Here is a 288358-nt window from a genome sequence, read left to right as displayed (position 1 = left end):
TAACTTAAGCCAGATTTGACCCAGAACAAATAGTATCACAGAATTACAAGATTTTAGAATTGAAAGGGAACATTTAATCTAATCCGTTTCTTCAATCCAAAGAAAAATTTTAAATCAGAGAGAAAATAGTCACTTGGCAAATGTTTTGAGTAATACTGTATGCAAAGTCTTCTATTGTAATGGCTGTGAGGGATAAAGTAAAATATATCAGCCTTTGCCCATAAAGAGAGAAAATATACAGAAGAACCAAACTTTAAAAATTAAATAATAGCAGATACCACAATACAGCAGATGCTATAAGACAGTAGCTACAAGGTAGTTTATTTGCCAAAAGAATACAGACAGTATACTATAAGTTAGGGGAGGAATTACTGTGGGTTGGATTAGTTGGGCATTCATGATGCTCATGGTTCCATGCATTCAAGATAGAATTCAAGCCACTCTTGAAGGATGATTAGGAGGTGGATAGGTGGTAGTAAAGACTGGAGTAGGGATTAGGTAAGAAATATATTATTAAAGGTACAAAGGCTGGAATGACCATACTCCTCTCTCTTAGAGTAGAGAATTGTGTGGTTGTTGATTCTTTAGAGGCAAGGATTTATTATTTTTTTTCATTTAATCTGAATTCTAATGTCTGTTGGTATATTTTTTAGAATTTTTCAAATAAAATATTTGAAAAATACTAAAAGGTTAGATTAGAGATTAGGAAGAAAAAAATGATTGTGCCTCCATTTTTCAGGACTATTCTCAGGTAAAACTGAAAACTTACTTGAAGATATTTTTGTATACAACTCCCTGCCTAATCAATGTGTACCTGAGAAGCAATTTCTTTATACAATGTTTGAATTGGATGCAGTAATTAATGCCTAGAAGGTGTTGTTTTGATTTCTTAGGAAATCATAGTAATTTAAAAATTGATCACTAGTTTTGTCTGTAATTTTTAGGTTTGCCACTCTGAAATGTTAATTTGTTTTTAAAATGAAATAAGCAAGAAAATAGCTTTTAAAAAATTACATTTCTTTGTATGTTGCAAAAACTTTTAGAATGAACAGCTTAATGCAGTAGATATTGTCACTGCTTCTCAAAGCATGTTACAGAGAGTACAGGAAGAACAGTTAAGAATTCTAAACATGGGACTTCATGTAGTTTCTAAGCTGACTCTTAGATTTTACTTTCATGCTATAATTAATTTATTTACAAAATTTATTCACTTCATTTTGACATTTAGTAGGTAAGCTATTTATAACATACTTGCCTAAGTGGTACAGTAGATAAAATGCTGGGGTTGCAGTCAGGAAAATCTGAGTTCATATCTGGTCACAGAAACTCACAAGTTTTATGACCATTGTCAAATTTCTTAACTATCTACTTGCTTCAGTATCTTCAACTGTAAAATGGGGATAATAATAGCACTGTCTTCTAGTATCGTTGTTAGTTTCAACTGTGATAATATTTATAAAGTATTTAATAGAGTACCTGGAACATGGTAGGTACAATATAATTACTAGCTCTTGTTATTTTTATTACTTACTCATCTAGCATTATTAAGGTACTGTTTTGCATGAATCATTACTAGGGAGTGGGATTTAAAAAGTCTATGTATGACCTGGGCAATAGGGCAGACCTGTAAATAAAAACTCCATGCCTTCTAGAGACTATTATCCTAGAGTAAAGCTAAAGGTAGAGAAGAGAGGAAACAGGATTCATATTCTGGCTTCAGCATTGGGGCCCTCCATTTCTAAATTGTTTGCCTCAGTATTCCCAACTTAACATTGGGATCAAAACAACACATTCCTCTCAGATTTATTGTGAAGATGAAATGAGATAATATTTGCAAAGTACTTAGCTCAGAATAGGCACTTAATAACTGTTTCCTTTCTCCTCCTCCCCCTTCTTCCCCTCCTCCTCCTCCTCCCCCTTCCTCTTCCCCTCCCCCTTCCTCTTCCCCTTCTTCTTCTTCCCTTTCTCCTCCCCCCCCTCCTCCCTCCTCCCCCTTCCTCTCTTTATCTCTTGCCCTGAGACCCTGTGCTTCTCATTAATTGGCCATCTTCATTCCTTGCTACTTTGTGTACATGTGATCCCTTTCCTTCCCTTTTTCCTACCTTTTGTTCTAAGAAAATCAATACTACCTAACACATCACTACGTTTACTATCCCTGTGATTTCCTAGGCAGAGTACTTTCCTAAACAGTGACTCTTATTAAAATGTAGACAATGTTAAACAAAGTAAGCGGGCACCCGTTAGGAAATGGTTAAACAAATTGTGGTTCATCTATAGTACTGTCATTCAATAATTCACAAAAGGATATTTATTTAGCTACTGCATAGAAATCACTTCACAAAGATATTAGCATTTAGGTTGGTAGATGTGGTGCTGCCATTTCCCTCTGCTCCTAGAGTTTCCACATAGAAATGGTTTGCTGTCATGGAGCAAGGTGTTACAAAGACTTCCCAAACCTAGATATCAGTCATCTGTGAAGGGCCCCAATTCTAGATAGGTAAGTGGGCAGGCCTTTTTTATATCTTTTAACCAGGAAGCCTGATATGGTTGAGTATTAGCCAAATCTACTTAGAAGGAGTGAGAGGAGGAACCCTTAATAGATACTGATCCTGTTATGGTTTTATTGGGAAAGATATGATATAAAAACAAGAGATAGTAATGAAAATTTGTAAGCTTCTTGTGTTCAGGGACTAGTTTGTTTTTTTGTTGTTATTGTTCCCAGTATTTGGCATAGTGCTTAGTAAATGCTTTTCAATTAATTAATTGACTTCATTTATCAAAAAAGAGTGCTGAATATCTACTTTATTTTATTTCTTAAAGAGAAAAGAAAAAAAATAAGAATACAACTCGAAGAAAAAATTATATTGATGGAAGTTGGGAACTTGGGGAATAAAACAAAACTATTTTCTTTTTCCCCACCTCTACTCTCCCAAATTTTCTTTGAATAAGGGATTACTTGGAATGGGAGTTGCTGTTATAGTCATTTCAGTTGTATCCAACTCTTGTGATCCCATTTGAAATTTTCTCAGCAAAGATAATTGAAGTGGTTTACTGTTTCCTTCTCTAACTCATTTTATTTTTTATTTTTTAAAAAATATTTTTAATATACATTGCTTTATGAATCGTGTTGGGAGAGAAAAATAGGATCCCTAAACCACTGAGAAGAACCAAGCATTTCATAGTTGATCATCATACATTCTTGCTGATGTTGTGTATAATGTATTCCTGGTTCTGCTTGTTTTGCTCAGCATCAATTCATGTAAATCGTTTCAGGCCTTTCTAAAATCAGCTTTATATAATGGAATATAAAAATATTCCATTACCTTCATAAACACAACTTGTTCAGTCATTCCCCAGTGTATCTACTTATTTTCCAATTCTTTGCTACCACAAAAAGATCTGCTCCAAACATTTTTCCACATGTGGGTCTTTTTTACTTCTTTAAGATTTTCTTGGGATACCTGGTAATGGCACTTCTGGATCAAAGGGTGAGCATAGTTCCAAATTGCACTCCAGAATTGTTAGATCACTTTACAACTCCACCAACAATGCATTAGTGTCTCAGTTTTCCCACATTCCCTCCAACATTTATCATTGTCTTTTCCTGTCATCTTAGCCTGTCTAAGAGGTGTGTGTTGTTTTGTCAGAGTTGTCTTAATTTGCATTTCTCTAATCAATAGTGATTTGGAGCATTTTTTCATATAACTATAGATGTATTTAATTTCGTCATCTGAAAATTGTTCATATTCTTTGACCATTTATCAATTGAGGAATAACTTGATTTCTTATATATTTGACACCATTCTTTATTTTAGAAATGAGACCTTTATTAGAGATAATGGCTGTAAAGATTTTTTTCCCAGCTTTGTACTTTCCTTTTAAAATCTTATTTCTGTTGTTTTTGTTTGTGCAAAACCTTTTAAATGTAATCAAAGCTGTCCACTTTGCCTTTCATAATATTCTCTAGTTCTTCTTTGGTCATAAATTTCTTCCTTCTTTAAAGATTTGATAAGTAAATTATCCCTTGTTCTCCTAATTTGGTTATCTCTAGTTCATTTTAAATGACTTGTCCAGGGTCACATAGCTAGTAAATGTTTGAGGCCAGTTTTGAATTCAGATCCTGACTACAAGTTTAGTGTTCTATCTAGAGTTGTTTTAATTAGGTTATCTTCTTTATCAGATTTGGCACTTTTGGAGTCAATATAGACATTATCTGTGGGACCAATGGTCATAGAGCCATTCATTATATCTTTTTTTTGTAATATTAAATTTAAAATTTTAATTCTTGTGACAAGACATTATCATTTTTATTTCCTTTTATTCAGCTCAACATGGTCAAAGAGTCTAAGAGTATGGGCCTATCAATAGAAGAGGTGTTCTCCATGTTCTAAATGCAATTGTAAAGTAATTTAAGATTCCCCCCTTTACAAGTGGAATCAAAATTTTGAGTATTATCTGTGATTTGTTAACTTTTGTTTTGTAGTTATGATTTTGAATTATCAAGTGTTGTGATCTTTTTCTTCTCAAAAACGCAGCCAGGTGATAAAAGTTTAGATCTTTTATTGTTTCCAATATAGCCCGGTTAGCTTAGAGGCCTATCTCTCTGCTTGGTTCCAAGAGCTCTCTCCAAATGTCTTTAAATCCAAAGGTCTGGTCCTTCAGCCTCTGCCTCTGCTTTCTTCAGCCTCCAGCCAGCTCCAGTCTTCATGTCATTCCGGTGAAATCTCGACTTGTAGAGTCTTCCTCTCAAGAACCTCTTCGACTGGCCCATTGGCCTATTTATGCTCCTTCCAGAGAGAGGGATTATGGGTTTTCTCCCATAGTACTCTCTGGCCCAAAGAGCTTGAACACAAGCCTTGTCTTGATTAGTTCTACTTAGTACCTTGTTTCAGGTTCTGGCCAAAACAACTTCTTGTAAGATTAGATCAACTCTAATTACTTAGCAGTTAGTAAGGATTCCAACATCTCCCCCTTTCTTTTGTTTTAAAACATAGGGGGTTTCTGAAGGGGTACACATAAATCCATCAATATGGGCCAGAACTTTGTAACAGATATACATGGTATACATAAATCCATCAATATGGGAGGCATTATACATAATTTACATGAGCACATAGCAATATAACACAGGCTAGTAGTAATGTAACAAATAAAATGAATCATCCTGAAAATTTACACATGTCCATAAGTCCTAGAAACAGTCCAATAGGATTCCATTGTCCATTAGTTCATGTGCCAGGAATCTAATAATTCCTGTAAGCTCTGAAGTACTGCAAAAAGTCTCATCAACAATTTTTCATCTCAGGGAACCCAATGATTCTTGCTGGTTTTTCAGGAACTGAAAGCTGAAGATTTTAAAGTTCTTTTGACAGTCTCATTGTTAGCCTTTTCCACCTGTGGAAATATAAGCAGATCCTCTTCTCCAAGCAATTAACCTAATTCCCTTCTATTTACCAAATTTGGGATTTCTCCTCATCATCTGGTAATTACATTGGAGCCATTTGCACTGGATATTGCCTTGTTGTCTTAAAAGGCCTGTATTCTTCCCAACTGTAATCCTGATTGCTTTTCTGTTGGTTGATGACATCAGAGTTCTGAATTTCTAAAGTCTCTCTGAGTGTAACCTCAGCTGCTATCATGCCCCACCTGTCCTTTGATTGATACTTTAGAGCTGGGCCCTGCCTCTCATTCCTCTGGGTCAATATACATTTAGAGGCCCAGTGAAAGCCTCGATTACATTTTGGACATGGGGTTTTGGGTTTTCTCTCACCCTGTCTTCTCACTCTATCTCCATTTCTACAATGAGCTCTCAAATGTCCAACTTTTCCGCATTGAAAACATCGACAAGTTTCTCTAGAATTCCTCTGCCAAGAAGGACCTTGTCTTTCCATGTTCATCATAGTCTGGGCATAATAAGCATTTGTGCCCACTGTGGCACAGTGTCTTATGATTTCCTCTAAAGGAGCATCTTTGTCTAGCCCCCATATAATTCTTTTGCAAACCTCATTGGCATTTTCCTTAGCCAAATGTTTAGTCATTATTTCTGTTGCTGCATTGTCTCCAATGGTTCTTATTACAGCTGTTTGTAAACGTCCCACAAAATCTGCAAAAGGTTCATTGGGACCTTGCTCTATTTTTGTGAAAGCATTATTTCCATCTTTCTGTCCAGGGAGAGAATTCCAAGCTTTTATTGCAGCCTTAGAAATTTGCTCATACACTGTTATGGGATAATAAATCTGTTCTGAACTCTCTGCATACTGACCTTCTCCAGTTAGTTGGTCAAAAGCAACTTGTACAATAGCTCCTGTTTGCCTATTGCGTTGGGCTTGAATCCTACATAATTCATGAAACTCCGAAAGCCACAATAAATTTTGTCCCAGTTCTAGACAAGTTTTTGTTATGGATTTCCAGTCATTCGGGGTTAGGATTTCATAAGACAAATTATCTAGTAACATCTTCACATAAGATGATGTAGCCCCATAAAGAGTGCAACCCTTTTTCAAATCTTTAATTTTTTCCAAATTAAAAGGAGTGTATCTTCTCCTTTTTTGACCTGAGGAGTTGAGCTCTTCAATCACAGGATATGCATTTATAAAATCAGATATATCTTCTCCTTCATTTTTTGCTTTAATTAATGCTTTTTCTAATCTTGTCAAATTCTGCTTTACAGGAGAAGCTGACTGTGTTTCTGTCTCTCTCCCTCCCCCTTGTTCCACCCATGAAGGGTTAATTGCGGGGGGAGGGTCATGAGATGTGGAATCACCTAATTCCTCCTGCTGTGAAGTATCATACTCAGAATTGTAATTAACTCCATTCTCATCTGATTCATCCTCCTTTTTACCTAGTAAAGTTGGCACTTCTTCCTCCTGTACTTTCCTTTTCATCATTCTATCACTTAAATAACTTCTTATAGCCAATTGTATTACATTATATGTATTAATTATTGAGTTAGGCCCATTTTTATCATAGAATTGACAAAGATCCTCTCCAACCAATTTCCATTCATTTAGATCTAATTCCTTATCAAGAGAGAAACAAGGACATATGTCCTTTACAGTTTGTAAAAGTTCAGTAATTTGCTGTAAACTTATAATTAAACCTTGGCTTTCCATAATTTTGACAATGCTCTCTAAACATTTTCCTTGAACAGAAACAGACTGTTTTCTAAATATCTGTCCCATCTTAGATGAACTTCTACTTTAACTCTTCTAACAAAATTTCTTTGTTGCACTCACCCTAATTTCTGGGTTGAAGTTTTTTCCACTGGATCAGGATCAGAGGCTTTTCCACTTGAATCAGGATCGGAGCTTTTCCACTGAAATCCACTGAGGGGTCTGTTTGTCCCTGTTCGGGCGCCAAAATGTTGTGATCTTTTTCTTCTCAAAAACGCAGCCAGGTGATAAAAGTTTAGATCTTTTATTGTTTCCAATATAGCCCGGTTAGCTTAGAGGCCTATCTCTCTGCTTGGTTCCAAGAGCTCTCTCCAAATGTCTTTAAATCCAAAGGTCTGGTCCTTCAGCCTCTGCCTCTGCTTTCTTCAGCCTCCAGCCAGCTCCAGTCTTCATGTCATTCTGGTGAAATCTCGACTTATAGAGTCTTCCTCTCAAGAACCTCTTCGACTGGCCCATTGGCCTATTTATGCTCCTTCCAGAGAGAGGGATTATGGGTTTCTCCCATAGTGCTCTCTGGCCCAAAGAGCTTGAACACAAGCCTTGTCTTGATTAGTTCTACTTAGTACCTTGTTTCAGGTTCTGGCCAAAACAACTTCTTGTAAGATTAGATCAACTCTAATTACTTAGCAGTTAGTAAGGATTCCAACAATCAAGTTTTTGAAAAGTGATTATGATTCAGTAGAATGTGCAAAAATAATTTTAGTTAACATGTGAAAGGCTTCATTTTTACATATTGAAAAAAATGAATTTCTTTATGTAAACCAAACTCTTAGCAGAGTTGGTAGTGCTTTTATTAAACAAACATTACTCTGTAAGACACATCATTCTAGACTTTGGAGGAGATAATATTTAAATAAAGTGGTCCTTATCCTCATGGAGATTATGATTGATGGTATATGCTATACACACAAATAGGTATATTTGTGTATATTGCACAATTTTGCAAGGAGGAAACCAGACTGAGATATCATTCCTAAAGAGAACTTATGGTGTGGAAACTTTGGATATTTGGTCTAAAAATTTATAGTCATAATGAGTTAGATCTAAGGTACTAAAAGAGACACTTAGAGTCACACAGTATAGAGACTGGGAAAATGAAGCCTGAGGATAGCTCTCTATCAGTGATACCATACCATTGCCTAAATAATAATGATGCGGGGCTAGTAGTAGTGAAGAGAGGGAATTAGGGCAGGGAATCAGTGCAGGTCCAATGTGAAAGAATTTGCAAACCCAAATTTGCAAAAGGGAAGTTTATTGTTCACTAAGTAAACGCTCTCTTAGTGGACAAAACTTCTCATTAGGAATTTGGCAAAGGTGTGTTAACAGACCCTTGGTTATATGGGCAAATGTTGGCCTGGGGCTGGGAGCTATCTGGGCCAATCAATGCCCGGGCAAGATCTCCAATGAAATAAAATCACTTAACTGGGAGTTTGAAGGCTTCTTCCCAGAGTCTAGGATTCCTTGAAGGAGACCATCCCCCCCAAATTTCAATTTCATAAAGGGTGATTTGACCAAGATCTCCAATTGAATGAAGCCACTTAACTTGGGAAGGGCTTGTCTGGGAAAGGTATGTTTTTTTCCCAGGGGAAAGCCTGAAATCCCGAATCTCTCTTCTTTTACAGATTTAAGGGGACACAGTTTCGGGGTTCACCCCCATCAATAATACATCATAAATGCATTAGAGAGTTGGAAAATAAATGCTACCTGATGTCAAAGCAGCATATGTTGGTCTATTACTAAGAGGGAGTAGGAGAAGTCATTTAAATTTAAACTTAAAGCTAAAGCATGAGAAGGGAATGCAAATAAGAAAAAGAGAATAATCCTGGGATAAGGAAGGACATAAACAAAAGGCATAGAGATGGAAACTGAAGGGCACATTTACCAGTGAAGATATGGCTAGAATGTAGAGTATATTTCATCAAAGGCAGTACTGTCAATCAGTCAGCAAATATTTATTTCTACTTCTTTGCCAGGTGCTGTGCTAGGCTGGTGGAATTTTGGAAAAGTAGGGTGGTGTCAGATTGTGAAGGGTCTTAAATATCAGGCAGAAGAGTTTAAGCTCGATATGGTAGGTTGCTATGAGCTGCTGAAGATTTTTGAGCAGAGGAATGACATGAATTGATTTATACATTTTGAAAAAATATATCCTAGAAGCCGTATGAAGAAATAAATTATAAGGATTCAAGTAGTAGAAGAAAGAATTTATAAAAGATTATTCCAATAATCCAATAATTACCTACTGGTAATTAGGGTCTCTACTGGTATAGTAATAATAGAGAGAATGATGACTTTGAGAGATTTGAGGGAGGTGGTAGAGGTTTTGAACACGGAAGATCATGTGAACAATGTTGCAATGGTGAAGAAAAGGGAGGAATAATTTTCAAGGGAAATACAATGAGGTCATTTTTGAATATACTAAGTTTAAGGTATTAGTGGAACATTTGGATGTGAGTGTCTGGCATTTAGAGATGGGAACTTGGAACTCAGAAGATATGTCAGTATTTGAATTCATGATTTGGGGAAGTCATCTGCAATAGGGATGGTAGTGGAGTTATATACATTGAACAAACTCTAGTAAAATGAGTAAGCTTAGTTAATATTATGACCTTGACCCTGCAATCTTTTTTCTTCCCTCTTTATGTAATTTTTTTTATTGTGAAGTTAGTAACACTAGACTATGTTTGTCACTTGTGCCAGTTGATACAATAATTTTAAAATAATTTAAAATATATTTTTTGTTACCTTACTATAATTTACCATAATATCTATCTGTGCAAATGTATTTTATATAGAAATACTTACAAACCTATATTTTATTTTGAAATAAACATTTTTCTCCTTTATCTCTACATTTCATTATATGAAGACGAAAGGAGCTTGCATAGGAAATGAATTTAGGTACAGTTTATTTTTTTTAAAGAAGAGTATAAATATATATTTGTATATAAAATTTTACATACACACATACATATATATTTAATGTAACAAGGTAGTAACAAAATTGGTTTATTTTTGTTTTCTTCTTTGCATTAAAAAGTTTTTCTGCATTTCTCTAAGTACTAACTTCTTATCTCTCATTCATGTAGTAGAAACTTTCCCTTGCATATATGTAAAGTCTGGCAAACCAAATCAACATATTGACCCTGTTTGAAAATATGTATTTCAGTTTGCATCTCTAAAATGCTACCTTTTTCTCGAGTTGGAAAGTATGTTTCTTCTTCATTCTTTTGAAGTTAATAGTTTAATATTTTGTTCAGAGTTCTAAATATTTCATAGTTTTCTTCATATTGCTATCCTTATGTGAACTTTTCTTCTCATTCTACTCATTTCATTCTCAATCTGTACAACTCTTTCCATGTTTTTCTTAATATATCTTAACTGTAGTTTCTTAATATGCAATAAAATTCCATCAAAATTATATATCATGCACTGTTCAGCCATTTCATACTTGATGGGCACCTATTTTGTTTTTAATTTTTTGCTTCTATAAAAAGAGTTGCTATAAATATTTCCAACCTTTCCCGTTGTCCTTGATTGTTTTGGGATTTATGCCTAATGATAGTATCACTGGGTCAAAGGGTGTTTTCATTTTAGTGACTTCTGAAATATATTTCCAAGTTGTTTTCCAGAATGGTTGAATCAGTTCTTACCTCTACTATGTATTAATGTTCCCCTTCTTCCACAGCATTTTTTGGAAATTGCTATTTTCCTCTTTTGCCATCTTGCTACTTTCAAAGTGATGAGGTTAAGAATGGTCTAGATTCCTAGTGGTCTTGACTTTAGTGGCTATAAGAGAGTTATTAAGAATCTCCTTTAAATCAGCCACAGGTTTTAGGAGTGAAAGAATCCATTCATTCCGGAATATTAGTTGCAAAGTGAAAGTCTATTGTTAGAAATCAGTTTACTCAGAGACTGACTTCTATAGTGGCAGATCTATGGAAAATGGAGTTTTGCATTAAGAATGCAGTTCTCAATGGAAAAAAATCCTAGCAGCTGAATGAGCTACGGAGGTCCATCTGCAAAGACTTTAATTGATGGAACCTTATTATATTGGGTGTCTTGGTGGGGGTTGGGAAGCCCAAGTAGATCAGAACCAGTGGAAGCAGGGTAGTCCAAGCAAGTCAGAATGGGGGCAAGGCAGCCGAAGCAGATCAGAACCAGTGGGGCCTGGGAGAGCCTGTTAGCTTGGATCCAGTGGGGGCTGAGACAAGCCCAGATCTCCTATTGGAATTCAAAGGGATGCTTTTTGACCAGAATTTGTGAATCAAAGGCATGCAGGAAAGACAACTTCTCTGGGGAGGATGCCTCACCTAGGATCTGGGAATCTGAAAGGAAGCACAGATCAATAGGAAATAGAGTTTCTTAAAGAGACCATAACCTGCTTCAAAAGTAAAAAAAAAATACAGGATAGTTTTAATTTACATTTCTCTAGTGATTTGAGACATTTTTTCATATGGTTGTTAATAGTTTGCTTTCTTTTGAGAACTGTTTATGTCATTTGACCCTTTATCAACCATGGAATAACTTTTATTCTTATATATTTTTATTAATTCTTTCTAAATTTTGGATATGAGACCTTTATTAAAGAAATTTGCTGTGAAGTCCTTCTAATTATATTTCTAATTATGTATATATTTTAAAAGTTTTGAAATTTTATGTAATTAAAACTGTCTGCTTCATTTTTTATGATTACCCCTATCCCTTGTTTACATAGGACTCCTCTTCCTAGCCATACTTAAGTGAAAGATACTTAAAGGCAGCTGGGTACTACAGTGAATACCTTGGGCCTGAAGGCAGGAAGACTTGAGTTCAAATTCAGCTTCAGGTACTTTCTAACTGTGTGAGCCTGAGTAAGTCTCTTAATCTGTTTGCTTCAGTTTCCTCAGCTGAAAATGGGGATAGTTAACTTCTACCTTAAAGAGTTATAGTGAGGATCAGATAATAATTGTAAAGCACCTTACATCTCATAAGTACTATATAAATGTTGACTTATCATGAAATTTTTTTCTTCTAATTTTTTATGATATTATTTTTTTTCATTTAGGTCATGTTATCTATTTGGAGTTTATTGTGGCATATATTAGATGTTGATCTAAATCTACTTTTATCAGATTGCTTTCCAATTTTTCCAGCATTTTTTGTCAAATAAAGAGTTCAAAAATTTGTTTCCTTGAATTTATTAATCACAGTACTATTATGTTAGATTATTTCTGGCTTTTTAAAAAACTTAATCTTAACCAACTTTTTTTTTTTAAAACAATTACCAAATAATTTTGATCATTATTACTATATCATATAGCTTGATATCTGAAGCTTCTAATTTTCCTTCATTTCTATCTTTATTCATATTCCCCTGGAAATTCTTGACCTTTTTGTTCCTTCAGATGAATTATATTGTTATTTTGTCTAGCTCTATAAATTAACCCTTTGGTAGTTTGATTAACATAGTACTATATATATTATATATAAAATATATATTAAATTTATCTTGGCATAGTCCAACCAGGAAGAATTTTTTCTAGTTACTAAAGTTATCCTTTATTTCTTTTATTCTGAGGCCATATTGGTAGCTAGAAATCCAGATAATTTATATGTAGGTATACCTTGGAGATATTGTGAGTTCAGTTCAAGACCACAGCAGTAAAGTAACACAGGTTTTTTTGTGCATATTATGTTTATACTATACAGTAGTGTATTAAGTATGTAATATATTATTATGTCTTTTAAAAAATTATATATATCTTAATTAAGAGATACTTTATTGCTAAAAAAGCTAACTATCTTCTCAGCCTTCAGTGAATTGAATTTTTTTTTTTTTTTTTTTTTTTTTTTTTTGCTGTTAGAGAATCTTAACTCAATATTGTTGGCTGCTGTTCATCAGGAAGGTGGTTATTGAAGACTGGGATGATTTGGCTATTCCTTAAAATTAGTTAGCAATGATATTTGCTGCATCAGGTGACTCTTCCTTTTGCTTGAACAATTAAAAGCCATTGTAGGATCATTAATTGGCCTAATTTCAATATAATTGTGTCTCAGGGAGTAGGGATTGTGGAGGGGAGACTGGAGAATACCAATTGGTGGGGCATAAGAACACACAAATTTATCAGATAAGTTCACTATCTTATATAGGTGTGGTTTGTCACATTCCAAATAATTATAATAGTAACACCAAAGAACACTGTTCACAGATCAGTGTAATAGATATAATAATAAAGAAAAATTTGAAATATTGTGAGAATTACCAAAATGTGACACAGAGGAACAAGGTAGCCACTTACTGTTGGAAAAATGGTGCTCATAGATTTGCTAGCATAGGGTTACCACAAACCTTTAATTTATAAAAAAAGCAGTATCTGTAATGCACAATAAAATTAAGCTCAATAAAATGAATTGTGCCTGTATTCTTTAGCTAAGATAGACTTTCTTTTTTGTCTCTTTGCTGGATTTTGTTATTAATATACATAAATGCTCATTTTCTTCTTCCCTTCCCCTCAATTATTTTATACTTTTTTATTCTGGTTTAAAGGTAGTAGGGAGATAAGGGAATACACATTTATATGGTGTTTACTTAGTGCAAGGTATTGTTCTAAGGATTTTATAAATATCATTTAATTTGATCCTCACAAAACTCTGAGAAGTGCTGTTTGTTATCATCCGTTTTATAAATGAGGAAAGTGAGGCAAATAGAGGTTAAGAGATTTCCAAGACCACACAGCAGTGTCTGAGATTGGATTTGAATTTAGTTCTTCTGTTATCCAGGACTAGTGTTCTGTGCACTTTGGTGCCATCTAGCTACCTATTAAAATTATTGTTTTAATTAATTTTTAATTGCATCTCTAGACTAACAATAAGTTCCTAAATTATTATACAGTTATATCTTCCCTTCTCTATGTTTTATTTTTAGAATGTAAGCTCTTTATGGGTAGGGACAGTATTATCTTATTTATATCCTTAGTGCTTAGCACATTGTGTAGCTCATAGTAAACTCTTAATAAATTTTCTTTCTCCTTTCTTTTCCTCTTCTCCCTCTCTTCCCCCTCCCTTCCTTCCTCTCTCCCTTCCTCTTCCTTTTCCTCTTTTCCTCCCCTTCTCTTTTCTCCTCTCCTCTTTTCTCTCTTTTCTCTCTCTTCTTCTTTCTTTCTAGACCAGATCACATTTCTAATTTATAGCTGATGAGATGCATAAACACACATGTGAGGAAATATGGTAAAGGATGGAGTGACTCAAACTTTATTTGTTAAACAATAGTTTTTGCAAATCAACTGGTTCTTTTATCTGTAACAAATTCATTTTAAGCGATGGATTTCTTCATTTATATTTCACTTCTTAAAATGCACAGATATAGAACTTGGGTAAGTTAGATATTATCTTTTAATGTCTTTAATTTATAGTATTTTACTGTCTCTAAAATTATCTGAGACTTTCCTCTCTACCATCTTTCAAGTGAGTATAACTTTCCAGCTATAGAGGTAAACTGGGAATACTCAAGGGGTTTGGCATTGAGGGTGATTTTGATTATGATGTAATTATATGTCTGCATTTCAAAGCATTGTGCTAGTTACTCAATTCCTCTGTTAATATCTCATTGTTTTAGATAACTGGATTTTAATCTGAAGCCATGAAGGGCCCAGTGACTCCTTTCAGGTATTACAGTGAGTCAGTGACAGTTGGAATTAGAATCTTACAGACTTTTGCCTATTAGCTTTGGTTTACAGTGTGCTTCAGGCCTAGATTGTAAATGAAGAGATGATTGAGAAAGGAGACAATTAATTGAAATATCAAATCAATAGTTATACTTTGTTTCCCTCAGCATACTTTTAAAGCAGAATTCATGAGTTTCTGTCTTAATGTTTTAACTGACTGCAATAATTGCTGCAAAATTAAAGTTTCATAAACTATAGTTTAGAGAAAAGGGCAATTTTTAGTATTTTCCAGATCTTATTATATTTGCTTCAGTGACTGAAAGAGTAGAAAAAATCTTTGTAATTCATTGATTCACTAGGCTTTCCAGATAAAGATCTTTTATTCACTAGTTTTTGAATCACCAAATAGAACAAAGTTATTGCATTTCCTATTTTTTTCTGTCTAATTGTCTCAGATTTGAATAAATATAGTCAATTTTAAAACATTTCCTTTGCCATCGTGATGAGGTTTGGGGTTGTGTCCCCAAATGATTAAATTCGGCCCAGGGCAGGGAGTTGTGGGAACCCTTTTGGTCGGCTCAGAGGTTCTTTGTAAAGGAATTTATGACCCTGAAAAAACTAGACTGGCAAAAAGAAGTTTATTATTGACATGGGGAAGTCAGCTTTTACTATGCATGAATAGAAAGACTGAAGTCCTTGATGGCAAGGTCTCAACAGAAGGATATAAAGTTTTTTAGCAGAGAAATCTCAACAGAGGTGAATAAGGTATTGTAAGGGAAATAAGTGAGAAAGAGATGAAGAGGAAGTAATGCTGAAAGAGAATGTCAGCAGACAGAAGGTCCCTCGCAGGTAGCTATGCCAGAGGAGGTCCTTTGGCCTGGCATGATTTCTGCTTTGAGGTCCTCTGCTGCCTAAACATTGAGCTCAGCTGCCCCCTTTTATAATTGAAACCTTGTCAAGAAGCTGGGGGCAGCTCTTGGTGGGGGCTTGGAACAGTTTGAGCTGGAATCAGAATGGAAAATCTTGGAATTTAATGAGTGTCTTTGGGCTAATTTTCAACTCAATAGAGTTAGATAGAAATCTCCAGCTTGGGCTAAGTAGGAGTGGTCCTGGACTCAACCAGTCTCATCCAGATAACAGAAAGAAACCACTTTATCTTGGTGGATCTCTCAGGGGAGAACTTAGTGTTCCCCCCCAAAGTCAGAGAGAAAGAGTTTCAATGCTGCCCTTGTCATTGGTTTCTTACATATTAATACTTGATTAAAAAAAAAAAATCCTTTAAATCAAAATCTCCTTAGTTGAAGTTTCACTTTGTTTAATATGTTATTTTTCTACAGAATTTTTCAATTTTCTTTTGCTTTTCTGATCTTTCTGTAAGCTTAGCTTGACTTTAATGAATTTAGTTGGGATACTATTGTTTTTGTTTTATGAACTGATAATCTCAAGCTTCATCAGAGAAGAATTCTGAATGAGGTTGGCCTAGCTCAGATATTATCCAAATGACTTTTCAGTTTTCAAGAAAGTAATCTGATCTTTTAGAAGATATTCCCAGGACATGAACTCTGAGGGAAGCCCTAGTGTAACTATAATCTTAATGGTAATTATCAGAGTAATTTATGCTTCTTTTAAAGAAGTTACTAATATACTTTTCTACAACTTCAGCCGAGTCAAAAGAAATAGTCAATATGAATTGTTACAACAATGCCTACTGTATGCCGAATAGTCATTATGCTACTCATTTGATAGATAAAATTAATGTTTCAAAGTACCTTTATGTACTTACATTGTCTTGTATACAAAGATGAACTATTGATTTAAAAAAAATTTTTTTTGTATAGCCTTTTAGAGTTGATATTATCTTTTGATCCCAACAATCCTGTGAAGTAAGCAAGGATAAATACTTTCTTTCAAGTCACTTGTATAATAAATGATGGAGCCAAGACTAAAAACCAAGTTTTCTGATTCTTAATCCATTGTTCTTTCCACTACATCCAAATATAAGGAAAAATTCAAGTGATTCTGAGGCCTTAAAAAAAAAAAGGATAGCAAATGTATTATTTTCCTGTCATGTGCCTCAACTTAAATATTTTCACTAAAATTGTCAACAATCTTTTAACTGCTAATCTGATGTTGAATTCTCAGTTTTGACTTCTGGGTTTTTCTGATACTGTTCTTCATTTCTACCTCTTAGAATCTTTAACTGAATGAATGAAAGAAAAGCATTTATTAAGCTTTTAATATCTCAATTATGGGAATGCAAAAATTTAAAAAGAGACATAGCTTTCTAGATTTACATCTTAATAGAAGTTGTTAGCATTTAGAAGACACAGGTCTGCTGAGAAGGGATGTGTTAAGTGCCACTCTCACACTCAACTACCCTAATCAATCCTGAATTCCTAGTCCTAATCAGAGAAACTCTGGTAAATATAATATCAATCTTACCTCTGTTTTGAGAAGTTCTCTGGTTACTATCTCATACGGACGCAGTTTGAGCACAACAGAGCACTTGAGAGTTTTGGCAGACAAGCTTAGACTTTATTTACATAGTTTACACCTCATTCTATAACCTCCTGCATTATCTTGGTATTGCTCTTGGTGGGAAAGGTGGAAAAGAGCATGGAAAAAGAGTGATGGAAAATCCTTTGAGCTTATATAGGGTCTGTGAGGTCACAGGCACAAACCAATTGATGATGGAGATTATATCCCGAACTTGACGCCAGATCAGAGTAATTAGGATTCCCCCTCCTGCCACAGGGGGTGGGGTGGGGAGGGGTGGGGGGTGGGGTTGGAGGTCCGGGGATGGGACCTCCAACGAAGGAAGTCCCTATGTACTCAACTCACATTCAGGGACCTTGAGACCAGTGGCCTACTTACATCTCAAATGTGTTTGCCTGACCTTTCTAATGGACCCTTACAGGATGTTATTAAAAGTGGAAAGTTGGGGGAAGAGGGAGCAGGCAGGTAAAAGGTAAGATGATCAGGATGGCTGCCTGAATGGGTTATAAAGCTGAAATATTATCTGATGTTTAGGACCCAGCCAGTAGAGATGGTGGGCAAAGTACTAATTTATACACATTTAATCATACAGGGCCTTAGGTTGGGAGTTCCAAAGAAAAGTAGAATAACTTCCCCTGAGAGGGAAGATGGGTTCAGGAACACTTGAGGATGGAGATTAAGTTTTCAGGTCAGGCGTTAAGAATTGGTCTAGCTGGGGAGAAGTAGATGAGTGGCAGCAGGCAGAGATGGTGATATGGCTAGGAAGATAGCTGGTGAAGGTATAAAGTTCAATCCTGGTCTGATTTGTAGGACCTCAGATACTATCTTTTATACAAAACCTTTATTTCCTCTAAACTGTTATAACTTCCTTTTCTTATCTAGCTTATACTTATTCTGTGTGTGTGTGTGTATATATATACATACACAGGTTGTCTCTCTGAAATTATGAAAACTCCTTAAAAACAAGGATTTTTCTCATGTTTTGTCTTTATTGCTAATACTTAGCACAATGCTAGGTACAGAACAGGTTCTTAAATCACAAATTCTTGTGATTGATTTAGGAACAGGATATTTTAGGAAATTTTTTTATTTTTGGACAGAAAATAGAATCTTGAAATGAGAGTTTAGGGCTTGAGTTAAAAAGGCATCTATATAGAAATGATTGTTCAAACTATGGGAATAAATCAGGTTTTTGAGAGAGAAAGAAATAGAAGGCTCTTAACTATTATATAGGGAATGAGAAGAAGAAAGAATCCTATTAGGAGAAAAAAGAGAAGCTTTTAAACTATGATAGATAGCAAAGGGAGTTTTAAAGGAGTCTGTCACAATATCACAGAGAGGTCACCTTGTGTAATAGATATATTTTTGAAACATAGTATTTATATAGTCTTATGAGTTATCATTTTTGAAAAAACACTAATCTATTTAATTCTTTAAAGGAAACCAATTATCTTCCTTTTACCTTTTGCTGTTCTCTTAACAACTGGAACAGTTTCTGCAGACTCTCAAGAAATACTTGCTAATTGGTTTTGGTTTCTAATATGTTATTTTGCTTGAGCTAGATTTAAAAAAAATTTTTTTGGTACTTTGCAGAGAGTTAACTTCTGTGAAAAATAAAAATTTTGCACAACAATAATAATTGAATCTGGTTAAAATTTTGTAATTTAGAGCTAATTTGTAAGTTATTTAAAACAGCTAGTGGTAGTATGTATAAAGAACCCATCTTCGAGTCAAGATGACTGATGTCCATTTAAAATTTGACTTTGTCATATATATATATATATATATACCGGTCAAGATTCTTAACTCTCTGGCCCAGGTTTTAGTTTGCAGAGCAGTGATATAATTTACCTCACTGGGAGCTCCCTATACTGATGAAACCCTATACTGATGATAGATCTAGAACCATCCCCTCCCCCCCAAAAAGTAGGGGAAAAACTTTATTATTCTGAGATCTCTTCTCTCCACCCCATTTTAACTTACTCTTCATCTCTATTCCTTTTCTTTCTCACCCTCACAACATTTGTTTTTATATATTGTAGCTAATATTCTTTTCAGTGGTTTCATTTATCTCTACCTTCCCATTAAAGACGAATTTTCTTTGGTACCAGTAAGAGGTGATGGATAAATATGTTTTCAAGATTGTTTTTGAAACCTCATAAAATTAGGGGAAAATGAGTCAGTGTAATTTTACTATGAGGAGATTATAAGATTACCATGAGATTGATTTGTAAGAAGAAGAATTCATGCTAATTAGAAATATTTAGCTAGTAGTGTAGGGCATGGTTTTTGCTATTACTAGTCATCTTAATTAATGAAGTGAGAAGTATCCAAGTGTCCACTGTATGTAATTAATATATATATTTGGTATTCTATACATAAGAGAAATAAAAGATAAGATCCCATTATCTGGGAACTTGTAATATAAAATACTACTATTAATTATTTTTTTATTATAATTAGGGCTACCAAACATTATTAGAGGGGAAAGGAGAAATTTAGCAACTTCCTAGAAAAATGCTATATGAGACTTGCTTTATGAAAGTACTTTATTTTAAATTGCTGAAATTAAAAATCATAATCTCATATAGGGTGATCATTTGAAAAAAACTTACCCTCAAACTATTATATTTCTCATTAGGAAAATTGAGACCCAAAAAAATTTTAGCGTTTTGTCCAGAGTCAAATACTTAAGAATGGTAGATAAGGGACTATAATTTTGCAGGTATTATCATCTTCATTTTAGCAGATGAGAAAGCCAAGGTAAAAAGAGGTAAAGTGACTTTAAAAATATGACCTAATATTCATTAATTTGCTGGTAATTTCATCCTCTTTCAGTCCCAAATTCAACCTAATTATTCCTCCATGGTGAATTCTAGCTTGCAGCATCCAAGCATGACTTGGTCCCTTGCTCATCTTTATTCAGACTATTTTCTCCTCATCTTCCCAATATTTTTTTCATTCTTCTTTTCCAGGACTGACTTTAAAACTGAGTTTGAAATACAGTTTTTTCCCCCAGAAAGTTTTAGCTAAATTTCATCTTTCCCCTCTTGTAATGTTTGAATGACAAAAGTTGCATTGTATTCCTCAAAATGTTGTGAAGAAAATTTATAAATTTTATAAATCCCGTAGAGGTCTAGAAAGGAAGACACAATCTATCTGTTCATGTGCAAGTGACACTTAAAGCTAGTTTTCAACCATAGTTTCTCTCCTTCAGCCCCACACTACCAGCTTCCTATCAGATGTTACTTGCTAGGTATCTCATAATCATCGCAAACTCAACTAGTCCAAAATCGAACTTATTACTCTTACCCCTTCATTTCTTCCTTTCATTTCCAAATCTGCCCCTTTGAATAACTTCCCCTTTTCTATTAATTGGGTGCCATTATCTAGTCACCTAGGATGCAACTTAGGTGTCACATACATATCCAATTCATTTCCCAAGTCTATTCTTCTATAACATTTCTTACTTCTGTCCCCTGCTCTATACTCACATTGCCATAACTCTAACTTAAAACCTCATTATCTCTTCTCACTATTACAGTAGCTTCCTAATTGGTCTTCCTGATACAAGTCTCTCCTCTTCAGTCTATAGTTGCCAGAATATTATTCTTAAATTATAGATCTTTCCATGTTGCTCCTCTGTGCAACAGTGACTCTTTGATGCCTTTATGGAAGATATAATTATTCTCTTTGGCATTTACCATTTGCATTTTCCCTCTAGCCCAACTTTTTCAGGCTTTGCTTCTAGTTCCAAAGTGGCAGTTAGGTGGTGCAGATAGAGTGGTGGGCTGGAGTCAGGAAGATATCCTCTTAAATTCAAATTTGGCCTCAAATCTGTACTAGCTGTGTGATTTGGGGCAATTCACTTAACCTTGTTTGCCTCAGTTCCTTATCTATAAAATGAGTTGAAGAAAAAAATATCTCAGCTGTTAAAACCCCAAATGGGATCATGAAGAGTCAGACCTGATGGAAATAACTGAATAACAACAACCATCACAAAATTTCCAGACAAAATGACCTACTAGTTATGCCCACCTGTTAGAATATTTAAGTCAAACTACAGACTATGCTTTTTACCTGAGATATACTATCTTTTAAAATTTCTAGCTTTTTTGAGGTGTCAGGTTAAATGCCACTTTAAAAGAGGCTTATTTTGATTCCCCCCTCCAAAATTATTAATATGTACCTAAATTACATTGTATTTACTTTGTAGATATTTTATATTTATTTACTTGAATTCATATTGTTGAGCTATAATAGACTCAATTCTTTAAGGGCAGGTACTGATTCATTTGCACATAGTAAACTTTTAATAAATGCTTTTTCATTCATTTATTTTTTTTCCCCATATGGTATTTAGGCTATAGGTAATAAGTACTTAAATACTTTTTTTTCCTGGCAGTGAACTGATAGGTTCTCATTTTAGATTAATGTTGCATGGCAAATAAGCCATGATCTTTATCCTGAAATGGTAAATATTCTTATCATAAAGTAAAGTTTTCTATAAGTAAACTGCACAGTGTAAAGAGGGATGGCCTCAGAGTCAAGAAGACTTAGAACTAATAGTGAGTGGCCTTGTGACTGTTGGCAACTATTTAATATCTCAGTGGAACTATCTGTTAAATTGTTAAGCAGTTACTGATTTGCATTGGTAAGAGTTTCTCCACCAGAAATTCCGGACTCTCTCAAACTAGACTAGATCACAGCTTTGGTATGCTTCAGTGTACATTCTTTTTGGTAAATCACTCTGAAAAATAGATATCATTAAAGTAAAAAATAATAATTTAAATGAGCATTTTATGTTTTAAACAAAAGATGAATTATAATAACTTCTTTCTACGAGGATCAGTGAATCAAGGAAGAGAGTAAGCAGGGAGAAGAAAGAGTTTAGCTATTGATAAATGCTGTCTCTTCTAGAAAGTATTCAAAGTAGTGAAAAGTAGGACAAGAATCTAATATTACCATGAAAGATTTTTTGGGAAATAAAAAAAATTTTGCTTGAGATTTTTTTGGATAATATTAAATAGAATTATATATCATTTATGGGAACTATTTTTGATACCATTTAATCTGACGGTCACAGGTCATAAAATTCATAAAAGATAGGTATTCTAACTTGAAACTTTCCCTGATATGACTTGTTATTTCTATATAAGAGAAACAAAACATCCTCTGGTATACTTTCTGTCTCATTTGCATACTTACAATTCACAGAAATAATTTATTTCCCCAAGAAAGTATTTTATAGTCAAAATATCATTTACACCACCACAGACTTGTTGCCTGGCTGTTCCAGGTTCCTTTAACTTGTTTTCCTGAATGCATTTGCTGTCTTCATGTTTGAGAACAGTCTTTTATTTTATTTAAGCCAAGCTTCAAGATCCAGTCCAGAGTTTGTAATTTCTTTGAGGAAGCTTTCATTGAATAAGGAAAGGAATGTTGGGGAAAACTGTGTTAATTTTTATATTCTCACTATAGCGAAGATGTTAATCATGAAACATTTTTGAAAGATACTTTAAGGGAGGAATTAAACCTGGTCTTTGATATGCATACACAAAAATGTGTATTTTTTGATGCTATAAATATTTGATGCTATTTAACTATATATTTTTTAGTTATGTGGAAACTGGAACCTAAGTTCCTTCACATTGATGACATACCTTTTCTAGAGTCAGCTTTTCTTTCCCTTTCTAAGATAATTTTCTATAATAGCAGGAAGTAATTTTGAAAGGACTAGATAGTACTAGATAAACATAGATTGGTCACAGTTGTGTTTGTGGTATATCTACTATGTAATTGAATTATATTTTATGAAAAACCCATATTAACTTATACTTTTCAGTTTACTCAATATATTAGCCTTTAAAAAAAAACCTTCAAAATTAATCATGTCCAAGATTTATTTTATTAATATATGCATTCTGTCCCAGTCATTCAATATACATTTGTACTTTTTATTTCTATTTTTACTTTCAGGCCTCTAAGGTTGGAAAACGTAAGAAGTGTTACTGTTGACCATACTAAATTTTGTGCCTTGGTAAGTAATGGGAATTTCCTGTGTTTTAAGATTATTTTCCTCCCTGAATTCCTTTCCCCACATCTTTCATATAGTAGGTGCTCAATAAATATTTGATTTTTTTAAAAAAAGAGATAAAAGTTTGGGTTAATTTTAAAAATACTGTACTGGCACAGTTAACTCATTTAGCTAAAATGCAACCTGGTTGAAAACTTAAATAATTAGATTTTTTTGTATATACTTTACTCATATGAGATAGAGACAAATAATTTATCAAGCAGTTACTAGAAAAACAAACAACTTCTGGGGTATCTAAAATGGGCAGCACAGATTTGATTTTGTCCCCATATCTTCTGCATCTATAGTATCTAAAATTATTATTGATGTTTATATTGTTGACAGACATTAAAGAATGTCTAGCACTAAGGTACTTTGTGAGTTATCAAAGAAAATTAAATTATGTTCAGCAGTACTTAGTGATAAGTATGTTATATTATTTGAAAGTGAATTCTTTAAATATGGCTTATATGAACGTGTATGCTTGCATTTTAATATATACATATATGTAATACATCTGATAATTCTTTTTGGGGGAGCAGCTGAGGCAATTGGGGTTAAGTAATTTGCTCAGGGTCCCATCACTAGGAAGTGTTAAGTGTCCGAGGCCAGATTTGAACTCAGGTCCTCCTCACTTGAGGACTGGTGCTCTATCCACTGCACCATCTAGCTGCCCCGATAATTACTTCTTAACTAGAATATTAATATTAACTTGTCCTTCCCATTTCCCCTACCATTCTAGATAGGATTGCTGTATTTGTATTTTATTAGATAGTTTTGTGGCATTGGACAAATTATTCTGTGGACTTGAGTTTTATCATTTGTCATATGAGAGAGGATTTGATTTCATGGTTTCTGAGATCCCTTCTAGCTCTAAATATATGATCCTGTATTTTGCCTGTGAAAGAATCCAGCCTGAATCATTTAAACCTTCATGATAACATTAGTTGATTTCATCAGTGTTTGAACTATCTTTAAGGAGAGTAATACCAGGTTAAAAGGAAAACAAACTTCTTTATTTTGAATGAATGATTAAAAGTGGGAATAGGGTAGTCAGGATGGAGGAGAGAAAACAAAAAGAACTAGAATCTAAAGGAGTGCCTTAGATTGTCTCTTAGACAATTGGGGAAGAACTAAACAAATTATATTATATTTATGTCATGGGATATTATTTCATCATAAGAAATGACAAAAGAGATGATACTAGAGAATATTATGTAGCATGAAATAATGCAGAGTCAAATGAAACAATTTATACATAAGCATGTTACCCCTCCTCCTGTCAGAGATGTAATGAATACAGGGTACAAAAAGATGTATGTTTTTTGAAACTATGACATGTAGATTTATTTTTCTTGATTAATTTGTTACATAAGTTTTTTTCTTTCTCTTGATTCATTGAAACCAACAGAATATGGGAGAAAAGAATTAGCAATAATTATGATTCTCCTTTCCCCCCCAAAAAGGAGAGTCATTAAAACATTTTTTTAAATGCATGGAAAAGGATAGAAGGGGCAAATGGAATCAAAATGGTAGAGTGTTAGAAAACATTACAGCTGAGCTTCAATACACATACACACAAAATTTCTCCAAATGAAATCTAGAAAATGCACTAGATGGAATCCTGATTGGGAAATCTAGAAAAAGTCACAGTAAATTATTTGTCCAATTCACTTTTAACATAATGCAACAGACAGGAAGATCTGAAGATATTGGGGATAGGGTTAGGGTAGGAGCATATATGTGAGCTTTTCTATTCCCAGGTCTGACTGCATTTGGGTAAGAAGAGGTCCTAGACCTTTACCAAGGCATGACCTGACCCATACTGAGATACTGCAATGGAAACAGTTATATAGCTTCTCCAATAAGCTTTGAGGAAATCTAAGACTCCAGGCATAGTCAGGAATAAGAAGCTAATATTTGCTTCCTCACATCTAAGAAAAAAACTGAGACTAACTGAGTTCTTCAAGTTTTAGAGAACCCATATTCATCACCTAATGTCCCATATTTACCAAGTCATTCACAGAACAATATACTGTTGGCTTTTGAGAGCATGGTAGTAATTCATAAGCTCAGTTCCATTTTTTTGCTTGCTTTTTGATAAATTTTAATTGATGTTTGTGTTTATGTACTGTGATTTGAACTTACAATGAAATAGGAATAACTACTAGGAAGTTAGCATCCCACATTCCCAATTATTAATCTATGTCAGACTGAACTCTGTAAAGAGATTTTTAGATGCTTTGCTTGGAAGTGTTAGAGAAATGTTCTGAGTGTGCCTTTCCCTGTTTATTGGAGGAAGGGGAAGAAAAAGGAAAAAAAAAAGTTTCTAATCAAAGAAAATAAAGTAAGAAATGTGTCTGTAACCTAACCAAAGATATTTGTATTTGTGTGAACTTGTTAGGAGCATTGAACTCACAGAACTATGTCGAAAGTGAGTTTCACCAAATTTGTTGTCATTCTCCTGCCTTTGGTAGAACTGGCTATATAACAATGTCACATGTCTATCTTTCTAGGTGAGTGCTGTTAACAAGTTAGAATAAGATATAAAGAGGCTTTAAATTTAGCCAGTATTATCAGCCACAGATTCCTTTTTCAGAAATTGGCTGACCTTTAGAAGTTCCTGTAATTTGAAAGCTTCTGTGTCCTGACATATTACCTCTTAGAATGCCTTACATGTACTTATGTACTTATTTATGATTTATAGATAACTATTTATTGATACACAATCAGATGTTGAACTATTGAGATTCTGGGGTGCTTTCAGACTCTCACTGAACCAGGCCACCAAAATGATGGAGTCTGGCCACCAAATTATGGGATATGGGGTGATACCCCAAAAGCATATTGGGGTTACTGGCTGATGTTACAATTTGTCTCAAAAGAATTTGTTGGCATAGAAATCCAAATCAAGATTTTACTACACTGTTAAGAGTGGGCCAAATTCAGAAGTTTTTTTTTTTAAAACAGGAATAAGGATTTTAGCAGTTAAAAAGGAGAAAAGAAAAAAAAAGCAGTAATTAAGAGAAAGATGTCATTAAGAGGGAAGATGCTATGAGGTGGGAATACTCTATGGCTGACTAACCCTAAAAAGGAGTATATTATTGATTGGCAGGCTAAATTCATAGACAATTTTAACTATAACAAGGAGTACATCATTGATTGGTGGACTAAATTCATAGAGAAGTTTAGCAGGCATCTGTAGTACGATCTTTTATAAAGGAAATATAACTCGGGAAAGCTGATAAAATCTTCAAATGAAAGTATATGTATATACAGACAGAGAGAGAGAAGAGAGAGAGAAAAGAGAGAGAGAGGGAGGCACAGAATAATGCCTTGGAGAATACTTATATTTAGAGATCATGAGATAGAAGAAAAACAATAATAATAACAACTAGCATTTATCCTCCTTTGAAATGTGCAAAATGCAAAATTTTCTCATTTGATTCTCACAATAGCTCTGAAAGGGAGGTGCAATTATTATCCTCATTTTAGAGATGAGGAAATTGAGATAGATTGAGATAAACTGAAGTTAACAGCTAATAAGTATCTGAAGCTGAATTAGGTCTTCCTGGTTCTAATTTCAGAACTCTACCCACTGGGAAGCCTCAGAAAGACTAGGTCAAAGCAGGTCTGACCAAGTCAGAGATGTGCCTATAGACACCAGTACTATAAAACTCTCAAAGAAGAGAGATTATTTAGAATAGATGGTGGTCACTAAATATTAAATGCAGAAAAATCAAGAAAGATGAGGACTTTTTAAAAAAAAGGCCATCAAATGGCAATTTAAGAAATTAGTGGCAACTTTGGAAAGAGTTGTTTCAGTCAAATGATGAGGTCAGAAGCCAGATTGCATAGTTTAGAGATGATCATTCATAATTTTGAAAAGAGTAGTTTCAGTTGAGTGATAAAGTTGGAAGCTAGATAGCCAAAGATTTAAAAGGAATATCTATACTCCTTATGGCCATTTATTGTATGAGTGTGTATATATTATGAATGGAGAATAACATTAAGGGCTTGAGGATGTATTTTTATTAAAGTGAAATAAGGAACTTTTAAATGTTGTTTATTGGCTAAAATAAAAATAATAAAATAATGAAAAATCTTAGAAAAAATTTCAGTTGGCAACATTATTCCTAGATATAGTGTTTCTTTTAGTAGTTATTTTAAAGAATAATTTAACATTGGTTTTGTAACTTGATTTTTGTAAGCTAGATTTCCTGTGATTACATAGTATTAATCTTAATAGACAATAACTTACCAATAATCATTTAATATCATTTCTTTGACCTCCAAATACACTTGATATTTTCTCTAAGAAGCTTTTTCTTATCTTTCTTGTTGCTCATGTTCAATCCTTTCCTGAATTGTCTAACTATTTTCTTGTTTGTTTTCCTACTTTTCTCAGAGTGTGGTCTGGGCAGTCTAGGGAGAGCCTAAGACTCTCTATTTTGATAATAATACTAAGATGTTTTAATTTCTAATGTGGAAAATGTCAATAGATGTAATCTATATAAACAAAAGCTGTTTGAAGGATTCTCAGTAATTAAATGTATAAAAAGATTTTGAGAGCAAAAAGTAAGAACTACTGACCTAGTAGAATATGCAAATACTTGCAAATAGTAGTTGAGTGCTTGTTGATTTGATTGCTTAATATACTTTAATTATTTTGCTTGTGTAATGGGATGATCATATTCTTTTTTGGTTTACTCTGGTTTTAAGGAATCTATTTCTTGGCAATGGTTTTTCACTTTCTCTTTTAAAAGACCATTTATTTTCCTTTTCAGTTCTTAGTAACAGTTTTATTCATTTTTGTCTCTTGTTCCATTTCTTCTAGATATTCATGTAATCTTTATGGAAAATTCTTTTTTCTCTTGAAATTTTTGCTGACCTACTCTCTTTTTTTGGGAGAGGGGTTATATTTGAAATATACTGGTATGTTTTCTTTGATTCATTTATCTCTTCATGTATAGTTTCTGAATTGGGGCTGACCCTTGCTGAACTTTTGCATAGAATTGTTGGTTCTGCTTGGTCTCATCCTGAATCTCCTGGGATCCTTTGCTGACTTCCACCTCGCAGGGTTAGGTCCCCTTTCATTTTTGAAATTCAGGGTATTCAAAGCATTTTCTGGCATTAGGTACTTTACAGTCTTGGACCTGAGTTTTCCCAGATTTTGTAGTGGGCTGCTCATTTCCACTCATACTATTGCTTCTTGTGTCCCAGGGATGCCAGAGCCCTCATCTCCATGGCTTTCTGATCACTCTAGGGCTTCCCTTGTAGGGGAAAGGATGAAGAAATTCCTCTGTTATTGCTGTATTTGGACACAGAACATTTGGCCAACTTTGCTAAGAAACTTCTTTCCTATTAACCTATTTTCTTATTGACTCTCTTGCAGTTTTGAGGTTCAAGTCATGAGCAATTGTCACCACTATTAGTAATTTAGGAAGCTGTATTTATTTGTATTAAACATGTTTATGTTAAACATAGCTTCCTGAATTATTATATCATTTAATCCTTTCAAAATAAAAACCTATGTCAAAGACAGACTTAATAGTAGCTATTTATAATTTCTATGTTTGTTGATGTTCAACTGGATAATTGGTTTGGAGATATTTATTTGGTTTTCCTTGGCTGTCTCTAAAGAGCAGAAATTGTTCCATTTTTGTCTTTGTGTCCCTCTTACCTAGCATAGCTTCTGCACTTACCATTTTCTTATGTTTTGGGCCCTCTTTTCCCCCTTCCTCCATCTTGTCTCATACACACTCACACATATCTCTCTTGGTTTGATTGTAAACTTCTCAAGGCTATGGTTTTCACCTTTGTTGTTGTATTCCCAAGGTATAGTGCCTATGCACTTAATAAATGCTTATTGATTGATTGTTTCAGAACTTTTGTACTCCAGTTAGATGCAGTGTTTATTATCTTTTTGGGAAGGACTAGGAGGCAGAAGTTATGAGGGAGTTTATTCTAGCGATAAGGAACAGCCAATAAAAATGATTTGACTTTGCAGTTGTAATGTCTTGGGAGAGGAACAGCAAGGAGGGCAGTGTTACTGGATCCTACTATTAGATTGGTGTTGGTGAGAGAAAATGAGGAGTCTTAAGATAATACCTAGTTTACCAGTTTGGCTGGCTGGAAGAATGATGGTATTCTTTATAGTACTAGGGAAGTTCAGAACAATGGAGGGCTTAAGGACATGGACAGGGAGGTCAATTTTGGACATGTTGAGTTTAAAATGTCTACTAGACATTCAGTTTGAGAGGTTTAATAGTCAGATGGAGATGCAAGCCAGGAGATCAGGAGAACAGTTTGGATTGCTTAAGTACTTCTGAGAATCTCAGTATACAGATATTAATTGAAGCCATAGATGCTATAAAATCACCAAGTGGAAGAGTATAAAGGAAGTAAAGAAGAAAGGCCCAGAATCTATGGGCACTCATATTTAGTAAGAGTATGAAGTATGAAGATCCAGTGAAAGAAATTGAGAAGGAGAGGTCAGCCAGGAGAATGCAATGTTATGAACTCCTAGAGAGAAAAAAGGATATTGAGGAAAAAAAGTGAACCATGATGCCAAAAAGCTACAAAGAAGTCCAGAAGGAAGAAGACTGAAAAAAAGACCATTGAGTTAGTTAAGAAATGATTAGAAACTTTGCAGAGAATAGTTCAGTTAAATGATGAGATTGGGTTTAGAAGAGTCAAAAAGGAGCAAGAAAGTGGAAGTAGTGGATAGTAGGAGGAGTGATTGTAGATGGCTTTCTCAAGAAGTTTAACTCCAAAAAGAAGAAATGGAATGACAATTAGCAGGAATGGACAGTTCGAGGGAGTGTTTTGTTAGTAAGCAGTAAGAAAGCAGCCAGTAGCAGCAGCAGCAATAACAGAGCTCTTGCTGAGCTAATGGAACACAAGGGCAGGGCAGGAGTGTCGTGCTGGTCTGCAGCAGCACTGTTTCAGCACAGGGCAGAACCTCAGCCGTCAGAGTGGCAATGGACTCTGGGAAAAGTATATAGCAGGCAGATTGGGGACAGATAGCAGGAGACAGAGGGTCCAGAGATAAGTTTCAATGGCATCAGAAAACAGTGGATCATCTTCTACTACTAGTTGCATCCTGGTGGCAAAATAATAGGCATTCGTGTATATAGTGGCACAAGGTCAGACTTTCTGTAGCCCATTGCTTATTACTTCAAAGTAAAATTAACTGACTCCTTTATATTGCTCCTACTGTATTCCTAACTAGTCATGTATAATTCCCCCAGGGATGGCTTAGAAGAGCATGAGTAGCATTATTGAGAGGGTGCTTGCTTTTTGGCAATGAGAGGTAAAAGTGCTTAGCCATCACCCATAGAAAAGTCCTCCAGAAGTTCTCAAGGGGTGAAGATTTTGTATTCTCTCTCCCACTCCCTCACTCTTACGAGACACCTAGGAAGGAGATCCTGGTTTGTAAACCAGGAAATACTTGGTAGTGGTAATTAGATGATTCTCCCAAATCTCTGATGATCAGAATCATTCAAGAAGGGTCATCCTTTTTTATTGTAACTGTGATATCTCTGGTGCTGTTCCTGTAATGGTCCCTTTTTTACATTGAAAAAACCCACTAATCAATTCCCAAGTGGTATCATTTACCATATAGACCTGATTGTTTAGATTTAGGACTCAGTGCTTCCTAGTACTCTTCCAGATTCAGTCAGGCCTTCAGGAAACTGCTGTGTGTTTTGTTTTTGCTGTGTTTCTATTTTCATTTTTTACTTCTTTTTTTTTGTTGTTGTTCACTTGTTTCAGTCATGGTCTTGACTCTTTGCGACCCCATTTCGAGATTTTCTTGGAAAAGATACTTGCTATTTCCTTTTCCATCTCATTTTTTAGGTGACAAAACTAAGGCAAATAGGATTAAGCTATTTGCCCAGGGAACCACAACTAGTGAGCGGCATGTCTGGATTTGATCTCAGGTCTTTCTCATTCCAGGACTGGTGCTGCCTATTTCAGGCTTCTTGAATACCAGAGGTCAAAGTTGACTGGAAATAGGCCTGAACTGATTTAAGTGATAGAAGGTCTTCTAGAACAGAAGTATTGAAAATGCCCCCACAGGTGGCTTGTGGCTCAGGTCACTCCTGAGTTCATTGAACCTGATCAAAATGCATTTGGAAAATATTTACCAAAATAAATAAACAATAACAGCTATTATATTTTAAAAAATAAGCCAATATGTAGTCCACAGGGATCTTTATGAGTTGATTAGTGTTTTTGTTTCTATTTGAGTTTGGTAATACTATTCTATAAGACTTTAAGGGCCTTACCATCAAGAAATAGTGTGGTAAGAGCAAAATACCAACTTTCTCTCCCTTCTCATTTCATGAAAGATAGATTAATTTTTTTCTTAAAAGATCTTCAGGAACTAAATGGTGGATGTCCATCAGTTGAGGAATGGCTGAATAAATTATGGTATAGGAATGTCATGGAATATTATTATTCTATAAGAAACAATCAGCAGGATGATTTCAGGGATACCTGGAGACACATGAACTGATGCTAAGTGAAGTGAGCAAAATCAAAAGAACATTGTACACAGCAACAACAAGATTAGGCAATGATCAACTCTGATGGACTTGGTTCTTTTCAACAACAAGGTGATTTAAGTCAATTCCAAGACTTGTGATGAAAATCCATCCCCACAAAGAGGACCTTGGGGACTGAATGTGGATCACAACACAGTTTTTTTTTCACCTTTTTTGTTTTTGTTTGCTTGTTTTCTGTTTTTTTTTCCTCATTTTTTCCCTTTTTGATCTGATTTTTCTTGTGCAGCATGATAAATGTGGAAATATGTATAGAAGAACTATTCATGATTAACATATATTGAATTGCTGTCTAGAAGAGGGGATAGGGAAGAGAGGGAGAAAAAATTGGAACACAAGGTTTTGTAAAGGTGAATGTTAAACTTTCTTTGCATGCATTTTGAAAATAAACTGTTATTAAAAATAAAATAAAATTATAAGATTATATAATAATAATAAACCAAAAAAGACATTTAGGATTTCCTAGATACTTGGATGGCTCAGGTTCAGGTGTAGACATCACTACCTGGTTACCCAGGTTCAAAGGAACCATGAGGAGCTCTAAGTGCACTATCTGATTCTTAACTGATGGGTCTGAAAAAACAGTTTAAGCAAGGAAGTTCTGCTCATTTGAATGCCCTTATGGCTCTTTCTTAAACTATTAAATAACCTATGAATGTCCCATTTTATTCCATATTGAACCTGTCTAAACCATTGAAGGACTAACTTAAGTTAGACCCAACTCAGAACAAAGATGTCCTTATATTCTTCCTTTCTCACTCCCTCCCAAACTCTTGCTCCCTTCCCCATAAGTTTAGTAGTATATGTTTAACATTAAAAAATGTATCATTTAAATGTATTTTTGGAAGATGCTCAAAAATATCTTATAGATAGGGCTGTATGAATAAAAAGTTTGGAGATCAATGTCCTGTACATTATGATTTAGAAAAACCAGATTCATCCATTATTTTTACCTTCTAACTTCAAATTTCTGTGTCTTTGCAAACACTTGTTTGCATGTGCATGTTGCATGACTGAGTTGGTTGATTTGGAATGTTACCACAATGAACATTATGTTGTTTTAATTGAGAAGTAGTCATTGATAATTTTAGATCTACTCTGATGGTGCATTAGAAATTGCTTTTTTTTAAAAAGGCTTCCTTCATCACACCTCCTTCATGAAGCTCTCTTCATGCCTCTTCAAATTTTTCCATAACACTTTGAGTATTTCCTCTCTCCCTGTCATTTTATACTTATTTGTATGTAACCTTAGATTTCAGGCATGGATTATTTTGTGAACTGTTTCTTTGAAATGATTCTTTATTGATGGAGAGAATGCTGTCTAAATTCTTCAAGCCTATATGAGAGATGAAGTTGATTGGAGAGCTTTGGGGTGCTTGTTCCTCTCCCTAACAGTGGCTTCTTAATGCCTTTTTTCCTTTTCCTTTACTAGCTGTCCCTAAAGAAAATCTAGAACCTTACTTATCCTGAGGAGAAATGAAAAAAGATTCTCCTCTCTAAAGTTCTCCCACCAACTCCTGACTCCCTCAGTCAAGCAAGCATGCAGCCTCACCATTCTCTCTACCAATAAGGAGAGCCAAGAGTAAATAACAGCTCGGATGCATAAACTTCAAATCATCTACCATCTTGTAGATCCCAAAAGGACAATGTCTTTCATTTTTTCATCTTTGTTACTTATGGCTTCTAATCCCAATGCTTTGCATTGTAATAGATATTTTTATTTGTTGAATTAGATTGAATCAGAGTTAGGTAAATAAATACTTATTTCAAATTAAAATTTTATTTCTAAAAGATGGGAAAGAAGCATTTTTACAATACTTTATTTTAAAGCCCCAAGATTCCATTGCATCAGAATATGAAAGGAAACAAAATGCTATGAACATAACAATACATAATAATATATAGCATACATATACTGCCTAACGTGCCTGGTTGTTTGCAACATGCTACCTTACTATAAGCTTCTTACTGGATTAGAATGAAGATGTTAGTATAAAGCAATGTCTGTGGGGGAAGATATTTCCTAGTTTATTATAAACTTCTTAACATAAATCTATTAAGAGACTCTTAAACATGGACTGGTATTTTTATAATTTGAAGCTAGTTTTGGTTGAAGAATAGTTAACATAGCCACTACTCAAGCAATTTGGTGAATTTTAGCAACAATAGCACTTCCATATTTTACCCCCACTAGATCCTTTGTCATAATCCCTTCTCAAGGAGACTTGACCCTTGTGTCCTTCCAACAAATAACTTCCCTCTCTTTCATTTCTCAGTCCTCTGTTTTTGCTGCTTTAAAACAGCAATACTGTCTTACCACTGGATTTTCCCCTTCCCTCTGGATTATAAAGATGTTGGTCAGCTATTCTTCTACTTGTTTATTTTCTGCAGTCTGTGCTACTTTGTTTGTGATGGCTTTAGTCTATTACCTTTATTGGTAAGTTTGATTTAGTATGATCTATATGTGCTTATATTCATTGGTTTTCCTAGAAGAAATTTTGTTGTTATTGTCTCCCGTGGAAGCTGTTGATTTCCTGATGTTATTGTTTTTATGAATCTTTTTTCCCTTTGTCTTTTTCTTCTTCCATTTCTCCTTATTTCTATTTATTGCATTCATATGAGGCCCATGTTTAGTGATTCATTCTTTGTTTATTTTGTTAAAGTAAAATTCAAGCTCTTTGGCTGACATTTGAAATTCTTTCCCCCCTCATTTATACACCTGAGAATTAAGACAGTATATAGAAAAATAAAATGTTGAATTTTGTTCCTTTTTCTTTCATATGCCACTGTTACTTTATCATTTTTTCCCCCTGAGGTGATATACTGATATAGAAGAAGTTTAGTGAAAGGAGCATTGGTCTTGAAGAAGATATTGTGTTCAAGTTCTGGCTTTGACGTTAAACAAGTTGCTTCATCTTTTTGAGCCTCAGTTTCTTTATATATAAAATTATATATAAAATATAATAATTATGTATTTCCTCACAGATTTGATGTAAAGCAGGGCTTCTTAATCTGTTTTTGTGTTATATTTCTTTGACAGTCTAGTGAATCCTGGGGATTCCTCAGAATAATGTTTTAAAATGCATAAGGTAAAAATATATAGCTACACAAAGGAAACTAATTATATTAAAGTATAGCTATGTATTTTTGAAAAGCTCATTTATACCAGGTTTAGAACCCTTGAGTGAAGAAACAACTAGAATTAAAATTCTAGGATCAGCACTTTGGAGCTGGAAGCAATCTTGGAGGGCATCATATCCAGTTCACTTATTTTATAAATTATTATAGATTAAGATCATGTAACAAAAATGAATAGGAATTTGAACTCAGGTGTTTTGTTTCAAATCTAGCTTTATTCCTGCTATGTGTCACTTTATGGATAAATTCTTAAAGTTGGAAGGGAAATCACAGGTTATTTAGTCTAGCTCATATCTAAAAAGGAATCCCCTTTATGACTTCCTAAAATGATCATCCAGTTTTTGCTTAAAGACCTGTAGTTACAAGAAATTCACAAATTTCTAAGGCAACTTAACTCCCTTTTAAAAATTGTAATAGTTATTGATTTTTTATTTAAAGCTTACTGAGCAAAAGTTATCAAACTGCCCATATCCTTTGATTCAGCAGTGTTACTACTGGGCTTATATCCCAAAGAGATCTTAAAGGGAAAGGGACCCACATGTGCAAAAATGTTTGTGGCAGTCCTTTTTGTAGTGTCTAGAAACTGAGTGGATGCCCATCAATTGAAGAATGTCTGAATAAATTGTGGTATATGAATGTTATGGAACACTATTGTTCTGTAAGAAACAACCAACAGGATGATTTCAGAGAGTCCTGGAGAGACTTACATGAATTGATGCTAAGTGAAATGAGCAGAACCAGGAGATCATTGTACATGGCAACAACAAGACTATACAATGATCAATTCTGATGGATGTAGCTCTCTTCAACAATGAGATGATTCAAACCAGTTCCAATTTTTTAGTAATGAAGAGAGTCAGCTACACCCAGAGAGAGAACTATGGGAAATGAGTGTGGATCACAACATAGCATTTCCACTCACTCTATTATTGTTTGCTTGCATTTTTGTTTCCCTTCTCAGGTTTTTTTCTTTTTTTCTAGATCCGATCTTTCTTGTGCAGCAAGATAATTGTATAAATATGTGTACGTATATTGGATTTAACATATACTTTAACATATTTAACTTGTATTGGACTACTTGCCATCCAGGGGAGGAGGTGGGAGGAAGGAAGGGAAAAGTTGGAACAGAAGGTTTTGCAAGGGTCAATGTTGAAAAAATTACCCATGAATATGTTTTGTAAATAAAAAGCTATAATGGTAATAATAACAAAAGAAAGCTTATTGAACTATTTTTTTATCTTTTAAAAATATTTTTCCCAATTATATGTAGAGAATTTTTATCATTCATAAAATTTTACAAGATTGAGTTCCAATTTTTTTCCCTCTACCTTCTTCTCTTCCTAAAATGGTAAGTAATTTGATATAGCTGATATATGTGAAATCATGTACATTTTCATATTAGTCACAATTGTGAAAGAAAAAAAAGACAAAAAAAAAGAAAAAATAAATTGAAAAATGTATGCTTTGATCTGCATTCAGAGACCATTAATTCAAATAAAAAATTATTTGCATTTTTCATAATGAATCATTTGTAATTGTCTCTGATTACTGTATTGTTGAGAAGAGCTAAATCATTCATTGCTGATCATCACACAATGTTGCTGTTACTGTGTACAATATTTTCCTGGTTCTTCCCATTTCACTTTGCATCAGTTGATACAAACTTTTTCATATTTTTCTGAAATCTGCCTCCTTATCATTTTTATTGCATAATAGTATTCCAATACATTCATATACTGCAATTTATTCAGCATTCCCTCAATTGTGGACATTCCCTCAGTTTCTAATATTTTGCCACCAGGAAAAGGACTGTTATAAATATTTTTGCACATGCATATCCTTTTCCATTTTTATGATTTCTTTGGGATACAGACCTAGTAGTGGTATTGCTATATAAAAGGGTATACACAGTTTGGTTGCCCTTTGGGCATAGTTCTAAATTGCTCTCCAGAATGATTGGATTAATTCCCAGATATATCAATATTACATTAGTGTCCCATTTTCCTATATCCTCTTCAACATATGTCATTTCCCTTTATTATCATGGTAGGCAATCTCATATGTATGAGATGGTTTCTCAGAATTATTTTAATTTGCACTTTTTTTTTTAGAATTTAAAGTGATTTAGAATACTTCTTTACAGGACTATTGATAGCTTTGATTGCTTTATCTGAAGCAAGTTCATATCCTTTGATTACTTGTTAATTGGAGAATGGCTTGTATTCTTATAAATTTAATTTAATTTTCTATATATTTGAGAAATAATGCCTTTATTGGAGACACTTACTGTAAAGATTGTTTCTTAGCTTTCTGCTTTCCTTCCAGTTTTGCTTGTGCAAAAGCCTTTTAATTTAATATAATAAAAATGATCTACTTTACATTTTGTAATGCTCCCTATCTCTTATTTGGTCAGGAATTCTTCCTTTCTCTACAGATTGGGTAGATTATTTCTTGCTCTTCAAATCTGTTTATGGTATCATCCAATTTGACCTTATCTTGACATATGGTATGAGATATTGGTCTATACCTAGATTATGCTCTATTGTTTTCCAGTTTTTTCAGCATTTTTTGTCAAATACTGAGTTCCCACATGCCACGGTCTTTGCGTTTATCAAAAAATAGGTTATTGTGGTCATTTACTGCTATAGATTGTGTGCCAAATATATTCCACTGATCCACCATTCTTATTTCATAACCAGTGCCATATGGTTTTTATGATTTCTGCTCTGTAATATAATTTGAGATATGGTATTGCTAGGCCACTTTCCTTTTTACTTTAAAAAAAAAATTATTTCCCTTGATATTCTTGAAGTTTTGTTCTTCCAGGAGAATTTTTGGTAGTTTGATTAATATGGTACTGAGTAAGTAAATTAATTTAGGCAAAATTGTCATTTTTATCATATTGGCTCATCCTATCCATGAGCAGTGGATATTTTCCCAATTATTTAGATTTAGCTTTATTTGTGTGAAAAAGTGTTTTGTCACTGTATTCATATAACTCCTGGGTTTGTTTTGGCAGCTAGATTCCCAAGTATTTTATACTGTCTACAATTATTTTAAATGGAATTTCTCTTTCTATCTTTTGTTGCTGGGCTTTGTTAGTCATATAAGGAAATGCTGATTATTTATATGGGTTTATCTTATATTTTACAACTTTGCTAAAGTTGTTAATTATTTTAAGTAGTTTTTTTAGTTGATTTCTTAAGATTCTCTAAAGTATACTATTATGGCATCTGCAAAGAGTGGTGGTTTTGTTTCCTCATTGTGTATTCTAATTCCTTTGATTTCTTTTTCTTATTGCTATAGCTACATTTCTAGTGCTATATTAGTGCTGATAATGGACATTTTTGCAGGAAGGTTTCCAGCTTATCTCCATTACAATTAATGCTTGCTAATGGTTTTAGATAAACTGCTTATTATTTTAAGGAATGCTCCCTTTATTTCTATGGTCTCTAGTGTTTTTAATAGGAATGTCAAGCTTTCTTTAGCATCAGTTTAGATAATCATACCTTGTCAAAATATCTGCTCCGTGTGATATATTGCTATAATTGTCTTACTAGCTTTTTATTCAAAATTTTTACATTGATATTTGTTAAGGAAATTGGTCTATAGTTTTCTTTCTCTGTTTTAGCTCTTCCTGATTTTGGCATCGGTACCATATTTGTTTCATAAAAGGAATTTGGTAGGATTCCAAATATTTTTCCATATAGTTTATGTAACATTCGAATTAATTGTTCTTTTTTTTTTTTTTTTTAAATTTTATTTTATTTAATAATAACTTTGTATTGACAGAATCCATGCCAGGATAATTTTTACACGACATTATCCCTTGCAATCACTTATGTTTCGTTTTTTCCCCTCCCTCCCTCCCCCCCCGCCCAAGATGGCAAGCAGTCCTATATATGTTAAATATGTTGCAGTATATCCTAGATACAATACATATTTGCAGAACCGAACAGTTCTCCCGCTGCACAGGGAGAGTTGGATTCAGAAGGTAAAAATAACTCGGGAAGAAAATCAAAAATGCAAATAGTTCACATTCATTTCCCAGTATTCCTTCTTTGGGTGTAGCTGTTTCTGTCCATCATTTCTCCAATGAAACTCAGTTAAGTCTCTTTGTCAGAGAAATCCACTTCCATCAGAATACATCCTCATACAATATCGTTGTCGAAGTGTATAATGATCTCCTGGTTCTGCTCATCTCACTTAGCATCAGTCCATGTAGGTCTCTCCAAGCCTCTCTGTATTCATCCTGCTGGTCATTCCTTACAGATCAAGAATTAATTGTTCTTTAAATGTTTGGTAGAATTCATTTGTGAACAAATATGACCCTAATAATTTTTTCTAAGGACTTCTTTAATGATGCGTTCAATTTCTTTTTCTAAAACAGAGTTATTAGACATTCTTTTTGAGAATCTGGTAATCTGGCTATTTATATTTTTATAAATATTCATTGATTTTTCTCAGATTGTCAAATTTATTGGCACATAATTGGGCAAAATGTTGCCTAAAGATTGTTTTAATTTCTTGATGGTGATTTTACCCTTTTTTTATTATTGAATATTTGGTTTTCTTATTTTTTAATCATTAAAAATGACATCTGTCATTGATGTTTTTCATAAAACTGGATCCTGGTGTTATTTATTATCTCAGTGGTTTTTATTCACTTTCAGTTTGATTAATCTTATTTTTAGCTTTCAGAATTCAAGTGTGGTGTTAAGTTGGGGATTTTTAATTTGTTCTTTTTTCTAGTTTTTTTTTTTTAGTTGCATTCCCAGTTTATTGATTTTCTTTTGTTGATGTAAGAATTTAGAGAAATAAAAATTTCCCTAAATATTACTTTGGCGGTGTCCCATAAATTTTGGTATGTGGTCTCATGATTGTCATTCGTTTTTTTTTTTTTTTAATAGCTTTTTATTTACAAGATATATGCATGGGTAAATTTTCAGCATTGACAATTGCAAAACCTTTTGTTCCAATTTTTCCCTTCGTTCTCCCCACCCCCTTCCCCAGATGGCAGATTGACAAATAGGTCTTTCATACCTCTTCATGTGAAATAATTTACCTCATTCTACTTTCTCTTCTTTCTGCACCTATCCCTCTTTTTCATCTCTTAATTAAATTAAATTTGAGGCAGTGATATAAAAAACAAAATCATAGTCATTTCCTCACTACCACAACTTCTCAGACACACACCTCTCAACTTTCCCTTCTACCTACTATCATTAAACCTTTCTTTTTGAAATAGAAAATCAGAAAATCATATGAACAAAACCATCATTCCTACTCTCTAATCTTCAAACACTTCCCATCAATGGATTCTTCCCTACCACTTCCAAATATGCTTGGGTTTCCCCCGTAGTTCAAAAATCCTCCCTGTATCTTACTTTGCTTGCTAGTTACTTTCTTTTATCTCTTTTCCCCTTCTCAACTAAACTCCTTGAAATATCTGCCTACAATCAGTGCTTCTGTTTCTCACTTCTAAAACATTTGCAATGTAGCTTCTAACCTTATTTTTCTTTTATTTTTTAAACGAGCTCTTGCTTTAAAACTTATCTTTTTTTAGCTTTTTATTTTCAAAATATATGCATAGATTTCAACATTCATCCTTGCAAAACCCTGTGTTCCAAATTTTTTCTTCCTCCCTGTCCTCACCCCTTCCCTTAGACAGCAAGTAATCTAATATATGGTAAACATGTGCAGTTCTTCTATACATATTTCCACAATTATGTTGCAAAAGAAAAATCAGTTCAAAAAGGAAAAAAGAGAAAGAAAAAAAAAAGCAAGTAAACAACAATATGAAAGGTGAAAATACTATGTTGTGATCCACATTCAGTTCCCACAGTTCTCCTTCTGGATGCAGATGGCTCTCTTTATTACAAGTCTGTTGGAATTGGTCTGAATCACCTCAATGTCAAAAAGAGCTAAGACCATCAGAATTAATCATCACATAATCTTGTTCTTGCTGGGGTACAATGTTCTCTTGCTATCCTTATTTTTCAATTGACATTTTTCTTTCCAATGAGACTAATTTATTGATTTCCACATCTAAGATCCTTTTCCAGATCTTGATCTCTCTGCAGAACTTGACAGTATTGATCACCTTCTCCTCATGGGCATTTTCTAATCATTGTGACATCATTCTTTCTTGGTTTTCTTCCCATCTACACTGCTTCTTCTCAGGTATTTCTGCTGGATCATCATCCATATCATAGTTAATGTAGGTATTCCTCAAGCCTCTGTCCTGGGCCATCTTCTCTCTATACTCCCTCATTTGATCTTATCAGCTCCTCTGAGTTCATTTTTTTCTTCAGGAAAATAATTCGCACATCTGTATTTCTAGCCCTAATTTGTCTCCTAAACTTCAGTTTTACATCAATTGATTTGGACAGATAAAACTGATGTTCTATAGAATTTTAAGTGCAACATATCCAAAACAAAAATCATTACTGTTGCAATTTCCCTGTTACTATTGAGGGCACCACCATCTTTCCAGTTATCCAGGCTCGAGCCTAGTAGTCATCCTTAACTCTTTTCTTACTTACTCCATTTATCCAATTAGTTGCTAATTCTTGTAATTTCTTTCATTATTATAATAGTCTTCCAGTTGGTCTTCCGACCAACTAACCAACCAATTGTCTCTTTCTATTCCAATCCACTCTGCACATAGCTGCCAAAAATCTTTTTCTTAGAATGCAAATCTGACCATGCTATCCTTTCTATTCAGTTAACCCCTCCTGTATCAAATATAGTTTTCTCTTTAGTGTTTAAACTTCTTTACAACCCCCTTTCTTCCTCATCTTCCTGCAATCTACTTACCTACATGTTCTCCACTGTTGGTCCATTTATTATTCCTCACAAAACATACTTGATCTGTCTACAGACTTTATTGACTACCATGTTTAGAACCTCTCCTTTTCAACTTCCATTTCTTAGAATCTCTGCTTTCATTTAAGACTCATATCAAGTGTTATCTTCTCCTGGAATATTTCTGGTCCTCTCCACCTTTTTTCCCAGCTTTTAGTGCTATCCCTGCTAAGGTTACCTTCCACATATTCTACATTTATTTTATATGTTATAATGTATATATGTTATTTCCTTCATTAGAAGTAAGCTTCTTGAGAACAAAAAAGAAATGGTTTTCCTTTTTATTGGTATCCCCAGTGCATAATACAGAGCCTGGTATGTGGTAAGCACTTAGCATATGGTCATTGACTGACTAAATTGATCAATTACCAGTGTGCGCCACATTCCTCAACCACAGCATCTCTCCACACTTCAAAGACAGATCTATTTTGTCATTAATCCAATGGGACATGATTAATCATTATAATTCATCCTTATAGAGTCATTTATCTTATTGTAGTAATTTTGTATATTATTCTCTTACTTAGGTATTGCTGTAGTAGTTCATAAAGTTCATGTATACTTTTCTGAAGTCTGTTCATTGTCATTTCTTATGCCTCAGTAACATTTACATGCTACTATTTGTTCATTCATTCCCCAATTAATTGCTATTTACCAGTTTCCAGTTTTTTGCTATCACAGTTAGACAAGCCTGCAACTTTTATATTCTGATGTTATTGCGCCCAATATTTAAAAAGAAAAAACAAAACCTAATCTGGCAAATGCTGAAGTAAAACAGCAAATGGTGGAAATGGGGTTGAGAGAAAACAAAATGAGAATGAAGGAAATAAAAGGGTAGTAGTGTGTGATATTTCCGAAAACTAAAAGTATCCTGAGTTCCCTCCCATTTTCTTCTCTTTCCTATCCTTTGTTCATTTCTCCTTTTTTTTTTGTCTTTTACCTTCCCCCTTTCTCCTTTATTTCCTCTGAGTTATTAAAGATGTACCTGTGGTAAAACTTGCTAATTTTTTTTTGTTTCTGGTGTGCATGTTCTACTTGTATTTCTCCTGCTGATGCAACTGCTACTATTTTGTAGACCCCAGATTTCCAGTTGAATAACAGTATCTGGTCTGGCTTTCCAGGTAGGCAGAGTTGACAGCAGTCCCTATCTGCTGTCTAATCTTTAAAATGTTTTTAATGTGATTTTTAAAAAATTCTTTTATTCTACAATGAGAGCTAAAATTGGGGAAAATTTGAATACCTTTGAGAGAGGTAATATATTGCTTTAATTTATTTTTCAGAAGAGAAGATTTTTATATTGGGAAGGATAAGGAAAACACTGAAACTCCCAAAAGTAAATAGATGAGGAAACATTCAATATGAAGAATGCAAAGTGAGACTAGCAATTGAAGAGAAACTTCTCTTTCTCAATATCTCAATTGCTGCCAGATTTCGTAAGACAAGCTCTTTACCTGAATGAACAGGAAAAATTATCCTCCAGGTTCATCCGATTAAAACACTCTACTAAAACAATAGTTCCAATGCAAGAAAAGAAGGCAATCAGGATTTAGTGACTTGCTCAGTTACCTCCCCTCAAATACAAAGAAAACAAGATAATAATTTACTTCCAATTTTTTACTGTTACAAAAAGTGCTGCTATATTTTTATCTATGTGGGAGATTTCTTTTTAGGAATGATCTCCTTGGCATATAAGCCTAGTAATGGAATCTCTGGGTCAAAGGATATGGGAATGCCCTTTAGTCATTTTATTTGCATAGTAACAAATTGCTTTCCAAATGATTATACTTATTCATAATTCCACTAACAGTATGATATGGTGTCCATCTTTTTGCAAACCCTCCAATGTTGAATATTAACTATTTTGTTATCTTTGCCAATTTGCTGAAGGTGAGATGAAACCTGGGGTTGTTTTTATTTGCAGTTCTGTTATTAATAGTGATATAGTTGTAATCATTTATGTAATAGTGATAATAGTTGTAATAGAACTGCTCAATCATACCCTTTATCTATTGAGAAATGACTGGTTTTGGGGTGTGTGTGTTTGCATTAGTTTATATATATCTTGATAAATCTTTTCCCCTTCTTAATCTTCATGCCTTATTTTTGTGCAGGAAAATGTCAGTTTTATATAATTAAGATAACTTACTTTGTCTTTTAATGTTTCCTCTATTCATCGTTTGTTTAAAAAATATGTGAACATCATGTTATGTGACATATTATTCCAATTTTTAAAGAGTAATCTTTACTATAAAGGTCATGTATCTTTTTTAGAATTTATTGTGGAATAAGCCTAATCTAATTTTTCTAGAATTCTTTTAATCAAATAGAGAATTCTTTCCAAAATAATTTATGTTTTCCAGATTATCAAATACCAGTTTTGAGTTTCCTTATTTATTACTCTCCCTTATGTATTTGATCTACTCTATTAAAAAATAAACTAATACCACATTTAGTAATATATTTTTGATGGCCACTGCTATATAATCTGTGTTCTAGAGGTGCTATTCCTCCATTTTTACCTTTTTTCATTATTTTCCTTGATATTCTAGATTTTGTTTCTCAAAATAAATTTTATTGTTTCATTGAATTTTGTAAATTAACCCTTAGATCATTTGATTGTTATAGTAAAATGATAAAGTAATTCTTAAAGATAATAGAATTAACTAGTTGAGCCACTTAAAAAAAAAAAAACGAATTTAAATGGTGTTTGTTCTCTGAACAAATAAGCCAGTTCGTAACCAGAGTGGTGCTTGACGTTGGCCTCAGTTCATTTTACATAGGATCAGTTCCCTCCTCTGACCTAGTTTTCTGGTTTCATTCTTAGCAATGACACTTAGCAACACTCTATTGTTCTACTGTGTTTGTGTGTGTGTGTGTATAGACATGTGTCACTTCTATGAGCTCCTTCTATTTATTTTTTAACATTGGATTTTGGTGAAGTTAATATTATAATCATAGGAAGAAAAATAAATCTCTGTGTTGTATTTTAATTTCCTATTGGAAGATCAACTTGCATTAGTTAAACTCTTAATTACAAAATATTAATTTGATACCATGAGCTATTCAGTTAAAGAAAAAGTATCTAACACCTATAATAAATAAGGTAAAGAGAATATAAGAACAAAAACAAAACTTTGTTGTTATTGTTCTATCCTGTCAGTGTTTTGTGTTGTATCTGACTCTGTGATTTTATTTTGACTTTTCTTGGCAAAGATAGTGGAGTGGTTTGCCATTTTCTTCTCTAACAGAGGCAAACAGAATTACGCGAGTTTTCCAAGATCACACAGCTATTAAGTATCTGAAGCAGGTTTGTTTTGAATTCTAGTCTTCCTGACTTCAGGCCTGGAGCTCTTTTTCACTGTGCCATTTACCTGTCATATCACTTGTATACAGATAAATAAAACAAAACTTTATTTGAAAAGGAAGAGAAGATGAAAGAATGAATCTTCATGGAGGAGGTAGCATCTGAGTTGTTCCTCAAATAAATATTCACTCAACATGTATTTAAAGAATGTCTGTTATGGGTAACAAATTCATTTTCCATAATAAACCAATTTCATTCTGGGCCTCCATCCTCTTTAAAAAATTAATATTTTATTTCCCCCAATTATATGTAAAAAAATTTTTAAATTTTTAATTTTGTGTTCCAAATTTTTTTCTTTCTTCTATCTTCTCCCCACATTGAGAAGATAATATGATAAAGACTCTCTTGCTTATAGTTATGCAAAAATGTATTTCTTTATTAGTTATTTTGTGAAGGGAAAAAAAAAAAAACAGACCTTCCCCACCCTTTGTTTCCTGACCTCAAAAAATCCCAATAAAAATAAAGATTAAAAAAAAAAAACATAATGTTTTAGTTTGCATTCAGACATCATTAATTCTTTCTCTTGAGATGAATAGTATCCTTTTATCCTGAGCCCCTTAGAATTTTCCTAGATCATTGTATTCTTGAGAATAGCCAAGTCATTCATAATTGATTATCATATAATATTACTGCTATTGTATATATTGTTATCCTGGTCTTCATTTCTCTTTGCATCAATTCATCTAAGTCTTTCCAGGTTTTTCTGAGAGACAAATACTTATCATTTTTAATAGTACAATAGTGTTCCATCACAAGCATATACCACTGTTTCTTTAACCATTTCTAATTGATGGTCATCCCCTTAATTTCCAATTCTTTGCTACCACAAAAAAGAACTGGTATAAATATTTTTGTACATATAAGTTCTTTTGCTTTTTGTTTTTTTATCTTTTTTGGGTACAGACCTAGCAGTGTGGTATTACTGGGTCAAAGGATATACATGATTTTATAGAACTTTGGGCATAGTACCAAAATGCTCTCCACAATGGTTGAGTCAGTTCACAATTTCACCACAATGCATTAGTGTCATAGTTGGAAGGCCATGTGCCTTCCAAAATTTGTCATTTTCATTTTTTGTCATTAACCAGTCTGATAAGTGTGAGATCATATCTCAGAATTCTTTTAATTTACATTTCTCCAATAGTGACTTAGAACTTTTTTTTCATATAATTATATACATCGCTTACATCACTTGGTCTGAAAGCTTCCTATTTATATCCTTTGACCATTTATCAATTGGACAATAGTTTTTATTTTGATAAATTGGACTCAGTTCTCTATATATTTAAGAAATGAGGCCTTTATCAAAGAACTTGCTGTAAGAACTTTTTTCCACAGTTGTTATTACTGTCTATTTTCCTTCATTCTATTTCCTCCCTTGTTTATCCTACATTCTCTCCTTTCACCTTATCTACACCCTCGAAAGTATTTTGTTTCTAACTACTATTCCCCATCTTCTTTCTTCCCTTTCAGTATCTTTTCCTCTTGTCCCTTTCCTATCCTACTTTCTTAAAGGGTAAGATAGATTTCTATACTCAATTAAGTGTATATATTAGTCCCTCTTTGAGCCAGTTCCTATGAGAGTGAAGATCAAGTGCTTCCTCCACATTCTTTATCTTCCAATCCATTGTAAAAACTTTACTGCACCTCTTTTGTGTGAAATAATTTATCCCATTCTACCTTTCCTTTTCCCCTTTTCCCAGTGCATCCTTCTTCCTCAGTTTTTCATTTTATTTTTAACTCATCATATTTAACTCATATCCATATCTTCTCTGTGTACTTCTTATTGTCCTCATAATGATAAAATTTTAAAGAATTACAAAGTATTATCTTTCCATATTGGAATATAAACACATTAACTTTATCAAATCCCTTAGAATTTCTCTTTCCGTTTACTTTTTAGTGCTTCTCTTGAGTTTTGTATTTGAAAGTCAGATTTTTCTCTTCAGCTCTGTTTTTTTCAGCTGGAGTGCTTGAAAAACCTCTTTCATTAAACATCCATCTTCACATCCTCCACCCCACCTCACCCCCAAGTTCCCCAAATAGTGTGTTCAGTTTTTCTGGCTAGTTTATTCTTGATTGTAATCCTAGCTCCTTTGCCCTCTGGAATATTGTATTCTGAGCCCTTCATTTCTTAAACGTGAGAGTTGCTATATGTTGTGTAATTCTGACTGTGGCTCTATGGTATTTAAATTGTTACTTTCTGGCTGCTTGCAATGTTTTCTTCTTTATCTGGGAGCTCTGAAATTTGGTTATCATGTTCCTGAGAGCTTTCATTTTGGGATGTCTTTCAAGTGTTGATCAGCAGTTTCTTTCAATGTCTATTTTCTTCTCAATCCAATAAAAGTTTCCACCCAATTTAGCATTAACTATTTTATACCAAGAAGTTCAAAATAATGTTCACTTTCTCCTTAACTTTTGCTTTTATATTAGAGGATTTCAACATCCCTCTGACCTCCCTGATCTCCCACATCTATCCTCTAGAATATCAGGGGCATTTTGCTTGATAATTTCTTTTCTTTCCTTTTTGTTTTTTTGGAATTTTTTTTTTCTGAGACAATTGCAGTTAAGTGACTTGCCCAGGGTCACACAGGTAGGAAGTGTTAAGTGTCTGAGGCCAGATCTGAACTCAGGTCCTCCTGATTTCAGGGCTGGTACTCTATCCACTGTGCCAGCTAGCTGCCCCCCCAAAAGACCTTTTTTAGAATTGTATTCCCAGTGGAACTATTGATGATAGAAAAAACTGGAAACATCCTATGTTTCCATTAATTGGGAGAATGGGTAAAGAAACTGGCATATTAATAAAGTAGGAATTATTATGCTATTAGAAATTACAAATATGAAAAATACCAAGCATAGAAAAAACTTATATGAAATATTCAGAATCAGGAGAATAATATGCTTACCAATGTCAACTATGTCCACTGATAGGTCCTAGTTCAAAGAAAACTTATCAAGCATTCCTGCCTCAACTACCAAAAAAATTTCTCCATTTCCTTATTATCCTTAAATATTTTTATTTGGGTCTTTCTTATACTTCAATACCTCTATCTTTGTTTTCTTCTGGAATGATGTGTGTTTTAGCCCTTCATTTTAACTCTATATAAATCTTTTTCGTAATAAACATAGTAGTTATTTTTTGTAATTCATTCTGCCATCTTCTTGTTTTATGAGTAAGTTTATTCAATTTATATTCATGATTATGATTGATTATTTTTCTCCATCTTATCTTATAATTTTTCATCTTTTTGCTTCTACTTGCCATTTGACAGACAAAAAGAAAGAGGTAAAAGACAGAATTTACCTAACTTGCAACTCTTTTCTTCCCCTTGTTCTATCCCTCACCACTCCTACATCTTAGGTTTTTGTAATGGGCTGAGGCTTGAGTTGATGCACTGAGGTCCCAAGCACATGAGGCTAAATAGTAATTGGACCATACTCTATTAATATATAAGCTTGGAGAAAGAATGGCCTCCATCCACTCTTTGTGCAAGTCCTGATGTGTTGTATAGGAAATGACGATTTTGGTGGGTGGAGGCAGGGGAGTGGAAAAGGAAGGGGAAGGAGAGACTGTTTGTTTTTGCCATTGCGACGACCTTTCTGTTTGTTTCTCTTCTTTTTGGCTCAGTGGGTAGAGCACCAGCCCTGAAGTCAGGAGGACCTGAGTTTAAATCCAGCCTCAGACACTTAACAATTCCTGGTTGTATGACCATGGGCAAGTCACTTAACCCCAACTGCCTCAGCAAAAGCAAAAAGAAGAAGAGAAACAAACAGAAAGGTCCTCGCAATGGCAAAAGCAAACAATCTCTCCTTCTCCTTCGTTTTCCACTCCCCTGTCTCCACCCACCAAAATCGTCATTTCCTATACAACACATCTGGACTTGCACAAAGAGTGGGCGGGGCCATTCTTTCTCCAAGCTTATATATTAATAGAGTATGGTCCAATTACTATTTAGCCTCATGTGCTTGGGACCTCAGTGCATCAACTCAAGCCTCTGCCCATTACAGGTTTTTATTTTACTTCTTTTATTTTAATTCCTCATTATTAATCTTTTCTCTGACATTGGAGTTTGCTTGGCCTATGACTTTTCCTCTACATATTCTGCTCCTCTTTCCAGTTCCCTTGTCCTTTTACCTTAGAGGCAGCTAGTGGAAGAGTATATTCAGCACTGGGTTTGAAGTCAGGGATATTCAAGTAAAAAACTGACCTTAGACACTTAGTAACTGATGTCTATTAACTTAAATTCTTTAGAACAGATTGGCACTTATATATTAACAAGAATATATAAATAAATACTTGTCCTCTCACTCCCCCATTTCCCTTTTCAGTTGAATGTATTTCTATACTGTGATATTTATGTGTATAGATATGAATATGTATAATGATATTCAATCTTCTTTTATCTAGTTCAGATGAACTTATGTTTCTTGCCCCTCCATGTTTAAACAGTTTGTATACTTCTATTATATGATATAATTGTCTCCTTTTTTCCTACTTCTTATTATAGTATAGTTCACTGCCCCATCATTTGTCTCTTCCTGAGTCAAAACCGAATTACCCATTCTATGAGTAAAAATTTAAAAAGCAGTGTCTTCTATATATTGCATAACTGTCCCCAATTTTATTCTCTCCTATATTCCAGATATTCCCAACTCTTATTATCTGATTACTTTTCTAAACAAAAAATGGCAAGACTGGAGGGAGTAAGGAGATCATAAATTCCAACTTCTTACTTATGAAAAAATGGAGATTCAGTGAAGTGAATTAATTCACATATGCTCTAAAAGAAATTCTGAATACATGTCAAAATTTTTAAAATAGAAGAAAGTTTCACAAGAAAAAGGGAAGAATTAGTGAATATTTGGAGCTTAGAAACATGTTTGAGGTTCATCCTAAGGATAAGAAACCTGGATGTTTTATGAAAGTAGTTGCTTGTTCATAGTAACGATAATGTGGATACATAGACACTATTAGATTCAGTAAGATTCAGAACTAGGAAGTTATTGCTGGTGATTCTTTGATGAAAGTTATTAAGACAGTTATTTGTAGATGTGATAACAGAAAAGAGAGCTTCTGTTTGTCCAAGGAATGTATCCAAGATATGGTAGCTCAGTGCCTGGCATATAATAGGCACTTGATAAATTTTTGTCAACTGGATGAATTGCAGAAAACCTTCTAAGACTTGTCAAATGCTTAACTACTATTCTGCTTCTGATGAATCATATGGGATCAAATTATATTGCTAAAATAAATTGAGAAAGCATGGCTAAAATTATAGAGTCATGGCCAAGAACTTGATTTTCAGGCATTAAAAGTGTTTTCGTCACTGCTACCCTTGAAGGCATTAATAGCAAAATAATGATTAACATTTAAATAGTGCTTTAAAGTTTGAATATCATTTTATACGCATTAAAAAGAGATTTTTAGAAATGACCTGCAGTTTAAGAAGATCATATCTAAAACCACAATTGATGCTTCTGAACCACCCACTTTGGCTCCAATTTTCAAATTGACAGATTCTAAGGGGAAATTTTCTGCCATTAGTCCAATTTGTAAATTGTCTTACATACATATGTGCATATATCTGCCTGCATAAATGTGTGTATGAAATATTCCCTCTCCATTTTGGAAGGAAACAAAATATCAAACAGAACATAAAGAAAGCTTTGATATATTTTGCTCTGTGAGATTAGGTTGAGGGAATAATTTAAACATTAATCAATAATATCTCACAGTTTTGACTTATTGAGTATTTGGGTGTTTCCTAATTTATATTCAGATAACATAATTGGGAGAATATCTACCTCTCTAACCTATCTTCACTTTCATTTTCTGAATTATCATTTTTTAAAAATTCTCTGAACTTGAAAGTCTTTCAATATTTTGTCCTGTACCTTCTTTCCTTCTTTATCTCTACTCTTCTCCCCTACAGTATTGTGTCCTTTAATGAGGACACAAGGATCTTTCTATGCAGATAATCTTTAGATCTATATATAAATTCCTAATCTTTATTTCTAACTCCACTCTACATCACAAATTGCTTGGTTGTAATGGGCTGAGGCTTGAGTTGATGCACTGAGGTCCCAAGCACATGAGGCTAAATAGTAATTGGACCATACTCTATTAATATATAAGCTTAGAGAAAGAATGGCCCCCACCCACTCTTTGTGCAAGTCCTGATGTGTTGTATAGGAAATGACGATTTTGGTGGGTGGAGGCAGGGGAGTGGAAAAGGAAGGGGAGGAGAGGCTTTTGGGATTGCCATTGCCACGGTTGGCTCGGCTCGCGTCGCTCTCTCTTAGCTGGCTTCCTGTCGCAACTGCCTATATTTGCTATCGCAATCTTTCTTGCCTATATTTGCTATTGCAATCTTTATTCACCTCTTCACTTCAATAAATATTGAAGATTTTTTCCCTTAACCTGAATTCTTGACTCCGGCTGATTTTAAATACGCGGTCATTACACTTGGTGAATATTTTTATCTCAATATCCCAACATGTCCAGAGTGAAGATGGATATTTTCTCCTCAACAAACTCCACCCCAAAAAGTTTTCTCCTATTTCTTTTGAAGTCATCTTCCTTTTTTAAATTGTCCAATTAGCAGTTTAGAAGTCTTGTGTTTGACTTCCCACTCCTTTGTTCCCTCTTAATAATTGCTTATCAAGTCTCATTCAGTTTATCTTTATACAGCATAAGATCATAGACTTAGAACTAAGCCCATAACTTCCTTATTTGAAAGATGAGGAAACGAACACTTGTATATATTGAGTAAGTGACAGAGTCAGTTTTTAAATTCAAGTCCTTTGTCTCCTCTTTTCATTCTACCGTGACTACCCATAGAAAGGGGCCTAGAGAAACTCAGTGCTAGTTCAGGGTCACTGAGCTTGTTAGTGGCAAGGTCTGATGTAGAATCCAAGGTCTCTTTACTTTAGCCTTTGCTTCAAGATGCTTCCCACTATGGTTCATTGTTCATACCCCAATTAAAAATAATTCAGGAAGAGTTAAGAAAGGTTAAATAGAAGCAGGTTCAGCAGCAAATATGATATGTACAGTAAAGAACAAAGATAAGTAAAGCTTCTGCACAGACAAAATTAATACACATAAGAAGGAGATAGAAGAATGGGGGGGCGGGGAGAATCTTTGTAATGAACTTTTCAGAAGGTTTCATATTCAAGATATCTAAACAACAAATAAATGTGTGTGTATGATTAACTACCACTCTCCAATAGATCAGTAGCCAAAGGATATGAAGAAACAGTTTTCAAAAGAAGAATTGCAAAAGATTCACAACCTCATGAAATAATGCTCTAAATCATTAATAATAATAATAATAATAATAATAGAAATGCAAATCAAAAAAACCTTGAAGTTTCACCTTACATTCTACAAATTTGCACAGATGGCAAAAAAAAAAAAAGTCATTATTTAATGTTGGAGGGGTTGTGGAATGATAAGCACAGCAGTACATTGTTGATGGAGCTGTGACCATTTTGGAAAATAATTTGGAATCATGCATATAAAGTGAGTAAAATGTCCATATATGACCTAGAAATTCTTTAACGTAATGAGCCTATACACTTATGAAGCCACTACTAGGAAGAAAGTCTCTACATACACCAAAATACTTATATTGTTCCATATGAATTTTGTTGTTATTTTTTCTAAATCATTGAAATATTTTCTTGGAAGTCTGATTGGTATAGCACTAAATAAATAGATTAGTTTAGGGAGTATTGTCATCTTTATTATGTTCACTCTGTCTCTGCCTATCCAAGAGCACTTAATATTTTTCCAATTATTTAAGTCTGACTTTATTTGTGTGGAAAGTTTTTTGTAATTTTGCTCATATAATTCCTGACTTTTCTTTGGTAGATAGATTCCCAAATATTTTATGCTATCAACGGTTATTTTGAATGGAATTTCTCTTTGTATCTCTTGCTGTTGGATTTTGTTGGTGATATATAAAAATGCTGAGGATTTATGGGGATTTATTTTGTATCCTGCTACTTTGCTAAAATTATGAATTATTTCTAATAGCTTTTTAGTAGAATTTCTGGGGTTCTCTAGGTATACCATCATATCATCTGCAAAGAGTGATAGTTTGGTACCAAAATACTTATAACAGGACAAAGTGCTGTTATAAGACAAATTTCAAAGAATTGGAAAATAAGTAGATGCCCATCAATTAGAGAATGGCTAAGCAAATTTGATACATAAATGTAATGGAATATTATTGTATGAAATGATGAGTGTGATGAATCCAGACAAACATGGAAAGATGATATGAACTGATACATGGTGAAGTAAGCAGAACCAAGAAAACAATATGCAAAGTGATTACAATAGAGAAATGAAAAGAACTACACACCAACAATTCATATTGTATAATGGCTCCTTGGGAGTAATATGGGAAAGATATTTATAACCATGATGATGTGAAAAATATAATATCAATTAAAATTTATTTTTAAAAAGATATAAGATCTGAGCAGTTAATTATGTAATGATGAAATTTTTAACATTATGGTCCAATTATTGATAATTATGGTCTGTGAGTGATAAAACAAAAAAACAAAAATAGAATGATAAAATTTTGCTGATTACCCCTGGCTGTTGATGCTGTCATAGTCCCACCTTCCTAAGGTCAGATCTTGTGCAGCCCTTAGAACCTAGGTAGTGCTTCAAACTCTCTCAGAATTGAGTTAGTGTCTGGTTTACATGAATGTGTAGCTACATAAATGTGTAGTTACATCAGTGTATGAAATAGGAATTAGTTACTAAAAAGTTATGGAAATCATTGTCCTTTGATTTGTTTTTCCAGCCATTCTCCCTTATTTTATTCACTCTCCTTTATGGCCAGCTGCAAGCACACACATACAAAATCTCAGACTTTGATTATTGGTTATTGCAGCTTCTTAATGGTTAGCAATCTTGACAAATTTATGGGTGACATAATGAGTTAACGGATAACAGAATGAGGATCTAAAAATTCTTGACAGAGTCCATGGATAATATTAAATTCTATCCATCTCAAAAGAGGATTCTCTCCCTTCCCATTCTCCCTCTTGGGGAAAAACACATTAGCTTCAGACTTCCAAAGGAGACTTAGGATACTGTGTCTTCCAGAATCTCCATTCGGGCTGCTGTTCCCTATGTAGTAGATGCTCCTTATGGTGTCCTTATGGTGTACTGGATCAAGTACAAATTATGGTGGGTGAATGCCACCAGAAACCAATTGCAGGAATGTAACTGCAAATGATGCTTCCTTTGATATTGACATGTGAACTTTATTGACTTGAAAAAGGCCTCTCCTGACACAGCAGTTGTCACTAGAAAGGAAAACCTCAAGTCCTATAGAACAATGCAGGCCATCTATGGGATGGACTTGAAAGCAGACTATTTATATAAGCAAAAGCTCAACCATAGTTTCTGCCACTTGTATGATGATCAGGAAGCTTGTGTGGGACTTTAAGGTTGTATAAATTCTTCAGATCATGTGTGACAGCCTATTGACTCCTGGTTTTGCTTTTACTTGTGGACCTCCCATTAGAAATTTCTGGCAGAGTTTTTAGAACAAAGAGATTATTATACTAAAAGAAAAGGAGCATATGCACACCAAGAACATCTAATGGTGGCAGTGGCTTTGTTAGAGCTCAGGTAGCTCTGGGCACTGGGATTGTCCTGGCTCGTAAGTACACAGAAACAGATAAGGTCTGCTTAACTTTGTACAGAGATGGTACTACTAATAAGGGTATGATATTTGAAGCTTACAATATGCCAGCCTTGTATTTTTATTTGTGAGAATAATCAATATGGAATGGGAACATGTCTACAGATGTGTCTACAGCCAGCAGCAGCCAGCAATGACTACTTTAAAAAAAAATTAAGCATACATGGTATGGATGTTCTGTGTGTCCCAATATCAGCAGAATTCGCAGCTGCCTATTGCTGATCAAGAAAGGGCCCAGGGTGATGTAATAATATAGATGTAGTATGTAACTCCCTGGGTTCAGCTTCCAACAGGAGGGAAGAAATTTAGGAATTAAGGAGTAAGAGTGACACTCTTATCTTCTCAAAGATAACACGGTGAACAAAAACTTTGCCAATCCTGAAGAATTAAAAGAAATTGATGATAAAATAAGGAAAGAGATGGATGATGTCTTCCAGTTTGCTACAGCTGATCCAGAACCACCTTGGGAAAATTAGGCTATCAGAGCTATTCCAGAGAAGCACCTTTTGAGATCTGTGATGATATCACTGGATCAAGTACAAATCTGTCAGCTAAAAGCAGGGTATATGTGTGGAAACTTAATTATAAGTAATATAATTAATTATAAGTATAATATATAATTATTATATTAATGGGACATTATCTTGTCAACTTTAAGGAACTATTTGTTAGGTTTAAATGTTTTTAGCTTTCTTAAGGAAGGGATGAAGGCTACAAAAAAAACATTTTAAACTATTATTAAAGTATGTTAATTATATATACTTTAACATATTTAACATGTTTTGGTCTACCTGCCATCTGGGGGAGGGGGTGGAGGGAAGGAGAGGAAAAATTGGAACAAAAGATTTTGCAATTGTCAATGCTGAAAAATTACCCATGCATATATCTTGTAAATAAAAAGCTATAAAAAAGTATGTTAATTATATATATTCAAAGGATTTTACTAGTTACATACATGCTATATCTGTTCATTGTTTTACTAAAAGAATCTAACCAGTGGGGAAAAAATCAATAAAGAGAATTGTGAAATCCTGTAATTAGGTTAAAAATTAATAAATTCAGGAGCTATTGTTGAGTTAGCATTTCATTTGAAAAGGATGTTAAACTTTTGAATTCAGTAGTTAATGTGGTAGCCAGCAAAGTTAATTCTTAGACTTCTTTGAGAGGCATGTTATCCAGAATAAAGGAATGTATTTTGGGTGCCATATTTTTAGAAATACATAGGTAATCTGAAGAATTTCCAGTGAATAGTGGCTAGAATCATCAGCCAACAAGCATTTATTAAGTTATTAAGTGCTTATCATTTTTTAGTGAGAATATAGATTCAAAGAATGAAGTAATCTCAACTTAATAGGAGCTTACATTCTAGTGGGAAAGATAAGAGTATAAATAAAAACCCAACAAATACAAAGTGGTTTGGGAAGGAGAGACCTGGTATTTGAGGGATCAGGAAAGGATTTTGTAGAAAATGGTTCTTGAACTATCTTTTGAAGGAAGGGGGAAGGATTATATGAGTTGGAGGTGAAGAGGGTGTTTTTTTTTTTTTTTTAAGTATTTAGGATAACTAGTGCAAAACAGATGGAGTGTTATGTGTGGGGAACAGAGAGAAGGTTAGTTGGGATGGATTTCAGAATGTGGGAAATATTAGGGCCAGAACCTGATGCATTCTGGACATTCTCTTCACCACTAGACAAACCTTTACTTAAGCCAGGACCAAATGCAGGTATGACTTTTACCTTTCATTGTCAGTTCCAGATTCTCTTCCAGCACAGTCACTCAGCAATCTCCTTTTCCTTTTAATTACATGAAGAGATGGTCCTTTCCCTTGCTAGAAAGGGAATTCCATATATTTGTATATGCATAAGTGACCTCTTTCCATCTGGTTTTCTCCAGCATATTGCCCTAGGCTCTTATTTACCTTTATTGTCTTTGTACTGGCTGCTTCCTTATTACCTACAAATATGCCCATTTCTCTCACATTCTTTAAAAAAAAAAAAAAAAAAAAAACCTGATCTAATTTATCAAGTTCCTCCACTAGCTATCCCATATTTCTTATTTCCTTTTGTGACTAAACAACACAAGAAGTTTATCTACAATCTGTTTCTACATCCTTTCCTCTCCTCTTCTTTATTCTCTACAGTCTGATTTCCAATCTCCTTCATTTGAAACTATTCTCTCCAAAATTATGAATGATTTCTTTATTGCCAATTTTAATGGCTTTTCTCTCAACCTTCTTCCTTCTTGATTACTATAGCTTTTGACATAGTCAGTTACTGTCATATTATTTTCTCTCTCTAGGTTTTTCAGAACACTGTTCTCTTTTGATACTCTTTCTACTTCTCCGACCACTCTTCTGTTTCTTTTAATGGATCTTCATTCAGGTAGCACCCATTAACTACAAGCACAAGTTAACTCTGTCTTAGGACCTCTTCTATTTTTCCCCTCTATACTATTTTGCTTGGTAAGCTCATTTACTTTTATGGATCCAACTGTCAATTCTATGAAGATGATACTGAGAACTGTATGTTCTAGCCTTATTCTTGATTTTTAAGAGTTACATCTCCAAGTACCTGTTGAAAACCTTGAACTGGATGACCCAAAGACCTTTCCAAAACTAACTCATTTTCTTTAAGCTCAACCTTCTTCTTCTGAGCATCCTTATTTTTGTGGAGTGTACCATCACCCTTCTAGCCACCCATGCTTTCAACTTAGGTGCTGTACTTTACTGTTCACTCTCATGTAATTAGTTGCCAAGTGTTGTTTGATTTTGTGTTTATAATATCTCTTGTATATGCTCCCTTCTTCCCTCTGAAACTTCTGTCACCCTAGTGCAGATCCTCATCATTTCACTCTTGGATTATTACTATAATCTATTCAGTCTACTTGCCTTAAGTCTCTCCCCAGTTCAGTTCCTCTTCCATTCAGCTATGAAATTGATCTGCAAGTCTAATCATGATACATAGTAATGTGTCAATCCCCTCTCTTCTACCTCTTCCAATTCAATCAAATCCAATGCCTTCCTAAAGCTTATTGCTTCGAATATAAAATCTTCTATTTGGCTTTTATAGTCCCTTATAACCTGGTCCCTTGCTATCTTTCCAACCTTCTTAACCATCTTCCCCCTCCATACATACTCTATAATACTGTAACATTCCTCAAACATGAATATGTTTCCTGACCCTGGCCATTTTCATTGGCTGTCCATCCATGCCTAGAATTTTCTTCCTTCTTGTCTTTATCTCTTAGATTCCTTGGCTTTCTTCTAGCCTCAGCCAAAATCCCACTTTCTATAAGAAAACTTTTAGTTCCTTCTAATCTTAGTGCCTTACCTTCAAGATTATTCCCAACTTATTCGGTACATAAATTTATTTATATACAGTTGTTTTCATGTTGTTCTCCCCATGAGACTCTGAAATTCTTTAAGAACAGCAAGGACTTTGCTCTTTTGTTTTAAATAACCCCAGCTCTTAGCACAATGTTTGACACAGAGATGTTTGCTGATTTTTGTTTGACTCCATAAAGATATAACATCCTATCCAGGCCTCACTGGCTATGTTCTATGGATACCTGGGTCATTTTCCTTTGAGGAAGGTCTCAAATAGTTCAATAGCTGGCTCTTCATTTTTTGATCTACCTGAACACCTAGCTGAACACCTCCATATATTTTCCCTTAATTAAAATGTATACCCCTTGAGAGTGGACACTTTTCTATTTGTATCCCTAGCACCTAGCACAATTCCTTGCACATATTGTAAGCATTGAATTAATTATTTGTTGAATTGAACTGAAATATTTCTGAGAGGAGCTGAATCAATATTTATATGAGAATATACCCCAAATTAATTTACATAGATAATATGTCAAAATATGAAGAACTGATTAAAATCATAATGAAGTGTGTATGGATAAATACAAAAGTTAATGAGGGTAAATTTGTACAACCCAATGGGGTTATATAACTAGAGTTGGAAAACTTTCTGAGATTGGGAGGAATATAGTAAACTATATAACTATAGAAATACAAATTTTTTTTTTAGTTGAAAAAAAAACTTTTTGTACACAATGAGGTTTATACTAGAAATGAGAAAAAAAAATTCCTTAAAAAAAAGCACTCAAGATTCAGAGTACTACATAATAGTATAGTTGGGCTTTTGGGGCTAGTGAAAGTACAAACTCACAAACAAAATAAAAGGAAGTGATGCTGAATTGACAGGACTCTTGATTAAACATCTAACAGTGTTACAGAAGTGGGTATAAATAAGAGATTATACAAAGATAGAATTGACAGGATGCGACAATTTACTTCATATGGGAAGGGGAATTGTATGAAAGAAACTGAGAAATAAAGAATGACACAGGTTGTAAGACTGAATGACTGAGAAGATGGTAATATGTGCCATAGTAATAGGGAAGCTAAGAAGAAGGGAGAGTTTAGGGGTAAAGATAATGAATTCAGTTTTGGATAAGTTGAGTTTAAGATGTCTGTGGGACAAAGATGTCCAATAAATAGCTGGAGATGTGAGTCTGGAGTTAAAGATGATTAGACCTGGACATATCATTCTGAGTATCATCTGCTTAGAGATGATAATTGAATCATAGAAGCTTATGAGCTCACTAAATAAAATAACAGAGGACCCTAGGACCGAGTCTTGGGAGCACTCATGAACAGTGAGTGTGACCCAAATGAAGACCATCAAAAAAAAAAAAAAAAAAACTCAGAATGAGTAGTGAGATAGGAAGGAGAGGAATCTGGAGGGAACATTGTCATATAAATCTAGAGAGAAGGGAGCCCTCAAGAGGAGAAAGTAATAATGTCTGAAGCTACAGAGAAGTCAAGGAAGATGATGAGAGAAGTAATTAAGAGATTGTTAATAACTTTGGAGACAGCGGTTTCATTTGAATGATGAGCTCAGAAACCAAACTTCAGAGAAGAAATAACTGACAGATATTTTTATTAATTAAAATTCTTTAAATGTAGGAAGCTGCAGGAAATAGGCATAGGGCCTAGATTTAATTGGTGATTTCATTGGTGTCCTAATTTCCTCTACCAATATAAGTCAACACCTTCTCTTTAACTTAAATTATTAGAGTTTTAATGCTCTCCAAATGTCTTGCCCAACATCACTCATCCAGTATATATCAGAGGCAGGATATGAACCATCTTCCTGGCTCAAAGATCAGCTCTATCCACTAAGCTATGTTCACTCTCAGCAGTAGCTGTAAAAGATAATTGATTGATTATGTTTATGTTTTATTATTGAGTTTATAATAAAATTTTAAAGGATCCTGATGATCCATAATCATTGTTCTAAGTTAAGTTGAGGCAATAAATGGGAACCCTTTGAATTTTTTCATTGTTTACACATTAGCCTTTCAATTGAAAGAGTCCTAACAATATAAGAAGACCTGGGTTCTAGTCTAGACTGTGATTTATAAGTCATAATTATGTGTATAATTGCTTATTTTCTCTTCCTTCATAGCTTATTTCATTTTTTGTTTAACTTCTCTGAACTTGTTTCCTCAAATGTAAAATAGGCTGCTGAGAGGAAAATGCTTTGTGAATGAACTAAAAAGTTCTTTATAATGTTAGTAATCATTCTGTATAAATGTGATCTACTAACATTAGTAGTCCTTAGTAGTTATCTGTCATTGTTGTCATCATTGTGTTTTTCCTGGAAAACATCACTTAAACATTTTTACTCTTCTTTTCAGGACATCTGTGCTAAGTGAAGGACCTTGCACCCACTACTAAGTGATTACCATGGGCCTACTTGCATTTTTGAAGACTCAGTTTGTTGTACACCTGCTCATTGGGTTTGTCTTTGTTGTAAGCGGGCTAATCATTAACTTCATCCAGCTGTTTACCCTTCTCCTCTGGCCTATCAACAAGCAGTTTTACAGAAAAGTAAATTGTCGCCTTTCCTACTCACTATGGAGCCGTGAGTATTTTTTTTTTTTCTGGTGAATTGTGGAAGAGCTAGACATTTTAGAACTAATATAACTGGTCAAATGATTACAACTGCAAATAAAGCATCTTCCGGCCCTCAGCATGCTGAGATCACTTGAACAAAATTTATAATGTTGAATGTATTTTTATAAAGCAGAAGCTATACCGTAGAAATGTCCAATGGATTTGTAGGGTTTAGTTACTGAGTATTGTAAATTGATAAAATGCATTCTGCAGCTCAAGAGATCACTTTATTCCTTTAAAATTTGGTTTATAACCTCCTATTTGTCTTTCTATCCACCATAGATTTGCAACCAGAACACTTTCTCTCTTTTCTCAATGACATCTATATCTAGAATATCTCCCTCTTCCCTGCATCCCCTTCCATAATCTCTTCAGCAGCCACACTAGCAACCCTGCTCCATCAATTTCTTAATCATAATTTTACACCACCATCTCATTCTGTTTTAGCACCTTGTAAGGATGGCCACACACTAGATCTTTATTTACTGTCAAAACTCTCTTTTTTCAAGATCCTGGACTCCCTTTGACCACAATTTCTTATCCTTCCACCTCTTACACAACCTCCTTCATTTTGTACAAACTGTTCACTATCATTCTGACTGTCTGGTTCCTTTGTTCTCTCTGCCTGTCACCCCTCTATTAGCATCATCCTTTCATCCTCTGTAACATTTTGAAATTATAAGTATCTACTTCACTGATCTCTCCTTCCTCCATTCTCCCATGTATTCTTTTGTTCTTTCTAGTTCCCAAGTTTGCTATAAGTGCAGTTTCATTTAGGCTACCTTGTCTGAAATTCTGAGTTCTGCTGGGCAAAGTCAGGAAATTGTGCTAAGTCTACTAGCAATTTTAAACTATCAACTTTTAACTGGGCTCCAATGCTATGTATAATTTTATTTAAACATCTGTGACTGAATTCCCATCACAATCTCTGTTATCTGTATTTAAGTCATTAAGAATTTTTTTTTTATTATAGCTTTTTTATTTACAAGATATATGCATGGGTAATTTTTTAGCATTGACAATTGCAAGACCTTTTGCTCCAACTTTTCCCCTCCTTCCCCCCACCTCTTCCCCCAGATAGCAGGTTGTGAGTCATTAAGAATTAATGAATTAAGTCATAAAGAATTAAGAAATAGGAAAAAACTTCAGCAACCATCTAATTGACCTATAGCTAAAAGAATCCCCACTATATCCTCTCTGACGAGTATATATGTATACTGTTTGCCTGAAGACCTCCAGAGAGGAGGAAGATTATATTATCTCAAGACAATCCATTCCAGTTTTGGATAGCAAATTTTTCTTTACATCAAACCTAAATTTGCCTCTTTGCAACTTTCTTCTATTGCTTCTAATTTTTGTTCTCTGGAGCCCAAAAGAACAAATCTAATTCCTCTTATACATAAAAGTCTTTCCAGTACTTCTAATCATCTATAATGTCCCCTTCTCCTGCATCTCTACAGTCTTTTCTTCTTCAGGTTGAACTACTCCTTAAATAAGTTCCTTAAATCATATCTTATGTGGCACATCCTTGAAAAATAATGGTGTAGTGGAAAAATTTTTAATCTTTTTTGTGAACTGGATCTCATTGGTTGTCTGGTAAAGCCTCTGGACCCCTTCTCAGAATAATGTTTTTGAATATGTAAAATAAAATACATGGGATTACAAAGGAAATCAATTATATTGACATAGTTATTAAAAATATTTTTAAATCCCATGTTAATAACCTATAGATAGTGAAAAGAGAACTGACTCTGGATTTAGAGGCTCTGGGTTCAAATTCTATTTTTCATATAAATTCACCATGAGATGTTTTCAATCATTTAACCTCCCTGGGCCTCAGTTTCCTCATCTGCAAAAACAAAAGGGTTGGACTAGATGACCTTTGAAGTTGCTTCCCTCTGAGGTTCCCTCCATCCCTAAGTCTGTCATGTTAATGATGCTTTTACCATCATGGGTGACTTCCTCTGGATACTATGTTATTTATTGTCTTTTTGTAAGACAATTTTAAGTAATACAATTGTCAATTGTATTATTGTCTTTTGTAAAATGTTGTTCTTAGAAGGGAGCACAAAAGAATAGACTTCAGATGAATTCTCTGACTAGAGCAAAGTACAGTGAGATACGATCACTTTCTTATTACTGGAAACTCTGCTTCTCATTGCAGTCCAAGATTCCATTAACTTTTTTGACTTCCATGTCACACTATTGGCTCATGTTGGTCTTGCAATCCACTAAAATCTATAGATATATATCAGGCAAACTGTGTAGCTATACCTTCTCCATTTTATACTTGTGAGTTTGATTTTTGGAATCCCAACTGTAACACTATACATTTATTACTATAAAATTTAATTCTAACAAAATCAACAAAATCTGGGGGTTTTTATCAAGATTTTATGAGGTAACCTGATTACTGTTCAGTATATTAGCTATCTCTCCTAAAACTGTATGCCATCTCCATATTTAATGAGAATTATGTTTATAACTTTATTCAGAAATTAATAAAAATTTCATTATGAATTAGAAAATTATCAAAACCATGAAAATTTATACAAGGAAGGTCAGAAAGTAGAGATTGTAATGAAATCATGCATATACTAGCTCCAGCTTGAAATTTAATGTGGTATTACCTACATAAACCTGTTTATTTATGTCCCCCTTGAACTGCTCTCTGAGTTGTGTATGAATTTTTAAGCATTTCATTGAAATTTACTTGCTTCATTTTTCTTTGCTTCAGTATTATTACAACCTATTCTGCCTCAACTTCCCCAGAAGCAGCTAGACAGTGCAATGGATAGAATGCTGGGTCTGGAATCAGGAAGATTCAAGTTCAAACTCAGATACTTATTGACTCTGTGAAATACCTGGAAAGTTACTAGTGTCATTATGAGATCAAACAAAGTAATATTTGTAAAATGCTTAGCACAATGCCTGGCATGTAGTAAGCCTTTAATAAATATTTGTTGCTTTTTCCCAAATAAAAGTCCTCTCTTATGATAAAAACATAGCCAAGCAAAACAAATTTGCATTATAATATGCATAACCGGAAACACTGGTTGTGTGACCTTACTTAACCTTTTTTTTTGCCTCAGTTTCTTCATCTGTAAAATGATGTGGAGAAGGAAATGGAAAATCACCCTAGTATCTTTCTTTGCTGAGAAAATCCATGTTATCATGAAAACTAACTGGAAATGTATATTTCATTCTATACCTTTACCTTTCCACCAAAATGTGGAAAGTATGCTTTATTATTATTTCTGGAACCATTGTGCTAATCAAAGTTCTGGTCATTTCATGGTTATTTATCTTTATAATGTTGTAGTTAGATATTGCTGAAATTAAGTTGTTCTCCTAGTTCTGTTAACTTCAATCTTAAGTACTTCATATAAACCCTAAAAGAATTTTCTAAATTGGGTGCTTTTTATATTACAATAATATTTCATTGTATTCCTGTAACATAAATTGTTTAGCCTCCCTAGTTAGTGGGTAATTATTTTGTTTTTGGTTCATTTCTGAAACAACAATAAAAATGTTTTACCATAAATATTTTTGTACATATATGAGTCTTTTCCTTTTTTAAATTTCTAATAATGTGATATCAGTGAATCTTAAGATAGTCTATAAACATTTATTAAGGCATCTGCCATGTGCTAGGCACTGCACTGGGCATACAGAAAAAAAAAACAAAATGTACCTTTTATCAATTTAATTTATTTAAATTAATGTAATGGAGAAGACAGCATGTAAATAGCTGCTTACAAACAGGACAAATATAACTTGGAAATTATCTCAGAAGGAAATGCTGAGAGTAAGGCAGATGGACTATGAAAGGCTTCTTGCAAAGAGGAACTTAAACCAAGACTTGAAATAGGTCAGGGGAGTCAAAAGGCAGAGATAAGGAGGGAGAATTTTGCAGGCAGCAGGCATGTGAAAATATTTACAACTAAGAGATAACAGAGTCTTATTCATGAAATAGCCAGGTGGTCACAATCACTGGATCAAAGAGTATATGAAAAGATATAAGATATAAGAAGATTGGAAAGGAGAGAGCATTGAATAGCATATAAAAAATCTTTGAATGCCAGAGGACTTTGTATTTGATCCTGAATGTGCTAAGAAGTCACTAAATCTAGTTGAATAGGAAGGTGACATGGTTGGATCTCTACTTTAGGAAAATTACTGTGGCAGCTCAGTGGAAGATCAATTTAACAATCCTTTCAAAAAAGATAATAAGAGTGGAGTTATTCTTGAGGAAGCCATATTGACTGTCCACATAATATTTTTAGATGTTTACTAGTCATCTATTTAATGATCTGTGTCTATAATTTTTACAGAAATTGGAGTCAAGCTCACTGGTCTCATTTTTTAAGATTTTTTTTTTTTTTTGAAAATGAGGATATTAAGTTTTGTTTTATCTCACATTTTCCATGATCTTTTAAAAGTCTTAATTTTAATAGTGGCTCTTTTAATAGTGGCTCAACAATCATTTGTGAACATGTTGGTAGAATTATAAACTGGTCCAAACAAATTAGAGAACAATTTGGAACTATGCTCAGAGGACTATAAAAATGTGCATACTCTTTGATCAAGCACTACTAATTCTATGTCTTTTCACTAAAGAAATAAAAGGAGAAAAAAACCCAATGCATACCAAAATATTTATAGCAGTTCTTTTTGGGGTGTCATTTAGTTGGAAATTTAGAGGATGCCCATCAATTGGGGAATGGTTGAACAAATTATGATGTATTTAATTTGATGAAATACTATTTTGCTATAAGAAATGTTTCAGAAAAATCTAGGAAGATTTATATGAACTGTTGCAACATGAAATAAGCAGAACCAGGAGAACATTGGACACTATAATGGCAACATTGTTACAATAATGAACTATGAAAGACTTAACTACTCTGATCAATACTGTGCAGTGAGCCAAGGCAATAATGAATGACTAATGATGAAAAATTCTACCCATCTTCAGAGAACTGATAAATTTTCAGTGCAAATTAAAGCATGTTTTAAACTTTTTCTTGCTTTTTTTTTTTTTTTTTGGCAACATGGCTGATATGGAAATATGTTTTTCATAACTTTATATATTATAATGGTATCATATTTTTGCCTTCTCAATGGGTGTGGGAGGGGCTATAGGGAAGGAGAGAATTGAAACTGAAAATTAAAGTTAAAAAAAAAATCTGGATTTTGTGCAACATACTGCATATAGTAGGAGCTTAAATATTTATTGCACAGCAATGTATCCCTTATTTGAATGTACAGAATTTTTTATTAATAGGTATAAAACTCTTACAATATGACTTCTGGATTGGTCTTGGAAATCATTTAGTTTGTGGATCTTATCAACCTTATGTGAATAATTGTGGTTTTTATTAAGTGAAATGATAGTTCTAGTTGTAGCATTATCTTTTTCTGAACTCCTCACCCACAGAATATAGGTATAAGATTTTCAAAAGAAAGAAAATCTCCTTATAGAACTGCTCAAGACATTTATGGTAGTGTTCCTTTTGGCTTCACTGTGACTATAGTGAATAGATAGCTTAGATTTTAGTTATGACTTAATATACAGTGGTAAGGCTGTAATTATTATCATATAGGCTCTATATACCCATCCTCTGGCAGCGAGTTGATTCAGTGGATAGACTACTGGACCTAGAATCAGGAAGACTCATCTTTTTGAATTCAGATGTGGTCTAAAACATTTATTGGCTGTATTATCCTGGGCAAGTTACTTAACTCTGTTTGCTTCACTTCCTCTTCTATAAAATGAGCTGGAATGGCAAACTACTTCAGTATCTTTGCCAATAAAACTCCAAAGAATATCATGAAGAGTCAGACATGACTGAAAATGACTGAACAAAAAACTGTATTTGAGGATATCAAAGGATTTCCTGCTGATCTAGTTTGTAAAATGTAGTATTATGTGTTTTATTGTATTTTGGGGGAGTGATGATTAAAGAGGGAGTTATTGGAGTTTAATTTGAGGATCACCACTTTTCTAGTTAAGAAAGACTTTCTGGACAAGGGATCTGATTTTTGTAACTGAATTATGAAAGAATGAAAACTTGTGGAATTAAGAAATATAGCTTGAGAGAAGAAGTGATGGGAGTAGATTGAAAAAACTGAAAGGAATAAATGATTAGGTCAGGATTTTTATTCTTTTGACTTTTTTTTTAATTGAATACTTTTGCTAAGTGAGTTGTAAGAAAAAAAAAATGTTACAAGGTTTAGGCCATTGCCTCCTGGCCAATTATGGCATGAGTGTTTCAAAATTTATAAAAAAAAATTTTTCAATTCTTTTTAATTTAAAACCATATATGTTATTCAACATTTAGATGATAGGGAGAAAGAGAATGTTGAAAAATCAGATTAACAATAAGTTAAACCATTCCATATTTATTAAACACCTACTATGTAGTTGACACTGTGTTAAGCATCGAGGATACAAAAAGAGACAAAAGACAATCCTTACCCTCAAAGAATTAACTGTCTAATGAAGGATACAAGGAAACAAATACACACACACACACACACACACACACACACACACAATCTTATAGGATTAATAGAATAAGTAGGAAATGATTTACAGATGAATGATAGTAAAGTTAAGAAGCAGTAAAAGGCTTCCTGAAAAAGATGGAATTTTAGTTGGGGGTAGCGGTCTGAGTAGGGAGAGGGCAGCAGGTGGGAGATGAGCAGGGAGAGAACTCCAGGTATGGGGAACAGCCAAAGAAAATGCCCAAAGCCAGAGTGTGGTTTATGGAACAGCACTGGATCAAAAAGTATTGGCATTCAAAACCCTTTATAATCTAGCTCTAGTAAAATATTAGATATTATCTTACTTCTCAACACATATTCTTGGAGAGTTTGATGGAAAGATAAGGTTGAAAGCTGGTTTTTAGGGATTAAGAAGAGAGAGGAGAATGAATTGATGTTCTTACTGTAGGCAGCTTTTTTTTTTCTTTTTTTGAGTTTAGCCATAAGTGGCAGAAGAGATATAGGACAATAGTTATTGGGATGGAAGGATCAAGTGAAGATTTTTTCAGAATGGGCATGTTTATGGAAAAATAGAGAATGAAGCAATAGAGATTGAAAATACGTGCTAGACCAGCAGTGCCATCATTACTGGATTGTATTCCAAAGAGATCATAAAAGAGAGAAAGGGGACCCACATGTGCCAAAATGTTTATAGCAGCTCTTTTTGTGGTAGCAAGGAATTAGAAATTGAATGGAAAACCATCAATTGGGGAATGGCTGAATAAGTTATGGTATATGAATGTAAGAATATTACTGTTTTATAAGAAATGTTGAGCAGACTGATTTCAGAAAAGCCTGGAAAAACTTACATGAACTGATGTTGAGAGAAGTGAGCAGAACCAGAAAAACATCATACATAGTAACAGCAAGATTGTGTGATGATCATCTATTATAAACTTAGCCCTTCTCAGCAATATCATGATCCAAGATAATTCCAATAGACTTTGGATGGAAAATGTCATCCACACCTGGAGACAGAGCTACGGAAACTGAATGTGGATTGAAACAGTATTTTCACACTTTTGTTTATGGTTTGTTTGTTTTTTTTTGGTGGTGGTGGTTTTTCCTTTTTGTTTTGATTTTCTTTTCCCAACATTATTCATATGGGAATATGTTTAAAACTGATTGTATCTATCTATATAACTTATATGAATTTGCTTGGGGAAGAGGAGGTGAGGGAGGAAGGGGAAAAATTGGAACTCAAGATCTTATAAATCTTATAAAAATAAATGTTGAAAACCATCTTTACTTCTAATTAGAAAAGAATATACCATTAAAATAAAAAAAAAACTTTAAAAAAAAAGAAAATAAAGTGATAGAGTGGGGATGCCTAAGGAAACAGTCTAATAGAGGACATAGGAAGGAATGAGATCACTTGTGCAAATAAGAGGGGTTTACCTTGATAAAGAATGTGGCTACTTCATGTGAGACTGGGATGAAGGAAAAGATGGAGAAATCATATGAATGATAGGAGATGTATAAGAGAGAAGAAAAGGAAGCTTTATGGTATCTTTGTTGAAGGATTGTGAAGAGAATAAGGTACATAGTTTTTAAGGTTCTCAGTATCTAGTTGACAGTAATGCTGTTACTCTAACCTTAGTTATAGCTCTGTTCATTTCCAGGGTCTTTCAGATCTGTATAGCTTGCTCCTATGAGGAGAATATTTATCTTTTTATCAAAAAACTTCAAAGAAAATCTCTCAAAAATTTCCTAACTTTGGCTATTTGTAGAGGTTTCTTCCATGTCTGTGTGTTCAAGGTCCTGTTAAGAACTAAAAGAAATTAAGAACTTCTATCATTGTAGATGTTACCTCATCTTTAACATACAACTTTGCTGCCCATACTTCTGTTTTCTACAAGTATCTATTTCTCATTTCCCTATTGTTTCTACAGCTCCAACTAGTTTTAATTATCCTTCTTTAATTTTCTAGGTCTCTGATTTTTCCTTATGTCTCCATATTTCTGGAATCTCTATTATAAAAGCAGATTGCTTCTGTAACTCTCCTGTTTTGTTCAGCTGCTTTGAGAGCAGATATTCTCTGTTGGTTTATGGATTGACAAGGGAGTAAACACACATGGCCATGTGTATCATGAAAACAAACTGCTATGGTTTGAATAGAACAGTTAACATACACTGAGAGACAAAAAAATAAATTTCATTTTCTGAGATGGACATTCCTCAAAAAGACCTCTAATTGAACGACACCCAAGCATCCTATACTAGTATCTCATTTCTATTTTTGAAATGCCTTTAATCCAATACAATATATATGCTTATTTCCATTACTTAGTCACCAGAGATCATATACAAATATATCTGGCCCACATGTTATATATGTATATTTATGTTCTCAGTTTTGAAGATAATGAATAATATGTGTTTACTTCAAATATTACCCTATAAAATATGTCATATGTCAAAATTAAAATGAGAATGTTATATACCTGTCCAACAGTGATATGTTGCCATACATACAAATATCTTATGATCATCCTTGTAATGATCATAGCTGACTCAGGCCAATACCCTATTATTTTCAGTTTGGTATTGGAACAAAATGAGATTCTTGTCAGTCATTTAAAAGTTAACAAAAAACAGCAAAATAACTGTATGTATATGTGTGTATATGTATATATATATATATATATATATATATATATACAGTATTTAACTTATACTTTAACATATTTAACATGTATTGGTCAACCTACCATATGGGGGAGGGGGGAGGGGGAAGAAGGGGAAAAATTGGAACAAAAAGTTTTGCCATTGTCAATGCTGAAAAATTACCCATGCATATATCTTGTAAATAAAAAAGGTTAACAAAAGGATGTTCATTTAGTTATACTAAATTAAGTTTTACAATTTAAGTTAAACTTAAAACTTAAATTGTAAAACTTAACTTAGATACAGCTTCCCTGGCCTTCATGTGGAAAGCACATGATCAGCAGGGCAGGATTTGGTGTAAGATCTTGGGACATTGTCAAGTTTCCACATGGCTGGGCCTTTTTATGCCTGCATTACACCAAAAGCTACTAGGTAGCTGAATTAAGGGAGGCAAGTTTGTCTTGGGACAATCAAGGCCAGGGAATAACTTTGTTGGAAAAAATATCCATGAGGGGAAAGAGAACATTCTAATATATATTATTTCATCACAGATTCATTTTGTGCAATTTGTACATAGTATTGCACTTTGTATGAATATTCAGATAGATTAGTTGCTGAAGTATTTAACAGCATTTGTCCTGGCTAGATCTTAGTTCCCAGCAGAGCTCTCACTATCTATCTGTCCTTGGACTGTAATCAGCAGCAACCCTTTTGTCTTTCTGTTAGCCAACTCCTGAAGTTTTCTTATAACTGGAGATAGAATATTCTTTTCTTGACTAAGGGTTGTACTCCTCCAGACTTTGCTGGCAGAAAGTTCCTGGGAACTCATAACTTACTCTTTTTTGTTTGTTTGTTTGTTTTTTTGATAATAGTTTTTTATTTTCAAAATGCATGCGAAGAAAGTTTTCAACATTCACCCTCACAAAACTTTGTTTCAGATTTTTCTCCCTCTCTTCTCCCACTCACCTCTGCTAGAAAGAAAGCAATCCAATATATGATAACTTACTCTTTATATGACTTAAACATTTCTTTAGCTTAGACATAAAATCATTATGATTGCAATTTGTCTTGAGAATAGTATAATGTATGATAATGATGTTAGCTTAGGCCAGTGAAGTTTCCAATAGTGCATATATCAGAGATGGAAAATGTTTTGCAATGTAAATCATCACTTTTTCTCTTCTATGGCCTTTTGTATTTGATGCTTTGGTGCATTTAGTTTCATACTATTGTGGCGGAGTATATAACTTTGTGCCTTCTTATAATGTTCTTGTTTATGTTTTTATGTGATTTTTCTCAGAAAACCTTCCCTTTGTTCTTTTAAATTCTCAAAAGTATCAGTGTACTGTCAGTCTTGTTTTCTTTCAATTTTAGTACACATTTTTTTCTGATTGTACATATCTTTTACTGCCTTTTGTTTAGTGGCGTTAAATGGTTACTGCTCACCACTCCCAATTATAGCTACTATTCTGGGGAGCATGGAGGAACTAGGGACATTTTAATTGATCAAATCAATAAACATTTATTAAATGCCTACCATGTACCAAGGCTCTGTACTAAGTGCTAGAGTTACAAAAAGAGACAAATATTAATTCCTTTCTTCAAAGAACTAAAGTCTAATGAGGGAGACATGCAAACAAATCTATGCAAAAGAAGCTAACCAAGATAAATAGGAAATAACTAAAAGAGAGAAATCATTAGAATTAAGAGGGATTAGGTAAGGCTTCCTGTGACGTAACTTTATTTATCACTTCAGGACAGACACAAACCGAGAGAGTCAAATTTTTGATGATATTTCTATGCAGTGATTGGAGTATTACCTTTTTTCATATGATTCCTAAATCTAGTGTTCCCTAAAAACTGACAGGAAAAGTAAATAATGTGTACTATCAACTGTTTTATCTTTTGTTTTTGTTCAGCCTGTTTCACAATAAAGACCCTACTTTCCTTTGATCATGACCATAATCATTATCTTTTTGCAGTGCTAAAAAAAAAATCTCTACATACCTAATCAATATTTATCTTATTCTAACACTTCCACTTTCTATTTTACAAATTTGTTAATAGAAATGCTTATCTATTCCTTCTCTGTATGAATCCCAGGTGGTTGGTTTCCCTTTCTCAAGTCTCTCCCCATTCCACTCCTTCCTTCATTCAACTATAAAAATTACTTTCCTAAAGCAATGGTCTGATGTGTTACTCTTTAATTGAATAAATTCGAGTGACTCTCTGTTATTTCCAATATCAAATATAAAATTTTCTATTTGGCTTTTAAAAGTTCTTCATAACCCTTCTCCCCCAACAGTTCTGTGATGTAGTGAGACTGGCCTCCTTGTTGACACTTCATCTGCCAACTCTGAGCAGTTTCACTGGCTATCAGTCCCTCATACTCTAGTCTTCCTTATAGACTCTTAATAAATACTTATTGATTTGACTGAATAAATGAATTAATTTAGGTAATATTGTCATTTTTATTACAATATGATCATCCTACCCACAAGTAACCAACATTTCTCCAGATGTTTTGATCTGTTTTTTTATAAACATATTTTGTGTCTTGTTAGGTAAACTCTCAAGTATTGTATGTATTCTGTGCATATTGTAAATAGAATTTCTCTTGTTGGTAATAATATAGAAATGCTAATGATTTATATGTATTTATTTCATGTCCTGTGCTTTCCTTAAATTGTTAGTTGTTTCAATTAATTTTTAGTAGATTCTCTAGGATTTTCTAAGGTGTGTCATCATTTAAAAAAAGTAATAATTCCATTTCATCTTTGATTATGCTGTGTCTTGAATTGCTGGTCATAATGTCATAACACTTTTAGTATGATATTAAATCATTGTGTGGTATTAAACCAATGTGTTGGCAGTGGACATTTTTCTTTTTATCCCTGATCTATGTCTCTAGTTAATTCACATTACATCTAATGCTGGCTCTTGGTTTTAGATATATACTACTTAAAATGTAAAGAAGTAGTTCATTGATCTCGTATTTTCATTTAATTTTTATTTTTTTAATAGAAGTACATGTTGTGCCATGTCAGAAGCTTTATATATATCATATGTGATTTTTGTTATTACTTTTATTAGCATGTTTTAGAAGTCTTTTGATAAGAAAATTGAAAAGTCTAGAATTCTAGAACATAGTAAGATAAAATGGGTCTTCTTAAACTGGGTCTGTGAACTTTTTTGTTTTGATAACTGTCTTTCAATATAATTGGTTTCCTTTGTAGTTTTATGTATTTTATTTTCTGCATTTAAAAGCAATTCTGAGAAGGGATCCATAGGTTTCATTAGACTACAAAGGTGGGGTGGGGATGGGATTTATTTAAAAAAAAAGTTAAAAAGCCTTGCTTTAGAGAGATATCTGTTCTCCTGATAGTGTAAAGAGGTAAAGTGCAAAGACTTTGTGTAGTTCAACTATGATTATATTAATGATCTTTCTTTCCTTTATGTTTTCTAGAGTTAGTTATGCTTCTGGAATGGTGGTCAGGCACAGAATGTACTTTATTCACAGATCAGGAAACAGTGGCCAAGTTTGGAAAAGAGCATGTAGTCATCATCCTTAATCACAACTTTGAAATTGACTTCCTATGTGGCTGGACCATGTGTGAACGATTTGGTGTGTTGGGGGTAAGTAGTTTGAAAATTGAACCCGGAAAAAATGTTCAAAAATAATTTAATGAAAATGAGCAGTAAATATTTAAAATGTCTGCTTCTGAGAAGTTGTCATAATTTTTAAAGTTTTCTCCTTTAATGTGTATTTCCAGAAGATAGAAAGCAAACATGTGATTGATAATAACAGCTAGCATTTATAGGACTTTAAGGTTTGTGAATTGCCCAGCTAGTAAATGTCTTGAGTAAGATACAGGCAGAATTCAAGCTCACATCTTTAAAAATTTAAATCCACTACTCTGTTCATGTGCATAACTGTCTCTACATTGAATTGAATATATCTTTGTTCTAAGCATACTTTAGGTTTAATACTTTTTCCTCTTATTCCCAGAAGATAGAAAGCAGACATATATTATTGAATTGAATGTAGTATTGATTACACTAATTTTCTGATACTATGCTAAGTATTGGAAGTACAAAGACAGTTCCTATCTTCAAGGAGTTTATAATTCTTTTTTTTTTTTATTAAAGCTTTTTATTTACAAAATATATGCATGGGTAATTTTTTCAACATTGACCTTTGCAAAACATTCTGTTTCAAATTTTCTCCTCCTCCTCACCCCATCCCCTAGATGGCAGGTAGTCAATACATGTTAAATATGTTAACTCCAATATATATACATATTCATACAGTTCTCTTGCTGCACAAAAAAAAATTGGATCAAGAAGGGGAAAAAAAAAAACCCTGAGAAAGAAAACAAAATCCAAGCAAATAACAACAGAATGAGAATGCTATGTTGTGTTTCACATTCGGTTCCTACAGTCCTCTCTCTGGGTGTAGATGACTCTCTTCATCACTGAACAATTGGAACTGTTTGAATCATCTCATTGTTAAAGAGAGCCATGTCCATCAGAATCGATCATTATATAGTCTTCTTGTTACCGTGTATAATGATCAAGGAGTTTATAATCTAATGGGAAGAGAACATGCAAATTAATATATACAAAGTATGCCAGATATAGGATAAATAGGAAATAATTAACAGAGGGATTACAGTAGAATTAAGAGGAGTTAGAAAAAGTTTCCTACAAAGGTAAGAGTACTTGAAGGAAGCCAGGGAGGTCAGTAGTCAGTGTAGAGGAGAAAAAGCATTCCAGGCATGAAGAGAATGGCTAGAGCTGAGATAGTGTCTTGTTTGGGAATTAGGTAGGAGGCCAATGTCACTGCCTAGAAGAATTCATGGTGGGGAGTAAGATATAAGAAGACTGGGCAGGTACAGAGTGAGTGTATGTGTGTGTGTATGCATGTGTGTGCATGCATGTATATGCTTTATTCTGAAGAACTTTGAATTCCAATCAAAGCATTTTTTATTTTCTCCTGGAGGTAACAGAAGCCATTAGGGTTTATTAAGTGGGGATGCAGGTAGTTGATGTGATCAGATTTATGCTTAGAAAAATCACTTTGATGGCTCAATGGATTTTGTGGGGATTAAAGTAGGGAGAGACTTGAGGCAGACAAACAGAAGACACTGGCATGAGTTGATAAGAGCTTGCACTAGAATGGTAGAGAAAAGGGAGCATATTTGAGAACTGTAGCAAAAGCGAAGTCCCTAAAGCTTTGGCTACAGCCTAGATATGTGGGAATGAGAGACAGTGGGGTATCTAGGATGACTTCTAGGCTATATAATCCTGAGGAACTGGCAGATAATGTTGAGTCCACAACACAATCTTGGAGGACCCCTACGAATAAGAGGACATGATTTGGAGGAAAGCTCAGCAACACAGAGAATGAGTGGTATCCCAAAAATCTAGAAAGAAGGGAATACCAAAGAAGAGAGAGTGATCAACAACAGTATCAGTGGCTTAAGAGCGATCAAGGAAAATGAGGATTGAGAAAAGGCTATTGCAGTTGGCCAGTAAGATATTATTGGTAAATTTGGACAGAACAGTTTCATTGGAATGATAAGATCAGAAGCCAGATTGTTCAGGAGTTAGTGGAGGTATCTATTATAGGTGGCTTTTTTGAGGAGTTTAGCTGCAAAAGGCAGAAGAAAATGGGTGGATAGTTAGAAAGGATGGAAGGATCAAATGAGGACTTTTTCCAAAACAGGGGAGATATGGACTTGTTTATAGAATAGGAAGTAGCCAGAAGAGAGAGACTGAAAATAAGTGAAAGAGCCTGTATGACTGGAGGCAGTATGTTGAAGGAGGGAATGAGGTTAGCTATGTTAGGGAATAAGACCATTTCATCATGGAAAAGGAGCAGAAAGTATCAGAGGTGTCTTACAAGCAATGAAGAAAAAGGGAGAAGACAGATTTGATCATGAATGACCTCTGTTTTTTCTCTAACGTATGAGGCAAAGGTCTCAGTGGTAGGGGGTAGGAATGTAAGTGGTGGTGACAGGGAAGGCCTTAGCAGAGGCTTAAGGAGAGATGAAAAGATTTGGAAGAACAGCTGTGGAGAATGGAATAGTGAGTTCACAAGGAATTGATGTTCTGTACCAAAATTTGTAGTCGACCTAGTCAGAATGGTTGTGTGATTTTTCTCAGCCTTTGTTCAGTAGCATATGTCAGTACAAAGGTGACAAACCTTCAAGGTTGAGGTTTGACTGGATGTAATCAGCTACATGATAAGAGTGCTAGGTATTCAAGAGAAGAGAACAGTACAAAGTTAAATTAGTTTATCAAGTCAAGATGGGGAGAGGAGGAGAGAGTGGCTACTCTAGGGGAGATGGTCTGGGAGAGAATGAAAAGGTCAAGGGATGGGAACTTGTGGTGCAGTGCAGACAAAGAGTAGGCTTTTGTAAAGGAAGACAGAGAGAGAAGTGAAAAGCCAATAGAATTATGGTCAGATATGGGATTTCCAGAATTTTGAACAGCATACATGTGAGTATGTAAGATCAAGGGTTTAATCATCTTTGTATGTGACTGAGCATCTACTCCTTCCGAGCAAGAGATAAAATCTAAAATCACTGAACTAAATTACTGAAATGAAACAAATGCCATTATAGCAAAGATCTGCTCTCAAGTCAGCATTTATTAAGTGCTCATTGTGCAAATCACTGTGCTTAGTGGTGAGATAAGATCAGTACTTGTTTTCAGGGAGCTAATCTTCTAGTAATGACATCTAAGACTTCTACACATCAATTTAATATGGAACTGAATGTGACAAATACAAGTGATTCCTAACTCCTGAGAATGAGAAGATTTGAATTCAGGTCCATCTTACTCCAGTTTCAGTTCACTACCCACTGTGCCACCTAGTTTCCTCTGTGGGTTGATTTGTCAGGAGATGATAGAATGTTGAAAAAGGAAATAAGATAGAGAACAGAAAAAAATGTCAGCTAATAAAGAAGCCAGACAAGTAGGATTTAGGGGAAGAAGAAGAAGGAGCAAGAAAGGAAGGTCAAATAAAATAGAGTTGAGATGACTAGAGAGTACAGAGAAAGATAATATCATATGGTGCAGAGTGGGTAAGGAGGATGAAAATGGAGGAGGTTTGGCGCATCAAAAGTCACTAGAAATCCTTAGAGAAAACAGTTTCAATAAAGTGATGATAATAGAATCCAAATTGCAATTGATGAGGAAGTGTGCTTATTCAGCACACAGCAAGCACAAATTGCATCAGAACATTTTTGGTTCTTGGAAACTGGGTGGATATCTTTCAGCTGGGGATGGCTGAATAAGTTATGGTATATGAATAATGGAATATTATTGTTCAGAAATAATGAATAAACAATAAAGAAATGATGAGCAAACTGATTTCAAAAAAACCTGGAAAGATTTATATGAACTAATGCTAAGTGAAGTGAGTAAAATCAAAAGAACACTATATATAGTAACAAGATTATGTGATGATCAATTGTGATGGACTTGGCTCTTCTGAAAAATGTGGTGATTCAAAGTGTTTCCTATAGACTTGGGATGGAAAATGCCATCTGCATCCAGAAAGAGAACTATAGAGACTGAATGTGAATAGTAGATTAATATTTTCACTTTTGTTTATTTCTCATAATTTTTTTCATTTGTTCTGATTTTTCCTGTACAAGATGACACATATGAAAATATGTTTGAAAGAATTGTACACATTTAATCTATATTAGATTGCTTGCTGTCTTGCAGCAATGGGGGAAGGCAAGAGATGAAAGAAGAGAAATCTGGAACACAATCTTACAAAAATGAATGTTGAAAAATATCTTTACATGCATTTGGAAAATAAAATACTATTGAAAATTTTAAAAAATTAAAAAATAAGAACATCTTTGATTCTGAAACAAAGATATGTTGGTAGCTTGAAGGGGTAGTGGAATCAAAGGAAAGAGTTATTTTAGAATGGAGAGAACAAATGTATAGGTCAGAAGAAAAGGAGATAGATTAGAGGAAGAAATTTGAAAATGTAAAACAATGAATAATTGTTGTAGAGATCAGGATAATTAAAATGTGTAATTCTTCAAATGGGGCCATTAGTGGTCCAATGGATAGAGCACCTGGTTTGGAGTCAGGAAGACCTAATTCAGATTCAGCCTCAGACACTTATTTGCTATTTGACCTTAAGCAAGTCACTTAATTCTGTTTGTCTCAGTTTCCTCATCTCTACAATGAGCTGGAGAAGGAAATAGCAAATAGAGAATAGAAAAAAATGTCAGCTAATATCTCTGTCGAGAAAACCCCAAATGGGGTCACAAAGAATCAGACACAACTGAAAACAATTCAAGCCATTCCAGAAATAAACCAAGATCTATAGAGTAGAGAAAAAGGTAATTTTTAATGATAGTGTTCAGTTATAAAAAAAAAAAAATACTGTGTGGGATGGGTACTAGATCCCCTTTCCCAAATTAATTAATCAGAAGCCTCATCAGGTACAAAGAGAAAGCATTTAATAGGTTAAATAGGAAAAGACCCAAGCCTTTTCATTGTATAGACTAAAAGGATGTAATCATCCTTGACCAATGGCCATCAATGTTGTCTACCTCCCACAGGTCACATCACTTCCTGCAACTTCCTGTGACTTCCTGTAAGGGTTCAAGGCCTGGGAATCAGGATCATGCGATTTCCTGAAACTCTGAATATAGGGATCATGTGGCTCAGGCCTAGTCTCAATACTGAGAAGTACTTCATCCAGTTGGTCTCATTCAATACAGATGAAAAGGACTGTTCCCCTAAGCTTCATCAAAAAGGAGCCTAGTACATAAAGGAAAACAATTCAATTCTATTTATCAAGTATTTATTAAAAGCCTATTATATGCAAATTACTCTGCTAGTTCTTATGAAGACATGGAGATACTTAACCATCAAAGTGCCCCAAAAGGACAAGCTTATAATTCTGGGTGACTTTAATGCTAGAGTAGACTCAGACATGGCAGGAAATCCTTGGGAGCATGGAGTTGGAAACAGCAACAGCAAGGGTAATTTACTATTGAAGATTTGTGCATCTTATGACCTCATCACCAATACTATATTCTGTTTACCTAAATGCAATAAAACTTGGAATGCACCCTCTCAGCAAACATTGGCATTTAAAAGACTATGTGATTGTAAGGAGAAAAGACAGACAGAATGTGAGAATGACCAAGGCAATGTGTGGTGCAGAGTGCTGAACTGATCATAGACCTATTCTCTCCTTTCTGAATATTCACATTCAACACAAGTGGTAGTCCCAAGACAAAAAGACTAATAGAAGAATTTATGTCAACAGATTAAAGTGCTTCTCTGAGAGAGAACTGCCAACTAACTTGGAGAGTAAGTTGAGCCAACAAATAGTTTGTAACAATGGAGCAGAAAAGGAGCTTCCAGAGATTTGGTATACAGCACTGCATTTGCTCATCTTGGTCAGAACACTCACAAATATCAAGACTGGTTTGATGAAAATGATGGGAAAATTCAAAAGCTGCTAAATGAAAATTGAGGATTCCATAGGCTGTACCAGCAGGATAGTTCAATCATCTGTAAGAAAGTAGCATTCAATTCCATCAAAAGTAAAATACAATTGAAACTTAGATTGTTGCAGGATTCTTGGCTCCGTAAAAAGGCAGATGAAATTCAGTTCTATGCTGATAGTAAAAATCCAAAGTATTGATGCTCTATGATGCACTGAAGTCTCAATTTCTCAGTGCTGATGGCGGCACACTGATTAGTGATAAAGACATGAACTCTAGTGAGATAGGCTGAGTACTTCCCTAGTGTTCTCAACAGACTGTTATCAATCAGTGCTGAAGGTATTGACCATTTATCTCAATTTGAAATCAGTCAGTCCCTAGATGAAAGTTCCAACTGAAGAAGAGATTTTTGAATGCCATTAGGCTACTTTCCTGCAGTATAACAACAGGTGCAGATTCTATTCCAGCTGAGATTTACAATTGCTGGGGGGGAGGGGGGAGAGGGAGGAAGAGGAGAGGGGTTCATTGCTCATTCAAAAGCTGATTGAAATTTTCCAGATTATATGGTAAGAAGTTATACATCAAGAGCTCAAAGATGCCTCTTTGTCCATCTTTATAAAGGTAAAGAGAATAGATGTATTTCTCTCTCTTAGTCATTGCTGGCAAAATTATTGCCAGAGTCCCTACCCTTCACTTAGAAAAAGGTCATCTATCTAAAAGCCAGTGTGATCTCAGAAGGTGCTGAGGAATAGTCAATATGGTGTTTACTGGAAAAATTCCAGCAGCAGAACAGAGATCTATATATATATTTGTAGATCTGACCAAGGCCTTTGATACTGTCTGTCATGAGGGCTTGTGGAAAATTGTCAGTTTGGTTGCCCAAGAGAAGTTCATAAATAGAGTATGTCAATATCATGATTGCTCAGGTTCTGGACAATGTTCTTGAGCTTTCTCAGTCACCAATGGAGTGAAACAAGGCTTTTTAGCATGATGTTTTCAGCTATATTGTCAAATGCTTTTGATGAGGACAAACATGGAATCAAAGTCAGCTACAGCACTTAGTTGTAAATTCAATTGTGAATTCTTCAGTTTGAAAAGGCTTCAAATTAAAGCCAAAACCAAAGTAGAGGGAGTGTTGGTGCATAACTTTTTGTTTACAGGTCATTGTATACTTAATGCAGCCTCTGAATTAGAGATAGAACAAAGTATGGATCAATTCTTTGCTGCTTATGCTAATTTTGGCTTAACGATTAACACCAAAAAAAACCCAGGTCTTCCATCAGCCAACCCAGGTGTGTAACCATCAGTTACAATAAGTAGTGAAGTTTTGAATGTTGTGGATAAGTTCACTTACTTTGGTAGTATACTTTCCAGGAATGTCCCATGTTGATAATAAGATTGATACACACACATTGTCAGTCTAGCTCAGTATTTGGAAGACTCTGAAGAAAGTGTGGGAAAAGAGAGGTATTAGACTGAAGGTCTACTCATTCTTGTATGCCTAAGAAATCTGGACAGTCTACTAGCACCATGCCAGGAAACTGAATCACTTTCATTTGAATTGTCTTAGGAAGATTCTGAAGATCACCTGGCAAGATAAGATACCAGACATTGAGGTCTTTTTTCAAGCTAAACTTCAAGCATTCCAACTCTTAAGCTAGAGAACACAACTCCATTGGGCTGGCCACATTGTTCAAAAGCCAGACATATCCTTGTCAAAAAAAATATATTTTATGGAAAATTCATAAAAAGCAAAGACAAAGTGTCAAAGAAAGCAATACAAGGACCCTTTCCAGGTATCTGTTTAAGAACTTTAAAATCTATTGTATAACATGGGAGACACTGGCAAAGGACTACCCAACGTGGAGTGCCCTCATCAGAGAAGGTATCATGCTCTTTGAGCAAAGAAGAATTGAATTAGTCCAAAGTAAACATGAAATACACAGATTTAGAGAAACCACCCCTAACGTTCCTATGGACTTTTTGTGTTCGATCTGTGGCAGAGCATTCTGAGCTCAGCCACAGTTGGATACACTGTAACTAAATTCTAACATAGTGATATCATTTTGGTCTTCTTTGAAAACAAAAGCTAATAATATGCTAGTCCTTGGGGATACAAAGACAAATCATAGCAACACTTTCTGCTTTTAAGGTTTGGCAAAGTTTGTTAGAATTTATTACTAGCTACTACTTTAGCCCAACACTTCTCACTTCTCATATAGGCTATAAATATTCTTCTAATTTATTTCCCTTCTTCAGGTTCCTTTCTATTCCAATTGTCTTTGTCAGTGATTTTAATCGACCATGTCACTCTCCTTCTCACATGGTTTTCGATTACCCCCAGGTTAAATTATAAAGCTCTTTATAACCTGATTCTGTTCTAACTTTTCTATTCTTTTTTGTTGTTGTTTTTTTATATGTATATATTATAGGAGTTTATGCATGCAGCAATTTAACTTTTCTATTCTTGTTAAACTTTACTACCCTCCACATATGCTATAATCCAACTTCATTGCCTTTTTTATTGTTAATTTTAGATGACAATTCATTTTCCAACTCCATGCCTTTTCACAGGCTATCCTACATAAGTGGAACACTTTCTTTAAAAAAACAGCTTAAAAGCCCATCTTCTTTGGGAGGTCTTGCCCAATTCCTCCAATTACTACTAGTTCTTTATCTTCTGAGATTATCTTCCATCTACTATGTATATAATGTATTTGTTGTTCAGTCATTTTCAGTTTGTCCAACGTTTTGTGACCCTACTTAGGATTTTCATGGCAGATACCAGTATGGTTTAACGTTTTCTTCAGTATATTTTATAAATGAGGAAACTCTCCCAGGGTTACATAGCTTGTGTCTGAGGCCAGATTTGAAGTCCACAAAGATAAGTCTTCCTGGCTTCAGGCCCCACACTGTATCCATTGTACCACCTGAGTTGTCTAGGCATGTTTTATATATATTTAGTAATTTGCATGTTGTGTTCTCCATTAGAATGTGAGCTTCTTGAGATGAGTGACTGTTTTTGTCTTTTTTTGTATCTTTAGAACTTAACAGTGTTTAGGACATAGTAAGTTCTCAACAAATACATTTTTGAACAAAATGTCTGAATTATATGGGTGTCCCCACATGTTTATTACTTTAAACCATACCTATTTGCATTAAATCTAAGTTCCTCTGTGTAGTTCCTCAGGTACATTGATGGAGCAGCATCTTGGAGCAGAGTAGTAAGCTATGGAATTAAAGATAGAGGTGAAGAAATTAGCCTTGGCAAAACAGAAGAATCAGCTATTTTCCAAGATGGAAGGGAAGGGAAAGAAAATGGCTAAAAATTGATCGCATTTTTGAACTGCATAGGAGAGGAAGTTGAAGTACATTACACATTATGTTAATGATCCTTATCTTAATAAAATAGAGGTTCCCAGTTATCATTAGATGGACATATGAGAAGGAAGAAGGGTAGATATCTGGACAAAAGATATACTGGCAAAAGAATGTTTCTAATTTATTGTAATAGAATTTAGGCTTCCCCTTTTGTAATCCTTTTTCTTTGTTCCACTTCACATCAATCCGACACATCTGAAATATTAGCACCTTATATTACAAGGTTATTTTCATGTTTCAAGTTTAATTCAGAGTCAAATTCTTTGTTAGGAAGAAGCAAATTTTTTAAAAAAAATTTTCTCCAAAGTTTTGAGTTTGCTCTAAAAGGTTAAGGACTCAGGAACTAATGGATTTGGTGATATCTTTGAAAAATTTGAAAGCAGACTAATTGCAATGTATAATAGTATCTGGTCACAACTCTTATTTCTCATAGGAATTCTGCCAAGCTACACAGAGGTCATGGTGCAGCTTATTGCCTTACCAGGATTATCATTAGCTACTAAATGGTGAATCATGGTCTACAGCATGATGAAACATCTTCTGAAACCAGGATTCTTTCCTCTTTTGTGTGTTTATTATGGACCCCTTCGTAGTCTGCTGAATCAAATAGACTCCTCAGAAATATATTTTCAAAACTATAAATTTAAAGACATAGAATTACAAAGAATTACAAGTTCAATTATATTGAAATTAAGTTATAAAAATATTTTTAAAAACAAGTTTGCAGAATCCAGGTTAAGAACTCTTGGTCTAAAAGGATCCCTATTCAGGCCAATATAGTGTTATCCTCATTTTGCAGATGAAGAAACTGAGGCATAAAAAAGAGTTTTTTGCCTTATATAAGCAAATTTTTAGAGAAACTAGCATGGGAATAAAAGTCTTCTATTCTAGATCAAATATTCTATTCTCTAGACAGTCTTACCTGAATTTCTCCCTAGTTAAACATTGAAATTTTTTTTTTTTACTTATTAAAGGATTAAAATGTTTATCTGACTATCCTGAGTACATGTAGGTAAATGCTTGCAGAGAGGCAATTTTCTTTTAGTTAGAAAACAATATCTTAAAAATAATTTGTGTTAAAAGTTTTCTTAGCTTTTTTATGAAGTAAAAATAATCTACAAATGTCATTTAAAAGAAAATTTATAAAAGAATATAACTTTTTTCCATTGTACTATAAAATTTATTGTTATTCATATTCTATAAGAAACCTAAAAATCCTACTATAAGTGAAAAGGTAAATCATGGGTATACATTTTTCTGCTTTTTTCTCTCTAGAGCTCTAAAGTCCTGGCTAAGAAAGAACTGCTTTATGTGCCCCTTATTGGCTGGACATGGTACTTTCTCGAGATTGTATTCTGCAAGAGAAAATGGGAAGAAGACAGGGATACTGTTATTGAAGGATTAAAACGTTTGTCTGATTATCCTGAATACATGTGGGTAAGTTCTTGCAAAGGGAAATTTTTTAGTTAGAAAATAGAATCTTCAAAATAATTTGTATTAAAGTTTAGTATCTTAGCTTTCATGTTGTAGAAATTATCTATAAATATCTTTTAAAAGCAAATTTATGAAAGAATATACTTTCATTATATCTCCTATAAAATTTGTTACTCGATATTCTGTAACAAACACAAAATTCTTATCATAAATGAAAAGGTAAAATATATACCTTTTCATATACATCATAAAATGTAATGTCTGTGGTAAGCAAGTAAAACTCACTGAAAAAGCTATAGAAACAGTTGTTTGCCTTTAATTTTATTTAAAGTTTTTGAAAACTATAAGGTTTCAGAGTTTAAAGAGTAAAAACTAGACAACAACATTCTAAAGACCCTGCATAATAAAAGGTCTTGTATAACTTTGGACAATGCTGTCCAACTATTAGGATAGCAAAATTGGCCCAGGCTTTTCCTGCTTAGTTTGTGCCCTGAATTTGGTATAGAGCTAGCCCTAGTCATGTGAAAAAGGACAGAAGGAGGTGAGAACTTTCCTTTTCCTTAAAGAGGAAATGTTCCTCTTCTTGAAACTTTTTGTGTTTCCAATCTAGTTTTGGATGTATCAGCAGTAAGAAAATAGATAAAATGTTTTATTTTGATGAATTTTTCATTTTTTAAAAATTTTTTTCAGAAAGATAATTGATCAACATTGCCAGCCAAGTGGCCCAACTAAGATTATTCTCCACAGAAAACTTCTTTTTTTAATGGCTTAATTATTAGAAAGAAAAATCAAATTTTCCTCTTTACACAGAGGTCTCTCATATCACCTGTATTACACCTATCTAATTTTTAGCATCCTCTTTGAAAAGTTTGGTGGGGAAGGAGGTTGAAATTATTAACTAAAAGTAGTTTGTGAGAATCATTTATGGACATCTGAAATCTATACTCTATCTGGTGTGATATGAATATCATGGCTAGTCAAACAGTAAACTGGATATCTCTTAAAGTCTTGGATTTAACTATGGCATTTCAAACTCTTGTCTTGTTGCTAATCAATGGAAGGCTTTTTTATTCCACTTACAAATCTAGAACAAAAGTTCCTTTCCGAAGAGATATTTTGAAATTTCATTTCTTAGTTTAATAAATTTTGAGCTAAAAGAACCTTTTAGAAGTAACCTAGTCTAAACTTCTCATTTTACTATAGTAATTCAGGCTTTCATCCACTCTCTTTAAGACTATTACAATAACTTCTTAATTGATCTTAGCTCTTTCAATCTATTCTATATTCAGTTGCCAAAACAATCTTCTGAAAGCTCAAATCAAGACTCCATCATTCTCCTGTCTAAAAACTCTGGTAGCTTTCTTGACTTCTAGGATGAAACACTAACTCCTCAGCTCCTTGTCATTATATTTTTCTATCCCAATGGTACCCTTCAGCTAGACTGCTGTTGGCTGCTCCTGAATATGACATTTCATCTTTGCATTTGCATTTTACCTTACATAATACTTGTGTAAATAATCCAAATTTCTCCCTATTCCAAAGAGGATGTTAACTCTTTGAGGGTAGGGAATGCTTTGTTTTTCATTCTGTATTCTTAGTATCTAACATAGTACATGATAGGTGCTCAATAAATATAAGTTGAATTGAGTTGAAGTAGAAGAAATTATTGAATAGACACTTGATGAATTTGTTCATATAAAGGTAAAAGAATTTTGTACAAGAAGAGTAAATCTCTGAAATTAAAATAAGAAATAGATTGAATTAAAAAAAACTTACAGTAAATATATTAGCTCTGAAAAATATATCTGATATTTAGAACATATAAGGAATATATAAAGCATATCAATAAGACCAATAATACATGATCTCCAACAGAGCAATGATCAAAGGATAAGAACAGTTTTTGAAAGAGGAAAAATAAAATTTTTTTCTTTTATATTTTTATTTTCCCATTACATATGAAAATTTTTTTTTAATATTTGTTTTTAAAACTTTTGAGTTCCAGATTTCTCCCTTCCCCCTCTAAGAAGGCATATGTGAAGTTATGAACATTTCCCTAAAAGTTATGAAAGAAAATATAAATAACCCCTCCCTCTAAAAAAAAAAAAACATCAGGAAAAATTAAGTTTAAAAAATATGCTTCAATTTGCATTCAGACACAATCAGTTCTTTCTCTGTGTATGGCTAGCATTTTAAAAAACATATGTATCATAAGCCCTTCAGAATAGTCTTGGATCATTGTATTACTGATAATAGCAAAGTCATTCATGGCTGATCACTCCACAATATTGCTGTTACTTTGTACCAGTACTTTTCACTTTGCTTGAGTTTGTAAAGGACTTTACAGGTTTTTCTGAGAGCATTATTTCTTATAGCACAATAATATTCCACCATAATCATATATCACAATTTATTCAGCCATTCCCCAATTGGGAATGAGCATCCTCTCAGTTTTTCACTTCTTTGTCCTGAGAAAGTTGCTGTTATAAATATTTTTGTACATATAGGTCTTTTTCCTTTTTAAAAAAAATCTCTTTGGGGATTCATGCCTAATACTAGTATTGTTAGATCAAAGGATATGCATGATTTTACAGTCCTTTGAACATAGTTCATATCTTTTGATCATTTGTCAATTGGGGAATGGCTCTTTTTTTGTTTATTTTTTCTTTGTTTTTATATATATGTATGTGTACATATGTGTGTGTGTGTGTGTGTGTGTGTAAAAACACACACACACTTAACATGTCTCCAGTAGAACATTAAGGATTAAAATGTTTAACAAATTATTAGATCAAGAAAGTATATATATTCATAGAAGAAATTATATTCATGAATGCCTGTTTTCTCTTTACTTCCTTATAAATTGTTCTTTGCTTTTCATCTGAACACCCCATTTACTTTATTCTTTTTCTCCCTTTCATGCCCCCTCCCACTACCATAGTCCAAGCAAACTACAATTAAGAAATGATATATTTATGTATACATATGTAGATATATACAAACACACACACACACACATACGTCTTTCTTGTCCCTTCTGATTCTTTGCTTAAATTTTGCTCCATAACTTGCCTTGCTATTATTTAATCTCCCCCTACTCAAGGATCCCTCCCTTGTCTTCTTCCTTTACACTTTCCTTCCCCATACACCCATCCCTTCCCCTTTTTTCTTTATAGATTTTTGAGGTTACTATACCCTTCATGGTATATTTATGTAGTGTTGCCTATTGAACTCATTGTCAATGTGAGTAGGTTTTCAAAACTATAAGCCCTCTTCCCTCTTCTAATGCTTCTTTGTTTATTCTTTCTCTGCACCTCACTTTTATAATATGATGGCTATTTTTACCTTAACTCTGCCAATCTTTATTTCTAGTTACCCTATTATTGATGTGAATCTTAAACATATAGTATACATTTCCTTTTTGAGTTCCTTAAAATTAATCTTTAATAGTGGCTCTTATATTTTAAATTTTCTGTTAAGTTTGGGTTTGGTTGATAGAAAGTCCTGAAAATCTTCAAGTTTGTTGAATGTCAATTTTTTCTGATTCAAAATAATAATTTTGCTGGATATGATGTTTTTGACTGCAAGCCTATTTCTTTTGATTGTCATTAGATAAGATTCCAGAACTAGTGATCTTTTATTGTAGCTGCCAATAAGTCTTGTATGATTCTAACTGTAGTTCCAGCATATTTGAATTATTTCTTGCAAAATTTTCTCTTTGATCTGGGTGTTTTGAAATTTGGCAATAATATTCCTGTGTGTTTTTCACAAAGGATCTTTTTGATGTGGTAATAGGTGGATTTTTTCCTATTACTATTTTTGCCTCATGTTGTATTATTCCAGAACAATTTTCTTGGATTGTTTCCTCCATTATTGTGTCAAGGTTTTCTTTTTGGTCACAATTTTCTGTCAATGCAATTATTCTTTTTTTCCTTCTGACTTAAAAAAATATATTATTATTATTATTATAGCTTTTTTATTTGTAAAACATGCCACATGGATAATTTTTCAACACTGATCCTTGCAAAACCTTCTGTTCCAACTTTTCCCCTCTTTCCCCCCCACCTCCTCTCTTAGATAGCAAGTAGCCAAATACATGTTAAGTATGTTAAAGTATGTGTTAAATACAATATATGTGTGTGTGTGTGTGTATGTATATATATATAATGTGTATATATATATGTATATGTATACAATTATTTTGCTGCACAAGAAAAATTGGATTTAGCAAAAAGGTAAAAATAACCTAAGAAGGAAAACAAAAATGCAAGCAGACAATAACAGAAAGAGTGGAAATGCTATGTCGTGGTCCAAGCGGACCCATGGATACTTCTTTTACTGGGTGTAGCTGGTTCTCTTCATTACTGAAAAATTGGAACTGATTTGGAGCATCTCATTGTTGAAGAGAGCCACTTCCAATCAGAATTGATCATCATGTCATATTGTTGTTGAAGTGTATAATGATCTCCTAGTTCTGTTCATTTCACTTAGCATCAGTTCATGTAAGTCTCTTCAGGCCTCTCTGAAATCATCCTGTTGGTCATTTCTTACAGAAAAATAATATTCCATAACATTCATATACCACAATTTATTCAGCCAGTCTTCAATTGATGGGCATCCATTCAATTTCCTGTTTCTAGCCACTACAAAAAGGGCTGCCACAAACATTTTTGCACATGTGGGTCCCTTTCTCTTTAAGATCTCTTTGGAATATAAGCCCAGTAGTAACACTGCTGGATCAAAGGATATGCACAGTTTGATAACTTTTTTGAGCATAGTTCCAAATTGCTCTCCAGAATGGTTGGATCTGTTTGCAGTTCCACCAACGATGTATCAATGTCCCAGTTTTCCCAAATCCCCTACAACATTTGTTATTATCTTTTCCTGTCAGTGCAATTATTCTTATATTTTCTTTTCTTGATCTATTCTCTAGGTCTGTCATTTTCCTTATGTTTTACATTCTGTTTTATTTTCTCATTCTTTATAATGTATTTTGTATTTCTTGGGCTCATAGCTTTTCTGGCTTCCTCTTGATCAAGTCTAATTTTTAAAGAATTATATTTATCTTTGAGACTCTGTACTTCCTTTTCTATTTGATTAACTTTTTTTCATGATCTTTTTTTTTTCTTAGATGGTTTTATTATTATTATTATTTTAGTTTTTTTTTCTCAATATCTCATTTGATTTTTAAATTCTTTTTTGAGTTCTTCTATAAATTCTCTCCAGTCAGGGAACCATTTCACATTACTCTTTAGGGTAGAAGTTTTTTTTTTTTTTTTTTTTAAATACACTGAAGTGTCCTCATCAGAAGAAAAACCTCTGAAGAAGAAGTCTTCTCTAAGACTGGTCTGTCTTCCTTGTTCCCACAGTATGTTTCTTTGGTGAGGTTCTTTGTCAGTTTTTTTTTTAAATAAGAAGTATTAGTAAGCCACTAATCATGGGGTATAGGGGATGGTATCTTAAGCTTCCTTTCAGCTCTCCTCTCAGACTAGGAATCCCAAACCAAGAGCTCCTCCCTTGCACGTACTTGCATGTACCCACAGCCAGCAGTGCCCCTGCCTCTGCTGCTTTTGTACTCATCAGATGCTGGTTCCTTCTCACCCAGGGCAGGGTCTCAGCAGCACAGCTGAGCCTAGTGTTATTCATGTACTAAAATCCCAACTCATGAAAGGCTCTGTAGATCCTATTGACACTCCAGCCACACTTACCTAGCCTTAAGGCTCCCATTTGGTGTTTGTGCTGGGAGGTATTTGCACTTCACTTGGGCTAATCTTGGCCTGGGTTGTTGGGTTGTACTAGGAGGATCCCTGTTCTGTTCTAAATCTTGATTTTTCAGCAGTCTATGTTTTCCTTGAGGTGCAGATTTTTTCTTTTTGTGGAGGGAAATCTGGAGACTTGAAATTTACCAACCTACTCTGTCATCTCCCCAGAATCCTCCCAACTCTTATGTTTTATAAATTTGACTCAGTGTCCTATATATTTGAAAAAAGAGGTCTTCATCAGAGAAACTTGTTTGAAAATTTTTTGCACAATCACTGTTACTATATTTCTTGCCTCTTTATTCTCTCTCCTTTCACCTTGTTCCTCTTCAAGTATTTTGCTTCTGACCACTCCTTTCCCCAGTATACCCTCTCTTCTATCACCCTCCTTTCCTTCTCATATATCCTTCCCCTCCTACTTTCTTGAAAGGTAAGATTGATTTCTCTACACATACTGAATGATTATGTTATTTACTCTGTGAGCCAATTTAGATGAAAATAAGATTCACTCATATTGATGAGGTTAGTGGCAGTGCAGAGAGTTGTGAGATCCCTTCTTTAGTCAGCCCAGGTCTAAAGTGAAAGAATTCATGAACCCGAAATATTAGACTGGCAAAAGGAAGTTTATTGACATTGAGAAGTCAGCTTTTGCTAGGAGACTGACTTCTTCAGTGGCAAGGTCCTAATAGAGAGATAAAGGTCCTAGCAGAGAAATTCTGGCAGTGAGATAAAGAGGGGTTAATGCCAAGAAGAGAATGTCTTCACAGTGGGCAGGGGTCTTGGCAGGTAGGTATGCCAAAGAGAGGTCCCTTGGCATGGCATGATTTCTGCTTTTAGGGATCTGCAAAGAAATAAGCCTTAAATTGCCCTTTAATAGGAAATCTGAGACTGAAGTTTCACTTGAATGAAATTCCTTCAATGTTGTCACTGGCCCCAGATGTAGATTTCCAGTTAAATGAGACTATTTACTAGGAATCATCCTGAGCCTATTTTCAGCTCAATAGAGATATCAGGTCCAGATCTCCAGCTAAATGAAACCACTTAAATTTGAGATAAGTAGGGAGTGGTCCTGGATCAATCTTAATGAAACCAACTTAACTAGCCCAAGGGTCTGTCCCTGTCAGGAGAGCCTCAGGACTCAAAGTGAAGGACAATTTCAAGGAGGACAGTTTCAGAGTTGCCTCATCAATATCCCTCTATTCCTTTTCCCTTCCATTGTAAAAACTTTTTCTTGCTTCTTTTATGACAGATGATTTAAACCATTCTACTTCTCCCTTTCCCTTTCTTCCAGGACATTCCTCTCTCACCCCATAAATTTATTTATTTGTTTGTTTATATTTAGATATTGTCCTTTCCTATTCAACTCTCACCTGGGTCTCCTGTCCATTTATACTCCTTCTAATGAGAAAGTTCTGATGCGTTACAAATGTCATCCTCCCATCTAGGAATGAAAACAGATAAACCTTATTAAGTCCATTATATCCTAATTGTTTTTTCTGATCATCTTTTCCTGATTATCTCCTTTTCCTTCTCCTGAGTCCTGCATTTGAAAATCAAAATTTCTGTTCAACTCTAGTCTTTTCATCACAAATGCATGAAAGTCCTCTTGAATTTCCACCTTTTCCCCTGAAGGATTATTCTCAGTTTTGCTGGATAGTTGATTCTTGATTGTAATCTTAACTCATTAGCCTTTTGGAATATCATATTCCAAGCCCCTCTAGTCCTTTAACGTAGAAGTGGTTAAATCCTGACTGTGGCTTCACTATACTTGAATTGTGTCTTTCTGGATGCTTGCAATTTTTCCCTTGACTTGGGACATCTGAAATTTGACTATAATATTCTTGGGAGTTTTCATCTTGGGTTCTCTTAAAAAGTGATTCTTTCAATTTCTGTTTTTACCCTCTTTCTAGAATATCAGGACAGTTTTCCTTAATAATTTCTTGCAAGATGATGTGTAGGCTCTTTTTTCAGGTAGACCAATAATTTTAAAATTATCTCTCCTGAAGATATTTTCTAGGTGACTTGCTTTTCCAATGAGATATTTCACATTGTTTTCCATTTTCCCATTCTTTTGGTTTTGTTTTATTGTACCTTGATTTCTCACAAAGTCATTAGCTTCCATTTGCTTACTTGTAATTTTTAAGGAATTATTTCCCTCAGTGAGCTTTTGTATATCCTTTTCCACGTGACCAGTTTTGCTTTTTAAGGCATTCTTCCCCTCTGTAACCTTTTGTTATTAACTATTTGTTATCACTCTCATTTCTCTTCCCAATTTTTTCTTTACCTCTCTGTGTGGGTCAGAAACCATTTAATAAAAAAAAACTGGATAGATCTCTAGAAGCAAAGCAAAGTTTATTATACGGTCTGGTGAGAATCGGGCATCCCACCCATAGAGCAGACATTTGAAGGGAGGAAGCACTGTAGGGGGCAGGGTCAAGGCTTTTAATCCCTAACGCAAATTCCCCCTCCCACCACTGACCCTCATCCTTATTGGCTGAGGATCTTACATTCTAAACGGGGGAACTACCCAAGAAATTGAACTTGACCAATAAGTACATAGTTGCCCATATTTGGTCGAAATAGGGAGGATAACAAGAAGGGGATTAAGTATGCCCTTAGGGGGATAAGAGGGAGGAGACATTAAGTATGTACTTAGGAGGATGGTAGGGAGGAGACTTTAAGTATGCCCTTAGGAGAATAGCAGGGAGGAGACACTTTAAGTATGCCCTTGACTTAATGCTTTAAGTCCTTCAGGCCTACTCAAACTTTGAAATAGATGAAGCCTTACTCGATTTTCACAACTGTCTTGAAAGATCTCACCTTATCTCCTTCATCTCTAACTTGATTTTTCAAGAAACCCTTTTTGAGCTCTTCCATGGCCTAAGACCAATTCTTGTTTTTCTTGGAGGCTTTGGGTAGACTTTGACTTTGTTATCATCATCATCATCATCTTCTTCTTCTTCTTCTTCTTCTTCTTCTTCTTCTTCTTCTTCTTCTTCTTCTTCTTCTTCTTCTTCTTCTCCTTCTTCTTCTTCTTCTTCTCTTCTTCTTCTTCTTCTTCGAGAGAGAGAGAGAGAGAGACAGACACACAGAGAGAGAGAGAGAGAGAGAGAGAGAGAGTGAGTGAGTTTTGGTCTATTTTGTCATGATAGCAATTTTCTATGGTCAGAATCTTTTTCTGTTGTTTGCTTATTTTCCTAGAGTCTTATTTGACTTGTAACTTTGTTAGTAGAGCTCTGTTTCTAGGGTGGAGGATATAATGTCCCAAGATTCAGGGCTTTTATGCAGGTGTTGCAGGTTTTTCTAAGGATGTGTAAGTTTTTAGTTCTTCCAATGTGTTATGATCCAAAGAGAAGTGTGTTTGAGTGACTACAAACACTTTTTTCTGCCCTGGAACTGTGAGGAGGATCCCCCACTCCATAAATTCTATTATGCTAAAGGACTACAAAGTCCTTCCTCAGTGCTAGTAAAAAGACCTCTTTCTGACCAGTTTCACCCAGTTACTAACTGTGAATTGAAACTTCTGAAAATTGCTGCTGCCACTACCACCTCTGCTGCTGACCTGGTTTGCTGGTTTCCCAAGGCTTTTTACCCTAGAGAAACAAATCTTTTCTGCTAATCTTCCAAATCATCTTTGGTATCTCTGGCTGAGAGGTCTAGAAACTGCTAGTGCTGCTGTTGATTCAGAAGCCCCAAGGGCTGCTTCTGGTTTCCTATCTTGGACTGCACTGAGATTATGCTGGATTCCCATCCTGGTGCACTAGATCTTTACTGCTGACCCTCCAAATTGTCTTTGGTTGGAAAATTCTTCCATTTCATCTTTTTGTGGGTACTGATGTTCTAAAATTTGTTTAGAGTCATTATTTAAAGGAATTTGGAAGGGTTTGGGGGGAATTTGGATGAATCCCCCTGCCTTTACCATCTTTTAAAATGATAAATTTCTAATAATTTTAGATACATTTCTAAGTTTCCCAATAATTTAAATTAGTTTCTAATAATTTTTAAATATCAAATTAGGAAGACTGTGTTTAGGAAATGCTATTTTTTGAATTATGTTTACCGAGTTTCTTTTTTGTATTCTCTATCTCAGTTTCTCTTGTATTGTGAAGGAACTCGATTTACAGAGACAAAGCATCGAATTAGTATGGAAGTGGCTGAGTCTAAAGGATTACCCAAACTTAAATATCATTTGTTGCCCAGAACCAAAGGCTTTACCACTGCAGTCCAGTGTCTCAGGGGAACAGGTAAGGACAGTTCCAGTTGGTTGATTTCTTTAGGTTACACAGGGTTTTCAGGCTTGCCCTTTTTAGATGATCATTAAGCAGCAGTGCCATTTCTTTGCCAGGTTTTAGGATTGGCATTAGTTACTACATTAATAGAGGCAGCTCTCAATGAAAAACTTTCTCTACCAAAGCAGGTCTGCACCTTCTCTGCACCTTAGTCTTAAAATTACCTATCAAGAGCACTAAGAGGTCAGGTGACCTGCCCAGCCTCTCATAGGCAGGCATGGAACACATGGCTTTCCCACTCTAGTGCTTGTTCTCTATTCACTTCACTTTGCTTTGCTCTATTCACTGTCAGGCATCAAGGTTAACATGAAATAGTGTGAAAAAAGTGTTATTCATTTAAAAAGAAAATAATCCCCACAATGGGTATGAATTAAATGTTTGGATTTGTTTGTTTTACTTTTGACTTTTTCTGTAGAATTATTTAAGATTCATTTAAAGGTGAAAGCCAGTGTTCTAGCTGTCTTACAGTTTTTTACTTGATGCTTCTTTCTAACTACAGTTGCAGCAGTCTATGATGTAACACTTAATTTCAGAGGAAACAAGAATCCATCATTACTAGGGATCCTTTATGGAAAGAAGTATGAAGCAGATATGTGTGTGAGGTGAGCAAAATATGGGCATGAGTTTCTCAGGTTTTGCAGGCTGATTAGTAAGCCTTTCTTTCACCACACCTGTCTTTCCATTCCCTCTTCCATTTTCTTAGAACTTCTATTCCTTTATCTAAGCTGTCAGGATTTATACCAGCCTACTTTGTCAGTGGCTGGATGCAAATAAAAGTAGGGGATGAAGAAGAGCCATTTAGAAAAATGCTGAGGTATATAATATTTCTCCAGCAATCTCTTTAGAGACTAAACTAGAAAGCTGGTGTGTGTTTACTAGCTTTTCTCTATTATCTCTTGTACTTTCTGCTGCCTAGATGCCCCATATTTTCTAATTCCCACTTACTATTTGTTTCCCATTTGATCCTCTAATCCTTCCTACAAAATTAAATCAGTTCTCTTTCCTGAAACCTGTGCAGATCCCTAATCTTTTATCTCACCTCAGTTTACTTCCCTTTCTGTCTCATACCAACCAAAATTTTTTAACATTTACTTCATATATTTAGACACTGGGAAGGCAAAAAACATAAAACAAAGATTATATTACAGAAAGAAAAATTCTCTGACCTTAGTGTATTAGTCTATTTAATTATATCACCATGTACCCACCAGTGCTCTCTTTATATTTCAGTCTGGGATCTTGCTCCCTTTTTCCTTAATATTCCCAAAATTAATCTCTGTTGTAGGTTATCATGTGTCAAATATATCACCATAAGGATTTTTTAATCTATAGAACTGAAGTATTATACCTACAGAATAGATTTTATAATACTATAGGATTTCCTTGAAATTCTTAATTAAACATTATACCACAGCCTGGTAGTGATTTTCTACCTTGGAATTTCATTTCTTTAAATAATCTTCAATAGCTGCTAAATAAAAACAATCACTTTTTTTTTTTCCTTTTAAGATAATCATGTTAGTCGTTGTGTCAGGTCACAGAGTTTGAATTTAGCATAATGACTCATTTATCTCTTTCATAACACATTTTTAAGAAAAAGGAGAGATTCTCAACTTAGATCAAGATTTTTCATTCATTGATGGAGTTTCCATGCTGCCAATATTTTTTTAATATATCTTTCTTGCAAACTCAAATAGTCAAGACTTCAGAGTAAGATTCCAAAGCCATATTTGAAGGTCCTTTTAGCCTTTATCTAAAATCCTCAAATTGATAGTTATATCTTTTAGTTATTTTTTAACTCAAAATCACAGGTCATACAAGTACCAAAATGGCCTTATCTAAAAAAAGAGAATCGTCTGGATTCCTCATTACTTGTTGCTAATCTAAACATCTATAGGCTTATGATTTTTTTCAACTGACAAAATACTGACATCTCTTTTTACCTACAAAATAGCCATCATTTGCAGCAAAATGCTATTTAATTCAATTTCCTATTATTAATTCAAGTTTTGTCTACTAAACAAATCTCTGGTTGAGTACTTAGCTTCTACAAAATAGAATATGTATGTGTTCACTATAATGATGCTGAATAGTATTTCATATATGGATAACATAATATGTACCTAATTGTGGAATTAAATCTATGCTTACCCATGGAAATTAGGGAGAAGTGCTAAATTTTTATACCAATTACTGGTCAAATCCTTTCATTTTTTACTTCCTATCCAGCCTTTTTCTACCACACAAATTCATTTTAGGCATTGGAAGGATAATACTGATAAAAATCTTCATTCTTCTAGATTAAAACCTATAGTTTAGAAGTCTATAGAAATGATCCCATGAAAATAAAATAAAAAATTATGGATTCTTTTTCTCTCTCCTTGAATTTGTAATGGACTTCCCTATAGGAATTAAGTTAATAAAATTACTACCTTGTTCTGAACTCCAATTAAAACTATATGGAATCATTATCAGGTATTAAGTGTTAAAAATATTTATTTTGGTCATTGGCCATCTAATTTGGCTTATAAAAATTATCTGGTCAATGTCAGACTGACTGCTCTTTAGACTTTGTAATAGGTAGAGATGAAATTCAAACTAACAAGCATGGAAAATCTTTTTTTCTTTAATTAATTATTTGCTTATTTAAAAAAATACTTTTATAGATACAGTTTTGGAAATTCTTAGGTTTTTTCAAGTTTTCATTTCAAGTTTCATTGGGTTTAGGAAAAGTAGACTTGGGTCACAGAATCATATATTTTTGTACACAGTCCATTTTTGGATATTTATAATATTAAGTGATATAGAAAAATGAGACACTCATTTTACGTCTCAAATGAGAGTAAAACATTTATTCATTTTCATTTAAGCCAGTGTTTTCAATCTTCTGACACCAAATCTCCAGCACCTAGTATCTCATACTAATAGGTCATTAACACATTATTGTTGAGTTTAGGCTTTATTTTTTCACGTAGCAGAACATTTAATTAGGGCATAATATATTAATAAGTAACAAGGGAAGTTTAAATTACCGAATTATTTTCTGCCACGCGCCCTCACATGTACAGGAAAAGGTGCAACTTTGTGAGGATTCTCAGCTCGGCGCAGGAGGAAGCACTTCCCGGCCAATGGCTCTGCCACTCAGTGTGCTGCTTCTCTGCTTCTCTGCTGCCGCCATCTGCTGGAGCTGGTTAGTTTTAATAAAGCTGCTGAAAACCGTCAACGGGCAATCGCAGCTCATTGCACACGAGGTTTATTGCAAGAGAAATGCATGTGCTCGCAGATCTCATAGAGTCCATGCAGAAGTTTGCACCCTTATAACCACTGGACAAAGGAAAGAGGAGAAACCAGAAATTTCTCCTCAAAGGGAAGTGGCACGAAAGGGGAAGGAGGCAGTTTAAGGTGAGAAAAGGACAAAACCTCTCCTGAAAAGGATGAGTTGGGCAATGCAAAAGTAAAATGTCCTGTTTTCATTATAGATAGAATGGATCTTAAATATCAGCCATTTCTCCTTTCTATTTACTCTGCAGTCCAAATAAATTGACCTTAGGCTATTCCTCATGGCATTCCATCTTCCATCTCCGTGCCTTTGCACAGACTCTCCCCAAATCCTGGAAAAAACACTGCCTCCTGACCTCCATATCTCAGAATTCCTAGTTTCCGTCAAGGTTCACCATGAACACCACTTTCTACTTGAAGACTTTCCTGATGCTAGTGGCTAGCCTTCAAAAGATCATCTTTTATGTATATATATTTTTAGTATAGTCATGTTATATATTTTTCTTAGATAGATTGTAATTTCTTTTGAGCGACTATTCTGTTTTTGTCTTAGTATCCCTTTTGTATATAATTTGCCTTTGTATGCTTAGTACAATGCCTGGTATAAGATAGGTGCTTAATAATTGCTTATTGATTGAATTAAGCCCCTCATCTTATAAATGAAGAAACCGAGGGCCAAAGAATTCTAGTTCTCTGTTCAGAGCCAGAATTTGAACCAAGTCTTCTGATTTGAAACCCAGGTCTCTTTCAAGAAATTAGTTTGGAAATTTTGGCTCTATTTGAAGTTGGGTACATTGGTTCAAATTCTAGCTCTGTTAGAACCTTTGTGACCTTAGTAAAGTTGTTTTACCTGGGCCTTAGTTATGTCGTCTATAAAATGAAAGAGCTGGGCTAGATGAATTAAATGCCATTCCATCTCTTAAATGTATGATACTATGAATTATAATCCCCTAAATATATTCTGAAGATCAAGCTTGACTGGGAAGTGTCTCTCCTAAGATTTTGGCTCATATTCCCACCTGGGAAAAGTCTAAATATATCAGTATCTGCTTAATTTTTGCCCTTAACCAGCTGAGAACTTCTACAAGCTCTGAGGCCAAAAAAACAAATAGAAAAAGGTTTTATTTTCATTACCAAAAGATAGAAAGGAATGGTAAGAAACCCACAGAAACATTCAAGAAAATTCCCTGTGACAATGAAAAACTTCCGCCCCAGCAATCAAAATTTTAAAACACTCTTTAGTTTCTTCAGTTTTCATTGTCTTTTTCTTGTTAGTTTCCACTAAGTCAGTTTGTATTTACAAGGTGAATAAACAAAAAGGAGTGGAATAACACCTCCACTTTGTGCTTTTAAGGCTCACAAAGCACTTTCAGAATGATAACCAAGGGCTGCTAGGTGTGACGCCTATATACTGCTTCTATTTTAAACTAGTACTTTGGGTTATCTGGACTAAATTTCTCAGTTTTTTATCTTCATCATTAGCATGGTGAAGGAACATCTTTCTGGATGACAAAACTAGAGATTTGGTCAAGAAAAATTTCCAGAATGTTCCCAGATCCTCAAATTCCATCATTACTAGGATCTTGTGAACTTTTTACAAAATAAGCCTGGCCTCTCATCTCGGTGATTAACATAGAGACAATCCATCTTCACCTCTTTGTTAGGGCTATTTGAAAATTAACCCTAATTTTCCTTTTTTTTTTTTTTTTTTTTTTGGAAACTGGTTAACTATGCTAAATTTATTTAGATACATCATAGAACATCTTAGATTTTAAAATTTTTATCAATCTGTTTTCTGCTATTATTCAGTCATATGCAACTCTTCATGATTCCATTTGAGGTATTCTTGGCAAAGTTACTTGAGTGATTTGCCATTTCATTTTCCAACTCATTTTAGATGAGAAAAACTGAGGCAAAAAGGGTTCAAGTTACTTGTGCAGGGTTACACAGCTAATAAGTGTCTCAGACCATATTTAAATTCAGGTCCTCCTGACTCCAGGCCCAGCACTTTATTCATTGTACCATTGAGTCAATTACTGAGTCATTTTTTCTTGATCCTTAAGTAGATAGATGAGTATACTTATGCCAAAAAAAGTTAATTATCCCTTATAATGAAACTATAGACAGGACTTAATGAATTTGCTATTAATTATTTCCTTAGGCTTTAGCCTATGACATACACGTACAGACATATACACATATTTAAATCCCAATTTGACTTCAATACTTTCTGTTCTATATAGTACACACATAAGTACTGAGGAATTGTAGGTGGGGAAGATTCACTTTGTTTTTAACCTTTCTAACAAACCAGGAGATTTCCTCTGGAAGATATCCCACAAGATGAAAAGGAAGCAGCAAAATGGCTTCATAAACTTTATCAGGAAAAGGTAAAGAATTTTTTTTTTCCTAGAGTAAAAGTCTTTTAAAGATAATATCTAGGAAAAGATTGATTTTAAAAAGTAAATAATTGAAATGTTGGTCTTTTCCTAGGAGATATAGGAATACTGTCATAATCAAATCATTCTTTCTGATTTATCATGGATATAATTCTAGTCTTCACACTGGGACTCATGTGTTTAACCCTGCTTTACTATGACATCAAGATTAGCTCTTCTGAAGTAATGGTGTCATTTGAGGGAATTTGGAAAGCCCTCTTTTATTTAAAAAACTAGAAAATAATTCATTTCTCTCTCTCTCCCCTCATCCTCTGTTACAACTTCCTTTTAACTTAAAACTCTGATACTAGAGTGATACTTTGAAAGTTAATTGATTTGAATACATTTTCCATGTTACAAATGTCTCCACTCTTTTATCCTCTATACCTCTTATCCATATCCTCCTATAAATCTTATCCTCATTTGTAAAAACCAGTGGAACACATGGGCTGATCTTTTTATTGTTTACTCTTTATTATAAAGCATCTCACTTTACATTCCAGTCTCTATAAAAGCCTTTCTGTAACCCTAGATTCCCTAAAAATATGCCTACAGAGGATACAGCAGGATTTACTATGCTGACAAAGGTTGTGACCCTAGTTTCCAAAAAATATGCCTACAGAAGATACAGCAGGATTTACTATGCTGACAAAGGTTCAGCTGAGTTCCTGGTGACAGGCTTAAGATTTTAAACCTTTTTCAGATATACATATATTTTAGAGAGTTTAGGCAGATTCAGTCATAGATCTTAGAGTTAGAAAGTCATTAGCATGATTTAATTTCTCTCCTTATTTTACAAATGAAGAAATTGAAGCCAAAAGATAGTAAATAATTTGCCTAAGGTCATACAGGTAAGTGTTTTCAGAGATGGGACTAGAATCCAGGTTCTTCTAATTTGTAATTTAATGCTTGTTTTTCATCATTGGGAATGAAGAAAATCGGATTGGGTTTTAGTTAATGGAGGAAAGGAGGAGAGTATAGTGGTACTGTGGGATAGGAATGAAAGTTAGGGTGCTTGAGGATGCCCCAAATTGACATGTATTAATGTCATATACAGATTCTAAGAAAGGGGGCTTAAAATATTTCAGAATCAGTTGGGCATTTGAGTCAGAGCAGGTGAGGTTTTCAAAGACCAAAGTTCAAATCTGACCTTAGGTACTAGCTGTGTGACCCTGAGCAAACACTTAACCTCTATCTGCCCCAGTTTCCTCATCAGCAGAATAGGGATAATAATAGCACCTACCTCCTACCAGGGTTATGGTGGGAACAAATGACATAATATTTATAAAGTGTTTTGCCTTAAAAGCCTTAAAGCATTTGATAAATGTTGGTGGCTACTACTATTCATATATAAAACTTTGTTTAAAAACATTGTGGAAGTCAGAAAGAAAGGATAGAAAAGGAGGCTCATTGCCTTCATCCAAGGTAGGGAGAAACGAGGACATGTTGTTGAAAGTATGGTTTGTGTTTGGGGGGTTTGGAGGAGGGTTGTTCATAGGATTTTTATACATGATTGAGTAGTCCTTCTATTATGAAAATTAAAATGTAAAAAACATTTGTATTTACAGCATAATTGCCATAGGGGAAATATTCATAATGAGCATTTTTCATTCTTGTTACTTATGTCATGTTGGATATAAGTCATTCCAGGATACCATCTTTCATATACTTTTCTTCTTAAACATTTTATCTGCTTAAAAAAAAAATTCAACTACCTCATATATAACAAAAATGTGCAAATATTTATAATAGTCAAATAATTATAAAAACAGCTGCTGTTATTTATGTATAGGAATTGAAATTTCTTCTGGTAACTAGGTGTTTTTATCATGTTATCTTCAAACTAGTGTTTTAAGCTAGAATTTGTGTTGTGGGAGTTTTTTAAATGCTTATTTTATTAAAATCAGAATTTCACTTTGAATGAATCATTTTTCTTTGTCTGCTTTTTGCAGTCAGATTTACGAGGATTGTTTTTTAAAAGAATGCTATTTATTTCTTAACTTGTAGGATGCTTTACAAGAGCTATACAAACAGAAAGGTATGTTTCCAGGGGAGCAGATTAAACCCATCAGAAGACCATGGACTCTCCTGAATTTCCTTGGATGGGCAACTATCCTTCTATCTCCTCTCTTCAGTTTTGCATTTGGTGTTTTTGCAAGTGGATCACCCCTTCTGATACTTACGTTCCTAGGATTTGTTGGAGCAGGTAATAAAAAATTAGAAGAAAAAGATGGGTCAGAAGATAATTAATTGGAAATGACTTCAGGTTGTTATTCAGAGCTTGTCATAATCTCTTATTGGAAGTGGAAATTCTATTGTAATGCCTGAACATTGAAAAAGTTAAGAATGAGAGGGGTGTGTGTGTGTGTGTGTGTGTGTGTGTGTGTGTGTATGTATGTAAGTATTCAAATATAAATCCTTTGAAAAATTAAAAAAACTTGGAAGTTTCTGTATTTGTTGTTTTTCTATTTTAAAATTTTAAATAAATAAGTCACTATTTTAACCCACTTGTTTAATATGGTTGAAGTAATAATCTAGAAATCGGGCAGTACCATACTAAATTTTCCTTTGTTCCCTTATGAAAGATATGCATACCTGGGATAATCAATCCTAATGTCTTTCCCATATCATAAACCAACTTGATACATAAAATAACTTGCTTGGTTTCTCTCTGGTTCTCTCAGATCTCTTTCTAGCTCCATGTACTTTACTTTCAACTAGAAACAGGAACAGGATGCTAAAAAAGGGAGGCACTGAGGGAAATATCTGGGGATTCTCTTACTAAATTTGGTTAGCAATGAAAACAATTATTAACTAATTTGTCTGGCAGTTCTATTGGACCATATGTTTCTGGTCCATGCTCTTTTTATTCTGCCCATTCTTTTAACAAGTATTAAATGAAAATTACAGGCCTAAGTCCGAGAATTGTTTTGTAGTCACTAATGAATGAGTTTGTCACCATATTAACATACATGAGAATTTGATAATAGGGAGCAAAATAATCTAATTTGTTTCTTTACTTTTTTTTTTTTTTAGCTTCCTTTGGAGTCCGTAGACTGATAGGAGTAACTGAAATAGAAAAAGGTTCTAGCTATGGAAACCAAGAATTCAAGAAAAAGGAATAATTAATCGCTACAGATTGAACATGTGTAACCAGATGGTGTGGTATCAAATTAACTTAATTAAAAACAAAACAACAGAAAAAAAAAACCCACTTAGAAACTATCTTTTTTCTTATTAACTGGTGACTAATATTAATAAATAAAACTTGAGCCAAGAGTAAAGAAATTGAAAAGATTGACAGAAGAAGATCATCAACTTTCTACCTGTGTTCACAATGTAAGGATCTCAGTGTAATTCAAACTTTGGAAGAAAAACTGGGCTTAAAAAACTGGTAATATTTTGCTTTGTTGTTGGGAAAGGGTGATTGTCAGGGGGATTTGAATTCTCCAAATGACTAATCTCACAAATATGTGTTTTTTTAAAAAGCCTTTGCTTATAAAGGAGAAAGCTTGTTGGTTGCTTTCTCTTAAAGCTAATGTAGTTCTTTAAATCAAGAAAAAGAAAAGAAAAGGGGGGATTGGGGAGGGCATGGTGACGTGGCATTCCAACAAGTTTTCCTGCTCTCTCTTCTTCCTTTGATCCTCAATAAGCTTTTCCCCAGAGGGAAAAAAGTACCTCTTTAAATGAATCAACAGCTATCCCTTCAGTGAAGTTTTGAATAAAGGATTATGGGAATAGAAAGTACCTGGCATCTTCTGCTCTGATTTTCAGGCAGTACATGGTAGCTTCTGTCCTGTGGAAGGCACCTATGAAGACATATCTCTCCTAGTGATAAGCACATATTAATGGACTGAAACTGAGTAGAGTTTTTCTTTCTTTCCACTTGTCTTAGTTTAATGCTTTTATTTTCTAGAGCTATTTATCCCATTTTCTAAATGCAGAAATGCATTTTCTAAATGCTTATGCCATAGATATGGTTTTTTGAAGCAAGGTACCCTGGTAACTACATCTATAAAAAGAGAATTATTTACTCAGTAGTTTTGCAGCCCTTTTTTAATTTATCTGTTGGTTACTACTAGAATTCCATTTTCCTCTACCCAGGAGTAGTTACATTGCATGAATTTCCTTTATCAATTAGCAAGCATCATAAAGCAGCTTAATTACTTTTCTTCTCTATTGTACAATCTAAAGAATAACACATCTACAGAGATTTTTTATTATGTGCAATAGAAGCATTCTTTATTCTTTATATCAAATCTGTAGTATACCCTTTAAGTAGTTATATTACTATTGAATACTTTACTGTCATAGGCAAATGGAGATACTGAAAACTGTTGGGGTTTTTTCAAGGTTTTTACTCTTAACATGAAGCAAATGAAAATATTGATGAATTTTGATTTATTGCTGAGAATAGAAGGCAAAGAATTTGGCTTTTTTGTTTATTCTTTTCCTTTACTCATGTCTCAAACTATTATGACATGTTATGTTCCATGAGACAACCCCTCATTGTATTTAGGTAGGTTACTCATTAATATACTGTGAATGAATAGATGCAAATTGCTTTGTAGCATTGAAGGAATCGTGTCTTAACCAAGTTAAACCTTTTTCTCAATTGCAAAAAAAATTAGAATTCTTAATGTCCTAATTGGTGTTGAAGGATAAATGTGAAATATTTTATTTTTTTCTGTATAATCTCAACTTATGTTATTTCTCCAAAGTATTTACTTTAATTTGTGTCATTAGGCAAAGATTTTATTTCCTTAGGTAAACTTTTTCTCATTGGAGTTATTTATTTTACCATCCAGCCCTAAAATATGAAATCTGATGGGAGTGGTAAGGGGAGAGATTATTTCAGAATAAATGTATTTTATTATTCCAGCCAATCCATTCCTCCTCAACTAAGCACTAAGTTACCAGTACTACTTTTATTTATCTTTTTTTTCCTCATATTTTCTAGTCACCTTTCTAGTTCCACCTTAGATATTATTAACATTCTTCATCACCTTCTAAGGAAAAAAATGGGTGTTTCTTTTGATATTTAGAAACCAGAATTCAAAATGGATTGAATTTTATGGGAAAGCAGAAGGTAGAGGGATGGGGGAAATTAAAACAAATTGATAAAGCAATTATGTGTTGGCCAATGCTGTGTGTTAGAAAGATGTTAGTGAGGTCATATATTTTCTTTATGAAGAAGATATTAAACCTATTTATATTTTCTTGGTAACTTCAATGGAAGGAGGCAGGTAAAGTAAAGGTTGCTTACCAACTATATTTTAATCTTATTCACAAACTGTGGGGTTTTTTTGAACAAATTTATTCTTGAGGTGAAGGGCAAAAAATTAACTCTTTTTCTTCTCTGCTCCTCTAATTCCCTTTTTACTTTCTCAATTAAACTGGCAATATAGTACTGTGAATAAATTGAGACTACTTTCAATTTTTTAGATTTTCTTTTCATGATACACTGTTTCTGTATGAATGTATTTAAGATCTTTATATTATTTGCTAATTCTACCCTTCTAAATAGTCATATCTGAAAAGTTTTAAAGAAAAAGATAACCATGCAGAGAAGGAAACATGGTATTTTTTCTATTTAACTGGTATTTCTTATTTCCCAGATAGATGTTTTCTTTTCCCTTTTAAATTAAAATACTGTGTTAATTGATATTGATTTGGTAAATGAATAATGAAGATTAGGAGCTTGGATTGAAACAATGGGCATAGATTTTTATATCTTACACTATTTTCTTCTTATTTAATAAAACATGGCTTGTACATTGGACTACCAAGCCCTCTAAAAGCAATAATAAACAATATCACGAACTATTTTTTTTTTTTAGTCTTTACTTTTCATCCATGGGTTTTCAGGGTTTATTTTGTATAATTTTAAAATATATTTAATCATTGTTAGGACAATGGGGCAGCTTCAATAACCTGCTTCTTTGCTCTTCATGATTTCTTTGTATTTCTCCTCTTAATGCTTCAGCTATTAATGGTGGTGTTTATATGAAGATTTAGTTTGTACTTATGTATCTAGAACAAAAGTTCTTAACCTAGGATTGATGAGTCTTTTTTTTTTTTAAATTTTGATAACTATTTCAATAGAATCAGTTTCTTTTGTAATATCATGTATTTCATTTTATTTTATACACTAAAAACATTCTGAGAAGAGATCCATGACACAAAAAAGGTTAAGAACCCCTATTCTACAGGAGGCTTTCTCCAGATCTTCCATAATTTTATGCTCAGTGTTTCAGGTAAGAATCAGGACTTTAATCTGAAAAACCTCTGAGCTTCCACTCCAGGCCCAGGCATCCTCTCTGATGATCAGAGCACAAAAGCTTTTCTAAGTATCAGTAACTTATATTATCATCATAGCTAATCCAGATACCTACTGCTCTGACTAAAAAGCAGAGTGTTCTGAAATTCAGATAATTGACTGGTATCCTTGAGTTTACTTAATAGTCACTTCTAAGCAATGTAATTCTTGATGTTTGTACGTTATTTAGCCAGTGTGGCTTACATATGTTCCAGTTCAGAGAACACAGGCCTGTTTGTCCTTTGTTTTTCCCCTAGCTCATCTCAAAGGTTTCCTATGGCCCTTGCGGCAGTTCTCTTTTCCTACCTGACCTTGATTTTTTCTAACCTTCACAAGGTCACAGGTGTACAATGTTATTGTCATAGACATAATTTTGTCCAAATCCATATTCAACAGGTAAGGAAACTAAGGCCCAGGAAGGTGAAATACCCACCCACAGCCACATAACAAGTGAGTCACAAAACCAAATTCAAATCCTAGTTTGCCAAAGTCTTAACCCAATGTCTTTCTCACTATACCATGCTGAAATGTATGGAAATTATATTTACACAATGGTGTCAGAACGTCATTGTGTACTCAGTTTGTTTGTGGTAATGTTTGAAAACTGTTCCATTTGGATTTACCTCAGATGAATTTCAGAGGCTTTCAAAGTTACACAGTAAAACACTATATTTTTGTTGTTGGTACTACAAGCAAATGTAAATTTTGTTTTAATTCTTTGTATGATTTGTTTTGTTGTTGGCTGCATATATAATTAGCAAGAAATAGAGGCATTATATGTGAATGGAGAGATTTTGTGGGAATATAAGCTTAACTGTTATAGAAAAAAGAATGTTTCCATAGGAAAGGGCTTTTAGAAGATTGAGAATGCTATCTTTTTAAGCCTTTCTTTTCCTGAAAGATAACCTCGAGAAAGCCTCAAAACAAATAAAGCCAACAGTGCTAGTGTGAAAAATTAAATGACTTATCAGTTATGTATTTAATAAGATCTTCCCTGCTTTGTGCTATGCACTGAACAAGGTATTTGAGTAGAGAGAAAGAAAAGCACGGACTTTTCCTTTTAAAATACTTGTAATCTAGTTGGAAGATATGGCAAAAATAGATGAAAAGTTATATAACAATACCAAAGTGCAAGAGATATTACAAGTCAATACATAGGTCATATTCTTGCCAACTATATTGAAGAATTGACAAGCTAATAATTTTTTTTTTTTAATATTCTTGTGTTTCCAGTTGAGACGAATAAAAGTTTATTCTCTTCAACACAGCTAGGCTTCATACAAACTGCCCAGCTTGGTATATAAATCCACTTTCTGGATTTCCAAAAATAACTAAAACATTTTCGGGAAGGTTTTCTATGATTTGCACCCAATTAGTATTAATAAGAATGTGTGAAGTTAGGCCCAAATATTACCATGTGAATTAGACCTTTTTTTGAAGGATTTTAGGAACAGGTGTTAAGCATTTTCCATTCCCTTCTCTCACCACCTCACTCTGCCACCTCTCATAGTGGCAAATATTTGGATGTATTGCATGCTTCATCTTCAGTAAAATGATGTAGAAACCATCCCTTAGCTTGTGACATTTCAGACCTAGAAAAGGATATAATGTTGAATTTCTCAGCCCTATGACATATGACTTTAATTATAAGCAGATTATATATGAGACATAAAATCATAATTTCATCTGTTAAAACTGTCATAATGACTCAAAAGGGTGAAAAAATGCCATTTTTGTTCCTAAAGTCCCATGTTAGATACTTCTCTATAACTCTACATTTGTAAGAATATAATTTTTATTTTTTAAAAAAAATTTCACAAATATAAACTTTCAGTTATTGGAAAGAAGATGAAAGAATTTAGATCACTTTTTTTCTCTGCACAATTTGGAAAGAAAAGGGGTATGATTCTTACCAACTGCTCAGGTAGCAGGAAGAAAATATTGAACACTTTGGAATTGAGACCTCAAAAATGAAAATCAATGAGGAATAGGAACAAGATAAATCATATCTTACAAATCAGGGTTCAGTTCTTCAATCATATAAGGGTCTAAATCACTCAGATTTTGGTTTTTAAAATATATTTGACTTATTAATTTCTTTATTAACTTTGTCTTGCAAAAGGATTTGTTTAATTGGTAGGTTAATTATGAATGTGGTATTGAAATGCACTAAATTGTATAAAACTGAACTAGGATCAATTGTTGCAATGGAGAAATGTCACTGATCCGTATACTATTTTTAGCATCTCAAAATTGTAAGTTGTGACAATCAAATGTTGCTTGCCTAAGTGCCAGGGAATTAAAATGATTTTTTTATCACCAAGACTGCTAAAAAAATGTTGTATAATTGTAAATGAAAATATTTATTTTTGGAAAAGCTACGCCATTAATCTAAATCTTTTAAAAAACTTTTGTGGGTTTTTTTCCTCATACTGTTGTTGGTCTACTATAATTTTACTGTTGGGCAATTCAAAAAGGAGATAATACTGTATACAGGGTAAAAATGTATCATATGTATATGTCCTTTTTGTGATCTTCATTTTTAAGATTTTGCTACGTATATAGCTTTATGTAGTTTGGGACAATAATGTATTTATAGAAAAGACAGTTGAAGGGGGAAAAGCTCATAATAGATTCTGAAAACCAATATCCCAAACTATTGTCTGATTTCCATGTGTTCAATGTCATTTATAAATTTAAATCTTCTTAGGTGGTGATCAATACCAATTGAATTTTCAAAATACAAATGATGTAGGAGTCTCACTTGTTCAAGAAAATTACTGTAAAAAAGCATAGTAATATAGCAAATATTAGTGATTTACACATTTTCACAGAGCCAAAAGTTTTAGAGTCATTGGTGGAGACATTTACTTTAATCCTCAAAACCTCTTACACCTCTCCAAAGTAAGAATTATATGCTAGAGATAAAAGTAATTACAGCTGTCTCTATTAGCCTATAACACTGGAACTCTAATGAAATGATAACCTCTTACATCAAATAGCAGAAAAGAGCTATTCTCTACTTTTACACACTCAACACCCTTTTCTCCACCAATTCCTGTGCTCTAACAGAATTGCACAACAGATTTTAAAGGTTTTTGCACTGGGATCTACTTGGCATTTGCCTTGCTGCTACTGCAGTTTTTTGACAGTAAAACCTCGCCTATATCCCATTATTCTGAAGCAATGAGCAATAGATCTCAACTCTATCCCAACCCATTATATGCAGAGGAGATGAAGGTGCAGGAAAGTGGAAACGTATTCTGCCCTGTGACAGAAGCATGCTATATATAGCATTGATTCAACCAGAAAAATAGGACATAAGAAACAGAGGACATTGGGTCACCGTTTGGTAGTGCAAAGGCTCTACTAGATCAGAAAGAAAAGGGACTGGCATCCAACTAAGCCCAGTTCTATTCTCACAAAATCTTTGGCGCAGAATTTTGAATGTGATGAAAAGTGAATTACCTTTAAAGGGAGGAAACTGAGATAGCTTTTGTTGGACAGCATTGAGATTTGCTGTCAAAGAAGGACTCGGAAAGTGAGCAAGAAAGGAATATAAGGGGGGAAAAAGACTGAAATTGTCAAAGGTCTCAGGAGGAAGAAAGCTCAGTTAAAAAAACCTTGACTTAAACCAGAAAGAAAGAACTTATTAATGTTAAGGGGAAGTTATTTCCAGATCATTGACACTAGACCAATAAACACTGCAAAAGAAAATGAATCAACATCTTATGAGAGAGAGAATCCTGTGGATTTCCAAGAGAGAATGGCTTTGTAACAGGATGTTCTTAAGTGGTTCAAGAGAGACATTAGAATTGTAAGAATAGATTTTATGGCTTGTAGAGCAAAAAAAAAATTTTTTTAACATAATAGAAAAATGAATTCACAGTGGTAAATTTAAAGAAACAAAAGAGAGAAGAACTGATTAGGAATTGCAAATATACAGAAGTGAAAGACAATGTGGGAGAAGCAAGAAGCATTAACATTAAAAGAAATATTTCTATATAAGCAAAACATGATTAGATCACTCAACATATATAGAGACAACTTAAGAATTAGCAATTTACAGATGAACACAAGTCAAAAAACCTGAATATCATAATGTAAGCAATACCTCTGAACCCAGAAAACCCAAATGTTAACTGAGTCCACATATTACAGAACAACAACAAAAAACCAACCGCCTATGCTGCAAATTATGAAGACACAACATGCAAATTGTGAAAATGACCAAGAGAAAAACCTTCAAATATCAAGAAAAGAAAATATGACTAGCACAAAACTATTCTACATCCACCAGAAAGAAATAAAATTTGTTATAAAAAGTAAAAGAATTTTAGATATAACTCAAGGTAATATATATACCTACAAATCTGAGCCTAATCATCAGTGGAGAAAGGTTGGATATCAATTTAAAAGAGATATTTAAAGAATGTCTACAGAAAAAAACAGATCTATGTTAACTATTTTGCCAGCACTCCAGACAACAAAATATAAGAAAGGTATATACAGCAACCAAGAAAGACACAATTAACAAAATAAAGTACCTATAGAGAAAAAAAAAAAAACTACAAAGACATGTGCAATGTTAAAAACACCAACAAAATGACTATAAAGATAATTTTTTTTCTGATAATAAGGAGCAAAATGTAGAAGCAAAATGAAATAAAAGTGATAGTGGAAGAAGAGGTCTGAAACGCCATGGACTAAACCTCACAACAACTTGCCGATGACCAAGATAATGATTTTTGTGGGATTAAACTGCAGGATAGAAGGGCACATAAAAGGATAGAGGGGGGAAAAGAAGATAAAAGATGTATCCTAATGAAGTCAGTGATTACCAGTGAGGAGAAAAGAGTTTCCTATAGTCTTAGGAAGAAAGTAGCCTACAAGAGAATAAGTAAATGATAAAAAGAAGGATTGAAACAAATGGGGAGAAGGAAAATCTCAATTCAGTATATGAATTGAGGGGATCACACTGAAAAATACTCCAATGGGGACTTTACAATGGGCATAATCAATAAACATTTGGCATTGCTAAGCACAACAATTTAGTGCTTAAAAGTGATCTGAAACATGTACATGCTTCATGCTTCAGGAAATTGGGAATTGGGACTCTCAATCTAGATAGCTGACATAGAGAATGGTGAGAAAGCATGGACCCAAAGATAATTCATGACACATGGCAGAAAATAAACTTGGGGTCAAGAGGTATTAATGAACTAGACACTTGGGGATACAAGAAAATTCCTAGCCTAGGGTAGTACTACTTTCTACCTCCTATAGAAATTACTACTTCTAGGAAGGAGTAGGCACAATGAGGAGAGAGGGGAAGGTGGGTGAGGTGGAGGACAAAATCTATAAGGCAATAACATATTTAGAAGAGGGAACTCAAAACAGGTGCCTTAGAAGTTTTAGTCTTATGAATAATAAGGAAACTGAAAAAATATAAGGGCAATGAATCAAAGGATAAAAGTCTAGAGTAGAAGAAAATGAGGGAAGGAAATTCATTATAGAAAAATGGAAATGTTGAATGAGATTTTACTTAGCTACATAACTAATGGGGAAAGGATTGGATATTGGATATCTAGATAAAAGGAAGAAATGGATTTAATAAGTTGCATAACATTCTAAAATTTATCAAACTAGGAAAAAGGAATGACAAGGAATGGGGCTGAAGGAAAAGGGAACCATAAGTAATAGGATTGCCTTCATGTAGTTTAAGCAAAAATAGCTGTTTCTGTCAGAGATGAGGAATGACATCTTCTCTCCCTCTCCCTCTCCCCCTCCCTGCCCCAATACTAATTTAGAAAAAAGTGGGTTATGCTTGCCCAGGTAAATTTAAGAATAATTTCCAGACCTCCAATTCTTGGCATCCTTCAGCTCCTTTTTAATCTTAAGAAGTGACAGTTCCAAACTTGGGGCATTTGTTTTATGGGTGATTCTGAGTTGAAATCGGGCATTATTCTTCTAGGAGATACAGTTAGTGAGTGTCAGGCCAGATTTGAGCTTGAATCTTAATTCCAGACTCTGTTCTATTCACTGCACTGCCCAATAAATTACTAACATTTTTTAGCAATATAAGGTTTGCCGTGTTCTTTATAGATGTTAATTCAATTGATCTTTACACTGAAGTAGGTGCTGTGTCCTCAACTGCTGCATCCCCTCCCCCTTTTTATTCTCAGGGTCATGCAACTAAGTATATAAAGGAAGATCTAAACTCAGGTCTTCCCTACTCCACTGTACTACCTAGTTGCTCCACTGCTAGAAGCATAAATAAAGGTCATTTGCATGTAAATTATAATTAAACCCATGTTTGAATGATGCGATCATCAGGAGAGAGTAAAAAGAAAGGAGTGAAGAAAGAATCTTGGGGCATACCCATATCTAGAACACAAGAGTTCAGATGATGATTAAGCAAAGGGAGCTGACAAGGAAATTAATAGGAGAACTAAGACAGCACTCTCGCTCTCTCTTTTTTTCTCTCCTATGGGGTCAGAAACTCAGAGAAACAGTATCTTGCAACCCCAAGGGATCAAAGGCCTTTTCTGAGTAAAAGCCACAATTCAGTTCACACTTCTTGGGAAGCACCAAAAACTTTCACAGACCCCTTTCTCCTCTCCCCCCTTCTCCCCCAACAAGCTCTGGATACAGCAGTGTGAAAAAGCCTGAAGTTTCAGAGTTCCTCTCATACCCCACCCCATGCCAGAAATGGAGCCCAAATTAGCATAAAGTTCCAAATCAAGAAACAATGTGGAAAAATGAACAAACAATAAAGAACCTGATTATAAAAAGTCACTATGGTGATAGAGAAGATCAAGACACAAACTGAGAAGCCTATGAAGCAAAAACATCTACAAACAAAACCTCAGAGAAAATGCGGATTGGATGACAAACCCAACAAAAATTTTAGGAAGAACCAAAAAATTATTTTCAAAGTCAAATAAAAATGGTAGAGGAAAAACTAAGTAAAGAAATGAAAGCAAAGGAAGAAAATTGTGAAAAGACATTTACAACTTAGTAAAAGAGGCACACACACACACACACAAAAAAAAAACAAAGAAAATGACACCTTAAAATTTTGCCACATGGAAAAAGAGGTACAAAATCTCACTGAAGAAAATTATTTCTTAAAAATTAGAACTGGACAACTAGAAGCTAATGACTGCGTAAAACACCAAGAATGAAAAGTAGAAGAAAATGTGACAACTAAAAAATAAATTGAGAGATAAATTAAGAGTTAAATCTAATGACTACTTGAAAGAGATGATCAAAAATTAAAAAAAAAAAGAATCTAGATACCATATTTCAAGAAATTATGAAGGAAAGTTGCCCTAAATATCCCTGAACCAGAGGGTAAAATAGAAACTAAAAAAAATTTGCTGAAAGAAATCCCAAAATGAAAATTCCCAGAAATCTTAAAGCCAAATTCCAGAGTTCCCCTATCAAAGAGAAAATGTTTTAAACAAACCATGGAGCCAGTTGGTATTACACAAGATTTAGTAGCTATCACATGCATGGAATGTAGGCCTTGTAGTAGGATATTCTGGAAAGCAAAAGAACTGCTATTATAACTAAGAATAATCTATCTAGCAAAACTAAGTTTAATTCTTCAAGGGGAAAAATGATATTTATTGAAACAAAGAAAAGAAAGACTAGAAATAAATAGAAAATTTGACTTTCAAGTACAAGACTCAAACATTAACAAGTAAACATGAAAGAAAAACTATAAAAGTTATTGTTTATAAGATTAACTATTTAACTTTCTAGATGGAAAGATAATACTTGTATCTTCTAAGATCCTTATTATTATTAGGACAGTTAGGTTTTACAAAAAAGAATGAGATGATTGTGTTAGGACAATTTTTTTTTCTTAATGGATAGGCAAGAATGTCCGGGAAGAAAGGGAAAGAGAGATGAAGAATGGGGGAAATTATCTTATGTAAAAGAGATGTACTAGGAAGAATTTTTATAATGGAAGGGGGAGCAAGGGGAAATAGGGATGCTTGAGCCTCATTCACACCTAAATTTGTTCAAAATGGGAATTATACACACACACACACACACACACACATAAACAATTGGTAACATAAATCTATCTTACCTAAAAAGAAGGAGGAGAAAGGGGGATAAGAGATAGCAGGAAGTGATAAAAGAGAGGACAAATAAGACAGAGATCAGAAGCAAACAGACTTTGGAGAAGGAGTAGGATAAAAAAAAAAAGGACAAAGAAGAAAATAGGATGGAGGAAAGTGCAAAGTTAATAAACAGGAATGGGGTGAACTTACTCATAAAATGGAAGCAGATAACTAGAAATTGGAACCCAACAGTATGTTTACAGGTACACTTGAAACAGAGAGACAAAGTTTAAAAAAAAAAAAAAAGGGACTAGAGCAGAATCTATTATGCTTCAGCTGAAGTGAAAAAGACAAGGTTAGAAGTCATGAGGAGTCATAAAAAATCAGATATGGCTAGAATGGTTGAACAACAAAGAAACAATCATGACCTCAGATAAAGCAAAAGCAAAAATAGAACTAAAAGAAAGAAGCAGGGAAACTATCTTGTTAAAAGGAATCATAGACATCTAAGTAACATCAATACTAAACACATATTCATTAAATGACACAGCATCCAAATTCTTCGAAGAAAAGTTAATAAATTACAGGGAAGAATAGACAGGAAAATAATTCCCTAATGAGGGAATCTCAACTTTCCCCTATCAGAGCTAGACAAATCTAAACATAAAATAAGTGAGAAAGAAGTCAAAGAGATGCATGGAGTCTTAAAAAAATTAGATGCAATAGAACTCTGGAGAAAAATGAATGAGAATAGGAAAAAAAAGTATATTTTTTCTTAGTTGTATATGGCATCTTTGTAAAATTCGGCCATGTAGTAGGGCATAAAAACCTCACAACCAAATGCAGAAAAGGTGAAATATGAAATTCTCTTCAGATCATAATGCAACAAAAATTACTTTTAGTAAAGGCATATGGAAGCATAGATTAGAAGCTAATTGGAAACTAAATCATTCAAAAGAAAGACTGGATTAAAGAACATGTCATAGAAATGATCAGTAATTTTATTAAAGAGAATAACAGCAATGAGTCAACATGCCAAAATTTGTGGAATGTAGCCAAAGGACTACTTTAAAGAAAATTTACATTTCTAAATGTATGCATCAATAAAAGAAAGAACAAATCAATAAATTGGGCATGCAACTTTTAAAACTAGAAAAATAAATTTAAAATTCTAATTAAACCCTGAGATGTAAATCCTGAAAATCAAAAGAAAGATTAATAAAATTGAAAGATTAAAAAAAAATGAACCAATAAAATTACCAGCTCATTTTATGCAAAGACAAATAAATCATTAGTTAATTTGATTAAAAAAGGAAGGAAACCAAATCATCAGTATCAAAAATAAAAAGGGTAGATACTACTAATGAAGATGAAATTAAAGAAATTATTAGAAGTTTTGTCCAATTACTTGCCAATATATCTAACAATGCAAGTGAAATAGGAGAATATTTACAAAAATTGTAAATTGCCAATCTAAGAAAAAATCCCTAGGACCAGAAGGGTTCACAAGAATATTCTACCACACATTTAAGGAACAATCAATCCCAAAACTATATAAGCTATTTGAAAAAAATAGGTAAAGAAGTCCTATCAAATTTTTTTATGATACAAATATGGTTTTGATATGTAAGCCAGGGGAAGAAAAAACAAAGAAAGTATAGACTAATGTCCTTAAAGGACATTGACATAAAAGTTTTAAATAAAATACTAGCAAGGGAGTATAGCAGTATATCATAAACATCATATTTTAATGACCAGGTCAGATTTACACCAGGAAAGCAGAGCTGGTTCAACATTAGGAAAACTATAAGCACAATTAACCATATCAATAATAAAATCATATCATTATATCAATAGATACAGAAAACACTTTTGACCAAATAAAACACCCATTCCTTTAGAAATATTAAAAGTGATAGGAACTAATGCAACCTTTCATAAAATGATTAATAGTATCTATCTAAAACCCAAAGCAAGCATTATATGTAACAGTAATAAGCTAGAAGCCTTTTTTGTAAGAATAGGAGTGAAGCAAGGGTGTTCATTATCATTACTATTATCCAATATTATATAATATGGTAGAGGAACTGGGCAAGAAAAAAAAATTGAGGGAATAAAAACAAGCAATGAGGAAATAATCTTCCAGATGATATAATGATATATTTATAGGACCCTAGAAAATCAACTTAAAAATTATTGAAATATTAAACAACTTCAACAAAATTATAGCATGCGAAATAAACCCACAAAAACATGAGCATTTCTACGACTAACAAAATTCACTAGAGCAAGAGATAGAGAAATTCCATTTAAAATAACTATAGATGGGGCAGCAAGGTGGTACAGTGGAAATTATTTTGGAAAATATTGTAAAAATATTTTTGTTGGAAAAAATTGTAACAAAATTCATCTGGTGGAACAAAAAAGTCAAGATATTAAGGGAATCAATAGGAAAAAACTACCAAAGAAGTCAGTCTAGTAGTTCAAGATTAAAATTATATTACTGAGCAGTAATTCTGAAAATTCTAAAAAATAGAGTGATGAATCAATGATACAGAATATATAGTGGAAAAAGACCACAGTAATCTACTGTTTTGATAATTATTAAAATCCTCTAGTAGGATTTTATCCCAAAGAGAATAATAAAAGAGGAAAGGGCATTTCTACAACAAAAAACAAATCATAGCAGTTCTTTTATTCTGGCATAGAATTGGAAATTTAAGGGGATGCCCATCAGTTAGGGAATGGCTAAGCAAGTAGTGGTATATGATTATGATGGAATACTATTGTACTGTAAGAAATGACAAGCAGGATGATTTCAGAAAAATTTGGGAAGTGTTATAGGAACTGATATAAAGTGAAATAAGCAAAACCAGGAGAACACTATACAGTAACAACATTGGAAGGAAGGTTGTGAATAGCTTAGTTATTTTAATCAAAATAATGATCTAAGACAATTCCAAAGAATCCATGATTAAAAAAAAAATTCCAGAGAGAATTGTTGAACTCTGAATAAATTAAAACATTCTTTTTTAAACTTTTTTTTATTTGAGTTTTCTTTTGCAACATGGCTAATATGGAAATATGTTTTGTATGATTTCACATATATGATTAAAATAAAATTCCTTGCCTTCCCCAAAATGGGAGAGGTGGGAGAAGGATAGAAAGAATTTGGAACTCAAAATTTGAAAAAAATGATTTCTAAACTTTTTTTTTACTTGTAATTGGGAAAAATCTAACAAAAATAAATAAATTTTAAAGGAGTGCAGATGCGTAAAATACTTTAGAGTCTACAAGAAGCAGCCACCTTCTGTGGACCCAATACACAAGTACAACTTGGTGGAGTAGCAAGAGGGAATATAGAGGATTAATGAAGTGAATATATAATTTTTAAAACTAGAAAATAAGCACATAGACCTCAAAGTCAAGAATGAAATAATGAAAATTTGAGAAACAAAAAACCTATAGAATTTGTTAAAATAAAAAGTTTATTTTTGAAATTGAGAAGTCTTAGCCAACCCGATCAAAAGGCAAAAGACAAAAACAATTTCCTAAAATAAAAAATGAAGAATAAGAATTTACAAAAATGGAGAATTTTTTAAAAGATAAGATTTATACTACATAAATAAATATCTGTAATGCTTGTAGCACTTCTCCTTCACATTTGGAATCCTCAAAATAATTACACCTAAAAAGGGTTCAAGGAATTCTGTTGGACCACATTCACTTAAATGCACAGCTCACAATCCCTCTGTCTAGTCATCTGGAAGACATTAAGGTAAAAGTATTAAATAAAATTGTAGAAGAAAATCCACAGTAGAACATTTTCTCCATAAACCTAGGACAAACTCTCACAAATGAACATTTTGTCAGAGCAGAATAAACCACATGACAAAAGTTTTGTAGTTCAGTTATTTTTCAGTGAAGTCCTACTCTTTGAAAGCCCATTTGGAATTTTCTTGGCAAATATAATGGAGTGGCTTGCCATTTCCTTCTCCAGCTCATTTTACAGATGAAGAAATTGAGGCAAACAGGGTTAATTCATTTGTTTAGGGTCACACAGTTAGTAGCACAGACTAGATTTGAACTCGGGAAGAGAATTCTTCTTGACTACAGGTTCATTTTATTCAATGTGCCACCTAACTATCCCAAAAGGGAAATATCTGTGGGGTAAAAACTGTGGCCAGGGCACATATATGGAAGGGCAACTAAGATTTCAGACACTGCAAGACCACTACTGTCTTTTCATAGTATCATTTAAATGCTCTTGTGATGCTTGCTCCTCACTGGGTGTAGTATCTCTTCTGGTATTGTGGTAACAGCTGAGCATTTACTCCCTGCAGGACTCATAAAGTCTATTGGACCAGTTGTTCTGCTGATCACTGGTCACTGGTGGTCTCAGAAGAAACTCTGATAGCTGTTGGGCTCATAGTCTCCAAAGGGCATTTTTCCCTGTCACTAAAGGGCTCATCTCTTCTGATTCAAGTCATATAGGCTCCAAATTGCTAGGGTACAGTAGTGAGATTGTTTCCATAATAAGAACAAATTAATGGTTCTTTCATCATCCGCTACTCTATTCAATTAAAAAAAAAGTTAGATGGTGTTCTTGTCATAAGATTGGGTCATAACTTTTTAATCCCTATATCTGAATAAATATTAATCAACCAAAAACATTAAGCACTTAATGTGTGCCAGCCACACAGATTTTTAAAAGGAGTAAAATAGTTTTTGCTTACATTTTAATGAAGAAATGTAGATATATAAATGGGTCTATATGAGACGTATATAAATCAAATATAAGAAAACCTTGGAGGGGGTGATCTATCAACTGAAGGGATCAAAAGAAGTCTCATGCCACTTGAATTGAGTTATGAAAGAATCAAAAAATTCTGGAAGGCAGAGATTAAATATAGAGTATTGCAGATTGCCAGTAGAAAAGTGGAGCAGGAGATGGAGTATCTTAAATAAAGAACCATAAATAGTCCCATAGTGCTAGATTGCAGAGGATTCAAAGGAGAAAAATGCATAAGTAGAAAGCAAATGCATAAGAAGAAAGCAAAAAGTGTCCAGACAGTAAAAAGTTTTACATGCTAAACAAAAGTGTCTCTATTTGATCCTAGATATAATAGAGAACTATTAGCATTTTTTGAATAAAAGGCGATATAATCAGATCTGAATAATTTTGTCTGATTTGTGATAAATGATTAGAAAAAGAAAGAGACTTGTGTTAGGATAGGTATATAGATATAGAAAGCACTGCAAATATCTAAGGCCTGAGTTAGAGCAGTGGCTGAGTGAGTAGAGAGAAGGGAGAATATCTGAGATATGTTATGTAGGTAATATATACATATCTCATTTTTATTCAATATTATATTTTCTCATATTTTTTGGCAAAGATGAAGATATGTGAACCAGATTAGATGGGCTGATTAGATCCATTTAGAATTGGTCAAATGACTATATCCCAAGAATACCTATTAATAGGTCAAAATCAGTTTGAAAGATATTCTTCAGTGCATTGCCCCAGGGCTTTATTCTTGGTCTGGTGCTGTTGAAAATTTTTATCAATGAGCTGGATAAAGTCATAGGTCACATACTTATCAAATTTGTACATTACTTAAACTAGACAGAGTTAGCTATCATCTTGGATGATAGGATAGCACATTGAGCCAAACTTAATGGGGATAAATTAATAATTTAATAGGGATAAATATATAATCTATTTTTTCAGCCTCAAAAGTAAGGAAAGACTATTGAGCATTTCATCTGAAAAAGATCATAAGGTCTTAGTGGACTGCAGGCTTAGCATGAGATACCAATGTGACATGGCATCCAAAAAAGCTCAGGAAATCTCAGACTAGGTTAAGAAACTCTGATAGTTCTATTGCATGTCAGCATATTTTGTCAGTATAATTTTCATTATCCTTTCTCAGGAATATTTGATCTCTTCATTAGACTGTTACCACAAATTGGTCTATATAAAAACTCTCCTTCAATCCCATCCAGGGACACAGGATCACCATCAAATCCTCTAGGGATCCACATTCTTTCAAGTAAATATGGATAGTTACATTGTAATGGTTTCTTATCTCTCCTATGCAATTACAAAGTAAGACACCTCCCAAAAATACAGCTCCATGGTTCTTCAAAATCTCTGTACCAAGTCTTTGCCACAAACTGAAATAAATCTCTTACATTTATATGCAGCATTTCAGAAGCACAGTTACAAATCCAATAGGAATGCATTTTTAAAACCTCAGAATTATGATCAATACAGTTATTATGACTTCAGAAGGCTGAAATTTTTTAAAAATCACCTTAAATACATTATCTTGTTTAACCTTCACAAAGAATCTTATGAAGTAGATTATTTAAGTTGTGGTCCAGGATCTCAGTCATCAGGCTTATTCAATCTGGGTTGAATATTGAAGTTTTTTTTTTTTTTTTTTTAAATGTCACTTAGGCTCATGCTCTCACAGTTTCTTTCTTTCTCTTTTTTCTTTCTTTCTCTCTTTTTTCTCCCTTCCTCTTCCTTCCTTCCTTTTTCCTTCCTTCCTTTCTTCTTTCCTTTCTTTGTTTCTTTGTTCTCTTTCTTTCTTTTTGTTGAGGCAATTAGGGTTAAGTGATTTGCCCAGGGCAACAAAGTCAGGAAGTGTTAAGTGTCTGAGGCCAGATTTGAACTCCTGACTTTAGGGCTGGTGCTTTATCTGCTGTACCACATAGCTGCCGGTCTCACACAGTTTCTTTAGGAACCTCTGAGTCTGGCTCATTTTTACTCATCCAATATCTCTTCTAGGAATATCAGAATATAGCTCTACTATTGTGGGTAATAGGACTCACAGTTTCTGTGAGTTAAATATACACACATATGTGTATGTGTATATGAGAACATTCATATATATATATACATATGTACACATATGTGTATAAAGTACAAGATAGTCTATTTCATTGGCAAAACATAAAAGAGGAGCTCATGAATGATTATGGAAATGCCCATCTCCCTCTGATAGCTACCACCAACATATAATCCAGGCTCCTCAGTGCCACTTTGATGTTGAGTCTCCTTTGGAAGAGAAATATACTTGGAGTTGCTCCAGAGTCATCCTTTTTTTCCATCACAAGTGCAGTTTGAATAACTCATAGTAGTACTGGAGGAAAAGTCCAGGTTGACCCTCCCCATTGTACCTCTATCCCTTGCTACTATTTTAGCTGCTTTGAATAAGTGAATCCTCTTCTTCCAAATATCTTGGTTCAGAAATTCAAGAATTCTCTCTAGGAGACGTGGTCAGGAGTTCTTCCAAGAAATAGTCTGGCTAAGTGGGAGAGGTTCATTACTAGTGGGCTAGATACTTGATGATGAATTCTTTGGCCATTTTTCAATTGCTCTCAGTCTTGAGGGGAGTACTCTTTTGCTTTGGCAGAGATTGCTATTTGTCCTTCCTTTTCAAAGAGGACTGATGACATCACAATGCTAAAATATAATAGTGGATGATGAGTGTTGTCTTCATATCCATATGAAGTGGATTTAAGTGAGTCATAGTTAAACAGAGTTCTCAGTCTCAGCCTTCCACTGACAGGGCAAAAATAAAGATGACTCATGATGGTCCAGGATGAAATAGATGACTTTGGTGTAATCAATGTCTGATCAAGCTCTAAGTGCTCCACAGAGTCTGTTTCAACCTTCATGGCCATTGTAACACATTGTTCTCATCCTGTCACCCAATTCTCATCTGTGTCTCCAAGAAACTGTACCATGCACAAAAGCCACATCCCAATAAAACTTTCTTGACAGATGTGCTACACCAGGTTGAGGGTAATTGACAGGCTTCAAACCTTTTGGAGTGTTAGGGGAATATTTACCTGTGAAGACTCTCTCTGGTGGTGGAATCCACAGAGATAGTAATAGAGTAATAGAAAAGGTGGTAGGGTAATAAAAATTATATCGTTTTACATTATCAATAAGCCTTAGTTTGACTATTGGCACTCTAAATATAAGATCCTTATCCACTAATGGATATACTGGTGGGTTTTTTAAAAAAAATTTCCCCAGTTACATGTTTAAACATTTTTTTTTGGTTATACATGTACATTCATTTGAATATACCTGTTGAAGGAACTGAACAATACCTGTCTTAGCATAATTAATGATACAGAGTAGGGCAAAAGGAAAGGCAACCATTAATTTCAAAGATGTATAATCTCAAGAAAAAGGGTTTCTTTGCCACAGACCCACTTCCTCAAAATTATGGTCTTAAAAAAAAGAATTTATCTGAACTTAAATATCAAAAAAGAAAGAGCATTTCCATATGCATAGAACATAAAATATTATTATATTGTAGATTTCCATACTGCTTTTAGAAAAGGATTTAATAAATTCCACAATACTTTCAAAACCACCCAATTTGTTTGTGCTTCCTTTTGAATTCCCACCTGTTTTCTTCTGTACATTAAAAATGTTTCAATGGCCACTTTGGGGAGGAGAGGCTTAACTATTGCCAACCTTTTCTCCATCCACCTTCACCTACATCCACACCTGGCATACACTTTCACACAAAAATATGCAGGGTCTTTGGAGTGGGAAAGGAAAGGGTAGCCATAGATTTAAAGTATAATGTCAGTATTCATAGGATTACATATTCATATGATACATATGGCCAAACCAACTCACAAATAATTCATAACTGAAATTGTAGGACCTGATATCCTTTCTTTTTCAGGTGCTTTCATGAAGTTCACTGAAGCTGAAAGATTGAGACAAAGAAAAACAAAATCCTTGTAGCAAGTACACATTGTCAAGTAAGTCAGATTCATAGAATGACCACATCCAAGTATGTATGCTTCTTTCTGTATCTTTTGTTCATCATTTCCCTGTGATGGGTTAGATACATTATTTTATCACAGGTTCTCCATAGGTTCTCTGGGTATGCTTGTCATTGCAATGATCAGGGTACTTAAATCTTTCAAAGTGTTGTTCTTAAAATATTTGCTATCCTTGTGTGAATTATTCTCTTGCTCCTGCTCACTTCATAATCATCAGATCACTGCCCCAAATGCTCTAAAGATCATCTCATATCATATTTTTTATGGTACAATAATAGATTCCATTCAAATGGAATTCTCTATTCCCCAATTGTTTTAGACAGAAGAAGTAAAAATAACAAATGACAATGAGGCATATTCTTTGCTACCAGGTTGTTGTACACCTAAATTGACAAGAAAAAGAAAATATGTCAAATCATTTCTGCAATAAGGATTTATTTCTAATACTGATCTTGGTGTGGGAAAAAAAACTGCTTAATTTTAGCCTGCCAAATTAAATGACATCTTAATACCAAACATGCAACACACTACAATAAAGCAAAATAATATTTTGAACAACTTTTAAAATCTTCAAATAAAGAAAAATAATGTTTTGAGAAATTTGTTATTGTAAATAAAAAGCATTTATTTATATCTCATGAAATTTCTTATTTAATTTCAAAAACTAATCTTATATGATAGAAAATCTTGTGTTACTTGCTGCTATTAAAATGCCAGAAATAATTTATGAGAAAAAGTATAGGGATGAACTTCATAAAACTCCTTTATCAAATGATACTGTTTCTAAAAGAACTTCTAAAATTGGTAATGACCAATTCTAGCAGCTTAATTACTGGGCTTAAGGACAGCCCAAAGTTTGCAATTTAGTCAGATGAAACAACTGATATTTCTAACATGACACAATTGTTACTTTATGTAAGATATGTTTATGAAGAAAGTATACATGAAGAATTTTTTTTTGTCAGTTTTTGTAAGGGCACACAAGAGGGGAAGATATATATCTCAAAATCAATGAATTTTTCACAAATGAAATTTACAGTGGAAAAATTGAATGGGAGTCTGTATAGATGATGTTGGAACAGTGATGGGCAAAAATTAAAGCTGGTGACAATAAATATATCACTTTCACTTGCCGCATGATCCATCAGGAGACACTTGTAGACAAAAAAAAAAAATCTTCAGAATTAGATGTACTTCTCAATACTATCAATATCATTAACTTCTTTAAAAGCTTTCTCTTCAACAATCATTTGTTGATTTTACCTTTGCAAAGATATGGACTCTGATTACAAAAGCTTATTATTATATGCAGAGGGTAAAATTTAAGCAGATTTTTGGAATTGAAAGATGAAATTATTATATTTTTGACTGAGAAGAAACCTGATTTTGTTAATTTTTTCATAATGACATGGTTTTTAAAACTGTTATTTGCCAAATATTTTTGAAAAATTCAATGATTTAAGCACAAGGAAAAATTTTTAGCATTCATTTTAAAAGATAAAATTGAAAGTCTTACTAAAAAAATCTAACATATGGATAGAAAATGTTTCTTTAGAGATGTTTACAGTTGCAGATGGTTTTATAATTAAAAATAAATGATTTAATTGTAAGAGTTATAATTGATCATCTGAAGTGCCTGAAGATACAATTTTAAAAATAAATTCCTTTAAATTTTGGTTCTAAAAAAGTAAGTTGAGTTCATAAACCATATACAATTGAAATAAAAACTCATAGTCATCTGCCATTAAAAATTCAAGAAGAATTTGTTGAGTTATCAAGCAACAAAAGTTTAAAACTTGAGTTTACTTAAAAAAAAAATCATTAAATGAATTTTGGCTTGAGTTTAGGACAAAATCTCCCAAAATTTCTGAAATGTCTCTAAACATATTTCTGCCATTTGTACTGTATTTTTAATGTGAAGTGCCATTTTCAATACTGATGATTATAAAATTAAAATATCAATCAACTCTGAAAAACATTCAAGATGCTCTATGTCCTACAGTATCAAATATCACTGAGATTTAATTCTTTATGTAAAAATAAATAGCCACATCTATCTCATTAGCATAATGCAAACTTGCTTTCATCTTTAATAAATGGCAAATTTTATAGGTATACATTTATATACCAAAGAATTGTTTTTAAAATAAATTTCTTTAGGATTTATCACAAGTAAATGTTTAATTTGAACATCTGTTTTATATACTTATATATCCAAAGTTGTGTAAAAATTTTTCAGGTGAAAAGGAGTTGTTAGTGGGAAAAGTTTAAGAAGCCCTGATTTACTGGACATCATATGACTGAAGATATAGTTATTTCTTCTCCTCATTAGATTTTTGGAAGAATACCATCATATAAATTTTCCCAATGTCTGGATATATTTATTTGTCTGGATTTCTCTGGATTCTCATATTTGCATTGCCAAGTTCCTACTTAACTGTGGCCTTTTCATCAGAAATGTTTGAAAGTCATCTATTCTGTTTAAGATACATCCTTCCACAACTTTGAGGTACTACTACACACCTCTCAGATTGGCTAAGATGATAAGAAAAGATAATGATGAATATTGAAGGGGATGTGGGAAAACTGGGACATTAATACATTAGTTAGTGGAGTTGTGAACTGATCCAACCATTCTGGAGAGCAAAATGGAACTATGACCAAAGGGCTATCAAATTGTACATACCCTTTGATCCAGCTGTGTCACTATTGGGTCTATATCCCAAAAAGATCATAAAAAAGGAAAAAGGACCCATGTGTGCAAAAATGTTTGTAGCAGCCCTTTTTGTAGTGGCAAGGAACTGAAAACTGAGTGGATGCCCTTCAGTTGGGCAATGACTGAATAATTTATGGTATATGAATGTTATGAAATATGATTGTTGTATAAGAAAACGATCAGCAGGATGACTTCAGAGAGGCCTAGGAGACTTACATGAACTAACGCTGAGCGAAGCAAGTAGAACCAGGAGAACATTGTACACAGCAACAGCAAGATTATATGATGATCAATTCTGATGGATATGGCTTTTTTCAATGACAAGGATTTTTCAATGACTGGTCTTGTGATGAAGATGAGCCAATTGCACTCAGAGAGAGGACTGTGGGAACTTAGTGTAGATCACAATATAGAATTTTTACTTTTTTTTGGTTGTTTAATTGCATTTTATTTTTTCTCATTGTTTTCCTTTTTGACCTGATTTTTCTTGTGGAATTACGGAAATATGTATAGAAGAATTGCACATGTTTAACATAGAAGAATTGCACATGTTTAACATATATTGGATTACTTGTTATTTAGAGGAGGGGATGAGGAGAAGGGAGGGAAAAATTTGGAACACAAGGTTATTGCAGGGGTGAATGTTGAAAATTATCTATGCATATGTTTTGAAAATAAAAAAAGCTTTAATTAAAAAAAGATACATCCTTCCCTGACATCCTATAAAGTTATATTCAACTTTGCAGAGTACATTATATTTTATTATAATTTTATATATTTTATCTTTTAAACTGTTGTATTCTGACATTTCCTTTTGTTTATAGGTGACACTGATGGGTCTTTTATGAATTTAACAGTGAGTTATAGGTGCTTGTATGATTTTTTTCTGGGTACTTGTAGTAATTTTTCTTTGATATAAGGACTTTAAATTTTGGTTATAGAATTTTTCCTTTCAGTGATCCTTTCAGGAAGCTTTTTTTTTTTTTTTTAATCTTTACTTTCTCTTTTGATTCTAATAGTTCAGGGGGCAAGTAGGTAGTACAATGGACAGAGTGCCAGGCCTATAGACAGGAAGTCTGAGTTCAAATGCAGCCTCAAACATTTACTAGTTGTGTGACCCTGGGCAAGTCACAACTTTTTCCTCATCTGTAAAATGATCTAGAGGGGGGGAAAAGGCAAACTACTCCAGTATCATTGCCAAGAAAACCCTCAAAAGGGTCATAAATCTTCAGACATAATTGAAAAATAATTAAACAAAATGTAATAATTCTAGCTGTTTCATTTGAGATTTCTTGAATTACAGTGTCACTATTTGTGTGTGTATTCACACATACACAAATATTCATATGTGCTATATATATACAGCATATGTATGTATATATGTGTGTGTGTCATATATACATACATATTTATACATTTTCAGGAAGTCAAGTGATTCTAGAATGATCTCCTATTGATCTATTTTGTAATTCAATGAATTTTCTATATCAGATATTTTATATTTTCTTTGACTTTTTTCTAATGTTTTGATTTGATGTTAATATTTCTTGCTTTCTTGTGAAATCATTGGTTTCGGTGTCCTATTTCAGTTTTGGGGGCTTATCTTTTCACTTTTAGTTCCTGAATTAGGGCTTTGTGCTAGGCTAGGCTCTAGCCCATACTGGACACTGGTGGGATAATCAACCTGTATTCCTGGATTCCTTCTGGGCTTAGGCCTCACTGAATGTTTAGGATTTAGAACAGTGAATTTTCAGTACACCATTTGGCATTTGAGGAACCTTGGAACCTTTGGAACTGCATTGTTTTGGTTTGAGTTATAACTGTTACTCTGGTGTTGGTTTTCCTCAGGGCTTTCATTACTGTCTTTAGATTTTCTGAGCACCCCTGGGCTTTTAAACTCTTTGGGGCTTTTGAGGCCTCTCTCTGTTGGTTTTATTGACTAGCCTTTTTCATATTGCCTGAGAGCTTCTGGATAATTTATGTGTATGTGGTTCTGGGGAGAAAGAATTAATTTATTATAGTTTTCACTGGATTTCTTGATCATTATTAATGTTAGGGTTTTGTTGTTCACTTGTTTCAGTAATGATCATCTCGTCCATTTGGAATTTTCTTGGCAAAGATACTTGGAGTAATGTGTTGTTTCCTTCTCTGGCTTATTTTTTACAGATGAGAAAATTGAAGCAAACAAGGTTAAATGACTTGCCTAGTATTGTATAGTAAATGCTTTGCCTAGTGTAATACTTAGTAAATGTTGAAGTTAGTTTTGCACTCAGCTCTTCCTGATTCAGTACCTGGCACTCTATCCACTGGACCACCTAGTGTCTGATCTTTATTTGCTGTGGTATAAATTTCATTTTTTTTTATTGGAGCAAGGATGTGGGAGATGGGTAGTCTTATCCCCCTTCTAGATAGTCCAAAATTTATGATCTTGACCTAGGGCTTCCTACTTTTTAAAGGTGGAGGGTAGGAAGGTAGAGTTTTTATTCTGTCTCTAAACTTTCTAATTTCTCCTCAAGGCATTTCTAGTTTCACAACATTGTCAACTAGTTCATCTATTTTTTCAGACAAGATAATCAGTCTCATCTTTCATGGCACCTCTTTGCAGAATCCTAGTTGCCACAACTCTTATTCTGAAAAAAAAATCCTTTGTTCTTCCTTCAGTCTCTTCCAATTATCAGCCTGCTCATTGAGTCAAATCAAGTCAACAAGCATTTATTAAGCACCTGTTGTATGTCAGGCACTGTACTAAGAAAGACAAAAAACCAAACCTGTCCATTATTTTAAGGAGCTAAGAATCTAATAGGGGAGAGAATATGCAAACAACAATGTATAAACAAGATATTTGTTGTTGTTCAGTCATACTTGACTCTTTGTGACCCCATTTGGGGCAAAACACTGCAGTGGCTTGCCATTTTCTTCTCCAGCTACTTTTATAGTTGAAGAACTGAGGCAAACAAGGTTAAGTCACTTATCTAGGGTCACACAACTAGTAAGTGTCTGAGGAAAGATTTGAACTCATGAGGAGTCTTCCTGACATTAGGCCAGGAACTCTATCCATTTCGCCACTTCCACAGACAAGATATATATGAGATAAATTATAGAAAAAGCACTAAAATTAAATAAGGTGTAAAGCTTCTTGTCAAGTAACTTGTAACAGTTAATAAGTATCTGAGGCTGAATTTGAACTTAACTTTCTCTTGACTCCACTTCCAGCACTTTAGTCACTGTGCCAACTAGCTGTCTTCTGTTTGGATTTTAAAACCTTTCATAACTTGATCCCTTCCCACCTTTCAAGCTTAAACTTGAAGGATGCCAGGGAAAGCAGGGGCAGAAATGAGAATAGATAGAACTCCAGGCTTGGGGAACTGCCAATGAAAATATTGGGTATCAAGAAGTGTCTTGCTCAAGGAAAAGTAAGGAAACCAGTTCCATTGATTCAAGAGTTTGAGTGGAGAGAAGGGGAAATAAGGTATAAAAAGACTAGAAAAGTAGGAAGGGAGTAGGCTATGAAAGTCTTTAAAAGTAAAAGGATTTTATATTTAATTCTGAAGGTAAAAGGGAATCTCCTCTGTACATGAGAGATGTTACTAAGATGGAAACAATTGCCATACATATATTGTGGGAGATACATTTTATCTTCGCTTTTTATTCCTCTAACCTCACTTGCAATAAGGATGCAACTCCATTTGTAACAGTTTGCCTTATCTTGCCATACGTAGCAAGTCAAAGGAGTATGAGACAATCTTTTTTTTTAAATTTTATTTTATTTAATAATAACTTTGTATTGACAGAATCCATGCCAGGGTAATTTTTTTACAACATTATCCCTTGCACTCGCTTATGTTTCGATTTTTCCCTCCCTCCCTCCACCCCCCCCAGATGTCAAGCAGTCCTATATATGTTAAATATGTTGCAGTATATCCTAGATACAATACATATTTGCAGAACCGAACAGTTCTCCTGTTGCACAGGGAGAATTGGATTCAGAAGGTAAAAATAACTCGGGAAGAAAATCAAAAATGCAAATAGTTCACATTCGTTTCCCAGTGTTCCTTCTTTGGGTGTTGCTGTTTCTGTCCATCATTTGTCCATTGAAACTCAGGTCTCTTTGTCATAGAAATCAACTTCCATCAGAATACATCTTGGTATGAGACAATCTTGATGGTATACTATGCCCCTACTGTTCTGGATCATCTTCACCTGCTACTGATTTATTACAGTATTTTCTTACCATTTCATTTTTGAATTCAAAAGAAATCAAAGAATGTTTTCTTCTATTTCTTAAATAAATCCTAAATAAATTCTTTCATAAATTGAGCTCCCTATGACTATAAAGGATACTGCTATTATCCGTCACCCAATTTCAAAACTGAGGACTTCTCTCTCTCTCTCTCTCTCTCTCTCTTTCTCTCTCTCTCTCTCTCTCTCCCCATCAGTTGTCAAATCCTACCAAATTTACTTTTACAACATCTCTCATTTATCCCTTCTTTTCTCCTCTGAGAGTTCTATCAGTTGGATGAAGATTCTCATCACCTCCTATCTGTACTTCTCTACTTGCCTGACAGTTTGTTTCCTTGCCTCAAGTCTCTCTCCAGTCTACTTTCCACTTGGATGTCAAATTCAGTAAACTTCAATGGCTTCCTATTCCCTCCAGTATCAAATATGAAGTTGTCTGGCTTTTTAAAGATAATATTTTCTGTACGATAGGTGCTTCACACATTTAATTTTCACAATAATTCTGCAAAGTAAAAACTATTCCTATTTTAATGCCAAGGAAACTGAGACTTTACTGCCAAGGAAACATTAGACAGAGTTCCTTGTGGGCAGGAATTAATTTCACCTTCCTTTATATTCTTATTGCTTTAATATAATGTTTGTTCACTTGATGTAATAGTTATATAAAACTTTATATATCAATGTATTTGGAAGAGACACTCTAGCCTTTATTATCCACTTTTCCACTTCTTTTGCCTTTTGCTTTTCTAGCTTTTTGCTTCCCTGATGAAATAGAATTTTTTAAACCAGTGATTACAAAGCATAGAGCTAGATACAGACAGATTCACTGGATGGTTTCTTGTGAAAGTAAAGGTTATTTTTTGATAACCTTTGGTGGTAGTGGCGGATGAAGATTCTTTAGGGCTATGTTTTCATGGATGAACTTAGCAACCCACTTCTTGTCTATTTTTCTTGTTATTCATTTGTTTCAGTCATCATCAACTTTTTGTGACCTATTTGGAATTTATCCGAGAAAGGTACTGGAATAGTTTGCCATTTCCTTTACCAACTCATTTTATATATGAAGAAACTGAGACAAAGAGGGTTCAAGGACTTGCCTGGGGTCAAAGTGCTAGTAATTGTCTGAGGTCAGATTTGAAGTCAATGAAGAGGAATCTTCATGATTCAAATCAAATGCTATTTAACAGTTATTTGGCTTCCTTTCATGTTTATAGATCTGAGAACTATTGATTATTAGATCATTGTTCATGCTCCAACAAAAGTTCTGATAATTCTCAAGTAAAAATGCTTGATCTTGTGCATTTTAGGTATATCTTCATTGTTGCAGGCAAAACTTCCTAGAACATTTCTTTGGGGGTCATAAGAGGGCTCCAGTTCAACTGAGAGCTGAATTTATTGAGATTTTTAACTGGCCTTCCTTGACCAATAAGATCAATGCAAGTACTTTAGGTATATCTTCATTGTTGCAGGCAAAACTTCCTAGAACATTTCTTTGGGGGTCATAAGAGGGCTAGAGCTGAATTTATTGAGATTTTAACTGGCCTTCCTTGACCAATAAGATCAATGCAAGTACTCGTTCTCACATTCAGGAGCAATAGGAGCAGCCCATTTACATGGATTACTGGAATGACAACACTGTTGCCTCCAATTCTCTTTCTGCTAAGTGTAATCCTCTTTATCTTTGATCTGGAAAGACTGACAAAATAAGTAATAAGATGTACAGAAGTGGTTGTGTATTTCATGTCTACTGTTGTTCATTCCTTTCAGAAATGACCTACTTTTTATTACCTATTTGGGGTTTTTCGGACAATGGTACTGGATGGTTTGCCATTTCCTTTTAGAACTCATTTTCCAGAAAAGCAAACTCACCAAAAAAGGGGTTCAGGAACTTGCCCAGGGTCAAACAGCTAGTATTTGCCTGAGGTCAGATTTGAAATCATGGAGATAAGTTTTCCTGATTCCAAGCTCTATTTACCAGTCAACTAGCTCTATTTACCAGTCAAGTAGCTACCCTTCATGTCTGTAGATCTTAGAATCATTGATTAGATTATTAGATTATTGATATATTTGAGATGGCACAAAAGACTTTGAGAAAACTTGACCTATGTAGTAGGTCTTTGTTGGCTATTCAGTAAAGTTGAGTAAGAAACAGAAATTAAGAAAGTGGTAATTTAGAGAAGAAGGGAAAGGTGAATTTGTGAAATGACCTATTAGATTATTGTTCATGCTCCAAAAAAGTTCTGACAATTCTCAGTCAAGAGTGTTCCATGTGGCTCATATTAGGTATTGCTCCATTTATATAGATAAGACTTCTTAAGACATTTCTTTGAGGGTTCAGAGGATTATTGGAATGGCATAACTGTTACCTCCAATTAGCTTGCTATTAGGTTTAATTTGCTTTACTTTTGAGATTTCTGGGGGGAAAAGTGTTGAAAGAAGAGAAATGAGATGCACAGAAATGGTGAATTTTACATATTGGTTGATTATTCATTTTTAGTCACAAGTCTTTGTGATCCTCTTTGAAGTGTTCTTTGCAAAGATATAGAAATGGCTTGTCATTTCCTTCCCCAATTCATTTTATAGAGTAGGTAACCAATACAAAAAGTTTAGAATCTTGACCAGGGTTACAGAACTAGTAATAGCCTGAAGTTGGATTTGAAATCATGGAGATGATTTCATTCTGAGTGTTCTATTTACTAGCCATTTAGCTGCTCTCCTTGGCTATAGATTTTTTTTTTTTAATCAGTTCTCATCTTTCATTTAAAGTTGCAAAGACCACTTTTTTCATGGAATCTATTTTTCTGTTCTTATCAGGGATAAGATATTAAACAAAACTGTTGTATTGTATAGAAACATCCATTGAGATTTTTCTGTATTAGATAGAAACAATTGAGGTATTTGAAAATTCTGTTCCAGTCTTCTCTAAGAAACTAAGTTACATATCTTTAGGAATCGGGGAGTGGGGGGGAATGGGGGGGATGGGAGTGGAGGGGAGGGAGTTACAATTTCCAGAGTGCATTTGGCAGTCCACAGATAGACTAGGTGACAATTTCCATGGGGGAAAAACAACTTCCTTTGTGAAAATGCAGGTTTGGTATTGACTGGTACTTTGAAATTCTTCCATTTGTTATCATCTGTTTTCAGAATTCCCTCTTAAGTAGACTCTTGTAAAAATTCAGCAGTACATCTAATGTTTGTGTGGCATCAACTTGTCTTGTTTCCTTTTATTGTACTGAGAGTTTTAATATGTTTCAGTTGCTTATACCATACAATCATTTTTTTAGTTAGGTCATTTCACAAATTCATCTTTCCCTTCTTCTCTAAATTACCACTTTCTTAATTTCTCTGTTTCTTACTCAACTTTACTGAATAGCCAACAAAGACCTACTACATAGGTCAAGTTTTCTCAAAGTCTTTTGTGCCATCTCAAAGAATTCTTGAGAATTAGATAATTGTTTCTCTTCCAATAAGGATTTTGACAATTCTCAGACAAAATGTGTGGTGTTTTTCTTCTTTAAAATAATAGTTCTTTCTGGGAGAGAGCAGGTTTCTCGGGGAGGTTTTCTGGAGGCAGCCTTAGTTTCAGTTAAAAGTAAATAATCACCAAATGCAGCTAGCCAAACGTTTATTTTCTCCTTCCAAAATAGCCTGGTTAGTTGAGGCCTATCTCTCTGCTTGGTTCTAAGAACTCTTGCAGCTTTGTCCTTTGCTTCTGCCTCTGCTTTCTTCAACTTCCAGCCAGCCAAGTGGAAAATGGAATGAATCTCTCTTGCCTCTGAGAGAGGGCTTCTGGCTCTCAATCTCCTAGAGTGCTCTGTGTCTATCCCAGTGTGCTCTTCTCCAATCTAATTCAGCTGAACTTCCAACTGAGTCCGCTTCTTATATATCATCTCCCAAAGATTTACCCCTCCCCTTCGAGGTGTGAATTCAGATATCTCATACTAAATCCTGAAATCTCCCAAAGGGGTGAACTCCAATGAGTAAAAGTGTGAACACAAGCATTGTATCAATTACATTGAGTTAACACTAGGATTCTAACATCTCCCTTGAGTTATCACCTTGTTTCAAGTCGAGTTAACATTAGGATTCCAACAAAAATGCATTTGGGGTATATCTCCACACATGCAGGTAAGGCTTCTTACAGTTTTGTTTTTTATTTTTATTTTTGTTTTGTTAGAGGGATCCAATGAAAGTTCTGCTGAGAGCTGAATTTATTGAAACTTTAACTGGCCTTTAATGAATAAGATGGATATAAGTAAGGAGCAGGTAGATAGTGCAGGGGATAAAGTACCAGCCCTGAAGTCAGGAGGACTTCAGTTCAAATTTGGTCTCAGACATTTAACATTCCTAGTTGTATGACCTTGGGCAAGTCACTTAACCCCAATTGCCTCTGCAAAAAAAAGAAAAGAAAAGAAAAAGATGGATGTAAGTAGAAACAATAGGAGCAACCTGTTTATTCTGAGTACTGGAATGACACTATTTTTCTTTCCAATTCTCTTCCTGCTAGGTCTAATCCTCTCTACATTTGAGAGTTTTGGGAAAAGTGACGAGATGCCAGAAATGGTGGTGCACTTCATGTTGATTATTGTTGTTCATTCATTTCAGTCATGACCAACTTTTTGTGGCTCATTTGAGATTTTCATGGTAAAGATGCTGAAGTTGTTTTCAATTTCCTTATTCAATTCATTTCATAGGTGAGAAAACCCGAGGCTGAATTTGTAAAATGATTTGCTCAGGGACACATTTTATTAATTGTCTTAGGTTGGATTTAAACTCTTAAAAATGAGTTTTCCAGATTCCAAGCTCATGGTTTTATTTACTAGTCACCTAGCAGCCCTTTATTTATTTAGACCTAATCAGTTTTTATATTTCATTTAAAGTTGCATGAATTTTTCTTTCTCTTTAGTCTTTTTACTGCCTTGGATAGTAAGGGACCCTCTATAAACAAGACTATGTTTTATGGTGGAGGAATGCACTTTGTAGTAATCAAAAGTATTTAAAAATTCATTTAACTGTCTGCTCTAGGAGACTCAGATAACATAGCTTCTCAAACTGATAACTAAGTTGTGATTTACAGGGTTGAGGTCAAATTCCCAGGCTGACTAGATAACATTTTCCATGGGAGAGAAATAATTCCCTTTTTGAAAATGTATTTGGTATTCATTGAATTTTTGAAGTTCTGCTCATATCACCTGATATGAGAATGCCCTCTTAAATAGACAGACTATCATGAGAACTCAGCAAGAGGTTCAGTATTGTTTGGAATTGATTTTTTTTTATTTCCTCATATTTTGCCTAGAGTTATAATGTGATTCTGTTGCTTATATTCTATGATGTGATTTGTTTCCTTAAGAGGTCTTTATTTATTTTTTTTTTTGACAAATTCTTTTGAAGGAAGAAGGCCTCTGTCTTTATCAAAATCAAAACATTCTGTGAAGGGCACTAACAATGGAGCACCCAGGTCAGCCACCCTTTTCAGTTTATGCTATACTTTTCTTGTCCCTCTGCTCACTGGTTGAGACTGGGATACTTGTTTTCCATTGTCACTTCCAAGTTTTTCTTCTACTCCCATTACCCAATAATCTTTCCTCTTTTGAGGTTCATGCTTTGAATATCTACTACTCAATCAAAAGTCTGGTAGCTGTTGTCTGTTGACCTCTAGGATAGTTCCTTTCCTTTCTCAATGAGTGCAGTGCATAGTTTACAATTTATTCCTCTCTTATTAACTTCCCAGCCTCATATTAGGGAACTCCAACACTTTAATCACTCAGTTCTTCAATCTATTCACTTTCCTTGACCTATTCTCCAAAGATTTTGCCATCAAACACAAATGAGCTACTACCAGAGTCACAAATTCCATAATCTCTTGGTTTTTCACGTCTACCTTTGCCTTTAAAAAAAAATGAATTCTTTATCTGCACCATGATTTTTAAAAATCTTGACTTTTTGATTCTCCCCTAAGACATCTCCCCAACATTTGCCACTCTCTTATCTTTTCCCCATCTTGACCCTTTGGTGAACCAACTCTATACTGCCCTTCTTTCTTGAATCCTTAAATCCCTTACAATTTCATCAATCATGCCCTATGTCAGCCTCCTCAACCTTAATTGACTTGTATTATCTGCTGTCTTTGTTCCTTGTGCAATGTGAAATGAAGGTGAAGAAAAAAAAATCATACAACTTTTTTTGTTATTTAAATTGCAGTAGTGTTCATATCTGCCGCTTCCTGACCCCATTTGTGAATTTTTTTTTTTTTTTGGCAAAGATACTAAAGTGGTTTGCCATTTCCTTCTCCATCTCATTTTTTTTTTTTTTTTTTTTAGCAGATGAAGAGTATGAGGCAAAAGGGTTAAATGGCTTGCCCAGGGTCACATAACTAGTAAGTCTCTGAAGCCAGGTTTGAACTTAGGAAGATAAGCCTTTGTGACTTCAAACCCAGCACTCTAGCCATTGTTACCTAGCTGCCCCTGCAAATACAATTTCTGTTTTTTGTTGTTCTATCTTTTCAGTATCTGAATCTTCATGACCCCATTTGAGGTTTTCTTAGCAAAGATACTGGAAGTTTGCTATGTTCTTCTTCAATTCATTTTACAGATGAGGAAACTGAAGCAAAGAGTTAAATGATTTGCTTAGTCACACAGATTATAAGGCTGGTTTGAATTTATGTCTTTCTGATTCCATACTTAGTGCTCTACCCCCTATGCCATTAGTTTTCCCAATTTTATCTACTATTAACCAAGGTGGTTCAATCTCATCTGAGTATTTATTACCACTAGGTAATTTTTTTATATCTTGCCTTATCACTCATTATCCCACTATCCAGAATGGCTTTTCTAAATTTTTTCATCCTTGATCAAACCTCTTGTGACACTTCCTCCTCCACTCTCAACTGAAAATCCTGTCCCATATTTTACAGAAACAAATTGAAGCCATTCATCTCAAGCTTCCTCTTCTCGCTTTTCTCATCCATAACTCATGGATGTAATGTAATGGAATTACATTAATGTAATGAAGTTACATGTAAAGAGGTGAACTCCTTACTAAACTAACCCCTCTACTTGGCCAAGTGGTTCTCATTCCATCCTGTTTTTTTTCCAACAGATTCCCCTCAATATCTGCCTCCTTGCTCATTCTCTGGAATGCTTCAGAACCTCAAATATGCCCATGTCTCCCCACCCTAAAAATCCTCCACTGATTTTTTTTACTCTCCTTTCCTATCTTTCTTCTCTTTGTGCTCATCCTCCTAATACAAGTCATCTACAATTAGTGCCTCTACTTTGTCCCTTATTTTCTTTTTTACTCCTTAAAGTGTGACATATATATATATATATATATAATATATATATCATAATATACACATATATTATGACATAAAGTATCATAATGAAATTGCTGCCCCTATGTGTCTTTGCTAGATCCAGAAGCCTTCTCAATTTTCATTCTCCTCAGCTTCTCTAATGCCTCTGACTATTAACCACCCTGTACTCTTTCAAACTTGTTTCTAGGCTTCTGAGACATCACTTTCCCCTGGTTCTACTTATCAGATCCTCTCCAGCCTCCTTTGCTAAATTTTCATCCAGATCATACTTTTTACAAGACATCTGACAAGGTTCTGTCCTGAGTTCTCTTTTCTCCCTCTATACTATTTCATTTGGTGATCTCATTAGCTTCCATAAACTTAATTCTGACAATTTGTAACTCCACCCATCTTGTTCTATCTAATCTATCTATTGACCTCCAATCTTGAATTTCTGATACATTGAACTGGATAGTGAGTTAACTCAACATCCAAACTGAACTAATTTTCTTTCTCTCTAAACATCTCCTGCCCTTTTCTTCTTTCCCCATTACTGTAGAGGACAACACTATCCTCCCAGGCTCTCATACTTATATCCTAGTTGTCTTTGAGTCCTCATTGTTTCCCACTAACTGCGACACTTATATTTCCAAAGTGCCAATTTTACCTTTGCAGCCTTTTTTCAATATGCCCCATTGTCTTCTCTGACATTGTTACTCCCCTGGTGCAGGTCCTCAACACTACATGCCTAGATTATGGCATAGCCAGCTCAAGTCTCCACTCACTTCAATCTGTCCTCCATTTAGTCACTAAAATTTTTTCCAAAGAGCAGGTGCCACCATTTTATGCTTCTCTCATTGCCCCCCAATAAACTCCACTGGCTCCCTATTATCCCCAGGATCAAATACAAAATTCTCTATTTAGCATTCAAAGTCCTTCTTTCTTTCCAGGCTTCTCATATCTTATTCCCTGTCATGAATTCTTCAATCTAGCAACAGTGGTCTAATGGCTGTTCCATGAAGAAGATACTCCACTTCTTAGTGGGGGCAATTCTGTGACTGTTTCCCATACTTGGAATGCTCTCCCTTCTCACCTCTGCTTATTGGTTTCCCTAGTTTCCTTTAAGTTTCAACTAAAATCCCTTGTTCCACAGGAAATTTTTCCTACCCTCTCATAATCCTAATGTCTTGTCTCTTTTCTGGCTGCTTGTAATATTTTTTTTTTCCTTGGTCCAATAGTTCTGAAATTTAGCCACAATATTCCTTAGAGTTTTAATTTTGAGGTCTCTTTCAGGAGGTGTTCAATGAATTCTTTCAATGGCTATTTTACCTTCTGATTCTATAACATCTAGGCAGTTCTCTTTGATGATTTCCTGAAAAATAATGTCTAGGCTCTTTTTTTATCATTGTTTTCATGGAGTCCAATAATCCTTAGATTATCTCTCCTAGATCTACCTTCTAGATCAGTTGTTTTCCCAAGTAGCTATTTTTTCTACATTTTTTTCTATTTTTTTTTTTTTTGGGGGGGTTTTGTTTGACTGATTCTTGTTGTCTCCTCAAGTCATTCATTTCCATTTGTTCAGTTCTGATTTTTAGTGAATTATTTTCTTCATTTACTTAAATTTTTTTTTGTTTTTGTCCAATTGAATTTTTAAATGAATTGTATTTGTTCTATAGAATTTTTTTCCACTTCACAAATTTTGTTTTTTAAGGAGTTATTTTCTTCTTCCATTTCACAAATTCTGTTTTCCTAGGTGTTATTTACCTTTTCCAATTCACAAATTCTGTTTTCCTGTAAGTTATTTATTTTTTCCATTTCACAAACTCTGTTTTTCAGGGAGTTGTTTTCTTTTTCCATTTTGTCAAATCTATCTTTTAAGGAGTTATATGCCTTTTCCAAACCCTCTTACAAAGTTTTCATTTCCTTTCCCCATTTTTCTTCTAGCTCTTTTTTTGAGGTCCTTTTTAATTTTGTCTAGGAGTCTTTTGTGATGGGGACCACATAATATCACCTTTTGGGGCTTCATCTGGAGACAATCTGCCTTTAGTCTCTTCAGGGTTTGAAATTTCACCATAGAAACTACTATGATTAGAGTTCTGGTTTTTTTGCTCATTTAAAAAAAACAAATTTAGGACCTGCTTTTAGGGCAAGGAGGTTTTCCAAGTTTCCTCTACAGGTGGCAGCAAAGTAGCCGCAGCTGCGCTGGGTCAGTGCTGACTTACTCCCGGTTTTTGGTGGGCGTGGCCAGGTCCATGAGATGCCTGGGTGTTTCTGGGTTCTCTCTTTACCTTTTATGTATGTGTTGGATGTTTTATAACTTCTCTATTGATCTACTAGCTTGCAATCAGGGCAGAGTGGCCAACTCTGGTGTAGATTCCTCCTCATATATTCTCCGCAGAAGAGTCTATAGCACCCTGGGTCTGCACAGCGTATGCTGGCCTCCATGCTCTGCCTGCCTACCTGTGCCTGGCCACCTCCCTCCATGCCCAACTGAAATAGACCTTTTCTGGTGATCTTCAAAATAATCTTCTGCTGATAATTTGTTGCACTCCCAATATTCGTGGATTCTGCCAGTCCAGAGCTAATTCAGAGGCTGGATTTCATAATTAGTGTGAGGGTAGGAGGTCACAAAGAAACGTGTGTACTCTCCGCCATCATGGCTCTGCCCTTGTCTTGTCTATTATAATTATTTCCATTTATTTATCTTGCATGTGACTTCTGGTTTATGTATCTTTGTCTCCTGTTTTAGAAAGTAAATTCCTTGAGGGCAGGGATTTTATTTTGCCTCTTTTTGTATTCCCACAGCTTAGTACAGTGCCCAGCACATAGTAGCTAATTGTGATGACCGCGTATTTAAAATCAGCCAGAGTCAGGAATTCAGGTTAAGGGAAAAATCTTCAATCTTTATTGAAGTGAAGAGATGAAAAAGGATTGTGATAGCAATTGGGCAGCTATGACAGGAAGCCAGCGAGCAGAGGGGGATTGGAGGTGAAGGGCAGTCTCGATAGCATTGCGAGCAGCTATGATAATACACCAGCCAGCAGTTTCTCCTTCCGCTTCCCTTTCCCCTCCCTTGCCTCCACCCACCAAAAACATCATTTCCTATACAACACATCAGGACTTGCACAAAGAGTAGGCGGGGGCCATTCTTTCTCCAAGCATATATATTAATAGAGTATGGTCCAATTACTATTTAGCCTTATGTGCTTGGGACCTCAGTGCATCAACTCAAGTCTCAGCCCATTACAGCTAATTAATAATTGTTCATTGATTTTTATCTATAATATTTCTCATTTTCATATTATTCAATTGAAGTGGCCATTTGCAATTAAAAATACAGGACAACTTATATAGTTAAAGAATTGTGAGCGTTTATTAGTTGGCCAGAGACTGAGACCCCCAAATACAAGTCTTGGGGAGTCATCCCTGAGCAGTTCCAGAGCTACTTCTTTATAGAGAAAAAAACCACAATAATGTTTCAACACATATATCACATTAAAGGAGTCTCATCCTGACAGGTGACAAAGTTCTCCAGGATGTAGATCAATCTTGCCCTATATACTTGTCAACTACACATTCTAGATAAAAGGTTAAATGAATACATATGTGCATGGAGATGGAAACAGGAAATACCACCTGTATTAAAGTGTGAAGGCTCAGCAACACAATTCTGGTTATAGCAGGGTTCAAACAGCAATTATATTCACATAATTTCAAGGGCTCATAAATAGGTCCATTTCACAACAACCTTGCATCCTTGATAAAAAAAAAAAAATCTAAATTAGCTATGATTTGCTGTAGCAATGTTTAATATTGCGTTGTTACCCACTTAAAAATTTCATTATATGCTTTCACAATGATATTCATCTTGACATATTGGTTTATGGTTTTCTTTCTCTCCTTTATCTCTCCCTGGTTCAGGTATTAAGATATTATTTCACAAAGTTTATATAACACTGACGAATTACTCATTCTTCAAATATTTAAATTTACTATAAATCTATCTGGTCCTTTACTCCCTTGCTCTCACCCACTTGTGAATTCATTCACAGTACGGAATATATAGGGTCATGAGTTCAAATCTGGTCTCAAACTCTTACTAGCTTTGTGATGCTAGATTTGCTGGTACAATTAAGTTCTCTTAATCCTGTTTGCCTCAGTTTCTATCTCTAAAATGAACTAGAGAAGAAAACTGCAAACCACTCTAGTGTCTTTGGTAAGAAAACTCCAAATGGGATCACAAAGTTAGACAAGATTGAAAAATGAGTTAAACAACAAATGACATTCAATTTCATTTTCTGAAAGTTGGCTACTTAAAAAATGTCTTTTCTTAAATCTTTTTCTGTTAATCTAAGTACCTAAAAATTTTGTAAATGTTAGCTTAAAAATATTTTGTTGGCACATAATTAGGCATATTTTGACTTTTCCAAAGTCCCTTACTCTATAAGTGACTGTTATTTGTAGACTATACATACATATGCATATATATATCTACATACACACACACACATAATGCATAGTTCTTTTACTATGCTTGTCAATCTGATTCCAACTTATCATTTTAGCTTCATTTTATATCACTTTCTCCTACATTCTGTGAAATGCCCAACCCGGGCTTCTTTCAGTTGCTCATAGCCATTTTATCTCCCATTTTTCTCTACATTACTCTCTCTTTTTAGATTGTAGAGTCCTAGTTTTAATCTTTTATTTTTATCCCCAGTCCTCAGTCATCAAGCTACATCAAGAATCTAGCTTGGTTCCCTGGTAAGTAGTTGCTACCATGGCCTGTATCATCCTAATTGTGATTCCTTGATAATTTCATTTTTTCTCCTATTTTGTTCTGTTCGCAGTACTTTTTTCCCTTTCATTTAGAAGTTTTATATTTTGTGACATTATCCCATGTTTTTTTTTTTCTTTTCCCTGAAGCAATTGGGGTTAAGAGCACAATTCTGTTTGCCAGTGAATAGAAAGCTTTTTTCACTTCTTCATGCTATTATAAAGGTAAGAGTAGAGAGATGTCTATCCATCACCTTTTGTTCTTGCTATATTACCAGCCTATCTTTTCTATCAATATTCCCTCTTAAGAGTTATTAGTTTTATGTTACAGCCGGCTCACATTTTTTTTTTCATTGCCTTCTGGATGGTATCCATCTTTGTTTTTTTCAGAGGTAGTGGTGATAACAATTTTTTTTTTTGTTATTGTTTGTTGAAAGTCTAAATTAACAGAAATTTAGATGAAGGTGAAGATAATTTGCTCTCACCTAGAGTCAGAAAGAAAAATTTATTTTAATCATAAATCTAACTCCATATTGAAATAATGAAATAGATTTAGGTTACTTTAAAATAAACTCTTTATTTTGCTTTCTTCCCGTTAGTAAATTAGTTAGAACTACAGAACATTTCTCCTTCTGTTCTCCTTCCCCCAGACAAAAATCAATTCAAAATCATGTATAAATGTTGCTCTGAATTTCATTTCTTGTCACTAGTTTCTTCAGTATTTCTGAACCATGGGAAACATTCTGAAAAGAGAACAAGTTAAGAATTAAATGACAATTAAAAAAAATTATTTGTATTTAATATACATTGTTTTATGAATTATGTTGGGAGAGAAAAATCAAACAGGAAAAACCTTGGGAGAGATAAAAAGAACAAACAGAAAAAAGAAGTGATGTATTGATTTACATTCAATCTCCATAGTTTTTTTTCTGGACAGATGGCATTTTCTGTCTACTGGGATTCCTTCGGATCTCTGAACTACTGAGAAGAACCAAGCCATTCATAGTTGATCATCGCATATTCTTGCTGTTTTTGTGTACAATGTATTACTGGTTCTGCATGTTTTGCTCAATATCAGTTCATGTAAATTTTTTCAGGCCTTTCTATAATCAGCTTGTTCATCATTTTTTACAGAATAATAATGTTTCACTACCTTCATGTACCACAACTTATTTAGTCATTCCCCAAGTGATGGGCATCCACTACTTTTCCAATTCACTACTATCACAAAAAGAGTTATTACATTTTTTGCACATGTGGGTCCTTTTCCCTCCATTACTGCCAGTAATGGCACTGTTGGGTATGTACAATTTTTTAACTCTTTGGGCATATTTCCAGATTGCTCTCCAGTGGATGGATCATTTCACAACACCAACAATGCATTAATGAACCAGTTTTCCCATATCCCTTCCAACATTTATCATTATCCTTTCCTAAATGACTATCATAATTTGGCGAACTTCTTTTTGTATAGGTTATTCTTTTGTTCCCATCCTCTAGATTCCTTTCAAGACCTACCAACTCCATTTAATCATGCTCCTTTGAAAACAAGTTCCAAAACTAACAAACTTGCTTGAGTCTTAATCCTTTTTCTTACTCCATCTTCTTGCACACACTTAGTCTTGGCTCACTTTCAGTATTGTTTGCACTTTCACACTCATATTTTCAACCCAATGTAGGCAAGCCAGAATTCTCCTTGCTCCCTAGTTTTGTGGTTTGTTCAGTCCACATTTGTCACGCAATCAAGGTTCTGGTAAGTGTTTCTTATTGCCCTGTGGGAAACTCTTCCCTCATTTCAGTACACCTGGCTTACAATCTATCTCTCCTCCCTAACTCCTGTCTTCATAACAGGGAACTCAATACTATCAATATTCCCTCAAACACCCTAACTCTCCCAATAACTCAACTTATTCATTTCTCATGAACTATTCTTTTGAAAGCTATTTTCTCCCTCACTTCTTTAATATATACCAACTTTTATGTTCAAGTCATGTATCCATTTGAAGTTTATCTTAATAAGTCATGTGAGGTGTTAATCTGGTTCTAATTTCCGTGTGCCAGTTTTTAAAATAATTTTTGTCGAATTACTTATACTCCAATAAGTCTATGTTTTTAATTTAATAAACACTATGCTACTATGTTCATTTGCTTCTCTGTGTTATGTATTTAACTCTTTCAGTGATCAACCTCTATTTATTAATAATTATTAAAAATATTTGATTTGTAATACAGTTGGAGATTTGGTATTGTTAGGTTTCTTTACTTCCTAATTATTTTTCATTATTTCCCTTAAGAGACCTTGTTCTTTTCCTGATGAATCTGGTAGTTTGATTAGTACAACACTGAATAAGTAAATTAATTATGGTAGTATTGTCATTTTTATTATAATTGACTTGGTCTAATAATAAACAACTGAAATTTCTTCAATTACTGTGAAGCCCTTATTTATAAAAAGATTTATAATTGAATTCATATAGTCTTTGGCAGTTAGACCCGCAAAAATCATATACAATCTATAGTTATTTTAAATGGAATTTCTCCTTCTTTCATTTCCTGCTAGGTTTTATTGATACAGAATGATGATGACTTATGTGGGTTATTATTTTCCAACTATGCTCGAGTTAATTACTTAACTGATTTAGCTGATGTCTAGAGTTCGTTAAATATACTATTCTATCATCTATATAAGCAAAAATTGTGTGGAGAGGGTTTGCCTATGATTATTCCCTCAATTAAAAAAAATGTAGTATTACTATATAATTAGCATTTCTAACATTATATCAAATAATAATGGTTTTAATGAATATCTTTACTCCGATCTTATTGGAAAGACCTTTAGTTTGCATATAAAGCTGGCTCTTAGGTTTAAGATACCATTTATACGAAGAAGACATTCACTTATGTTTTCTAGTTATTATTTTTTAACAAGAATGAGTGCTATATCTTATAAAATCTCTTTTTCCCTTTAATTCTTTAAAAATAAGACAATTTTTCTCTTGGTTCTACTGAAGTGGAAAAGCACCACAAATGGGACCGTGAGAAACATAATCTTGAATCTTTGTAGTTAGAAGTTTATTACTAGTTCTTCACTCCCTAATGCAGATGGTATTTTTAACAACCCAGATATACTGTCCTGAGAGTCCTGAGACCTTGACAACCTGATAAGCTTAAGAAATACTGCTTGCTGCTGCCTGAGAATGACAACTTTTTTTTGCCTCCTGCTTAGAATAGAAATATCTTTATTATGACAAAGGTATCAAGAAACATTTTGATGTCTCGCTCTTCTTTCTATAAATAAATGGCCCTGAGGCCACTCACCCCTCCATTCTTGGTGTTGGGTTCAGTTGCTAGCTAGCAAAATAATTTCATTATTTTGGCTGCCCTGTTTTTCTCTCGCCTGGGCACTTCACTACTCATTTCATTTTTAACTTATAAAAATCTTCAAAATTCTCATTTTTATAATAATGATGTTATAGTACAAATTATTATTTATGCTTTCTGTACTCTGCATCACTTAAGTCCTTCCATGTCTTTTTTGAAGTCATCTATTTCTTATAACACAATAAAACTAAATTACATTGTATTTCCCAACTTAGTCATTATTTCACTACTGGACATTCTCTTAAGTTTCAGCTTTTTTTTGGCCACCTCAAAAAGAACTGCCATATTTTTATATATCAAATACTTTTTCCTTCCTTCTTTGATCTCATTTGGGTATAGGCCCAACAATGGTAAAAGTGGGTCAAAAATGTCTAATAACTTTTTATGCACAATTTCAAACTGCTTTCAAAATGATTGTGCCCATTCACAGGTCTATCAACAGTACATCAAGATGCCTTCTTTCTTACAGCACCACTAACATTTATCAATTTCCTTTCTTGTCATATGACGTAGCCACTATGATGAGGCAATATATTAAAAAATACTTTAATGTCAACTTTTCTAATTAGCAATTTGGAGCAATTTTTCCATATAGCTATAAACAAACAACTTTTAAAGCTATAAGAATTACGATCAATTCAAAGATGAGAGAATCAGTGATGAAACATGCTAATTTCTGAGAAGAGATAGATTCAGGGCATATATTTTTGTGAATAGTCATTGGGATAATTTCTTTTGCTTGACTTCTTATTTGTTATAAGAAATGTGATTTTTTCTCTTATTTTCAGTGTAGGGGGAGAGTGGGTAGAAGAAAAAAATTTAAAGAAATGGGACATTACGGATTTGAAATGTTACAAGCAAAAAGGTTACTTTAAATTTTACTTACTTTAATTTACTCAAAATTACTTTCATGAAGAGGGAGTAATATGTAAATGTGTATAATACAAAAATAAAACCACATCAATCAAACTCAAAATGTAAAAAAAAAAAAAAAAATTGCAACCAGAAAGATTTTTAAAAAATTGAAACAGCTACTTGGAACATACTTAATTGTATTACATCTGTAAAAAAACACCAAAAAACTTCTAGTTCTGGCCTCGCAGAAGAAATCTTCATATAATTCATTATATCTGATCTAATAAAAGAAAAAGTGAGCCACTTTGTTTAGCAAGTTGGCAATGTTGTCTTCTACATTCCACTCCAATCTACCAATCTCAAAATATGTGCCAAATCTGAAAAAATTAAAACCAAAATCATAAAACAGAAATGTTCAACAAGGTCAAAGCTTCATGAAACAATATTCAGTAACTGAAATGCTTAGAAACTCCCAGTCTTTCTACCTCATAATTTTTAAGTACAACCTATATAAATGAACTTATAGGTTTGTGCCTCAAGATTTTTGTCAGCAGAGGCTTCTACCCAGGATTCCTATTAGAAACTTGGGTCTGAACATCGTTCTCCTGTACCGTAGCCAAAAAACGGCAGCAGGACATTGAATCTTCCCAGCCACTTGAAGAGTGTAACCAGGGTAAGAAGAAAGGGGAAAGAAGAGATTACGGAATACCCAATCACCTAAAGAAGCAGTGAGAGAGACTATGCTTGAAAGAAAAGGCACCAAAACTGGTGGGGAGAGGGAGAAAAAGACAGAGAAAACACTGTTCTTAATTTTAGTTTCAAGGAAGAGTCACTGGTTAAGAGAGAGGAAAAGAGCATATTTGCAAATAAATGAGATGTAAAAACCAGAAGGCATCATCAACAAAACTTTACAAAATAAAAAGCAAGAGAGGAAAGCTCTACTGTATAGATTACCCTTCAGAAGAGTTGATTAAAAAGAAAAAATTCAGGAAAAGAGCTAAATCTTTCTTACTTTAGCATCTAGTCAGATTATTATAGTAGGTAAAATGACAAATAAAATAATTTGAGAAAAAGGAAGATAACAGTGATAAACTTCAAAACAGTTATTTCTTCTTCAAAGAAATGTAACTTTTCATAGTTTGATATAACATAAGATTTCCTTATTATCTTATTCATTCACATACTGGTTTAATTGTTTTATTCCACTTTATGTATGCCCTTTTTATTTAGGATCAAATAGAACATTAACTGTAGAATCACAGAATTAGAGCCAGAAGGAATCTAATTTACTAACCCACCTCATCACTTCCCTCCCAGATGATGAAACTAAGGCTCAGAGGGGAATTAAGTGACTTGCCCAAAGTTGAAGAGGTAAGGAAGTAGCAAAGCTACAAAACAGGGATTTGAACTGAGTCAGCTCCTTGACTCCCAACTCTAACACTCTTTTGAATGTACATGCCGCCTCTTTCTCATTTGCTTTCATAAGAAGGAAAATGAGTCAAAGCCTAGGCCTATCCACAATTAAACACTTTTTAAAACATGATTGTCTGTATACAATACTGACTATTGAGGCATTTTCTAAAAGTTCTGCCAAATGACCTTAGATCAAAATATCTGAAGTCAATAATTGAACAAACAATGTGGAATAAGTTCTTTTTAATACAAGTGAACTAGAAAGTGAACATCAGAGGAAAAAGAAAGACAAAGAATACCTGCAGATAAACTGTTCATTTAAACATGCATATGTATGTTTATTTATATGTGTACTATTTAAACTGCTATTAAGAAAAAAAGATGCAGAAAAAATATAGAAATTATCTTTAACAAGGAAGTGACTTATCTTGGGTCTGATTGTGTTTAATGGCAGATAAAAAAAAATACATTTTAATCACATAAGTAAGCAAATGGCTTACCTTAACTAATCCTTTCAAGCTTTTTGAACCAAGAATTGGTTTGAAAGCTTCAACCGTAACTAGGTCTAGTTTCATTACATCAGTGTAACACAGGTAGAGAATTGCTGGAATTCTCCACACTTGACAGTAACTCAGAACTAAAAGCAAACAAGAAGAATGAAAAAGAATTAAATTTAATAGTAAACCTTACAGATTTTAAAGGCAAATCAATGAAATCTCAATCACTTTTGTGGTATGTATTAGCTCAAATAATAAAGATCATTTCAATTTCATTTAAAATATATATATTTTCCCCTAGCATATTTATTTTCTTAAATTTTAGTGGAAACAAATAATAAAATTAGCTTGCATTTCTTTGGCATTCATTGACTGATACCAGAGCTAATACAAATGCTAAATGACAACAAAAACTACTATAGACTTTTTTTTATCTTTTGTATGTCAATGGTAATTGTACGAATAGATGACTTCTAAGACCTTTTTTAAAAATTCAATTAAAAGTTCAGTAGCAATTAACTATTCCAATTATAGAATTAAATAACAGCTTTAGTGAATGAAAAAAATAGTGATCTTTACTCCTGTAATATTTTACCAATATTTATAAAGTACTTTAGGGACAAGTAGGTGGCACAGTGGATAGTGCTGGGCCTGAAGTCAAGGAAGATTTATCTTTTCGAATTCACATTTAACCTCAAACATTTATTAGCTGTGTGACTCTGGGCAAATCATTTCACCCTGTTTGCCTCAGTTTCCTCATCTGTAAAATGAGATGGAAAAGGAAGCGGCAAACCACTCCAGTATCTCTGCCAAAGAAAATCCCAAAATGGGGTCATGAAAGTTAGACATTATTGAAAATAACTAACTGAAAATAACATTATTGAAAATAACAAATAAGGTACTCTAAAATTAAAGCTAAAACCAAAATTTAAAAACTGCATTTAAAAATCACCTGCAGCAGGAAGATCATGTACAATATTTGGCTGTTCTAAGAGTGTACAGCAGGCAGCATCTTGGAAAGTCTGTGTTTTAAGTGCTTTCAGGAAGGGAGAAGGCAGATTGCAACTGGATTCTGGAGTTTTATAGTCAGTCACATGACGAGATGTAAGAATAGTTATCTGTAAATTTCTATTCGGGGAAGAACCAAAAACCTGGTATAGAAAATAAATTTTAATAATGTAACTATAATTATAATATTTTGTTAGTAAATTGAGAACTATATTGTATACTAGTTGTATATGCTATATGTCTGTTTACACAGCAATGTTTGTTGTCTGTCACATGAAAACATATTAGTTTTCTTTTTTTTTTTTCATAGAGGCCTGTACTTTTAGTACTATAATTTTGAAAATGTCATTTAACTACTCTGGGTATTACAGATTCTTCATCTAGAAGATGAGTGAGTTGAAACAAATGATTTCAACAGATGATTAAATTTATAACAATCTTTGACACATATGTCTACTTGCAAATATGATTAAAATATCAAATTTAAGAATTTTTAAAACTAGTATATAAGTGATTTATAAATATTAATTTCCTTATTCTATCACTGTCTTACAAAAAACCAAAAATGCAACTAATACAAAAAAGTGAGATCTCAATTAGAAAATGCAACATTCATGTAAATAATTCTCTCTACTATCTTGCATTGTGTAAAATTATTATTTTATTATTATAAAATTATTTATTATTAAATTATTATTTATCATTAATATTTTATTAATTATTATTTTAAAATATTGGTCTTATCTTCATAATAAGAAATCAAAATCTCTTTAAGGCCAAAGACCATGGTTTATATTTCTTGGCCTTAGCACAATGCAAACAATAATGTGCAAAAAAAAAAAAAAAAATCTAATTTTTTTCTATAATAATATAACATATACAATATAATTTTATATAATCCTATAACTTTATATAATAATATAATTCTATAATTTTACCTTTTCAAGCCACTGATATTGTTGATCTTCAGCAACATAGCAACTGCACTGACACAGGAAAATCTAAACAAATTTAAAGTGTTTTAGTTCAAGCCATTTATTTATATCATGGAATCTTATGAACACACAACTAGTACTAAACACATTGGACAAATACACACACACACACACACACACACACACACTCACACTTTTTATATTTGTTCTTAAGTATATTGCTGGGACTGTTTATTTTGTTTCTGTCTTAAATGAAAATAAGGAAATAGAAAAAAAAAATCAGCAGAGGGGTACATTTTTAAATTCCAAATCATGAACTGATATCAAAATAACCTGACATGGCATCTAAAATAAACTAATGTTGCCCACTATATATGGCTTCATTTTAGAAAACAAAGTTCTAGATAAGCATATGCACAAAATGCCACGCACACTGAAGCAATTCTATCTCTCAAAAAAGGAGAGTAGTTGACCATTAGCATTCTGTTTTTTATATTGCCAATTCTTGTTTATCAGTGCAAATGGAGGAATAAAATCTATAATATACCTGAACTAATAGCTAGCATTAGTTAGTAGGGGATAAAAAAATTGCTAGATTTGGAGTCAGAGGACATAGATTTAAATCCCCATTTTGTCACTGGGCAAATCTGGCAAGTCACATCACTTGTCTGTACTAGATTATCTTTACATCCCTTGTAGGTTTAGATTTATGATCCTATGATTAAGTTCATTTTCAAAATGGAGGCAGACACTGTGTGATCCTAGATAAGTCATTTAATCCCATTTGTAAGATGGGAATAATAGCATTTCTTTACCAGGTTGTTGTGAGGATCAAATGATATTATAAATGTAAAATGCTTAGCACAATGACTGGCACAGAAAGCATTATATAAATCACCACCATCATCAAAAATTTACAAGAAATATTAACTAACAAGTGATTCAGCTGTCACAGGATTCACAGGACCCTAGCTCTTGATTCCCCTTAAAATACAATTAATAAATGATCCCAAGTAGGCTTTAGGAGGAAAGAAAAAGCAGCTTGAAATTATATGAAAAATAAAATGGATTTGGAATCTCAAAGATTTGGAAGTTTATGACAATAACGAGATAGGAACTCACTGATGATTGCCCCATCCCACAAGACAGTTGTCCATGTCTTCCCCTAGATTCTTCCCCTAAGTTCACCACAGAGGACCTATGCAAGATCTGGAGATCATCTTCACTTATTTTTCTTTATTTTGAGACAGTAGCAATACGGCATTTTGGCTGTCTACCTGTCATTCCATTTGCTTTACTCCATAACCAGTCTGTTTTCTCTATCTCATAATTTCCTCTCCCTACTCCCCATACCTCCCCCCAAAAGCAATTGGATTTAAGTGACTTGCCCAGGGTCACACATCTAGGAAGTGTTAAGTGTCTGAGGCCAGATTTGAGCTCAGGTCCTCCTAGACTTCAGGTCTGTGTTCCATTGAGTCATCTAGTTGCTCTTATATAATTTCTTGATAACACCTTATACTCTTCTTGTTCTTAGAAGTTCCTCATTGGTTGTATGTTGTAACCTATTTGAACCTTCCAAGCACCTTTGTTCTCCATTTTATTTGGAAATCTGTTTTACCTGTCTCACTACTACATTGGACACTGGTATGGTGTTGTAATATAAGAAATGAGCCTTTGCTTTCCCAGTAAGTTAAGACTCATAAAAGTAATGTGCAATATCCAAAAGGTAATTCAATATGATCCTTTGAGTCATTACATAATCTCTTCCAGGAGACTATGTATTGTTCTAGATTGAATCTGAAATAATTAGCACAATGTTATCTACATCTGATGTAACTGGAGGACTTTACCATCCACAGATTCTTATTTCAACTTGAACTCTGTACTAGCTCTCTTCTACGGCAATGAACATCTATGTCAAAAATACACCTTTTTGCTTTCTTTTGTGCCTGATGTTTAAGACCAAAAGTTCACTGAATAAGGTTATTTCTGTTATTACAATTTTCAAGGAATCTTGAATGATTTTGATGTATGTGTATGGATGGGAGACATCTTTAATCCTGAGCTGCTTGATCAAAAAATAAACAGAACACCTTTCTATAATAAATTAGAATCTTGGGATGTACACATACACATTCAGAATTCAAACACATAATATGGGACTTTGAAATTCAGTTTCTTTATTGATTATAAAACAAAAATGTGAAACCAGATGATCTGTACAATTTCTTACACAAATGCAGTCTATGCTTCAATTAAATTACACTTAAATTTTCGTTTCAACAAATATCTCACTTACTGTAGGATCTGACTTTAGACGGTAAAACACACAAAAAGCATCTGTTGGGGAAAGATTTGTTGTATCTCTTGTTCTGCACCATTCATTCCATAGTTTAGTACATCCAATTTCTTCCCAAGTTCCTGAATTCATAACAAATGAAGACAAAAATGCTAGGAAGAAAAAGTTAACACACATTACTACTTTTATAACTTTATTGTATTGCATTACACTACAAAAGTGATTTTTAAGAAATTTAAATAATTTATTTAGTATAAAATAAAACAAGAGAAACAAGATTAAACAGCAAAGAACATTATAGTTTAATTCAGCCTTTTCTTTAAGGCTTCAGGTCTTCATTTGAAAAATCAAACAAGTTAGGGAAGATGATTCCTAATAACCCTTTTGGTTCTAATATTTTATAATTCCTAGTTGATTATGTAGATTAAGTTAGCCATTGTCTCAAAAACTTTTCTACAAAAGAAAAAATAGTTCTAAGCCTAAATATAAGGCAACTAACAACAATAAAATTGGAAAGTACTCAAGGATCTATATGGTTTTTGAGATTTTTGATTCCTTCATTAATAGATTAATTAACAAACAGATCTAACGTGGCTGTGCAATGTAAGTAGGGGATAAAAATATGTACAAATTACCATGGTGAACCCAATTTTTAATGTATAATTTAGAGAATCAAACTTGTATAAACCTTTGGAGGGAAGCAACTTCAAATGGGATAGAAAGTTGTTGGAGACAAAGTCCCTCAATGCAGTCTTTGCTTCACTGTAAAGAATCTAGTACCATCCTAGGCAGCCCATTACATTTTTGTATAGGATTAATTATTAGGATGAAGAGAACTGGGGGAGAATTCGGGGAGAAATTATGGACCTCAAGTACTTCCATTTTATCAAAATGGTGGCTCTCACTCCAGGTATAGTGAGATTACATTGTCTTGGTTTTTGGGTTTTTTTTGCTGAGGCAATTGGGGTTAAGTAACTTGCCCAGGGTCATATAGTTAGGAAGTGCTAAGTGTCTGAAGGTAGATCTGAACTCAGGTTTTCTTGATTTCAGGACTGATGCTCTATCCACTGCTCCACTTGCTGCCCCACATTATATTATCTTAATTACAGAATGCCAAGATTTCAAAGGCACTCAAAACTGCAAGTACTCCAAAGGACAATGGAGATACATATGATAGATTTAAGAAGCCGTACATTAGCAAATATGAACTATGTGAGCAAAGTAAAAAAGGAAATAGAAAAGAAATGAGTCAGTCATATATCCAGGATGAGATACAATAGTTGGATGTCATTGTCCAACAAGTTAGAAGTTACTGACATAACACTTCCTCAGCTTTGGTATTCATGCCTCATCTATTACTGGCCATTCATTAATGAAGGAGAAATGATGAATGATAACACCTATTTTCAAAACAAACCCACAAAAAATTCAATTCTTCCCAGTTTCCCTTTATAGAAAGTTCAAAATCCTAGCCATCTCTTCATTTTCTCCAAGCTATTTTGCTTGGTTTTGATGTAACATCATCTTCACCATGTTCTTGTTCTGGGTACCCTTGGTCCCCCCTCTCTTTTCAGTTTTCTTTTATACACTGTCTTTCCCTATTAGATTATAAGCTCCTTAAGAAAAAAAGACTGTCCTTTTCTTATCCTCAGTACTTAATGATATTAGACATCAATAAACTTAGGGGGATTCTGTGAATTTGGAAGGAAAAAAATTATATTTTCAACTAACCTCTAGTTAAAATGTAACATTTCCTTTAATTATTTAACCAAGAAAAGCTTACTTCATCAAACTATCAAAGGGATCCATGACAAAAAAGCTTAAAAAATGCTGGCCTAATAAATACAAATATAGCTAATGAGAAATTAAAAACACAAGGAAGGCCTGCAGAAATGACAAAGATGAGAAATATATACAATGATAGAAAAAGAACTTATATGCATGAGATGGAGAATCCATATAAGTATATAAAATTTTTTAAAGCTTATAATGGATATATAGTATCTTATACAAAACACATACTTTTTAATTTTCAAAACATTCAGTTTGTTGCACTTTCACTTACCTACTGCATTTTGTCCTATGGCTATTATAAACTTCGAACATGGATACTGCTCTAGCAAGGGAATTTCCAAAGATACTTTTGTCTGTGTCTGAAGGACTTCTACTTCTCTGTTAATAAGAAAAAAGTGATACTAAGACAGCATTATCATTTTCATCAAATAATAAGCTATAATAAGTAATATTATGCAGCATTTTCACAAAGGATTTATCTCACAACATGCCGGGGAAGTAGGTACTTAATTAACATTATCCCCATAATACAAACAGATCGAAGCTCTGGAGGCTATGTGCCTTGCTCACAAGTACAAAGCTGGTAAAGTATTTGGGACAAGATTTAAGCCAGATATACCCTAACCCTCTGCACTTTGCAATGTAACTAAAAATAACCAGAAAAAAACAAACACATCAATTTTACAACAAAAAAGCAAAATCTGAAAAAAAAAAAGGAGAGATTTGAGAAAACTAAAACCTTTTTAAAAACAACAATAAAGTAATAAATAAAAGAGCTTGTTGGGGGAAGGGGGCAAGAGAACAATAAATAAACCACTGGCTAATTTGAATTTTTTAAAAAGTAAGCAAACCAATCAGCATCAAAAATCAAAAAGGTGAATCAAAACCAATGATGTAGAAATAAATGCAACCATTAGGAACTATTTTACCCAATTATATATCAATAAAATTGACAATCTAAATTAAATAGATGAATATTTACAAAAAACATACATTTCCCAGATTAACAAGAGGAAACACATTATTAATGTTTAATTAATAATGAAGATAAGAAGTCTTTTCAGTAAGATCAAAGATGAAGCAAGGATGTCCAATATCCCATCAATATTCAATAATGTACTAGAAATGTTAGCTATAGAGATAAGATAAAAAATATTAGAAAAAAGTATGGATAATGACTTTTTATAAATCATATGATGGCTTATGTAGAAAAATTCATTAGTCCACTAAAAATCCAAAGAAATCATCAGCATTTCTATATATTTGACCAACACAATATAACAGGGGAGAGAAAGTAAAATTCCACTAAAATAACTGCAGACAGTATAAAGAATTTGGGAGTCACACTTAACACCATACACCAAAATAAGGTCAAAATGGTTTTATGACCTAGGCATAAAGAATGAGATTATAAATAAATTGGAAGAGCATAGGATAGTTTACCTCTCAGACCTGTGGAAGAGGAAGGAATTTATAACCAAAGAAGAACTAGAGAACATTACTGATTACAAAATAGAAATTTTTGATTATATCAAATTGAAAAGTTTTTGTACAAACAAAACTAATGCAGATGAGATTAGAAGGGAAGCGATAAACTGGGAAACCATTTTTACAGTTAAAGGTTCTGATAAAGGCCTCATTTCCAAAATATATAGAGAACTGACTCTAATTTATAAGAAATCAAGCCATTCTCCAATTGATAAATGGTCAAAGGATATGAACAGACAATTCTCAGATGAAGAAATTGAAACTATTTCTAGCCATATGAAATGATGATCCAAGTCATTATTAATCAGAGAAATGCAAATTAAGACAACTCTGAGATATCACTACACACCTGTCAGTTTGGCTAGAATGACAGGGAAAGATAATGCAGAGTTTTGGAGGGGATGTGGGAAAACAGGGACACAATACACTGTTGGTGGAATTGTGAACACATCCAGCCATTCTGGAGAGCAATTTGGAACTATGCTCAAAAAGTTATCAAACTGTGCATATCCTTTGATCCAGCAGTGTTTCTAAAAAGAGATGCTAAAGAAGGGAAAGGGACCTGTATGTGCCAAAATGTTTGTGGCAGCCTTATTTGTAGTGGCTAGAAACTGGAAAATGAATGGATGCCCATCAACTGGAGAATGGTTGGGTAAATTGTGATATATGAATGTTATGGAATATTATGGTTTTGTAAGAAATGACTAGCAGGATGAATACAGAGAGGCTTGGAGAGACTGACATGAACTGATGCTAAGTGAAAAGAGCAGAACCAGGAGATCATTATGTACTTCAACGATACTACATGAAGATATACTCTGATGGAAGTGGATTTCTTCGACAAAGAGATCTAACTCAGTTTCAATTGATCAATGATGGGCAGAAGCAGCTACACCCAAGGAAAGACACTGGGAAATGAATGTACTGTTTGCATTTTTGTTTTTCTTTCCGGGTTATTTTTACCTTCTGAATCCAATTCTTCCATGCAACAAGAGAACTGTTCGGTTCTGCACACATATCTATTGTATTGTGCCATATTTAACATGTATAGGACTGCTTGCCATCTGGGGAAGAGAGGGTGGAGGGAGAGAGGGAAAAAGTCAGAACAGAAGTGAGTGCAAGGGATAATGTTGTAAAAAATTACCCAGGCATGGGTACCGTCAATAAAAAGTTATAATTATGAAAAAAAAAAAAAGAATTTGGGAGTCTACATGTCAAGACATGCAGAAAAATGATATCATTACAAATGTTATTTTACTTATTCAATGTTATACCAATCAAATTACCAAAAAACTACTAGATGGTGTGAGGGAGAAATATCACCTTGAGAAATTTTTTAAAAGGTCAAGGATATCAAGCAAATCAATGGTGGGGAAAGAAGAAAAGAGGCCTAGAAGTACTAGATCTCAAAAAAAGCTGCAATTTTAAAAACAATTTGGTACTGAGCAAAAAACAGATTGATCAGTGGAACAGATTAGATACACAACACACAAAAACAAATGAACACAGGAATCTACTATTGGATAAGACCTGAAATATCAACTACTGAGGCATGACTTCATTATCTGACAAAAATGGATGGGAAAAATCAGAAAACAACCTGGGAGAAAGTAGACATAAATCCACGTCACACCAGATACCAAGAAAAGTTGAAAATTGGCATATGATTAGTATATAAATTAAAGGGTGACATAAGATAATTTTTAGAATAATGGAAAGCTATCAAGTATCAGATAAAAATTTTCTACTTCAATAATAATTAGAAAAGTACAAATTAAAATATCTAAAAAGAACCACCTCACATTCATCAAACTGGATGGGTGACTAAAAAAAGGAAAATAACAAAAGTTGGTATGGGGAAACAAGTATACTGGTAGAGCTGTGAATTTGTTTGAACTATTCTGGAAAACAATTTGGAACTATGACCAAAAAACTATCCTAATAGGGCTATTCTATAAAGAAATTAAGGAGGAAATACATACAAAATTATTTATAGCTGCTTTTTTTTTGTGGTTAAATAAATGGAAACTGATGGAATCAATCGGCAATCAATTGGGGAATGACTGAACAAGCTAAGGCATATGAATGTGATAGAATAATTTAGTGCCATAAGAAACGATGAAGGGAATGGTTTTAGACTTGCACAAAGTAAAGTGGACAAAACCAGTAATACATTATACATAAGTAACAATACTGACAAAAAAAAAATTAAATCTTTGTCCTTTAACAAAATAAAATTTAAAAATCAATTCTAAAAAAGTCAATTAAGGAAAGAGATGATTTCAGAGAATTCTATAGAGTGCAAAGAAGAACATTATATACCAAAAAACTAGTATCATAAATTTTTTTTTTCTTTAAAAATTTAAAAACTCTGATCATGGCTATGTCAAACATGACTCCATAGGATATATGATGAAGCTTGTTAACTACTTCCTAATAGAAAAGTGATGGACTTATAGTATAGCAACATTAATTTTTGAACATGGTCACTGTAGATTTGTTTTTTTTAAGTTATGATTACTTGTAATAGGGCATTTTACTTTGTTTTTCCCTTTCTTTGAATTAATTGATGATGGCAGGAATGTAGATAAAAGGAACAAGAAAAAAAGAAGCCATGAAGGGAAATAATGTATAGTATAAGAAAGGTGCTCAAAAGGAAGCACAGACAAGTATGACAGTTTTGAAAGAAATAGGCAAATTTTATAAAATACTTAAAAAAAAAACCCAAGCAAATGGAGATTAATGATTTCATATAATCTTTTTGTATTCTGCCATGATATGGAAAGAAGTTAGACTGTATAGTGGATAGAGTGCCAGGTTGAGTTCAAATCTGGCTACATATATTTATTAGCTGTATGACTGGTCAAGACACTAAACCCTGTTTGCCTCAGTTTCCTCATCTATAAAATGAGCTGGAGAGGGAAATGGCAAACCATTCCAGGATCTTTGATAAGAAAACTCTAAATGAGTAGGACATGACTGAGAGATAGGAAGTTAGGAAAAATTAGGCAATATAAATTCATAAAATGACATGGATAATAAATACATTAAAAAATCTAATAAGTAATAAGGAGTAATCAAATTATAATAGGGATCTTATCTATTTTTTTTAAATTAAGGAAGTTAATGAACTAGATATTATTTTAGAAAAATCAGACTACATGAAATGATACTCTCTAGAGAGAGAACTAAGGTAGACTATATGTGGATAAAAGCATGGTATTTTCATCTTTTTTGTTATGTTGCTTATTTTTTTCCCCTTTTGATTTTTCTTGGCAGCAAGACAAATACAGAAATATATTTAGAAGAATTGCACATGTTTAACCTATATTGAATTGCTTGCTGTCTGGGGGGGGGGGGAGAGGGGGAGAGGGAGAGGAGAAAAATCTGGACTATAAAGTTTTGCAAAGGTGAATGCTGAAAATTCTCTTTGCATATATTTGGAAAAATAAAATACTATTTTAAATTTTTTTCAAAAATTAGATCACAGATATCCAGAGAAAGAAAATATACATGTTTCTCAGCTCTGCACAAAATTTTCATAAAGCTAAAAGCAAATGCAGAAAAGGATAAATATAAAACACATCCATTACTGACTTATAATGCATTACAAATTATATGCAATAAAAACCCATTGAAGGATTCCTCTGATACAAATATGATTTTGACAAATAAAACAAGAATCAAACCAGAAAAAGAAAATTATATATAATGATCTTTTCTTATTATGATAAACATTAACTATCTAAAATCAAAATCTAGCATTTTATTTAATATAGACTAGCTGGAGGCCCTTCAAACAATATGAAATAAAATAATGATATCCAGTATCAACACTGTTATTGGCAATATTGCTAGAATGCTAACTATAATGGTAAGAGAAACAAACAAAAAAACAAGAGAGAAAAAAAGGATTGTTTTTAGATGATGATAAAGGTTTAAAGTAGTGGGGTCAAAGACAAAAAAAAAAAAAAAAAAGATCAGGATAGGCTACATGTTGACTTATAAAAACACAAATTAACCTTACTATGTTGTATTATGTTTTATTTATTTTGTTAAACATTTCCTAATTACAATTAAATTTTGTTTAGGGATACAAATGAGTTTGCCACTTCTAGCTTAGAGCACTTTAGAATCAATTTACCTGAACCAATAAACAGCAAAGTTACAGGTTACAAAATAACCACAGGTAAATCATCAATTCTGCTTATCACCAACAAAATCTAATGGAAGAATAACTGCAGAATGTTTAAAGTATTAGGGAATCTACTTACCAACCATCAAAACTATATAAATGCAACCACAAGACACTGTTTTTAGAGAAGTAAAGACCTAAGTAATTGGAGAACTATTATTCATGGCAAGTTAATATGATATAAGCAACAATATTAATTAATTTATCCAGTGTAATTCCAATCAAACTACCAAAAGGATTACTTCATAGAGCAAGAAAAATATATATAATTCATCAGGAGGAAGAAAAGGTCAAAGAATTTCATAACAAAAGGAAAAGAAAAAAAAAAAAAGGTATAAGAATGCCTAACAGTATCAGATCTCAAATTATGCTACAAAGCAGTAATCATTAAAACAATTTGGTCTGAATTTAAAAAAAAGAAAGATGTTGATCATCAGGACATAATAATGCACAAGAAACCAAAGAACAGAGTACCATAATTTGAAATCCTAAGATTTCCAACTACTGTGTTTAAGGACTTACTATTTGGTTAAAAAAAAAAAAAAAAAACACTGGGAAATTTGGAAGGTAGTCTAGTAGAAATTAGATATGAACCTGTGTGTGTGTATGTGTAAAAATTAAACTTCAATGAATGCATCACTTACATATAAAAGGTCATATCATAAAATAAAAATGTTTCCTGCTTTTTACTACTGTAGTTTTTTGAGTAACATGGCTATCATAGAAACATTGTTGCACGAGGGGGAAAAACGAGATAGAAACCACTGACTTGACATTGATAAGCAAAACTGAGCTACATTATTCAAATGATTTCAAATAAACAATTTGATTCTTTTTAGCACAAACACAAAAATATTCATCCCTTTTCCAACTACATATCTGTGTGAGGCTGGATTACTCATGCTTGTGGTTACTCACAGTGCAGAACAGAGGAATACAGTGACCACAACTCTACTCAGATCATGCCACACTGAAGAAATGAAAATTTACAAATTCCCAGAATTAGCTCTGAAAAGGACAGCACAAAATACAGGAAGTTTGGGAAAGTATGCTCTCCCCGTTGGGAGTAGAGCCCAAATTTAAAAGTTAGGAAATAGGCTGGAAAATTAGAAGGAAAAAAAGGAACCTGACCATAGAAAGTTACTGTGATGACAAGGAATATTAAAACACAAATGCAGAAGAAAACAACAGCTATATTAAAAGCCTCAAAGTAAAATGTGAATTGGTCTCAGGCCCTGGAAGAGCTCAAAAAGGATTTAAAAAATGAAATAAGAAAGGAAGAGAAAATATTGAGAAAAGAAAAGGGCAAGGGAATCCCCTAGAGGCAAGATGAAAAAAGCAGGCACTCATCCAACCTCTCCCAAATTACTCTCCAATTTCAAAATAATATCTAAAAATGAATTATGTACCTACTTATACAAATATATTTAGGGCAACACTTTTTTTGATGGCAAAGCAAGTGGAGAATAACTGAATAAGTTGTGGTATACGATTGAAAAGGAATACTTTCAGAAAATCTTGAAAGACTTAAGAGATGAGGAAACCAAATTATCTCTCTTTGCAGATGATGATGGTATACTAAGAGAACCCTAGAGAATCAACTAAAAATTATTAGAAATAATCCACAATTTTAGCAAAGTTGCAGATATAAAACAAATCCACATAAATCATCAGCACTTTTATACATCACTACAAAATCCAATAGCAAGAGATGCAAAGAGAAATTCCATTTAAAATAACTGTCAATAGTACAAAATATTTAAGAATCTATCTGCCAAGGGAAAGTTAGGAACTATATAATCAAAACTACAAAACACTTTCCACACAAATAAAGTCAGATCTAACAACTGGAAAAATGTCAAGTGGTCTTGGATAGGTCAAGCAAATATAATAAAGATAATAATACTACCTAAACTAATCTATTTAGTGCTATACCAAACTCCCAAGAAACTATTTTACTGACCTAGAAAAAATAACAAAATTCATCTGGAAGAACAAAAGGTCAAAAATTTCAAGGGAACTAAAAACAACAATAACCAAAAAAAAAAAAAAGGAAATGAAGGTGGCTTAGCTGTACCAGATCTAAAACTATATTATAAAGCAGTGGTTACCAAAATCATTTAGTATTAGCTAAGAAATAGACTAGTTGATCAGTGGAATAGATTAGGTTCACAGAACAAAATAGCCAATAACTATAGCAATCTAGTGTTTGACAAACCCCAAAACCTCAGCTTTTGGGATACGAATTCACTATATGACAAAAACTGCTGGGAAAATTGGAAACTAGTATGGCAGAAACTAGGCATTGACCCACACCTAACACTGTATACAAGATAAGGTCAAAATGGGTTCATGATCTAGACATAAAGAATAATATTATAAACAAATTAGAAGAGCATAGGATAGTTTACCTCTCAGAAGTATTATTACTTGTGAAAGGAAAGAATTTGTGACTGATCACAAAATAGATAATTTTGATTATTCAAGTTTAAAAGGTTTCTAAACTAATGCAGACAAGATTAGATTAGATTAGAAAGAATTAGAAAGATTCTAGATTAGAAAGGAAGCAATAAACTGGGAAAACATTTTTATATTCAAAGATTCTGATAAAGGCCTCAGTTCTAAAACATATAGAGAAATGACTCAAATTTTTAAGAATTCAAGCCATTCTCCAATTGACAAATGGTCAAAAGATATGGACAATTTTCAAATGATGAAATTGAAATTCTTTCTAGTCATATGAAAAGGTGCTCCAAATCACTATTGATCAGAGAAATGTAAAGTAAGACAACTCTTGAGAGTTGTCAGATCGACTAAGATGACAGCAAAAGATAATGACATATGTTGGAGAGGATGTGGGGAAATTGGTACACTGATACATTGTTGGTGGAACTGTGAACAGATCCAACCATACTGGAGAACAATTTGGTACTATGCTCAAAAAGTTATCAAACTGTGCATACCCTTTGATCTAGCAGTGTTTCTACTAGGCTATATCCCAAAGAGATCCTAAAGAAGAGAAAGGGGCCCACATGTGCAAAAATGTTTGTGGCAGCCTTTTTTGTAGTGGCTAGAAACTGGAAACTGAGTGGATGCCCATCAATTAGAGAATGGCTAAATAAATTGTGGTGTCTGAATGTTATGGAATATTATTGTTCTGTAAGATATGACCAGCATGATGATTTCAGAGAGGCCTGGAGAGGCTTACATGAACTGATGCTGAGTAAAATGAGCAGAACCAGGACATCATCATACATGACAACAAGAAGACTATACAATGATCAATTCTGATGGACATGGTTCTTCAACAATGAGATGATTCCAGTTCCAACTGTTCAGTGATAAAGAAAGCCATATACACCCAGAGAGAGTACTGTGGGAACTGAATATGGACCACAACATAGCATTTTCACCCTCTCTGTTATTTACTTGTATTTTGTTTTCTTTCTCAGTTTTCCTTTTTCTGCCTTCTTGATCTGATTTTTCTTGTGCAGCAAGATAACTGTATAAATGTGTGTGTGTGTGATTTAACATATATTTTAACATATTTAACATGTATTGGACTACCTGTCATCAAGGGAAGGGTAAGAGGAAAAAAATTGGAACAGAAAGTTTTGTAAGGGTCAATGTTGAAAAATTACCCATGCATATGTTTTGTAAATAAAAAGCTTTAATAAAAAAAGAAACTGATGCAAAATGAAGCAACTGAACAAGGAGAACATTATACACAGTAATAGTAATATTGTACTATTGTACAATGATTAACTGTGAATGACTTAGCTATTCTCTTTTTCTTTTCTTTTTTTCTTTTTTGGAGGGGCTGAGGTAATTGGGGTTAAGTGACTTGCCCAGGATCACAGAGCTAGGATGAGTTAAATGTCTGAGGCCACATTTGAACTCAGATCCTCCTGACTTCAGGGCTGGTGCTCTATCTACTGCACCACATTTAGCTGTCCCTATGACTTAGCTATTCTCAGCAATACAATGATCCAAGGCAATTCCAAAGGACTCATGATGGGATTCATGCAGATTGAAGCAGTCTCTTTTTCACTGTTTGTCTTCTTTTACAACATAATTAATATGAAAATAGATTTTGAATGACTGAACACACATACACACTATATCAAATTGCTTACTACCTTTGGGAGGGGTGAGGAGAGGGAGATAATTTGCAACTCAAAATTCTAAAAAATCAATGTTAAAGTTTCTACATGTAATTGGGGGGAAAATAAAATAGTGAAATAAAAAAAACTCAGTCTCAAAACAGTTACTGTTCTCTATGATCAAAACTGATTGAGATATGCCTTTTAGCATGTCATTATAGTACAGATTAATCATTTTTAATTGAGGATAGATGAAAGCCCCTTAATTTCATAATTAAATGGATTGTGAAATATGGACATTTCTTTTGCACTTGTATCAAGGCCCAAAATATCTTTCTAATACTATAGCTTGAGTTCAGAAAATGCGTCTATTGCAAATTTGTGGGGGAATGGAAAAAATCTGTTTTCTGTTTTAAATTTTGACAATACTGAGACTATATAAAACTACTTGATGTACTTTATAATTTAAATAACTGTCAAATTGACTTCATTACAGTATGTTTTGTATATAAATTTCATTTTGCGTGAAATTTTACACTAAATTCAATAAGAAACATCAAGTCTATAGTAAAAGCTACTTTCCAAAGTCATTCAGTATTTGATAGTAATAGTTTAGAATAGTTTTTGTCTAGAGAAATTTCAATTTTGGACTCCCCCTCTCTTTCTTTTTTTGTTTTGACACAATGGGAATGCATCAATGCTAAAAATAAAATAAAAGTGTCAAGGGACGGAACATACCTGGAATTTGGAACCCTGTCAAATTATAACTAAGTTGCTGAGATTTGAGATGCAATAAACAGCAGTGTGAAGTGATAGTGCTATAGTGTATTTTATATTAGATTTTCGAGATAATAAGGAGTCACTAAAGTTTCCTTTCACTCAGATATCCTCAAGGCAGTGTCCCTCCAGCAAAGAAATAAATGAGACAACTTGCAGATGAGGCAATGGTAAAGGTCATGAACTATGATAAAGGAAACTCATTTCACCTTGCCCTGGTACTCAAAAGACAGTAAGGAATTCATGATGGCAAAGTGAACAGCACAGAAAAAAGCAGAGTCTCAATGTAAAAAGTCATATCTATAACCATCCTTTTCCTGTAATAAAATGTTTTAAGTTCATGATTTGCTAACCTTATTTTCTACAAGGAATACAAAGAGTTGTGGTGGAGGAGTTCTTAACTTGCAGTTTGTAAAATGATTCTTTTAAAAAATAATAATAATAGCTTTTTATTTGTCAAAATACATGCAAAGATAAAGTTTTCAAAATTCACTCTTGCAGAACCTTGTGTTCCAAGTGTTTCCCTCTCTTCCCCCCTCTCCTAGACAGCAAATAATACAATACAGGTAAAACATGAGCAATTCTTCTAAATATATTTCCACATTTCTCGTACCACACAAGGAAAACAGATAAAAAAGGAAAAAAGTGAGAAAGAAAAAAAGCAAGCAAACCACCACAACAAAAAAGGTGAAAATACTATATTGTGATCCATATGTGGTCCCCATAGATGGCTTTCCATCACAAGTTTATTGGAATTTCCCTGAATCACCTTATTGTTGAAAAGAACCAAGTCCAAAAAAAAAAATTGATCATCACATAATCTTGTTGCTGTGTACAATGTTCTCTTGGTTCTACTTACTTCACTTAGCATGAGTTCATTTAAGTCTCTCCAGGCCTTTTTGAAATCAGCCTACTCATCATTTCTTAATAAAAACATATTCCATTTCCTTCATATTCCATAACTTATTCAGCCATTCCCAAATGCCCAAATGATGGGCATCCACTCAGTTTTCAACTCCTTGCCACTATAAAAAGGATTGCTACAATTTTTTTTTTTGCTCAATTTCCAGTTTCTTGATACTACAAAAAGGGCTGCTACAAACATTTTTGCACATGTGAGTCCTTTTCCCATTTTTGTGATCTCTCTGGGATGCAGACCCAGCAGAGACACTGCTGAATTAAATGGTATGCTGTTTGATAGCCCTTTGGGTATAATTCCAGATTGCTGTCCAGAATGGTTAGATCAATCTTTGAAATAGTTCTTAACAATATTTTTGAAACTATTTCTTTTATGATTCTATGTATTATTTTCATCCATTTACAAACAGTATTCTGAGCAGGAGTTCATAAGCTTCATTAGACTGCCAATGTGATGTATGATGTTTAAAAATCTCTGGCTTAAAAGGGGAAAAAAAAAAAAGAAAGAATCAAATTCAGATGTGCCTGGAAGCCTACAAGAAACAAAGGAACTTAGACATGATTCAGTCTGGAGTTGCTCTGGATCATAGGATCATAGGCTTTTATTCTCTCCCCTTCCAATAAATCAATAATCATATGATCATATCACTGTCCTTAGCACAAACATCTCCAACCGCTTCCCATTGGCTACCAAGTTCAAACTTAATTTAACTGCCCCCCTTCCAAATTACTGCTCCCCAATTCAAGCCCAATTGAGGCTGAAATTCTCCCCTTACAAATCTCACCAAATACTTTGTTCTCTATCTAACACATCCAAGATAATAAATGTAAAAAGCACTTAGCACAGTGTCTGGAATATAGTAGTTGCTATATAAATGCATGTCCCTTTCCCCTATTATAGATATCCAAATTAGTGTCATCCTCATATTAATCTATAAATTGAGAACAAAGACCCATTGTATGTTATGAAATTCTGAATATGTCTAACCCCAGCATGTTGTTTTTCACGCAGTAAGTGCTTAATGTTTGTTGCATTATTAAAGTTTAATAGGTCAACTTTAACAGTAATCCTTGAGCTTTAGTGAAAATATCTCTATAAGTTCTTATAAATTCTTAAAAAATTTTTATACTAAGATTAAAAACTATCATAAAGTAGTCAAGAAATAAGACTTAAAAAATGAACTTGTCACATTTTTTTAAAAAGAAATATATTGCATGCAACAAGGTAGTAACAAAATTCTTCTATTTGTGGACTCATGCACTTTTCTTTTCAACATTTAAAAAATATTTTCTCAATAATCTTTATTGAGCGTGTATTTATCATCACTCAATAATCTTTTTAAATTTCCCTCCTCATACTATGGACATGTCCCTGTTTGTCAATATCCTCATTGAATGTGGCAGCAAAACTGTAAACTGTTGAGGTTAGACCTCAAACCTGGTCTAACAGTGCAGTATCACTATTAACATCTCATTATGGGTACCATAATTCTATTAGCACATATTATTCTACAGTTAATTGCCCTGGATAAGAGTGATGGAACTGAATTCAATTTGACCAGAACTCAAATTCACCCTCAAACACTTAGTTGTAAAACATTGGGAAATTCACTTCAATCTTAGTTATCTCATCTGTAAAATAGGGACACTAATCTTCCCGTAACTCAGGAGAGGATAAAACGGGTTATTTGTAAAGGTGTTTGCAGACCTTAAGGACTGGGATTTAAGAATGCCTTGAAGGAAAAAAGAAAAAAGAACGTCTTGAAGAACTTTTTTTTTTTTTAATCATAAAGTTAAACAATAGAGAATTGGGGTGAAAATAAGTTTGTTTTTTTTTTTTTTCCAAAGTGGCGCTTTAATAAAACTTTTGCAACTTAAGGGCTTGGCTCTTCTGGGATTAAAGCACTATATAAATAAATACTTGATTCATTCTAACCCCTTGGAATATACATAGCGCACAAATATTATCCCGGGAGGCAGGAGGTGGGGTGGGGAGGGGGAGGGGGGATTGGCAAAGATTCTAGCCATTTTTCTTTTTGCCATTTTCTTCTCCAGTGGAAGTTAAGTGACTTTCCCAGGGTCACACAGCTAGTAGATGACTAATGTCAAATTTGAATTCCCTTTTTCCTGACTCCAGGCCCCAGTGCACAATCCTGAGTCATCTGCCGCCCCCTAAATCACTTTCACTTTGAGGGCTTAAGTCAAACATCTACAGAAGCAAAAACAATTAAGCACAAAAAGCAGAGTTTTAGCAAGTGAATTAATGCTTAAACGTGGGCCTGGCACATAAGCTTCATGGCGTCACGAAGAGTGGCCCAGAGTGAGTGACTGAACACCGCAAACACAAACACGCACGCAAACACGTGTACACACCGGCGCAGTCACACACGTGCGCACGCAGCTTTACCTTCTGGTTTCTATTTGTCTTCAGGATCCAAGACACTTTCCCCCAAAGAGTTCTTGGTTAAAGTGGAAGTTTCACATCTGTCCTCCCAGTTCTCCGGCAGGCCGGCACCGGGGGGAAGGTGAAAGGGGGAGAGGGTAAGAAAGGATCCCCATCTGGGCGCAAAGCCGGGAAAGGCGCCGACAAAGACTCGTCTCGCTCTCCCGGTAGGGGCAGGGGCCAGCTCTGGAAGCGGAGGGCGGACTCCCGTGGAACGAAGGTGGGCTTACCTCTTCCTCTCGAGCTCTTGCCGCACTTCTTTGTCCTCGAGGTTATCCCGCGCCCAGGGCTCCTCCTCCTCCTCTTCTTCCTCCTCAGTCACTGCTCTGGAGCGCACCTTCACTACCTCTCCGAAGAAGGTAGCCGCCATCTCGACCGCAGGACTCCGTGCCCAGGTTTCTAGCTGGCCCTGCACCCCGCCTCCTCAAGTGAAAAACTCAAACCACTCCCCGCTCTGAGGGGGAAAAAATGAGCTCTAATCTCAGCATCGCCAGAACTCCTCCCCCAATTACGCCCAGAGACTCCGGGGCTAGAGAAGAGGAAGCGTTCCTTCGAAGGGAGGGGCCATAGCGTGAACTGCGCGGGCGCAAGAAGGAGTCCCTCCCTATCAGCCCGGAAGAACTTTGCCTCGGTCCGCCTGCTGTAACCCTCTTCCCTGCTCTTTTGGAAGTGGGGGACAATTTCGGCACTTAACTATGACGTTACTGCATCTAGGTTAACCAACCAAGATTCCTTCCAAGCCTTCTCAGCCTGAAGAAACAACTATTAGGATCCCATTAAATGTGCTGCATAATATTGTTGAATTGGCACGTACTACCTTGAAGGATAATGCTCTCACTCCCCCAATACATTTGTGATCTAGACAACTAAATGAGCATTTAAAAAAAAAAATAATAATCTAATATTCTTTATCTTCCCCAGCTATGTGTAAAAATAATTTGAAAAATAATTTGAATTCTTTCAAATTCCTTTTCTGCCTACTACTCCCTTATTGAGAACACTAGAAGTTTGACCTACGTCATACATATGCGATTGTTGAAGGGTGAGAGATACCCTAACAGCACAGGGAGTCCCCCAGGCCGGTACCGTTGCAGGTTTTTGCGAATGAATTCGTAGTCCCAATCTCTAAGCGAGTTTTTTTGTTTATTTGGTGTTTTGTTTTTGTTTTTGTTTTATTGCAAAAATGGGTTTATTTTCTGTGGGGTTTTTCTTCTTTAAAATAATAATAGTTCTCTCTGGGAGCAGGTTTCTCGGGGAAGTTTTCTGGAGGCAGCCTTAGTTTCAGTTAAGAGTAATAATCACCCAAAATGCAGCCAGCTGGTAAAAATGCAAACATTTATTTTCTCCTTCCAAAATAGCCCGGTTAGTTGAGGCCTATCTCTCTGCTTGGTTCTAAGAGCTCTTGAAGCATTGTCCTTTGCTTCTGCCTCTGCTTTCTTCAGCCTCCAGCCAGCACCAAGTTGAATCTGTTTTGCTTCTGAGAAAGGGTTTCTGGCTCTCAATCTCCCAGAGTGCTCCTCTCCAATTTAATTCAGCTGAACTTTCTGACCGGGCTCACTGAAGGTCTATTTATGCTCCTTCTTCCAGAGAGGGATTGTGGGATTTCTCCCAGAGTGCTCTCTGGCCCTAAGAGCTTCAGGGGAGGTGTGAATTCATAAAGTTACAAAGTTTACTTTGTGAAGCTCCCATCCTTGTGAACTCCAATGAGTACTTGAATATTTCTTGCTTATATGAGCTCTCTAAAGGTGTGAACACAAGCATTGTTTCTATTAGTTCTACTTAGTACTTTGTTTCAGGTTCTGACCCAAAACATCTCCTTATAAGATCAGATCAATGATACTGAACCATGCTAAATTAGGTAATTATTGTCTCTATCAACTCTAATGACTTAACGGTTGGTAAAGATTTCAACAATTTTCACTGAGAAACTATTTACCTCAGCGGCTAAAGATCTTGGCTAAGGCCAAGCTCTCCAAATGAATTGTAGGTGGGGATTATTGTGGGAGTTTTCCTTGGGAATCAAATAGGAGGATGCTCCCAAACGTCGGGAAGGGTTGAGATTTACGGTTTTTCCAACCCAGGTCTACTCCTCCCCTGATGTTGGCGAGCACAGTTCCTTTTACATTCCAATCTTGCAAAACATTTCCATGTTAATCATGTTGTGAAAGAAATGACAAACATAAAGAGGTATGTTTCAATCTATATTCAGACTCCTTCAGTTATTTTCTTCAGTATTGGATAGCATTTTTCATCATAAGTCCTTCAGAATTATCTTGGATCTTTGTATTGCTGAGAATGGCTAAGTCATTTACAAATGACAATTGTACAATATTGCTGTTATTTTAAACAATGCTCTCCTTGTTTTGCCCATTTCACTTTGCATCAGTTCATGATCATCATCAGTTCGTCAGTTGCATTAGTTCCAGTTTTTTTCTGAGAATGTCCTGCTCTCAGTTTTTTATAGTATAATATACATTTTTTTCAGTGATTCCCCAATTGATGAACATTTCCTCAATTTTCAATTCCTTGCCACTACTAAAAAAGCTGCTATACAGAACCAGGAGATCATTATACACTTCGAAACGATATTGTATGAGGACATATTTTGAGGGAAGTGGATTTCTTTGACAAAGAGACCTAACTGAGTTTCAATTGATAAATGACAGACAGAAGCAGCTACACCCAAAGAAAGAACACTGGGAAACGAATGTGAACTATCTGCATTTTTGTTTTTCTTCCCGGGTTATTTATACCTTCTGAATCCAATTCTCCCTGTGCAACAAGAGAACTGTTCGGTTCTGCAAACATATATTGTATCTAGGATATACTGCAACATATCCAACATATATAGGACTGCTTGCCATCTAGGGGAGGGGGTGGAGGGAGGGAGGGGAAAAATCGGAACAGAAACGAGTACAAGGGATAATGTTGTAAAAAAAATTACCCTGGCATGGATTCTGTCAATATAAAGTAATTATTAAATAAAAATTAAAAAAAAAAGAAAAAATAATAAAAAAATAAATAAAAAAATAAAAAAGCTGCTATAAATGAACGTTTTAAATTACTGTTACAGAAGAAATTTATCTGTTAAAAATAGAAATAGAAAGCTTTGAGGAGAGCTTCTGATTCATTAGAGAGTTCCATATCCAATCTCCATAGAATTGAACCATTGGTTTTTCTGTGACATTTGCCTTGACAGAACTTCAGTTTCTTCTCTTCTCCCCCATATTTATGCTAGGAAATAGGCCTTTCATGACTTGTTGCACAAGAACTTGAAGTTTATCCTATAAAAGTGGAATTTTCTAGGAAATTTTAATTTTTTCATCTCTCATAATTTATTTTTTAATTGCTCTTTAAGGTTTACAAAACAAACTCCTTAACAACTTTATGATTTAACTAAGTTGTTACTTAGATTAAAAACTGCCAAAATCTTCAGAAGAATATTAGGTACTATTATTTTCAATTTTAAATTCCAGAATTTTGAGCATATAGCCTAATTATATCCCATGCAAACAGGTCTGAAATAACTTGTTTTGCTCCTAGAAGATTCTCTTTCTGAAAAGTATTGAATCAAAGGATAAGAAGACGTTATAAAATTTACAATTCTACTATAGTACTTCCCCTAAAGGTGTAATACAAATATTGGGTTTGATTTTTTCCTTTTGTGAGGAGCAAAATGTCTTGCCATGCATGGAGGGAAAGAGTGTCTTACTTTTTGACTTTGTGATTTCTGTTATGTTGGATTAATTATTACTGGGCCAATATAGTTACAAAGAAAATTGTAGCAACTCCTTTTGTTATAGCATAAAACTAAAAATTAAGGGGGAAACATTCTTTGGAATGCCTAAATCAGAATAAATAGCATTTACATGTGCTTTAAGGTTTGTAAAGCACTTTACACATTAGCAATATAGAAGGCTCAGTGAAAAGAAAAGGCCATGTGCTTGTACCCTTTATCCCTAGCTGTCTTCCCTTTTGCCAGTTGTGAATAATGACTTAATTGAACTCAATGCTAGGGCATAGGAGTAAATAACAATATTATAGAATAAGAAGATGTCAGAGATCATTGATGGGAAGGGTACTGACTCTGGAATTAGAGGTTCTGACTTCCCAATCCTGTCTCTGATGCTTATTACTAGTATGACCTTGTAAAAGGCACTAAGCTCTCCAGTCATTAATTTTCTTCTGGATAAAAAGGTATGGTGTTAATTTTCTAACAGGAAATTGAGGGGATTAGACTAGATGGTTCCCTTCTAGCTCCAAATCTATAGCCTATGGTCTAGTTGAGCTGCCTTATAGTGTTGATCTGGATAAGGCCCAGAGAGTCAGTAAATAAAAATTTTAAAGCACCTACTTTATGCCAAGCACTGTGTGGCATGCACTGGGGATATGGGGAAAAAAAAAGTGAAAAGCAATCCCTGATCTTGAAAACTATCTAATGAAGCACACAAATGCAAATAACTACAAACAAACAAACTACATAGATGATAAATTAAAAATAATCAACAGAGGGAAGGCTCAGGGAAGACTTTCTATAGAAGAGAGTATTTTAGGTGAAATTGTGGAACCCTTAATTTTGTCTTAATTTTTAATATCCTTCAATTAATGACTAGGAAGTACCCCTGTTTACAGGCTTCCTCAACCTCTTAAAAAATTGTTAGAAAATTAACACCATAACTCAATCCATTGCTGTTCCAACTGCTCTTTAGAATATAATTAAAGGGGCAGCTAGGTTTATGTTTTCCAAATTTATAGCCCAATGTATACTCTTGTATCAGGCTGTTATCAGTCAATAATCAATTTTTTTTCAATTGATTTAGTGTTTGACTCATCAGCTTTTCTAATACCAATGGATTTCAACATATTTTCTGATGCTACCTCAAATACCCTAATTTCCTGGTTCTTTATTCTACTCAAGAAGTAGGTCTATAACCCATCCTTTTATTTTACATCTATAAAGAGATAGTCATATAATTGATCTTGCCATCACCTACAAATCTTTCACTTTCTTCTTTACAAATTCCAAAATTCTTTTAGCTGATTATAACCTTTTATAAGTCCATTTTCTCTGCTGTATGACTCATAACCCTATTCTTTACTTTGATTTCCATTCCTTCTTCCCCTCAGTTTTTTCTCAGGCCCTATTCCCGCACTTTCTTACCTTTCCTATCAACCTTTTGGGGAGACTGTTCAAATATTTGAGTTTATACTATACTGTCTAGTTCCTTTCCCCCAAATTCTATCTCTAGTTAGGCTTTGCTGAATCCCAGCCTGAGGATGAGTCAATATGAGTAGGGAAACAAAGGGAACATATGAGAGATGATGTTATGAAGATAGAATTCACAAGATTTGACCACAAATTAATTATGTGGAATAAGTGTGAGTGATAAATTGAGGATGGCATTGAAGATTAGAAACTAAGTGACAAGGAGAATAGTAGTATAAATAGTAATAGTAATGTTGAAAAAAGTATAGAATTTGGGGAGAAAGTATGAATTTGAGTAAAGATGAAAAAATTGCCTGAAAATCTACAGGTTGATTTAATTTTGAGCTTAAAAAAAAAAGAAAGCTATATTTAATACAGAACTATAGTTTAGTGTACAATTTTTTTTATTCTTTTACTATTATATTCAATACCAATCATCAGAAAAATAAACATTATTTAAAAGAATGTTTTATAATTCTCCAGTATTAGGTCAACTTCCCTTTTACAATGCATGCAGATTGATTTTGACATAAACAGCTGGAGACACACAAAATTAAAGCCTGATTACTTCTTCGGAGATTGGATGTTTTAAAATTAGAATTGGTAAATCTCGTCTACTATGGGTCTTATAAGGTTTTTTCCAACATTAAGTAAAGTCAAACACATTTTGTCCAGTATTTTCCTTTTACAACAATCCATGTAGATTTTTGAATCATATTGAGTATTTTTCTTTTAATTCTAAATTTTAATATTTTTTTCTAATTACATGTAACTACAATTTTTAACATTTAAAAAAATTGAGTTACAAATTCACTCCTTCCTTCCCTTTCCCCTTCTTTGAGAAGACAAGTGATTTGATATGGATTATATATGAAGTCATGAAAAACATATTTCCAAATTAGCCATTTTGTGAAAGAAAACAAAAAACAAAAAAAAGTAAAATAAGGAAAGTTTAAAAAAATGTATCCTTTGATCTATGTTCAGACTCCTTCAATTATTTCACTGGAAGTGGATAGCATTTTTCATCTTTGAAGTCCTTTGAAAATGTCTTGAATCATTGTATTGCTGAGAATAGTGGAATAGGTCAGAAAACTAGGCTCTTCAAATTTCCTCCACAAAAAGAATCCAAACTTTGTCTCAGAGCAACAGTTGTCTTCCAAAGACAATTTGAGAAAACCCTGGGAAAGACTCCAGGGAGTGAAATACAAACAACTCCAGGCCTATTCTTCAGAATCAATAAACAAATCCTGGAGGCCCCTGGGTTGAGAAGCAACTTTAGCCTTAGAAACTTTCTTCATCAAGACAGTATAGGGATCTGATGGCTAAATAGAAAACAGAAGTTCTTTACATTATTGAGGGAAGTTGAGGATACCTGTCCTGAACAGTTGGGTCCTGGGTTGTGGGAAGGAGCTACTATTTACCTAATGAGTAAAGTATTGAGAAGCCGGAATCTTGGTGGCTATGGGCACTTGCAGGAGAGCAGAATTCCTGTAGAGTTACCAGCAGAGAGGACAACTAAATTCAGAAAAAAATAAGGTAAGGAGATGGGGTGGGAGAGGAGGGGATGAAGGAAAGATTCTTAGAGGGGTGAGTAGGTTAAGGAATAGGAGGACAAGATAGTGGGTAGAAGTAAAGCAGAGGAATGGGGAAAGATAGGATAAATAGGATGAAGACAGTGAGGAAAAATAAGAAGAAAGAAAATATACACCTAAGTAATTATAGTTTAGAATGTGAATGGATGAATTTACCCATAAAACAAACAGTGGATTAAAAATTTGAATTCAAAAATATGTTGCTTTCAGGAAATATTATAACAATAAAAGATACACAGAAAGATTAAAAAAAAAGGCAGGAGTGAAATTTAGTATATAAAAAAAGCAGGAATAGCAATTAGGGTCGCAGATAAAATTTATAACACTTTCTGCATAGTTCCAAGTTGCCCTCCAGAATCGTTGCATCAGTTTACAACTCCACAATAATGCCTCAGTTTCTCAATTTTCCCACATCCCCTGCAACATATTTCCTTTTCTGTAACATTAGGCAAGTTGATAGAGTTCTTTTAATTTGCACTTCTCTAATCAATAAGAATTTAGACCATTTATTTTTTATTTTTAATAGCTTTTTATTTACAAGTTATATGCATGGGTAATTTTACAGCATTGACAATTGCCAAACCTTTTGTTACAATTTTTCCCCTCCTTCCCTCCACCCCCTTCCCTAGATGGCAGGATGACCAATACATTAGACCATTTTTAAATATGACTATATGTAATTTTGATTTCTTCAAATCAAAATTTCCTGTTTATATCTTTAGTTGTTTGTATCAATTGGCTCTTATTTCTATAAATTTAATTTAGTTCTCTATATATTTGAAAAATGATGTTTTTATCAGAGAAACTTGCTGTAAATTTTTTCCATAGTTCCGATTACTATGAACTTCCCTCTAGTCTATTCCCCTTCCCCCCATTTATCTCACTCTCTTTCTCCTTTCATCTTGTCCATTTTCAAAAGTGTTTTGCTTCTGATTCTTACCTCTCCCAATTGGCTGTTTTCTTCTCTTATTCCCTTTCTCTCTTTACCTGTAGAGTAAGATAGATATCTATACCCAACTATGTTATTCCTTCTTTGAGCCATTTCCTATGAAAGTAAAGTTCACAAGACGTACCCTACTTCCTCCATCTTTACCTCCAATGTAAAAGCTCTTTTGTACTTATTTTCTGCTAGATATTTTACTCCTTTCTACTTCTCCTTTTCCTGTTTTCTTAGTGCATTCGTCTTTCTCATTCCTTATTTTTTTAGGTAATTATTATATCATATTTAACTCACACCTATATCCTCTGTCTATGTATATCCTTTCTAACTGTCCTAATAATGAGAAAGTTTTAAAGAGTTACAAATATCATTTTGCCATGCAGGAATGTAAACAGTTTAACTTTATTGAATCACTTATAATTTCTCTTTCATCTTTATATTTTTATGCTTTTCTTCAGTCTTGTATATGAAAGCCAGATTTTCTATTTAGCTCTGGTCTTTTCATCAGAAATACTTAAAAATCCTCTATTTTTTAAAATCCTATCACTTTTGCCTTTTGGAATATCATATTCCAAATTCTCTGATCTTTTAATGTAGAAGCTGTTAAATCTTTTGTTATCCTGACTATGGCTCCATGATACTTGAATTGTTTGTTTCTTTGTTTTGGCTGCTTGCAGTATTTTCTCCTTGATCTGAGAACTTTGTAATTTGGCTATAATATTCCTTGGAGTTTTCATTTTGGAATCTCTTTCAGGAGATGATTGGTGACTTCTTTCAATTTTTGTGTTACCCTCTGTTTCAGAATATCAGGACAGTTTTTCTTGATAACTTCTTGAACGATGATGTCTAGGTTCTTTTTTTGATCATGACTTTCAGGTGAACTAATTATTCTTAATTAGGAGACATAAGTCTCCTAACTTTACTTTCCAAGTCAGTTATTTTTCTAATGAGTTATTTCACAATTTCTTTTATTTTTTTCATTTATAAATTTTATTTGATTGATTCTTGATGGCTCATAAGGTCATTAGTTTCCACTTGCTCAATTTTACTTTTTAAGGAATTATTTTCTTCAATGAGTTTTTGTACCTTCTTTTCCATTTGGCCAATTCTACTTTTTAAGCTATTCTTCTCTTCATTTAATTTTTGTGCCTCTTTTACCAGTTTCTTTTTTTTTTTTTAAGGTTTTAGGACAAAGGGACATTTTAAGCATGAATCTACCCAAGGTCACATCCAGTGCAAGGTTCCTCTCTCCCATCACAGTTTCTTTTTTTTACCTTGAGAACATTTATCAGTAGAGCCTTTTCCTACCAACAAAGCAAGATTTTTTTTTCCTTTCCTCCATTTTCAGTCTTTTTTTTCCTTCTGTTACCCTTTCCCCTTTAAGCTCTTCCCTTCCTAAGGCCATAGGTTTGCCTTACCCTCATTGCCAACCCTTGATTTGACCCTTCACATCCTTCCCCCCTCTTTTGGGTATCTTCCTATGTTATATGTAGTCCTACAAAAAGCACTCGTTTACCAGTCAAGGTTCTGTCCATAATGCCACTTTTTCTCTGTTACCTCCAGCAGCATTCTGCCTTCACTCCTATCTCATTTTGTACATTTGGACACTGATCTTTCTGCTATTACTAATTTCTGTCCTTGTTTGTTGCCTTTATTCATTTCTCTCACATTTCTGTGTTTGAGAAATAAATTCTTCAGTTCTACTTTCCCTTTTAAAAATGTTTCAAATGCCTCCTTATTGAATATCAATCTTTTTTTTTTTTATGTATGGTTAGTCTCAGATTTGCAGGGAAAGTTATACTGGGCAGCATCCTGAATTCAGATGCTCTTCAAAATACATTATTCTATTCTTGTCTGCAGTTTCTAAAGCCTTATAGCAAGCAGGTACCATTCCCCATCCTCTGGGCAGAACTAAATACTAGCACAGTCTTGGAATAGCCTAGTCTGTATCTGGTTTGGATTACCATAATTAGAATATAGTAGGGCTTGCCTATACCATTCAGTTGACCAATCCAAGCAAGTGAGGACTCTCCAAATAGATACTGAAGTGGGTGAGATGAGTAAACCATGCAAAAACCATGAGGAAACACATGGTTTTGAAAGAGACTCAGGGAGTAAGCCATGAAATGGACCCATAAGAAGTACAGACCTCAGAGAAAAAAAAGAGTACTGGTCACAAGTATTGATAGAGTACCTGGAAAGAAATGAAACAAAAAGTTTAGAATGGTAAGCTAGTGAGGAAAGAATAACCTATGGAATTGATACTCTAGAATAAATAGTGGAAAACCTCCCTTAGAAACAAAATGCCCAGAAAATTAGAATGGGCCTGACAGAAAACAATGACCTACTAAGACAAGAACTATCAAAACCAAATCAAAAGAATAAAAAAGAAAATGAGAAATATAATTGATCTTGCCATCTCTCCCTTATTCATGAACTTAGAAAATGCTTTATCTAATCATGATCTATTGTCATTCTACCTTTCCTTCTGTCATATAATCCCCTACTTAATTCTATTTTTCATTCTTAACATGATTTCCAATCCTTCATTTCCTTCACAAGTCTTCATGTCAAGCATTAGCTATACTCTCCTACTTTCTCCATTTTGATTCTTGGTGAACCAGTTAAACTGTACAATGCCTTTTTTCTCTTGAGATATGTGTCCCCTTATCCTATTTTGGTTTTTGCCCTGCCAAACCTCAGCCCTGGATTACTCCTACCATTCTATTCTTGTGCTGCTATATACTGCTAGAGAGCTATCATGTTAACTGGTTTCACTATAAATGTATGTCACATAATCTCAACTGGGTCCTCACTGCAGCAAGGCAATTCTTTTATTCCTCCTCAGTTTCCTATCCCACTCACCACAAAGGCTTTCTAAATATTTTCTTCCCTCTTCAAATCTTCCATGACTCCACTCTCCATTTTTCCTTCTCACATTGTTTCCTCCTTCACCCTTATCTCATGTGAAGAGGGGTCTTTCCTTCCTAAAGCAAACCCCTCTACATCTTAGTTCATTTCATTCTGTTCTATCTTCTTTAGCATATTGCTCTCTATCGGAACCCATTTCTTCACTAATCTTTTCCCAGTTCTTGAATTCAACTCTCCTGGCTAAAAACATTTCCAAGTATCCTTTCCCCCTTCAAAAAGCCCTAATTGAACTATCCATTTCCATTAGTTGCAATTTTATAATTCTTTTTGTGATTGATTTCCTTTAACAACATATCTACAATTGATGTCTTCAGTTACTCTTCTCACTTTCTCCTTCACTTTCTGCAGACTGACTTGCAGCCTCATTATTCAACTGCAATTACTATCTCCTGCTTTAATCTTTTGATTAAACCAAATCCAATGTTTTTTTCTCAATCCTCATTCTTTTTGGCCCCTCTACAACCTTTGATGCTTTTGATCACTCCTACTTTCTACTTGTTCTCTTTTCTTTAGATTTTTATGGCACTAGTCTCTCTTGATTCTCTTTATTCTTGGATCTCCTTAGTTTCATATTTGTAGATTTGCACTTACATTTTTACTTCAAAAATAACTTTCTACATTGCCCTGTATTATACTGAACTCTTAAGCCTACATATTTGGTCACTTGCTAGATCTTGGCCAATTCTAATTCACAATATATTTTGCATCCTGCCCTTTCTTTTCACTCATACAACTACTACCTTAGTTCAGCTCTATTAGCTTTTGCCTAGGTTATTGCAACAGCCCTTCAATTGATCTCCCTTTCCTTCAGTGTCTCTCACTATTCCAGCCCATCTTAGACACTGCTGTCATAGTTATTTTTCTTAAGCACTGATCTTACTTACTTACTTACCAACTCCAATGACTTCCTATTACTCTAGGAAAAATACAGACTGCCCCATTTAATGCTTTTAAAGCCCTGTACAACCTGATACCAACTTATCTTTTGAGTTATAATGGACAAACCACCCATCTACCTCACTTCCTGCTGCCCCTTTCTGAATCCTGTTATTTACTCAAACTAGTCTTCCTGTTCCTCATTTATAATCTCATCTCCTTTATACTAGCTAGTATAAAGTCTAGAATAAACTCTCTATCTCAGCTTCATAAAATCCCACTCTTGTTGGAAAATGCAGCCCAATCACTAGATTCTACATGAAGCCTTTTCTGGTTTCTTCACCAAATAGAGCCCTCTCTCACAAGCTACCCTGCATTTAATCACTTTGCCTATATAGGTATTTATTAGCTTAATATTTATTCCACATATATTTTATATATACATGTTATCTCCTGCATTAGAATGTAAATTTGTTGTAAGAATTGCTTCATTCTTTGTAATTGTATTCACAGTACCAACACATCATTGATGTCTAATAAATATATTGACTGATCACTACCAAGACACTCATATATGTATATATATATATATGTATATGTAAATCTAAGCATTATTTATAAAAATAAAGACAAGTGATTTGGGAGAAATTACTTGCTCAAGTTTGTATTGTGCTAATATAACAAAAATTATGATAGATATAGATTGAAATGTTATAGCAATCACATTTTGTAGTACTATAAAAATAATGCATTCCATTCAGAAGAACAAAAGGTCAAATTTTTTAAGGAAAAGAATGGAAAATAAGTGGGTAGGAAGGCGTCTGTCCTTAAAATATGCTATAAAGGAGTGATCATCAAAACTAGTATTGTTAAAAAGGGGACTGGTTAATCAGTGAAACAGATTAGGCACTGAAGATTAAGAAGCAATTGAAGATAATAATGAAATGTTCAATAAATTTGAGAAATAGAATTCCACATAAAAATTGTTGGGAAAATAGAAAAATAGTCTGGGAGAAATTAGGTCTAGACTAATTTTTCATACCACTTATCACAACAATATTGAACAAAACATTAGTAAATGTCATATGTCCAAATATATACATGAGGTAAATATAAAAGTTCAAATTATAAACTACTATTAAACATTTATTTTTTTCTTCCTATTTCCTACCTGCAAATAAAAACAATATTCTGGCAATAAATGTGCATAATCAAGCAAAACAAATACATTATTAAGGAAAAAAAAGACTTAGAAGAGCTGGGAAGGAGATCCCTTTCACAACTATGGATAAGAAGATCTTGATGAAATAAGGGATTTCAGGGATTACAGAAGATTAAATGGATGTATTTTGATTACACAAAATTTAGAAGCTTTTGCCTTCCCAAAAGATCAATAAATTTAGAATTAGTAAGTGATCTTAGATTAGGGGCAGACTGTCCTCCAATATAAGGTTATCATCTGGAAAGAGGCAAATTATTTACAAAACCTGTTTATTAAATATAATCCAACAATAAAAATGTGAATGTTTGTGTGCATATTACAGGAACAAATCCCATGTCCTTGCTAGATGGTAGGTCAATAGCAACAATTTGTGGAAATAAATAGTGTGAAATTTAAAGAACTATCTTCCTTTCTTGTTGCTAGTTTATATGTCTCTAAAAAATACTCCAGTTAATCTTTCTGAATTATTAGTCATTAACAACATACAGCTTAAAGAGTCCCTTAGAGTTCAATTAATGGTCCTGATGTTGCCATTTCAAGCCTGCTGACATGGCTTACCTAAATAGATACCAGCAAAGTGATGCTGCTCCTTGATATTCTTAGCTATTGATCCTCCAATGAGATCCATAGCAAAAGGCCCATGAAAATACTGTCCAAATTGTTTACCCTCAAGGACTCTAAAGATAGAATTAAACTCCATGGAGAACCAACAATGGATTCCAAGAAGAGCCACTTACAAATCAACTATCAGAACAGGCTGCGGTTTCCAAATTCTCAAAAAAGAGGATCAATGTAGTTGACAATGACAGAGAAAGGGTTCACTGAGAATATCACATTCAGATATTAATGATCTCTACATAGAAGATATTGATACAAGTGGGACCAAGCCCAGAAATTCAGGCTCATTATAACTATAAAAGGAGTGCACACTACTGATTTTCTTCCCACATTAATCCACTTTTATCCAGAGATGGTCATCCTATGACCTATATTCTATCACTAGGATATCACATCTAAGTGGAGTCTTTTGATTTCCTGTATCCAATGGACCCTCAAGGATCTGAACCCTGCTAAACTGTCACCCAGGCATAGAATTTCCAATCCCTTTCTGATTTGATATATGATTGGAGAAATAACTCAATCCCTTTCCCTTTACAAGTTAAGGTAATTTTTTCTTAAAAGATATTAAAATTGTGTTGGAATCTTAGTGGTTCAAAAGGTGATAGCCTCAGGCTTATTCATATTATTCTCTGTTCAACTGAGTTCAAAGCTACAACAAGAAACATTATAAACTCTCTGATGCTTGATTGGTGTATCACAATGAGCAACTTAGGCAAGGATCACATCAATTTGATATGTCCTCAATCCTCCTTATTGAATATTCTTTTGTTAGGAGTAAGCAAATGTTTTTTTTTTTTTAAACTGTTGAAAAGCCTACTAATATTTCATTTTGTTCCAATATTTAACCTACACTATCAGGAGACTGGATTAGTCAATAAGTCAATACAGCCCAGAAGAGATGGGAAAAAACTGAAGGAGTTATGGGGATTTAACTCCCCTTATCCTCCATGACAATGAAAGCAAAACAGGCTCTGGGGATGAATGTCCAGTAAGTTGTTTTCCTCAACAGGAGTGATTTTCTATCTTTTCAACTCTGAATTTTAATAATCAGCTCCATAATTCTGTCTTCACAATATCTCCTATCTTATTCTTTAAGAATAAAGTTTCCTAAATTTTTTTTTTATGGCATGGATCCCTTTGTCACTTTGGTGAAGCCAGTGGATCTCTTCTGAAATTCATGTTTTTAAATGCTTAAAATGAAACACATAAGACTACAAAGGAAATATATAATATTAAACTATACTTATCTATCATGTACCTATCTATCTATTTATCTATCTATTTAAATTTACTGATCTCAAATTAAGAAACACTAAAAAATTTAGAAGGAACCACTGGAGAATTACACACGCAAGTACATCAGAAAGGCCCAACCTATCTATACTCATGCTTGAAAAACATACCTGACTAATCCTGAACACTATCAAATGGGGTAAGGCTCACAGCAAGCTATAGCTCTAGACAAGAGTAACATTCTCCAAGCTGTAATGGCTTCTGAAACAGGTGGTTCATAAAGGTATGTTCAGCTACTCACTATTATATAGCCAATCAAGAACTCCAGTTCTTATAATGAGAAAGTACCTTATCTAGTCTGCCTTCAGATTAGAATAGGAAAAGCAGGCATTTTTCTTTAGAGAACCTGATTGATTTCCATTTGAACTCACTTGAGAGATACAGGTCAAAATTATTTTACAACAAAGAATTTTTGGTTAATTCCTCCAACTCCGAAATTCAACCTCAGTAAATAAACCAGCATGTTTTCTCCAAAGATTATCAAACCTCTAAAGCTTCTTTCTGGCAATATTTAGTCTTCAAGCTGCTTATCTCCTTCTCTAGAATACTTAATCTTTTCCAATTTAATATCTCCTATGAGGATAGTCTTGGGCTGATGATTAGATATATCCTCAGAATACCAATCTTTGGAGAAAACAGGGCCAAGATAAAAAATGAACTAGAAGAAAAAGCCCAGGGGAAATATTCATGAATCCAGTTCTAATATATCTTCTAAATTTCATTTCTAATGTATAGATGCAATTTCCTGGAACAAAAAGATTAATTTAGGACCATTCTTAAATGTTGCCTACCTCCAGTACTAGAGGAGAATAAAATAATATCAACTGAAAGTATCACAAATAATATGATCTCACCTAATTTCAGTTTTTCCAACAATCATTACCAAATGTAGGTAACAATGAAGAATTTCTACCCCTACCTCCCTCTCCCATGAAAGCAAACTGACCTTACTCCTGAATATGTGGGGACTTTTGACTTAGTCCATTGATAGAATTCATCACACAGAGGCCATAATTCTATGTAACCAAATAGTAAGGACCAATATTGGATTACCTGAGCAATAAAAATAATCTATTCTTCCTTTCTATTATCATTCCTTTTTCTAGTAAGTCATAAGCCCAAAATCAATCTTACTCTCTGTCTTCCATAAATATATTAGGTCAGGATTGAATTCTCGATGCAAGTTCATGATCTAGAGATATTAAATCAATATGACTTAATGATGATAATATTTTAAGTGATAATTTAAAAGTAATATTAATGATAATTTAAAACACTTTGTTTTAATTATCAAATAGTACAGAAATATGTGTAGAATAGTTTCCCACATATATTTACCTATTTGTATCTAATTATGCCCATTTTTTAGAGTGGCAAGAGGGAAGAAAAAATATACATGTTAATTTTGTTGTATATTTGAAAGGAATAGTAAGTTGTGCACAGTAGATTTGTGGTTTCATGTGCAATCATTTTTTTATTGTATTACATTATTGAAAATGCTTGTTTTATTCCATAAATTAAAAATAAAATTTGATAATGAAAAAATTATCAAAAGTAAAACTATTAAGTGTAAATTCAGCTTTTCAGGTCTTCCCTTGAATAGCATGCATCTTATGGCCCACCCCTTCTGTTTAAAAACTTTTTTTTATTGATGTCTTTTATATTGCATATCATCATAGTTTTCCCCAGAATTCTCTCTTTTCCCCCTCCCAGAGAGTTTTCCCTTATAAAAATATTTTTTTTAAAAAATTAAAAAAAGCTCTTGCTATTTATCTGTATTAGTCATGTTCATAATTTCTTGAGAATACAGTAATTTATTATACTCAAATGGCTAAAAAAAGTCATTTCCCAATAATTATTTTGTTTCCAGTTCTTTGCTATCATAAAAAGAGCTGCTATAGATTCTCCTTTAGCCATTAACATGATTTTCCTAAAGTGCAGGTCCAATCACATCACCTCTTATTAAATAAACTCTAGTAACTTTCTATTACCTCCAGAATCAAATACCAAATGCCTTGCTTGGCATTCTAAGTCTTCATAACCCAGACTTCTGCTCCTTTTCCAGTCTTCTTATACTCTTTCATCCAGTGATACCGGTTGCTTTATTCTTCCATAAGTAAGGCACTCCATTTCCAGCTGTCCCCTATGCTTGGAATGTTTTCCCTTTGCCCCAATTACTGCTGTTCCTGGTTTCTTTTAGTTCTCAATTTAAGTCTTACCTTCCATAGGAAGTCTATCTTAATCCCTCTTTCCCTCCTTTTCCTCTTTATGTTATTTCCTAATTATCTATTATATAATTTGTTTTGTATATATATTTGCATATTGTTTCTATTAGATTGTAAACTCCCTGAATATAGGGAATACTTCTTTTGTTGCCCCAATGCTTAGCACAGTGCCAGCATATAATAGGTATTTAAAAATTTATTGAGTGATGTACTCCTTAATCAAGCCAAAGTCTAATAATGTTTGGAAAAAAATATTTCTGTACTCTGTCAGGAAGAAGAAAATCTGTAGAAGAATAGATAAGGATACAAAAAAGAGGACTGAAAAAATGGAAGAAAGGGAAATCTTATTTGAATGATGAGAGGGGGGAATGATTGATGAATTCTTTCATAGAAGAGAAATATTCTACAAAGACAGATGGAGTCTTACAATGGCCATTAACTAAAAGGATTTGGACACTTAATCTACCTTAGGAAAAAGTCAATTAGAACTTCTAGATGTAAATGATTCTCAGGAGAGTGTAATGGTATGAACTTAAGGAGGAGATTTTAAGACAAACTAGGAACAAATTGGCCAGATGGAGGGCAAAGATTGATAATACCCTGAATAATCACAGAGGTAAGTAGATTGCTAAAACAGGGCAATATCCTCTCTATCACTTACAAGATTTGATATATTTCTAAGAGTGAAGCATAACAGGAAAAAAGAGTACTAGAACTCTTCAACAACGAGGTGATTCAGCCCAATTCCAATAGATTTGTGATGGAAAGGATTATCTGCTTCTAGAGAGAGGTCTATAGGTATTGAATGTGAATCACAACATAGTGTTCACCTTTGTTGTTGTTGTTTGCTTGACTGTTTTTTCCTCTCATTTTTTTTCCATTTTGATTTGATTTTTCTTGTGCAGCATGATAAATGTGGAAACATGTTTAGAAAAATTGCACATGTTTAACCTATATTGGATTACTTGCTATCTAGGGGAGGGAAGAAGAAAAATATGGAACACAAGATTTTTGCAAGGATGAATGTTGAAAACTATTTTTGCATGTATTTTGAAAAATAAGAAAATTTTTAAAAGGAGACCAGGAGGCAAGTTTTACTTTTTTTTTTTTTTTTTTGCTGAGGCAATTGGGGTTAAATGACTTGCCCAGGGTCACATAGTTAGGAAGTGTTAAGTGTCTGAGGTCAAATTTGAACTCAGGTCCTAGGCAAGCTTTACAAAGCAATACCAGGAACTGTTTAGAACAGAGAACCCCATAGAATAGAGAAAGACTGGAATATAAAAGTTATTAGTCAAAGAATACAAATGTAAAGCACCCAGAAAGGGGAAATAAGCAATAAAAAGTATGAAGTAAACAAATTTTTTTAGAAAAAGAAAATTGAAATTTAAAAACTAATAAAACCATTTGAAAGGAAAGAGAGAAAAGGTTAATCTGCTTTGGCTATTTAAGAGAAAAAAGAGAAGAATTAAATAACCAGGTAAAAGTAAGAAAGAAAAAAGGAATGATATACAAAAACCCAAAGGCATCTAATGGGATGGAGAAGAGCATGAGGATGAAAAGAGTTAGTAGGAATAAGATCATCTTAAAATAAACTAAGATAAATTAATCAAATTGACGAAGCACAGTGTTTATGGTGGAAACAGGAAAAAATTCATAATGAAAGTAAATGGAGAAAAATATAAACCTAACTCTTATGGCTTTAAATGTGAATGGATTAAATAATATAATAAAATGAAAATAAGTGGTGATTTGGTAAGAAAACCAAATCCCCCAATTTATTGCTTATAAGAAAATACTAACATTATAAATGTAAACAGAATTAAAATGAGGGAATGAAAAAAATTAATACTGCATCATATGAATCTCCAAAAAAGCGATTGTCAGGATATAGTCAATGTTGGAATTTGGTATGGTTGATCATACAGGTTTATAAGAGGGTTTTAGGGCTTTTTTTCTTTTTCAAAGTGGGCAAAGCATTGGAGAAAAGAAGGTAGATTTTTGCTGACTTAAAAAATATAATTTAAAAAATAATAATTGAAAATATGACTGTCATGTTAAAGATAGTATTAAAAATTTAGAAGAAAAGGATTCATAATCATGAGGATATCTGTTCTTAACCAATCAGAAGATAGAGGCAATGAGAAAAGAAAAAATGGATAACTTTGATTGAATGAAACTGAAAAGCTTCTGCATAGACAAAAAAAAGGCACTTAGGATGCAAAGGGAAATGGTAAAATATGTATCAAAATTTTAAAATAAGGTTTTTGTATCCAAGAGACATAAAAAATAATATATATGCATATAATATATGTACATATAATTGACCATATACAAAATATATATTTTATAAAGCATATGTATACATTTATGTACATAAATATTTGTGTATGTGCATATATACTTATATGTAAAAACAAAAGCCATTTTCAAATACATAAGAATTATACTATTAACAACTATATGAAAAATATTATACACAAATAACAAGAGAAAAGTAAGTCAAAACAACTCTGAGGGTTTTAATATGATTAATTATGTTGATTGCTTTCCTAATGTTGAATTATCCTTGCATGCTTGGTATAAATCCAGTTTGGTCATAATGAATGATTTCATGGATAAATTACTATAATCTGACAAGATTAAAAATTAATATTAATTAATATTTCTAATATTTTCAGTATTCTTTTCTTATTTGCTTTAGTTTTTAGGAATATACTTGTCTTATAAAGTGAATCTGGTAGACGGAAATAACTCATTAATATTTCTACATATTACCAACAAAATCCTTCAAGAGGTATTATAAAAGATATCTTATCTAACATATAGGCAACATAAATACCTGGGAGTACATCTCCCAAGAAAAAAACAGGAATTACATAAACATGAATCACAAAACATTTTTATATAAATAAAGTCCGATTTTAATAATTGGAGTAATTATTTATAATTTCTTAGAGACTTATAGCTCTCTGCTGGTATGGAATCAGTACAAGATGCTTTGTCACACTAGAGGAGCCTAATGGCATTCAAAACCTCTTTTTCAGTTGGAAGTTTGACTAGAGAGGGATTGATTTCCACTTGAAGTACACAGTAATTGCTTCAGCATTGATTGATGACAATCTATTGAGAACACTATGGAAGTGCTCAGCCCACCTTTCCAGAATCATGTTCTTATCACTAAACAATGTGGTTCCATCAGCATTGAATAATTGAGATGCACCATAGATCTTTGGATCATAAACAGCCTTCAGGGCATCATTGAAGTATTTTGAATTATGATCAGTGTAAAGCTGAATTCAATCTGTCTTCTTACTGAACCAAGAATCCTGCATCTCTCTAAGTTTTGCTTGCACTTTGTTTTTGATAAAGTTAAAAGTTGCTTTCTTAGAGACAAATGAACTATAGTACTGGCAAATCTTGTGTAGTTCCCATTTTTGTTTAGCAGTTTGTGAATTTCTCCATCATTTTCAATGAATGCTGGTGTTTGCAATTGTTTCTAGTTCAGCTGAGTAATAATGCTGTGATCTCTGAAATTTCTGAAATTTCTGCTCTACTGTTGCCAACTTTGTCTTGGAGCAACTATTTCCAAGTAAGCAATGAACTATTCCCACTCAGAGAAGCACCAAAATCACATTAAATTACCTGATAGTTGTCTTGACTTGAGGCTGCCACTTTTGCTGAATGTGAACGTTTACCTTAGAGACGACAAGTCTACATTCAGTCCAATGCTAAACTACACATCTACTTCTTCACATCATGTCTATTAAAAGCCAATGTTTGCTGCAAGGGTGCACATGTGAAATTTTATTGTGTAAATGGAAGACAGTGATGAGAAGGCTATTAGATGAACAAGTAACTTGGGAAGTTATCATTGCTTTTGCTGTTTGTGACTCTATTGCTCCCAATGACTCCCTGATATGTCATTGATATTAACCTCCAGAATTGTAAGCTTATCCTCTTTCAGCATATTGATGATGAGGATTTTTATTTGACCTTATCAGAGTTTGTCATGATGAAAGCATATGCACTAATGATGGTGATGTCACATTCCTACAAGTAATAATGAAATTATCATTCATTCCTTTTGGTAGGCTAGATTAATTTTGATTGCAAAACATATACCAGCATTCTACTTCTTCTTCTTGGCACTCCCCTTCATTGCAGCCACTCTATACTTTTGGTGGACCTGTGAAAAGATACAACCATTCTGGAAAATATTTTGCAATTATACACAAAAATTTACACACTATGCATGTTCTTTAAATTAGCTTTCTCACTGCTAGGCCTTTGTTGAACAGATCAAAGAAAAGGAAAATGTCATTTATGGACATGAATGTTTATAACAGTTCTTTGTTGTTGAATGGCTGAATAAAATGTAATATATTAATATAATAGAATAATACTCTATAGCAATAAATAATTTCAATAAAACATGAAAAAATTTAGACAAACTAATGTTAAGTCAGAAGAACCAGAAGAATTTATACTATAATGCAATATTATAAAAATGAACAATTTAAAGCACATTTACAAACTAATGAAGAATGAACTGGATTGAAACAGAATAAAACACTTGAAACAAGTAGCTTTGCAAGCAATGAACTGTGATCAATATATTGATCATTTATGATTCCAGAAGAGTGATGATAAAATATTTAATTCAAAACAGGGTAATTGGTAAATGGATTTAGGATTCAGAATGAGATATCTATTTTTATATACAACCAATGGAGAGATTTGTTTTGAATTTATTATATTTTATTATGCATATTTGTTAGAAGAAATTGCCTTTTGTTTTCTTTTTTTTTGTCAATAGGATTGATGGGGTGAGAGAAAACAGGTTTCAGTTAATTTTTTAAAAAGTAGATTTGAAAGTTCCACAGATTTGAAATGTTGTATGCACTTTCAGATAACATAATCATTATTTTATTTAACTGTTTTATGTTGCTGCAAGTGATGTTTCAGAAGTGGAAGTAATCTGTACATGTAATGTAATATAACATTTCAATAAAACTTCATATATGCAAGAGTACATACATATACACATATAAAAAGAGACAGACTGTGGGAATATTTGTTGAGGTTAAACTCTAGTTTAAGATTTTTGGTAATCTTGGTGGCAAAAAAAATCAAAAAAAGATGACGAAGAAGAAGATGAAGAAGTAGGAGGAGAAAGAAGGAAAAGGAGGAGGAGGGGGAGAGAAAGGAGGAAAAGTGGAATGAACTTTCTTGAAAGGGCACTGGGGGCATTTCCAAAGAGGTTATTCTTTTCCACCTTTTCTATATGAGCTGCCTCCACTTTCAGAACTACTGTGAAGAGATTTGCTTTTATCATTAGGATATAGGGATTTAATTAGATTTCCATCCTATGTTAGATGTAGAGGGTGTTCTGAGAGCAAGAAGAGCATATAGTAAAGAAAGAGTGAGACAGGGAGAAGGAATGAGAGTGGCAAGGGTATCTCTAATCCCATTTAATCTACTGGAAATCCTACTTCTTAACTGCTCAGAACCTCTGTAAAAATGCATACGCTGTCTATTCTGCTTTTTCTGCTGTACTCTCCCTGCTTTATATCCTTTTTCTCACCACCTTTCTCAGTTTTGCATTTGACCAAAGAACAAATGACAGAGATATTTCAGTTATTTAGGGCAATAACTTTCACCACCAAAATTCCTTTACCCACAAGTTCAAAAAGAGCTTCGATTCTTCTAAATCTGCTTCTGATGAAAGAGGTGGTGATGGCATAAAGAAAAGTGACAATTCCAGAACACAACAGCAACTGCCTGCCACTTTCTCACCTGCAGTTCTATATTTATCACTCTCTTTCCTGGTATAGAGACGGAGAAGCAGGGCACAAAGAAAGAAACCCCCTAGGAGAATGAGGAGGGATCCTATTGGATTAAGGACCAACTTCTGAGCTCTAGGAAGCGGCAACATTTGGGGACACATTAAGGAGAGGAAAAGATGGAGAACATCACCCTTCTTCTCGGCTCTAGTCTCAGGAGCAAGTTTGTCCGCTGGGGACTCTTCTGTTTCTTTTGCTCTCTAGACATATGCATCCCTAGGACTTCACAGCAAGTAATTAGATTTGGTAAGTAGAGATGAAGAAAGCTCTCCGGGACTCTCAGAGCATATAGTTGGGTGCAGAATGGGATTTAGCAAGGTGTATGGAATAGAGAATTCACAATTCTAAGTGTGTGTAATGTGGGAGAAAAAGATCTTAGAACCCCTGAAAAGGGGATTATCCATATTGCAAGCTTGCTTCGCAGAGGAGTTTAATTGTTACAGTGAGGTTTAGCAGGGAAAGGATTTTTGTCCGGGCCAAAGGTGGCCTGGCAGACACAATTCTGGGTTTTTCTTCTTCCCAAGGTATGCGCCCCTAAAGAAGTTAAAGTGGGTGACAATGGTGAATGAATTTGCCTGCGTGTGTGTTTAGAACTATTTTTTCTAGTCTGCAGCAACAGCAGCTGTCTACAATGTCAATACTTGCTCACTTTCTAGAGATCTCTGCTCTGGAAATATCCAGGCTCTTGCCCGCCCAGCTTTTAAATCAGAGCAAGACCATTAGTGCTCGAAGTCGGTACAATACTGACTGGCTAGTTTTGATTTCCAAGTTGGGTTCTGTACTATGGAAAATGAGTTTATTGGGGATATCAAATTGCATATGAGCATTTGCTGTCTTCATTCTTAGCAGTAGGCTTAGGGAACTGACAGAAATGAAGAAAAATCAATTGCTAAAAGTTTCCCACTTGTTCTTCAAACTTTTGCCTATAAATTCCTGGAATTTTTTCCTGGATGCCACTATTACAGATTCGAATGAATGGGGAGGGAGCAAAAAACACTGTGAATAGAATCATTCGCCTAAAGAATCAAGGAGAAATGATGACTGGGGCTGGAGGAGATGAAGGATAAGAGGGGAGGTACAGTGGTATCTCCTACTCTCCTACTCTAAAAATCTGTTAGTCTGTGGATATAAGTATCTTATTTGCATAACAAAAAGACAAAATTTTCTGCAGTCCCAGAATTTACTGGTTTTCATAAATAAATAAGGGAGTTATTTTCCCTTATTGATCTTCCCTTCTTGACCAGTTTTGTTTTTTTTTAAAGCAACTATTCCCTTTAATTAACAGCGGCCTCTTCCCTGAGAATAATTTTGTCAGAGTCTCATTCCAGCAAATAAACATTTTTCATTTGCCCTGATATGCATGTATGTAGAACTAAAATCCAAATCTGGTATATCAAAAGTCTCAGCTAAAAAGGTACTTTTCATCTTGTCTTTTCACATCCCAGCAGAATATCAGCAAAAGGTTTCATCTCTGATATAAAACTAACGTTCTGTAGTCCTCTTCACACTTCCACTTTTTGCTCTTTTCAGAAACTGAAAAATAGACATTCCTATGCAGATATATATTAGTTAAACTAAGCATTTCTTAGTATCTGAAGGAAGGTTTAAATTGCAGAATGGAAAATTTTATATGATTTTCCTTAATCCTAACAGTACCTAGGATGATTCAGCAACTAGTTTTACTTCATAGACTGTCTTCATTTCTGGAAAATAAGTTTATTAAAGCTAATATTTAGTTTTTCTTTAAGATTTAGTTTGTTCTATTTTATCACAACTTTAGCATGACTACAAAATTAAAGGGGGGGGAAGTATGTTACACAGAAAGATTATGTGTTCAACTATGATATACTTGGCTCTTGTCAGTGATGAAGTGATCCAAGACAATTCTAATAATCTTGGAATAGAAAATGCCATCCACATCCGGAGAGAGAACTATGGAGACAGAATGTGGATTGAAGCATACTATTTTCATGGTTTTTTTTCCCCTTTTGCTTTTTTTTCCCTCATGGTTTTCTCCTTTTGTTTGTATTTTTTCCACAACATGACTAATACAGAAAGGTGTTTAAAATAATTGTATATGTATAATGTATATTAGATCCTTGCTCTCTTGGTGGGGGGGAGCAGGGGATGGTTAAGGGAGGAAGAAAAAATTTGGAACTTGAAATCTTGCAAAAATGAATGTTGAAAACTATCTTTACAGGTAATTGGAAAAATAAAAACCATCAAAATATATTAAATATATATTTAAATTTCAATGGGTTTTATTATATATTATATGTGTGTATATATATGTATATATATATATATATACATATATATACACACACATACACACACATATATATTATAGACCAGTTTTGCACTGACATTTTAGAGTCAACTAATGATTTTTAGGAAGCTAGCTACAATATTGGTCATTAAAATATTCTAGTTATGGATTCATGTAAAAGTAGAAAACACAAATGTACCCTGTTTTATATTTAGTTTTATTATCATGTCATTTGGAAAATGCAATACAATTAAAGGTAAAACTTTAATGGAAAGGATAGTTTGCATAATTCAGACTCTCATAATTTCTTTCTTATTTAACTTTTCATTATATTTTCCTAAGTCTCAGATTCACTTTACTTTTACTTACTTTTGCTCCATGAAATTTCATTAGCTTGTACTTAAAATATGCTACTGCATTCAGAGTATTAAAAATTGGTTTTATTATTTTTACACATTCTATGTTTTCACTTTTTATCTCTTTTGACCAAATCTATCTTTACTTTTTCTGTTTCTAAGGTAGGGATTGCTATTTTATTAAGTCTACCTCAGGTATAATAAATTTTGTTAAAGCTTTTCATTTTACTCCTTTATAAATCTTTATATTTCAAGGTATTTCTTAGAAACTGATATCTGCTAACAATGTCCATATTGTGAGATAGTTTATCCTATCAATATTCATAGGTTTGTTTATAAATTGTGAATTCCCCTTCATCTATCTTCCTATGTTTTCTTCCTTATTTGCCTCTCACCAAGAAAAGGAGGTACAAAAGAAAAAAATGTGAACCACATTAAACATCTGTTTCTACCCTACTATTTATTTTTTTATTCACATCTCCCAGATCCCAAATATTAGTTCTTTCACTGTCTTTCTTCAGTCAGTGAACAACATTTATTTCTTTCCACTTGAAAGCTGCTTTATGATCTACTTTTCAGAGTTGAATTTCATTATAGTTGTGATTCTTTGCAACCAAACTGTTCCCTCTATCTTTAATATTTACCCATCACTATCTGTTTCATTATAGAGGGCAATATATTTCTGGTCCAAACTCTTTGTGTGTATGTTTGTGCATTGTAGGATTATGCTCAAACTTAACAGTACAAAATATTCTTTGTAAGCATTTATCTTCTGCCACTTGGAACATCTTATTTCAAGTTTTTTCTTTTCCTTAGTATAGTTGCTTTAAATACTAATATGATCTTGACTATAGTTCCTTGGTATTTAAATTCTTTATTCTTGATAGCAATCTCATGGCAGCATTTTCATCATCGATCTTTAAGCTCTTGATTTCAGCTATGGCATTCTTGAGAGCTTTTAGATTGGGCAGAAAAGAAGCAGTTTTGCCTGGCAAGAGAGTGCGGAGCAGAGTTCTATGTTATATTGACTGTTCCCAAATGGACTCAAAACATCAAGACTAAGTTGAGAGTTGTGAGTTGCCCAGGAAATTCATGTGCCACTCTGTTTGATTTTTATAATTCTATTTTTTCTCCTGAGGCAATTGGAGTTAAGTGCCTTGCCAAGGTCATACAGATTGGAAGGGTTAAGTGTTTGAGGTCAGTTTTGAACTCAGCTTCTCCTGACTTCAGGGCTGGTGCTCTATCCACTGTGCCACCTAGCTGCCCCTGATTTTTATAATTCTGTGTCTCTTAGCTTTCCAATTTTCTTATTCCTTATTCCCTACCATGTACTCTTCATTTCAGTGACATTGGCCTCCTGGCTATTCCATGAGCCAAAAAACTCTATCTCTTGAGTCTAGACATTTTTCTAATTATCCTCAATGGTTGAAAAGCTTTCCCTCCTAAACTCTGACTATTGACCTCCTTTGCTTCCTTTAATTCCAAACTGAAATCTTATTTTTTCCAGGAAGCCTTTTTTAAACCCCTATTAATTCTAGTACCTTTAGTTCCTTAATTATTTTCTATTTAAATGATATGTAGTTTGCTTTGTATATACTTGTTTATATATTGTCTTCCTGATTAGATCCTTGTTGCAAGGAATATCTTTTGCCTCTTTTTCTATCCCCAGCATTTAACACAATACCTGGCATACAATAGGCACTTAATAAAGATTTATTGATTTTCAGAGATTAAGGTCAGATTTATGATTGAACTGTGATATGTTGATTATTCTTTTTTGGGGGGTCTTCTATTGAACAACTGTGATATCTACTTATTCCTCTTGTTACTTTATGATAAAGCATGATTATTCTTGGTTCTGCAATTGTTTTCGGATGAACTCATGTTATGCTCATTATTTTATCGTTTAGCAAGTATTTTATGTTAAATAGTCACTGATTTGTGATATTTTAGGAAGTATCTTTTTGGAGACTCAGGATTTAAGGAGGTGAATAATATCATTGTATCCCTCCTACAAAATAGTTGTACCTAGGCTCTTAAGGGAAAGTACTGAGTTGTAATCATTAGGTTCTCTATAATTCCCACCAGCCATTGGAAATTTAGGTCCAGAGAGAGTAAGTATGAGTCTGGCCATATTATAACTTAGATTCATTGAAAATATTTTTTCCTCATTTTGTTTTCTAGGTAAGACATTTTTGATAGCTACTTTCCATTTTCTTTATTTTTTTTTACTCTTTTGATTTTTGTTGCAATATTCTTGTGTCCCGAAGCCATTATGTTTGTGACACCTTATTTTTCAGCTTGTCTGCTATTTGTGTGAGTTCTTATTTGATATGTTTTGACTGATTTATTCTCTTTGTTATTTTTTCCCCAAAGAGTTTTTTAAATTTATGATTTAACTTTTCTAACTGAGGCTCTTGGTTTGGGACTTTCTGTCACATGTTAGGGGTAAACCTGACTCCAGCTGGCATCTAGTTACTTCAGGTTTGGTTGTGGGACAAGGTAGGACACTCAAAGATCATTGACGAATTCACAAAAAAAGAAGTTTACCAGCTTTCACATAGAAAGGATATTCAATTAGAATATGGTAGCATTTAGGTCAAGTAGATATGGCTCTTTATCTTCACATTGAAATATATCCACTTCATGTCTGGTGACATCCACCAAATATCAAAGGATGCATGGCTCAGTTTTTTTGCCCTTAGGTTATCAGGAATAAAAATGGGTAGCATTTATGTAGCACTTTAAGATTTACAAAACACTTTACAAATATTGTCTCATTTTGTCCCAATCCTGGGACATTTTTTAAGAAGAAGAAATCGAGGCAGACAAGTTCAGTAATTTATCTAGGCTCATACAGTAAATAAATATCTGAGATACAATTTAAATTCAGATATTCTTGAGTTCAGGTTCTGTGAAGAAGTTAGGATAAAGAAAAATACAAGGGCAGGGGAATTGTGAAAATTGTGGAAGATCAAAAGACAGTCTTTTTCTGCTTGCTCTAGAAAGACCAAATTGAATTACTCAACAATCTGGTCCATGTGATAAGTAATATCAAATCTTTGCAGTTCATACTAGGTCTGTTAATAAAGATGATGATGATGAACAATAGCAGCACCAAGAACATGAGGGACCCTTAGGGATGATACCTCCAGGAGAGGCACAAATTCTTCTCAGTTAATTTGGGAGGTCATATGGTTTAGTGCCCAGCACCAGGAAAATAACCACAAATGCAAATGATACTTTTAGCACAGGCAACAATTCTTTATCTGTAGTAAAGTGACTAGAAATCAAAAGCCTTTCACATGCAACTTATTCTGAAATCTAAATTGGCAACAAAGATTCTCCCAATACCACTATCCCACCTCCCCTTAGAGAGGCACATCAGGCAAATTATACCACATCTACCGTTTCCACAGATGCTAAATAAGGATTCTCTCACACCTCACTAAGAAATTCAGAATTGCAACCAATTCATCTTTTTTTCTGAGTAAATACAAATTCTCTGTAGTTAGATAGTGACAATTTCACTTTCCCGTGCTATTAGAAAGGAAAGAATCTTCCAATAGTACAATAGTGTCTCTCAGGCAAGAAACTGTCTAAATGATCCCAGAGGAAAAGAAGCCTGCCAATTGAGGAGGGCCTGTACTATTTTTTCCAGTGTGTACAGATCCCTTTGAGGGATAAAAGACCTGTACTGAGGGGTACAAACACTAGTGACTGCACTGGTGAAGAAATAAGCAAAGACTAGAGAGGGTCAGCCAGAACAATGTTCAAAATCTGTCCATTATCCTATCCTATTTCTAGAGACTGAATGCAAGAAGTCACTGAATCAGTCTTTCCTTTTCCTAAGATTTAATAGATTTCTCACAGAGATTCTTTTTGAGAGCCATCTGATCTGGGTAATCAGATACCTGATGGTGCAACTACTGATTAACAAACTTCTTGCCTTGAGGTGCGACAGTGCCATTTTGTCATTTGAAGAAGATTATTTGTGTTAAGTGGGTTCTCTAGATGTTGCTTTGGGGCAGCCCAGTTGGGCAGGAATATCTGTCTTGCCTTAATTTGAGAGGTCATATAGTTTAGTGCTCAACACAATCTGGCATCACCACACCAATGTTCAGATTGGTGATGTCCCCTTCCCAGACTCTGCTGTTCTTGTGATGATTCTAACCAGGTTGTTTGGTATGTGATGTCTCTGATGGATATTGACATGTCCCATTAAGAACTGTATGCAATGGGAGTCATTGACAAAATTTCTCTCTGACACTGACCCTAAATGTGAGAGCCCTCTCACATATCAGCCATGCATATTGAAATTATTTTTAGTAGAGTACATACATATTTTTAGTATGTATGTATGTATATGTGTATATATATATATATATATATATATATATATATATATATATATATATATAAAATTAGAAATGTCCTGGTACAGTTATATTTGCTAATTATTTTACCTTTTAGTGCCACTAATTCCCTCCTGGCCAATCCCACATACTAATTAAGTTGGCAATATTATATAAAAATAGTTTTGTTTCATGTTTGAGCAGAATAGAGAGGATTTTAATTTTCTCCAACTACAGAATTCCCAGAAATCCAGCTAATTTGTCTTCCTGAATTTATTATCCAAACATTTAAAAAATGCAAAAATTCTTTTAAAAAGTCACTTTGTCAGGTGCAAGGATGAAAGGGAGGAAGTTATAATGTGAATTTATAAAATTAAGATTTCTTTTCTATAATAGTTTAAACATCTGGTGACTATAAGTTCTTTCTCTGATGAATAGTTGATCCAGCAATTCAAATGCTAACAATCTATTTTTAAAGCTCTTGTGATATCCCCAAAGTTCCAGTTTTTCCTTGTTTCCTTAACAAACTGTGAATGAGAATGGCTCTTCTCTGTGGATGATGTTGGCCTATGAACAGTTACTTTTTTTTTTTTTTCTGAGACAATTGGGGTAAGTGACTTGCCCAGGGTCACACATTTAGGAAGTGTTAAGTGTCTGAAACTAGATTTGAACCCAGGTCCTCCTGACTTCAGGGCTGGTGTACCACATAGCTTCCCTGCACAGTTATGGAAACATTATATACTAGGTATGTACTAGCTGTTATACAAAATACAAGGAAATATAAAAATTTCTACCCTTCAAAATTTTGGATAGAATACAAATAATATATGTAATATATGTGAATTATTAAATGATAATATAAGAATTGAATAGAAAACAAAAATAAAAGTGATGTCATAAAGGAGTATTTTACAAAATAGTTGCATAGTAGATAGAGTGCCAGGTCTGTAGTCTAGATGACCTATCTTCCTGATTTCAAATGGGATCTCAGACATTTGCTAGCTATGTGAGCCTGGACAAATCACTTAACCCTGCTTGCTTATTTCCTGATTTGTTAAATATGCTGGAGAAGGAAATAACAAGTCGCTTCAATATCTTTATCAAGGAAACTTCAAATGAAAAATCACAGTTGAAAATAACTAAACAACAAAATTGTATATATGAATATGTATACAAAATATGCAACTATGTATATATCCAGTTCTATAAACCCTTGAGACAAAATGGAGTCAAGAGTGCAAAAGGAATCCACGTTGTTATGCAGCTCATACAAGAAATTGGTTATAAGGAGATATTCTTCAAATTTCTAACTAATTCTTCTAATTTGCAGGTTAGAGGGAATTTATCTACAGTGGGAATTCTGACATCTAGCCCTGTTATACCTCTTAAAAAGGGAAATAAAATTTTCTTTTTTTTTTTTAATGACTTTTTATTGATAGAATCCATGGCAGGGTAATTTTTTACAGCATTATCCCTTGCACTCACTTCTGTTCCGATTTTTTCCCCTCCCTCCCTCCATCCCCTCCCCCAGATGGCAAGCAGTCCTTTACATGTTAAATAGGTTATAGTATATCCTAGATACAATATACATGTGCAGAACCGAACAGTTCTCTTGTTGCACAGGGAGAATTGGATTCAGAAGGTATAAATAACCCGGGAAGAAAAACAGAAATGCAAGCAGTTTATATTCATTTCCCAGTGTTCTTTCTTTGGGTGTAGCTGCTTCTGTCCATCTTTGATCAATTGAAACTGAATTAGCTCTCTTTATCGAAGAGATCCACTTCCATCAGAATACATCCTCAAACAGTATCATTGTTGACGTATATAATGATTACTTTAATGTTTACCAAGACATGTAGTTTCAACTTAATAGGGTCATGAAGCTTAAAAAACAATAGAGGCATGCAGAGAGGCCAATTAAAAGTATTCAGTTAAGAAAGGATATCCTTATTAGCGTGATCCAAGACAAACTGGGTCACAGGAGAGGTCCTGGAGTTTTCCTCATCAATAATTGTGAACTTGACCAAGTGGGAGCTGGGAGGTTTAGATTAGGAACAAGGGCAGAAAACTCAATAGATGAGAGTCAGACTCCAGAAAAATAAATCTCTGGTGGTGCTGAGTCAATTTCCATTAGCATTGGAGAATCCAATGACCTAGTTCCATGTCCAATCATAGTTCTGACACCAATTAATATCAATTAAACCAAACCAACCTCCAACCTGTGGGTGGCCAGAGCTGAACAGAACAGGCTAGAGACAGGAGAGTCAGGAATCAAGTAGAAGTTCAATTTCAAAGCGAAAGAAATAGCTTTCAAGCAAGGATAGATATAGACATATATGTTGGGATCTTGGCAGTATATCTTTGCTTGAAAGACAATAATAAATCCAAGGTGATTCAAATTCATTCAAGTCTAGATCTATATACACCATAGCAGCCAGCTTCCTGACTTGAAAGAAATGACAGTTTCAGTGTCTATGAAATGAATTTAGTTTAAGCCAATTTAAAAAAAGTGAAAATGTAATGAGGGTGTTGAATTTCTACTTTAAATGGATTTTAAGAAAAAGAAAAAAAGTTAACATAATATTATGCCCTCTTTAATCAAGAGTTTGAGGCAACACTTAGGTAAGGTTCCTGAAACCTCTTTAATTCCAGAAATATTTTGCAAAGAAATTAGTGAATATATGGATTTGCATCATCTAATGATTTTTTAACATAAAAAGTAATTAATCAAGTATTTTTGTATCATTGATGTAAAAATGTGATCTTCTGATTATAAAAAAATGTATTCTTTAAAAAGATATCTCTCATGTGTTGTTGGAGAATCAGCTTAATTCATCTTTAGATGACTCTTTACACTTAAATATTTTAACACTTGCCAAAAAACTGCAAACAGGTTAGAACAGACTGTTTTCACTCATAGCTTTAAGATTCAGTAAAGTAAACTCAAATTAGATATTTGCAAATCTAAAAAGTTCACAGTTGAATAAGAAATGAATTGTGTCAGGTTCAAAATTATCAGTAGGATTAAAATTATAAGCACTTAAGCTACATGTCACTTAGAATTCTGATTGGACTACTGAAGTAAGTATTTATGGTTTGGTTTTGCCTCAAATAAATGGGTTATGATCTGAGAGGGGGAAATTTAGTCATATAAAAATCAATTCAGCAAACAAGTGTTAAGTTCCTATCATGTTCTAGATATTGTACTAGACACTATGGGCACCAAAATTAAAAAGACAGAATTCTTGCCAACAAATAGCTTGTAATAAAGGGAGAAGAGACAAGACAAATGAAAAGATAACTGTACCACAAAATGCACTGCTTCCCAAAAATCTAATACATTATGTGATTGTTAGTCAATAAATATTTATTTTAAAATGATTTTTTGGTTGATGTCTATTTTCATATCATAAGGGCTTACCAAATATTCCTCCTCCTCTCTCTTTCAGAGTCATCCAATATTATATTTTTAAAGACACAGAAAATATAAAGAGACCAAAAATTACTACACCCAACAATATATTTTAATAATCTAAGAAAACATATGTGCAACAGACATAGACCTTCTAACTACATGAAAGAGTAGATGGAGACTGTCCTCTCATATTTATTCTTTTGAGTCATTCTTGAGCTTTAAAATTTTGCTACATTCACTTCTGATTTTGTGTATCATTATTACTTTATATTGTTGTGGTCATTGTGTGTATTTTCTTGGTTCCATTTACTTCACTCTGCATCAGTTTATATAGTCTTTCTATACTTCTCCATATTCATTATATTTATTATTTCTTAATGGCACAGTAACATTCCATTTCATTCATATACCACAATTTGTTTAGCCATTTCTCAGTCTACTTTGTTTCTTTTTCTTTGCTATCCCAAAAATGTGCTGCCATAAATATTTTGGTTCATAAGAATAATTTAATCTTAAAAATAGTTTTCTTGGACAATATTCCTAGTAGTGGAATCTAGATCAAAGGGCATGAAATTTTATCATTTTACTGGCATAATTCCAAATTGTTTTTCAAAATGGTTGTACAAATTCACAATTTCATCACAATTGCAGTAGTGTGTCTCTCACTATAAACTATCTCCTCCATCATCTACTATTGCTATTTTTGCCATGTTTTTCACTTTGTAACATGTGAGCCAAAACTTCAGGGTTGTTTTGATTTGCATTTTAAACACATTCTTTCAAATGATTGTTAATACTTTTCAATTTTTCTTTTGAGAGATGTTTTTAATATAAGCTTTGACCAATTATATATTGAGAAATGTCAGTCAATAAACATTCAATTAATAATTGTGATTTGCCAGGGATTGTGCTCAGTACTGAGGGTACAAAGAGAAAAGATTATTCCTGCTCTCAAGGAACTCACAGGGAATTTAATGGGACACACAGCATGTAGACAACTATGGATAAACAAGATACAGGATACAGTAGAAATAATCAACAATGCAAAAATCATAAGGATTGATTAGGATCAGGAAAGACTTCCTTTAAATGATGAGATTTTATCTGGACCATCAATAGTGTATTTGAACAAGTATTAGTTAAGTCATGAATTTGCTAGTGTCAAATGCTAACAAATATTAAAGTTATTAAAATATTAGTGCTTACCTTGATTTTTCAAACTCAATTCAACTCTCTCTATATACAATTCCCGTTAGAATGCCCAAAGCAGCCATATTGCAAACTAAATTAATATTCTGAAACAGAGTAAAAACAAGGAAGAGCCAAGATGGTAGAGAAGCAGATTCTCCTTGAGTCTGGGATTCCTGTTCTGGTTATTCCTTTGCATGCTTTAGACTGGGTGAGAGGCTGAAAAACAGTACAGTGAGCTTCTTCCACTCTCCACTCCCTCAAAAAACCCTCCTCTAAATGACTCTAGAGAGCATGTCATGCTAAAACAGAGAAATACAAGAAAAGTCACAGTGAGTCTTTTTTGTTTTAAGCTAAGTTGGCACTGGGAGTCAAAGGAAGAGATCACTGGATATAATGGATAAGATATGATTAAGAACAGCTGAACAAAGCATGTCAGCATTCAAGAATAAGTCTTGTACAAGAGCAGGAGAAGGTCCCAGATCCATACCAAGTTACCCATCAAGAATAGCTGCTATTTGACAGCTTTGTTGACTGCCACCCAAGTATAGGTCACAGATCTGGGATAGACAGAGGAGGGAAACTATACACAGGTGTGGTGTTCTAGGATAAGGAATGTTCATAAGCACTAGTAGGAATATCAAAAGCAAATGTCAGTGATGTGGTTCAGAATCAATTTCAGCCTTTAGCCCAGTCTGAAGCTTGTAGAGGAATAGGAATCCTAGTTTCACAGGGAATCTGTAGTTCAGTAACATTTGTACATCTTCTCAGGTAGCTGATAGGAACCGAGTTCAGCATCAGTTTATGTTGCTTAGATTCAAGAAGATTCAGGTCAAGAATTTGCAGAAATCAGGCCAGGAGGGAGGAGAGAGATTGTGAACAAAGTGGATCAAAGCATTTGAGGGCACTAAATGCCTACACTTCCCTAACCTGAGCTATCCCAGAGAATGTGGAATAGTGAAATACTCAATTCTCTTAAAAAAAAAACCCACCCCACCCCCCAAAAAAACAGCAGTAAAACTAGCTCAGATCTTCCTTTTAGAAGTACAGAGTTCAATCATAATATCAACTTTTAAGTGAAAAATAGGCTGGTAGAAAACACAAACAAAAAAGAAAATCCACTATTAAAAGCTATTAGGTTGATAGGGATACTCAAGTCCCAAACTCAAAAGAAAACAATGACTCTAAAATACCTATAAGCAAAGTTTCAGAGAAGAGTATAGTTTGAGCACAGATTAAAATAGAGTTCTGGAGGAAAATATTTTAAATTGTTTACAAAGTTAAAAAAATTAAGATGGCTTTGTCAGTGAAATGAAAATGCTAGAAGAAAAAATGGAAAAGAATGAAACCTATGAAAGAAAGAATTGGAAAGGGAATTAGTAACTTTGCACACAAGTTACAAAGCCTTGACAAAGGAATAAAAGGGATGGAACAATTCCCTGAAAATTCTAATGGCCCAAACAGAAGCCAATTACTCCATGAGACAGCAAGAAATGTTAAAACAATAAAGAAAATGTACCATAACAAAAACATAGCAAAAGCAACTGACCTGAAAACAGACTGAATAGAAAAAAATTAAGAATCACTATAATACCTGGATGCCATGACCAAAAAAAAGAGAGATCTTAGACATTGTATTTCAAGAAATATTAAAAGAAAAAACTAGAAGAAAAACTATTTTATGAATAAAGGCTAGATGTGTGTAAAAACTTTAAAGCTCAAACACAGTAGTTAAGTCAAACTTTAAAAAAGGAAAAGATGAATAAATAAGAATGGGAAAATGAGAATAAACTGCTTAAATTCAAATATAGTGAGATGATATTTGTGTCTCCTCTAAACTCATCATTAGCATGGGTCATCAAGGAATCTAATTACACAACATCTGGGAGTGATTCTGCTATGTTTTGATGATCTTAAGAAAAGAATGGAAAGAAAAGAGAAAAAATACACTAGGGAGTAGGTGAAGGGGAAAGGAAAGTTAGGAAAAATTACTTCACATTATTAGGGTCGGCAAGTGTAAATAAGTATACAAATAAGGAGGACTGAATGGGGCAGGAAGCAGCTAATAGTTGAACCTCATTCTCATATCAATGGTCTAAGGAGAGAAATACCACACACATACATGAATAGAGAAATACATTTCATTTAACAGAAAACAGGAGGAAGAGAGGAGAAGAAAGTAGAGGGAGGTAAATTAAAGGAGGATTTAATTCTAAAAAAAAAAAAACAAATTCTAACCAAAGATGTGCAAAAATATTCATAGTTCTTTTTGAGGTGACCAAGAATGGAATGTGAGTGAGTATCTACAAATTGGGAAATAACCAAACAAGTTGTTGTATATAAATGTGATGGAATACTACTATTGTACTGTAGAAAAATTATTAGAGGGATGGTTTCAGAAAGACCTGAGAAGACATATAAAATGATAGAGTACAGTGAACAGAATAAGAAAACATTTTATACAATGATAAAAATAAGGTAAACAATATATTTTTTTTGAAACAATCAGGGATAGTGGCTTGCCCAGAATCACGTAGCTAAAGGTAGGATTTGAATTCAGGTCCTGCAGATTCCAGACCTGACAGTATTTGCTGTGTACTACCTAGTTGCTCTGTTTAACTATGGTCGTAAGTTTACAATGCATCCATCTTTGGTATGCTGCATTGTAATGACTGAGCATATATCTTCAGGGTTGACTACTTGATAATTTTCCTTCTCTCCTTTCTTCCTTCCCTCCCTTCCTTCCCTTCCTTTCTTCTTTCCCTCCTTCTTTCCTTCCTTCCCTCCCTCCCTTCTTTCTTTCCTCCCTCCCTCCCTCCTTCCTTCCCTCCTTCTTTCCCTCTTTCCTTCTTTCTTCCTTCCTTCCTTCCTTCCTTCCTTCCCTCCCTCCCTCCTTCTTTCCTTCTCTCCCTTCTTTCTTCCTTCCCTCCCTCCCTTCTTTCTTTCCCTCTTCCTTCCTTCCCTCCCTCTCTTCCTTCCTTCCTTCCTTCCTTCCTTCCTTCCTTCCTTCCTTCCTTCCTTCCTTCCTTTTTTATTTCTTTCCTTCCTTCCTTTCTTAAGAGGGAGGGAGGGAGGGAAGGAGGGAAAGAGGGAAGGAAAATTATCAAGTAGTCAACCCTACAATACTATTAGAAACTAGAATAGTGATTGAGATTTTCTTAATCTTAAATTTTATAAATTTTTTAATTCATTTTTGTTATTTAAAAAATCATGAGATTACCATTCAAATATATCATCATTTAATATCTATGAAACACTTTATTTGTGAGGGAAAAAATATCATTTTCCATAAAAAACCCATTTCATCTTTATTCATTTTTATATACAGAGTGTTTGTACCTTTAGAAATTGAACTACTTATAGGTATTCGCCAAATCACATAGAAAAATGTTTTTAACCTTTTTGTGAGTTGACTACTTGTGATTTTCAGTTTCATTTTCTCATATATCACAATCTCCCCCAAACAAAATAATGTGAATAATGTTTCTTATTTATCTTTTACTTCTACAGGAGGAATTTTTGAAACTGCAGAAAATGAAGCAGTTAATGTTGAAGAATTAGCTTTCAAGTTTGCAGTAACCAACATTAACAGAAACCGAACACTCATACTTAATAACACATTAACTTACGATATCCAGAGAATTAATCTTTTTGATAGTTTTGAAGCCTCAAGAAGAGGTAAATATTTTCATGCTTGAAAATTCTTCATTTAGTAATATGTCTACTTGCTATATGCTAATTTTAAAGTATAATGTTATTTGAATGTTTTGCAATAAAACTCAAGTTTTTATATTATAGATGAATTTATTAAACAATTGTAAATGAAAAAATATCAGACCTGGGATGTTGAATTATTTCTTTAAGAAGGAGTCCTACCAGCTTTAATTGAGAGTAAGACAATTATAAAAATTTTAGGGTGAGCTTTACACTTTGGAAATGAGCAAACATTATAAACAATACAAAGGTAGAATTCTACAATTCAGTCAAAATTTTATGAAATAATATTATTGTTATTTTCATATTCTCAAATCTTCTTGATATAGTTAATATCTATAATAATAATAATAGCAGCAAAAATATCAGGTCAAATTGTGCCTCCTTCATTTTTTCTCTCTTCCCAAATATCAGGTCACTATTAAAATTCAATATATTAAATAAACATTACTACTTTTTCCCTCTTCCTGAACAGATTTTAAATATCTCATTTATCTAATCTGCTTAAGGATTGTCATCAGAAAATTCCTTTGGAACTGTCAAGTGAATTTAAAAATATGAATATATACATGTAAGGTTAGTCCTCTAAACTAGGAGACTACAAGGCAGTTTATGGTTGCATTCAGCAATGTGCTGTTAAAAGCCTAACAACTACCTCTCTGATATATTTGATAGTATAAGGTCAGTATATATTACAAATATGTGTATCTATATATATTGTATATATGTCTTTATATATTTACACATAAAACGAGCAAAATAATTGCTATATGCATAGTGAGGATTTATGTAAGGTGAGGTTTGTTTCCGCCCCTCGCTATTAGCATAACATTGTATGACTTGAAGGGAGACAGAATGGACATCTCTCATCACTTGCCTCTTCTTCCTAACGTTCTCCAAAGGAAACTTGAATGCTTGCCAAGAGAAAAGTAGGAAGTTGAAACTGGAGATCACTTTGCTCTCCTCAGAAAGCAGGAGTATTGGTTTACAATTAAATTATCTATCAGCTCCCTTAAATATTAGACATGAGGGTATGAACTTGTTTAATATAATTTGTGATCCTTGTGTCATTCTTGGAGTGGTAGAGGCTCTATATCCAAGGTTTCACCTTTTTCCTACCAAATATCAGTTCTACAATGAACACATGTACAAATATCTTTGAAATTTCTTTTTATCTAAATCATGGCCAAACAGAAATCAGAAAAGATATCTATATCTATATCTATCTATCGGAGACAATATGCCAAAATTATGCTAAATGATACAAAGTGAAGGTGCTCTCCCGTTGGGAACTAACTAAGCTCAACCAAATGAGAATGGCCTAGATCTCATCCAAGGGGAAATTTCCCTGCAGGTTTCTCCCCACTCTTAAAGTGGGACGGGGTCTTTATCTCCACCAAGAGGAAAGAGTCCCATACCAAGGGGCTTGGTGTGTGTTTGTGTATGTGTGTGTTTGAAAACTATAAAGCTTTCTTTTTCAAGGAAAAGTCTTCCTCAGACCTTAAAAGGACAAGTTTTCACTAGGGAGAACTCCTATTAGCTTTCAGATTCAGCCAATTGTGTAATTTTCAGAGTGAGCATTTGCATCTTGGAAATGGGCAAATATGCATGCATATACACATAGGCATTATTAAGTTCACTCTTTATTATTAACATTTTCTTTATCACTTTTTCTTATTTAAAATTTTTCCCAATTACATCTTTGTAAATTTTGAGTTCCAAATTCTTTCTCTTCCTTCCCTTCTCTATCAATCTGAAGGAAAGCAATTTGATATGGGTTTTACATATACAGCCATGAAAAACATATTTCCATATCAGTCATCTTGTAAAAGAAATCACAGATCAAAAAAAGAAAAAAGAAAAAAATTAAATTAAAAAATGTGCTTCGATCTACATTCGGACTTCATCAGTTCTTTCTCTGAAGATGGATAGTATTTTTCATTAAAAGTTCTTTAGAATTACTTTAAATCATTGTATTGCTGAGAATAGCTAAGTTATTCACGGCTTTTTACAGTATTGCTGTTACTATGTACAATATTCTCCTGATTCTGCTAATTTCACTTTGCATCAGTTCATGTAAGTCTTTCTACTTTTTTTTTCCTGAGAACATCCTGTTCATCATTCCTTGTAGTGCAACTGTATTCTATTATACTCATATAGCATAACTTGTTCAGTCATTCCTCAATTGATGGACATCTCCTTAATTTCCAATTCTTTGCCCCCACAAAAAGAGCTGCTATAAGTATTTTTCTTTTACTTTATATCATTTTTCTTTTCTTTTCTTTTTTTTAATCTCACTACCTCGTAGTGAAATTGCTGGGTCAGAGGAGATATCCACGGCTTTATACTTCTTTGGGCATAGTTCCAAATTTCTTTCCAGAATGCTTGAATCAGTTCACAATTCCACTAACAGTACTGTGTTGTTGTTCTGTAGTCATTCAGGTGCATCCAACTTTTCATGACCCTATAGAGTTCCAGTGGTTCTCAAACTTTTGTTTTCAGTATCATTATCCTATTAAAAATTATTGAGGATCTCTCTAAAGCATTTTTGTTTATCTGAATTATATTTAAAGACATTTACCATATTGGAAATAAAAACTATTTTTGAATTTGTAGACCCTCTAAAAGGGTTTCAGAGATCCACAGGATTCTCTAGACCATACTTTGAGAACCACTGCGATAGACCATAGCACCCTTGGCCCTTCTTTTCTCAACTGTATATTATAGTCTGTTCAAGTTCATATTCTCATGACACTATTTATCCATATCATCCTCTGTCCTCCCCTTTTCCTTTTGCCTTCAATTAATATCAGATTCTTTTACAATGAATCCTACCTTCTTATTTATGTAGCTGAAGTATTTCAGCTTCAGCTTCTGTATTTGATTTTATAGTGTGAATTAATTACAGTCTGAATTAATTTCTTTAAGTATATATCAATTTGATTTTCCTATTGTGCAACATTTCCTTATATTCTAATTTTCACAAGCTACCAATGCTACTAGAAAAATATGGCTTTGACTATATGGACCTTTGTGACAAGATGATTTATCTTGCTTTTTAGGATGCTATATAGATATTGTGATATAACATCCTTGTCAAAATTTGTAATTTTCCTTTTTTTTGTCATATTAACCAAATTGCTAGGTATAAAATGATACCTCAGAGTTGTTTTAATTTATCTATCTCTAATCAATAGTGATTTAGTATAGTTTTTCACATATTATAGATAGCTTTATCCTCTTATGAAAACTGCCTATTCATATTCTTTAACTATTTTTCAATTAAGAAATGACTTGTATTCTTATAAATTTGATTGTTTTTGACATATTTGAGGAATGAGCCCTTTATCAGAGAAACTTGCCATAATTTTTTTTCACTGTTATGATTATTATGTATTTCCCTCCATCTTATTTCTACCCCTTCTCCTTTTACCCTGTCTCCCCTTAAAAGTGCTTTGTTTCTAACCACTTTCTTCCCTAGTTTACCTTCTCCCCAAACTCCTCCCTCATCTCCTTTCTCTTTTTTCCCATTTGGTAAATTCTCCTTTTTTTTTTCCTTTTTGCTGAGGCAATTGGTGTTAAGTGACTTGCCCAGGGTCACACAGCTAGGAAGTGTTAAGTGTCTGAGACCAGATTTGAACTCAGGTCTTCCTGACTTCAGGGCTGGTACTCTTTCTACTGTGACAACTAGCTGTCCCTAAATTCTACTTTGGATTTTAGAGTTCTAAAATTTCTAAAGAATTAGAGATCCTTTAGATCTCTAAAGGAGTTCTCTTTAGTGAATATTTCTCCCTCTTTTATCTTTTGACTTATTCTTTTTTACGGTGTTATTTTCTTCAGTACTTTCTTTTCCATTCTTTTTTTTTTAACTTTTTTAAATTAAAATTTTCTTGCACCTTCTTATTTCTTTTCCTTTTCCTTTTTATCCCTGAGGCAATTGGAGTTAAGTGACTTGCCCAAAGTCATACAGTTAGGAAGCATTAAGTATCTGAAACCAGATTTGAACTCAGGTCTTCCTGACTTCAGGGCTGGTTCTCTATCCACTGTGCCACCTAAATGTCCCTCTTTTTCCAATTTTCCCCTCTGTCTTTTAAATTTGATTTTTAAAATCCCTTTTAAGTTCTTCTAGGAGTTCTTTTTGTGCCTGAAACCAATTCACATTTTTATTTGAGTCTTTGGATGTAGCACTTTTGAATATGTTGTCTTCTTCTGAGTTATGATCTTCCCTTACACCATAGCAATTTTTAAGGCCAGGTTCTTCCCTTTCCTCCCCATCTTCTAGCACATTTTCTGACTTTTTACTTTATATTAATGCTGGATTCTGCTCTTGGTCTGAAGAAGACACTATTCTTTCTCAGGTCTTTGTTATTACTATTTCAGAGCTAGTTCAGGGTGGGGGTGAGGCCTGTAAGTTTTCAATTTTTCAAAACAGTATGATCTAAGGAAGGGTTACTGCTCTCCTGGCCTGTGATCTGTCTGTGAGCAGCCACAAGAACTCTTCTTTGCCCTGGAACTATAACCAGGCTTTCTGCTCCCCTGTAATCATAAGGTCTAATATGCTTCCTTGCCCTGGGACTTAAACCAGACACCAATGCCAGAAAATGAGCCCCTGTAATCTTTTCCTGACGAATTGTCTAACACCTCTCACATATACTCTCTACAATTAGAGAACTCTAGAAACCATAGTTTCCAGTTCAGTCACCTAGGGAAGGTTTACTGCTAACTTTCTTGTGAAAGCCTGATCTGGAATATGCTCTATTTTCGTCCCCTGAGACAAACTTTCCTGTCAATTTTCTATGTTGTCTTGACCTAGAAAATTATTTCACCTCATCATTTTGTAAGTTTTGCTGCACCACAATTCATTTTGAGGTGCTATTTTAACATTGTTTGGAGGGGTACTTGAGAGAGCTCAGATAAATCCCTTCCTTTACTTTGCTATCTTGGCTCTGCCCCCTCAGCATAATCTTCATCATTTTGTTAAATCAAAGATAGAAATTTCACAATTTTCTGGCTCTCAGAGCATGTAGGAGGAGTTCCTTTCTTGTGCAAGTCTATCCTTTGAAGACTTAAAGACCACTTTCCCTAGAAAAGAAAGCCTTATAGTTTAAATCAGAATAAGAATAGCATATATATTTGCTTCAAAGTTTTTATTCTGTAGATCCAAATAAAAACAATACATATCTAAATAGCATTTTAAAAGTTTTTTTTAAATTTGGGAGTTAGGGATAATTGATAGGTTGGGGAGCCATACTTTAAAAAAAGAAACGAAATCTCATCATTTTAATTCAGTGGCAAAAAAAATTTCAGAACGATTGAGTTGTTTAATAATTTTAGTATTGCAGAACTAAATATTAGAAACTCACTCCATCTTACATGTTTTTGTAAAACATTTCAGGTAACAATGGATTCTTCTGGATATAGACTATATTCCAATAATGAGCTTAAGAGAACATTGAAATTAATTTCACTAAAACTGGTAAAAATTGAATATAGAGTTAAATTTGAATACAGAAGATCTGTTTCATGTATACTATTTGATATGGGTGACATCTATGAAAAACTTTTTTTTGCTGATAGGATTATGCCAACAGATCTTGTAATAAAGGAAATTTAAAAGGAAAAGATTTATTTTTTCCATATTTCATTATCTTTTCCAAATCAATCTCCAAGCTCACATTTTATGGTCACCTAGTTTTTTTTTGTTGTTGTTGTTGTTTTTGATGAAGCAATTGGGATTAAGTGACTTCCCCAGAATCATACCACTACTAAGTGTCAAGTGTCTGAGGCTAGATTTGAACTCATGTTCTAGTTTTTACTTAGAAAAAGAAATAACAAACTTTTCAATATCTTTGCCAAGAAAATCCTAAATTGTGTTATAAAAAGGTGGACATGATTGAAATGATTGAGCAACGACAACTTTATTCCTGATATTCTTATGAAAATTTTAAATGTGTTTTTAATTTTTATTTTAAATTATAAATTTTCTATATTTATATATAAATTTATACATAAATTATAAACTTTATAAATGGTGCTAAGTACTTTTTAATTATTTAATAGGAACTAGTGTTAGAATTTAATAAAATATAGTTTAATTAACCAAAACAATAGTACTAAAATGAATTTATGAAACATATTTTGCTTGGATAGTAACAATTATATAAGATAGCCTTTTATGAATGTTCTATATGTTTTCTAATTCAATATCAGCCAATATTAACTCCTTTGGGCAAATAGTTTGCCACCTTATCTAGAGCACCTTGCTTCTATGTGTTGTGTTTAAATGAAGACTCATTTTTCCTCTACATATGACAAGAACCACATTATATGACATCCCATTGACTGATGAGTTGTCAGAATGACAAAAGTACACTAAGTAGGGGATCGCCATCTTAAGTTACTGAAGTGAGTATACCAAATAACATTTATTTGAAGTCCTTTGATTTCAGAATAATCAATTATATATTTAAATTTATTTTAAAAACATATTCTAGCTTTCCATATTCTAAGCTAGCTAAAAACATGCTTCTTTTTTATAGATCATGATAGGAAAAATAATTCCAAGAATAAAGAAATTTGAAATGAAAACCCCCCAGAATTTTCTTTCATTCTTTCTACCTTCCCTCCTTTCCCCTTCCCATCTTTCCCTTTATTTCTCTTCTCTTTCACTTATTCTCACAGCATGTGACCAGCTTGCACTTGGAGTGGCTGCCCTGTTTGGCCCATCCCACGTCTCTTCAGTCAGTGCTGTACAGTCTATTTGCAATGCTCTTGAAGTTCCTCACATACAGACTCACTGGAAACATCCTACAGTGGATAAAAATGATATGTTCTATATCAACCTCTATCCAGATTATGCAGCATTCAGTAGGGCAGTCCTGGATTTGATCCTCTACTATAATTGGAAAATAGTGACGGTGGTATATGAAGACAACACAGGTATGGGATTTATCTAGGATGTTATCTGACAATACAGTGACATCAAAATCCCTGATATTAAAATCCTGAAGATCACATAAAACAATCATATACATAATGGTAAATAAATTTTCTAAATTATTTTCTATATTTCCCATTCTTATTATTTCCTAGTCTTTCCCATTTCTTTTTGGGCATATATACTTTTGCATTTGAATTACTAAGTAGGAGATATTCAATTTGTTCTGGTGGAATTAGTTCTTAAAAATATTTTTTAAAAATCTTCAATCTTCTGCATTAGATATTTTTATGCTAAGAGGAATTAGAATATATAGAAACATATTTCAGGGGCTAAATACTATGGATAGAAATGTAAATGTAGCTAAGAATCAACCTTATAAAAAGAGTTATTTAATTAACAATAAATATAATTTGTTTACATTTTTTTTACTGGATGTAATATTATTCACTGTTAGCTAGCTTCAATATTTACTAGCTGGATAACAACTTTAATCAATTACCACCATGAATCTCAATTTCTGATCTATAAAATGGGGATGAAAATATATAATATCTCCAATGCAAGAATTTTAAGATGTTAATAAGTTTTTGTGTTTTTACAGGGGAAGCAAGTTGACAAAATTAGCAGTCAAATGTATAAAATTTGAATAGTGACAGCCTGACATATATTGAAAATGATATAGTTGATGAAATCGCAGTGAATATTCAACAATAATTTTGGTTGGATGATTATATATCATTTTCTAGGTCTAATTCGTCTGCAAGAACTGATCAAGGCTCCTTCCAAATACAACATTAAAATAAAAATCCGTCAACTGCCCTCTGGGAATAAAGATGCCAAGCCTTTACTGAAGGAAATGAAAAAAGGAAATGAGTTCTATGTGATATTTGATTGTTCATATGAAATGGCAGCTGAAATTCTTAAGCAGGTAAGGTGGGTATAAAGGAAGTAGGCACTTGAAGGAAATAATCTAGTTTTAATTTACTGCAAATTTTAAATGTAGATTTGATTGATGATACTAGTTATTGTAAAGAGCAATTAAACTATGAAAGGTTAGTAGGCTTTTACTGAATTATGTCTGTTGATAAGTCATATTGTATGTGTAGTATTTGTAGTAATAGTACTTTTTTAAACTTATGGAATAAAATAAGCATTTATATAATACAGTATCACAAAAAATGATTGCACATGAAACTGCGAATCTACTATGTACAATTTGCTATATATGTAACATATATGTATATATGTAAAATTATTCTATAAATACTTCAATTTATCAGTTATTTTTCTGGGTGCAGCTAGCATCTTTCTTCATATATTCTTTATAGTTAATTTATGTATTTATAACAGAAAATTTTTTTTCATTCAAAATCATTCTTCAAATAATATTACTGTTACTATATACAATGTTCTCTTGGTTCTGCTCATTTTATTCTTCATTATTTTGGGCAAATCTTTCCCTGCTTTTCTAAGATCATTGACCTTATTATTTCTTATAGCACAATAGTATTCTATCTCAATCATATACTACAACTTGTTTAGTCATTCCTTAATTGATGGACATCCCTACAATTTCCAGTTTGTTTGGTTTTTTTTGACACCACAAAGAGAGTTGCTATAAGCATTTTAGAACATATAGGTTCTTTCCCTCTTTCCCTAATCATCTTTGGACATAGACCTAGTAGTGGTATTGTTGGGTCAAAGAATATAGACAGTTTAATAACTCTGAATGTAGTTCCAGATTGTTCACCAAAATGATTGAATCAATTCACAATTCTGCCAATAATGCGTTAGTATCCTTAAATTTTCCATATCCCCTCCAGCATTTGTTGCTTTCTCCTTCAATCATTTTAGCCTATCTGGCAGGTATAAAATGATATCTCAAGATTTTTTTAGATTTGCATTTCTCTAATCAATAATGATTTAAAGCATTTTTTCATATTTTCATAAAGTTGTTTTGATTTCTTTATTGGAAAATTGTTCATATTCTTTGATCATTTATCACTTGAAGAATGACTCTTTATAGATTTGACAAAGTTCTTTATATATTTTAGATACAAAAACTTTATCTGATAAGCTGCCTATAAAATTTTTCCTGAATTTTCTGCATCTCTTTATGCTCTTGGCTACATTTCTTTTATTTGTGCAAAACCTTTTTAATTTAATCTAATTGAAAATATCCATTTTATATCAAATTTTGCTTTCTGTTTCTTGTTTATTTATATATTTCCTGGCTATCCATAAGTCTCATAAGTAATACCTTCATTATTCTTCTAGTTTTCTTATAATATTTTTCTTTATATCTAGGTCATGAATACATTTTGACTCTGTCTTGGTAAAAGGTGTAAGGTACTGTTCTATCCCAACAACTGCTTTCCAATTTTCCCCACACTTAAAAAAACAAATAATGAATTCTTATCCCAAAATCTTGTCCTTATTTTGGAGAGGGAGAGGAGTCATAAATTATAACATTCTCAAAAATGTTTTAATTTTTACTTTTGCCTCCCCCAAACTGCCCTCTCTTCTATCGGCTATGTCCCCTTGCCCCCAACCTTCTTTTTTCCCTTTCCTTCCTACTTTCTTTCCTATATTACTAGATACATTTCTAACTATGCCAACTAATACCAAATAATACCCAGTTGTGGATATTATTTCCTCTTTGAGCCAATTCTAATAAGGATAAGATTCATGTGCTCCCTTCCATTTCTTTCTTCACCATAAAATTTCTTTCAGGCTTCTTTTATGTTAGATAATTTATCCCATTCTACCTCTCCCTTTCTCCTTCTCCCAATGCTTTCTTTTTTCTTATCCCTTCATATTTTTTTAGATTACATTCAACTCACACCTCTGCTTTCTGTATACTCTTTCTAACTGCCTTAATAATGAGAAAGATTTTAGGAATTTGAGTATCATTTTCCCATGTAGGAATATAAACAATTAAACCTTATCAAATCCTTTATAATGTATCTTTTCTGTTCAACTTTTTATGCTTTTTTTTTTTGGTATCTTGTTATTTGAAAGTCAAATTTTCTATATAGCTCTAATCTTTTCATCATGAATGCTAAAAGTCCTTTGTTTCATTGAATATCTATTTTTTCTCCAAGCAGGATTACATTCAATTTCATGTTTTGATATGTTTATTTTCCCCAGTTATATATAAAATATTGTTTACATTTGTTTTAAAACAGTGTACCAGATTCTGTCATCCCTTAATTTTATTTTTAAAATATTATCCCTTAATATTCAACTCACATCTGTGCACTTTGTTTATATATTCTCCTTTTAACTGTCTCAATAATGAGAAGATTCTTAAGAATACAAATATCATCCCTTCCTTGTAGGAATGTAAACTGATAAATCTTATTAAGTCCTTCAATGATTTCCTGATTACCTCTTTGTGCTTCTCCTGAGTACCATGTTTGAAAATCAAATTTTCTATTCATCTCTAGTCTTTCCATCACAAAGCTTGAAATTCCTCCATTTCATTAAATATCCACTTTTTCTCCTGAAGTATTATACTCAGCTTTCTTGGTTGTAATCCTAGCTCTTTTGCCCTCTAGAATATTATATTCCAAGCCCTCTTATACTTTAATGTAAAAACTGCTAAATCTTGTGTTATCTTGATTGTGGCTCCATTCTACTTGAATATTTCTTTCTGAATGCTTGCAATATTTTCTCTTTGATCTGGGAGTTGCAGAATTTAGCTATAATATTCCAAAGAGTTTTTTTTCTTGGGATTTCTTTCAGAAAATTATTGGTGGATTCTTACAATTTAAATTCTTGTTCTGGGATATCAGGGTAGTTTCTCTTAATATCTTGAAGGAAGATATCTACACTCTTTATTTGATCATGACTTTCAGTTAGTCCAATAATTCTTAAATTATCTCTCCTAGATCTATTTTCTAGGTCAGTTGTTTTTGCAATAAGATACTTCACATTTTCTTCTATTTTTTTCATTCTTTTGGTTTTGTTAATTTGTTAATTTCTTATAAAATCATTTAATTTCTACTTGCCCAATTCTAACTTTTAAGGAATTATTTTCTTCAGTGAGCTTTTGTACATTTCTTTTCCATGACCAATTCTACTTTTAAGGGACTTTGTCTCTTAATTGAACTTTTTATATCTTTCCCCATTTCACCAACTGCTTTTTAAGGCATTCTTCTCTTCAATGGATTTTTGTGCCTTTCTTTTTTTTAACCATTTGGCCTGTTTTGTTTTTTAAGTTACTTTTTATTTCAGTATTTTTTTTTGTGCCCCTTTACTAAACTGTTGATCCTTTTTAATGCTTTTCTTGCATCGTTTTTATTTTTCTTCCCAGTTTTTCCTTTACCTCTCTTATTTGATTTTTAACATCATTTCTGACTCTCTCATAGTCTAAGGCCAATTCATATTTTTCTTTGAGGCTTTGGATGAAGGAATTTTGACTTTGTTGTCTTCTTCTGAAGTTGTGTTTCGATCCTTATCACCAGAGTAAATTTCTATGGTCAGAATTGTTTTCTGTTGTCTAATCATTTTCCAGCTGATTCCTTGACTTTTAACTCTATGTTAAATGACTCTTTCCACATAGAGGGGCCACTGTCCTAAGCTTCAGGTTTTTTATGCAGTTGTTTTCAAAGGTAATTCTGGGGACTTGTAAGTTTTTGACTCTTTCAAGGTAATATGATTTTGAGAAGTGTATTTATTACTTTTTGCGAGTTACTGCAAGCACTCTTTTCAATCCTGGAACTGTGACCAGAGTCCCTACTCCTTTGTGGCAACAAGCTGTGCTATGCTAGTCTTCCTTCTTGCAATGGGAATTCCAGGATTTTTGACCCAAATACAAGTATAGGCAATACAGCAGATTTGGCCCCTGGTGCCAGCAATGGGACCCCTGTTAATCTCCTTCTGACCATTGTACAATCCCCTTACTGTCTCTGGGCTGAGAGATCTGAAAATTGCCAATACAGCCACTGATTCATTTTCCTTGAGACTTATTTCTGCTTTGCTGTATATTTACAGTTAGATTCTACTTTTTTTCTCATGATCACTTCAATCTTTAATTGGTGACAAATTTAGTTAACATTTCCAATTCTGAATTTGGTCTAAAAGATAGCAGATTAAACCTTTCTTCTTTCACATTCTTTTTTGGTACATCATTCTTCCAGTTTTTCTTAACAAGAAATAAAGAGTTTACTTTTAGACTTCCTAATCTTTTGAAATCTTTGCTTTTTCCTGCTTATCAGATTAAACAAATGATTATATCATTTCAATTTTTTTTGGTGGTACAGTGAAAAGAGTACTTGTTTAGCCATGAGAGTAACTAGGTTCAAATCCTACTTTTGAAATCAATGTGACTTTTAACAAGTTGTTTCACAATCCTGGGTTTTGTTTTCTTCATCTATAACAAATAGATGTTTCCATTTTTGTAATTTATTCTATTCTGCATCACCACAGACATTTTGAATTAACTGCCTATCATATTTGTTTTTGAGTAAAATTCAAAAGTTCATAGGTTTGAGAATTTAATTTTTCTCTTTGAAGTAAGTTTAAAAGTTTAGTTTTTCTATAACTCACTTTAATTTTAAAAATCTGAGAATCAATAACTGTCCTTGACTTATTAGAGGAAATATGCTATCTCTGTAACATGTTAGCCATGCTTTTAATATTTCTGCATTTAGTTATAAAGATTTTATGATCTAACTCATGGTCAATTTTTGTAAATGTACCAAGTATTACTGAGAATAAGTATATTAATTTCTATTCCATTCAATTCTCCCCAAATAGCTATCATAGCTAGCTTTTTGAAGATTTGATTCATCTCCTTGACTTATTTATTTTTCCATTAGATTTATCTAGTCCTGAGATAGGAAGCTTTTAAGTCCTCCATTATTTTGCTATCCATTTCCACCCATAATTTATCTAACTTTGCCTTTAAAAACCTGGGTGTTCTGGCATTTAGTGCATAATGTTTAGTATTTATTATCTATGGTACCTTTGATTACAAAGTTTCCTTTTTTATCTCTTTTAACTAAATCTATTTTAGTTTTAATTTTGTTTGAGATTGTGGTTGAGTGAATCTAACCCCAAATCCTGTTTCATGCTTCTATTATAAAAATTGAATTGATAATGTATCAGCCAGGAGGGGCTGTGAGTAATGTGAATCACAAATCAATTAGAAAGGATCACAAATCAGTTTCTTAAAGGGACCACAATCCACTTCAAAACCACATTTTCAAAATTCACAATAGAGAAATTACATTTCAGTAACATTATGCCATTCTCTTCAGACTGGCAAATCCTTTCTTATTATCTGTGTCTCTTGTCTGCCTGGCCAAAAGTAGAAGGTAGAGCTAAATCCATCTACCAGTCCCACCAATATCTCTATAGGAAAAATTCCTTGTGGGAGCCAAGTACCCTAATAAGAGGTTTACTTGGCTTTCTGCACCCCCAGTTTGAACTTAGAATTTCTTTAAATGGAGTTTCCTCCCAAAATAAAAACAATAGACTTTCCCAACCCCTTAGAATGGGAAATATTTTTGTTTCTAGACTTATTAAGAATTTCTTCAAGGGGCTGTCACTGGTGCATGTTTTCTGAACATTCCTCAGTCTCAGCTGAGAGTTTCCTTGGAGAAAAAAATTCTCTAAGGGGCTTGACCCTTATGGGAACTTCTTGGGTTTTCAGCTGCCTATTATTATCAAACAATTGCTCTAAACACCAATGGTAAATTTAAATTAAACAACAATTGCCACATCTCCAACCTTGGATCAGAAGAGTTGGGATTGAGAAATGAGTCAGGTCTCTGATGTGATCTTCGGTGGATAAATCCACCAGTGAAAATTTCACCAAAGAAAATTTCTCTTAAGAGGTTGTTCTGAGGAAATTATTCCTTCTCAAGATCCCTTCATGATTACCAATTGTTGTGATTCATGTTAAAGTAAAACAAAGGCATAAAGTTCCAAGTACATTCAATAATGTGTTGACATTGTTTTGTGTTTTACAGATTCTTTTCATGGGTATGATGACTGAATATTATCACTACTTTTTTACAACACTGGTAAGAATGTCTCAGTAAAAATTAAGAATTTCATAATATTAGAGAAATTTCTCCATGGAAATTTCTCATGGAAGGCAACTTCTGTTTAAATTTACTGTCATCTTGTCATTATTAAAGGAAGGGAACTGAAAAAAAACTTACTTTAATTTCCTTCAAATCTACTAAATCCTGTAGAGCTGAACAATATTTGTTAAAACTAATTATCCCTATGTATGACATGAAAAGGGAATAAAATTAAAGGAAACTAAGAAGTATAAGTACTTAACACTGGAATACAAGCCAATATGTCTTTGCATTGGCTCTATACTGTTTTATGGCCTCCAGCCAATAGATATTAGAATAGCCATAAGTTTGTGTCTCAGTCTCAGGAGACTGGCTGATGTTTTATCCTTCAAAAATTTTGACTCATTAGGAAAAATATAGTTCATATATAATTAAATACATATTATATATCAATATATGTGTGTCTGTGTATGTCTCTGTGTGTGTATGCATATACACATATGTACTTCCCATAATATATAAACTAAGTTTTCGAAAGAGCATGATTTTAGTCATTCTGTTTAACAGAAATTAAATTGCCTTTTGTTTTTGATAGCTCATTTAGTCAATTCTCCTCCTTCATAAAGCAAAAAATTCCCTTCCCCCCAAATAAGGCATATGACAACTCACATAGATTTGAAAATTCACACCTTTTTGGAATAGATTATATAGCTTTGTCTTTTTTTAATATTTTAAAATTGCTATCATATACACATATATACACACATAGTTTATTAGGCAATTATCTATATATTCATCTTTTTATCTACTTAGGAATGAAATGAGGCACAGTAAGCAGAGGACAGGTATTATAGTCCATTCCATCTGGATTCAAGTATTCTTTCTGACATAGACTAGCTATGTGACCATGACCAAGTTATTTAATTTCTCACTTCTAGAGGTGATACTAATCTACATTATAAAAGAAAGTTTTTATACTAGAAATTCTCAATAAAGATGAAATCATAGTCCTAGATCAAGATAATAATAATGATGATAAGGATATTGTTAACTTGGTTCTTCCTGGTATTAATTCCACTATCCTCAATTTTCAACAAAACTTTCAAGTTAAAAAGGGAGTCATACTAAAGCATCTTATTAATCATTTAATATACATAGATAACATCAAATTATATGACTCCATGTAGAAGGACATAACAAGTACTTCATCTCATGAAAACTTTCTCTAGTGAAAAATATGGACTTGATAAATGTAAAATTGTTAAAACAAACAGTAAAATCTTGGAACTTGAAGCCAGAGGTCAAATTAAACTAATGGTTCTGAGGAGTACAAATGACTGATCTTCTCTAGCAAGACATACCAAGAATAAAGTTAATAAGAAGAAAGAAATAAGATTCAAGAGATTGAATAGAATCTTAAAGTCAAATTTAGAGGGAATATTTAAAGCAATTAACATTTAGGCAATGCCAGACTTAACATATGCTTTTGGCATGATAAAATTTAACTATAATAAATGTAGAAGATATCAGAACAAAATAATCATCTCAAAGGAATTACCAAATTATTAAGACTTCCAAAAGTATTGGCAGAACAAACAACAAGCAGGTTTATGGTATTTCAAGTCCACATGAAATAAATTATATAAAATAAGTTTAACCTCTTAAGATTCTGTTACTTCTCAAATCAAATATTTTATCTCCTAAGTAGAACTGAGGTTAGCTTCTAAGTTAAAGATCACACCAAAATGTTATTAATTATATTGAGATGTGATTCACAAAAACTCCACATCAAGCTATTTCATATTTCTCCAATGGTTTTAAAATATCATCGATTCTTGATAAATATAAAGTAATCAATGTACTACAAGGTAGAGAGTACTATGGAAAAATTTGAGCTTGAATTCAGAAGTCAAAGTGAAACAATGAATGAAAGTAATACTGAGCGGTAAACTAGACAACAGAAAATTTGGAAAGTTATCTTAACTAAAGTTCTGTACAGTATTAATGCAGGACAGGACCCATCACCCCAAGGCACTTATTGTAAAATAATTGTAATAATAGCTAGCTTTTATATAGCTCTTTAAAATTTGCAAAGCACTTTGCATTTGTTTACTGATTTAATCCTTACAACAACCTTATGAGATAGATGCTATTATTATCTCCATTTTACAGATGATAATGATAAAGGTTAAGTGATTTACTCATTGAACATGCCTGGTGGATGATATTTATTCAGATCATTTTGACTGCATGTCCTGTGTTGTATTCATTGTCTGACTGGCATAGTATCAAAAAAAGTGGAGGCAGATTGGTATATGTTCTTAGAACACATGCTAAATAGGTTAAAAACTGAAAGAAATACTTTTGGAACAAGCAGATATCATTTTGCCAAGAAGCTAAATCAAATGCAACTGAGATTATTATGATTGGAGTCTATAAAAGAGCTGAGACCCAGAGTTAAAAGATCTAGGGGTAACATTTGCATGAACTCAACCAACAATATGACATCCAAAAAACTTTAAACTTATGTTTGGATAATGCATTTTTGTTTGTAGAAACTGAGCAGCACTCCAGTCATTGTTACCAGTAATTACAGAAAGATTTCATCTTTAGGAGGCTGGACTTACTGATTGATGAAGACCTGAAACATATCCCTGCTGCTTACAAAACTTTAGTAGCTACCAACTATCTGGAAAGAATCAAGTAGAAAGAACTATAAATCACAAATTCATTATCCTTTCTAAACTAATAGCATTGAAACCTAATAGAACAAATTAAAACTATATAACAGCAGGATGAGATACATGCCATTTTGTCACTTGAGTTGTTTTTTTAAAAATGCTTTCTCTGAACCTTTAGAAGGTTAAGATAATCTCCCCGTAGTTTTTTTTTTTCAAAATATATGAAGAAGTATTTTATCTATCTGTGCAGATGTTCAAAGAATATTAAATATAGAAGAAGAATAGTCTAGCAACTTTTCCCTGGACCATTTATCTGAATATCATGAAAAAGACAATAACAAGATAAAGCAATAGTGACAAATAACAGCAACAACAACCACAAAATTGCCTGACAAAACTGAAATCTACCTCTTTGACTAAACACTGGGTTATAATAACAATGTGACATTTAAAGGAATTAAATTATTTGGAGATTTTTAGATGCCAAGTAGAAGACATCACAGTAATATTTAAATGCCAAATAACTATTTATGAGACTCTAGTAGTACAAAATATTTATTTATAACTAAAAATTATTAGGATTTTGTTTTTACTAAATTATACTAATCAAATGAATATGGAAGTGTCTATTATTTGGAACAAAGATTATAAGCTAAATATGAGTGACTACTATGACATGACTGTCATTTAGATTCTTTGTGACCCCATGTTATGGGAGCCACCTGCTAATGGCTGCTGGCTGTTATGGGAGCCACCTGCTAATGGCTTCTGACCAGCAGAATAGATCTCTTCATGTGAGAGGATGATAATGATACAAGGAGACTGAGAGGTAGTTGCATTCTCTGACCTCTCTCCTCTTTCCTCTTGCCTCTGATTTATTTCATTCCCAATTCCCAAGCAACATCTGCGTCAGTAAAGGCTGAGTTGCAATTTCTTCAAGTGTGTTATGATTCACAGCTGTGGCGGCTTTCAGAGAATTGACCTGCCCCTTCACACTTAGGCATAGTCCTTAACCAGGCCACATTTTTTAATAGGAACATAATTATTTCCTCCCCAACAGCATGGTTAATAAGTTTGTGCAGGAGTTGTTATCTGAGTCCACATACTAAGGAATTCAAACAGCACTATCAAATTCTTTTCCATCCTATTCCTCTGGATGATTGCAGAGTGAGACACTACAGCAGATGTTGAATCTTGTGAGATATAATTTACTCTAATATCATAATAGTCCATCATGGAGGCAAACTTTCTGACAAATGGAGAAGTAAGACTGTAATCAGAACAGGCATTTTTCATAAGTCCCTCATCAGTGTCCTGGCTCAGCCCTTTGATGTGTTGGCCAATTTTAATTACCCTGACTGAAAAGGTCTTACCAGGTCTCTTCTCCCTTTCCTTCCCCATGGGTTATTGAAGAAACTCTCCTGGAAAGATCCTGCTCATGAACAGCTCTCAAGCACTGCTGCCTCTTTGTTTCTTATGCCCCTTTTTGGCACCATTTATTATAGGAGCCATCTGCTAATGGCTGCTGGGGATCTAATTCTGAACCAGCAGAATGGATCCTTTCATGTGAGAGGATGATAATGATACAAGAAACTGAGAAGCAGTTACATTCTCTGACTTCTTTCCTCTTCCCTCTTGCCTCTGATTTATTTCATTTCCAAGCAACATATGCATCAGTAAAGGCTGAATTGCAATTCCTTCAAGTGTGTTATGATTCACAGCTGTGGGGGCTTTCGAAGAATTGCCCTCCCCCTTCACACTTAAACATGGTCTTTAACAACCCCAGTTGGGCTTTTCTTAGCAAAGATACTGTAATGGTTTACTAGTTCCTTCTCCAGCTTATTTTACAGAAGAGGAACTGAGACAAACAGGGTTAATTGACTTGCCTGGGGCAATATATTGAGACAGTACCTGAAGCCAAACTTGAAGTCTTGAGGATGTCTTTTTTACTCCAGGCTTGGAGCTCTATGGTGGGCAAGTGGGATGGAGATGGAGATTGGATTTGGAGTTAGAAGACTTATCTTCAATTCTTGGTCCTGCTTTTTGAACATAGCTGTTCATCCATTGGAAGGACATTTAATTTCTCTAGGCTCTGGGTTTTTCATTGGAAAAATGTGATTGGGCTGTGCTTTCTAAATGTGCTTCAAGATCTAACAACCTATAATCTTTTTTTAAAAAAAAATATGTATAGGGTAACCAGATGGCGCAGTGATCACTGGGCTTGGAATTAGAAATATACATCTATATGAGTATAAATCCAGCCTCAGATTTACCAGCAACTGAACAAGTTGCTTAACGTTGTTTGCTTTAGTTTCCTCATCTGTAAAGTAAGCTGGAGAATAAAATGGCAAATCACTGCAGTATCTTTGCCAAGAAAATGCCCCTAACGAGGTCCTGATGAGTTGACTACAATTGAAAATGACTCAAAAACAACAATGCAAAGCACCACAGTAGGGTAGCTAATCATTGAAGCAGCTACATGGCAATCCAGTTTGTAGAGAATTGAGCTGAAGCAATACAACACAACAACAACAACAACAACAACAAGGGCACTCCAAATTATGATATTCTATATTCTACAAATATATGAATGGAGCCTATAAACAATAAATTTTTAAGCTTTATTGTATGTATTTATATTAAATTTATAATATAGTTTATAAAATTAAAACTTATAATTATAAAGTCTTAGAATTTACTTTGTGCAATCTTCAGAGCATATTGAATATTTGTAGATTCACCATGTTTGTCATAATTGTAATAGTATCAGAAAAAAAATCAAAACTATTTCTCTGGAGTTTGGCGAAGCAACAAGAATGAGGATAAGAAATTTAACTTCCTCTCCCCCCTAAATCATTATTTTTAATTAGAATCTCCTTAATGCATATGCTAAGTTATCAGTTCTGTCACATACTACAGGATTTCTTTGCACTAGACCTGGAAATCTACAGATATAGTGGAGTAAATATGACTGGATTTCGGCTACTTAATATCGATAACCCTCGAGTTTCATCCGTTATTGAAAAATGGTCAATGGAAAGATTGCAAGCTCTACCCAAGTCAGAAATGGGTCTACTGAATGGCATGATGACAGTAAGTATCATAGTTGACTTCTTAAAATTTCTTTAAAGACCATTTTTCAAAAGGAAATTTATTCAGAGATTTTCTTTTTTTGCAAAAGAGGATGATTCAAGAATTCCATGTTATTTCTTAAAGCATGTAGGAGAAAGAATTTTACTATATTTGTTACAAAATAAAGAAGATAACCTGGTATCTTTTAAAATTGCATTTAAAGATCATTATTGGCATCAATATAAAATTTTTCTTTTAACTTCCTATTAGTACTACAAAAGTGAGAGTGTGAAGATGAAGTAAGAACATAATTAAAGTAAGGACATAATTTTCAAAAAGTTTAAAAGAACACTTCAGATAACAGCTATTCTTATAGTTTCTCTTCCTTTACTTTGTCCTAATAACATGGAACATGTAGCGATACTAATAAATCTTTGTATCTATAGACACATGGTCATGTATAGTTTAGATAGATATATAATCTACTTATAAATTTATATATAAATTATAAATTGTTTTCACATATACATACACATATATAATTTAAATATACCACACAAAGACTGATCTAAATAATGGGAGAAATGCTGCATCCCATATGTTTTGACATGGCTCATTATTGATTGTTTCTATAATTTGTTTTTTAATTCATTCACTACTTAAGATTAAGTTGTTTGGTCTCCAATTAGTGGTTTTTTTTTTTTTTTTAACAGAAACAAATTTACATTATCCTTATTGAGTATAATTTATTGCATTGTAATCTAAAAAGGAAGCATTTAAAAGCATTTTCTGCTTTTCTGCATTTAACTATAAAATTTTTATGGCCTGATAAATGGTAATTTTTTGGTAAAAAGTAGCATATATAGTTGAGAAAAAAGATGTATTTTTTCCTGTTTCAATTCAGTCCTTTCCAGGTAACTATCACATCTAACTTTTCTAAGATTCTATTCATCTCCTTTGCTTTTTTATTTATGTTTTAGATTTAACTATTTCTAAAGGGGTAAGGTTAAAGTTGCACTTTATATGAAGGTTATACTACTACTAATAATAATTTTACTGTATCTTTCCACCTGAATTCATTTTTTTTCATTTACAAATTTAGATCTTATAGCATATGTTGAATATAAGTTTAGTATTGCTATTGCTTCATTTTCCATGGTACTTTTTATCATAATGTAGTTTCCCTGTTTATCTTTTTTAATTAAATCTATTTTGATTTTAACTTTGAGATCATGATTACTATCCCTGATTTTTTTAACCTAAGATGAAGCTTGATGAATTCCACTCTAACTCTTTAGTTTAACTTCAAATATACTTCTCATTTTATAGGTGAATTCATACCATTCCCATTCAAAGTTATAATTATTAATTGTGTGTTTTCCTCTGTCTTATTTTTCCTATCTATTATCATTTTCACTTTCTTTTTATTACCCTATCTCTCCTCATATGTCTGATTTACTTCCAACCACTATCTTTCTAAATTTTGCCCATTGTAATTACTATTATGTTAAGCTATTTCATAACCCACCTTCACCTCCAAGGATCTCTTCCTTATCATTTCCCCCTACCCTTTCCTCCCACCTTTTCCCTCCTTTTTTATCCTATTACCATTAATCAACACTCCCTTCTATACCTCTACTTATGTTCTTCTCTCCTCCTCTTATTTCTTTCATAAATTTAGAAAACTTTTTTATTCTTCTAAATATATTTGTATTGTTCCTCTTTAAACTATTCCAGATAAGTATCATTCCAAAGTTATCAGCCCCCCCATCTAATTGTATATCAGTTCTTGCTCTTGCACCTCATTCTTATAATCTGATTACTCCTTTTAATATATCTTTTCCTATGTGGATTTGCCTTTTAGAATCATATCATATTCAGCTCTACTCAAATCTTTCTTTCAAATATTCCCTTACTAATGAAAAGCTTAGATGTATGATTTACATTTCCATGTATAAAGTATAAATAGTCCCTTGAAATTGATCTTTGATATTTTTCCTTGAAACTTGTAGTATTTTTTCCTTAACCTGAGAAATTAAAAAGTTGACTATGATGTTTATGTGAGTCTTCATCTTGGAATATTTTCTAGATGGTGACTGATAAATTTTTTCTATAGTTACTTTACCCTCTCATTCTGGAAATTCAGGAAAATTTTTCTTAATGATTTTTTCATTTTCATATGTAAACTCTTTTTAAAAATAATAACTTTCAGGCAGTCCCACAATTCTTATATTGTCTCTCCTCAATCTGTTCTCCAGGTCACTTGTTTTTCTAATTTCACATCCTCTTCTATTTTTTCACTCTTTTGATTTTGTTTTTTATTATTCCTTGGTGTTTTATAACATATTTAGCTTCCCTTTGCCAGATTATAGTTTTTAAAAGGTTATTTTCTTTCTCAAATTTTTGGATTTCTTTTTCCAGTTGGTTGGTTTTCTTCTCATAATTTTCTTGGAAAGCTCTTACTACTCCTCTCCGCCCCCCCAATTTTTCCTCAACCTTTTAAATTTGACTCTTAAAGTCTTTTTTAAGCTCTTCCAAAAACCTTTTTTGGGTTTGTGATCATTTGAAATTTTTTTTTAAGAAGCAGGGTTTTTTGTTTTTTTTTAACTTTGTTATCTTCTTTTAGGCATGAACCCAGATCTTTTCTATACCCATAATAGCTATCTATGGTTGGGATTCTTTCTCTTTTGCTTATTCATTTTTTAAGGTAGCTTATTTTATTTTCAAGTTTTTCTAGGTCCTGAAGTGTAGAAGATGTGTCAGTCTTCTGTTTTTTCCATACTATTGTTTTCTGAGTTCTGTCTTTGTCAGGCACTTTACTCCACCCCTAAGCCATGGCTAGGGCCACCAGCCATATTACTGTGTGTTACTGAAAATGCTCTCACTCCCTAAGGTCTCTACTTCAGCTGAAAGTTTCTCCTTTTCTGTGAAACCAAAATCAGGAACTCTGTTTTCCACCAAGTATCCAAGCCATTAAGGTCTTCAACCCTCTGTTACCACACTCACTGGATGGGAACTAGTTTCTCCTCACTCACAATGTGGCATGGGACTGTTATAATCAGCGCATTTGGGGCTAGTATCTGGCAACAGCAGAAAATCCTTCACTTCTATTTGGCTGTCCAACTCTCAGACTGGATTTGAGGTGAAAATTCCTGAAGGCAGGTTGAGTGTTCCTATGATTTTATTGATTGCTGATTCTGTGGTATCTTTCTGGAAGTGTTTGTACTTCAGTTGAGCCAAACCTTTGCTCATGGAGGTTAGATCTTTTCTGAGGTCCTCTTAGGTTGTCTTAGGAGGACAACTGCTTAGCCCAATTTTTAATTATTTCTACAGCTAAAAGTTGATTTTGAGGCACTATTTTATTTTGTTTCTGGGAGAAATTTGGAGAGCCTAATATTTCTGTGGAGGTTAAAATTATCCCACCTACAAATAAAAGAGACTGAGGCAGAGGTCTGAGCCAATGGCAGTTTATCAAAGGATCCATGATTCTCTCTAATGAAGTGTATCTCAGATCTTCCTCATTGATCTGAGATGCCACTTCTTGCTAGGGCTATACTTTTATAGGGTTACAATTATGCTAAATACATAACAGTGATTTCATTGGTTAACATACAATACAGAAGCTAAAATAGAAACACCAGAAGGGTCACAAATTGATGAAACTATCACAACCAGTAATCTAAATGGTCATAAGATGATCACCTGCTCCTATTGGACAAGTGATTGGTCTGCACATACAAAAATATTTTGTGGGAGTTTCCGTATAGTTGTGATCTCTGCCACATTGGGTTTGGTCACTATCACAAGGCAGAACAAGGATGGAGTCTTTAGTTAACTTTCTATAGATAAGTAATTGAACTTAGAATCTTCAGTTCACAGCTTTGAGGTTTTATATACAGAATTTTATTTATATATAATACAGAATTATATTCTAGCAAATAGATTAATACTGATTGGAATAGAGTACAGATTCAAAATGAATTACTTTTCTCATTTCCTATGCTACTTTGCTATCTTCCAAGAATCCTCCCTTTTAAAATCTTTCATTGATACATATATGAACTTGATACCTAAAGCAAAGAGAAAAATGAAAAGAAAACTATAAACTAATATCTCTAATGAACTTTAATTTAAAATTTTAAATAAAATATCAAATAGGTCACAACATATTTTAAGATTATGTAGTATAACTTAAGAGTTATACTCAACAAATAAAACAGGTCACATTAAAAAATTAAAGATAATTTTAAAATTCTACATGATGATAGCTTTAGATGCAAAGAAGACTTTGGATAAAATCCAATATTTATTTCTGCTAATAAAATTAGAAAGGACAGAGAAGTAGAATTTGTCTAAAATCAAGAGCAAATATTTTATATAATAAAGGTTAGAGACCTTTCCAAATAGATCAGTAGTAAATCAAGAATGTCCATAGACATCACTTTAATATATAGCTATAAATGTTACTTATAGCAATACAATAAGAAAAAGGAGTTAAAAGAATAAACATAGCGATGAAACTAAAATAATGTACTTTTTTGCAGATTTTTGTATTACAGTTTATTTAGTGAACTCTTAAAGCATCAATTAAATAAAAGAACTTCAGCAAAATTGCAGACTATAAAATTAATCCATATTTAAAGCCCTTCTTTACCTATTATAAATAATAGTTACATTCATAAAATGTACATCTTACTCCATTTTTCATAACCTTTTTCTGGTGCATATTAATTATGAAAGATTAGTAAGTCATCAATATTTCTATACATCACCAGCACAACTCATCAAGAAGAGACAAATAAAATCAATTCAAAATAATTTGATCATACCAGGACATCCCTGAGAACTAAAAGAATGGAATTACAAAATAGTTTGTAAACATAAGAATTTTTTACATAATCAATAATTGCAATATTACATAAATATATTATTTATTCAATGCCATTTTAATCAAACTAACAAAGTATTTTTGCATATAGTTAGAAAAATAAAAATGTAATTTATCTGGATGATTGAAAGATAAAGAATCTCAAGAGAAGTAATGAAAAAGCAAATGGGTAAACTAAAGTGCCTAGCAGGACCAGATCTGACTATTGTATGAAGCAATAATCATCAAAACTATTTGACACCCATTCACCAATTGATAAATGGTCAAAGGATATGAACAGACAATTCTCAGCTGAAGAAACTGAAACTAATTCTAGCCATATGAAAAGATGCTCCAAGTTATTATTAATCAGAGAAATGCAAATTAAGACAACTCTGAGATACCACTACACACCTGTTAGATTGGCTAGAATGACAGGAAAAATAATGCGGAATGTTGGAGGGGATGTGGGAAAACTAGAACACTGATACAACGATGGTTGGTAGAATTGTGAATACATCCAGCCATTCTGGAGACCAATCTGGAACTGTGCTCAAAAAGTTATCAAACTGTGCATACCCTTTGATCCAGCAGTGTTACTACTGGGCTTATTCCCAAAGAGATTTTAAAGAAGGGAAAGGATCCTGTATGTGCAAGAATGTTTGTGGCACTTCATTTTCACAGTTGATTTAATGCTTCATTTGTTCAGTTCTTCAGGCATGTCTGACTCTTTGTGACCTTATGTCCTAGAGTATGCCAGGTACTTCTTTCCTCCATTATCTTCCAAAGTCTGTCCAAGTTTTTGGTTTTTGCTTCTATGATATGATGCAGTCATCTCATCCTTTACTATCCCCTTCTCCTTTTGGCTTCAACTTTGCCCAATGTCAGGGTTTTTTCCCAGTGAGACCTGCTTTCTTTTTATGTGGCCATGGTATTTAGGCTTTAGCTTCTGTAATTGATTTTCCAGTGAGAAGCCTGAATTAATTTCTTTAAGTATTGATTGATTGTTCTCCTTGCTGTCCAAAATCTCAGCCATACATTACTACTGGAAAAACCATAGTTTCAACCATATGGACCTTTGTTGGTCCTTCTTTTTAGTGTTTTGTCTAGATTTGCCATAGCTTTCCCTTCAAGAAGAAAATGTCTTTTTAAGTTCATACCTGCAGTTGCCTTCTGTAGTCATCTTTGATCCAAAGAATATAAAATCTTACACTACTTCCATTTCTTCTCTTTTAAGTTGCCAGGAGATTATGGTACCAGTTATCTCTAAAAACAAGTTTATGAATGACCAATTACTTTACAGACTGATATTTTTATAAAGATTTTATAATGATGAAAATTGAAGATACAGGTTTTAGTTACTTATGATTTCTCAATTTCCATTTTTCATAACAACTTATATTTTTCTATTTTTGGTTCCTGTGATTAACCTTTTTGGCTGCTTCCCGTGATTGACATTTTGAAAAATGATTTATAAATACTTTTAAGATTATGCAGATGTTTTGTTTATTAAACTGTAACTCAATATTCAAATATTATGTATATATATATGTGTGTGTGTACATATGTACATATATCTGTATTTGTGTACATACATATTTGTTATATGGAAAGTGAGAAATTAAGCTCCTTGTGATTATAGCTTATTTCATATTTGTTCTTATAATACCAATGCTCAGCAGAGTGTCTCATTTATAGATTAGTACATAATAAATTGTTTTCCATCTTGGTATTGAAATAACTAAGTATCAAAATATGTGGTTAGAGGATTATCTTCATTCTCTACAATAGATGCTAGCATGTAAGTTGCAACAATATGGTAGCCTTTTTGCCTATGTTATGAATTAGCACTTCAAAATGAAGTAACCAAATTTCCCATGAATAATGTTTTCTATTGCCTTTGAGTCAAGTATTATGGCAAAACATCTACTTTTCTCTAAAGGAAGCTGTAAGTCTTTCTTCCATTTAATGACAATATCCTTTTTATAAGAGTATCACTATTGATATAATCAAGTTAGATAGTAGGACAGGTTGTAGGATAGAAGGATAATTGATTAGTTAGTACACAGAACTTTCATATTTAGACTATCTTCAGTTTTTTTTAATGAAGCAAAGCAACTATTTATTCAAAAAAAAGATGGTGAAATACAATTCATGTCTTTACATAACAGATAAATGGGATATATTTTTAAACATAGCCAATTTATTTTGCTTGATTATACTTATTACCTGTTATAAGAAATGTCTATTGGGCTAAAGAGTGGGGTGAATTATTAGGGAAAAATGAATCTAAAAGTACAGAAGAGAAAGCAAAGAAGCATGTTACTATATTGTTAAATTTATTATCACTTTAAGAAAAAGCAAACTATATAAAAGGAGCTTTCAATTTTATATATATATCCCTTTGTTGTAGTGGGTTTTCTGTATGTTTGAATATTTCTGTTAATAATTAAGTTCATAATAAAATGTTTAAATTTTAAGATAAATTTAATGAGCATGTTATCTAGTTTTATAAGTTGTCATCAATTCTTTTAAATATAATAAATATGTATTAAGCACCTATTATGAAAAAGACAATATACTATTCATTGAGATTTACAAAACTGAAAACACAACTTGTATAGAATACCTATAGTTTTAATTAATGATCTAGCCCACGTGGGTTTTTGCACTCTTTTATTATTTTGTTTTGTTTTGTTTTCTAATCCTAGGTCATCATGTCAAAGGTCATAGAAGATTTGAAATCTATGCCTTTATTTTTCTTTTTCCCATGGGTTTCTATAGCCAAGGAACTCATCACCTATTGGTCAAACTATTTGTAATGGTATTTTTCATGCTGTATTTCACTTGGCTGATCCTAGATTGGAGATACAAAAAAAATTTTTTTAAACATCATTGCTTTCAGAAAACACTAATGAATAATAAGTATTTCAAGAATAAAGTTATAAAACCTTTAAAGTCAAAGGACTGAGGAAATAAAGCTAGCAAAGATAAATAAATGTGGAAATGAAAGGACATGCATTTTTCTCCCTGTAGACTGAAGCAGCTTTGATGTATGATGCTGTGTATGCAGTGGCTATTGCCTCTCACCAAGCTTCTCAGATGACTATCAGCTCCTTGCAGTGTCACCGACATAAACCATGGCGCTTTGGACACAGATTTATTAATTTGATCAAAGAGGTAATTCTTGCTACCTTATTGTTCCTTTATTCTTTCCTTTACATTGTGCCTGATAAATTCATTGACTCTTTTCTTCTGTGAATTTACTTGTCACTAAAGGAAAATCCTTAAATGACAGAAATGAATTAGTCTTAGTAAAGTTCAGTTGTAGTCATTTATTTAAAGACGTTTAAACAAATATCCAATAATTTTTCAATGGGACTTATTTTTGTTCCTCCTTACTGTTACCCTTTTTCATTTTAGATACAAAAAGATCCCAATCATTATCACCAATTTAAAGCCTCTCTAGTCAAGTAGTGAATGTCAGGAGGTAATGGGTAATGTATTAGTTATGCTGTGTTCTGCATTATACATATTAATCCCTTGGGACTCCTATTTCATGGGTTGATTGCAACTGAAGTACTCTTATATCAGCAAAATATTGAAGAATTGGAAATTGAGAACTTGAAGTAGCATTATGCTTTTTTAGAAAGAGGTATTGATCTTTATACTAAATTGGTAATAGCTCTTCTAATGTTACTTTTTTTGCAGGATATTTTCCCTCTACTTTCTTAGAAACAAGGCAATACAGAGAAAATATCTTTTGTTTTCTAATTTCATTAGCAAACTCATAATAGAGAGCAAAGTGTAGTCTCTCTATTACTTATTATTCTTGTTAGCACAGATAATAGAAACTCTCTAGGTTTGTCAAAAAAAAAAAAAACAACCTAGCATAATGCTACTTCAGCTGAAGTCTTCAGCTAAATCTGAAAATAGAAGTGATGTAGGTCCTTGTCAAAGACTAAGTACAGCTGAACTGAGAAACATCTTAGCACATACTTCTCTTTACATGGATTCTGTTCATTACTAGGAGAGTATAATTAGAGTGTATAGATGCAATATAATGTAAATATTATTCTCATACAAAGCAAAAGAGATAAGGAAGGAAACTGCATCTTTTTAAAAGGTATTGTAGACAGTGAAGTGGTATTAATGCTAAATATATTTGCACCAAGTATCCAAATTCTTAGAGAAGTTAGGCCAGTTATAGGAAAAAATAGAGAGCAAAACTATACCAGTGGAGGATCTCAACCTTCCCCTCTCAGAATTAGATAAATCTAAGAAAGAAATTAGGAAGGTTATTAGACTTAGAAACCTTAGATATGAGAGACCTTTGGAGAAAATTGAATAGAGATAGAAAGGAATATATCTTTTCCTCAGAAGTACATGGTACCTACACAAAAAATTGACTATATAGTATGGCATAATCAATCAAAGACAGAAAGGCAGAATAGTGAATGCATTCTTTTCAGATCACAATACAAATAAAAATTACATTTAGTAAAGGGCCAGGGAAAGATAGACTAAAAACCAATTAGAAATTAAATAATTTAATTCTAAAGAATGAGAGAATCAAACAATAAATGATAGAAACAATCAATAATTTCCATCCAAAATGAGACAACACACCAAACTTATGGGTGGCAGCCAAAGCAGTTCTTAGGAGAAATTGTGTATCTCTAAATAGTTATATGAATAAAATAGAGAAAGAGAAGATAAATAAATTGGGCATGCTAAAAAGCTAGAAAAACAATAAATTAAAACCTCCCAATTAAATGTCAAATTAGAAATTCTGAAAATCAAATTACAGATTAATAAAATTGAAGTTAAGAAAATATTGAACTAATTAATAAAATGAAGTTAATTTTATGGGGAAAAAACCAATAAAATAGATAAACCTTTATTTAATTTGAATAGAAAAAGGAAAGAAAAAGCTCAAATTATCAGTATCAAAATTGGAAAGGATGAACTTACCACAAATGAAGAAGTAATTAAAGCAATAATTAGGAATTATTTTGCCCAACTGTATGCCAACAAATTTGACAATCTAATTGAAATGGATGAATATTCACAAAATATAAGGTGCCCAAATTAACAGAAGAGTAAATAAATTACCTAAATAATCCCATTTTAGAAAAAAGAATTTGAACAAGCTATCAATAAACTCCCTAAGAAAAAAATCTCCAGGGCCAGATGGATTTACAAGTGAATTCTGTTAAACATTTAAAGAAAAATTAATTCCAATTCTATGTAAACTATTTGGAAAAATAGGCAAAGAAAAAGTTCTGCCAAATTTCTTCTATGACACAAATATGATGCTGATGCCTAAACCAGGAAGAGACAAAAGAAAAAAACAAATATCTCTGATGAATATTGATACAAAAATTTTAAAGAAAATATTGGTAAAAAGATTACAATAACATATCAGCAGGATATGTTGATATGACCTGGTGGGATTTATATCAAGAATGCAGGGCTGGTTCAACATAAGGAAAATTATTGGCATAATTGATCATATCAATAACAAAAATTAACAGAAATCATGATAATCTCTATTCCTATTAAAAATACCAGGGGCATAGGAATAAATGGAGTTTTGCTTAAAATGATAAGCAACATCTATCTAAAATCATCTGCAAGCATTATTTGTATATGGGGAGAAGCTAGATACATTCCCATTCAAATCAGGGGTGAAACAAGCATGCCCATTATTACCATTATTATTCAATATTGTACTAGAAATGTTGGCTTTTGCAATAGGAAAAGAAAAAAGAAATCAAAGGAATTAGAGTAGGCAATGAGGATATTAAACCATCACTCTTTGCAGAATGATATGATGGTATACTTAGAAATCCTAGAAAATCAAACAAAAAATCTACTTGAAACAATGAACAACTTTAGAAAAGTTGCAGGATATAAAATGTAAAGACATTTTTTGTTTTGCATTTAAGATTAACTGAATATTAATGGTTGATGGGTTAATGAGAAATACATCAATAGTAATTGTGTTGCCATCTCCTTTACTAAAGTAATTGCAGATAGCTCTCTTTGTAATGGCAAAGAATTGGAAATTGAGGGAATGCTCATCAATTAGAAATGGCTGAAGAAATTATGGTATATGAATGTAATGGAATATTATTATTCTATAAGAAATAATGATCAGGCAAATTTCAGAAAAACTTGGAAAGACTTACATGTAATGCTGAGTGAAGTTAACAGAACCAGGAGAACATTGTACATAGTAAAAGTAACATTGTGGATGATCAACTTTGATACACTGTTTAGAATCCATCAATGAGACCTATCTTTCTTTAAGGATCTTTGATTCTAATAGTGTTGGTACCTTCTATATTAATGCAGACAATTCCTCGATGTCTTAATAGGTATCTTGAGGTTTTTTTTTTTTAAATCATCAGCTGAGAGCCAACAAATTTGGTACTCCAAGCTTAGCTAGGTTGATCTTTGGAAGACAGTCATAGATATATGATGAAGCCCTTTACTCATTAACTTACAGAAGATTTGAGAGCTAAAAAAAAAAAAAAAAAACAACCATTGTATAGTTTTATTTTGCTTGAAGATATTTTTTAAAAACATATACTGCATTTCAACAATAACAACAACAAAGCATATCTATACATAATGTAATGCAAAAAGCATACTTTTTGAAATGCAGAATATTGTGTTCTCCCTCCTCCCCCAACTCACAAACACGTAATGGAAAGAATATTAAATATTGGTTTGAAGCAAGAGTATGCTAATGAATGTTTAACAACTGGCTCTCTTTGGAGGGATGGGAAATATACTCCATACAAAATGAATCTGCATTATTAAATGTAGACAAGCAACAAAATAATAAATTAAATCTTGATTTTTAACTTTTGTCAATTTCCAAGATATAAATGTTCATACTGAAAATTTAACTGTTAGCTCTAGTAAGTCTGTTCCAATTGGTTTAAACACAATTTTTAAGGTTCTCTCAAACACTGATTAATTAAATTTGAGCCACAGAATCATATAACCTTTATAGTTCCCAGTTTTTTATAACTTTAATGTAATATAGTGTAGGATTACATTTTGTAAATGTAATGTAAAGATTAAGATATTAAGTTTTATTTTTTCATATTATATATTTTATTTATTTATATAATAAGTAATATTATTATATATTATTATTTATTTTATTTATTTATTAAATATAAATTTTTAAGGATAAAGAGAATTAAAACTAGTTAAGCTTTAAAGATGTCTCAGATCTATAATTTTATGAATATTTATCCCATATTTATTGAGCATTTGTGTATTCAGCATTTCATTAAGTGCTTCTGTCAAGAATATATAAATATTAACATAATCCCTCAAGGAAGTTACAAGCTAATTAGGAAAATAAAACTCGCATAGATCATAGAATTTTGACCTCTAAGGTCATCTAATGCTACTCCTTAATTTTAAAGTTAATTATACAATGGCAGAATGAAAAACAAAATGCAAACCTGCCGATTCTTAATACAAAGCTTTTTTCATTATATATTATATATTGTATTATATAGTATATGTATTATACCAATACATTATATTGAAAAGCAATTGAACACACACACATATATAATGTAACATTTCCATATTAGTCACAGTTGTGAAAGAAGAAACAGACTCTGAATGCAGATCAAAACAACTTTTTTCACTTAGTTTATTCTTTTTCATACTATTTTTCCTTTTGATCTACCAATTCTTTATGGGGATGTGGATCCTTTGTTCTTATCTTGACTCATTGTTACTGAGAAGAGCTTCATCATTCATAGTGGGCCATCACACAATGTTGCTGATACTATGTACAATGTTTTTTCTAGTTCTGCTCATTTCAGCTTGCATCAATTCATAAAAGTCTTCCCAAGTTTTTCTGAAATCTTCCTGTCCATCATTTCTTATTGCACAAATAGTGTTCTATTACATTTATATACCATAATTTGTTCAACCATTCATCAATTGATAGACATCCTAATATATACTTTAAAAATAATATATAAAAAGTTAACAGTATCAAAGATAATGCTTTTTCTCATCTTCTTTATCTTAATAATTACATGTTTGTTGAGTTTATAATAAAAAGAACATTTTAAAAAGGAATGGAATTACTTAGAATTAAAAAACAGTTGGCATACTAACACATTCTTGAACACTTGATACCTTGATTCATGTCTAATAGTCAAGTTTTACATAGCTAAACATTGATATTCAACAAAAGCAGTGCCTCTTCAAGACAAGAAGACTAGCAGAAGACTTACTCTTAATAGATTCATACATTTCTCCTTGTTTGGACAGTTTATTGTTAATTTGAAGAGAAATCTGGGGTCATCTAGGTGGCTCAGTGCACAGAACACAACCCTGAAGTCAGGAGGACCTGAGTTCAAATCTGGTCTCAGACACTTAACACTTCCTAGCTGTATGACCTTGATTAAATCACTTAACCTCAAATGCCTCAGGAAAAAAAAAAAGAAGAAGAGAAATCTGAACCAAGATACAGTTGGTAACAGTAGAGCAGAAAAGGAGTGGGAGGTTTTCAGAGATTTGGTATTGTATTTACTAGCAAATTTGAAAAACTTAAAAGGAGTAACTTGGTGGTACAGTAGATAGAACACCAGCATCAGAAAGACCCAGGATCATATTATTAAGCAAATCACTTAACCTCAATTGCCTCAAAAATTAATTTGATGAAAATGATAGGGACAATTCAGAAGATATAAGTGAAAAATGAGAACTACAGGTACAGCAGCAGGATAATTCATTTGTCTCTTAGAGAGCAGTGTGCAACCATCAAAAATAAAATACAAGTGAAGCTTAGAGAGAAACAGGATTCTTGGCTCAGTAAGAAGACAGATGAAAGTAATTTTATACTGACATACCAATCCAAAATACCTCTATGATGCCCTGATTTATGAATCCCAAACTTATGGTGCATTTCAACTACTCAGAGCTGATTGAACCACAGAAATCAATTATAAGGATATAATCTTAAGAGATGGACTGAACACTTCCATAGTATTCTCACTAGAGTTTCATCAACCAATGATGAAATCATTGACCATTTACCTCAGGTTAAAGTCAATACCTCTTTAGACCAACTTCTAATTAAAGAAGACATTTTGAATAACATTAAACTCCTCTCAGGAGGTGTTGATTCTATTCCAGCTAAGATTTACAAGGCAGGGGGACTTTTGCTTATTTTGCTAATTAAAATCTTCTGGATTATATGGGGAAAGGAGGTTATCCCTTAGGAATTCAAGGATGCCTTCACTGTCTATCTCTATAAAAGTAAAGGAAACAGATTGTCCTGTGACAGTCATAGGGGATCTCTCTTAGTCATTGCTGGCAAGATTCTTGCTAGAGTCCTCTGTAGTAGGCTAATCCTGCATTTGAAATATGGTCTTCTACCTGAGATCTTCAGAAAGGTTGATGTGGTATATGTGGCCCAGTTCTGGAAGGAGACATGCCAATGAGATGACAGAATAGTTCATTACTGTTGTATGCCAGCCTTATGATATCATGCCTGCAGAGATTCTGGATAATGGATGATAATCTTGCTCTTTCCCAGTCCCCAGTGGAGCAAAGCAGGGTTATGGATGGAAGCAAGCACTGAAGTAGAAGGAGAGTTGTTTGGTTTTTTGGTTCATAGATGATGGTAGACTCAATGCAGCCTCTGAGCCTAGATTCAAGAGATTCTCTCCTACTTGTGCCAATTTCAGACTGATAGATAAACCAAGAAAACAGAGATTCCTCACCAACCAGCACTACACTATGGAGGAATCATTGGTTATAGCAAATGGAGAAAGTTTGAATTCTGTGGCTAAGTTTACTTATCTTGGTAGTACACTTTCTAAGGATATCCACAAAAATAATGAGGATGAAACACTCATTGGTACAACTATTTTAGCATTGGGGAGATTGAAAGAAGAGGTATTAAGCTACCTAGCTGAAAGTATGCAGAGCCATTGTGCTGACTATATTGTTGTATATTTGTGACACCTGAAGAGCATATACCAGCACTAGTATATTAAGGGTGTATGGGATGTTCAAGAGGAGGTACTCTGGTGTGAGGGCATGCTGAATCCACCTGGCACTCAACTCTCACCTGTGGCTCCAAGAAGCTGAAGCATGTTCAGTGGCCACACCCCAGTAAAATTGGGCTAAACCAGAATGAGGGTAACTGATGGACCTCCGACCTGTCTGTGAATTAGGGAGGGAGTCTACTCTATTCATGTGGAAATTTCTCCTACTGAAATGGATAGATGTAAACAATTTGTACCAATGGGTTATGAAGGCAGCTGAAGCAGGCACCATAGAACATTTGGAACTTGGTCAGACATCAGGGATACAGATGCATATCGGGCAATAACCAGTCATCTTGATTATTGTCTTGCCACTGAACTTTAATGACTCAAGAAGACTGAGGCTGATGACTTTGTGCAATTTTGTCTCAATTAAAACCAATTTATACATGAGTCACGATATCACTCTGTGATATTGTTGCTCTTTGAGAACAAACAACAACAATACCAGCACCACACCAAGAAATTGAATCACTTCCATGTGAATTGTCTTAGAAAGATTCTGATCATCTGGCAAGATAAAATAAAAATACTGATGTCCTTTCTCAAGCTGAACTGCCAAGCACTCAAACTCTGGTGGGCTGCTATAAAATTAATCTAGGTTCAGAATTTGCATTTCAGCAGGCATAGCCTTAAAGAGGGTGGGTACTGCTCAGAACCCCGTAATAAGTCAAAAGAGAAGAGGATTGCTCAATTAACAAACAAAGTGGTCACTGTAACAAACAAATATCATACAACATATGTCACCACTAAGAGGAAGCACCAACATCTGAATTCTTTGGTTGGGTCGCAGCTATTCAGAATCTGGAAAGGGAGCCACTGCTAGAAAAGTTTTATGATGTTTCCTAGCTGAATTCTCAAAGTCCTTTTCCTCTAAGAGTCTAAGGAGTTAAACCTGCGAAAGATTGAGAAGAAAGAAGGCACTGTGCTAAGTATTCTCATTTGAAAAGTGACTCTCAAGATGTAGCAGCTTCCCAGGTACAGGGTGCTTCATCCAAAGAGGCCCACCAAGGAGAATATTTGTTCATTCCTTTAGGAGGACTGTTTACTCAAGCAACTAGTCAGGTTTCCAGGGTAAACACAGGCTTGCAATAAAGGATACTCATTGATTAATGCACAAGAAAAGTTGTCCTTCCAACTTCTTTGTGCTTTCCTGGTATTCCATCAGATAACTGCAAGTACATTCTCATGTTCTCAGCAAAAAGTTACACAAAAGACATGGCCGAGACTCACTTAAGATTCCTTACTCACTAAGATTTCTTACAGCTGGCCATCTTGTTTGAATACTAAATTCATATTTGCCTAAAAGTTATTTTGTGGAGAACTCAAAAATAGCAAGCATTCAAACGAAAGACAGGTGAGGTAATACAAGGATACTCTCAAGGTCTCTCTGAAGAACTTGGTTCTTCCTGTGAGACAAGGGAAACACTATCATAAGACAGTTCAGCATGGCATGTCCACATCATAGAAGGTGCTGTGTATATAAACAAAGCAGAATTTCTTAGTTTACAACAAATGTGGGTTTAGATGGCACAGAGGAAAGGGCCACAAACCTTGAAGTCAGGAGGACCTGAGTTCAAATTTGGACTCAGACACTTAATACTTTTTAGTTATATGACTCTGGGCAAATCATTTGACCTCAATTGCCTGAGGGGAAAAGAAATGTGAGATGTGTCCATTTAGAGACATGTCCTTCCCAAATGGTCATAGGGGCTGTTTGTACCCAAACTATGGCAGAATCTTCTGAGTTGGTATGGTCTGATCAGCCATAGTCACACATAGCATACATTGGTTCTAACATAGTGATGTTATTTTGGTTCTCTTCTAGTACAATGGACAATAACCAAACAAAAGTCAACTTTAACTTCTCTAGCATTTACTTAAGTTTTAGTTGTTATGGTAATATAAGAAGAGATTAGTAAGCTAAGGGGAACAGGAAAATGGTACATACAATGTATGCATGTTTTCCCTCCCTCCATATGTAAAGTATAACAAAATTGGCAGAATTAGGTTGATGACTAGAAGTTAAGTGCTCTTCCTTGAAGTTGCCATGAAATATGTTAATAATAATAGTTAACATTTAAGTGAGCACTTTATATATATGAACTTGTTTTGTGTCTGAAAGGCATTCAAAAACCAGCAAAATAAACAAATAGTGAAAAATTCAGGCAGTTAGGGTGTAGTGGATAGAATAATGCCTGGAATAAGGAAGACCTAAATTCAACTCCATCCTCAGATACCTAATAGGAGTGAACAAGTCACTTACTCTCCATCTGTTTCCTCATCTTTAAAATGGAAATAACAGCAATTATCTCCTAGAGTTGTTGAGAATCAAATGAGATATATAATAATAATAATAGTAGACAACATTTTTATAGCACCTACTATTTGACAGACTCTGTTAAGCATTTTACAAATTTTATCTCTTCAACCCTGGGATTTAAGTGATAATAATAATTATCCCCACTTTACAGATATGGAAACTAAAGCAAAAAAAAAAAAAGTTGGAATCACATAGCTAATTAGGCTGAAAACTTCACCAAATTTAGGTCTCCTTGACTTCAGGTCCAGCATTCTATTCACTGTAACCTAAAGTGCTCAGCATATATTATGTATTTAGCGAATGCTTGTTCCTTTCCCAGCAATATGATTCCAATACTGATCATTTTTATTAAGTTTCCTAAGATAAAGTACGTTCTAAGAAGAAAAATGACACATTCTGCTTGGCAGGACATAAATTAGCAATGAATTGCCTTTGAAAGATGTAGCTTATCATCATAAGCCTATCTTTAGTCTACATCTACTTGTACAATTCCATGTATAAACAACTACTGGATAGTTAAGCAGCTACTACTATTAGCTTAAGCTCCTGTTAAGATGATAGACTAGTACACAAAAATACATATTAATGTTATGGTGAAATGTTTTGCTTTGTTTTACTGATCTAGAACAATATCAATGAAATAATTTGTAACAGCATGATAAAGCAAAATTGTATCCTCAAGAGTATTTGTTGGTCTTATAACTATAAATTGTTCAGAAGTAATGCTGCATTGTGTTTACTCACAGGCACAATTGGATGGCTTGACTGGGCGCATCACCTTCAATAAAACAGATGGCTTAAGGAAAGATTTTGATTTGGACATTATTAGTCTCAAGGAGGAAGGAACAAAAAAGGTAATTCACTTCACATAATATTTTTCCTCAAGGGTTTTTGTTAAATTGCAAGTCCATTTAAGGCTTATTTTGCAGTTTTTTTCCTCTAAGTCTTCATAAGTCAAAGATTTGTTAAATAGAAACTTGACAAGATAATTGGTGTGAAAAACTAAATAAGACTTTGAGGAATCATAAAATAACAGAAGTATAATTTGAAAATAGGATAGTATACAACAGATTAAAATATTTTATTTTTTTGCTAATATTTAGAAATCAAGGATAGATAGAGGAGGAAAGAAAGATGACTAGAAAATAGAAACTTAACAGAGAAAATTAATTTTGCATTTACTAGATTTTCAAAAGTTAAATATTGTCTCAAATGTTTTTCCTCCATTGACTTCTTTTCTGATATTTCATTATTATTATTTTGGTGATATTTTATAAGTATTAGTAGGTGATATTAAAAAAGGCAAAGATTTGGCTTCTTAGCACTAACTTGAGTATTTGCGAACTATAACAAATAGCTAAATAACATTCTTATTTCAAAGGTATTCTCTTGAGATTTTTAAAAAATTAGAAAAAAACCACAGTACCTTAGTATCTATAATCCAATGTGCCACACTGGAGTTATTACTTTGATTTTTGGCTCCTTTCTCAATTTCATATTTCTTTTATTTTAGTTGTTCTCACTGTGGAATATCTGTTTTCTGTTTCCAATGACTTTTACATTCCTTTACTAGGATGAGAGTGAAATGTATATGCTATGCATATAGCACATATTGCTGGCTTTGACTATCTATTTTTCTGTGTAGATTGGAATTTGGAATTCCAACAGTGGTCTTAATATGAGTGACAGCCATAAAGAGAGGTCCACTAATATTACTGACTCGCTAGCCAATCGAACACTCATAGTTACAACCATTCTGGTAAGTCTGCTTTATTAAAAGTGTATTTTCATCTGTTGTCATCTACCCATTAGACACCACAGAATTTTTCCATTTACTTTGCTCTTAAAAATACCTTATATCTGCAGGGTGTTAGGTATCTATTTTTTATAAGCGCATTTTTAGACAGAAATATTTCCTTTTCACATTCTTGCCAATTTCAAAGTTATTTGGGAGGAAGAAGGAGAAGAGTTAACCTTTTCTAAAATTTTCTCTTCAGTAAAGATTATTTGAAATGTCAGTATTATAGGTATAGGTAACCCATTTAATTACATAACCTCATACCTTGATATATTTAGCTTCAAGTATCATCAAATGTAAAGTATTCTATATCCCTTCCTGGTACCTTCACAAAGGTTCCTCCGCATGTCTGGTGGGTACTCTCTCCTCATGACTATTTTTAGAATATTGAGCTTCTTTCAATATTCAGTTTTTTATGAATGTTTTCATTGATGATATTTATGTTGCAGTGATTCTCTGGGAATGCAATAATTTCCATGTAATGCAGCAAGCATATATTACATGCTTACTATGTTCAAGATATTGTGCTTGAAGCAAAACAAAGACAAATTAATCTTTAACTTCTTGTAATCATCATTCTATTGGAAGGTGCATATATGCATATGTTTTATACATACACTTACCTAAATACATACACACACACACATATGTGTATATAGACACAAAGAGAGAGGAGAGAGACAGAGAGAGAGAGAGAGAGAGAGAGAGAGAGAGAGAGAGAGAGAGAGAGAGAGAGAGAGAGAGAGAGAGAGAGAGGGAAAAAGAGAGAGAGAGGGAGAAGGAGAGAGGAGGCATCATATCATTAACAATTGGGGAAGTCAGCAAAGACATTCAAAAGAGAGTAACACCTGAGCTGAGTCTCTAACACCTAGCTGTTCTCCAAGAGTGCAAAGGAGTGCACACTAAGGAGTGTGAAGAAGGATTGCACAGTAGAAGTACAGAGATATAATAGGGAATTTTTTTTTGAAGACACCAAAACTGGTGTCTATGCATCAATCTCTATTGATGCATAGACATATGATTCTCAAAAAAATGTTATCAATTGATTTTAACAGAGTTGTAACTAGGGAGGATCTGTAGAAAGAAGGAAAGAAATCCAGCTGCAGGGGGAGGGAGAGGAGGAAACTAGAGACCCTGAGATGCCAGTGCAAGAGAATGAAGGGAAGATTTTCTGTGTTAGTTATCTGGTAGTTTTCAATATAATCCAACAAGTAACTATTAATAATTACTGAGAGTCCAGGTGCTGATTAGGATAAGAATATACAAAGACAAAATAAACCAAAAAAGTCCTTTTCCTCATTCTCTTTGAAGGAACAAAAGGTAAACAAATGAGTGTGTATGTGTATATGTATGCATGTATGCATCACACACAAGTTGTATATGTCTTCAAATGAAAGCATCAGAACCTAGGGAAGGGAAGGGAAGTTTAATGGTTGTCTGACTCTGGATAACCCAATCCACTCCAATCCAGATTCAATCAGGTACTCTAGGATCCTCTAATTCTGCCTGAATTTAGAGAATGCTGCAGGCAACTTGAACTAGCTTGTGAGATCCAATTGTTAAATTTTTAGTGTGAAACTCAGAAATTGGCAATCACTATAAATCAGGCATGCTTCGTCGTTTGACTAATTGTCTAGACTTAATCATGCAAATTAAATTTCAGCATTCAAATTTATTTCCTAAATCTGGTTGTTAACATTTATCTGTATAGCCTTACTCTCCTCTGCTCTGAGATTCTCGTTTACAACTAGTATAAAAAACTTGCAAGTGAGCAATTTCTCCATCTTCTCTGTGCCCAGATGCACAGACACCAGTTCACCTTGATTGAGAAGACTGAATGAATATTCAACAATTGGATCATCTTTCCCTGTATTGCTGATAATTTTCAAATTTAAGTAATTTTTATATGTGTATTAAGTTTATAAATAATAAGTGAATTATGCCTTCCTTTATTTTAGAAATTCCATGTTTTCCCACCAAAAAGTTTATTAAAAAAACTTCACACATAGTGCTTAGCACCTTTCAGCACTGAAAGAGGGAAAAATGACAAAAAAAAAAGAGTATTTTCAATCCTTTATGTAAGGATATCCAATTTTTATGCAATTGAAAGACATAATGATGTTTTAATGTAAAATCAAATATGTGTGGAGAATTAGATCTATTATAACTCTAAAAACTCTTTGAAATCTAATGTGTAAAGCTGAGATCTTATATAGAGAGTAAAATCTGGAAGGCATTATGCCTTGTAAACATTAACACATTATATAAACATCATCAATATTATTTATAATTTGTTTATTTTCTTTCATATAGGAGGAGCCCTATGTGATGTTCAAAAAGTCTGACAAGCCTCTCTATGGAAATAATAGATTTGAAGGGTACTGCTTGGATTTGCTTAAAGAGTTGTCAAGCATTCTGGGTTTCATTTATGATGTTAAACTAGTTTCTGATGGTAAATATGGAGCCCAGAATGACAAAGGAGAATGGAATGGAATGGTCAAAGAACTTATAGATCATGTAAGAAAAACTAAATATCACTCTTTTACATTCACCTACATATGCGTGCACACATACATACATGACTTTTGCAAACCTTAAAATTCTATGTAAACTTCAGCTATGTTTTTATTTATTTAATAGAAAGAGATGGGGGAGATAAAGAGACTATTTCTTCAAATAATTCAAGTAATACATAAGTAGAATGAGAGAATGTTGTATTTATAGCTACAGAATGAAGTTTCACAACTAAATTTATAATCATTTCATGTCTATGAATTTTACATTCTTTTAAGGGACGCATCTGTCACTTGCAGTCAGTCCTACACATGGAAAAAAAAGTATATCTGCTCAGAAATATTGATATCTGATCATCAGCAAATAATTATGTGTATATTAATTTAAACACGTGTGTGTATATATATATATATACACATACATATATATATGTATGTATATGTGTTCAATTGCTGGGGTTGTTTTGTTTTTAAAAATGAATCCTCATGATAAATTACCTATTTGGAAATTGGGAAGAATTAGAGCTAAGTTGTGAAAAGAGTACTTTAAACATCACACATGTTTCAGATGCTGCATCAGAGAAAAATGAACCCCTTTTATGATTTTTTTTTCCAGAAAGCTGATCTGGCTGTTGCTCCTCTTACAATCACCTATGTGAGAGAGAAGGTCATTGACTTTTCCAAACCTTTTATGACACTAGGCATTAGCATTTTATATAGAAAACCCAATGGCACAAATCCTGGTGTCTTCTCATTTCTCAATCCTCTCTCTCCTGATATTTGGATGTATGTTCTCTTAGCCTGCCTTGGAGTCAGTTGTGTCCTCTTTGTAATTGCAAGGTAAGTTGAACAAGAATGAACCTTACTTAAACTTGCTTACATGTCAGTTGTTCATTAATGATATGTCCTGGCGCTAAATGCAATTTAGGATTTTAAAATGGCATCACAGTCTCATAAGATGGCCAAATATGGAAAGATTTTCCACCTTAAGTCACTGTAACAGCTGTTTTCTTTTTACTTATACCATTTAGCTTTAGAAAAAGATTACAGTTAATATCAGCCTCTTATATCAGCACATGTAATTAATTTTTATCCTATTGCAGTTTTATCTTAGTGCTAGAATGTCTTAATTGAATGGATATCAAAGTCTTAATCTTTTTTGAAAGATTTGTATAGCAAAACTCAGAAAAGTTGGCTAAGAATTACCTAAGAGAGTATAAAATAGTAGTATAAATGGAAAGTTCTTAGCAACAATAAAATTTATTTAAATTTTAATTTATCTAATTTATTCAAATTGGATTTAAATTTGTTTATAAAAAAATGCTTGGAAAAAAGGAAGATTTTAGATAATTACAAATAATTATTATTTACCAAACTTGGAGACATGAAATCTTTATGCCATCACCAAGGAATAATTTTATTTTTATTTGTTTTCCAGATTTTACTCAAGTTTAAGGTTTCAGTTTTACACATTGGATTTCAAAGAGTTTTTAGGCTTACAATAGATCTTATTCTCCAAATATATTTGATTCCACATTAAAATATCATTTTTTTCAGATTTATAAAAATTGGATAACTACATAAAAGATTAAAAATGCTCTTCTTTTGTTTTTCCCCCTTTCAGCACTGAAATGTGCTAAATATTTTTTGTGAAGTTTCTTAAATGGATTTTTGGGAGTGGGAAAACATGAAATTTCTACATAATATAAATATTTCCCCTGATAATACTGCTATGTATACTTGTGTTTGATACCTATGAGGATAGATCTTTGATAAGGACCACTGCCAGGAAAATTCTTAAGGGACTTAAAAATTAGCTGCACAGTGTGTAGACGTAAATATATTGTGGAGTTATTTAAAGTTTTTTAAATAGCTTTAGAATGGAAAAATGTACGGCATTGTACTTTTCAAACAATAATATTATTGAATAAAGTTGAATTAAATTGGAAAAAAAACAACCAATATTCATTGTCACAGCATCAATTCAACAGTATATCAGATAGGAATAGCAGCCTAGGATTTGTGGAAGAAAAACAATCTTAATATTAATGTTGGTGCACCCTTGGAGAAAATTTCTTCCTGGTACATAATAAACAATTAAGAATTGTTTATTGACTAACTCACTGAAACCAATCATTCTTTCTTTAACTATGTGCCTTTCAATCTAGTCAAAACAAAGAGATAATTTTCTTATTTGAAAGACACAAATTTGCTTTATGCCTTTCCATGAAATGAGATAAAGATTTTCTTAGTTTCAGAGAACAAGATTTCTGCTTGAAATTGATTACATTCTATTAGAGGAAACTGATTGTTTCTTTGATTCAGGGGAAACCAAAGACATTAAATGAGGAATTATTTCTTAAAATTTAAAGTACAGCTGAGGCTTTAATGCTATTTTCTTCTGTAGTTTGAAGACAGACTCTATCATTGACCATAGGCAAGTCATTCAAATTTTGTTTTACTAACTGTAAAATAGAAATAATAGTACTACAAGTCTGTAGTCCCATCCTCACAGTATTATTATAAGGATCAAATCACGTAATGTAATAGTTTGTAAAGCTTCTTGAAAATATATAGATTTGTTATTTTATTGATTTGATCATTCCTTTTCCACAATATAGATTGGAAGTCATTTTTGCTAGTCCAACCTGGACAGTTTTTGCCCATTATCTCTAATTAGTTCACCATAAAGTGTTCTACTTGCCTATCAGGAAAATTTATTCATTTTCTTCTAACATGTTAGGAACACTAGTATAACTGATTTTTTTTTTTAGCCTTTTCATATGTCCAGTGAATTGTCTCTTTCCTATCACACATTTCCCTAAGGAAATCTTTGATGACTGTTTTTCAAATTTCTCCAGTTTTATGTTTCAACCTCCTCATAACCATCATGTCCCTTTCCATTGACTTCTCTAGCTAACAGACATTTTCCATCCTATTGATCTTGCCCATGGTTCCCATAGGGTGAATTTTTTGGAATACTTACAGATTTCTCTCAGGAACCTCAGCCATTTGGCAGAGGTGGGCGATGTTACTGAAATCATCATATCACTTTCTGCCAACAGTAACACCAATTTCAATTCTGTGCATAGTATCAAATACTTTTAGCAAGAAAACAGTTTGCTGTTTTATGCCTTAGCTAATTTTTGTGATGAAAGAGTAATTGATCAGCTTTATTTCTTTATATCTTTCAATGAATCTTGAATAATCTTGATGTATAAATAAGCAACATTATATAAAAGTGTTTTTAATCTATTAAAACAAATGCTTATTCATAATCAACAAACAGTAAGTATATAGGAATTAAGTATTCTCTATGTCTTTAAGTCAATTGCAAAATAGTAAAGATACAATCCATTGTATAGTATTTCTATTAGAAATCCTATTACAAGTCCCAATATTATTATATTGAGGATTACCTCAATTTGTAAGTCAATAGTCTAATAATACCTAATGAAGATGTTATATAAATCATAAGTAGGTATATAAATTGGTAGTTGATTTGAACTTTATTGTTTTAATAAATACTGAGATTTTTTTAACCTCTTTTAGATAATTTGTGACTTAACATCTCATGCTCTTACAATTATTTTTCCTCCAGCATAGATCTCCTCTAAATACATTTGGTCTAATCCAGATGTTTCTTCCCATTTCATTCTCTTAAGTGCCTTTTAAAAAAGAAAAAAAAAACTTATAACCACATCTAAAGTTCTTAATAGATTCAAGGTGTTGGGGCTTTACTGTCATTGATAATGAAAACAGCTAATTAAAAAAATCTTTGCAGATATTTTTTGTTTTTATTTTATTTTTTAACTTGTCCTTCAAGTTTCACCTTTAAATGAACTTGGAATGACTTTGCTTAGGTAAAACTCTTTCCAAACTTTTATCAGACTAATTTTACCCTACACAGCTCTTTTTTTAAATCAGAAAAATACTCTCACAAATAACTGACATGCTTCTTCAAAGATTAAAGAAATAAGTTTTTATAACTCTTGGCACACTCTATTCATCTGACAAGTAAGTTTGCTGAGTAAAACCCTTCTGGCCTTTTTTGCTCTTTCTGGTTGGCACTAGATTTATAGAAGCAAAAACTTTCTATAACATTAATGTAATCAGTGTTGTCAAACCTTGATTGTCAATTTTTATTGTCAAAATTTATGTCAATTATCTTTATCATTATTCTTACTATTCATAAAAATATTTCCTAGCTAACTTCCATCCATTTTAGTATTGGTTTCTGAAATGTTATTACTTTTTTTTTTTTTTTTAACACTGAGGCAATTGAGGTTAAGTGACTTGCTCAGGGTCATACAACCAGGAAGTATAGTCTGAAATCAGATTTGAAGTCAGGTCCTCCTGACTTAATAGCCAATGGAGTTAAAATACTTTGTTCCTTGACAAAATTTTTAGCCTGAAGAAATTCCATCTCTTTTCAGTTATTTTTGTTCAGTTTAGAAACTAGATATCTATTAATGTTATGTTTGTCTTCTGAAAGAAGACTCTTTTTCAATCATTTTTGAAGTCCAATTAAGAGCACTTTTTATTTGTGTAGCAAAATCCAGCACTTAAATTAGTTATTACTGAAATTTCTTATGCTATTATTGATTCTGGGATCATTTTGTGGACATTGAGACTTTTTTTCATACTGGAATTCATAGTTATATAGGCCACACATCTCAGATGGAGAAAAGATCCTTTTCTAATGTAACTGTGGCTCAGAGGGGATTGGATCAGAGTTCTAGCTAACTATTTTGACATTAATAATTGAAAAATGAGGAATCATTAGAAACACTGAATATAGCAAGACAACATTTTAAAAAAGCATATAGAGGTTCTGGGGAAGGGAAACTGAGACTCTATCCCAGACTCTGGGAGAGAGAAAATACCTTTAAAAATGTTTGGCTTAGTTCCAGGGCAAATGGAAAGATCCAGGATCCTAAGGTTCATTAGCAGAACTAATGACAAGGTCCATGGATCCGGATACCATGCTAATTGTTATGATAGGATTTTAGGATTAAATGCATAAAACAAGAAATGGGGAGGAAGGGAAGAAGAAAGGGGAAAATAAAGATTATTTTTCTGGTTACAGAGAATTTTATTTTGTAAATCCCTTTCTGAAACAATATAAATATGTATTGTCATCAAATAAAGATCTGAAGGAATTATTTTGTCATGCAATTCTTGGGAACTGAGGCAAGTTTAATTAATTATTATTGGATAAACTAGAAAACTTTTTTCAAATTGTTTACATTTATTAAAAGGATACATAGTAGGGGCAGTTAGGTGGTGCAGTGGATAGAGCACCAGCCCTGAATTCAGGAATTCAAATCTGATCTCAGACACTTAACATGACCTAACTGTGTGACCCTGGGCAAGTCATTTAACCCCAATTGCTTCAGGAAAAAAAAAAGATACACAGTATATTTTTCTACAAATGGACCAAGAATTTAGATAATTGTCTCTAATTAAAACAACCAACCTAACCAATTCTTGAGCATGATCAGAAGCTCTACACTTTATTATTCACCTTACTTCCTTGGAGGTATCAACATTTCATTTTTTTGGGTTTTGCTGCTGAAGACTGAAAATTTGAGACCCGTCAGTATGTTTTCATTTTATTTATGAATGTTCAATATTATTCCAATATATATTACTACATCAAACTATGGGGAAAAAAATCTTCTAAAAGGAGGTATCCAATTTCAACATGCTAATGTTGCTCTCAGTAGTAGATGCTACATGTTTTCTGGATATCACTGAAAAAACAATGTAAGAGAAGAAATATATCCAAGTAATAACGGATAGGAAGCTATTTGGTAAGGAATAGAGGGGTATATATATTTAAACCTCTTATTGTTCATTGGAATGAATAACCAACTTTATCACTTTATTAAGAAACTGGGGCCCAGAGAAATTATGTTATTTGACTAAGCTCATATAGTTAATTAGTAGAAGAAATGCTTTTTTACAAAATGTTTTATGTATATTATCTCATTTGATCCTCCCAAAACTTCATGAGGTAAGTGCCATTGTTATACTCACTTTACATATTTAGAATTGGAGACTGAAAGATTCAGTGATTTGCACAGGATCACACAGCAAGTAATTGAAGTAGGATTTGAACTCAAGTTTTCCTACTTTCAGATCCAATAATCTATTATTATATTACTTAATTGCTTACAAATTTGCAACATAATTAAATTTGATAATCAGTTTAGTATAAATATCACAATGCTTAACTGCTAAAAGTACAACCATATTAAAGTAAATTAAAATGTCATGCATAGAAAGTTCAAAGAATATCCAAATATGTATGTTTTATTTGAAAGTATACTTAAGGTACCTAGAATTAATATTACACAAACGTATTTAATCCCAGTAATTTCTAAGCCTAAAATTTCCTTTTTTTAGACTTCATAATCAGATTTATGGTTTTCCCTTTTGTTCTCCCAAAACAGCTCCCCAACATCCAATCTTCTTCCACCAGCAGTCTTTCCTGGCTATTAAAGTGAACTACAGAAATGCTAAATTATACATATTCTTTTTAAGCAGGCTCTTATAACATCCTTGTATCCACAATTCTCATATGAAGATTCTTCTATAATTCATCAGGCTGTGCAGTCTGAGAAATGGATGAGAACTTGGAAATCAATCAGTAGGCATGGGTCTGAAGAATCAAAGTCCAATCCAAGTTTCCACTTTAAAATGAGCAATCATGAAAATATTTGTAGAACCAGGGGAAACGATAGTTTGGAAATGTTGACTGATTTTATTTTCACCACTAATCTTTGGATTTTCTGCATTGTTCAGTAGATTTGTTGGTATAAACTTTAATATTTACAGACTATTTCTGTTAACTACCACAGGTTTACACCCTATGAATGGTATAACCCCTATCCATGCAATCCTGATTCAGATGTGGTGGAAAACAATTTTACTTTACTAAATAGTTTCTGGTTTGGAGTTGGAGCTCTCATGCAGCAAGGTACCATGGTTACCCATTATTTTTGCACACATCCCACAGTCTGCTCAGTAACTTCTGTGTTGGTAAACTCCATCATCTCTGCCTAGAATATTTACCATAAATAAATTCACACAAAAATATAAATAAATACAAATAAGATATAGAGACAGAACATGAAATTTAATGGGCAAGCAATACCTAATAGGCCAATATAGCTAGAATGCAGTAGGGAATGGTATGGTTAATTGTAGAAATATCGGGAAAATTAGGAGGATGACAGGCTGTAAAAGCATAAAATGATTATTTGATCTTGGAAGTAAAGGGAAACCAGAGGAGTTTATTAAGTAGAGAAGTGAAATAGAGAGAACTATGCTTTATGGAAATCAACCTGGCAAATGTATAGAGGTTGAATTGAAATAGAGAGAAGAAAGTTCTTGAAATAGAAGATCTGATTATGGCTATCTGAATTAAGAAAAAGGGACACAAATGTTTATCAAATGCCTACTATGTTATAACTATACTGTGCCAAAAGCAGTCCTGGATCTCAAGGAGCTCACAGTGTAGTGACTGTGATAACATGCAAACAAATATGTTCAGAAAAGATTTGTAGATAAAGAAGATAAATTGGAAGTAATCAATGGAGGGAAGACACTAGAATTAGAGAGATTAGGAAATACTTTCTTGAATTTTATCCAAGGCTTGAAGAAAGACAGGGAAACTAGAAGCAGAGGCGAGGAAGGAAATTATTGCAGACATGGGAAACAGCCAGTGAAAATGCCCAGATTTGAGAGATTGAGTTACTCGTTCACGGAACAGTAAGGAGGTCAACAATACTCCAATAAATGGAGAAGAGGAAATAAAATACAAAAAGACTGGAAGGGAAGACTTCCATTGAGTAGGGAGTGACATGGTCAGAGTCATATCTGATCATGTAAAATCAGTTTGACAGATGAGTACAGAGTAGTCCAACAAAGAAAAGGAGTTATCAGACAGAGGAGAACCAACTGAATAGAGTCAAGACAACTCAGATAAGAGAGTAAATTTAGGAAGAAAAATAATTGATCAATGACACCAAATCCTCCAGAGAGGTCAATAAAAATCAAGACAAAGAAAGAGCATAAAATTTAGCAATTATCATTGGTAACTTTGGGGACAGCAGTTTAGTTTGAATGATAAGATTAAGAGTCAAATTGCAGGGAATTTATAAGAATGAAAGGAGAGGAAATGGAAGAAGCAAGTATTTAAAAAAAAATTTTCCCCAAGGAATTTAGCTGCAAAGGGTTGGAAAATTATAGGATAATAGCCAAAAGTGATAGTAAGATAAAGTTGGGATTTTTTAGAGATGGGGGAAATATAGGTGTATTTATAAGCAAGGCAAAGAACCAAAAGTAGAGAAAAATTAAAGGTAATAGGGTAATAGGGGTAATAGAATGGGCAGTCAGCTAGAGAAGATTAGATAAGCCCAAAGGTACATGCAGAAAAGTTGGCCTTCACAAGAAATATCTTGGTATAATAACCTCTCTTAGGCACATTCTGGCAGATACATTAGACTCAAAACTTCTATGTAGAAATACATACAGTAAACACTATACTAATGTTGAAAACCCAAATATTTGAACAAGGAATGTAAATTGTTCTGTATGCAGTTAGGTACTGTTTATTTGGGTGTTATTTCAAGTATGATATTTTTAGTACATTTAATTTGTTTTTAGAACATTTATCTGTGGAGTAATTAATTTCAAAAAGTCTGAAGTGAGATTTTAACAAATGCCAAAGGGAAACAGATTTGATAATATCAGAGAAGTATGTGCACATGGCTATGACTATACTGGGTACTGCACACACAGTATATTATATTTAACGTTTAATCTGTTTGGAGTTTATCATCATCCACAGCAAACCATGGGATGTGGTGCCTGCTAAGTTACCACTACCTTGGGTACATGACAGTGAGCCCCAGCCAGACTCTGCTTGTCTTTTAAGAAGCTTAAAAGTATTTTAAAGAAATACTTATTTCCACATATGAGTCTTGGGGTATTTTGTTATGTTGAGTGCATCTGTCATAACTATCATGAAGAGTGAATAAAAGAGGAATGGTAATAATCATCTGTATCTATTGTTCTTTATCATTAGATATTTGTTACTGTGCTCAACTGGAAGCCATTTGGGGGATTGATGATTAATTCAATGATCAGACTTTGTCTTTTCTACATTGCATGAGCAAAGCCTGGATCAGGATTGACTGTCATGTCTGCCCATAGAAAACAAGTTTGACAGTTATTGTTTTTAACCTTGATTATTACTAGTAATATTCCACTTAATAATTGTTGCTTCTAAGCATACTCCCCCATTCAAAGTTCTGAGCTCATGGTTAATGTCTAACATGTTTAACAAATCACTGAGAGGGACAGGGAAAGGACCTCTGACTTTACTGGTATGTAGAAAAATTTCAGGCAGGGAAATTCCTCCTAATTAAGGTTGCCACCTCTTTTGCAAATTACAGTCTTAAGAACTTGACTGGAGCACTGAGGAGTTTAGTAACTTTTTCTCAGTCACACAGTCAGTACATGTCAGTTTGGGGACTTGAACGCAGATCTTCAAGCTCTGTGATTAGCTGTCTCTTCATTAAGACCTGGTACCTATTACAAGCAGATCAGGTAAAGAAAAAAAATTGAAAATTTGTGTGATGGGGAATAACAAAAGTTAAATAACCTGATCTCTAAACCCAATATCTTGCTTAAAAGTGACATCAATTTAATTAAAATTGATTAATTTTTTTTCTACTTCCAAAAGAGTCTCATCCATAAATATTACTTTAACATATAATCTTACTCATAACCATTTTATTATGTTTCAATAGCTACTAATTCACTCATTGCCCCATTTATTTACCTTATCTTATGTTCCAAACTAAACTGAAAATTTATCAACCAATCACAGACATGGGTATGAATGTATAGTGCTAAAAATAAAAATCAAAGCCCATCACCATAACATAACAGCATATCTAATAAATTATATGGACCAATCATACAACTATTCCATGAAATAAATATTTCCCATCTTAGCCAAATAAAGATCTAAACACTCAGTTTCCCTCTCCCCACCAAAAAATCACAAAAACCAAAAAGATTAAAAAATGAAGTTAAAAAAAATCTTATTCTAATAAGTGCCTAACAATTCTGTTTATAGTTGGATTAATTTGCATACCTGGATCTAAAATAAGATAATTAAATAAGAATTATTATTATAAAATTTATTTATCTCATCCAAAGTAAATTGAAACAAACATACTTGCTAACATGAAAAAAATATATTTCCTAATTTAAAGTCTGAGAGGTCTGTTAACCCTGAGCTCTGAGCAATATACCAAGAGCCTTGAACATTTTTTGATTTTCATGTTGATTATGAATGCATATTTTTGGATGAAATTTAAGTATAAATTTTTTTGCCTGAAATATTAGACTATTTCATCCTTTACTTTTAAATTGTCATTAAATATATCTTTAAAACATTAAGTTAATTCAATGGAAATTTCAGTCAAACCTACTTGTTCATTTCTAGTAGACATAACCTTTATTATTATTTTTATTTACTTCTCATGGCTGTCATCACTGGACATAGTGAATGATAGACAATGGTTCTAAGAAAAGATCCAAGGTGATTTTAAATTAAAACTGATCAATTCCTACCTACCTATGAAAAGTAAAATTATAAGACTGTACACTTCTGGCCTCTGATACTTGGTCCATTAAGACTATGATAGCTCAGTCTGAGCAATGGCTTTAAAGTCTGTAAAATAGAATAAAATAATAAAGTCTGTAAAATCTCAACAAAATCCCTCAGATGTTTTCCATCTTGAAAAAATTGAAATTTAATGTTTTAAAATTGTACTTCCATGCAAAAACCTGAGATTATTTTATATCTAGACTTAAAACACTATTCATTTTAATGAAATTATAAAAGAATAGGGTTTCAACTGAAAATGCAACCTTAGAAAAGAATTAGAAATCTTTGAATTTTAGACAGAGAAATTCAATATAAATGACTGCTTAATATTATCCACACAGGTTTGTAGAAAAAATACAGGTAACGATTTAAACTTCATAATAAAAGCATTATCTCCCAAGGATAGTATAGAATATTTTTATACTTCTTTTGACCTCATTTAATATTCTTACTTTGATGATAACAGGCTCCGAGCTAATGCCTAAAGCTCTTTCTACAAGAATAGTAGGAGGAATTTGGTGGTTTTTCACCTTAATCATCATTTCATCCTACACTGCAAATCTGGCTGCCTTCTTAACAGTAGAGAGAATGGAATCCCCCATAGATTCAGCAGATGACTTGGCAAAGCAAACAAAGATCGAATATGGGGCAGTGAGAGATGGATCAACAATGACCTTCTTTAAGGTAAGCATATAACAAAATATATTCTATGTATTCTCCAAAAAATGGGAAGATTTATACAAAAAGAAAATGCATTAACACTATCAAGCATGCATGCATATGCACAAATAAGATACTAGGGAATATTCTGAATGTTTTTAATAAAGCAATCCTCTCATTTTAATTTTTTTTATTCCCTTGGACCCCAAAATGATATTCAATCATTTTTTCCCATATCAGTTTTTAGCTATGAGCCATAGGTTGGAACTCATTTGCCCTTGGTAAGAATAATTCTGATTTTCTAAGATTATCTGCTATTATCCTAATGATGTTATATATAGTATACTATTTAGTAAATTAAATTGGTTTATATGGAATATAAATTACAATATTCAAGAATTTTGGACTTGCAGTTAGGAAGAAAGGTTCAAATCCTGCCTGAAATATTTACAAGTTGCATTTCAGGAGCCAAGATGGCAGAGTAAGCAGGAAATCACTTGAACTCTTCCAGATTTACCTCCAAACTATGAAATATGATTTAAAACAAATTCTAGAATGGCAGAATCAAGAAAGAGACAGGTAAAACAATTTTTTTAAGCTTAAGAACTTGGAAGTTTGGCAGAAAAGATCTGTCTCACTTAAGTAAAAGGACAATGCAGTCCAAGCCTAGCAGTGTCACAGAAAGCCAGTAGGAGGCCCTGAGCCCCAGTAAAAACCAATGGCCAAGGGCCTTCCACAGCAGTGGGCAAGTAACTAATCCAATCCGCACTCCAAACTATCCACCGCCAAAGCATAAGCAAGCAGGGAATGAAAAACAAAAACAAAAGGCTAAACTGTTTATATACCTGTATGGGAGGATGAGATTTGCAATTCTTAAGAATTGTATCACTGTTACTGCACTTAGAAGCAAGTATATTTAGAGAAAGTGGGTAGAAAGTAAATTTGTGAGGATGATATTAAAACAATTAAGGGGTAAAAAAATATTACACTGGAAGGAGAAGAAAAGAAGAGGTAGCATGGCGTAAATTATCTCACATGAAGAGGCACAAAGGACCTATTATTGTAGAGGAGAAGATGCAAGAGTGGGCAGTGGGCTTAAGAAGGAAATAACTTACAATCAATTAAATATAGATTCTATCTTACCCTACAAGGAAATAGGAAAAAGGGGATCAAGAAAAAGGCAGATCAGGGGAGGTAGTGGTCAGATACAAAACATTGGTGAGAAGGTAGATGGTAAAAAAAGAGAAGAAAACGAGAAAAAAATAAAATCGAAGAAAATATATAGTTAGTAATCATGTGAGGGTAAATGCAATGAACTCTTCCATGAAATGAAAGTGTATGACAGAGCAGATTAAAAATCAGAATCTTACAACTTGAAGCAGAAAGACAGACACAGAATAAAATAAAGGGCTAGAGCAGAATCTATTATACTTCAGCTGAAATTTTTTAAAAAGCAAGGATGATGATCAGTAAAAGCAAAAGCAAAAATAGATCTAATTAAAAGAGATAGAGAAGGAAACTACATCATGCTGAGATACTACAGACAAAGAAACAATATTAATAATAAACACATATGCATCAAATACCATAGCATCCAGATTCTTAAAGAAGAGGTTAAGCGAATAGAGTTGGAAACAGGTACTAAAACTATACTATTTAAAGGAACTCAACTTTCTCTTCTCAGAACTAGATCTATCTAATGAGAAAGAAGTAAAGGAGGTAAATATGATTTTTAGAAATGTTAGATATGACAGATCTCTGGAAAAAATTGAATGGGAATAGAAAAGAATATAACTTTTTCACAATGGTATAGGGCAACTACACAAAATCAAATGCAGAAAATGCATCCTTTTCATTGAATAAAGGGCAGGGGAATATAAATTAAAAATTAATTGGAAATTTAATCCTAAGGAATAAGTGGGTCAATGAACAAGTCATAGAAACAATCAATAACTTCATTAAAAAGAATGACAACAATGAGTCAATATGCCAAATATACCAATAATGAAGAAAAAGCCAAAACAGTACTTAGGAGAAATATTATTTGTCTAAATTGTTACATCAATAAAATAGAGAAAAAGCAGATCAATGAATTGAATGGGCAACTAGACAATTAAAAAAAAAAGAACTAATAAAATTGAAAGTAAGAAACTATTAAGCTAATAAGTAAAAGTGTTAGTTTTAAGAAAAAACAAGGTAGACAAACCATTAGTTAATTTGATTTAAAAAATAAAAAAGAGGGGCAGCTAGTTGGTGTAGTGGATAGAGCATCGGCCCTGAAGTCAGGAGGACCAGAGTTCAAATCTGGCCTCAGACACTTAATACTTCCTGGCTGTGGGACTTTGGGTAAGTCACTTAACCCCAATTGCCTCAGCGAAATAATAATAATAAATTAAGAAGAGAATCAAATTACCAATATCAAAAATGAAAAATTACCAATGAAAAGGAAATAAAACAATTATTAGGAACTATTTTGGCCAATTATAAGCCAATAAATTAGACATTCTAAGAAAAATCCATGACTATTTATGAAAATATAAATCCCCCAGATTAACAGAAGAGGAAATGTAACACTAAAATAACCCATTTTAGACAAAAAAATTAATAAGCCATCAATAAACTCCATAAAAAACCCAAGTCATTTCACAGTGGTATAGGGCAACTACACAAAATCAAATGATCAAATCAGTTCATTTTACAAGTGGATTCTACCAAATACTTAAAGAAAAGTTAATTTCAATTATTTTCCAATTGTAACATAAAATTATTTGGAAAAATCAGGAGATAAGGGATTCTACCAAATTCTTTTTACAACACAAATATGGTTCTGTTACCTAAACCAGGAAGAGCTAAAGCAGAGAAAAAAACTATAGACTAATTCTTAATGAATATTGATGCAAATTATTCAAATAAAATGCTAGCAAGGAGATTATATATAAGGATTATACACTGTGACCAAATGGGGTTGAAACCAGGAATGCAGGGGTGCTTCAATGTTAGGAAAATTATCTGCATAATCCACTAAATCAATAACAAAACCAATGAAAATAATGATTATCTCAATAAATGCAGAAAAACATTTTGGACAAAATCAGCACCCATTCCATTAAAAGCAAAAGAGAACTTAGGAACAAGTGGGGCTTTCCTTAAAATGATAAGTTTCCTAAAACCACCAGCAAGCATTATCTATAATGAAGATAAGCTAGAAACCTCCCCAATAAGATAAGGGCTGAAGTAAAAATACTCATTGTTACCACTGTTATCTAATAATGTACTAATAATGTTAACTATAGCAATAAGAAAAGAAAAAAAATTGAAGGAATTAGAACAGGCAATGAGTAAACAAAACTATCACTCTCTGCAGATGACTTAATGGTATACTTGAAGAATCCTAGAGAGTCAACTAAAAAACTAATTAAAACTAAATCTAACAAATTTAGCAAAGAAAGTGGAATATAAAATAAACCCACATAGATCATCAGCATTTCTATGTATTACCAACAAAGTCCAGCAGTAAAAGATAGAAAAAGAGAAATTCAATTTAAAATAACCATAGGGGATATAAAATATTTGGAAGTTTATCCACCAAGACAAACCCAGGAACTATATGACCACAGTTACAAAAGACTTTTTATACAAATAAAGTCATATGAACAACTGGAACATTATTGATTGCTCATAGGTAGGCTCGACCAATATAATAAGAATGACAATTCTGCCTAACTTGATTTACTTATTCAGTACCATATCAATCAAACTACCCACAAATTATTTTGTGGAGCTAGGAAAAAAACATAACAAATTCATCTGTAAGAATAAAAGATCAAGAATATTAAGGGAATTCATTTAAAAATGCAAAGCAAATGGCCTAGTCATATCAGATCTCAAACTCTAATACAAAGCACTAATCATCCAAATAATCTGGTACTGATTAACAAATAGAGATGGATCAGTGGAATAGCTTAGGTATACAATCCATAGTAGTAAATGACCATAGCAACTTAGTGCTTGACAAACTCAAAGATTTCAGTTTCTGGAATAAGAACTCACTATTTGACAAATGATTCTGGAAAAACTGGAAAACAATAAGGCAGAAACTAGGCATAAACCAACATCTTACAATATATACTCAAATGGGTAAAAGATTTGAACAAAGAGGATGATTCCGTAAGCAAATTAGGAGAACAAGGAATAATTTATCTGTAAGGTCTATGAGAAAGGGAAGAATATGGGATTAAACAAGAGTTAGAAAGAATTATAAAATGCAAAATGGATCATTTTGATTATTACATTAAAAAGCTTTTGCACAAAAAAATCAAAATTATAAAGAAATCAGAGAGATGGGAAAGAATCTTTGCAGCAAGGATCTCAGATAAAGGCTTCATTTCTCAAATATAGAGAGCTGAGTCAAATTTATAAGAATTTAATTTTATTTCCCCAAATTATAAATGGTCTAAGAATATTCAGATTTTCAGATGACAAAAACCAAAGCTACCTATAGTGATGAAAAAATCCTCTAAATCACTTAGTTTAGAGAATTTTAAATCGCAATTTAGCCAGAATTGTCATTTTTATTATATTGGCTTAGCCTACTCATGAGCAATTAGATTAGAGAGAAGTAAATGAAAACAATTCTAAGGTACCCTTTACATTTACCAGCTTGCCCAAGATGACAGAAAAGGAAAATGATAAATGTTGGAAGGGACATGGAAAAACTGGGACACTAATGTTTTATTGTTGGAATTGTGAACTTATCCACCCAATCTGAGAGTAATTTGCAACTATGTTCAAAGAGTTATCAGATTGTGTATGGTCTCTGATTCAGAAAAATCATTATTAGTTCTATATCCCAAAGAAATCATAAAAAAGAGAAAAGGGCCTACCTATGAGGACAAAAATATTTATAGCAGCTCTTGGGGGTGCATAGCAAAAAATTGGACATTGAGATGATGCCCATAAATTGGGACATAGTTGAATAAGTTGTTTCATATGAATCTAATGTAATACTATTATGCTATAAGAAATAACAAGGAGGTAAATGGAAAGACTTGCATGAACTGCTACAAAGTGAAGTGAGGAAATCCAGAAGAACATTGTATACAACATTAAGCAATACTGTATAATGATCAACTATAAATGACTTAGCTCCTCTCAGCAAAACAATGATCCAAGATAATTACAACTCATGATGAAAAATGCTATCCGCCTTCAGAGAAAGAACTGATGGAATCTAAATGCTGACCAAACATACCATTTTAATTTTTTTTTAATTTTTAAATTTTTTGGTGAGTTTTTCTTTTAGTCTATTTCTTCTTTCTTAACATGTCTAATTTGGAAATAGGTTTTACATTACTGCACACACATAACATATCAAATTGCTTCTTTTTTAGGGAAGGAAAGGAAAAAAATTGGAACTCAATTTTTTTAAATGAATGTTTTTTTCTCAATAATATTTTATTTTTCTAATTACATGTAAAGATAGTTTTCAATGTTCATTTTTGTAAGATTTTGAGTTTCAAATTTTTTTCTCTTTCCTTCCTGTACCTTCCCCAAGACAGCAAGCAAACTAATATGTTATATATGTACAATCATTTTAAGCATATTTCCATATTTGTCACACAGTGAAAGAAAAATCAGAACAAAAAGGGAAAAAATAAAAGCAAACAAATAAACAAAAAAGCAAAAATAGTATGTTTCTATATCCTTTCAGTCTCCATACAGGCATTTTCCATTCCAAGTCTATTGGAATTATCTTGGATCACTATATTGCTGATAAGAGCTAAGTCTATCATAGTTGATCATCACATAATCTTGCTGTCACTGGGTACAATGTCCTCCTGGTTCTGCTCAGTTCACTCAGCATCAGTTCATGTAAATTTTTTCAGGCTTTAAAAATTAATATTAAAAATTTTCTTTATGTGTAATAGAAAAAAAATTAAAATATTTAAAGAATTTTACAAATTATATGATTCTGAGCAAATAATTTAACCTCCCTCAGGTTTAACTTCCTTTTTTATAAAATAGGGAGGTTTCACTTGAAGACCTCTAACATATCTTACTGATATAAAAAATGTATTATCCTGTGATTTCATGATTTTCTCTACTTGTATAAGAGACTAATGGTAAAATATGCCTAATGGATTTCAGAATTAAAGAATAAGATGATTTGAGACATAACAGGATCTGTCAAATTTAAGAAGAATTTCCTACATAAAATTTATACAATAATCATAATTAATATTCAAAAATGATAACCTGGAAGTAATCCAAGATTTTGAAATATTTATCAAAAGATAATTTTTTTAATGTTGAGTATAATTTGTGGGATCAGTTTCATTACTAATTTCTTTCATATAGTAGATCCTTGTCAGATTTACTATTCATAGAATCGTAGGAATTTATAGGTAAATTGAAGATTAATAATCATGAAAATGACAACCTCTGTTCTTTAAGGAATGAGAATAAGAAAAATAATAATCTACTAAAAAATAAAATCTATAAGGTAAGGGAGTAAGGGAGGTAAGGAAGGAGTAAGGGAGAGTGGAAAAGGTATCATAAGAAGTGAAGTGAGGAGACAAGCAATGGCAAAGAAAGACAAAGTTAGATAGCATGCAAGACATAATTAGAGTAGCTTAAAAGGCATGACAAGAAAAGATAAATATTGGCAAATTGGTCTCTAACAATACTATTGTTAACATAGGTCATCTTTGTCAGTCAGATGTGACTGCTTCTACAAGTCAAAGAAATAGATAGGAAACCATAGGGTTGTAGGCTTAAAACAACTTAAAACTTTGGTAGAAACTTGTTAATAATCCACTCCTAATTTCAACCCATTCCTCAGGTAATGGAAGCAAACCAACAAAAGCCCCGCATACTCTTTTTCATCTTCTGCATATCTCCCAAAATACTGCCTTTCCTCTACCCATCCCAGAAGAGCAGTCAGGTGACCAAGCATCAGTATTTTTGGTCTTTATCCCATACAGTTGGCAATGTAATTCATTTCACATGTCTGGAAAAAGATAACAATAAGAAATGATGTGTAGGAACATGGTAACAAATATCTGAAAAAGATCCAAATGAAACAACAATAAAGAAAAATGAAGCAAAATAGAGGTAAGCAGAGGCAGTGAACTTAAGAAATACAGAATTACAGAATAAGACAAATATTTGTGTATGATAAATTTAGGAATGCACATTTCTTGCAGGAATTACACACACACACACACACACACACACACACACACACAGCACTCCTAATGATGAGATTAAAGGTAGAATAAAGATTTTTATAGATATAAATAAGACAAAGTCAAGAGAAAAGATATTTCATAGAAAAAACAAAAGAGTTGAACTGGAATGTAGATTAAGGAGAGATAATTTAAGAATCTTTGGACTATTTAAGAGTCTTGAGCCAAAACAGAGAAGAGGCGCCATATTTTAAGAAATTATAAAGGGAAACTATGTTGCTAACTTAGAATTAGAGAGCAAAGTAGAAATTGAAAAGATCCACTAGGCTCCTCTTAGTGATTTTCCCAGGAAAATCAAAGGCAAAAATCAGAACTCTCAGGTTAAAAAGAAAACTACTATAATCAGTTGGAAAGAAAGGGGCCACATTCAGGATCACACAAGAAAATTTTTCAGTTACACTTTAAAGAAGGACAGCTAGGTGGCAAGGTAGAGTACTGGTTTTGGAGTGAAGAAGATTCATCTTTGAGTTCAAATCCAGATTCAAACACTTATTAGGTATAGTTACTGATCTGTAAAATGAGCTGGAGAAAGAAAAAGCAAATCACTCCAGTATTTTTGCAAAGAAGACACCCAAATGGAGTCATAAACAAACATGATTGAAGCTACTAAATAACAACAACTACTTAAAGAAACAGGGGCCTTGGAATATGATATTGCAGAAGGCAGAGAACTAGGATCAAAACCAAGAATAACATATCTAGCAACATTGAGTATAATCTTATGGGGAAATGGATATTTAATAAAGTAGATGACTTTCAAATATTCCTGATGAAAAGCACAGAGCTGAATTTTAAAAAAACCAAACTGATTTCAAACACAAAATTTATATTTGATTTTGTCAACATTATGCTTTCACTTCCAAATATTGCAAGAAACATATTGTTGATCAATAGAGGGCATTCAGAATCTTTAAAAGGTAACCATGACTGAGAGGGACTAAATGAGATTAAACTAATTATAATCCTATATGGGGAAAATGACACATTTAACTCCTCAGAAATTTTTCATTATGAAGGCTATTAGAGGGATTCTACTTAGAACATGGATATGATTCTATTATGTGGATGCTAAAAAAAAATGGAAGGGGGAGAAAAAGGGAAAATTATCTCATATATATGGGGGGGTAAGGGAGAATTTAATAATGAAGGGGAAAATAAAGAGAGGTGCAGGCAACATATAAAACTCATTCTCATCTGAACTGGTTGAAGGAAAGATGAATATATATATATATATGCAATTGAATGAAGAAATTCATCTTACTCAATGGAGAAATAGAAGTGAAAGGAGTAAGAGATAGGGGGAGAATGAAAAAAGGAGGGTAGATTAGGGAAGTAATAGGAAGATACAGGATAAAAAAATAAGACAATTATCATAGACTAGGGTCGAGGGAAATACACAGCCATCATAGCTATGAATTTGATAGGGAAAAAAAAATAGATGAGATCACTTAAACAGATGAGGATTGCAGAATGTAATAGAAACAAGAATCCAGCAATATGTTGCTATAAGAAATATATTTCAAGCTTGGAATTAAAATAAGGGGATGGAATGATTTCTTATGCTTCAATTTAAGTAAAAAGGGCACTGATAGCAATCATGATTTCAGATAAAGCAAAAGTAAAAGTAGGCCTAATTAATGGAGATAATCAGGGAAACTATATTTTGTTCAAAGGTACAATAGATAATACATTAATAAGTGAACATGTTGCAATAAACAGCATAGCATCCAAATTCTAAAGGAAAAATTAAATGATTTACAGGAGAAACACAATAAAACTACAATAGTGAGGGATCTCAAATTACCCTTTCAGACCTAGATAAATCTAATCATAAAATAAAGAAGTTAAGAAGATGAACACAATGTTAGAAACATTAAATATGATAAATCCTTAGAAAATATTGAATGGGAATAGAAAGGAATTTTTAAATGATGCAAAAGCAAAAAATAACAATAAAAATTTTAATTAACCTCAGAAGAAAAGACTAATCACAAATAATAAAGTTCTAGAAAGGAATGCCTTATATTTTAAAATCGATTTTATTTTCAGATTTAAAATCTCTCCCACCTTCCCTTTCCATTTCCCCAACCCAAAAACCCATTACATGTATAATTCAAAGAAAATAATTTCTGCATTAGGCATATCTGACTATATAGACAATTTAGATAAAAGATATAGACATAAATGTAGATATAGAAATATAGATAAATATAGAATATCAATTATTTCTCTGGAGGCAGATTGCCTTTTTCCTTATGACTCCTTTGTAATTGTCTTGGATCATTATATTGCTGAGCATTGGTAAGTCATGTGTACTTCATCATTCAATAATGTTGTTATTCATACTAAAAAGTTATTCTCTCTTTCTTTCTCTCTCTTTCAGTGCTCTTTTTCTCTGTATGTATGTATATATGTATGTCTCACCTCCTCTCTCCTCTCTCTTTGGGATACAGACCTAGTAAGCATATTGCTAGATCAAAGGTATGCACAGTTTGATAGCTTATTGGGCATAGTTCCAAATGGTCTCCAGAATGGTTGGATCAGTTCACAACTCCACCAACAATGCATTAGTATTCCAATTATTTTACATTACCTCTAACATTGGTCAATTTCTTTTTTTGTCATATTAGCCAGTCTGATAGATAGAAAGTGGTACCTCAGATTTGTTTTACTTTGCATTTCTCTAATCAAGAGTGATTTAGTGCATTTTTTATGACTATAGTGAGCTTTGATTTCTTCATCTGAAAGCTATTTGTACATATCTTTTGACCATTTATCACTGGTAAATGACATATTTTTATAAATTGGGGGGAGGAAGATAATGAGGCTTTTATCAGAGGTAGTTGCTATATAATTTACCTCCCCCTCCAGTTTTCTGCTTTTCTTCTAATTTTGGCTGCATTGGTTTTGTTTATCCAAAAACCTTTTTAGCTTTATATACTCTATCCATTTTATATTTTGTAATGCTCTTTATCTCTTGCTTTGTCCTTTTCCATAGATCTGGAGGGCAAATTATTCCATGCTTTCTTTATTTTGTTTATGACATCAACCTTTATGTGTAAAGCATGTGCCCATTTTAAACTTACCTTGGTGTACTGTGTGAGATGGAGGTCTATGCTTAATTTTTGTCATACTGTTTTATAATTTTCCCAGCGGTTTTTTTTTTAATCAAATAATGAGTTCTTATCCCCAAAACTGGAGTCCTTGGATTTATCAAATGCTAGATTACAATGGTAATTTACTACCTAATCTATTCCACTGATCTACTACTCTGTTTCTTAGCCAGTATCAGATTTTTTTCTTTAAGTAATTACCACTTTTTAATAGTTTGAGATGGGGTATGACTTGGCCATGCTGCTTGGTATTTTTTTAAATTAATTTTCTTAGTGTTCTAAACTTTTGTTCTTCCAGATGAATGATGTACATGAATTTTTCTTAGCTCTGCAAAATAATTTTTGGTAGTTTGATTGGGATGGTACTGAATAAGTAAATTAATTTAGGTAGAATTGTCATCTTTATTATGTTGGCTCAGTGTGATGATTGCGTTTAGCACCCAGAGTATTTTAAAATCAGCCAGAGTTAGGATAAGGGAAAATCCTTGATCTTTATGGCAATACAAAGTGAGAGCAATTGCATCACGAATCCAGCCAGCAGTGCCTCTGGCTCCACCCACCAAATCTTCTACACAATCTCCTATACAACACATCAAACTTGCACAGAGAATGGGCGGGGGCATTCTTTCTCCAAGCATATATTAATAGAGTATTGTCCAATTGCTAATTAGCCTTAAATGCTCGAACCTCAGTGCATCTGCTCAGCTTCAACCCATTACAGCTCAGTCTACCTATGAGCAATTGATAGTATTTCAATTGTTCATATGACTTTATTTGTGTAAAAAGTTTTGTAACTATGGTCATATAGTTCCTGGATTTGTTTTGGAGAGTAGAATCCCAAATATATTATATTGCCCAGAGTTATTTTAAAGGGAATTTCTTTTTTTTTAATTTCTTACTTCAGATCTTTGTTGGCAATGCATAGAAATGGTGATAATTTTTATGAATTTATTTTATATCATATCACTTTCTTTGCTAAATTTATTCAATTATTTCAAATAGTTTTTAAATTTATTGTATGGATTTCTCTATGGCCCAGCTTCTTAAACTATGAGTTGTGACTCTATATGAGGTCTTGTAACTGAATGTGAGGGTCATGAAATTATAACTTATTATCAATAAATGTTTGATTTGCACACCTATTTTATATACCTATATAGTCAGGGTCATAGAATAAAACTGGGGCAAAAAGGAGTCACAAGTGGGAAAAGTTTCAAGCCCTACTATAAATATATCAGCATATCATCTGTGAAGAGTGATAGTTTTGTTTAGCAGATTTTTTAATCTAGTGCTGTCAATTGATTCTGATTGCTGAAAACCAATCAGCTAAACATGGTCACTAAATGAAGAATTCATTGAACAAGGCAAGCAATGAAACAAAGAAATATACAAAATTGTTTTGAGTTTTGTGTTGGACTTCTTCCAGTCCTTCAGTAACATGTTTGAATGCTTTATAAAAGAATAGTGAGTACCAAAAAATACCTTAGACAATTAAAAATATTAATCTATTAATAATCTAAATATGAGATATTTGTCTAATAAACAATTGGATTTTCTACTACTAGAGTGACTGAACCTCATAAATGCTGAAATACTTTGCATAAATGAAAAAGAGGGAAATCTTTTTTAAAAGAACCACAGTCAAGGTGATAGAAGGTTCTCTTCATTGTGAGGCTAAAGGTAACAGGAAACAAAATTTCACTTAATAATTAATTATTTTGCCTTGTATTAGCATAAATGAACATAACGAATATAAATAAACAAAAACAGTACTGCTTCTAGGTTAATGAAAGCTTATGTGCCGATAGCCATTAGAGAGAAGGAAAGAGAAGAGAACTTCTAAAAAGAACTTTATAAGATTCCCCAAATTCCAGAAATTCTTTGACATTTTAGTGGTTTTAACATCAATGCAAATACAGAAAAGTATGGCAATTTCCTCCCCGCCAAATCTTATTTGAGATTAAGAAAAGTGTCAGTCTTTTCAGCATTACCCCAAATTATCTAAATCAAGAAGGAATAGAGACAACCTTTAACCAATGCATTGACTTGAGTCATGAAGACTCCTTTGGTTTCTGTATTTAAAAAATGTCTGCTTCTTCAAAGAAAAGGGACTATATACTTAGATTGGATTTGAATCCATAAATTCAAGTTCAATAATTGACTCAGTGGCTTATTTTGGCTTATTTTCTTCTGGATCTTCATTACTGAGCATGGAAATACTTGTACTAGATTTGTGTTCCTTCCAACAGGAACCCTTATGCCCAGGGAACCTTCTATCTCTTATAATAAGTTCTCAGCGTCTATCAATTAACTGAAATGAGATCTAGACAAGAAAGGGAGAAAAAAATATTGAATGGCAAAGAAGCAACTCATTTATAAACTTGAGAACAGTCATCAAGCATTTATTGATAGGCTACTATGTGCCAGATACTAAGTGCTGAGGATGCAAAGGATGACCAAAAACCCTTGCCCCTGCCTTCCATGATCTCACAGTCTAATGGAGGAAATTACATAGAAACAATTCTGTACAAAAAGTTATATGCAGGGCTAATTGGAGAAATTAAACAGGGGAATCAAGAAAGACTTCTTATAAAATGAGATTTTTACCCAGAACTTGAAAGAAGCCAAGGAGTTCAGGAGGTGGATATAAGAAAGAAAGGAATTCCAAGAATGGAAAAAAATATGAAAATGCCCCCAGAGTTGTGAGATGTAATGTCTCATGTGAGGGAAATGTCTTATGGTTAGGAGGCTAGTGTCACTGGATCACAGAGTACATGATGAGGAGCAAGGCATAAGATTAGAAAGGAAGGAGACAAATTATGGGGAGCCTTGAATGCAAGATGGTTTTGTTTTTCATCCTAGAGAGAACCAATGTAGTTAATTGAATAAGGAGGTGACATGGTCAGACCTGTATGATAAAAGGATCAACTTGATATATAAATGGAAGATGAATTGGAGTAGAGAAAGACTTGAGGAAAGGAGACCAACCAAAAAGCTATTATATGAGATAATGAGATGAAATAATGAGATCCTGAACCAGACTGGTGATAATGTCAAAGAAGAGAAAGTATCATATATGAGAGTGTCATTTATCTCACCAAAGAGAAAAATGTCCCCTGGATATTTAAAGAAACAACCTGAGGGTAGAGACATGTGGAGTCTTTTTGTTCTTTTTATCTCGGGTGAGGCAGGCCTCTCCAAACTGAAGTCCAACTCAGTATTCAAAAATCTGAAGCTTTCCTAGTCCCAAAGAGACTTGGCTTTGAAGGGCCCAAAAAGGGGTTCAAAGAAGATCTGACTTAGAAATTTCCAAAAGGAATTAGTAATTGCTAGAGTCCTCTATCTTCTCTCCAACTCTACCTACTTCTCAAAGGGTAGGGCATTTACTTCTACTAGAGTCCCATACCAAACTCTGGGAGAGGGCTTATATTTTTATATTTATTTATATATATTTATTATTTATATTATGTTATATATATTATTTATTATATTATTATATATATTATATATATTTATTTAGAAATTTAGGAAAAAAGAAGGGGGAGAAACTGAGATCATTTTTGTCTATGTTGAGTGTAAGATAACTATAAGACATCAATTCAAGATTTCTAATAGGCAATTGGCTAGGAGCGATTAGGGCTTGATAACCGTCTTTAAAAAATAAAGAAGGAACAACATAACAACAAACTCTTTGTTCACAAATAAAAATGCTCAAATCAAGTTGTGATTGATATCTTTATCTATTAAAAACCCCAAACACACTCTGAATAATAGGAAAATTTTTGAGTAAACAATATTGGGCAACAATAAGACAGGATGATTCGAAAAGGAATGCAGAGTATTTACTTTATTGGTCCTCTCAGAGAAAAATACCAAAATCATTATTAGTCTCTTTCAGTTGTACCCTCCCTCCCTGTCAGATGCCTATACCAATTCATGTTTCTGCCAGTCTTTGGGTATCTTTCTGTCTCTGTTTCTCTGACTGACTCTCTCTTTCCATGATAAATAAAAATGAAAATGCTTTTGCCATGTGAACACTAAGTTCCCAAAAGCATACTGAACTTTCTCATTTACTCATTTCTTACTTCTCAGGGTGTTTTCCTAACAGTGCAAGAGGAAAAAACAAAACAAAACAAAACAATTTGTTCCTTTTAGACATAATTCCTTTCAAAACCATCTGGTACTGGTTAGGAAAAAGAATGGTTGATCAATGGAATAGGTTAGATATACATGACACAATAATCAAGGACTATAGTAGTCTAGTGTTTGATAAACCCAGAGACTCCAGCTTTTGGGATAAGAACTCACTATTTGGCAAAAAATTACTGGGAACACTGGAAAATAATGTGTCACTCAGCATAGATCTACATCTCACACACCCTACCAAAATAACATCAAAACGGGTATCTGATTTAGGTACAAAAGATGATATTATAAGCAAATTAGGAGAGTAAGAGATGGTTTACTATAAAATCTTTGGAGAAAGAAATTTATGGCCAAAGAAAAACTAGAGAACATTATGAAATGCAGCCAAGATTAGAAAGGGAACAGAAAGCTGGGGGAAGGGAGAAGGAATTTTATAGCCATTTTTAAAAATAATGGTCTCATTTCTAAAATATATAGAGAATTGACTCCAATTTATAAGAATACAGGCCATTTTCCAATTGATAAATGGTCAAAGCATATGAATAGATCATTAATTAAGTTAAAACTATTTTAGTCATATGAAATAATGCTCTAAATAACTATTGATTGCAGAAATGCAAATTAAAACAATTTTTATTTATTAGTTTTCAATTATTCACAATTTACTAAAAATGATATTATAATTATTGGGATTGCTTGCTATTGCCATTCTGTTATTGTAAATACTCTCCAAGATGTATACATTTAAAAATCCTTTTGGTTAGATGCTAAGCCAAATACATCTTTACTAGTGCTTATTAAATATCTTAAAACCTTGGCCAGCCAGTAAGCAAGCTGTTTCAGAAGATCATTGCACTTCACTTTCAATTAGACATGTGATGTTTTAATTCTAGAATCTTTTTCTCTCCCTAACCAAAATAGAAGAGGGAGATTTGGGTAATTATGCAAATAATTCAACAAAAATAAACCTCATATCCTCTTCTTAATATTTATTTCCACTTCTCTGTTTGAAAATCATTACCCTGTACTGAGGTTCCCTACCTCTACCCCCTCACCCCTCCCCGGTAAAGGATGTGTTATTTGAACAAAGAAGTTTGGAATAGTACAGAATATGTTCTCTATTATCTTTCTATTGCTACATTCTCTCTCCTTACAGAAATCAAAGATATCCACTTATGAGAAAATGTGGGCTTTCATGAACAGCAGGCAACAGACAGCCTTGGTAAAAAAGAATGATGAAGGTATCCAACGTGTACTCACTACCGACTATGCTCTACTGATGGAGTCTACTAGTATTGAATATGTGACCCAGAGAAACTGCAACCTTACTCAGATTGGAGGACTCATTGATTCCAAAGGTTATGGAGTGGGAACCCCTATTGGTAAGATGGTAAAGGTACATGATTTTGGCAATGGATGTCTTCATTCTGGTTAGGAAGATAGAAGTAAGCTAGGAGTAAGTTCTTAAGCCCCCTTTGATTTCATTAATCAACAAATTTACATGAATTATAATGTGTTATTTTGTTTTATTTAAGTACTTTAATATTTAACCTAAGCTTCAACCAGTCTTCCTTGTATCAAGTGTGCCTGTTACTCTTATAGCTTTTGTGAATCTCTAGATATGATTCCTGGTCAGGTTTTGATCGATAACTCAGGAATTTCACCTACTTTTCTTCAAAAAAGACAAGAGCTACCTGGAGGAGGAACAGGAGAATGTGTCGCCAAGTTGTTTAGTCTGTTCTCCTCAGAAAAGTGGTCCTGAAATAAAATTAAATTTGTCTACTTTCATTTAAATATATCAGTTAAAGAGTAAGTTGTAAAGCCTATATCCAAAGGTTCTATTTCCTTGCCACTAAATGCTAATTACACAAAAGACAATCACAAATACTAAATAGCAAATAAAGCAAATGGAAGTCAGGGTATTTATACAGATTAAAATATCTAGTTAACAAAAATGTATTAAGTATCTACTATGTGCCAAGCGCTGTACATTAATAAAGGCAAAAGATAAAATCCAGTTCTCAAGAAACTCACAGTTTAATATGGAAATAGCATATAAACAATTATGTAGAACAAGTTTTATACAGGATCAAAAAGAAGAAAATTAAAAGTGTGAAAGCTCTAGAATTAAGGGAAAATCAGAAAATAGGTCATCTAGAAGCTGAGATTTAACTAAAATTTGAAGGAGACTATGTAAACCAGGAGTCAGAATTGAGGAAGGAGAGCAATCCAGGCATAGGGAATAGCCAGTGAAAACATTCTAAGTTTGGAAATGGAGCATCTTGTTCAAGGAATAGCAAGGACACTATTATTGGCCATGGAGTCTGTATGAGAAGGGAAGATAGGATGAAAAAAAAAATTTTAAGGTGAGGATGAGGGGCAAGTTTTGCAGGGATGTAAATGGATTTGAATGTAAAAAGAAAATATAATTTCTATTTGATCGTGGTGGTAATAGGGAGTCAGTGATTTTTATTGACTGAGAGGATAGAGTGGGGTTACATTTTATACATGGGACTTTGCATTCTAGTGATATCACTTTAACATATGGTAGAGAAAGAATGGAATGGGGAGATACTCGAGGTAGGGAAACTATCTAGAGGCAAAGCAATAGTTTAAATATGAAATAATGAAGGCTTATCCTAGGCAGTTTCAGAGGAGAGAATGAGTTATATATGAAAGATTCAGTGTAAGTAAAATTAAAATGCCTTGGTAACAGATTAGTTTAATAAGTAAGGGGTGAAAGAGAGTGAGAAATTGATGAAATCTAGGTTGGTAACCTGGTTAAGTAGGAGAAGGATGGTACACACAGCAATAATAATAAGGTTAGGACTAGGAGAAGATTGGGGCAGCTAGGTGGTATAGTAGATAGAGCACCAGCCCCGAAGTCAGGAGGACCTGACTTCCTCACTTAACACTTCCTGCTTGTATGACCCTGGGCGAGTCACTTAACCCCAGTTGCCTCAGAGGAAAAAAAAGAATAGGGGAAGATTTAGGGAGAAAGATAATGAGTTCCCTTTAATACATGTTGTTTTTAAAATGTCTACAAATCATCCAATTCTAAATCTATATTGCACAGATGGAGATGGAAAACTAGAGATCAGAAAAGAGATTAAAACTTGATAAGGATATGAGCATCATTGTGGCCTCTTTGCTAATATTTTGCCAATTTTCTGTGCACAGAGATGATAATTGAATACATAGGAACTTGTGAGATTAGCAAGTGAAATAATATTTTATCTAGAGAGAAGACAATATAGAGGCTAGTGGAAGACTCCCAATTAGTATGACTTGGATGAGGAGAATGAGGAGTAATGAAATAGGTAAGATACAGAATAGGAACCAAGAGAGTGATAGAAAATGTCAAAGGCTGCAGAGATATCAAGAAGAATGAAGAATAAGGAAAGGACATCATAACTGAAAATCAAAAGATTACTAATATGTGAAGATAACAGTTTTGATTAAATGATGAAGCATGAAACAAGACTTTAGAGAGTTAAGAGAGTGAGAATAAGTGAAGTGGAAGCATTTATATATGTCCTTCTGAAGGAGTTTATTTACAAAAGACCAGAAGAAAATGAGACAATGGCAGATCAAGCAAGATTTTTGCTGATGAGGGCATTGAAGATAGAATAGAAACAGTTAGGAGACAAAGAGCAATTGAAGATAAATGAGAGTGAAGTTCTAATCTCCTGGAGGATACAACATGGAATAGGGATACTTGTGCTTGGAGACAAGAAGATCTGAGTTAAAATCCAGCCTTAAATATTCACTAAGTAAGGGATCAGCCCCTCAATTTCTCCTCTGTAAAGTGAGCAGGAGAATGAAACCACTTCAGTATCTCTATTAAGAAAATCCCAAATGGAATCAATTCCAAAATGGGAAATATAGGGAATAATGATAATGATATTAATAGTAACAATTAACATTTATATTAATTACTATGTACTAGCCACAAGTACTTTGCAATAATTATCTCATTTCATTCTCACAATTATTCTGAAAGGTAGGTGCTTATCCTCACTATATAGATGATGAGGAAACAGTCAAACAGAAATTTAGTGATGCTGAAAGTTACAGAGTTAGTAACTATCTGAAACTGGATTTGAACTCATCTTCCTTATTCTGGACCTTCTAATAGATAAATGAATCCATTAATGAATTTCTGTCAAACATCCAAGAAACAATTAAATTCAATATTTAAAAAAATAGCTCTTTGCAAAAATAGGGAGAAAAAGAATTCTACTAAATTCTTTTGTGACATTCTTCATACCTAAAACAGGAAGAGAGGAAATCACAGGTAAAATGAAAAGAACCACGCATTTATTAAGCATTTGTTGTGTGGCAGACAATCAGCTGTGCACTTGACATATATGATCTCATTTGACACAACTCTGTGAGGTTGTTCCTATTATTATCGCCTTTTACAATAGAGGGAGCTGAGGCAGACAGATATTATATAATTACTCATGGTCACACAATTAGAAAGTAACTGAGGCCAGATTTAAACTAAGGTCTTCTTTACTCCAGAGCCAGCACTTTAATTGTATAGAAAGAAAATTGGCAAAATATTAGCAAAGAGGCCACAGCAATATATCCAAGAGAATATATTTTAAAATTATATAGGATTTGTATCAGGAAACCAAGGCAAACTCATCAATAAGCAGATAGATAATACTAATAACAGCAACTAAAACCACGTGATTATATCAATTGGGAAAGCAAAACTTTTGATAAAATACAACATCATTTATTTTTTCTCCTTAATTGTGGAATGCAAGACTGAATAAGGGAGTGGGATAAAAAAGAAAACAATAAGGAGTTTATCCTAGATTGTGAACTTGAGGGACTAGGATCAATGTGTTGCCCTCTATAGTAAATGGTAAGTAGGAAATGCGGGGGTTTAGAAGGAAAGATATTGAGTAGGATTTGGATATGTTGACTTTAATATTTCTACTGGACATCCAGGTTAAGATTTCTAAAAGGCAGTTGGAGATAAATGTGAGATTAGAGGTCAATAGAAAATCTGGGGCAGAATAAGTAGATTTGAGAATCAATAGCATATTTAAATTAAATGATGCAAATTAAATCCATGCTAATTAAATTAAATCCTAATTGAATCCATGAGAGCTGATGAAAACACTAAATAAAATCATATAGAGGGAGAAGAGAAGAAGGCTAAGGACAGAACTCTGTGTGACATTTATGATTAGCGGGCATTATTTGGAAGAAAATTCAGCAAAGACAGAGAAGGAGTGCTCAGATAAGGAGAGAATCAGATGAGAATGATGTTCTGAAAAGCTAGAGAAAAAAAGAGTATCAAGGAGGACACAATGATTAACAGTGTCAAAGGTTTATAGAGAACTCAAGGAGAATGAGTTCTTAGAGAAAGCTTCTCTAAGAGATCATTAATAACTTTGAAGGGAGGAATTTCAGTGGAATAATAAAGTCAGAAGCCAGATGGTAAAAGATTAAGAGAATGGTAGAAGACAATGTGAAGGCACCTATTGAAGACAAATTTTTGAGGAGTATAGAGACAAGGGACAGAAGAAAAACTGAATGATAATGGGAGTGGAAGGAGCAAGTAAAATTTTTATTTTTTAGGAAGACATGGGCATGTTTTTAAGCAATAAAAAATGGGCCAACAAAGAGGGAAAGATGGAAAATAAATGAAAGAGTAGGGATGACAGAGAGGGAAATCTTTTGGAAATTGAGAGATTACCTTTGATTAAGAGTAAATCCATTCCATCATATGAAATAGGGATGAAGAAGAAGAAAGGGGCAGAAGGCCTCTGGGATATAGAAAGTGAGGAAGAGAGTAGAAAAAGAAGTACATGATGAATAGACTAAATTTTTTTCTGTAAAATTTAAGGTAATGTTCTCATCTGATAGAGTGATAGTGGTAAAAGCCCTAGAAAACTTGAGGAAGGATGAAAATGTTTGGAAGAGTCACTATGGAGAGTGAAAGTTGATAAGGGACATATAGTAGTGCTGCACAGTAACAATGAGAGATCAGTTGATATTGTATAATATAAATTTATAGTGGACCCAGTTGGAACAATAGTTTTGTGATTTTTCCATTGTCAGTAGCACATGTCTAAGAGTAGAAGTGCTTAGGTTGAAAGTGGTCCAAAGACAAGCTTTAGCTGAGCATAATCAGTGATATAATAAGAGAGAAAAGGATTCAAAAGAGGAAAACACTGTAGGGTTGAATTGATTCCTCAAAGGATCAAGATGCGGCAAAAAGAAGAGAATGTTTAGTGCAGGGACAGGGAGAGATTTGGAGGTCACAGTGTAAGACAAACTTTTGTAAGGAAAAGAAGAGGAGCAGTGAAAAGGCAATAAATTATGGCTCTTAAACATAAAGATAGTATATTTGTTGATGATGACAGGATAAAATAATCAATTTTGCATGAGACTGAAGTGGAGTGGATAAATAGTTCATGAGAAGTGAATTAGGTTGAGGAGCTGAATGGTTGGGGTGTTTGAAAGAGTATTAATATATATGTTGAAGTCTCCCAGTATATGGGCAGAATTTGTAAAGGACAGGAAAAATGTGAGCCAGGAGCTAATATCATTGAGGAATTAAGGGGAGTGATATAGAGGTCTGTAGACAACAGCTATCAGGATTTTGATTGAGTTGTGGATATAAATAGTGTGAATCTCAAAGGAAAAGAGATTACTGAATGGTGGAGGACAATCCAGAAGTGGCGATGGGTAGCAAGGAGTATTCCAATTCCCCAATCTTGACAATGCCAATGAAAATAATATAGGTATATCTAATACTGGAAAGAATGACCAAATAGTCTGTGTCATCAGAGGGGCCAAGTTCAGTTATAGCTAATAGATGGAAGGAGTAGACAAAAAGAAAAGGAAAAGATTTTAGATGAATGAAAGTTTGTTACCCATGGAACAGGTATCCACAGGGCATGGAAGGGATCTGTGGATCTATGGAATTTGATTGAAGATTTGGGGTGTGAGAATTGAGAGGGATGGGAATGGTCAATACAAAGTTATTATTAAATAAAATAAAATTAAAAAAAAAAGAGAGGGATGGGAATGAAGAATTGGATAGTGGGAAATAAGGAATGGGGTTGAAATGACTCTTAAGAAGAGCCAAGAGTCTCTTGGGATATGGAAGGTATGAAGAAGTATGAAAATGTCCATCACTGAGTGGAGAGTGTCACTCCTTGTTCTCAACAGAGACTGGAAATTGGGTTATAAGTAAAAACAAAATAAGATGAGGCAAAGAAGGTGAGATGGCCAGCTAGGAAGCACTATTTCATAAGATCTCTTTTTTCCAAAGGCTGGAGATTAAGGAGGAAAAGGGCTTATCTGGAAATGGAACTTAAATCTGAGGAGGCTGTCAATGTAATGGTAAAAGGAAGTAGTAGACTTCTTACCTAGAAAGTCTATGAAAAAGTAGGAAGAGACTAGGTTATAAAAGGTTTCAAAAATCAAACACAGGATTTTATATTTGATCTTCAAAGTAATAGGTAGCTACTGGAGTTTATTAAATATGGTAATATGATCAGATACATGTTTTAAGAAGATCACTTTATTATCTGTATCGGACTAGGGAGAAATTTGAAGCAGGAAAACCAATTAGCAAACAATTGCAATATTCTAAATGTGAAGTGATAAGGCCCTGAACCAATGTGGTTACAGTGTAATAGAAAAAAAATATATAAGGAAATATTACAAAGATAGGAATGGTAAAACTTGACAATTGATTGGATATGTAGAGGTAAAGAGAATGAAAACCTATATTGTGAACTTGTGTAAGAGGATGACAATGGTAACAGTAATAGGGAAATATGGAAAAGGGGAAAGATGGAGATTGGGAAAGGATAATGAATTCAGTTTTGGACATGTTGGGGTTAAGATGTCTGCAAAACATTCAGTTTGATTTATCCAATGATAGTTGAAGATGTAGGGTTGGGAGAAAGATTAGGACTGCATAAGTAGATGATAAGTAGAGATGATAATTGAAACACAGGAGACGATATGTTGACTAAGTGAAATGGTATACAACAGAATAATGCTTACGAAAGATCCATGAGGGACCCATGAATGAAGATCTAATTAAAGAAACTGAGAAGTGATAAGATAACTAGGAAGAAAGCCAGGAGGGAATAGTCAAAAAGCCTAGAGAGGAGATTATTAAGGATAAAAGGATGATTAATAATATCAAAGGCTACACAGAGGTTGCAAAGTGAGGATTGAGAAAAGGTCATATAAATGTGAGCAATTAAGAAGTCATTAGTTATTTTTGAGAGAACAGTTTCATTTGGTGAAGTTGAAAGCCAATCTTTCAAAGTGAGAAGGGAGGAAATGAAGAAATCTACTTATTGTAGATGGCTATGTCAAAGAATTTAGCCATAAAAGAGAGACATGGAATGATAGCTAGAAGTAATGTCTAGATCAAGTAAGGGTTTTTGAGAATAGGAGACACATGGATATAGTTGTATGTAGAAGGAAAACCACCCGTAGACAAGAAAAAAAACTGAAAATAAATGAGAGAGGAGATAATAATGGGGCAATCATCTAGGAAAAAAAACCAGGATGGAATGTGATCATTTCTTCAGATAGAAGGCTTCTTTTGGCAAAAAGAAAAGCCACCTTTTCATATTGTTATTGTTATTTTCCTTCATGCTTGAAGAGGAATAAAATGACATAATGATGTCCAGGTCAAAATATAGTATGTCTAGCTGTGGCTGTTCATACTGATAGGAGCTCAGAAAGAACAAATAATCCCTATCACCATTTAGGAGGGAGATGTCTCTAAATTTGTGCATCTCATGTTTCCTTTGAACTAGTGCAATTCTGCTTTATATCTTTGCTTGGCAAAGCAAAATTATGGTAGCTCAAAAGAAAATACAACCTCTTTATGTAAAACAGATTAAGGAAGAGAGAGTAGCAGAAGGCATCTGAGTGACAGGAGATAAGGGCTATCTGAATGGCTTCAGTATTTTTAGTGAAATGCTACAGCTGGTGTGGGAGTGTCATGGTAGATGTAAAATGGGATTATTAAGGTATAGAAGAGCTACTATGATAAGTGGGATAGTGAATTGATTAGGGAAATATAAAAGGACCACTTTAGTTTTTCAGGACCTACTAAAGATTATGTAGCATAAACTTATATGGACCCAGGAGCATAGTTTTGTAATTTTTCTGTAGTTTCATTCAGGTGCATGTGAATAGAAGTGAAGGCAGAAGATGATGGGAGTAATTCAAGACTTGAATTTGGAAGACAATAAGTTTGGTAGGGGGAAAAAAGCAAGAGACAAGAGCAGAAGGCAAGGCAGAGTTGAACTGGTCAAGGGAACATTTAACTCCCATGAAGTTTAAGAGAATAAAGTATAGTAGGTCATGGTGATGGCAAAGATAGACTTGGGATGCCAGGCAGAGGGAGAAGTGGAATGATAACAGATTATAATCACATAAAGGCATTTAGGAATTCATAAAACAAATGTGAAATACTTCTAATTGATGGCAAAATCAAAGGTATGACAACATCTGTACATAACTGCAGTAGGGTAGAGGTTATAGGAATTTTATAAATCGTGACTGAGAACCCTTCCTCCAGAACTCGAAGTAAATTGATTTCTATGAGTTTTTTTAACTATTATTGCAAGTTAGAAAAGACCAATTTGAAACATACCTTTAAGTTATTAATGAAAAATAATGTCCATCTAGAAACTGGATGGTTTCCATCCATCTTATCCATGTTTTTTCTCCAGCTTATGATTTGTTTCTAGGAACAGGTGATTTATGAAGTCATATTCGAGTCTCATATAGTCTGATATTGTTCTCCCTCTCTGTCCTAACAGATCAGCTTTTTTTAAAATCTTGTAGTGTCCCTAAAATAAGGAACACTCTCTGTCTGTCTACTTTACTCTATGTTTTAGCCTGAAATAATATATACACCTGGACCGCTAAGTGGTATTTTGGCCTGGTACTAAGAATTCAAATCTGGACTCAGACATTTACTAACTGTGTGATCCTGGACAAGTCACTTAATATCTATTTGTCTCAGTTCCTCATTGTAAAATGAGGGCACACTGGAGAAGAAAATGGTGAACCACTCCAGTATTTTTACCAAGAAAACTTCTAATGGGGTCACAGAAAATCATGCATGACTGAAATAACTGAATGATGACAACAATTATATATAAACTTAAATGTGTATGTTTACATAAACAATGGTACAACCAATATCACCAGCAAAGTTAACTCAAATGCTGAGTAATTAGATGATTCTTCATTTTTCTAGAAATTCAGTTTCAAATCATTTAACTCACTCTAGATAAATGATCAAAATCTATTAAGTATCTTATTTATATTTCTCTTCAGGATTAAATTAATTGTCTTTTTATTCTTTTCATTATACATGGAGGTGAGAGATGTCTTTCCCCCAAATACGTTATTCTGCTAGCTCCTCACAACTTTTTCAAAAAGCTTTTCTTATATAATTTCCTCATAAAATATGTTGACAATTCTCATAAAAGAATATAATTCCCAAGCCTCTTTCAGTCACATAATATTCTTCATAAATACTAATAGATGACAGAATAAACACATAGATCTCTTCTGGTTTCATAGAAAGAGGTGCTGCACAACAATCTATTTCTAAAATGCTACTCCTAACTCCCAACATTTCATCTTCATCTAAACTCTTAACTAGTTTGTAAAGAAACAGTAATGTTTCATGAAAGATACATTGCAGAGATATGTTACACTTACAAATGGAAAGGAGACTTTTGATTGAGATGAATTTCACCAATGATCTAAGATAAAATGATAAAGACAAAAAGTAAATAGCAGTCCAATATTACACTAGAAGTTAGCCAAATACAGGCCTGAAGCCAAGCAGTACTTGGAGTGAGGACATTTGGGAACCAGAAACTAATAAACAAGACCAAAGTCTATGGAAACTCTGAAGAGGGATGTTCCAGGAAAACCAGAAACCATCTCAAGGTCTAATACTTTGGGAATAAAATCAGTGGGATCTTGTCCCTGGTCAATCAGAACAAAAACAGGGGTATAAAGTCAGTCCCCACAACACTGTGCAATTTAATCTAATCAACAAGCTAGATTTCACCTCCCAAAAGAAGTGAATGCCAGGCTCATAAGAATGTGATTGCCATTTGCAAGAAAATGCTATGTCACCATCATCAGTGCATATGCTCTCACCATGATGAAATTTGAAGAGGCTGAAAAAAATTATAATGACTTGGCAATTCTCATACAAGTATCAAAAAAGGACAAGATTGTAATTCTGAGTGACTTTAATGCCAGAGTAATGCTATCAGACATGGAAGGGAGGAGATACAACAGCAGTGGTCAGTTATTACTGAAGATTTGTGCATCTCATGACTCTCAACACCAACACTGACTTCTATTTACCTAAACACATTAAAACTTAGTGGAACTTGGTGCTTATTGTAAGGAGAAGTAACAGATGGACATGGTGGAGAGTGACAAAGATGATCTGTGACATTCAACAAAGCAGTGGTCTCAAGGCAAGTTGACAACCAGAAGACTTAATGTCAACAGATTAGAGGGCTTCCTCTATGGGGTAAACATTTTGTTGCTAGCTTGGAGGGAAACCTGAGCCAACATACAATCTGTGGAGAGAATCACAGCAGAATGGGGTAGAGGTGAGGAGAGATTGAACTGTTGTTAGAACAAGCCAATCACTCAGGTAACCACCATTTCGCTGAATGAGAAATGTAGCTGACATGACCTTGCTCTAGGAAATAGAGGCTGGAGTATCAGGTATATTTTGGAATGTAATGGGAATTTGATAATTATGAACATATATACTACAGATTTATAATCTTCTGCTTTCTTATTCCAGAAATTTAGAAGCACCTTTCATATTGTCATTGTGATGACTGGAGAGAGATTAGAAAAAGTACATAATTTAATGAGTCAATTGAAATTGGGGAAAGGAAAGAGGGTTATCTCTGAATTTGGAAAATTATCCTTAAATTCTTGTACCAACTTAAGATATAATCAAGAGCTCAAAGGAAGTAGAATCAAATACTCTAGAACTATTTAGCATGGGAAAAGATTCATTTAAAAACTAAATGCAGGAGTATGATACAGTATTCTTGGTTAGATATTTCTTATTCCATATTGACATACCTAATGCATACCAAATTATCACCTGACCTTTTATAGTTCTTTCTAGACTGAAAACTCTCCCTTTAACTTTTACTATCCTTTGCCAGTGTATTTTGGTTTCCTTCTAGTGATTTACCTTCAGTAACTAATGTTATATTCATATATGTGCATACACATGTGTGTGCATGTATCTCTGTGCAGTATATGTATGTTTACATGTTATACATGTATATGTATGTATTCTTTCTATACATATATGTATATATATTCATATATGTAAAACATACATCACTCAAATGATCTTACTTTCCAGGCTCTCCTTACCGAGATAAAATTACTATAGCTATCCTTCAACTACAAGAGGAAGGAAAATTGCATATGATGAAAGAAAAATGGTGGAGGGGAAATGGCTGCCCTGAGGAAGACAGCAAAGAGGCCAGTGCTTTGGGAGTAGAAAACATTGGTGGCATCTTTATTGTATTGGCTGCTGGGCTTGTCCTTTCTGTATTTGTGGCTATTGGAGAGTTTATATATAAATCAAAGAAGAACAGTGATGTTGAACAGGTGAGTCATTTGTGGCTTGGGCAGGGTAGTTGACATTTGAGTATGAATTTTTTTTCTAAAGAAATATATTATTTTTCATTGAAAGGTAATATATCCATAAAAGTCCTTGGGAGGGAATATTAGCATAGAATATTTTTTTAATTGTATAGATTGATCTAGAGCTCCAACCCTGTTGTTCATTAATATAAAAAAGAAAAAAGAAAAAGCTTGTTTTCTAAATGTGATTAGTATTTGCTCAACTGTAAAGAAATTCCAAGTACATTTATTTCTCAAATAATTATTTTGTCTTAAAACATAGACCTAAAAAGAAATAAGCTGGAAAAGCTAGAAAAAGATGAAAGAAGTTGAAGGAAGATTGAATAGGAATAGTGAACTATCTAAAATAAAGTTTACACTAAATAAAGGCATTTTTTATGATTTGGTATTCATATTTTTAAGAAATATAACTCATAAAGGGAAAATATTTTTTTGGTAGAAATGTGGAATAGGATATAAATGGTTATTTAATATTAAAACATTTTAGGATCTTATGCTTTTGAAAAGTTATTAGTTTTTAATCCTGAATCAAATATATAATAAGTGAAGTACTAATATAACTGCTGTCTTACTTTAAGATATTTAATTCCAAAGCAAAGCAGAATATTGATTTTTGTTTTATTTTTTTAAAAACCTCAGTTAACATTTTACAGGTTATTACTGAGACAATTGATTAAAAGGCTGAATTTCTATAATATAAAAACTTAATAAATCAGGTTAATTTTAAGTGGAGGTCTTTCTTGAACTTTGAATATTTTAGATAGTTTGTGATAATCTGGCATCTCTTTAAAATTAAATCTTTGTCAGAAATAACAGGCTAACAATGAATATTATTTAAGTGAGAACATTATTATAAAAATTTTTAATAAAAAGCAAGTGTATGCTGTATTATCATCTTTTATTTTTTCTTGAAGTTATTTAATTTATTCAATTTATTTAAAAATATAAAATTATATATTTACAATTTTGGTCCATCTTTTCAGTTTCATTTTGTTTGTGTTTTGATTTCATTTTTGTTTTTAGATTACTTATTTTTATTATATTCCCCTATTCTTTTGCTTTCAAGGCTTTTGGGTTTTTTTATGGACAACAGTGTAAACAAACTCAACCATCCAACTCCACATCTGGAACCACCTTCACTATGGAATTAGACTGTGGCAAATTGATTCAAGAGGAACAAGGGACTCAGACACAGTCCTCAGTCCATACTGTATAGTCAATAAAACAAAAGGTGTGTCAAATGGAAATTATTGCAAGGCTTATAACCTTCAAACAGCATTTAACTCTTCCAAATAACAGTAACCATAATTTCTGTATTCCACAAAAAAGGTTTCAAATGCAGAGATCTGGAATGTTTCATACTCATCTTAAAATAACAGAAGCTCACCTTTTATAGGCATTAAATATAATGCATTATATATTTGCATTTTATGTTTCATATGTATATTATTATGTTCTTAACTCTATCCTTCTGCATGAAAATAAGTTTCTTTTCTATAGTACTACCAATCAAAAAGGGGATACAGATTGTAGAGCTTGAAAAGTATTTAATAGAACATATTATTTGGATATGACTGAATAAGAACGACAAAAATCTAGAGTGCATGCTAAATTTTCACCAATTTTCTTCTCTTTTTATCTAATTAATTCAATTTTGTGGTATTGTATCAATTTCAGCAACCAGTTCTTCCTTGTTGAATCAAAAGCAGATTTAAAAAAGAGCAATTTCCATATATTTTCTCTACCTTTCAAAGGATCGAATTATCACTTAAATAAGTTATGGC

General features: G+C 33.3%; 3 protein-coding genes and 1 pseudogene across 7 annotated transcripts in view; 3 read left to right on the top strand and 1 right to left on the bottom strand.

Annotated features, from left to right (window-relative positions):
- The window catches only part of LOC127557137 (pyruvate dehydrogenase E1 component subunit alpha, mitochondrial-like), an 89602-nt pseudogene extending 33993 nt beyond the window's left edge, over nt 1-55609 (top strand).
- Nucleotides 1-109221, top strand: part of AGPAT3 (1-acylglycerol-3-phosphate O-acyltransferase 3) — a 144914-nt gene extending 35693 nt beyond the window's left edge. The window contains exons 1-10 of one of the 4 annotated variants that reach the window (XM_051984787.1): nt 11887-11997; nt 23291-23351; nt 60767-60993; nt 73648-73817; nt 84332-84493; nt 94340-94493; nt 95038-95140; nt 100132-100207; nt 102263-102461; nt 103292-109221. In XM_051984787.1, coding sequence (XP_051840747.1) covers nt 60816-60993; nt 73648-73817; nt 84332-84493; nt 94340-94493; nt 95038-95140; nt 100132-100207; nt 102263-102461; nt 103292-103380 — 1131 coding nt within the window. In that variant the 5' untranslated portion in view covers nt 11887-11997; nt 23291-23351; nt 60767-60815 and the 3' untranslated portion in view covers nt 103381-109221. Of the gene's footprint in view, nt 1-11886; nt 11998-14449; nt 14525-23290; nt 23352-60766; nt 60994-73647; nt 73818-84331; nt 84494-94339; nt 94494-95037; nt 95141-100131; nt 100208-102262; nt 102462-103291 lie in introns of those variants that run through there. The other 3 variants (XM_051984788.1, XM_051984786.1, XM_051984789.1) reach the window with 3 other exon arrangements.
- Nucleotides 109222-143057: 33836 nt separating this feature from the next.
- PSMG1 (proteasome assembly chaperone 1) lies at nt 143058-169560 on the bottom strand. 2 transcript variants are annotated; one of them, XM_051984784.1, is made up of 7 exons: nt 168837-169560; nt 154954-155060; nt 152889-153040; nt 150593-150655; nt 149599-149797; nt 148650-148786; nt 143058-143243 (listed from the first exon to the last, which is right to left on the bottom strand). In XM_051984784.1, exons 1-7 carry the CDS (start codon nt 168974-168976, stop codon nt 143169-143171), a joined length of 873 nt encoding a protein of 290 aa, XP_051840744.1. In that variant the 5' UTR covers nt 168977-169560; the 3' UTR covers nt 143058-143168. The 2 variants fall into 2 exon arrangements, with proteins under 2 accessions (XP_051840744.1, XP_051840745.1); XM_051984785.1 differs by lacking the exon at nt 168837-169560 and adding an exon at nt 168571-168815.
- Nucleotides 169561-191375: 21815 nt separating this feature from the next.
- On the top strand, nt 191376-288000 carry GRIK1 (glutamate ionotropic receptor kainate type subunit 1). Its single transcript, XM_051984783.1, has 15 exons — nt 191376-191601; nt 206449-206616; nt 214339-214520; nt 220573-220626; nt 226230-226403; nt 234286-234429; nt 244422-244529; nt 245321-245434; nt 247787-247990; nt 248603-248826; nt 254853-254971; nt 259146-259363; nt 275002-275227; nt 286288-286538; nt 287641-288000. Exons 1-15 carry the CDS (start codon nt 191475-191477, stop codon nt 287788-287790), a joined length of 2463 nt encoding a protein of 820 aa, XP_051840743.1. The 5' UTR covers nt 191376-191474; the 3' UTR covers nt 287791-288000.
- Nucleotides 288001-288358: the final 358 nt, after the last annotated feature.

Source organism: Antechinus flavipes, chromosome 3, assembly GCF_016432865.1.
Source record: "Antechinus flavipes isolate AdamAnt ecotype Samford, QLD, Australia chromosome 3, AdamAnt_v2, whole genome shotgun sequence".
NCBI classification, from domain to species: domain Eukaryota; kingdom Metazoa; phylum Chordata; class Mammalia; order Dasyuromorphia; family Dasyuridae; genus Antechinus; species Antechinus flavipes.
The sequence above is the reverse complement of the archived record's forward strand: the minus strand, read 5'-3'. Positions and strand labels throughout refer to the sequence as shown.

Coding starts and splice junctions, on each gene's coding strand:
- PSMG1 (XM_051984784.1), bottom strand. CDS start 168,976: ATGGCGGCTACCTTCTTCGGAGAGGTAGTGAAGGTGCGCTCCAGAGCA. Junction 155,061..168,836: donor CAAGAGCTCGAGAGGAAGAG/GTAAGCCCACCT, acceptor TCTTATTAACAG/AGAAGTAGAAGTCCTTCAGA. Junction 149,798..150,592: donor AATATCAGTGGCTTGAAAAG/GTAAAATTATAG, acceptor TTTCTATACCAG/GTTTTTGGTTCTTCCCCGAA.
- GRIK1 (XM_051984783.1), top strand. CDS start 191,475: ATGGAGAACATCACCCTTCTTCTCGGCTCTAGTCTCAGGAGCAAGTTT. Junction 244,530..245,320: donor AGGAGGAAGGAACAAAAAAG/GTAATTCACTTC, acceptor TTTTCTGTGTAG/ATTGGAATTTGGAATTCCAA. Junction 259,364..275,001: donor CAACAATGACCTTCTTTAAG/GTAAGCATATAA, acceptor CTCTCCTTACAG/AAATCAAAGATATCCACTTA.